Source organism: Netta rufina (genome assembly GCF_964035555.1).
Source record: "Netta rufina genome assembly, chromosome: 4".
In the NCBI taxonomy this organism is placed as follows: Eukaryota; Metazoa; Chordata; class Aves; order Anseriformes; family Anatidae; genus Netta; species Netta rufina.
In genome coordinates, this window is record NC_140127.1 from 3,062,061 (window position 1) to 3,286,066 (window position 224,006).

A 224,006-nucleotide genomic window follows, 5' to 3' on the forward strand; every position below is an offset into this window, starting at 1 on the left:
ATTTCAAACTGACCGATGATTCATAGGGAGAAAGGAAAAAAAAACCTTGAGAACCTCTGTATGTCAGAGAGTGTTAGTCACCAACCTATGACATTTTTTGGTACAGCACAGCAAAAGCATGAAGCCATCCGAATAACTTCAGGGGGGAGGGGGGTTCGGGAGAGGAGCCTGATGGGAAGAAAGCTGCTTTAAATTAGACTGTGTCTGTCATAGATAAACCAGAAATACTTTTTAAATTCCCTAAATGTGCTAAGCTCACCCCATTTGTAGTAAAACCAGAAGGCTGTTATTCAGCACACATGAGCAGCTAGCACATGCCATGTATAATTTATTATAGGCATAGGCAAAAGCACCAAAAAATCACCAAAGTGAATGTAATATTTAAACACTTTAAGATAGCTATACTACAGTACATAAAAGACATAATTTATTTTACAGCACAATACTTTTTTGTCTTCCATTGCAACTCTAATTAGTGGGTGATGCAAGGTGCCCCTCTGGGTGCTAGGGTTGTTTGTTTGTTTGTTTGTTTCCTTTGATTTTTAATTTTATTTTCACTCTATCATTCAGAGTTTTATTTAACAGATCCACATCCTCAGAGTACTGTAAAGCAAGAAAATATTGTAGACACTGCTAGGATGAGAAAGGAGAATGATTCAGGTACATCATTTCATTATGTATTTGCCTCCAATTACTTTGAATGTAACAAAGTGATTATTTGATTAAGTAGTCACGTGAATATTGTTCAGTTTCTGTACAGAAGCTAGGTCATCTTTATGTTTTTGGGGAGAATTCTACTTTAAACTTCTTATTTATGTATCTATTAAAATAGTTTATTTTTATGGCATTCAGAAAAGTAGTCTGTTTTGTTTTTTGTTTTTTGCATTGAAGATAGCAATTCTGTTCTTGTTTATTTTAAGTTAACTCAATAAGCTTTTTTATTATTTTTGTTGCTGCAGGGCTGATTTTGTGACATTTCCCCTCTGAAACAGCATTTCTCCTTCCACTACATATATAATTAGAGGCTTTGTTCACCTGTGTGGATGGTTAATGGATGTACCAATTTCATATTCTTGATAATCTGTGATAATTGATACAATACATAAAATTCAAGGTTCAAGATGAATTACATTAAACAAATTTGATGGTTCATTTGCTAACTAGCTAGAACATAGTTTGGTAAATTTAAAATAAGCGTGCTTCCCAACTATATCTCATTTGAATCAGAAATCACATTTATATAAATTGATTATGGTTGAAAAATTAAAACATTGCTAAAATAATTACACACTAAAATCTAGATCATGTCCAACACTCAAAAAAAAAAAAAAAAAAAAAAAAAACAGACTTTTTTGAAAAGAAACTAACTGCAGACATTACCAAAAACTGGTATATTGCAAATTTGCAGCTACTAAGCAGAATAAAGCTGTCATTAGCAAACACTTAGAAACAAGTTAGTCAGATTTTAGAGTTACTTTTTAATGAATACACTCAGAAGATAATAAGAATGGGCTTCTTGAGTAAATAATCGTAACCTGTAAATAATCGTAAAAGGATAATGTGTATCTGCAGAAGTGTTTAATATTGTCACTACTTTTCGTCATACTGTGTGGTTGTAAGAGGAATAATTAACTTTCTGAGAAGTCTTTCTAGCTTTACTTGAGATCCAGAGTATTCAATGACTGAGCAGGAACTCAACTGTTCTCTAATTTGTCACTTCTTTTAAATGTACCATTAATGTCTTTAAAAGAAATGATGAAAACATCCTGAGATACTATACTCCAAAGTGGCATGTAAAAAATACATGTCTTTGAGAGAATTTTTTTTTTTTGTTTTTGAAAAAAGATGAAGACTTTAACAAGTAGTCTGGATCAGTTATCAGTACACAAATGCATGTACCAGTTGGACAAATGTAGAGGCACTTTTTGTGATGTACCTTTCTAGTTTGGGAAAGAATCTACGTTTCCATAATAAACATTAGCAGAGAAGTCAAGGAAGCAGGAACTGGTTTTGAAACAGTATGCTGTCCGGTTTACATTTTAACACACAAGTCACTATGTTTATATTTGAAATATGCCTGTGTTGAACACTGAGTTCAGAATCAGAAAGAAACAGTAACGTTTCTGACTTTCTGAGGTCATTTGGAAAGAGATGAAATCAGATGTGTAAGCTAAATTATATATAAAAAAGGACTGAGATATTGTGATATATTTTTGCGTAATAGAAACAAAGACATTGAAATGAAGTGTTACGCTCACAGGATCTATGATCACCTCTTTCCAAGGAATGTTTCAAGGTTCTTTTATTGGTCTGAAGCAACCAGAGAGCATTATTCTCTGACAGTGTTTTATTCTGTAAAAATTTTTTTTTTTTTTTGTCTCCTCCCGCAAAATGTGAATCCTTGAAAGCAATCAGTGCAAAGCAGAACAGTGGATCAGATCTTGCATGACTGTATATTAAATATACATGCCACAAGTGTTTGTAAGAGCATGCAGTGGGAGTACATTTTCTAAGGCTGCAGTGGCTGTCAGTTAGGTTGATTCCCTTAAAATCAATTCTCTGATCTGCTATAGGGCAATGGTTGGATTCACAATGGGATAGAAAATATGTACAGTTTGGAAGCCTTCCTGAATCTTTTGCTGAAAATACCCTGATGTGAAAATACCACATTGCTATTTTCCTGTCTACTTTCACTCATTAGTTCTCTTTGCATTCCAGCAGTACAATGGTCTTGAGGTTTTGGTGATACTACAGAGCGTTTAAACCCAGCTTTCTGTTTACAGAGTAGTTCATTCACCCACAGCAGTGTTTCACAGGCTTCAGGATGTGTTACTGTCCTATCCCTGGGAAGGTAGGACAGGTACCTCATAAGAAGGTCTGAGTTCAAAGAAGGCCACCAGACTTACTGAAACTACAGTCCTATACTCTGAATCATAACCATCAGTCATCCTAATTGCTGGACAGACATACTGAGACATTTAACCCTTTGCTCAGGATGATTTATTGTGCAAGGTATCTTGAAAACAACCTTATATTTGGTGTAAGTCACAGTAGCTGGTCTCTCTACCCATGTTTTGAAGAGATCTAGAAAAAGTCTTTGGGGGAGGAAGGGCAGGGAGCATCTTTTATTATTTTTAAATTCTCTTGACCCTTTTATTTAACAAATGCTATTATGGATACAAGAAAAAGGCAGCACTGAAAGTAGCTCTCTGTTGTGATCTTAGTGACAGCTATACCTTTGGAAGGACCCACCTGAGCAGGGAGACAATATTACTTGCTTTTCCATGTGTTGTTGATAGCTGTGATCCTGGATAATCATTTCTAATCCAATGCATCCTGAGGAGTGAGAAGCATAACTGCAGGGAAGGAAGAAAGAAAAGCTTGAAATAAAACAAAATGGAAGAACAAAAGCCTTTCCTTGTGATCTGTGCACCCTGAACATAGTATATCATGCTGAATTTCTTTTTAAGGTCCTGTAAGTGTGAAAAATATTTGTGTTATCCTTGTCAGGATTTCTCAATCTTATTCTAAAGCTCTTTGAATTATTTTTCAAATGCTTAAATAATTTTATCATCCGCTGTTACAAGTTAGCTTTTTATCTTTATTGTTGTTACTCAGTTTGACATAAAGTTGGAGAGAAAAGACTATCCTGACTACAGATAAAGACCAGAGGAAGGAAGTGCCAAGAACAGTAAGTAAATCTATAATGGCAGTCCTTCTATATGGATCATGTTGTAAGATGTCCTTGAGGTTGTGAAGCTCAGGCATGGGAGATGAGTTATTATAACTAAAGGAGTCATTGTCTGGAGCCACCCTATAGGTTCCTGTATCTGCTGAGACATGTGGCTGTTTTGGAAAGTGAATTAGGCGATTAAACCCAGCAAATTTCTCTCTCCCCTGCAAGTAATGGATGCTGATTGGATTTCAAGCTGATGAAAGAGCACTCACATTCCTGTCTGTACAGGATTATGCATAATGGCTTATCTGAGGTATTGTCTAGACAACATTGAAACAGTTTTTTTGTGGTCTCACTGCACAAAATAAGCTGCTTTCTTTTTCTCTCACCATGTTTCATGCACTGCTCAGTCGGCAGCCAACACTCACACTTCTATACAGCCATCCACATTTGAGAGTTGCCTTTTACAAACATTATTAGCTTTTTGCATCAGAAAGTGAGACAGCAACAAAAGTTAGAACTTACGAGGTAAGATACTGGGCAGCAGCATTTGGGGATTAAACTAGGAACTAACACGCTGTTAAATTTTATTTCAATTAAATAGCTTCAGATTTGGTTGATGGCAAAGAATAAGTAGCTTCTACAATGCAATTAGACAAAAGACATGGTTATGTCTGGATTCTTTAATTATAAGGAGACACTGAATTTCTTCCAGTAGTATTCTTGAGTAAAAATGGGAGTGCTGGATCTGCCAGCTTCCATTCCAAAGGTCATTCAGAATGTCTCTGAATAAAGAAGAAGAAGAAGAATAACATATAGTATGCTCTATAGGATATTTTTCCAGATCTGGAGATCTGTGACCAAAGCACTATACCTTTGCTGACTATTGTGCATTATACCTGAGTCCTGGGAAAAATAGTTGGTAATTTTCCATGTGTAGCATTCACACTCTAACATGCTTCTTTGGCCATCTCGCTTTAAATCCAGTGAATATCCATCAGTGATGTTAAAACAAAGTAAATAAAATAAAGCTTACTTCATGATGCATAAATCAGAAATTATGCTATCAGCGTTAGGTCCACCATTCCAAAAGATAGCATTAGCTCAGAGAAGGACACTGAAATACACACTTCTTTATTGGTTGACTACTGGCTTAATGAACTGTACTCCCAGGACAGCAATAATTTTGCTCTTTCTGCTCTCAATCACTTATTTTCTAGCTCCCAAGAAAAGGCAGAGAATGCACATTCCCACAAAAAAAAAAAAAAAAAGAGGATAAGATTTAATTTAGCAGTTAGATAACATAAGCTTCAGTGCAGTGTTCCATTTCTGCTCAGCAAAGTACTCAATAAAGTACATCATTTCATTTCTGAGGAACATATTTCAAGGTCTTGATGAAGTGAAGGAGTCATGTAAAAGACAGGTCAGTGTGAAAAGAGAAAAATGTTCCCTTTCTCTGAATTATGCTTGTTTTTGCCTCTGCCAAACAGGTTAATAGTAGATATAAATGTAGTTTGGAGCATGAAAGAAGATCGAATTAAGTGCCTAGATTTGAATTGGAGTTGCAGCAAAGGTACACTCCACAATGCAGTTACAAGCTATTTCGTAAATTCCATGTGTTTGAATTATAATCAGAGCAATGTTGCTAAAGTTTAGCTTGTGACCACAGTAGAATAACTGATTAATGACTGTTAATTGTGAGTTTCCAAAATGAGAATAGGGTCCTGAAATGTCATACCAACACAGCTTGAGAAATATGTTTTTAAAATTCCTAATAAACTTCAGTCTCAGTAAAAGTCAAGTATTTAATCACCTAAAATTACTGCAGGCCGTGATGTTTGTTGCCATTCCCAAGATTTGCCTAAAAAAATCACTTTTGAGAGTTACTTGACAAGGCCACAATTATTCCTCTTTTAAATGCAGCTTTGCTTCTGCTAATTAAGATTATCTACCACAGAACTGCATGCAAGAAAAAATCAAAGGGCCCTAAAAGTAGGAAAAGTATCTAGCATGCAGTTTGGAAAAGGACATAACTAGTGTCAGAATCTAGTATTTGCCAAAATCCAATGCAATAGAGTAATTCATTCATTTTAGATAACCAAGATGTGCTTTTATTTTCTAATGTGGTTAGAGAAGAAGGGAAAACATGGCCCTGTGAGAAAATGAAGATACCTAGCTGTGACTAGTATGGTACATGGAATGAAGAAATTGCAAGTTGCTTAAAAGGATCATTCTGGGAGGGTAAACTGAATGTCATTATAGAAACACTTAATCTACCATCACCCCTTCATATGTGTGTGTGTGTGTGTGTGTTTTCCTAAAACAAACAGCCTTCAGAGCTCTGAGTACTGGCAAAACTTGAAGGCCAAGGGTGTAACTAGTGATCTCGTATCTTTGGGTAACCTTCTTAAGTCGTTCCATGACAGCATACCATTTCTTACTGATGGGTTCCAGTTTTATTTCAGTTTTCATTAGCAGATTTCATTACATTTTATCAATTCAGATGGATTGAATAGAATTAGTTTTGATGAAGAGAACATTGCAGCTTTTTTGTTGGTACAGTTTGTCCTTACCAGATCTCTTAGGCTGTCAAGTAATCGCTAAGCAATCTCTTACCCAGATTGATTTCTAGTATACTCAAATAATTGATCTCTTATTATTATGTGGGTAGCTACTGGGGATTTGAAGATTACATTTACATCATCTGCATTTTGTTCTGGTGGCAGAGGAAGTTATCCCTCACAGGCATGGGGATAAAATAAATGTTAACCTCCAAAAAGAAGGGTTTGCAGGGGTATGGAAGGAGCACACAGCCCCAGCCTTCAGCATCATGACTTCAGCAACAAAAGCCTTACAGCTGCTCTCTTTGACATTTTTCTCTCTGTGATTTCTTTGAGATTTTAACTGCCTCTAGATTTTTTGTGTTCCCTTTGAAAAGGAAAGGCTAAATGATTAATTTTGCTTTCAAGATCAGATGTGAAAGTCAGCTTGGCACCCTCCTGTGTCAAACGGCAGCACAAGAAGAACAAGAAGTGCCTGGTTTGCATCAGCTCCCTCAGTTCTTCTGTGAAGGAGGAACATGCCATGCTGCTTCCACTCCCACCACTCTCCTCAGCCTCAGGTCATGCTACCGAGTCATTAACATTAAAGTCATTAAGCTTTTTAGTGTGTGAGTATGCCAAGCTCCAATAATTATCCCCAGATAACAAGCAAGTCTAAATGAAGCAGTAGATGTTTTGGTTCCTGTACTTTCTTTCCAATCACTTTCTTCTACATGCTGATTAAACTTGTGGGGTGGTTACATCAAAATCAATGGAAGATTTTCTCTATTGCAGATCCGACTGGATGGGATCCCACTGACATCTGTTTCCTTCTCCTTCATGCCTACAAAGACCAGCATGAGGACTTGCACTTGAAGACAGTCCTTAAAGTCCAGATAAAATCATGTCTTTCTCAGATATGTCATGGTTGTTCCTCAGAAGTACTCAGGCTTATATAGTAGACTTATTAAATACAGTGTCTTGCTAAAGACACAAGCATGCTGGGTAGCCATTTCCTATACTTTAATTCCCATTTCATTACTCAAACCTAGTAAATTTTAACTAGAAGATAACAGTTACTTGGCTAAACTTCAAAAAAAAGCATCCAGTTCTGACTTAAAGCAGAAAAATATGACTAATCTATTAATTCCCATTGTAAATCTCTTGCAGTATTTAATATCTGAGTTAAAAATATGTATACATTCTTCCTAATTGCATTTTTAGTCTGGCTACAGATTCCTACCTTTTGATGCCTTTATCCCCAAGACTAAAGAGTCCTTTGGCACCTGGTGTTTTATTATTATACATCTGTATTCCAATATATATATATATATTTTTTAAAGCTGAACAGATGGGGTCCTTAGAGACTAAGCATTGTGTAGCACATTCTCCAGTTCCAGAGTAGAAGCCGAGGCTTTTTTTACACAGCTTGTCCAGTTTTTCAGTAGACTAGGAAAAAATAGGAAAAATGTGGACATCAGAAGTGGATACAGTATTCCAGTATTAATTTTATTCAAGTTATATGAAGGAAGAGGTAAGGAGTACTCTTCTGCCTCTGACAAAGTACATGTCCTCTGTGACTATCAAATTGATTTGACGGTTGTCACCACACCAGCCGTTCATTCTTCCTGGTACACCTTCATTTCTCGTTATATATATTCTGTGCATCAGTCCAGGGTTTCAGTAAAACACATTTTGTTGAAGAAGCTGAATTTATCGAGTAATCTGCAGCACTCTGTGGTTGCCCTGTCCCCCTTGTTGTATACCAACCATTCTACCAGCCTTTGTGTCACCTGCAAATCTTGTCTGCAGTCACCTTGCATGGGCTGGACCCAATACAGCTTCCTATGAAAGCATCGCTCTTCTCCTTCTAATGATGATTTCTCCCTGTTTGCTACTTTGGAGGCCTACCAGGTAGCCATTGCTAGTGCAGTTTGCTGTATGCTCTGTTTGCACCATCAAACTTATTTTAACCTGTTGATTGCTTGGTTCAAGTAGCAAAGTAGTTTGGCATCTAGGAGTTTGGAAAGCTCAAATCTTCTGTGATGGACGGTAGCAGCAATGTTCAAACTCTGTCCTGCAGGCAGCATTGAGCCTAGAGCATCCCCTGCTGCTTCAGTCTCGGGATGGCACTCCCAGCCTGCCCGGAACGGGCTACATACTTGGTGTTTGTTTTTCTCATTCACCGTGTGGCAATCTCTCACTCATTAGGAGTTGTTTATTCTTACACTGGAAAAAAGCAAAAGCTTGTTTGAAACTGTTCTGAGAAAAGGGATTGTGATGTTTTCTCCCAATTCCATTCTTTTTTTCAACTTCTGTAGCTGTTTTCTAAAAGCCCACTGTGCAAAACAGAAGGTAAACCTGTATTAAATAAAGAGGATATAAAATAAGCTCTCTCTTTATATTTTATATCCCAAAGTATCCTACCAGCAGCTATGCCTGTAATTCAGGAAAGTTATGGAGACCCTACTCTAGGAAGTAAATTTTCAGAAGTCACGTCTTCGCATTTCACAATTCCATGAAATGGGGTAATCACTGTTTAACTCACACTTATTTAGATCAGATATACGTGTATTATATTTACTCAGATATACCCTTCAGGGTAACATGCATAATGAGTGTTTTAACAGTTGTATTCTCCAAACTGGATGTGTTGAAGATAATGTAGGTGAGTAGTGAATGAAACAAAATAGCTACTTTCCATCACTGTGGACAAATATTTGTTCTGATTTTCCTGATCCTGAGTATGACGTGCTGGTTTATCATTGCTGGATAGTGAAACTTGCTTCATCTTATTGAAACACTACTGTGATATGCATACCTAGTTATTTCTTCCACTGTTTTCCTTCACTGTGTGTGTTCTTGGTTTTGAGCAGTTCTTGTATGTTTACTAAATCTGCCTTCGTCATTTGCAGTGGTGGGCATTATTTTTGTCCCTGTTTCACATACAGAAAATGAGACATAGGTTGTTTCAAGGTGACAGAGGAAGTCATTGGCAAGGTCTGGCAAAAGCCCAGATGTCCTGAATTGCAGCCTAATGTTTAAACCATAATGTTAGCACTCCTCACACACTTGATCAGGTGTGCTCTGCTGGAATTTGGTAGCAGCAGTAGTTAAATCAGAGTGCAGCAGTACCATGGTAGCCTCTTGATTGCCTAAGTCAGCTGCTATATATTGAATTTGGAGATGAAGAGCACTAGCTAATGCTCTCATCGTTAGCCCAACAGTCTGGGGAGGTGGGGGTTACGTTCTAAAAGCTGCTTCTACCTTAGCTCTCTGTTTAACTGGGAGGAGCCCAGTGTAGAGGAATACAGAGGTTCACTTAATAATTTGCATCCTAAAATCTTCTAATTCCATACAACAAGATGAGTAATATTTTCCCTTGGGTAATATCAAATATATTTGTAGAACTGTCTTCTAATTCCATAACGTTTTCAGACTGTAATTGCCTTGTGGTATTATTCCCCCCAAACCGTTAATTTTATTATTTGTTCACCAAGTATGTTCTGAAAACATAAACACAAGTACAGTTGCAAGGGCATCGGTGCTGACAGAAAACATAAACAGCTTTAATAATGAACATGGGGCGAGTCTGAGAGGTTGCAGTTCCGTTGTTTATAGGCCTAGGTGAGATGCTTACCGGCTTAAATGGGCATTTCATAAATTATGGAGGTTGATGAGACAGCATTAAACCAAAATTACTATTTATTTGTTTAGGGAGTGCAGCTGGAAGAAAAACACTGTTGGTGTAATGTTGCCAACAATCTCTCTTATTACCAGAGGTAAAGACGTGTTGATGGCTCTCTTCCAAATTCTCTTCTGAGACAGAAACCTTCTCCAGGTATGAAAGCATGTTTCTAGTACTACTGTTGAGATTTATCAATCCAGTACTGTAACTGTGTCATGATATTATGACTCCTTAATTTACTTTAAAGAAACAAAGAAAATCTTACTTTTAAATGTATATTAAGTGTACTGCATTATTCAACGTTACTTTAGCTATCCACTATTTATTGCAGTCACAGTAGGTTTTTCCTGATTCCCTCAACCCTTAAGCTCTCGTTCTTTTCTATTATTGTATGTGTCTTATTTGTCTTTCTCTTCACTCACAATCTTAAATTATTTTCAGTATTTCCATTAAAAACAGTAATGCTGTTTGTAATTCCAATCTGCACTGGTCCTGTAAGCATGTTTCTCTTTTAAAGCAATGCAGTTATTTCCTGATCTGTAATACGCAATAAACAGGTTACCCTGTGCAACTAGATGGAAGATTAAATCGGTGCTTTTGTTAGCTAGTTGAAGCACAGGCTTTTGCTAAATTATCCAGAATGCCTTTGCCTGACCATCTGTTTCAAACGGAAATGAATCTTTGGCTTTAATTATAAATCTCTTATGAATATTATTTTTCTTTTCTTCTTTTCTAACCCAGTCTGCCCTTTTGGAGATTGCTTGAAATCTCCCTGCATTGTATGAAAGGTGGTTGGGATTGCCTGAGTGGCTGATAGTATGATTTCATTATTTTTTTTATTACCCTTCCTGTTAATAACTTTAAATCTATTTATACACTTGCTGCAAGTTTAAGCAAAAATCTGCGTTACCAAACTGTGTTTACAAATTTGTTACAAGATACCATGTTATGAAGCAGCCTAAGTATAAACACGTTAAACCATATGGAAAATCCCCCACAATCTTGCTAAATTGTTCCAATGTTTAATCACCCAGATCATTAGAAGTGTGCACCCTCTTTCTAATCTGTTTTTCTAACTTCACTGTCTTGTCCTTATATCATACTATATTTTTTAACATGTTCCCCATGAAGGTGTGTGTAGATGGAGACCAAACACAAAGAGCTCCTACTTCAGGTGCTGTTCTCCAGTAAAAAGGATCTCAGTTGTTAAAGTGTGTAAGGCTCTCAGTAAGTGTGTAAGGGTCTCAGTAAGGATCTGTTGTTAAAGTGTGTTGTAGATACTTTTTCAAAGACTGGAGTCATGCATTTATTTTAAATTAAATGAGTGCGTAGGTGGAGGAGGAAACCGAGGACTCTGGGCAGGGGTGTCACGGAGAGTCCTTACTCTTTGCCTTGATTTTGTAAGGAGCGGTAAGGGGAGCTCTCCTTTCCCTTCTCTGGGTAGAGTGGCTTCCCTTTCATTCACGTTGTCAGCTAACCATTCTCAGTTAGTTTCTCCTAGCTGGGTTAGCCAACATGCCTGTCACATCCAGCACATCCTATTCTCTTCCACCTACCCAGGCTGAATCATAATACTGCCCTAACTTGCATCTTCCATGGTGCAGGGTAGCAACTCCTTTTTATGACCAAGACAGAAAAGAAAAACAAGCAGAGTTACACTTCTTGGCATGTTTTCCAGCTTCGCTTGAGAATTTGGCCGCAGCTAGTCAGTAAGAAGACCTTGAGCAAGCAGAAGAATCTTTTTCCTGCCAAGCTGTCTTCCTGAGCAGAGGCCAACTTGTAGCAACTCAGTGAGCAGATGAGTCAGTGAAAAATGGACTTAGGTAAACACTGTTAACTGATGTTACAGAAATTCCTGCAGTCTCTCCAGAGACAGCTGCATTTAGTTCTTCATCCAAGAACCACAGAAGTGGGGAGGTGTATGAACACTCCTAATTGAAATCCTAGGCTATGACATATCCTAGGTCTTCTCATAACTTTTACCCCTTCAAGTTTCAGTTCTTGTCCATCTTCATCATCAGGTGTTTGTGCATGTCATCACAACATGGGCCTACACATAGCAGTGTTTATGGAAAAAATATAAATAAGTGGTTCATTCTCTTCAAATAAACTCTTAATTTAGAAAGTGACAGGTTCCTTTTTATCTTCTTGAAGGCATTTTCTCTCCAGAATGACCCAAGTAACTTACCAAAACATACTTTATTCATATGGTCCAAAATTCTCGCATTAAAACAACATTTTTTTGAAAATAAAGATTTAAAAAAAAAAAAAGAGAGAGAGAGAAGTATTTCTTGTTTTGTATAGCTAGCTTTCACTCTACAGAAACTGATCCAGACAAAGCATACACAGGATACTTGCTTTAAATAAATACCTTTGCTTTTTAGGAGAGAAGTTTCTCCACTCTTACCCTGTGGTCAGTTAGCCTGTAGTTGTTAGGCCCATTCTAAATGTAAATTTTGTACCACTGTAATTTGTTGATGGGATTCTGCACCAATGTATTTAAACCAATACATCTCCACAATCGTTGCTATTTCATGCAGAATATAAACGTATACACTAAGATGGGTTCATTTGGTCGCCTCATAGGGAGAATTGTCTTACTTTACATTATGCTTGGCAGAAGGTAGAGAATCCTTCCTGCACACTTTGGAAGTGCTTGACTGTAACACTTCTTCTATTGTGTTTGAACTATGTTGATCTCCCTGACTTTTTTTTTGCCTCACCTTTCACAAGGTGAAATCACAAGTACACTTGTGAAATCACAAGTATACTCCTTCTCCCTCAGCAGAGCACCCAGACCTTGGATGCCATGGTCTCAAAGTCTGTCATCTTAACGCTCACTGCCACTGTTAAATTAGCGTGGTTTTATTTTTCTCATATGCTGTCCTTTTACTAAGTGTTTGCACAGAAAGTAAATCCACACTAAACATTTCACACAGCTTTTAAAGGAGTCCTGAGAAGGTTTGGCTGTTACTTTACAAAATGACAGAGGCAAATGTCTTCACACTCCTCCCTTCTCCTCCCCCTACCATTTCTGTACTATATTCAGTGAGTGAAAATGATTCACTATGATTCATTCTCATTCCCTCCCAAGCTGTGTTCTTCCCTGAAAAGTACAGTATTTCTTTTCATATTCTCTATGAATACTGAGGCTGTGACTTCTTTCTCTTGTGTTTCTAAGAGAGAAGTTTAGCAGTAGCTCCTGTAAAGAAGAGGCACCTGAGGAGCATGAGAGAAAAGCTGGTATTAAATCTGGAACCAGCTCTGTGTACCTCTGGAAGAACAATGTCAGCTCTTGGCAAAAGCAGACGTTCCTAAAATTGTTCATCTGGACCTTAATGTTTCTAGGATATGAAATGCAGAATAGGATAAGAGAAACAAGAGATGGAGGCTATCTACAGAATTTTCTTTGTTTCCCTGCAAACAAAGGCTATGGCTTTACACACTTGGCCTTTGAGAAGTATATGTCAGTTGCTGGACAGATTAATTGTTCTGTGTGAAGCAAGAGAAATGTTGATGCTTCATCCAGTTTTCCGTTTGTGTTTGAAGGAAGACCTCCAAGCAACAAAAGCATTCATCTGGACTTTTACACCAGTAGATGACTGTTGAACACATCTCTGTCACTCTCTATGTGTGTATTTAGTACTAGGCAATAAAAGATAAGCTGAGAGACTTGCAAGCATTATCACACGATATGAAAATCACCTTTTTAAGCAAACTGATCCTGGAATTTGGGCATCTTTACATTTCCATTCATAAATCTACCAAGTCTTCTAAGGCCTCTGAGTGTTTACCACTTGCATTAGGTCCTCTCTACACATATGGTCCTTAGAAAATGAAGCTCTGAGTATTTGTTTCAGGTTCCAGCTGCTCCACTTTTTTGTTGTGAAAAGTGTGCTCAGACTCATTAAATCTGCAGGGCTTGGAAGCTGTCCTTGTGGTTACACCACAGACAATATTGCATGCGAGACCCAAGTGCTGTAACACTTTGGCATGAGGCACAGCGCATGCAAGAGTTTAGCAGCAGTCCCAGAAATGACTCTAACACGTCTCCTGTTTTTCAGCTGCTGACAAAAGGTGCTTTAAAAAGTCAGAAGCTAAACAGATGTCCTTGGAGAAGCTGAAGATGGAAATATTTCTCAAGTGAGCAATTTCACATGCAACGTGGAGGCTGCTTTGGTAGGTTTCTTGAGTGACCAGCAACTTTTTTACAGGTCATGGGGCGCAGAGCTGCCTTGCTATTTTCTGCCCTGAGTTACATGGGTAAAACATGATACAAGGCTTGATGCTGAATGCTTAAACACATACAGGATGAAGACCTGTGGGCTAAATTTCTCTAGGCCAAGAGGGGACAGTCCTTTTATGAACATGCATAACTCAGCCATAGTACTGTGCCACTTCAGTTGTTTCCAACTATAAGCAGAAATCCAGAGGCTGTTTGAAATTCATGAACCAGATGCATATGAACCTTTTTTCAGAGAAGTAAGTTGCAAGTGCCAGTAAATAGCAGATAAAGTAGAAGCAACTTCTGTGCACTGTTGATGGATGGCAGGGGAAAGCGGAAGGAAATATTAAGAAATTATTAGTTGGTGAAGGAGGGGAAAAAAAGAAGGAATCTTTTCATTTCCTTTAAGCTTGCTCATTTCTTGAATTTAGCACAGCTAACCTGAAATATATGTTTTTTAAACTCTGCTTCTCATTTGCTTTTGCATTGCTTTCATCTTGAGTGTGAAATTCCAAGTTACTGTGAAAAAGCTGCCCTAGGAATATTCTTGGCAATACTGCAAGCAGAAAGTACAGGAAACCTCACAAGAGAGTTTGTTCCAGCAACGCTGCCATCCACGTTTCACAGCTGCAAGGACATTCAAAGTAAGTCTAAACACCCTCCTTTCCCTTACACAAAATCTTGCTGAAGTAAAAGTACCTAGGACCAGAAAAGTTTAATTAAGCTATGGCACAATCACAATCTGCTGAAATAAAGGGGGGAAAAAAGTCATCCATGAAAAAACTTTCACAAACTAAACTGGGGCCAAGATAGTATAACCCATTTACTGCATGTCATGCCGGCCAGCAGGCAAAGCAAGAAAGCAAAGGGGAAAGATTTTTATAGGCACACATTTCTCTGCCATTTCTTGTAGCCACTTTTGGCAAATACCAGTAAGTGAAGAAGAGCCGGTGCAGTAATGACTGTTGGAAAGAGGAAGGCAGCATTGTCTCTCATTGGCCTCAAGTGCTGCTTCATACCATTACTTCTGTTCCGTTGTGCCAGTGATGTTTTTTAGGATGCGCTGTTTATAACTGATCATGGGGTAACTTTCTGAAAGTGTACATAAATGACGAAACAGGGTATACGTTTATGGGGTGGTTAACCCGTCAGTACTCCTACAGGAGGCATCAGTTAGCTGCTAAGTGTTACTGCACGGGTATATTGGATTCAACAGGCAATAAAATGAAGTCTGTCTCTGGTTCAAGATCTTAACTATCACCTTAAGCTCTATGTCCCATGTAAAACATCCGTGAGACAGAAGGGGTCCTGACACCCCATTTTGACCTGGAGAATATTCCAGAGAAGACAGCACAGAGGACACATAAGGTTGTATCGTGAAAACCTGGCTTCAAGCCCTCTTGAACAGCCAAGCCATGTAGATTCTGCCATTAAAATACAGAAACCTTCAGTGCTGAAACAGTATGAGAGTTTAAAGGGAACAAATGTGATTCAGAGCTTCGTTAGCTGATTTTACCTTGTGTTTAACTGCTGTCTTCCTTGAATGACACAGAAACTCAGCTTTGGCTTTTATGTAGTGTGCTAGTTTTCAATATGCTCCTCAGGCTTTCCCTAAAGGAAAGGTAATACTGCCAAAGATATATGGAGAAATACATTGGTATAGTTGCTTTTCTGTCTGTTTTTAATGTCAAGTTTTGCTTCAAGCTTGCTGTGTAACTAACACTTTTAAGTTCATTATTTTTAGAATTATTTTGCTTTTAGGCAGTAGATATTTATTTCTTGATAGTAATGACTTTTTCTCAGTTATTTATTGGAATTGACAATTATTTGTTTCTAATCCTAGCAAATGTAATAACCACGTTATCCTGAATTTGCTCTTTAACCCACTTGTGTTCATTTAGGGAAAATTATCCAAGAGGTCTGCTACAGTTAAAAAAAACTATATCACAACATGAATGTATATACGTGTGAACAGTGAGACATACCAGAAATACCGTATCAGTCATTTTTAGGTAGTATTATTTTGTAAAATATAATATTGGAATAATTATTTGGGACCAATGTCACCAGTCAAATTAAGTTCTAAGTAAAGCTTATGTGAAAATGCTGGATCAATACATTGGATTGCTTTACTACTACTAAAAAAAATAAAATAAAATAAAGCAGTAAATGGACAATTCTAGGCTGGTGAATTTACTGTAAGTAAAATGTAATTTCTAAGTAAGAATGACTGCTGATGGGCTAGAGTCTAACTGGCACAGTGTTCAGAAATAAAAAGCTGGCCTAAGTGTTAACAGTAAATCAAGTATAGAAATATGATTTTGGTACAGCTCTGTTCCAACTATGAGAATAAAGCACTGACTCCAACAAGGCATCCTGGAGCCTGCCTTCGCTTTGTGATGCCTCTGCTCCAGTTTGGTTCAGAGGGAAGTTAACCAATAGCAATGAATCTAACTAAGCTAGGTGAAAGGATTGTGTCAAACTCTGTAGTAAGTATAAATGGAAGAAAAGTAAACCAATATGCTTCTAAGACAGCGTGTGCAAATATTTTAAACCTAAGAAAAAGTGTAAATATGTTCTTGAGGTGTTACAAGAATAGAAGATAAAATTTTCTTGCAAAAAATGACTTTCAAACAGAAAATGGTAATCATGTAAAAGGGGGAAATATTAAATTCTTGATTGCACTAAATAATCCTCTTTAAGAATTTTCCTGATTATCATGACCTTTTCTTTTTCTCACTTAGCTGATGTGTGATGAGTTAAATGTTGAATTGGATGTTTAATAAATAAATAAATAAACAAACTGGCCAACCAAAAAAAAAAAAAAAAAAGAAAAAAAAAACAAATCTCTCAGAATTGCTTAAGAGTGAAAACAGATGACAGAAGACAGCTATGCTAGAGAAAAAAATACTCATGATTAAAGTAATATTATATAGCAAGCTATATAGGGCACTGGGGAAAATGGGAAGAGGGAGTATACATTTTTTCCAGTTGTTACATTATCTTCACACAGTCACACATGTTTGCAGTAAAGTTGACTCATGAAAAGAAAGGACCCTGTAAAAATGTCTGTGTTCAAAGAAAATCATTTCTTGTACACTGCATGCATACACACAAATCACTAACAGTCAATGTTTGTTGTTAATAGTAGTTTTCCTTACGTTTTCAGTTTTTTGTTTGTTTGTTTGATTGTTTTTTAATGCAAACATAAGTATGAAATCTTTGAATTATGCCATATTGGTCAAACAGTTAGAAAGTAATATTCTGTGCAGTTATGTTTTACATAACTGGGCTGATACAGTAAGGAAAATAAGTAGAGGTATGTTTTAGGGGAAAAAAGGAATACATGCAGTATTTTATGCCCTTCTCATATTCATTTAACTTCAAAACTCAATTCTACTCTTTGTGTACATCTGTGCCAGATGCGTCAAAACAAGATGAAAGAACGTACCTCTAACTTTTATGCTGTCTCTTGCCATAGTTTCCAATAGTTACGTATTGGCCTAAATCACTGTACATGGCACTTAATTGATAAGAACTCAGTAATCTTGGTGTCGTTATAAATATCATGTCCCTCCTTGTAAGTTTTGTTGCTGGATTTAGTTATTTCTGGTAATACTGAGTTTCACAGTTTAGTTACTATGGAGAGGTATTTTTGTGTCGGTTTTGATTTTCGTCCCTTTACATCTTCATGTTCCAGGGCTGTGAGGCGCCGAGAGAGGCTGCTGGGGTCTCTTAATCCTTCTGCAGCGTGCTCCAGGACATTGGGTGGCAAGTGCTGCACAGGCTGTCTGCTGTGGGCTGTGTTGTCACTTTGTACAAAGGCATTACACCTTTGTACACCTTTGTACTGTTTTATTCATCAGTATGTTCCTCATGCATCCTACCACCTTGGTAATGCTTTTTTCTCAGTTGCATATTTTTCAGATACTTCAGTGAAGTTTATGGTGAGGTATCAGTGAAGTGCAGCAAAGGGTGAGCTGATTAGAAAGTGATTTAATTTATTAAATATATTCAAGATAAAAGAGATTTAACCTTTTTTGCTCCCAAAGTGCGTATAAGATCACACAGGAGAAATGCACAGTTGTTTTTTTTTTCTTGTTCCTTTGTTTTCCTTCTGTGTAAAATAAATCACCCATGCTGAAAATGAACAGTGACAGTGAAAGTACTAGAAAATCTTAACCGTATAAGAGGCAGTGGGAATAGAGACCTGTCTGGAGGCAGATGATACCCTCAGCACTTACTACATACATGTATGCCTTGATTATTTTGTTTTCAGAAACTGCTTGAGTGTCATTTTTGGTTACGTTGATGTAACTGTCACACTTGATTTGTATACATATTCTTGTGTTAGCAACTATACAAAATTATAGAGAGATGAAAAAGATTCCTGTCACTTCCTCATAACTATAGGACAGGTTTGTTATGTATCGTTTATATCACCGTGACTTCGAAACTACTGGAAAGATGCTCATGAGACAAATACCAGATCTGGGCATGGTGTACCTCCTCTTCATAATGCTGGTTGCTGGCTGTGACTGCCCACTTCAGGTCTAAAGCAAAGGTTTGGCAAATGCTGGAGCAAAGAGATTCCAGCAGCAGAGTGAGAGCAGCATCTTAACACAGCAAAACTCCAGGTAGTGAGGAAGGACTTGGCGTTATTATGTGCAATGTCCAAGGGAATGAGTTGTAATAGGTGAAAGTTACCAAATATTTATATCCACTGCATATGGAAAACATATTCTTATATTGTTGCATGTATTTCATCTAATCAAGTGTTTGTTGTTTGTTTTTTTTTTTTTTTTCCCAGAAGGTATAGGAATTTAAGTTGGGAGTGGTGATGGCTTTCAAAAGAGTCATTAGTTCATAGTATAAGAAGTATTTGAACAAGTTGACCTACCCAGTTGAAATACTGAGAAATTGGTAGGCTGGTAAGAGATGTAGAGACATCCAGAAATTTTTCCTTTTCCTACATTACTAAAAGGTGGCAAGGCTTCTGGTTATTTAGGTCCAGCAGGGTCAAAATACAGTTTTACATATTTGAAAGATTCCATTATGCTTTCCTACAGCAAGACCTCATCATTACACAAGAGCAGGCTCTTTCTGCCAGCTCAGAAAGACATTTTACCTACTGCAAACATGAAAACCATTCACAATAAACAGAACTACAAATGAGTTCTGCAGACTTTGGACTAGGTACAAAATGCTGGAGTTTGCAGTGGTTATCCATACACTTAAACACAGATGGCAAAGAGTTCTCTTCAGCTTCACTGAGAAACTCTTATCTATAAAAAGCTCCAAAAATCTCCATTATTGCTCAGAAAGTGTCAGTACGGACTAGTAAAACAAGTGTGGGGTGTTGTTTTTTTTTGCATACCTTGTCTGGAATCACCATAGTGACTGTCAGTATGCAAACCTATTTTCCCCTTGGAGTTTGGAGAGTAAGAGTTAAGAGAGCTCAAATCCTGTATTATTTTGGGCAGCTGTAAAGGAAAGTATTTTGCATTTGGTCAAGTGAAATTATTTGAGCATGTATTTGAAACTGAAAGAGTTCAGGAAAACAAAGTGATCTACCTTGAAACTATCATAGTTGTTCACAAGCTTTAATATTTCCCTTAATTTGATCAAGGGGGGAGGGAAATTATTATTAAACAAATGTATTAAAAAATTAGTTGACTGTAGTTCCAGGGGTTTTTAGGAAATTGATTATTGTACATTTTCAATGAACCTGAAACAATTTACTTCTAGAGAGTAAATCAAAGACTTGTTTAATTCATGTAGTGATTTGAATATAAGGGGTGCAGGATTTTCTATCAAATTTCAGTGGAACAGCTATTGAGTTTATGCAAACTGTCAAGGGTTATTAGGCTTTCTTGTTTTCCTAGTATTGGAAGCTGAATTGTTGAAGCCTAAAGCTAAAGGGAACTTTTGCGCATGGTCAAAAATAATGCAAAAGGAGAGTAAATGCAAGAGATTACATAATATCCAGAATGTCATAAATTACAATATTTGAGAGGAGATGAGGTGAGTTAAATGATGTATTGCTTTGATTTCTACGTGTAAATTGAAGCATGTATCTACATACTGCTTTTACTGAGACTTAAACATATGGGCATCTTCAGTAGAGTTAGAGGCCAAGAATTTTGTCTAGAGCCACAGTATGAGTGTGCTGCATTCAATACAACAAAACATAATGCTTTTGCTTCCAGCACAGAGTGATCCTGGAGATTTACTTGTTCCAATTTTACCACAGCTGAAGTTTTCTTTTGATTCTTGTAATAAGAAACATGGGAATGGTGTTTATCTTCTGAATAAGACACAGCAAATGGTAAGAAAGAACATCCATTCTGTCGGGTGGTGGCTATGGAAATGCTATCCTACCTGAAATACCACTAATCTATGTTTTATGACTCAGTGTTCAATTTATCCTTGTCTCAGGCAGAGAGTCAGTTTCATTCTTTCTACCAGAGGCTGACAAGATGATTCGCATTTCTTATGCTTTTACTTTATCACTTCTACAAACAGGCAGCGAATTTCAGCAGCTGGCATGGCTGTTACAGTCTTTCCATTATTCACATTAAAAAAGAATGGAGAGAAGGGAGGAGGGAATGTCTGAGGAAAAAAAAGAAAATGAAAAAGAAAAAAAAGAAAGAGAAAAAGAAAAAGAAAGAGAAAAAGAAAAAGAAAAAGAAAAAGAAAAAGAAAAAGAAAAAGAAAAAGAAAAAGAAAAAGAAAAAGAAAAAGAAAAAGAAAAAGAAAAAGAAAAAGAACTTTGAAGCCATAGAGGAAATAATTATACCTTTCTGAATACAGCAATTTAAATGTATAATAAACGGGGTCAAATAATGCTATATGTAAAAAAAATAAACCCAAATAAGATGTGCACTTCTTGTTCTGTAATTTTATGGTTTAATCCATCTGGCTTTTTCTGGGAAGTACCCCATAAGCGATGGTTATTACTAGTGACAGCTGTCATTTTGTTGGTAGTTCTTCCCAAATTGCTCAAGGCGATCAGATAAACAAGCTTGCTTGCCTACTCTTACCAGTTATTACTTGTTCTGTTGTGTGTTTTTCTTTTTGTCAGAACTCCCATCTCTGACCAACACACTCAAGTATTAAATTAGGAAATTCAGACACAGTTTGTGAAATCTTTAGAGACAATGGAGTATTGACTCATTCATATTTTCTACTTTCAAATATATGCATTAATGAGATGTAAATTCTCTTAAATATCATCATTATTTTTATCCAGAAGCCTATGTAACAATTCTGTAGAAAGATCCCCCTGTCAAATAGGGAATGGCTACAGACCATTTATCTACCATTTATCTACTTTATCTACCTAGTCTGCCTACAGCAGAGGGAAAGTGGTGATACTTAACATTTCTTTCATCTGTTACTTTGAAAAATAAGAAGTAGTAGTTCATTATTTTAATAGCAATTCCCCTTTGCCAGGTTCATTAGATTATGCTATCCGTCCATATGGAACAACAACAACAACAACAAAAAAGTATCAGTCTGGTAGAAAAATGCATTGCCTTTACCAAATGACTCATTTATATTTCATTGTTTTAAGAGGTTTCCTCTGTATCTATTTAATATATAATGTATATATCTAGAGCATTATTGAAATAGAAAACTTGAAAAATGTTGACTGCAAAGTTTTAGTTTCAGATAAGATAAACTGCTTTAATCAGAAAGGAATTAACAGCTCACTCTTAGCACAAGCTGATCAGATTTTTACAAATCATGAGTAATTGCATAAATACTAACATCTGTTAACAAAAAGCAAGTATTTGGAAATGCTTGCAAACAAGATTGTAGCAGTGGATTCACTTGTGTTCTTGCAAGTGAGTCTTACTATTCAAATCAACAGTATTATGCACAAGTTCTCTGAAATAGAACTTGCATTGTGTTATATAGAGCAGGGGACGTGCCTGTGTATTTCTTCCATGCTTCTACTGCTTGACAGCAAAAGACTTAACTGACTACATCTTGGTTGTTTCTTTACACTTTAACTTGTTCAGAGACCAGCCTGCTTCAAGCTTACTGTTAGCACAGAGGATGGATCCATCTAACAAAGTGAGTGTAGATATAGCAGCTCACAAGGTACTGACTCAGAATAGAGTCTCATATGGTAATTGATATGAAAACTAAACATTAGACTTGTAAGCATCAGTGAAGTATGCAGAAGCCATCAAAATTAACTGTTCTTGAGTGTAAACTGTTGAAAAGCTAAATCTCTTCAGGGAAGGATTTGTGCAAGTGCAGTATTCTTCAGGGAACCATACAAATCTGCATTGCAATAGCCTGTTTCCTGAGGTTTCCTTAGGGATCAGAGAGAGTTTATACAAAAGTTGTGTTTCTTGTAGCTGTACTGCCTGTACCAGCTGCACAAAATTCCTTCTTGAATGACTACATTCCAAAGAAGTAATTGCAGAAAATTCTCAGATTCTTATTTTCATTTCCTTTAGTAGTTCTGTAGAGACGACTTTTCTTTAATAAATAACCAACCACTGCACATGTAACAACAGAAAATGATGTGAATGTATCTGCATATTTATTCTTTACACTGAGGATGCATGCTGTATGCTACTTAATTGCAAGAACGTATGTGATTTTTATGAGAAGTGCTAAGAAGAGCATCGTAAGATTGATTTAATTTGTGCATGTGTTTGGTGAAATGCACAAAGGGAAACACTGGAAGCCTTTAGTACAAGCAAGAGCTTGCTCTGTGAGGAGGGACTGGATACCTAAGACTAGAGAGACCAGAGATTTCGTTTCTCCTATTATCTTTTCTAGGGTTGCTGCTTGGGAGTGCTTACCAACATAGAAAAAAGGTCTTTTCTTTCAAAGCAATAGCACAATAAAGGAAAGCAAAACCTGACCTCATTTGTTGGCAGCACTGTCAAGATGAACTGCAGCTCTGACCTATTTCTCCAGCGGTACAATTATCTGCTGTAATGGTACCACTTTACTTTTCAAATCCAGGATTACAGTACTGTGAGATTTAGAGAAGTTACCCTTTCTCTAGTTGCAGGCCTTGTTACTTTGGGAACAAGCTAGTGTGAAGAGTGAATGGATGGAAGGAGTAAAGACAAAGCATGTGATCAGGTCATTGTAATGTCTTTATAATTTTCATGTGAATGCATTTTTTAATTTATATGTATGTGTACACTCATACCATTTTATTTATATACACATTATCTCTATATACAAATGTGCATGTATATATAGAGAGAGACAATAACCTTGTATATACATGTGTAGCAACACAAAATGTACTAAACTGAGTTCATGTGGTGAGGGATTTGGGTTTTGTTCATTTGTTTGGCAGATATGAGACATGATCAGCCTCTACACAACATGGGAGCTATAAGAAATCAAGTTCTTATATACTCAGGACTCAACCCCTCTGTGACAGGAGTTGACACAGCTGCCTTAAAGTCAATTTAATACCTGTTTAAACCAATGGAAGGAAACCGAATTACATTAGGAACTGGTGTTTATAATCTGATATTTATCTCTTTGTTTTAATAGCAGTGTATCCAATCTTACAAAACAAACATCTTTTCTCTGAGCTTCCTGTCTTTCTGTGTCACCAAACTGAATAGAAAATGTTCTTATGAAGTCAGTTTTTCTTAGTAAGGTTTCAGTCTTCAGAACATACTCATATTCTTTGTTTTTTCACTTGGGATACTGTTCACAGTGTTCACAGCAACACTGAGCTGGTAACAAACATTGAGTACTGCCAAGCCCAGTCATGCAGAAATCGTGAATTAGGATCTCAAAAGCATATGATTAGCTTGAAAACCATGTTTTCAGGAAAAAAAAATATAAAAAAAACTTTTCATTTAGCCTCTCCTTTTTGGTACATTTTAAGCTTTGTCCCAACTCAGAAATGCTGATAGAATACTTAACACAATCATACACAAACTGTTATGAACTTAACTGTCCAGTCTCACCAATATAATGCATAGTTGAGTCAGGCAATTAATTTCACAAAGGTTGGACTTATTTCATGTGATCATCTTATTTTTGTCTGCTTTCAGTTTAATGGAAAAGTGTTGCTTTTTTTAGACACAGATCTACTCCATGCAGGGTGATCAAATAAAATGGTTGTTCAGTGCTTGTTTTTGCCCCGTTGCCTTTCATCCCTGTCAGGATGATGCTAGGAGCACCGTCCACAGAATACATGAATTTTAAAGAGAGAAAGCCTTTCAAGGGTTGCAGAAGGCTGAGTTCAAGCAAGGATAAGAAAGCAAACTATCACTTGAGTTCCTCTTAGAGAGGGGCCTCATTTGTTTTTTGATTCCAATCTGAAGTCATTAAGTTTTGCTGCAAGGGGAATGGTACTCAATGCAGTTTTGAGGAAGACATTTATGGTTCCATCCCTGGAGGGCTGACACGCAGGCTAAGCATCTGCTGGCATCAGCTAAATATGCAGGGGAGAATAAAAGTATTTGGAGGAGCATTAGGATGAGTTTTGGCCGAGGCAGCTAAGAAAGATGAAATATTGCTGTTATTTAAATTACTCAACGAAATTTAAATCATCTCCTCTCCTTTTCCATCAAGGTGGCAAAGAAGAGATTCATATTCTGCTAATGGAAAGTTTTGGAACAGAAGTGAATGGGAAATATTGCCATAGTTTGCTCAAAAATGAGACAGAACATTTTCATTATTCCTCAGGGACTCTTATTCAGAACATGTAAAAGGTGGGTGTATTTAAAGTGACAATATAGTTTTCTTATAAAAGTAAGAAAGTACACTAAAATCTCCAACAGGAAGTTTAATAATAAAACAAACATTTTCCTTGTTCTCTGAACAAAACAACTGAGAAAATACATCAGAAGAGGTAAATAAAGAAAAATACATTCAGTCTTGGCTCTCACCTCTCCAGGGAATTTCAATTACTCTTTGAATCTTGTGGATCTTAGCATATAATACTGTGCATTTATTAGATAGGAGTTTTCTATCGTTTTCTTCTTTTTTTTGTGTGCACACAGCCTTTTTGTGGGAGCAAGTAATATACATTATGATAACAAACAGTAATAAATACGTAAATGATTATATACAGGGGAAGACATTGTAATCAATTACTTTTTTCCCCAATAAAATAGTTACTTTCAAAGTCAAGACTACTTTTAAATGTCCAATATTTAGTAATTATTTATTCAAGTAATTATGTATTCAAGGAAAAGTCCTAATAATGTCATTAGAGATCTTGATAGAGACAAGATTGCAAAGTTTATCCTAAAGATTTTTATGATGATAACAGTTTCAATGAGAAGAAATACACATTTAACCCCATCATCCACTTGGACCAAGTTGGAGGCCTCATCAGACACACTCGGAATAAAACAGAGCATCGTGTCAGCCACCCTATGGAGTCTGAGTCCAACTGAATAGACTCTATTTCACACAGTGTACTCCTTGCATGAATTCACAGAGGAAGACACAAATACCAAATCAGAGGTTGAAGTGAAGGTTATTGTAACATCTTTCCAAGTTCCAGTCCCTCAGAATTGTAACCCAAATCATACAGGGCTTCTTCTGAGCTAAATTGCATCCTCAAATCAATCATTTCATGTCTGCAGTAGACTGTATTTTTTGAGTGTGTTTTCCTTGGGATATCTTCTATCACCTGTAATGTATTAATATATATTAAAAAAAAAAAAAAAAAAGATGAAAATATGTGTCCATTAATAGAAATGCAATATAAGTACTAAGTATCTATCAAGTGATGCAATGTTTAAATAGTAGATAATATTTCTAGACTATACATAAAATTCTGCATTATGAAGTGTATTCCATGGATCTTTTTTTCATCAGTTTACATCATCTTCCTAGAACAGAACAGTTTGCTACAAGAAAATCATAACGATAGTAATTCCTTACTTAAAAACAATCTAAATGCATTTTTTTACAATGTAGCTTAATTTATTTTTCATGCTTAAAAACTTAGAAGAATGTACCAATTTTATTTTGACATCACTGTCTTAAAGACAAAAGCAGATTAACTTTATAAAACAGTAAACAGTTTGTCAATTTTGAATAGATTTCATAGTATGAAATTTTAACCAAAATAGGGGGGAAAAATGCTGTTAACTATAGAACTGGTAAGGTTTTAGTTGTCAAATATGATTAAAATAAAAAATAAAATGACTAAAATCAAATACGATTAAAAACTGAAGCATGTGTCCAGTCCTCCCCTTTTCCATTTTTTTTTTTTTTGGTAGATTTTTAAAGGAGGGGAAATAAAATTGTGTTCACCATCTGTTATCTGACATTTGGAAAAAAATAAAAATCATTGTTTGACCAGTAATGAGATGGTTAGCAGCATTTGGGTCCCTAATTTGCAAAGCTGGTACATCTTTAAAGGCACAGCAGATAATGCCCTATATAGAAATGGCCAAATCACCCAAAATACAGAACATCATCGAAGCATTAAAATACAAAACAGATGGAGGAAACATTTCAAGGGAATATGGGGGGGGGGGAGGGGGGAAGTGCTGTGAAATATAAGGAAAGAAAACTCTGCCAAGCTCGACAGGACTATAGAAAGCATTAATAACCCAAGGATTATCTTTTTCAAAACTAAATAAAAGATGCAGCTATGAAGAAGGATGTTCTCCTAACACAAGCATCTAAACAGGAAATAGCATTTACCAACATGGGATTATCCCTGGGAGATGAAATTTGAAAGGATTTCCCATCCTAGTTGCATCAACTTGCTAAGGATCCAGTTAAGAAAAAATACCCTGCAGCCGGCTTGACAGTTTCCTAGAGTAACTAAAATGAAAAAATAAACATATACTTACAAAAAAACAGATGTTCTATATTACGGGAGACTTCATATTAATGAATCATATGCATTATATAGGAAAAGGATTAAAAATAAAAGGCCAATAGATAGATCACAAGCATGCTAGGCATTGTGAAAGCCTCGGGTATTAAACAGCTCCTGCCTCAAAGAGTTTAAGCTGTAAATAGAAATTAGGTGGGGAAGGTGGCAGAGTGCCAAGTCAAGGAGAACCATGTTGTAGCAGTAAAATCAATGGGCAGTCCTGATTACTTCCTTTGCTGCGAGGTGGTATACCTGGGAGGGGATTATGCAGCGAAATAGAATGAAATGAGAAAAGGTGAACAGCCTGGGATCACCACAGAGGAATGATGGTATGCATGGAGTAGGAGCGATGAGAAAGGACTGTGGGAGCTGCAGAGCAAGGCTAAAGGAAGCTGATCTTCCCAAGATTGAGATAATTCAGTCAGTGCTACAGAAAGTTCACTCAACGTCCCCAGGTCCTGGTTTTTCCAGGTGTGTGGCTGCTCCAGGGGCTGGGCCCTCTGGCCTCACTCACATTCAGGTTTTGCCAGGGGCTGCACGATGATGATGAAGGAAGATGCTATCTGGGTCCTACCTGGTATGAATGGTGTGTTAATCAGATGGTGTTTAGAGGGTTTTGCAGCGTTATGATATATCACAAGATGATGGCTAGATGAACAGGTAAATGGATGGATATATTCATATACATATTCTTTTTTAGCAGAAATAGAAATGGTAGATCTTGTCTGTGACTTCAACAAATGTAAACATTTGGATAGGAAATCTTTAAATATTTTCTGTTGATGTTTCTGCTTCATTTGCTGTTTTTAAGAGATTAACGATATGTCTCAAAGTTGTTGACTTACAGTCTGTGTACATACTCTGAAGGTAACACTTTGAAGACTGTGAAGCTTGCTTCTAAGTCCATACTTTCCACATACCCAAGCCACATGTGAATGGACCTTGGTGTCTTTCTCTGCTGTGCTGTGGGTGTGCAAACATACCCTCTTTACTAGATCAGTAGTTCGCTAATTGTCAGCACTTTATAAACAGGCTTTCACAATGAAGACACTTTTATATTACACAGAACACAACATTTTTTACACATGTAAGAGTTAAATAGGCTCCTGAACATAAGAAGTGACTGTCTTTCTGTTATTGAAAATGAGAGTCTCTACACTACACGAGTCCAAGAGGAATGCGGTTGTTCTTTAGACATTCAAATCTGATAAAGTGGGAGGGAGAGAATGAGCAAACTTTACCCTCAAGGCTGCGTTAAGAAGGGAGCAGGATTCAGTGACTGACAGAAAATGGCTGTACAAGGGGGGATCCCTTCTTCAAGACCATCACCTAATTCTCTATGTCTGATAGAATATTCTGTAAAGGGGGAGTCTTAGTTGTTTGGCTCTGGGCAGAGAAAACGTAGTGCATAAGCTGTGTAAATTCGTAAATGGTTCAGAGGCAACCCATGCTTTGCTTAATCGCAGTATTTTAACTGTCTCTTGCTCTGAAAGGATAATTTTCTACATTTTTTTTCTTTTTTTTTTTTTTTTTCATTCTTTTTTGGCTGTGGCTGTCCTCTTTCCTTCCTTGCTACAGATTTTATTTGCTTGCTCATGGGAGGAAAGGCAATAGGTAAGAAAAACCTAATTGAGGCCAGATTAATGCAGTTCCACAGGGAGACTAAGGAAAAGATTTATTCTCTCCTGCCTTTCCACAGATGTCTTATTAGGGGTTCAGCCTTGCCTTACATATGCACCTTTATTCATATACTTCCTTCTTGTCCTCTGGGAAAAGCCTATCTCATGTAATTTACAGACTTGGCTTCCTTGTTTGTATTTATGTTAATAGTAAGATGCATTGAACACTCCGCATATTGGTCTTATTCTCAGATGAGAGTGAAGGGGGTTTATCTATCCGGAAAAATATGTCCATTTGGCTTGCCGCAACTAGGAGTTACTGTAAAGAAAATGTTGAAATTGGAGCCTCTGAGCTGGCAAAAAAATGTAAAGGTTTGAAAGAGTGGGATCCAGTGGAGTTGATGAAATAAAGCGTCAAGTTCAGAAGAAGTGAGCAGCCTTGTGATCCTGCTCTATGATTTTCTTTCCTCTAGCTGTCTCTCACCTTGGGCTCACAACTTCAGCTAATGCTGAAAAACATTAGCAGGTGATGGAGGAAGGAAATAAATTTTTTAATAATTTTGATGAAAGGCTGTGAGAGGAGACATGGAGAACATAGTAGTCCTATTTAATTTATACGTGACTGACTCAGGCAAGAGGAAGGAGCTTGGGCTCCTCTTGATGCACTGAGTGCATCACTTACTTGCTAACCTTATACTTAAGACTCTGGTATAACAGAAGATCCTTTACAGTTCATTCAGGAAGGGAACAGCTTCAAAGGTCACCCCATGGCATCAATGTAAAATTTCCCATTGTCAGCAGGACAGACCCTTACATCAACCCAGAAAGGGAAAGAAGGATATATTATTTAAAGAAGCAGCCTTACTTTCAAGGAACTGAAAGTGGCAATATTTATATTGCTTTATCATCACTTTCATTACTTTCAAAGCCAGACCACTTTTTAACCCGCAGTTTTCTTTTTCAGCCAAAGCTTGTGGTTTTGGGTGCATCTAATAGAAGGTTTTTTATTAAGTTCTCATTTATCAGTCTCTTTATTTGTTTTAATTCTTTTTCTTACATCTCATTTTGCATAAAACTGGTTTTGGATTCTAAAACTCTCTCTTCAACACCAACTAAGATGTACCATTTTTCAGTATTATAAATGTATTTTTGAGTTAGGGGACTCTTCTGTAACTTGTAGAAATTCCAAGGTTATGTCAGTACTAGACGTCTGAGGTTACCATTCAGTTTATAGGTGGGTATTTACTCCTGCTCAAGGATGTACTTGTAGCAGAAACTAGTGATGAATTCCTCTTTGTACTTCCATTGGTAGAGCTTTGGTCAAGACAGTAAGTGTCTAGTTTGTCAGCTCCTCAGAAAGGCATTAGCTGTATTTTTTTCATAGTGTATTGGACTTCCCTTTTTCCACCTTGATTCTTCATGCAACTACTGATAACCAGATCACTTCAAAAAAAACCAACAACACAACAACAAACTTTACACCATATGTGATACTAGCTAATCTGGGTGCATGCTAATCAACACAAAATTCTGATTGTTTTTATTTTTCTGCTGCAACAGAATTAATGTCTTCACTTCTGCTAAGTGACTCCTTAATATTTTCCCTGTCATCTTGACTCTTGCTAAGTGATTTTTGATATTTTTTTTCTTGTTTCTGCTTTTCCATTCTGTGTTGGCTTAAGGGTTTCCTTACCAGTCTACCCTGAGTTCACCATAGCATGGGAGCTATCCAAGTTGTCTTAGAACTTTTTAAACAGACAACAGTGCACTTTTAGATCTTTTCCTGTGGGACAGTAAGGGTTTCTATTAGGATTCTTTAAATATTCTTTTCTTCCATGTCCTTCTGCATTATCTGAAATTGTACTTGGTAATTCCAAGGTCATACATGCCAACAGGCACTGTTAGCAATAAAGATTTGCCTCTTAGCTCCAGAAACAAAGCACTCCTGATATACCCCGATCAAGTCCCAGTTCAGTGGAGACCATTCATAGTCCTGCTGGTTTATTTTCTACTTTGGAAGCTAAAATTAATTTCAGGTTATTGTAAGACATGCTTAGCTCTCAGGCTGGCCTGGGGCTGTGCATATAAATCTGGTCCACCAGCTCAGCCTTCTGATATACTTCCTGCACAGCCTAGAGCCCAGTCAACTTGCCCTGTGCATTTTTTCATTCCCTTCAAAAACCCTATTAGTCAGTCTGTTTGCTATGGGCTGATATATATATTATTATTATTTTATAATTTGGTTGATTCCCTATGTGAGTACGTTGATCACATTAAATACCTTTTGAGGAAAGCAAATGAGATGGCAAATTGGGAGTCAGTTCTGAACAATGATGTTCATTTTAAATACGGAAATTGTGCTGCTGCAAGGAATTAGTGATTGTTTTCAGCTCATGAGTAATCAGTAGTATTTGAAAACTATTTCCACTGATCCATATCCAAATATAAAGGTGGCATTTCTCCTTGCTGTCTTAGATCAGTGCACAGACTTTATCTTAGTCTTCCCTAAGCCATCCAACCTCTAAAACTTAATGGAGAGTCACAATTAGTTGGCAGGTCACAAATACCAGCTCAGGGGTGGGGGTTGTCATGACTGCAAGTAAGGAATTTTACTGCTCAACAGATCACCAAGAGACGTTTTAACCTTAGCAATTATTTTTCTCAAGGTCAATGGCATCATGAAAGGAGCCAGAAACTTATTTCTTTGGACAATTAGATGCAGAGATTGCTCTTGACCTTGATATTTATAGGGTCCCAACAACCAAGGGGCTTACAGCTAGAGGTTATATGGGTCTCCAGAGCAATCCTGCCAAAAGTTCGGAAAAGTTCCAAAACAGCAATAATCCATGATTTCATTGTGCATGGCTAATTGTTTTTCCTGAAAGATACTCTCACATGTTTGGCAGTTAGCTTTGTAACAAAGAGATAGCAAGGGCTGTAAATCCCCAAACAGCTATTATTGTGCAATCAAACTTCATAACTCATATGTATCTCCCTTGGAAATACAGTAATACGCTGTTAAAGTCAGGAAAAAGTAGGATTTGGGACCATAGTATTTTATTACGAGCTGTACAGTGGAAACTTGAGACCCTATTTTTAAGAAATGATTAGTTAGAAAATATATCAGCCCGATACATATCAGTATATATAATGTACACTTTCATTTTCACTCAGTGAAGTGATCTAATAGTTCATGCCTAACTAAAAAATAAAAAAGAAAAAAAAAAAAACCAACACCCCATACCACTTAGATTTTATTTTTCCAAACAAAATGGCAGACAGAAAATGGCAGACAGAAATAAAATTGTCCTCCTAAATAATAATTATATATATGATTAGACATGTAATTATAAATAATATGTAGGATCTGATTTAACCATACTTGGAAAAGAGAAAATCAAATCTGAGCAGCTATCAGGCCAGGTTCAAGGATGACAGGGAAATGGAAAGTTATTCTCTGATCAGAGACTAAAGACAAAGACTGAAAAAGAATGCAACTGCACTCTCAACGCAGCAGTGATATTAAACAGCATTTAGGGACAAGCATAATGGAAATTAAAGGACAACAGAGGAACAGAACAAATGGCTCCAAGTTGAAAATGAATACATATAGGCTGGATATTAAGCAAAGGCTTCTAACCATTAACATTATATTGGCATGGAGTAGAATTTCAATCTAATTAGCAAAGGAGGAGAGGTGAGGACTGGCCGTATGATAAAAGGCTAAAAGGCTCGGGAACAGCCTTCTAGTTCTAGGTTAAATTTCCATGTGTGGCATGCCTTGTTGAAATACAAGACCGGTAGGTCTTACCTGCAGAGGAATTGGATAAAAACATTGAAAGAATAGTAAGAAACTCATAAATGTCTTGCAGAGTTTTCCGGTTTCCTCAGATGTTTTCATCCATGGTACAATTTCAGATTCAGTCCATTCTGTGTGTTTTTATGAATCTGATCAAAAAGAAACAAACTAGCTATTATTCAGTTAAGAAAGCGTCTTTCTAACTTAATGGAAAATGGGATAGTAAGCAAGTAGAGACTGTTGTTGATAGCAGGAAATAGAACCACTTTTGTTCCGCATGGTATGTGCTCTCACCAGCCTGTTTCTCATTTGCTCTCTCAGAGGCCATTAATTTGGAGGCATCATAACTAAGCTGATTCATCTGTGCCTTTTAGATGGCAAGTCATCTTTTTGTTTTAGTCCACTATAGCTTATCATAATCAATTTATTCATGCTTTTTCAGATTCAAATGTGTTAGAAATCACCAATTTTTTACTCCCCCAAAAAAGCATTTTAAAAATTCTGTCAAGCCTACTTGGACAATTCTTTGCTGAGAAAGCTTTTCTGAATCTTTGCAATGAACATAAAACTCACAATCTGAAAATAGTCCTTAATGAAAATATATAGTGATCTCATAAACGTGTTTTCCTTTACAGCAATACCTTCAGTATTTCTTCAATTATTTCAGATATTTATCGCCAAAAAAGACTAAACCTTCTCCTGGCTCATTAGGAAATGGAACCCAGGGTTTTTTTTACACTGTTCGGGTTTTATTTTATTTTTTAAACTAAAATTGTTGGCCAGAAGCTTAACATACCAATCATGTTGTGGCTGTGTATCTGTTGCAGAGGTTATCTGTTTCCTACATGATTAACCTTGCAGGTTATATACCACAGGATTGCATATTAACTGGATTGTTTTTCTCTGATCCAGGATTTCCAACAGGAGCCCATTCATTCCCTGCAGCTATCTTTCTAAATGAGCTCTTTCAGTTTTAATGATGAGCAGGTAGTTTTTGAGCTATCAGCAGATAATGTCTCCGGAAGGCTTGGCTGGAAAGCCAGCAATTAATCACAGGCAGGACTCAGCCCAGGTTCCCCTAAAAAGCCAGCTTCTCAGTGGCAAAGCCATTACCTGCTGGTAACGCTTAAAATCTCTGGTCCCAGCTGTTAAATCCAGAAGAGATCATTAGATCCCTGTGCCTGACTCCCTCCATAAAGCATGTCACGCAGTTACCTCTGAACTAGGCCTCACAACTTCTAAATGAAGGAAACGTACCTTTGAGAAGGGCACTCAGCGTTGTCTTAAAAGCATCAAAAGGTAAACAGTCAGCTCTTGAGCAGGTTGATCATTAGAAAAACTGGGCAGTACTGCTGCCTTGAATCTCCCTGGTTCTTGATATTCCATTGTTAATATGTTAATCTTATGTTAATCTATATATTCAATTTGATCTAAGATTTTAACAGACACGCACAGAGCTATAATGACCATAACTTCAACTGTAGCATTTGCTTGGAAATTATTTACATAAGGGGAAATTATTTACATATTTCCCTCTATAGAAATATGAGATGGATAATTGCCATTGGAGCAGTTCAGTTATAAAATGTATTCATCCACCTTAGAAAAATCTGAAAGGCAAAGCAAATGTATTGGAAAATAATAGGGACTGCTGTTCAACCCTACTTGTTAAGAAAGCACACTGAGACAAAGCACCAAAGTCTTAACTGAGGCCTTCCCCTTCTTATTATTAGCATGTGTCTTTTTCACATCAGAAACTTGTGTTTCTGTGAGTTTCCAAAAACGTCTTTAATTGTAAAGCCAGCACCATTACTGATACATGGTATTTCTAATCTTTTTGTTTTGTTTTGTTTTGTTTTGTTTTTTGTTTTTTCTTTGAGAAGAAATGAGGAAAATGACTGCAAGGAGAGCGGAGAACTGTGTAGAACTATTTTGCTTTAATCATCTAGAAAATGTTTTTTCCTTATATCAGAGGTTTCAGGGTCAAATAAGTATCTTATTATTTTTCAGCTGAGATTGAGAAGGTGAAAGCAGCAACACAACTGGAGTCCTCTTTCCACATTCTGGCAATCTTTATGCCATGGATGAACTTCTTCTTTTACAGATTGTGGGTGAGTTTATTCACAAGCTATTGTTGTTCATACTTACAGAGATTTTAAATTATAAATGCAGATGAGAGGTGTACTTCAATGCTCAGGAAGCAGCCTTTCTAAACACTTTGGCAGGGCTGTTGAAATAAATACAAAGCTTTTATATCTCAGAGTCTCATGGGGCATATTAATCCTTCACTTGCAGGTTTGTCAGATGAAAAGCTGCTTGAATAGTTTGATATTTTTTAATTGTCTCTGAAATACTATCAGTGCTGTACACATAGCAAATAACGCCAGCTTCAAGACACCAAAAATCTTACATGGTACAACTTTCATTTGCAAGATACCCAACTGAGCTGCTACTGCTCAGAGAAGTGCTGTTTGAGACTGAGGAACAGCCCATGGATTGCAGTTTCCACTAACAGGCCCATTCATGATGACTGGCAAACAAGACCACTTGTTCTGGAAATAAGAAGCTTGTCAAGAGGGTGTGCCAGACAATTAGGTACATATATATGATGGCTACTACAGGATGCGTACATTAGTGTGTTTTACCAAACTGGCAGCTATAACACTGACTAAAGTTACCTGTGTATCAAGAGGTCGGTAAACTAATGAACTATTTGAGTGCTTTCAATGCTTTCCTTTAAAGAGACATCTTCCAAGATACAACATAGCTGATGGTGAATTGGAAAATGTCACAGACAGATCCCTCTGCTTTCTTCCCATTCCCTTTTGGCGATTTATATGTGCAATATATAATGTGTACTGATATAAAAGTCAGCTGTGCATGTGGTTAGAGGGTGGCACGTAAATCGAGAAAGCAGGCAGGCTCTGTGCTCCCATACCTGCCTGGCATTTCCTTCTGCCACTGAGAGACAAACTGCTGGTCTGGACGGACCATTGGTGTGACGCAGCTTTTCTGATGTTCTTATGCTAGCTTGATCCTATAAATCCTTACTTATAAAGCAATCTTCTCACATATAAATAGCTTTGAGCACTCAGGCAATATATGGTTCTTTATCTGAGCATCACAGACATGTTTTTTGATAAAACAAAATGGGTCACAGTCATTTTTCTGTAAGTCTTTCATTTGACAGATCTACACTGAAGGTGAATCTGCTTCACGGGCTTTAACTGGGAAGCCTGCTTTTCTGAGCCAAGTGCTTTGCCAGGCATTTTTAAAGCTTATGGTACCAAGGCATTCTACGTGCCCTGTAGACTCTCCTTTTTCAACAAAATGGGGGAAAATGGCAGCCTAATTTAATTATCTCTTTTGAAACTCAGACAGGAGTCAGAGTTGTTCAGATTGTTCCAGTTCTGAATGGCTGGCTGAGTTTTGAAAATCTATTATTCAAATCTTTGTTTTCACTTAGATTAGATTCTCCCTCCCTCCTTTTTAAATGAAATTCATCAAAAACATGGCAGTATCTTTTAAAGTATCTCAGCCAGTGTGGTATTTTCAGAAAGAAACCTTGACAGCAGTTTTCTTCCCAGTTCTGAAGTCAAGGAGACATAAATATGTACAGCGTGCAAGAAGTCACGCACCGCAGCACTATTTAGTTCTTTTCTGTAAGCGGTCAGGGAAGTAATTTCATGCCACAAGGAAGTTTTACCTCCATTAGATACCAACAAGCACCGTTGCAGTAATGGCAATATCAGATTGTCAGATTGCCATTTGTACAGAATTCATTTTTAATACATTGGAACTGTTGTACCTTCAGTCTGAAGGTACAAAAAGTGCTGTAGGTTTTAACTTCTTACCATTTTTTTCCACTTTCCCACCAGACATACAAAAGATCCACAGCTTGCTCCATGAAGAGTTAGCCATAAATGTGAAAGGTGAGTAGGCAACATATTCACCATCATTGTGTGTAAGTCACTTGGGAATCTCATGTATTCTGTAAGTGTATAAATATGTTGTGAATTTCACTGAAATAGATGATCGATATGTGAACATATAAAATTAATACGTTGTCATGACAGCAAGAGAAATACAATAAGAATAGAATATTTATTATTATACTTGTGCAGAACACTAAAGAGATGATGTAAGGCATTTTACATTTTCATGTTTCAGTTTTACATTTTATATTGCATATTAACTTTAAGTAGTTGACAGTAAGAGAGAGAGGAAAGCAATAATATATAGATCGGTGTAAGAAATAAAATGAAAGACCAAGGAAAAAACATTGTTAGCAATTTACAGTATATGGTTTAATATTCCCATGAAAGAATCTGTGTGTGCATTGTGTTTTAACTAACTCACATAGGTGACAGGAGAATTCTCTTCTTTTTTTTTTTTTCCTTCAGTGAGAATACATATATCTGTAGGATAGGTAAAAAGGGAATAAAGAACTCCACAAACAAGAAACACATAAACGAAGACCTGAATCAATACTCACTCATGCCCATTAGTTATGCACTCATTTTGTACTAGTGTAAGTAGATCCTTATTTTTAAACAACTTGTGCATAGGAAAAAGGTACGGAAGAAATTGTTCTGTACCCATAGGCAGCGTCTGATGGGGAGTGTGATACACTGGGAAGCTGGAGAGCGTGACTGAGAGACAGAAAACCTCAAACAGTCTGAAATTCAGGAGCAGGGGAGATACCCAAGGAGAGGATAATACAAACCTTAGGAGAAGAAGTAATTTTAGAAGCATGTAACTAGCTAAATCTGCCCCATCTTTATATTAGATAGGGGCATCTAGTACAAGAGGAAATTTCTGTGATGTAGACTGAAAGGTTGTCAAGGCATGGAAAAATCTCTTCGTAAATTCAGTGCTTCCATGTTGGGGTTCGGGAACAGAGGAATTTAAGATCAAAGCAGCTCACATGCTGCAACTCTTAAAGTAGCTTTTTTTTTTTTTTTTTTTTTTTCAGTAGAAATCATTATTGAACTCTCAGAATATCTTTTATAAAAAACATTCTGGTTCAGATTCTGTGGTCAGAAGCTCAAGCAGCTTCTTAAGATCAAAAATCAAGCCTATTTTATTCAAAGGAGTTCAGATTCCGCTCTGTAAGTGTCTGTGCTCAAGTGGATGCAGCATGACAAATGTCCCCAGAAATAGCTGACACTATGAAGCAGCTGAAAAAGAAGACAAAGAAAACCAACTTTATATTATGGGGCAGGGTTCTAGTTGATCCACTGTAAAACATCCTCATCACTGGGGAATTAGGTACGTTCTGCCAGTTAATGTAAACATAAAGTGTAATGCCAAATTATAGATGCTATTTCTAGGAAAAAGACTTGAGAGAATTCCTGGTTTCAGACCACCTCAGTCTCAGCTCTGTCTCTGGTATCCTTCTGCATGAGATGTACATAAAATATATATACATATTAGGCTCACATGCCTCAATCCCTGATTGAAAGATACTGGGAACATGAATGTTAGACCAGTGCTCAATGATTGTATTCGGTTTACAAATAAACCCAGCCTCCCCACTCCCAGTTGTTCTCCTGGCCTGTCACATAAAACAGCTGGGACTAAAACTCCTGAGGTACTGGTACTTCAACAGACAAATTGCACTGGTTCTCAAAATCTCCTGGGAATCCGGAAAGGTAAACAGCCTTTTAATACACAGCAGCCTGGCAGCTAATAAACAGTGCATTATTCTGCATCTCATAAATCTCCATGAAGTTCATTTATTCTCTTCAGAGAATGAATAACTAATATGAAGCCTTCTCTTGCCAGTTATTGTCGTGCTACACAAAATGATTTAGATGTGGAAGCTGCTATTAATAGCATTGAATGAGCTACTAATTGGATGGTTATGTAATGGCATTGTTATAAAACCTAGTTTGGGTTTGACACCTTCTGTTTTCTGAAAACAACATTAAAAACCCAAACAAATCCATAGTTAGCAGTACATAACACAAAACAAAGACTAAATAATTACCAGTCTTTCAAAAATCAAATGGGATTAAAAAGAAAACAAAAAATAATAATAATCAATTCACTTATCTGAATTCTAGTAGAAATGAGCTGGAAGTGAATCACTCAATTGATCTGCTGTTCAAAGGGATACTTTAAAGTAACTTTCTGTAATACCTGCCCTGCAAATCCTGACAAAGAATTCTAAGTGGGCCTGTTTTTGTGACTTGTGAAATCTCAGAAAGTTTTTTTCTATTGAAAAATGGCCTTTGAATAAGATCTAGTATGTACAGCATGTAGTTTAAGGAGAAAGAACTACCAGAAAGTATCTCTGTGACACACACTGATAAAAATAATGTACTAGGATTAGGCATGGATCTGTACATTATTATTATTTTTTTTAATACAGATGTACCTATACAATCTGACATTTTTAAAGAAACGTATAAAAAAGGGGAGAGAGAAACAAATGGGGATGGCATTTTATTCCCTGCTGCATGGAGGGACAGAAAATTGCAGTCCATTAGGAGAGAAGCTTTTATCCAGGGTGGCGCTTTGCAGTCCTTCTATTCTTGGTTGTTCTGAAGGCTGGAGCATCACTAATGTAATGTGCAGCACCAGGAGCTTCTGATGATGAAACCCAACTACTGGCCTCTTGTGCGGATATTTTCCTTTTGATACATCAAACATGGCAGCATACCAGAGCCCATAAGAAGAATCTCTGAGAAGGCTCATAGTTACATATATATATAATTGTATTGAAAGAGATGAAAATTTGTGGTCAACCCTGCACAGCTCTAATGCCTTTTAGTTTAATTTTTGACCGTGAAATTACCTCTCAGCATGCACTGTGGCAGCTATTGTTAGCTGATCACTGTTACCTACAACCTTTTGTTCCTGAGGTAAAGCAAGGCTGTCACACCAGAACTGCTTCCTTATTGAATCAATCAGCTCAGGATTCTTGCACAAGCAATCAAACGAACACTTCACATGTCTATCTACAAACACACATCCTCATGTCTTTGCAGAGAAATGCAGTGGAAATGCAGTGGATTGCTTCCTGTTGAGTCACCTCTTCAACTTCAGGAAGTTAAAAGAGTGATAGTAGCAGTGTAGGAGGAAAGATGGGTGTAGTGGTGGCAATGTGACCTGCACATAAAGGACTTTAGCCCCTGAAAGAGGGGGTGGGTACAGGAGCATGCCTTATGCTGCAGGAGATGAGGCACAGCTGACATAGAGCTAGATATCTATGTACCATCAATCGGTTCACCTCTGTCATCTGCAGCCGTTCTATGACTGGTAGGATATTTTGGGTTGTGCTCTTTTTTATTGCTTTTTATTTGGCAAGCGAGGCTCTACTCAACCATGCTGACTCCATGTTATTGTCAGCTCCACATCATTTTGCATTGCCTAGATGATGATATAAACCCTGATTTATCCAGAATAGATGAGGAAGGGCTTACATATATAAAGGAAAACATTATTTCAATTCTCGCATTGTTAAAGCACACAGAGGAAGCAGCCAAAGGGCTTACAGAGATCCTATTTGATGCACAATGTACCAGCACCGCTGTAATTATGGCAAGCATGCCTAAAAAGCTGTGATAACTTAGGAATCAGCAGCTGTTGAAAGGAACAAGACATTACAGAAACCAAACAGGAATTTGGGTGGTCCAGATGTCTTCCACATGTCTTCTGCTAATTATCAAGAACTAGAATCTCTTATCCATCACGTGCATGTAAATACAGAGTATTAATTTCAGTAGAATATTTGAGTCACAGTGTGGCAAATAGTACCAGAATCTTCTCCTATGATCTTGTGTCAGCCTGCTTTTCCAGTCCTATGCATCAGATGAATTAAGTTTCCTCTTAGATGCATTTTTTTCAACGATGGTATAGTTTGTCTATGTTGTTACTGCTCTTTCGTGATTTTGCTTGTGTGAGAAGGAAGATGTATGTATCAGTTCCTCAGAGCAGTAATGCTATTTCATATTTCTGTTGTGGTAGTACCAAAGGGTTCAAACAGAATGCAAACTTTCTTTGTCACGCATTCACTGTAGAACAAAGTTCGTCAGAGATACAAAATTAATTCACAATTAATTCACAAACTTCTCAATTCTTGATAATCCTGAATTTATACTGGTATAAATTAATGCTTTAAAAATACTTCAAAAACTTATAATTTAAATATTGTGTAAATCTTCACATGCTATTTACATTTTAAATACCTTAAAATATTTGCAGGTTACCTTTAAATGACATTAAAAAAATCCCTACATCTGACATGCATTTTTTCCCTCTGAAATCATGGTTTTCCACCATTTGCATTGCTTATCTGTCTCCAAGACTAATGCCACCTGCATTGAGCAATAATGATAGTACATCTAGCTACAAACAGCTCTCTGTATATACAACTGATCGATGTTTTTCCTGGGGTATGATAAACTGAGCTTTCTCATTGGTAAGTGCATATAATTACTGCCTATCTCTTGTCTACTGATGTCTATTGCCACTTCCTGCTGGGTTTACATACTTTATTTCATGTGCTGGACCATATTTTAAGTGATTCCTGGAAAGTTATGCCAATGACCAAATTCATGTGAGAAAAGAGAATTGAGAACTAGAACCTTTGGACGAGTAATTTGCACTGATAATTTTGGAGCCGGACTCTTTTTTTGCATGTAGAAATAGGTTATGTGTTTGTGAGATCATTTTGATGATATTTTGGGAACCTGTTTTACAGAGTTAAAACAAACAAACAAACAAAAACCCACCCTACTCCTAGGCCTTATGATATTGCCAGGAAAAGGAAGAAACACTTAGCAAGGTCATGAATACAGAGCAACTAAGGCTGGGAGGGAAAAGCTTTCCAGTGTGATTAAGCTATTTCAGTGATCTTTTCTCCTTTGTGGTGCTTGGGCTTGGAAGGAGGAACCACAGAGGAAAAATAAAGAGCTGAAAGAAAGAACGTTTTCCAATGGAGAAATCGAGAAGCTACTTCTCTGTAGGATATCATCCAGGAAATACCATTTTTTGTTTTTCTTTAGTAATTTTGTTTTAAATAAATGGAAAGACTTCCCTGCAATTCTGAATCAAAAAGATTTGTTGGATAGAAGTCGGGATAGGGAAGCAGATAGCTACAGCTTTGTTAAAAGTAGGACAGGGTCAAGTAGCACTTGGGGCTGTGTTTAACACATTGAGAAGAAAAAAGAAGCAGACAAAAAAAAAAAAAAAAAAAAAAAGCTGACTAATTCTGGTGATCAATGCATAAAATCTGTATTTACAGACAAAATGACTAGTAAAGGTATACATAAAGCCTATGCAAAAATATTGCAGATGTCTAATCATTAGTTGGGGTATGAATCACTCCATATTTCATAATAATTGCTAGAAAAATATTTACTTGAGCCAAAGCTTAAATATCATTAAGGGGATGAATCTAATTCAGCAGGTTTCTATGCTCTCAATTGGCCATCAGTTTTGCTTGAAATATATAAAATGATAGCAGCCCATATATCATTTTTCACAGTTCCAAGAGAAAAAACTGCTCCAAGTGTGAAAAGTTTCTGCTGGTCTGTGCAATATAGTTGGTGCTAATATACTGAAAGACAGATAGTGCTGTAACGCTGATAAAGACCCGGGCTAAGTTAAAGATCCTTCCTGTAAAACAGTATTTCCCAAAGCTGTTTGCAACAACTTTGCTGGAATCTCTGAAACAAGGGGTGTCAATCCCACCCAGACCCAGTGAGCTCTAGACTCAGCTTCTCAGATTGCGCTCTGCATGTGTGTGCCCTCAAAGAGTGGCTGTAGGAGCTAACTATTTATTATTTGCTCTTTCCAAACAAGCACCCAATAAAGCTGCCTATTAATCCTAATTGTGATGGAGGCTTATGTATGCCATTGCCTTCTGTCTGACGGGAGCGACGCGAAGGTCACGGCTTGTTTAGTTCCAGTCGGTGAAGGGCCATTACATAAGAGTTGCTTCAGTCACTGTCAGCACGGGCTATATTTGGACGACTGTAACCCAAAGGCCTGTCTTCCTTCACTCGCTCTGTAAGCCATCCAGTTGCTCATTCGTGCTTATTCTGAATAATGATGATGAGCAGAATAATTACTGAAATTGCTGGGTTTGCCCCGTGCCTGAAAATGCTCTCATTTGGTCAGATGTCTCGCTGTGAAATTCCTCTCTCCCGTGCAAGCAAGGGAACGCTGCAGGACTGGGCTGCTGGACGCACTTGCCCTCGAGTGACCCAAATGGCAGCAATATGCAGCCACTTGGCACACTGGGTATGGCTGGAGAGAACGCAGGCAGCTAAGTTAAAGGACTGATGGGATCATCTTTAATTTGCTCTGTAAACAGAGAACAGTAAAGATCACTACAGTAGCCTTTTGTGCCATATAAACAGCGAGAACAAATATCATGTTACATACAGCTGATACATAGTGGTCGCATTCCCAGCTGCGCCCTTATCAAGATGGCTGTGACAATAGATGTTCTGTGGAGCTGGAGATAACACAGTAAGGAAATGTTGGGAAATGCTGGCACTCTTGCAAATGATTATAACAAAACCAAAAGGAAAGAAGAAAGAGTTTCTTGTACTACTGATTTACATTTTGCAAAGTAACTCTACTTGGAAAGGAAACCCAAACTTCCCTTATTCAAATAGTTTTGTTCCAGTGAACTGCTACAGACAATTTGCACTTAATTCAAGGAATCACTTTTACTTGATATTTTCTGGCCAGTAACTAAGTGTATATTTGTTGCTCTGCGTATTCTTAAGTATGCTGAGTGCAATATGCAAAGACATAAGAAATAGTATTCTGACAAAGTTAAGTTGGTCTGATGGCTAGCTGTTTGAAAGTTTTATGTACCATTATTCTTGTTCATTTTTATCTTACTATTAGCACTCCCTGCTGTCTAGGTCACTAAACCAGTTACTCCATTTCTTCTCCACTTACATTTAACCCCTCCACGAGACTTTGAACTGTGTTCTTCTCAGAAGTCAGCCTTTCCAGTCAATGTTGTCTCAACACTAGCCTATGCACTGGTTGTTTCAAGATGCCCCCCTATTCTGACCAAATCTTTTCTCCCCTCTTCCATTCAGTCTGTCCAAACTATTGCCATCAAGATATTTTCCATTTCTCTGAGAATGTTGTCCTGCTTCTAAAATCTCAACGTTGACCTATTTCCACTCTAAAATTCAAACATGTTTCTTTTCTCAGCTCTAAATGACTTCATTGCTACTTGGATCTGACCTCATCTCCTCTTGGAAAGCCATTTAGTCTCTGATGTTGGGAGTGTCTGTGGTAGGGAGCAAGGGATGTTATAATTGATTTCCTTCTTTAACTTTCTTCATTAACAGGGTGCTCTGAATCTAAACGTACTGAAGATGAAATTACTTTCAGCCACCTCCCTCATTTGTTTTGGAAGTGTCTGGAAGTATTTACAGAACAATCACCAAAAAGCATTCAGAGTGAAGATTCAGCACTACTTAAATGACTGCACACAATTTCTACCAAATTAAATGCATCTTGAACTATATCCTATGTCCTTGAACCTCTGTTCCTGGTTAGCCCAGCCTGGGGTTGTCCTGCATTGTGATAACTGGCAGTAATACCAGCGGGCATTTATTTGAGTGACTTAGGAATAACTGAAGAGCATCATCTTCTTACCATTCCTTTTCACTCTCCTCCCATTCAACATCTTGTGGATCTGCAGCATCTTGTGGATCGAGAGTGCAATTAATTCATAATCCTGGAGATACTGAGGTTGTCACAGTCTGCTTTTCCAGATGCATATATTTCTTTTGAACTTATATGATAAGATAACATGAAAATAAGACCTCTTACCACACCAGAAAAAAAAAAAAAAAAAAAAAAAAGCATGTATTTCTTGGAGTCTATTACCATTGAACCAAAAGTAAGAACCCCCTGGGAACTCTGAAGGCAGATACATTTACCCTGGGTCCTGCCGACATCTGATCACACAGGCCCCAAAGCTGATGCTAAAATTTCCAGAAACATTTGGGAAGCAACCACAGAAATCAAACAAACAAACTGAGCCCTCGAAGAGCAGTAACAGGAAGCTACAGAAGCACATCTGAACCAGCACTCACTTGTCAGCATGGCTTTTCTCCTCCCTTTCAAGCTTCCACTGGACATGCTGCGTCCTCCAGCACAGCACCTCCAAAATTGCTGGGCATTTTGTTCACACTTCAGAGGCCTGAAGCCTCCTGCAACTCTGCACGATAGATTGCAATGACCCTGCAGCAGTGTCTCACTGAAATGACTGATCTACTTGTATTGGTCATCTCTAGTTTCCCCAAAGTGGTTTAATTATTTGTGCACATGAAATGAGCATTGTCAGCAGAAGCTTTATACAGACAATGTAGAGTCTTACACAGGCAGGATTTCATGAGCCATTTTCAAAAAAAAAAAAAAAAAAAAAGTGTAGGGAGGTTGCATGCCCTGACCAGATGGGTTTTGTTGTTTCTTGTTCTTTACCTTTCCTTGGAGGTGCTTTGTCAACCTGATGCATCTCCCTGACATCTTCCCAGAGCTGGCTCTTCTACATGGGGGACTCACTCCTTCTCAAAGAGAAGTGGGGAGGAATTTAATAAGGTCTGGGTCTATCTTTCTTTCAGGGAAATTTGTAACAGATACTTCTGTGTTTGTCACATGTATGTTTCAGACCAGAGCATTTTTTTTTTGTTAATGTTGGAAGCTCTCAGCAAAGCCTGAAAGTTATTATATATAAACTATAATGTTAGCCAGCTGATTGGGACAAAAATCCAGGCCACTTAAACAGCATCTTGGAATCATTCAAATTTAATTCTTGAAATTAACATCAAAGCCATTTTTGATGTCAGAAAAAAAATATTAATTTTATTTCTTTTTTTGTGCTTATCTGTTCCTCACTGTACCCTCTAACAACACCATAATAGTGTGCATATGTGTGCGCACACACCCTGATATATCCTTAGTGGGATATCAGCTCCTAGATCTTGTATGTAGCACATATGTGTAAGCAGTCTGCAGGCTAGTGAGGTCTCGCATAAGTCGGTCCTGGTGCTTATGTGGCTCTCATGCCCAGAAGAGAAATGCAGTCTGGAGAAATCCTGTGTTCTGCTACTAAATGACTTTTGGGATTCAGCAGTAACCTTGGCAGACTGGAAGTTAGCCTGGCTGCTTAAGAATATTTATAGCTCAACATGTCCAGGCTGTTATCTTTACCATGCTCACCAGGTGATCCACTGAAAACAGGGAAAAGAAAACTATTAAATTTAGTAGGTATTAGGCTAAGTCCTTATTCAATTCAGAAGGGAAAGGTGATTTGCCTACAGAGGAACGTAACTGATGATGAAAATAATAAACCAGCTGCTAAATGGCTCAGTTCTGAGATGTATCCCTTCCTCTTTTTCAAAAATATATTGTATCTATGCAGCAATGTTCATGAGCGTTACAGCTTGGAATACCTTTACTGAAGCATTCTGCACCCTGTCTATAAATCACTGGTCTTTTCTAGTTAGATCTGAGGATTCAGAATGTTCCTGCTTAGAGCAGTTCTGTTTGCTGACTTTGTCACTGGATCTGAATTCCTGAGTTGGCATCCTGCTGACATGGTCTCAGTCATTAAGTGTATGATAAAACAACCTTCTGCATGCTCTCCTGTGTTCTGCTCTTCCCTCTCACCTTCCAGTCCTTGCTCTGTTGACTAATTCATCCACAGCTTATAGCATCCTTTTTTTTTTTTTTATTTTTTTCTTTTTTCCCCGTATCTATCATTCAAATCAATGCCATGCAATTCAGTGGCAAAAGGTATAATTCTTGGAGCATTGCTGTCTGCTATTTGCTTGTAAGAAAAGCTGTATAAATAATATTTTATTTACTAGCTGTTTGTAAAAAATACTCAGCTCAAAATGAAAGTTAATTTAAGAGAAACAACCCTCTTTGAAAGCATTATTTTAAAGGAATATTTTAATTAAAAATACCCTCAGAAAAAGAAAAACATTATTTAAAATTCTGAGATGAAACATATCTTATTAGAGCATTTTTTCCTTTTCTGATGGAAATAAATTAAAACATTTAATTTTTGCTAAGCCTGTGTTTTTTTGTCCTTGACAGAGAAAGAAGGAGAAGAAGAAGGAGAAGAAGAGGAGGAGGAATAAAAAAAAAAACATTATTTTTTCACCTAGTTCTCCCTTTAGTGCTTCTAGGGGTAGAAGGTAAATGGCCAGCAATGCCTCCTAATCTGTCAGAAGCAATGTTTTTTTAGGCCAGAGAGAAGTCTTGGTCCCCTGCATACCAAGAGCGTGACAGAATCACTGAGCTATCAAATCAGTTATTCTGCCAACATCTTTCTGGTTCACTGAAGAGTAAATTAATCCTATGCAGGAACACTCTGGCAGGAGAATAAGGGAGAGCACACACGCTGCCATAGTCAGGTAGTAATGGTACTTGCCAGGAGTGTAAATAATGGGTAAATAATTAATTTTCTTTGGGGAACCTTCAAGGATCGACTTCTCTGAGTGCTTGCGCACACATGGTGGAACAACAGCAGCAAGGGGTTGAGCAAGAGAGCTTCCCCTGGAAAGAAAACAAGCCCTAGATCGGGTCTCTCAGTGGCTCCATCTCGGCTCTTAACAACTCGCTGGAGACCTAGGATGTGCAGGACTGGCCCTCAGCTTCTGGAGTCAGTGCCTGGGGCTTTTGACCAGCAGGCGTTTGGGAGGGAGCTGCTCCTAGGTGAATCCACTTAGGTGAATTCATGAGGACACAGCTTGGACCCTCATCAGTGCATTGACATAATAGCATGTAGGCTGCAATGAGCGAGCCTGCCATACCGACCAGCTGACGTTACCAGTGGTACTGCCTGCTGAAAACGTTTTTAGGAAAGTGCAACGGCTCCAAAGAGGAAACAAGGGAGGTACAGCACGTGGCACGGCATAATTTACTGCTGACCTGACATCTGTTGCCTCTGGTTCACTCCGGTCTACTGGACTTGAGGCCAGTCTCACGGCAGAAAGAGCAACTGAATGTCCCAGTTGCTGCGTGCCTCCTGTTCCAAATCACTCTTTCTGCAGCATATAAAAGCACTGAGGTCCATGATTACAAAACGGCTTCGTGTGCAATCTCTTATTAAAGGGTCATTATGGAAAGCTGAGCCTTGGCTTTCAGCAGAAACCCCAGAGCAGAGCCCTTTGGGAAGAAACTGCATTTTCTTCTGATGGGGAGCTCTCTCTCCCCTTCAGCTGCCCCTGAGCACATCTCCCAGCATTGTCTGCAATTAGTCATGGAGGGAAAGCAGGATGATTTCACACCCAGATGCAAAGGTGAAAAGGCAGCAGTGCACCCTTTTCAGAGTCAGTAGAAATGGTTCTCCAATAACAAATGGATACAGAACTATTGCAATGAGCTGCAAACCCAAGTACCTTACCCTGTGTTATTTCTTACTATTGATCCTTTCTTCTGTTCTTACACCTGTTTACGTGCACTTATATGACCTTTTGATTAACCTCTCTCCGTTTTTCCCATTGTCTTTGCATATTCATTTTCCTGTCCACTTTCACATTGATTATTTTAGTTCCTGACTCTAACAACTGTTTTACTTTCTTTCAATTTCCTTTTACTTAGCTCTTCCTTAAGAAAACAAGCAAACAAAAGAAAACCCAACCTTTTCTCTCTCTGCTCCCTTTCTTCTTCCTTTTGTTATGTTTCTGTGATTCTCCACTCCTATTATAAAACTCATTTACTCTCTTTCTTCTCATCTCTTGCTACAGAAGCAACATAACTCCATCAGCCTCGGCTCCCTCGGTCTGATTTCCTCTTTCTCTCTGCTGTCTAATATCTTTCCCTTCCTCTCTCTCACAAGCAGCACTTTCTCTTCCTTTTTTGTTTCTAGTTCAGTACCTCTCCTCTGACTTTCCCACTGTGCTCCTACCCAGTGCCCTCTCCCTGCTGATCACATTAGCAGAAATGTTTAGCTTTGCTGCTCTGTTCCACAGATCTCAGCTTCCTTCACCTCCTCCTCGCTCGTGAGATGCAGCCCACAAGCACCTTCTTGGTCGTCTCAGGCGGGTGTCACACATTATCAGCACAAGCCTCTCTAGAACGGTGCAAAGCAGCGATACTTTTCATGTGCTAGTAAGGAGGTGATTGCTCACTAATCAGCGACTTCTGTCAGTCTGGCTCACACTTCAGTTCAACAAGATGCGGATACTCTATTGATCAAATTACAGTTCTTCAGCTTTACTGCAGTAATGTACCTGTAACTGCTTCAGCGTTTTCAGTCCGTCGCCCAAGGCAGTAAAGAAAAGCCTTGCCACAAGAACACATGAAACCTTGGGAAGGACCAAGGGCTGCTAGCAGTTCTCAACCATCTGGTCATAAAGCAGCTATTTCTCTAAACCTAAGATTAGTGAGGTTTTGAGGCCATTTTCTGTCTAGACCTCTGCTGTAAATGGCTTCTGAATTTGTTCATGAAATAAATATACAATATTCCCAGCACTGCTCATAATGAGCAGGCTACACAAATGACCTTTCAAAAGCTTTCTGACTCCTTCAAAACACAAGCAAATTGAAAATCTGTATTTGCAAGATCAGAAATAAAATGAAAACCTCACTTTGGCGTCTAAAAATGAAGCCATATAAAGGAAAGACCTTGCTGAATAGCATACTTTAAAAATAAATACAATTTCCTTTGCTACCATAAATGTAGTTTCAGATTCTGAAGTTAAATAACATTTAACTGAAGCTATAACATTTTGTTAAACTTCAGAAACTTTAGAGGAACAGCTATTCAGTTTCTTATAGACTTCAATTATTTACAGTTCTTTTCTTTCTTTCTTTCTTTCTTTTTTTTTTTTTTTTTTTTTTTTTTCCTGGAGAAGAGACACACGTTCTGGGATTTTTTAAAGCCCGTTTTAGTTCATTATTGAGATCTGACTTTCTGTATCCATGAGATCAACCACAGATTAACTGTTTCTGTGGTCTCAATGGAAACCTGAACCTTGAACCAGGGTTTGGAAGTTAACCTAGAGGGCCAGGTCCTTGGCTGCCATTGTGGAGGCTTTGGCCTGTTCAGGAACAATTTGGAGAATTTATGGAGTACTTAAATGGCAGCTACAAGCTCCAGTTCTGCCTCAGCTCAAGAGTGAGCTGCATTTGAGAGAGGATTGTTGCAACAAGAAGAAAGCCTCCCCACAGAGTGTTTCCAAGCTACTCATCATTTCCCTAGTATCTGTCCCTATGGACAATCTCCAAGTCCTATGATACTGATCTTGTAAACAATTATTTTCTTTCCTGAACTCCTATAATAAATTTCATGCTTGATATTTCTGTTAGGACTCCTTGGCCTCCTCCTGACTTTTTTTTTTTTTTTCTTCTTTTTTTTCCCAGATTGGGAAGGAGGGGAAAAAAATAAATGGAATTTTTGTTTGAATCTCACTTGGGACCATGCATTCTTGTAATGTCATTGCTAAACAAAACAGTGGCAAGAAAAGAAAGTGAATGGACTTTAAGAATTTCTACTGAACGTTTTATGATGAATTAAATGTATGGCACCATCTTAAGAAATACTTTGACCAAATGCTTGTTGTCAGAATGCACTGTTACAAAAAAAATGAGATAGGACAGGGGAATATGTTTAATTTTTGCATGTCTACAAATACAGAGATAGCAACCTGCCAGACATGCCCCTGTAATGTAAATACTTACAATCGTCAGACAACTCAGAGGTTTCAGTACTGCTGATTGTGTTATTTATGCAGATTTATACAAAATTATGCACAACTTGTGGTATAATTTTGTTAGAGGAGACAAGGAAATAGTCTACTGTTCTGTATGCTTTTTTTAATGCACGTTCCCTTCACTGATGTGAGAGCAGTTTCATTCTTGCTCCTATGTAAATTGCTGGTCTAAATTGAAACATCCTCTGGTCTTTTTGCTCTCACATTGCTGTGCATAAGGGTCCCCTGGAGAGGAACTGGGCAGTAAATGCTTTGTGCGCGCTCACACAGCTCCAAGCCTCCCTTCACGGCCCCCTTTACGCCACGAAAGCCACCTCGCAGGCAGGAAAACCGCCTCACACGCAGGCTCACGCACTCATGTTGCGTGCACATTAACTCAGGGAAGAGCTGGCGGATTTTTAACGCTTGCTATGAGGTCTCGATTCGGGGATCTCGGGAACTTTGAGAGACCTGTGTGGATGCATTTTGTGGTTGTATTTCCGATGTGGGGCTTCTCGCGCATCAACGCAAGGATTTCGGTGCTGTAGATGCGTGCTACAGGCTGCGATTCGTAGCGCAGCTCTGGCGGTAATGCAAGCTGACATATTCGGTGCTTGGAGTGTTTAAAGCGCTGTGCAGATGTTAATTTAACTCATTACTTAACTCGCCACCGCTGAGGATATCAGGAAGGAATACCCCAAAAATGGTATGAGCTGTGCAAAACGGGGGAAATAATCACTGGCAGAGGCTAGGCCAGAGACATGATCAGGGTTATTAATTTCTGCATTGGTGGCACGTGCGAAAGTAGCTGTGTTTGGAGGGTGTTTTGTTAAAGTGGCAAAAATTTCGAAGTCGGGAGATTGGATTTGGGGCTAGAAGGTTGCAGTTCGAAGAGGCGTTTCTTCACCCGCTGTCATTACCTCGCCATTCAATATTTTAGAAAAGGAAACCGTCAGGTGAAGCTGAACGCCAACACGCACACGTTTCACTTCACAAGAACCCCCCCCCCCCCGCGTGTGAAAGCTTTATTCCATCAGCGTGTCGTTCGGGGAGGTGCGGACAACGACACCCCGGGCTTCCGACGGGCGCACCGCGGGGGCTGGCTCCCCTCAGGGCTCCCCTCAGGGCGTCCGCGAGGCGGCGACCGTTGGCGGCCGTTGAGCGGCGCCGCCCCGCACGTGCCGCGCGGCAGCCAGCGCCCTCCCCGCGCCAACCGGGCGGCGCTTGACGTCAGGCGGCCGCGGCGGAGCGGGCCGCAGGTGCATCCGTTTCCTCAGGGCGCGCAGCGCCGCCCGCCGCCCTGCAGCAGCTCCCCCCCCCCCCCTCACCCTTCCCCTTCTTCTCTTCCCTTCCCCGCTTCGCCATCACCACAGCGTCCCCGACGGGGCCGCGGCTCACCGCGGGGAGGGGGGGGGGGGGGGTGGAGCCGAGCCGGCGGCGAGGCGGCAGCAGCAGGGAGCCGCGACGGGGCGGGCGCAGGTCGCTAGGGGGAGGCACGGCACCGGGAGAGCGGCACGGCGGCGCCGCCGCTTCTCCCAGCCGCGGTTTTGCTTTCCGTTTCGGGGTGCCGCCTCTGCGTGGGTACATTTTTATTTATTTATTTATTCGATAATTTATTTTTTATTATTTTCCTAGGGGGTGGGAGAGAGGGGAGGGGAGAGCCGCGGCGGGAGGACCAGCCGGCGGGCGGCGGGGAGAGCGCCGAGGCAGCCCCGTCACGGGGAGGAGGAGGAGGAGGAGGAGGAGGAGGAGGAGAAGCCGGCGGAGCCTCGCCTCGCCTCGCCCAGCCCAGCCCTGCCCCAGCGCGCAGCCCCTCCGCCGCCCCTGGCCGCCGGAGGCACCGGCGGCCGGCCGCCCGCCCTCATGATGGCCTCTACCGCCACCTGCACCAGGTTCACCGACGAGTACCAGCTCTTCGAGGAGCTCGGGAAGTAAGCGCGGGGAGACGGGGGGGGGAAGGCGGCCGGGAGCCCCGGGGGGTGCCGCGGGGTTCGCCCCGCTCCTCCGCGGCCGTCGGTTGAGGGCTGCGGGGGCCGTTAACGGGCGGCGGGGGGCCGCCAGCGCCATGTTGGCGCCCGGCTGGGGCGGGGGGAGACGGGGGGGACTCGGGGGAGGGGGGGGGACCGGGACCTGCACCGGGATGGGGACGGGCACCGGCACCGGGCAGCCCCCGCTGTGCGGCCAACCCGCCGGCTGTGGACGTGGCTGCCGCCCCGCCGCGCGTCTCCGACCCGAGTTTGCCGTTGTGGGGAATAAAATCGATATCGAGCGACGCCCCAAAACGCCTCCCTTCTCTGTCTTTTCTCGTTTCTTTCTTATTTTTTTTCTAAAAATTTGTCGGCGTCACGCCGCTCGCTGAAATCCGCGAGAACGCTTCTGCCATCGTATCCGCAGGGAGCCCCCCTTTTCGGTGCCGCTGACACTTTGTCCGCTTCTTGGTTTGCAGAGGGGCGTTCTCGGTCGTGAGGAGATGTATGAAAATTACGACAGGACAAGAGTACGCTGCCAAAATCATCAACACCAAAAAGCTCTCGGCTAGGGGTGGGTATATTTTAACCGAGTGCTTACGGTGCCTCCTCCCTGTTTTGTGCATTCTTGTGGGAAGCGCTAAAACCGAACCAAATCGTGATAATTAAAGTTATTAATTTTCATAACGTGTCTTTTTTCATCCGCTGTAAGACTGTGGCTTGGCTTTTAATATTAAACGTTTTGTGGATTGATGCTGGAGGTGTGTGGTTGTTGCTGTAGCGTTTAATGGAAAGCTGTACAAATTCTCAAGCAATTGAAAGTAATGCACTTCTTCCTTCTTTTTATATGTAAATAGCTTGAACATCAGTCTGAAAGCATTTTGCAGACTGATTTTTTTTTGGGGGGGAAATAATAAGTTTCCATTACAGTTTTTATTTTAAATGTATGTCAAAGCTCTACTGAATTCAGTGCTTCCATTGCATTTAAAAATGAAAATCAAGGCCTATCTGAATCCAGAAGGAAAAGTGTAATCTACTACCCTGTACTAAACTTCGTGATGAGATGCTATAGGAAGGAAACTACCATTTTATGAAATAACCCTTTGTGAACCCAACTCATTCTGATAAAGTGATACAGTGTTTCACTGTTACAGCCCAACAGTAATGCCTGCTACACCACATGTTTGTACTTTCCCCATAAGGTGTATGTTTCCTATATACTTTCAGTGTCAATGCATGAGTCTTTGTGATATACTCGGGGAATTATATGTGTACTGTGGGTTGTTGCTGTTGAAAGCAAGCCTCAGTGGTGATATGTCGATTCCTTGTTAAATCCACATCAAAGTGATTGTACCAGGATGTCAGGGATTATGGATTATTCTCTGTTAACGTTATCTATGTTTTGATATGAATTTGTGGTGTGGTAAAGAACATGGAAGTGAATAAGCAAGCAATGGCACCGTGTAAACCTATGTTCATGGTCTGGTTTGCTTTTGACACAAAGCAGTCACTGCAGGCAACAGCAGCCTGAATGAATTCATTAAATTTACACATAAAGTACCACCTATGATCCTGTGGCACGTGCTGGTAACAGCATGCGCAAGGGATCTTTCAGCATCACGTTAATGCTCTCATTTTCAGCTGATGAAAGGGATGAGAAAACATGCTTTTTACCTTTTGCTGAATTTTAGTCTTCAGATTTTTCTGTTATTTTTCAAACTTAAATTGAGAATACTTCTTTGCAGAGGTACAGGTTTAAAAGGAGAAAGGTTCAGAAAGTAGTGATATTTGAGATCAGGTATTCTCAGAGTTTTGCATGAACAAATTAACCTTTTGTCAGAACAATAACATGATTTGTTGAATTTTGATGCTTAAAATATATCTCCGAGGTCTATATGACTTGATAGATCAAGGTGTCTTTCAACACGAAAAGCTGTAGCAAGATAAGCCCCAGATTATTCATGTGCCATAGTTTTTACGTCTAATGGGATAAAATATTGAAAGCTAGGCTAAATTAATATAAATGTTAAGTCTACCTTTGAATTCATCATTTGGAACGTACTGCTTCTCAAGTTTCAGTTTTTGTACTTCTCTGACTGTTCAGGCAGGACGAAGTTGGTCCTTGGTGTAATCCATTCATGAGTGGAAGCAAGTTGGTGAGAATTTAGCTGATCAGATGGAATGAGGCATAACTCAAGCAGAGATTTTTCTACAGGTTTAACATGTAAGCCCGTAAAGTAAGGGGCTATACTTTAAAGATTGATAACTGGACTGCGAAATATCATTTCTTCTCTTCACACATGTGATGCCATATCCATGAATACAGTGAATCCATTCCCATGTTTGTTTCACATATTTCTGGATTATTTTTTTTTAATATAATTATTCATTTACTTTGTTGAGACATCTGCTAAGCACCTTTTGAAGAACAAGCTTTGTGCAGAGGTCTTCAGATTCCTACTAGGCAGTTCTTCAGTTGCAGAAGGTGATCACTTACAGTGCAAAAACTCCCAACATTAATAATCCTCTAACTGTGATACCTTGCCAGGGTTGGTAACAGCTTACAACTTAAGTTACATTTTACCTACTATCTAAATTGTAAGTTTCATTCTGTTTCCATATGAACTGCTTTATGATGAGGTAGCAGTTCATTTTCATTTCATATTTCTTAGTTGAAATACAGATTATAATGTGAATATGAACAATTCATTGGTTGAGCTTCATCTGTGAACAGAGTTGGAGGTTCTTACTTTGAAAATGTGCATCCCGTGTACAGGCCTGGTTCTGTGCAACTCCTTGGAGCACAATGCCAAGTTTGAGCCTTCTTGCTTGCAAGATTGAAGAAAAGCCATTTTGATGTGTGATACGGGGGAGTCAAGACTAAGGAAAACTTCATGTGCTTATCATTAAATCATTTAAAATGATTAAAAATGATTTAATGGGAAAAAGCCCAGTCATAAAAATATATTTTTCCCTAACGCTCCTTCACCCCAGCCACAAATGTTCTTAGACATCTATTTGTATCCTTCCCTCTAGTAGTCCTCCTAAACAGGAACTGAGCTCATCGTAGACTTATGCCAGTGAAGGTGTGTTCTCTTCTGTTTCCTTGCATAGCTACAGGGAAACTTCAGAGTAATTGCATGCAGAGGTGCAGGCTCTCGTTTTAATTTGGAGGGAAAAGGAAGCTATGCCGCCCATTTTTGCAAAGTAACTTCTGTGCTGTTAAATTGATGACCAGTTACTTACACCTGCTGTGCTCTGAGTTTTTCTTTACTGAGTCAACTTAAGTATTAAATTCATGTTAGAATATCAGCAGCTAATTTTGTATCAATAGGGTATGTTCAAGACAAGATTGCATGATTTAATTATGCTGCTCATTTTAGGAAGTGTGTGTGGGGAAGTTACATAGCATACCCTTGTAAAATTAAGTGCAGTAGTGAGCAAGCACACAGAAAACTTGGAATAGGGTGAAGAATGTATGCCGGTTTGGGGTTTGTTATCATTTTGGCTGATGAAGTCATGGGAATTATCTCATGACTCAGTTTCTTAATTGTGTTGTTTTAGGCTGCTTTTTAATGTTTTTCTTGTGTAGAAAGCAATGTAGATAAAAGTGAAATGTGAGGTGACTTTTCCCTGTGTGGACAAAATGCAAAATAATGCTCTTATTTTTTGTTATTATCTGTACACCTTTTATCTTTTTTTTTTTTTTTTTTTTTTTTGAGAGAGAGTCTTTTGGCTTTGATCCAAACAGATTTCATGAACAGACCCATTTTCTTAACATATTTGAATCTCTTCTTCTGACTGGAAAAAAAAAATAATCCCAAAGTGTTTGTTTCTCTAATCAGACTTGAAAAGGTCAGTTACTGATGTATTTTGAGTGGCTGTAATTTTGCTACTGCTCATCTTCAGATTTGCTTTGTAGTGGCCAAAAGCCCCATGCCTTTGATGGCAATCTGATGGCATCTGTGAGAAGTGGGTGATTTTCTTTTCTAAGGTGCTTCTGTAAATACTGCTTAGACACACCTCTCCCAGCCCTTGGACGGCTGCAGCAGAAATGTGAGCCACTTTGTTGATGGACATCCGCATTAGTAAGAGCAATGTAGGAATCAGCCGGAGGTTATCCCTTTTTGTCCACTGCTCTCCTGATCTTTCAGGGACCAGTCTTTCTATTAGCTCCACTGAGCTTTTGAGCTATAAGCCTTGGAGGCTTTGCTGGTTATTTATCTTCCTTCTTGGTAGGAAACTTCCCAAATTGTTTCAGCATCTTGTTAGTCAAAGAACAGAGTGTTTCTTTTAAGCTGGTGACTGCGTATGACCTCCTTTGTGACAATTTGTGACCAAAAAAAAAAAGTGACAATTGCACTTCCTTGCAACAAGCTCTCATGGGTGAGGAGGCTGAAGACCACACACACAGTCCCCCCTTTTTTTTTGGAGCAGTATTTTAGTGGCAATACTGATTAATTTTGCTGTAGGAAGGGTATTTCTATGTCTAAAGCACTCCAAGTAGAGCACTTCGCGATCCCTAAAGTGATTTAAAATACACGGGGGAAGTGAATGGCATATGAAATACACAGGGTAGTATTTTTCAGCATGGTTTTTTGTGATACAGAGAGAAAAACGTTTTTGTTGTGTCAGTGGACTAACATTTCATGGAGTCAGCCAGGTACTGTGTGTTAGGCAGTGCCATATGTTTTACAGAAGGCACGATGTATTAAGGCTGCCTGTACTCTGCAGCAGAAGAAGGCAGTTTTGCATAATCCTGCAAGGATTCCTCATCTAGCTAAAGATCTTAATCTCTGAAGCATTTACCTGTGCAAGTTTATTATAACACGTGTATTTTTTTTTTAATGTTAATTTCTGTTCTTAAGTACACTTGAAGTTTTTCCCACACATACAGTATGCTCCTTGAGGGCATTTAGTTGCCTGTGAAGCACATCTCAGCTTTGTGAGAGCAAGATTTCCAGTCTGTCAGTTTAATTGCACGTCAAGTAGCAGTATGGTCGCTTTTCTCCACGTATTAAAAGTACACTTTACAATATTCTTCCGTAATACCTAAGCCTTACCTCCTGATGCGGTTGCCCTTTGTTAATGCTGGTGCTCTTTCTATCTTTCAGCTTAGTCGTGACATTCTTTTCAGTCTGACATAGATCTTCTGACTTAACGTGTGTACATTTGTGTTTACCTGCAAGTATTTGTTTCAATTGCAGATTACAGTAATGTAACAGTCTAGTGGCTCTCTCATTGTTAAACGGGTATTCTGTTTTAAAGGTTTGGAGCTTTTGCAATTTCTTGCTTTTAGTGGAAATCCGAAAGAGCTTTCAAATACTGATACAAATGAGGACTTGGAAATAATTGTGATGAGTGTTAGTTGGTAGAAAATTATTCTAACAGTTTACACTAGATTTCAAATTATTTTTTCCTGTTAGTTGATACGTAAATTACCCATAGCAAATATATAATTTCTATAATATCAATTCTCTTTTTCTCTGCAAAGCCTTCGTTTTCCTTCTGTCAGGAAAGGAGATTCTTTTTATAGCTCATATGCTGATGGGCTTTAAATGAATTGCATTAGAACTTAAAGATGCATATATCGCTCTTGTTATCCTTACAGCTTGTTGCTGCTGTTTGTACTGGGAGGTATGTACTCAAAAAGGTGAAAACTGCAGTGTCTTTAAAAGACTCCTAGGTGTGGGGAGGTGAGGTGAGAGGGGGGGAGTTCTAGTACACTACAGTGCTGTTCTCCTCGCACACGTTACAGAAATGTCCTCAACATGCAGCTTCACAATTTGAAGTGAAACTCTAAAAACAATATTTACAGATTACTTTCACACGCTTCAATTTTCAGGTTAGCTATTGACTGCAATGGAAACATGACACAAATCCAATATGTAAAATAACTCGGGGGGAAGCAGAGGGAGTTAAAAGCATTGGCATCATCTATCAGAGTTTGACCAACCTCAATAGGGAAGAAAAAAGGGAGATTTTTTTCTGTTCCAACTCACAAGATTATTAAACATGCCTACAATTATGAATCAGCTGAATGCATCTGGCTCTCTTGGGAGCTTCCTATTTTCTTTCATTGTGTTTCATCGCTGCTTTGGCCTGGACCCCCTCTCTGCTTTTAGATCTCTTCCACTGAAATGTTAACAACAAAGGATTTCTCTGGAATTTATTTGGCTACCTCTTTCCTCCCATTTTCTGTTAAAAGTTGTCAATTCTGGCACTGACCTGTGCCTCTACTTTGTATGTTCATTTTCCACAGACTAAAGATTTAACTGCATGTCTGAATAGCTGCACTTCCAGAACTGCTTCTCATTCCTTCTGTTAGGAGAGGGAGGAGAGCTAGTCATAGGGGGAAAATATGGACTGAATGGAGGTATGGCAGGTGAGTGAAGGCATTCAGATTTTGAACCTGAGTAGTTTTGGGGTGTGTTTTTTTCTTTTTTTTTTCTTTTTTTTTCTTTTTTTTTTAATTGTTATTATTATTATTTCTTCCCTTTCTCCTGGTCTGAGAGAAACTATGTTCTCTGGAAGCGCTTTGTGATTTTTCTCCAAATTGTACTTCCAAATTAAGTATTTTGGTCAAAGATGAAAACAAGGAAATAATCAGAATGGTAAACACTTCAGCTTTATTGTTCTGTCCGTTTGCACGTAGGACTGTACATAGAAAACATTGGTTTATGTGTACTGCAGTTGGAAACCACAGGTCAGCTGAGGTATTTAAGTAACTTACATCTGTTGTTATTGACAGCAACTTAGAAATATACTGGTTTCTGGAAGATCCAAGACAAAATTTCAAATATTTTGTTTTAGAAATGTAAATAGTGCCAAGATACTGCTTTTCATGTCAATGTCCTTCATTTGACCTCTTTAGAAATGTAGGCCACAGTGTTTCAGTGGGTTTATCTATGTCAGGGTCCAGCTTCCTCCTTCAGATAAGTTTATTGCACATTTGTCAAATGCTTTGTAAGGATAATGTGGGGATTTTAAAAGCTTATCTGGAAAGCATAACTTACCTGTTGATTGAAAAATTATATAGAGATCGAAAAACAAACTTAAGGATAGGAGCTCCTTTTGTTTAATTCTTTATTAAAAATAACTATGCCTTGAATTTGAAGAAACATCTGCTATGTCTTGGAGAGACACAGGAATCCAATCTGTCTGTTTATTTCTCTATGTGTAGAGTTCTGTGTATGTCTTTGTATGCATGTTTGTGCAAACTCCTTCTCTGTTTAATCCTAGCATTGTGAGAAACGTCTTGTGCATGGTTATTGGAGAGAGTGGAGAATCTGTGTGACGTGGTTTTGGTATTTTCTTCCACGAAAGATAGATGTGCTGTTATCCAGTATAGTTCTCTATGTTATCAGCTTGTAAAATTCACTGAGTTTCGGTTGTTTGAGTTGTAAAACTTATCTTAAAGTTTTGCAGCCCCATTGATTTCTGTTGCACTTGATTGGAAGCTGCTGGATTTATGCTGCTCAAGTGAGAATTTACTCGATTTCTTTTGAATCTGTTGCTTCTATACGTGCCACAGGTTAAAAGCATGAGCTATAGCCAAGAGTAATACACAGCGGGAAGAGAAGGAACTTAATCAAATTTGCAAATACATCTGATTTAGCTTTTATCCTAATCCAGGGCCTCTTTAGTGGAATTTGAGAAGCATAAATTGTGCTACAGCATGTATTTGTTTTTTGTAATTAGGTTTTTAAAGTCTGGAGAATGGCAGTTAATATACCGAACAAGCTATCACAGATCAGTCTCTGCAGCTGTTTGTTTAGGTTGGTTGTATTTAATAGAAAGTAACTTTTCCTACCTAGTGATTTCTCGTAGCATTTATTACATGAATTCCTGACTTGCAGTAAATAGCAAATATTTCAGAGGAAACTGGGAAAGTAAGGTATGCAGGTTAAAAAAAATAAAAATAAAAAGTAACAATGTATTTTATTTAATAATGGGAATGTGCTGCTGTGGATATTTGCTGGTCAAGATGAAACATTTCATCTTGTGATAGGAGGCATCTTTTTATGCTTACAACTCTTTATTTTTACAACTATCCAAGAGTTTATATACTGCTACAAGAAGCTAACATCTTGGTGATGCTTTCCAAGAGAAATGTCTGGCATCCATAAAAACAGAATTAATTTATGTTTTGGCAGTCTCTTTCACTTTGAATGTAGAGCACGCTTGTTGAAAAAGTTAATGACTTGCCATGTGGTTTCTTTTGATCAGTTACAGCCAAATCAGTCAATTGGGTTGTCAGGAGGACAGCCTTCCCCTTATCCCAAATGCTCTCTTCCTGTCACTTTTTATTCTGCCAACACATGGTTGGCAGGGCAGTTGAAAGGATGGCTGCAGTTACATACAAGCAAATAAATGTAGAACTATGCATCCTTAGTCGGAGATTTTTATGTGCAAAATTGAAAATTTCAGCACCTGATCTATAAGCGGAAAAAGAAAAAAGATGGGGTGAACTGAATAGTTGCTGGATTGAGAGAGCACGTGTGAATTTTGGCAGGTGTGAGACAGACTGAAGAAAATATCAAACCCTGATAAGAAAGTTGGTTCAGGGTTGTTTTGTGTGTTGGCTGCAGGCAATGTTCAGAACAACTCATCTAGCCCGGTGGCCAGCAGCCTTGGAGACCATTAAGGACACACACATAGATTTGTACAGCATTAGGGGAGTGCTCCGTGACATGTGGCAGAAGGTGGTTTTCCCCTTGTTTTCCTGTCCCTGTGCTGCAAAGAACGGCGTACCTTGTCCAGGGAGGAAGATTAACAGCCCTCAGTGTAAGTGGAAAGGATAACACACCTCTGCTATAAAGTTTCATCATCTCAACAGGTGAGAGGAAGAGAAACATAAACCTGCAGTGTTCAAAGCTCGTGTTTGTAGCAAGAAGCCTATTGCATGTGTTTTCAGAGCTTTGTTCCTGATTTAATTATAGTCGGGAACTGCTTCTGCTTACTTGTAAATTTTCCGCAATGTGAATGCAAGCGTTGCAGCAACAGTCACGTTGCATATTCATGTAGCTGCACGAACAGATGGGGTTCCTACATAATATCCATATTTGACATTCTGATGGGATTTGCCAAGCCTAAGCTTTCATTTAAATTTTAACCTCTTGAAGAGATAGGTTTGTGATTTAATCAGTCAAGGGAGGTCTTGAAGTTATTTGTATTGTGTAGCAGATTTCAAGCCAGTGATTAGGTATGGTTTTGGTTTGGGAGACCCGCTGTAAGAATGGTTTTAACAGGCTATTGCTCACTAGAATAAATAGTCACCAAATTCAGAGGTTTCTTGGAAAGCCATATTCATTTGGCTGATTATATTCATATCCTTCAGTACGTGAAGACAGATTTTATGTTCAATTAAAACATCAAGCAGTGTTGTCAGAGTTCTGTTGCTGTGGTGCTGCATTGCAGGGAAGACTTTGAACTACAGGGCAGATGACCTTCCATTTCTCTTGGGGCAGCTCTGGGTGCTGCTGAATGTTGGTTTTTAAAACTGGGTTAAAGACTTCTTTTCCACATTCTTTTATAGAAAGATGTCAAAAATATTAAGCACTTCCAAGATGCAAAGAGACTGCAGAAAACAGCCCTCAAAACTATATGCACTGGTTATTTATGAAACACTAGAGCCTAGAAAATATAAATATCACATTCTTGGTGCTTTTTGTACAGCATATATGCTGCTTTTAAAATTAAAACTGAAACTCAGGTATAAGGTAGATTGCTTAGTAGATGCCTTCTTTATGCAGTGTGGACAGCTATGAAATAGTGATTAGGATTGCATTGATGTATGCACGTGGGATTCAATGCCCTTCTGATCATGACATAAGAAAGCATTTTTTCCAAGGCTGTTTTTAGTATCACTATCCCAAAAGGGAAGGGGGAAAAAAGTTTTTTTCTGTTAAATTTCTGCATCTTTCCACAGTGCTCTTGCTGATACTCCTCATTTATAATTAGTAAATTTTAGCATGTTAAGAACATTCCTTGTTGCTCACTCCAGAAGGAAGGAAAAAAGAAGAAAAAAAAAAGCCAGTGGTAAAGGGGTGTGTACTTTAGATGCAGAAAAAGATCCGGCAGAGCTTGGCAGACCTGATGTATACCCAGGCAGCTTGTTTGCTGTAGGAAAATGTTTCATGCTAAAAGACTTATTAACTAATGTAATTTTACTTGTAATGAGGGTAAGAATAGATGTCTTCAAATTTTTGTTTATTTGTGGCTAATATGATTTATCTATCTAAATTAAGTAATAAATTGCTTTCAATGTCATGTTAATCAAAACATGTATACTAATGAGATTCATTTTCCCAGAGTAGAAGCTGCTTATGTGTGTTCCATCCATCTTCCTAGGAGATGTGCATTAACCTTTCACATATTTGGGGGGTCAGGTTGGTAACCCAGCTAACCTTGTGCACAAATAGTGGTAAGCTCAATAGGTATCAGAGATGGTTTGGGGAAAACATCAGGGGACATGGACAAGGACCTACAAATTAGTGTGTTTCTAATCTGTAACAGGCGGAGGGAGGCTTTTTAGTTGTTAGATCTCAACAACTTTCACATTCCTTCAAGTACAACATAGTGGAAAAAAACATCTATTTTATCCACTATAAATGATTGATTTTTCTCCATCCCCAACTGTCTTTTTGCTTAAACTGAATGAGGCTGGAAGAAAGTTTTGAATGGTAGGAATTGGTCATTTAGCAGTACTCCACATGAAAGTCCCACTTTTTGTCAGATTTTTTTTTTATCAGTGGTCTATTTTTGTTTTCCCTGTTCCAAGTGACAGATTCAGTCTAACTAAAACAGATACCTTGTACTTTCAAAGCACATTTTTCCACAGATTTCTACAGGATAAGAAAACATGAGCATCAGACCACATGGGGCTGGAAAAAAACAGGGAATAAAATTGAAGTGATATCTGAAGTGAAGTTGAGTCCTTCAGCAGAATAAACCATCTCATTAAGTAATCAAGCTCTGTCGCAACTGGGGAGCTGAGGGGGTTATTCCTTTTTGCTTTACTGAAGAGATAATTTGGTACTTCTAACTTTCAGTTAGAAGTCTTCTATAGCTCAAATGTATTCGTGGATGGTGTTTGTCGTCTGTGCCTATATTGTCCTTCAGAGAATTCTTCATCTTTCATCTGTGTATTTCTGAAGGGCTCTCTTGTTTCCATTCTTTCTTTCCTTAACAGCCACCTTCTTTTACCTTCCTTTAGCTTCCTTCTAGCTTCCTTACTTGCCATTTCAGGAGCCATTCTTTTTACATGTGCTCTGTTCTATGCTAACTTCTGTATACGGATGTTTGGAACACGGGGTTGGAGTTGACTTAGTCTACTGTTGACTGGAGTCTATGTATTCAGGTGAGGTCTCACGAGTGGCTTGAGTAATCACCTGTATCTCCATGGGAGAATCTTGTCTGGTAAATGCCAGGACTTGTGTTCACAGATGCATTTGGCAGATGTACTTTGGTGGTGCTTTGTGTTGTTCTTCTGGTTTAGGGATTCCTTGTCGTTCATCTCTTTTCCCCTGAAGCTGATGAGCACTCCCTGTAATAGCACAACGTTTAGTCCCCAGAATATGAACTGATAGTCTGAGCTTCTTGCTATTGAATTTTCTCCCACTTATTATGATTTCAGTCTTTGGATTAATCCAGTTCCTACTGTGTGTTAATAGCGTACTTCTTTTTGCAGTTGTTGTGCCTATTCACCTTAGTAGTGGGGCATACAGAATGTTAAGGTGGATTCAGAGATTTGTATTTGTAGTAACTTTTTTAGCAATTTCACTTCAGTGTTCCCCTTCATCACCGTGCTTTCTGTCACCCCTTTTACCAGTTACCAAGAGTTGCTTTGAAATTGGTAGGAAATCTCCCTTTTCACTAATCCCTAGATTTCACGTTTTCTTTGTTCCTACATTTTAAGGAATTGACCCTTACAGGAGCAATTGATTCTTGCTTGGAAAATCCACAGGATGTTTTAAATGTCTTCCTGTACACAACAGGTAACTGATATGCATTGATATAGGTAGATCCTTTTTAAAAATAAAAAATAAAAAAAATATGCTATTTCTCAAGATCATGAGTATTTGAGAGGTACGTCAAAAACTAGTTCTTTCCATCACAGGAATGTTATTCAGTTTCTGACATAATAGCTTTCTGTAGCCTGCCATTACTTTCACCTCTGTGCAAGGTCAAGTGGAAACTGCTATGAAAATAGCTACATGAAATGAAGCTAAATTGGGAATAGTTTTTGTTGAGCGTTGACTTTTGTTTCTGCAACCACAGATGCTCATCTATTTAACATAACAGCTGAAGAACATGAAGACAATCTCTGTAAATGTACTTAAAACAGCATTGTTTGTTTTTTTTTAAAGAAAAAAGTTGTCTTGATTCACACCCTAAATTGAAACTTAATTTCAAAATGTTGCTAATTGTTGAATGGTTCAGTCAATAAAATGTAGTGTGTAAAAAAAAAAAAAAAAAAAAAAAAAAAGCCTAATTAGCCCAGTGTGGTTTTTAAGGTGTGGGGTTTTGGTGGGACTTTTTTTTTTTTCTGAGTGCATTGCATGTCCATTATTTTCTTAGAAGTAACACTGCTGGAGTGTTTGCTCAGAGCAGGGCTGGCAGAGACTGGGCTGAGTAAGGCATCTCACTGCCCTCTACTTCCCATGGGAGCTGGACGCTCAGTGTCAGTTCCAGTTCTAGCATAAAATATACTTGGAGCTTCTGACAAGTGGGCTAGCTGGTTATAAAAATTTGAGCTGTGGTGATGGTTTATTTTTTTTTTTTTGAACAGAAATGTTTATTGTAATTGTATCAAGCCTCTGCAACTTGATATTGTAAGTAAGGTAGTTTTATGTAAATGAACCAGGGCATTTGTTTAGCAATAGAGATTACATGACAACTAACGTAATATTACAAACATGTAAGCATTCATGACATCGGTGCCTGGGTTGCATATGTCACATTTACTTTCCTACACGGAAAAATAGTCTTTTAATTAAATGCTATGAAATAAGTTTTCAAACAAAAAAAAATTAGTAATAACAAACTAGAAGGCATCACATAAAGTGATATTAAAGTGATGTGTTGTTTGCTTTTTTTTAAGCTTGAGTAACTTTTATTTTTAATATGGGATGTATGTATTTAAATGGATGGAGTATTGAGCTTACTTGCTTTTGTAAATATTTCTAGGTCAATTGATTTCAGTTTCTAGCAGTAGGAGTGATTCCCTTGACGTTGGGTTTGTCATCTAATAAATCTAATAATGATGCTAGACATTAAAAAGCAAAACAACCAACTCCCATTATTTTTGGTAAAGTGTTTTGATTAGTCTGTTGGGATTCTCGCTGTCCCAGATGATCCTTATAGAGGAGGAGGAAGGGGAAGAGGTCTGTACAAAGACTTATGTTTCCTTTTAGGACATGTTACAAACTACAGGACGTAGTTTTACAGATGGGGGGGAAAAAAGGAGAGTAGCTTGATTCCAGTATCGAGATACAAAACAGAGATGTGAAACAAGCCTATGGTGGTTTAGAATTAGCACTGAGCCCTTTAGTAACCAAGTAATTGTTAATATTACTAGACTTTGAGAGCAAAACAGTGAATTGAACCAGATCCATATTCTTTACATCTCTTAAGTATTGTGCAGACCATGCAAATTCTGCGTATAAAACAGGAATGTGGGAATGTGAGCAAAGCTATATACCTAATTTCATTACATGGGAAAGTCTTAGTAACTCACTGAAGGTCAGTTATCTAAAATTGACCTAACTGAGTCCAGTATTTCATAGCACAGTTACTGAATAATCTGGGCTGTGACTGGAAGGAAGTTTCTCTTTGGTTGTATTATATTAGTGTATTTTCAGCATGAGAAAATATACAACACCTACCAAATTGCTCAAAACAGCCCCCCATATCAAGGCAGGTGTGTAAAACAAACCAACCAACCTGCAGAAATTGTTTATTTGTCAACTCTTTTGGGAATTCTACTGCTAGTTTTTATCCAGAAGGTCACTAGGTTTTCATGCCACTGATATGTAACTATATAAAACTATCCATGTGAATTTTAGATATTTGCAGAATAAACGTGCTTTTGGTCTTGCCTGCTTGCACAGAATGCAAGCATTTGCATTTGATGTTTTAGGTAGGTCTTTGATGGTATTTTTTCTTCCATGTTCTTAATGTAATGATCGTTTCTGTGCCAAGAAGAGAGTGTATGAAGGAATGCCGAAGAAGCTGTGCATGTGCATTGGTCTCAGAACCTCAGTAGGCGATGTTTAAGGTAACATGTTATATTTTGCAACTGTGGCAGTCTTAACTGTATGCAGTGAGGAAATTCCACCCATGGGCAATAATTTTCTTCAAGTGCTGTAACCTGATCTTGTTTAGTCTGGTACCTGTATCCTTAGCAACTTCTGGTGAGATTAATAAAAGGATACAGATAGTTTCAGATTCTGTGCTATTCATACATCCTTCTCGGGCAAACCTATTCTACTAATTTTGTTAAGGTGTTAAATAGCTTCTAGTTTGAGAACCATGGTTAGCAGGTATCCCATGCTTGAAAAGGCTTATAAAGTAGTCCTCTGAGCTTGGTATGTCCAGGTTTGGTGTTTTGTTGTTGTGGTTTTTGTTTGGTTTTGGATTGAAATTGTTACTACACCTCTTTATGAGATGGGGCCCTTATAACCTCATTACAGGGTAGTCTGACTACTTTATACCATCTTTTTCCTATTTTTGCTTGAAGTATTTTCCTTTTCTGTGTTAGAAAAGATCTTGTAGTTAGTGTCAGAAGAGACTTATTTAAAATAAATGTTTACGTGAGTTTAACATGCTTAGGTTTGGATATATTTCAAGTCTTGCATACATTTTGACCAAAATAATTTCAGGTACAGCATTTAAGCACCTTAAATGTGCAGTTAGTAACACTGCAATTTGTATGCTTATACCAGAACTCTAACAGTTGTAGAACTACAAGTGTGTTTCTGAATTTAGATTTACTGTGTTTTTATTTAACACTCATTCCTTGAACTCAAGCCTGCGCTAATACTGTAAACTTAGCCTTAGCATGTGGCGGTGTTTTCTGAAGGTCAGTTTTCTTTCATGGTCACATTTTCCCATTCCTAACAGAAATCCATACTGCTTAAATTTTTAATTATTCTTTCTGAATTTGTTTTAACCTATCCCTGATCACACCAAAAGAGTATGTGTGGCCAACTGGGATCTGTTGGTGTCCTGGGGGCTCTTCTGTTTTACAGTGTGTGAGGTTGGGCTATGTTTCAGATAGATGAGGCCTTGTTAAAAGGGAGCATTGGCATGATGGGTAGTGATCACCAGGAGAGAAGATCTTGGTGTGTTTGGTGGTTTTTGTTGTTGTTTTTTGTTTGTTTGTTTGTTTTCAAGAATTGAAGATCTGTAGGGGGAGGAGAGGGAAAGCAGGCCATTTTATCTGGCAAGTGTGATGGTTATTTAACCGGATTCTTTGGTGGCAATTTTGCTTTTTCAAGAAGATAAAATATTATTCTAGCATCCCATTATCTGGTCATTCTAGCACGTGAGCTACTGAAAACTGCACTGAGGAGAAGAAACATCTGCTGCTTGTATTCTGTAGTAAGCTGTTGAAGGTTTATCTTGAAAGATCTCACATCAAATATAAAGCAGAATAAGATTCTGTAATATTGTATAACTTTCACTTGTATATTTACAGTGATACCTTTACCTTATTAGAATGGGAAGACTTTTAAGGTTTTTGTGAGACTTTCTCTGAAACAGCTGAATAAGGTGGTTTGTCACTACTTCATATTAAATAAAGCGATATTTTGAGGTGGATTGCTGAGTGCTAAGAATTGCAAATGCACTTGAAGCTTTCCTTAATGACTAAGCTTTCTTGCTTAATATAAAAATGAAAGGCTGCGCAGGAGTGAGCGATGTTGTCAAACCTGTCATCAAGTTCTCAGAGTTGGTTTGAATACTTGCAATGTTCTTCCTTTAATTGACTTGGAAATCTGAAAAGGTTGATGATAAAAGGGGGAAAGCCATTTTTAAAGATGGTGAAAAAATTTAGCTCTGTGCAAAGGCCTAAGTAATTAGTTACAGATTTGTTGCCTGCTTATAGCATTTTACTGGGCTCTGAAGTGCTGTGTGTAATTGAAACATCAACCTTTGTCACTTCATTTAGTTTTAGCCAAAAAAGAAAAGCAAACAAACCAAAAATATTGAAAAGTTTACAACCCTTCGAGTGTATTTGGAAGTTTAGCTAAAAACAAATCTTCCAATCATTTGTTTCATCTCAATCTGTTGTCATTACCTGGAAATCACTGTTTTTCTTCTCAAAAGGAAAAACACACACACACACACACACTATAACAACAATAACAAAATAAAAACTCACACCCCAGGAATAAGAAAGTCTAGAATGGCAAGCATTAGTGTTTTGACAAATAGCAAGCAGTGATCCTTATAGCAGTTCGGCGACAACAGGTTTTGGGAAGAGTATGCCTTAGTAAATTCTTTGAAAATCAAAGAATTCAGAAATGGTTGTTCTTTTGAAATCCTCTTTTTCTGCTGCAGAGGTGGTAGTTGGAAAGCTGGTGTGCAGCTGCTTAGTAAAAACTTCTAATGCCCTTATAATCATCTGTGGCAGAAGCCTGTGAACCTGTGGGACAAGAACAAGGTGGAAATCTGAGAGGAAACCCTGATGAGCAGTGCCTTTATCTGATGGTTGAATTACAAGTTTCATCACAATCCCCCAGTCTGTCAGGGCCCAGGGTAGGGCAGTGCAGTTGTTTACTGTGATGGCAGCTTTTTGCTGCGTTGATCACCGCTGTCATGGCCAACACTTGCTAATGGATTGATGTTGTGCTCTCGTGGTGGGCTGCTTGATGAAAACTTAATGATACATAATTCCTCCTCTGAGTTGCATTTTCCTGGTTCATTTTCTCAGTAGAATTAACTTTAAAGAATAACTTGTTAAACTGTTCAATTTATGCAGTAGCACAGTGCCAAGGACAGATGGGGAAGCAATGGTATTAAAATGGCAGATGGCTGTCTTGTACCCTCTGCCAAAGAAATTACAATGAAAGATCAAATATTTCCTTTAACTTCTGATTTTTGAAGCTTGTTTTAGGAAATAGCATTTTTTATTTTTCAGTCTTGTGTGCTTTTCCAATGGCCACCCCTTAAACATCAGGAGCTAAATCAGAGAACTGTTCCTGGGAAGACTACAGAAATTCAAAGTACGATGGGCTGATTTAAGAGCTGTCTTCCGTCTCCTTATGATGAGCAGATGATTCAAATGATGTCAGTAATTCTGTTGGTATGTTTGTAACTCTGCATCCTGGGTCAAAACAAGCAGAGGATTTTGAGGGTGATACCTTCAACTAGCCTAGGCTGAAATTCAGGGAGAGTTCAAGTTGGTCAGGACTTGTGGATGAAATCTGTACTGTGATGTTGGCAGGCAACGATCTGTCCCTTTCTGAAAATGTGCATCTAATAATTGCTTGTGCTGTTGTGTTTTTGTTTTTTTTTCAAATTTGGAATGTTGTCGCACTAGCAGTGACCACTAAAAGTAGTCTCAGTGTTTTATTCTCACTAACATAGGAGCCGATAGGAAAATAGCATCGCTGCCACTCATCTAGACAATGTTGAGACAAATAAAAATAGCATTAGTAGTTCTGATTAGTAGAGCTTCGGTGATTCTAGTAGGTGGGTGATGGAAAGAGCTTCCAGAAGGTCTACTCAAAACTCCCTTGTCATTTTCCTTTACATCTAGTGCTAAGTACAGTTTGTCTTGCATGGATAATGTGGGCTCTGAGAACAGTTCCACAAGTAGCCTTGTCAGGTAACCATTTGGTTATTACAAAACCAACTTGATGCATTTAAAATAACACTTGAAACTCTGTAATATGCTTCCATGATCTAGTAATTGCAATGACGGTTTCATCTAGATCTCATTTACACTTGGAAATGGACAGCAACACCTTTTTTTGCTATCCTAAAGAGGGAGAAAGTTATTTTGCAGACTATATTTATGTATTTAGAAGCTGGTTCACCTTCCCTGGGGTGGAAATTTTTGCCAGTATATAAAGCTTTCTCTTTATATGAGGTATGTTCTTTGAGGAAATCTCCAATGTCTTATATTCTAGTGTAAATCACGCAGCTCTGTTAGATGGATGATTGTTGCAGTGGTGTTTTTTGTTCTTGTTGAGGTCATGTTGGTAGTTTTGAAGTGAGACATCTGATTTATTTTATGCAGTGATCAGATTAGAAGTAATTGTCCCCAGGGACACCTCTTCACCAAAATCTGATCTAGATAGTGCTATCCACTTTCTAATTCTTGAACTGCACTAGGTTTTACTTTTTTTTTCCTACCAGTCTGTTTGATTAATAATTCGGAGAGCTTTCCAATGAGGAGTTTTAATTTTGATGTGAAGAGGCAGAGCTGATATCTTCCCATTTCTAGAATTCTATCAATATGGTAGTCTACCATGCTGAAAGGGGCACTTTATTTTTATTTTTTTATTTTCTACTGTAGTGGTAACTTGGAAAGGAGACTTGCTTCAGAAGAAGGTACACATTCTCAATTTACCACAGACTTTGGGCATAGTGCTTTTAGTATTAGTAAAATGTTAAATTGCATGGTATTTTTTGAAAATCAAGCTAAGTTGGTAAAACTGTGTCATTTAGGAACATACAGGTCCTGGTTCAGCATGATAATTAACTACGTATCTTGAAACCTGTGAATAATCTGTGGGACTAAACATAGCTGAAGTCTGCTTGTGTTTACATACTGTGCTAAATCATGATTTCAAATCCATTTCAAACCCAGAAACAGTGATCATCTTGGTTTGCTCAGTGATTGCTTAGTTCTAAAAAACAACGAATAGTATACTAGTAGCACAGGTAATTAGTGTACGTGATTGATTTGACAGATAATGCCAGACTGTAGCTTGTTTAACTTGAAATGTAATCTTCATTTATATTTTTATATGTTAAATATATGGAAAAATTACCAAGATAATTTTGACTGATATTTTGTTTGCTATAAAAAACAAGGAGCAAAGAAAGGGTGCAGTTTATTATGATATAACTGAGCATCTCTATATTTTTAAACTATACTGCAAATCTCATTAGGATGTGGTACTTGTGAAAAGAAGCGCAGACATTTGCTATTGTGAAGAGGGGAGGAAGAGAAATGAAATTTCCATCTGTGGATCTTAACGCAGTTAGTTGTCCTCTCAGCATGCTGTTGTGTGAACAATTTGTGCAAGCTGTAAACTGAATGTTGGTTTGCTTTAATCATTCTCTTGTTAAAATTGTAGGGGTCTGTCTTTCCTCTCCTTTTGGGAGATAGATAGAGGGGGAAATTGCAGGCAACACTCAGAAAGCAGACTAAAAGATTTTTTTAACAGCTGTGTATTGTTTAACAGAATAATGAGCAAGATATGTGTTTGGCATCTTCCTGTACTGTTTGTCTATTGCTGCTGTTTGTCTTCAGCTGTAAATATTTCTACAGCTTCAAGTGTAATCATGCTGAGGATGTTCTACAGTGATATGACCAGAAAAATTTTCTCTTGCTGCTCATGTGGCACAAATACGACGATCCCTATAAACTTTTCACATAAACTATTATAAAAAATCCATCAAAAACTTAAAAGCACTGAGCTATAGTACAGAATGTCTTCCTTTGATGTAGTATCTCTTTGAGTTTTCATGACCTGCAGAAGGAAAATGCAGGCTTACCTTGTAGTGTAAGTTCTTTTTTAAACCAAGTGATTTAAGAGGTTTATTTGAAGAAGTGAACTAGTTCTGAGGTTAGCGTCATGTTATATGGACACACATTACTTCTGGTCTTGTTTTCACATGCCAAAGTAAAACATTCTGTAAATAGAATAATTTTTGTGCCACTAGTTGACTAAAACTAGCCTAGAACAATATTCAGCATTTTAAGACCCAGAGGATGGAGTGTCTGAAATGGTATTAAAAGATATTCCCATTAAAAATAATAAATATTTTTCTATGGGATAGGGGGAGGATGGAGGGGGCATAATGATGACGAAAACTTGTTTTGCTTTTTATCCTTGTTTTGTTCACATTTGGCACAGTATATTTAAAATAATTGATCATCCGATCATAAAACTACTACAGTATACTGTAAACAACATAGTTCCTGACATTTTTTTCTTTTTTTTTTTTTTTTTGAGAGAGAGTCAGGGAAGGATATTATGCATCTTAACTGCTGTAAAGTACTAATGTGAGAAAGGAGCCATCCTCCTGTCAGGGATGGCGTATTCTTGTTTGCAGTGAGAACTGGAAGTGACGCAGCTGCTGTTGGTGAAGGTGTCATGTACAGGAGATTACCAAATTTAGCTTATCTCAATGAAAGTCTGAAATAGGGTGCTTGCCATGTTTCTGAATTTTCAGATCCACTGATGCAGTGGTGCCACATGTTCTTCATGAACTCTAGATCTTGCAATGCATATTCACCTTTCCTGGTGTCTTTGCATGTTCCTGAAAGGGATTATCTCTGTCCCATAAGCTCCTTAGTTGCTCTGCACAGGCCTCTTCCTTCACAGCTATTCCCTCAAGATATTTATAGGTACAGCATTAACAACGTATGCCTTCTTAGAGGGTTGGAATAGATATTTAGGTAGGCTTTTACAGGCTTATTTGGCTGCTAAAGAAATTCAGCTTTTGGGTTTCTTTTTGCAAGATGCTCATATACAGACTTAACAAGGTGTTTGTTTGTGGGCAGTGGCCCTGCTAGTTTTCATCGGCATTTCTGTGTTCCTCTTGAGACAGAAGTAGCTTGTGAATGTGAAGATCATGCATCAGGAGAGAAGAGCTATTAGAGGGAAAAGGATGGAAGAAGAATGTTTGTTACAGTTTTGTGCTTTTTGTTATTGTTTTTAAACTTAGGGTTGGAAAACTGAAAGCGTGTCAGCTGTTTCAATTTCCTTATGATGCCTTCTTGTGACACGGACTTAACCCACAAGGGATAGAAAGTGTCCTTGTGTGGCACAGAATTACCCACAAGTACACATTCCACCCAGGTGGCAGTTTATAACATGGAAAGGATTTTTTTTCTGCTAGTTACCTTGTGTATGTTTATATGTACCATCTCCTTGAGGGGAGAAAAAAACACAAAACTATTTGAAAAGATGACTGCATTCAAATGAAATAGTGCTTTCTGGATGGACAGTAAACAAACAAACAAAACACACACAAAAGAACAATAAGCCCTGAAAAGGCTACTTACCTGAAATGCAGAAATTATCACTATTACCACTTAAGTTTTCATTGAGAGGTGTCTCTCGTGTAGCTTATGATCATTTTTATGTTAAATATTCAGGCTACTGTTCCTTCCATCCTTAAGCGTGCCTGTAAGCTATCATTAGTTACTGCATAGATGCACATATCTGAGAAGAAGGTTCTGCAGCTATTATTTCTCTGCATAAACAGCTTAGCAATGCCTAAAGAACTATAGATATGAGGTTATTTAAAAATGAAAAGATATATATATCATAGCTCTTTGTACTTTTCTGGCAAAGTTAGGAAATGCATTGTCTTTTTGCCAAAAGTGAAGTATCATTGCCATTTAACTCATTTTTAAAAATAGTAGTGTAAGAAAGTGATGCTACCTAGTAAATTATTTTCTAAGTTTTTAGATTTCTAATATGCAGTTTCTTTATGCAGCTCTTCCCTGTTACGGAAGTGGCCTTAGTTATTTATGATAGAATGACAGAGTATTACCAGGCAATGGAATAATTCCAAAGAATGATTAGCAAGTCTAGAAAAAATAGTTCTGTGCAGTACTTTCTTAACAAATTTCAATATGGATAGACAGAAGAGCTTATTTTGGGGTGTGATTAGGTGAAATAGAATTAGATGATGTAGAATCTTTTTTTCTGAAGAACTTATGAGAAAGAAATGAGAGAAAGTTACAAAAATTTTAGAAGCACAGTGAAATGTTCTGAGTGAGTTCTGGTGTGGAAGGGAAAGAGGGGGGTTCCCCACTGGGGGCAGGGGAGTGATGGGCAACAAAACCAAAAATAACGGTTCCTCTAGAAGAAAATGGGCATTTGATAAACTTCCTCAAGAGACTTCGATATCTTTGGCCCGAATTCAGAACCAAAGTGTTGCTGACCTGGAGACAAATAAGTGGGAAACACTGTAGTTCTCATGTACCATGAAGGAACTGAGGTTGCTTCTGTAGAGCGATATGCATTTCTGTTCAGGCAGAATAAGTTACTGATTCCTTTTAAACTTGTAGAAGAAGCTGCTGTAGTTTTCGATTAATATCATAGGCTATTTTTTATATTCATATTTTTTTCCTGTATGTTAGAGGAAATTTTACTTAGACCAAAGGAACTGAATAATATCTCTGCATAGTCTGTCCTTTACTTAGAGTAAGAAAAGTCAATAGCTTAACTCTATGGATACGTTATGCTTATAGGTTGTAATGAAGCCTCAGCCAAATACAAAGCAAACTTAAGGAGAGGAGTAACATTTTTAAGTATTGATGTGGAAAGGAATGTAAATATTTTTTTGAATTTGCAATATAATTATTGAGCTGTGTGATTCTGATACCCAGTGATCTGAGGATCCATAATATTCACTACAGCTAGGTGGCTGATGTAGCTTTGTATATTTTTATCTATTGGAGGCCTTTTTTCTTAATTTGAATAAATCAAATTTGCACCTTTATATTTTCCAGGCTTTTTTATGCTACTACTACTATCCCCATTCACTACTAGTGGCTGTTCAGGTTGAATCAGGTTGAATGGCAGAATAAATGCCATTAACAGTATTATTAAAAAAAAAAAAAAAAAAAAAAAAAGCCCCCATCTCTGCAAAAGTTTAGTCAAATGCAGGCAAAATTAATAAGCTATTCATGATAGTTCATAAGCAATAATTACCTTTTTATTTAAGGATTTTTTTTCTTTTGGGGTATGATCATAATGTGATTTTCTCAACAAAGCTACCTTAACAAGGCTTCTAGACTTAATGAAATACTCTGAACATGCCCCCTTTACTGGCTGTTTACTGATGTGCTAATCTCTAGAGTTCTCTAACGAGCCAAAGAATTCTAACACCAAGTGAATATGTTAGATCTGCTGTTCTGATCAGTGGTTAACTTCATCTTTAAGATTCCCTTTCTCGGCCTCCTCTTGGCTGTTTGTTAGCTGTTTTTGTTGTTGTTTATTTGGTTGGTTGGATTTTTAGCTTAAAATACTCAATTTTTTTAACTTGATCTGAATCCATGAGTGACATCCTGTTGACTTAACTTCCTTTTAAGATTTCCTAGTGAAATCTTTTCTGATGATCATTTAATAGAACACGACAGTAAGATACCCTCTTCCTTTAGATAAGTAGATACTCTCTCTCTCCAAGTCTAGACTGGGAGAGGCAGGTATGTTCTATTTTAATGGGGTATCAGAACAGTTTCTGAAAGCCCATGTTGTAGAAACACAGGTTTTCAGAACTCCATACTGAAATGTATTTTCATTCCTCAAAATCAGTGTAGCAAACAGACTGTTTGTACCAAAGACTTGTTAGAGGGGTTTGTGCCTGCTGAAACCCAAATTAGAGTGGCCCAGCCTGCTGAAAACTAAACGTGGCCATTTTGTGAACATCCATTTCAGAGTACTCTGTGCTGAAGCCCTGGTTCACAAATAATTTGATAATAGATGGAAAGTTTTATAAATGCATTGATATGCAGTGTTGAATTGCTATCAGAATATATGTTATACTTTACGATAGATTTTAATCTGTTAAATTCGCTGTATTTTTAGAATCATTAGAAAAGAAATAAAGGAGTAAAAGCTCACTGTTAATGATGAATAAACTATTTTATTCGGTTTCAAGTATCTTCTGCATCCAATTAGACCTTTTGAACTGTCAAATTTGATCTATATGGAGAAATACGGACACATGACCGTTAACTGCAGATAAGTTAAATTGAGATATGAGTGGGCAATTAAAAATGTATCTTTAAATAGAAGTGCTATCTGTACAGTACCCAGCCCATTAAGCAAACTGTCAGACTGTAGCCTGGAATTATTTTTACTGAGGGGAAATTGGAAATTTAAATTATTGAGGGAGTTTCATAGTGAAGAAAATAAAAATGGCAATAAGGAGGATGGAAGATATGGGCTTGAAAAAGGTAAGCAGGTATCAGTGCAATTTCATGTGTTTATTGAAGTAATTTAGAAATGAAAGGCTGAATTTATAATCTCCTGTGAGAGATGGCTGACATTATCTAATGTTATTATACTCTGAACAAATACTTAAGGGTGAGGGAGAACTTCTATTAGTTTTACACCAGTTTAATGAGGAACAATGACTTCACACTACTCACGTGCTGCACCAGATTTGCAGCATCAGCATCTTCTGTGCAGTGAATTCAGTAGTGCTTTTGGGATGTCTCATGACATTGGGTAGTTTAGCTAACTAAGCAGTGGGGAGGTATAGCTGTATCCTGTGTAGTGTTGCAGTGGTTCAGAGATTAGAAGCAGGTGGAGATAATTCAGAAATTAGAAGCAGGTGGAGGATGTTATTTTATGTGAATTGCTACATAGGATCTGGTGAAATCAGAAGTATTCAGGGTGAGAGTGCATTTCCTGTATAACTGCAAGTCAAAGGGTTTTTCTCCTGTTAGGTGCAGAAGCTTGGTTTGGTTAATTTTGTGGAGCTTTGTTATGTTTTTTTTTCCTAGTGTGTGTGTTTTGTTTTGTTTTGTTTTTTTCCTAGCGGGGTACCTGATTCAAAATAATGTTGACTTACTGTGGTTTTTAAAGTGTTGATCTAATTTACTGTGGTCTTCTATCAAAATCATGAAAAACTGTGATAACTGGCTTTATAGACTGACGTGTTTACTGGTAACTTGATACAGTGTGTTTCTATTAAAAAACAAAAACAAAAAACACCTCTGCTTTGCTTTCCAAAGCTATTCTAACGTGTTAGATATACTGATGGTTCTTTTTTTCAGCTGTAGTTTAACGGAGTAAAACCAACGTTAATAAAGCCATCACTTATTACTGGCACTTAAGCACACGCTGACATAAAGTTGTCCCAAATTCTGGTGGTACTGAGTGAAGTGATCTCTTACGTGTATGCTGCTCCTGCTGTTGTACAGCAGGGCATAGTGAATTCAAATAGGTTGTTGCTATGACCTGGATATGTTGCTATGACTTGGATATGTCACCATATGGATTCGTATACCAGAGAGCTTAGATTGTCCTGAAGGATAGTGATCTTACTCCACTGAAAAAAAAGTGCAGAAGGAAATCTCAATAAAGGTTTGCACAAAGATTTTAGAATCCTCTTTGGTAGTAGTAAGCAAAGACATGCAGAATGTGCAGAACTTAAAGCTATTTGAAGATTTGACCCATTGATCTTGCTTTGCACTAAGTTAGGATGGACAATTAATTGGCGGTAGAAACCTGATAAACTTCCAGTTGCTTAACAACGTCAAAGCAAACAATAACTGCCATGTGTTTTCCCTAAGCTTGTTTGTATTTAAAATAGCCATGAACATGTCAAGTGGGGACATGAATAAAATGGTGTGTGCAGATAAACTACTTAGATAATTAAATTGAAGTGTAAGTACTCGTTTGTTTCATTGGATGATGCTGCATTTGTGTAAATCTATTAATTTGTATTTTTGTACAGCTGTTTCATTTACACAGGGACCAAAAGGTGAACTGATGTTTCTTTGTGGTAGCCTCCTGTATATGTACAGAAAATAAATAGATCAGAAGCTGAAAGGCTGGTGCAATGCTAAAGGTGCCCAAACTTGTCAGCTTTTGAATATCTCCTAATAGCATGGGAATGAAGAAAACCAGTTGTTTAATAACGTCTAGTTGCATACAGACTTCAGAGTATTGTGTAATCAAATTGAAGATCATTTGGCTTACAATAAATTAGAAGTATTAATTTTGCAAATAAGGCAAATATTAGGCAATGCAATGGGATTACTGGGTCACAAACAGCATTGGATGGGTATATCCAAATTAATTGGGACACCAAAATGTGCCCTTAAAATAAAAGAAAAAGAGAGACTAATTGTAAAAGCAAGCAGAGAGCCTGTGTGGCTGAAACCTTTGACAGAAATTGAAGTTTGTATACCCTTGTTTTGATGCATTGTGTTACCTACGAACTGTAGTACAGCAAAGTAATACAGTTACTGTGCTTCAGCTAGATGGCTCTGGGCACCAGCCAGCAACTTGCACCCAGTTCTATGTTGGAACGAGTTTCAGGCGTGTTCTGGCATGCAGGCAGCTCATTAGTGCCCAGTTGCTGTTTTCTCTTCCAGAACTGTTGATGAAGTAAAATTATGAACCTCCGAAATGATAGCCCTAAAAATTTCTGATGTTTACTATGTCATAAAATAGTTGACTAAAATAATTTTGTGACTTTGGAAGCAGTAAGCATTTTAAATGTGCTGTTTGGGCTCATTTACTCCATCTAGAGAATCAAATGTTGGCAAAGCATATTTAAGACAGTATGTGCATAAACTTGTATCTGTATTTACTCATTTACTTTCTAAGTCTACAAGGCAATAGAATAGTCAGACTGCTTATGGCATTCATCCAAGTCCATTCTAAAATTACAAGTACTGGACAAACTAATTATCGAGGAATGTCCTTTGTATGTCTTTAAGTGATCAAATCTGATACAAAGTACTTCATTGTAATCCAAACAATACATAGATGGCTGGTTTTGAAGTTTTCTGATACTTCGCCAGTGTTACAAATGTTTCTGTTGCTGTAACAAAAAATGAAAAAAGGGCAGTATGGAGACCTGAATTTAAATGTTAGTTTTAATCTGTCAGTTAAGCAAGAAATGATTGTCTTGCCTGACAGCAAAATCTATGTAAGTTGCAAACTAGCAACTTTGACAGAATCGGTGTCTCCAAATGAACGCTTTTCTGGGTTCTGCTTACTTAGTATAGTTAAGTGCTTTAGCACTCCGTAAACTTAAGGTCATTATTCACTCTAATTTGTAAATTACTCCAGATAATCTCTGTAGTGGCATACAAATGTACATCCATACTGTAATTGTTCAGAAAGGTTTTAGCCAGATTAAGTATTTTTCTGAAATGCTGAGAAACACTGCTTCATTTAGTTTAACTGATGAGTGGCAGTTTAATGGCTATAGATATCATACTTATCCTGGTAATGTATTTATGTTATTGTGAAGGATTCCTCCCTTTAGTTTGTTAGCAGTTGTAATGACTAATTTTTCATATAGCCTGAAAGTGTCTTCAGGTAATTAAAAGGTCAGCAGTGTTGTTTTTCTTTCACCTGTATGGATTTGAAGGCTTTCCAAAGGAAGGATCTTACACTAAGAGTTACTACACATAGCAACTAAACAGTAGTGATCAGTCTTTAGAACTGGTATGTTACTTCTAGAAGTTGAGCAAAACTTTCTGCATGTTTTTCTAAGGAATGATGCTGATGTGGATCAGTCAGAAAGTGGCTGCATGAGGCAAAGAATCGAGCCATTCTAACAGAAGAACCACGTCTTTTACACACTGAGAAAGGAGTCTTTTTTATGATTGTAGCTTTTGTCTGGAAAATTTCAGTATGTTGAATGCTTTTTGGCCTAGTTCAGGTCAAAATAACTTGTTTCCACATACTACTTTCCATGGACCTTTTCTGCAGAGTGGTCCACTGCCAACATTGCACAACTGTTTTGCTCTATCATGCATTTGTTAACAGAGAAGTTCATTTTATGTTGCAGTTCTGTCTTTTCAGCTCCCGATTGTTGGCTTGCCTTTTTCCCCTCCTTTTTTAGTAGTTCATTTTCATCTTCTGCCAGAGTAAAGTGATTTTTAATAGGTTTGGTTATTACATATGTAAAAATCTGTTTGCAAATTACAGTTGACTAGGATTTATGGCTTTTTTATTTTTATTGGATTACCTTATTTTACCATAAAGAAATGACTGAAAACTATGTTTTGTTACAGCTGAATATACATCTTACTGCTTTCTAAATGAAATCAGACACCACAGTTCAAGTTACTGTATTACTCTACAGTGGTAATCCCTTAAGTAATAAAGTTTGGATTATTGAAGGTTAGCTCTACTGATTTATTTTTTTTATTCAATACAATGGTTTAAAATTGATTTGTGGCAGTTAAGATTGTTTTGTATAATAATATATGCTATGGCATCAAGTAAGAGTCTCATCTGCTATACTAATGCTTCTAGGGATTAAGAGAAGAGTTACTGGACAGTTCTGATTTAAGTTCATGATTTATACCTAATAGTTAGCCACTGAGCTCTTCATCTACCTCTCACCCCTCTGAAATGTAGGAAGCTGTGTGACAATTTTCCAAAGTTCAGGCTTATGTTGAACCAAAGTCTGCTGTATGTGTAGATGTTGGTAACAGTTCATGTGTTCTGTGTTATCCTTTAGGATAAACTAGGAAATCTGTCAGTCTTCTCCAGTGGCTTTGTAAATGAGCATTAATGAGGTGAAAGAGAGAACTTCCCTGCCACTGTGGCTGGAGAAACCATATACTTGTACACGTATATACAGACATGCTTCTCATTCCTGAAACTCTAAGGCTGTACAGTTCCATTGTATTTATACCTAATTTGAAATACATGCGATATAGTTAGGCAGATCATAGCTTATTTATGTCAAACTGCCTCTTGTAAGGGGCCTTCTTAAGACAAGCTATCAATTTTCCTATCAAGTAGTTGAATTACTTGAGTTTCTAGATGCATCAACCATGAGGCAGTCCGGAAGGTTTTTTCCCCTCTGCTTTCTTAACTTCAGTTACATTTTATAATTACTTAAAGAGGTTTTATTGCTTTAGTGAGATAATAGCATGCAAGGTGTGGAGAGAAATTTACGTGATAAATAAACTTGTTTCTTGCTTCAGCTCAAGATCTTGAGAGTGCAACCTGTCATAAATCTGCGTATGATCTTTTTTTTTTTTTTTTTTTTTTTGAGAAGGTGTTTGTTAATTGAAAGTGTGATAAGTTTCTGGTTTAAAATGAGTTTGTATTTTTGAGAGGCAGTTTATGGCTGAGGCATTCTATACATCTGAAAGGCAGTGGTCTATCTCACATTGTCTTGTGGACCTGGTGTAGGAGTAGGGGTGAGGTGAGGAGAATAGACCCCTTCCTTTTCCTTGGCAAAAAAGCCTGGTTCCTCCTAGGCATATTTTTACAGGCATATTTTACAGCTTTAACATTAAAAAAAAAAAAAAAAGAAGGGGGGGGGGAAGGAGGAGGAGAGCTTTTCCCCAGCCCATGCTTCTCTCTTACCTGCACGTCTGTGCCTGTGTTCTTAGCTGAATCTTTTTTATGCGTTTCTTTATTTTTCTTTAGTGACCTGGTAACTTCTGTAAGTATTACCTTAGAATTCTGCCTAAGTTTACTGAGCTTCAAGTGTCAATGTAACAGCTGTCAGCTGAAGCTTTTAAATGTAATACATCTGCAGAGATGGTGGCAGCAGGAGAGTAAGACTGTCTGCAAGAGAGTGGCCAAATGCCCTTCGCATTTTCCTTGTCAGTACAGACAGATAAGAAGTTGTGTATCAGCCGTGGTGCAGTGCCGGAAGTTTCCTCTGTACATGTTGGGTGTGTTAATTCTCAGGAAGGGAGGAATGGCTGGGTCAAGCAGTTGCGAGGCATGCAGATGGAAGGAGGCAGGGGTCTGATGTAGTTCCTTAGAAATATTTGATCAGCACTCGTGATTGAGCTTGGTGAGCTAGATCAATTGGTCATGTGGTGCCTTTGTCCTGGAGGTGCTTCAGATCACTCTTTGGTGACTTAAGGTGGTCAGCAGGATGGTAAACACTATTGAATAACAGCTATGTAGAAATGAGAAAGAGCTATGAGTAGTTATTTTTCAAATGGAATACTTTAACTGGGGATTTGAGAGATGCTGCATTGAAGTAATGTATCTGTTTGGACCTTATCTCGCCTTTTAGCATCTTTTTTTTTTTTTTTTGAACAGTTTTTTTTTTTTTTAACACTGATTAGGTTATTGAAATTGAGACTTGGATTCATAACTCATTCTGAGCATCTTTGAAGTTGAGATTAGTATTAGCTATGAATAAGCCATGTTACTTCATGGGGGCAATGATACCTCTTCAATGCTTTTCATACCTGTGTTCCACTGCAAGGAATTATATTCAGAATTTCCTGTCTTTTATTTTCTTACGTGCATTTATCATAAAAATACTGGTCTAATTCCTTACGTTGCAAAGAGTCAGTTACACAGAATGTTGTTTGCAGGCAGAAATGTAAGTAATGGCTCGTTTTTATTTCCTGAAATTCTATCGTTGGTAATGATTTCATCTTAAAAACTTGATTTTTTAAATTCTAGAATGAGATTAGATTTCAGAAACATATAAATTCTGATACAAAGACCACATGGATATAGAAGCCAAGTGAATGCCAGTTATTTCCTTTCCATTGTTTTTATAAAGTTCTTCTCAAAGTAGGATCAAGTCAATAAAGTAAAATATATCATAATTATAATCAGGTAGATATCCTAGTTATATCCAACATTTATCTGGTTATATTCAACATAAATAATTAGTCCATTGAATGCTTTATTTCCTACATGAAATCTGGAATGTATTTTATATGTAACTTTATTTAAAGATAAAAATCTTTTGTACATAAAGGTACAGTGCTGTAACTACATGCCATCCTTTATAGAGCCTCTAAGAGGCTCTAAATGCCTACCTACTCTTACGGCAAAAAGGTGATGTATTGCAAGTTTTGAAGTGATACGTTCTATTTACTAACACCTATAAATTAACCTTGAATTATGTGAGTCACGGCGTATGTGAGCATTTCCATGCCTAGGCAGGTGTCCTTGTGAAGGTACTATCAGCATGCCTGTATGAAGCCACAAACTTATACTTGTTCTGTGAACCTCCATTGACTATAATGTATATTATAGGCTTTTCGTACTGTGTTTTTAATCACCTCATGGACTAAACTCTGCAACATGCTCAAATTACATAGAAACTGCTGAGAGAGTAAATGGTTCTGTGCTGGAATTGAGTGAATATGATAAAGAATATGGGGACCCCACCCCAACAAAAAAAATGGCAGCCTCCCTTCCACCTCCACTTTTTCTTCCTTAATTTTGGATGGTAGGCATCAAGGAATAGAACACTTTTTTTGGGGAAAAAACTTGATTTTGTGAACGAAAATGTTGAATCTTAGTTGGAGATTTATTCACCAAGAGAGCAAACGTTAACAGCAGTTTGAGATACAAAAAGGTGGATGGAGTGGGAGGAAGAAAACAAGGGTATCCTAAGAGTGGGAAGCAGTGCTACCTAAGGATGCTGTAACTGGTGAGAATTTTATGAGCAGTTGGTATTTTTTCTGAAATCTCACATTGATTACTAAAGTAGCGGGTGTGGAGTTTCAAAGACCATTTGCAAAATATCTAACTAACTTGTCTAAAATGATAAACCAGAGAATGTATCAAGGTTCTTGAAATTAGACTCAAGTGTCGTATTTTGGTACTTCCCTTGCTGTAAATGATACTTGGTCTCTGCCCTGGGAACTCAAATGTGTTTTCTGTATCAGAATACTCAGCAAGGACTGTGACCGTTGATTTCCCTTGATTCACTTTTGGTTTGATTTGCTTGGCACTTCAAGCTGCGAGTGTTTAGTCCTGCTGAAGTGTTTTTGTGCTTTTGTTTCAGCCTTCTAGTGTATTAAAATGTTCCTGTGGGCATATAGTTACTGAAAACATGGGCTTCATTAACACTTTTTTGCTTTGCTTTTTGACAAAGCAATCACACATTTAAGTAATGCACTACTTGCAGCCAAGCTGATACTTCTCATAATCCATTGAAGATACTAAGTGGATAAAAATAAACATCTCCCTTAATCTTAAAGGATGAGGTGCTAAAACGGCACATACTGGATGGCAGCTTCTTTAAACATTTGTTGCTTACACCTGAAGCTGTAAAATAGCTCTTCTCAGGAGCACTGCTTCTGAATTCAGGCTTACACAGAGCACTGTAGTTTACAAATTGCACATTTTGTTGCAGAACTCACATGTTCATGAATACTGCAGTCAGGTGTTTGTAGTATGGAAAATCCAATTTTAAGAGTGCTGCAATTCATGAAACATATACCAAAAGTCCATGTCTAGGGAAGGACGCTTATTTTATTGCAAAACAATGAAAGACAAGGAAGGAGGAAAGAAACCTCATGGAATTACCAAAACTGAATTTACACCAGGGTTGCTTAAAATGCCCTTGAATCTATGTGCTAGTTTTGACCCTTTTGTAAAGGACCACTCAGTGCTGTAGGCAGTCTGGTAGTTTGTCACTGAAATTGTTCAGCCTTGCAATTGCTTTTTCTATTTTTTAAAGTTCTTTGTTTAATTTCTTATAAATTATTTTCCCTGAGAGAAAAGTGTTTAAATTTCTAATGGTCAGGTCTTTATGATTGTATGGTGCTATGTATGTCTGTGCTGCAAAAACACTGCTGTGAGGGTGGGGGGAATATGCATGTTTAAGCGTCGTTTTTTTATAAATACAAAAATAAACATATATAATCCTAGGTTTTTCCCTTCCCTTCCCCTTCCCTTTTGTAGTTTAAAGAAATAGTCTGAACTTTATTATGCATAATTTATTTCTGAGGTGTCTCTGCAATATTGGAGGAAGGGGCACATTCCTGGTTATACGTAACAAGTGTATCATGTTAGAGTACTGATGGCTAACTCCAAAAGGGGTGGTTCAGCCTGGTGGCTGGGAAGACAAGAAAACCAATTTTAATAAAGCAGGGAAACTTGCTGTACCAGATGGTTGAAACAGAGTTATGCTGTTCTTTCAGTCCAGCTAAGTGGATTTATGGAATTTGCTCTCAGTGAACCTTAAGTTGTAGGATGGGTTTAGTAACAAGTTGTCAGACTGGCACTAGATAACTGCAGCATATCGCTTTCATTGCAGACAATTTCCAGTATTTAAGCTTACACAGATAAAAGTCAATTTCACAGTTGATGCAGAATCTGTAAAGCCTGAAGATACTTTTTTTCTTTTTTTTTTTTTAGACTGTACCAGCTCTAGCTTAAGATGCAGAGGTTAAGTACAAGCCATTTAATGGTTAGCACTTCAGCATTGCAGTCAAGCACTCCTTAGATTTGTTCATGTTCCCTGTGCTCTTCACATACCTCTGGTGTTCTTTGCCTTTTCGTGTTTCTGACATTCAAATTTGCACTTCACCTCTTCAGTCATTTTGTCTTTGTACGTTCACCATCTCTAGCTGTTTCATGCCTGTCTTACTGTACTCCTTTAAAATACACTTAAATGGGACAGACTTTCCAAGGTTGACTTCTTTCTTTTTTCTACAGCAATTGATATTACAAGTACAAATTACTAGACATCGGTATCCATTACTTTCAGACTATAAACCTAAAAGTTGTATTACTGTGTTTGTTTTTTTTTTTCCTTCAGGAGAAAAATATCTTTTCTTACCACCTTAAATATGGTAAGAAAAGATGACAAAGACAAACTGCTTGTTCTGCCTCTTCCTGCCTTGAGAGTAATTGCCTCTATGTAACAGAAGTCTTATTTTTTCTGGGTTGAAAATGGTTCATGTTTTTTGTTTGTTTTGTATTTAGAACTGAAACTTTGAAACAGTTACAGGATTTGTTTTATGTTTTCCATTACCCTAAATTTCCCTGGAGAGTTGAGGAAGGGAAAAGTGTAAATTAGTACTTAATTGACGTATAGTTCTCTTTGCATCCACATCTTCTGCGTACTTAAAGACTATTGATGGAAAAAAAAAAAAAAGGATGTCTTCTTTTCTTGTCATTAAAATGGCAATAACAGCAATGACCTGTAGAGGAGGGTTGATGATTTCATTGTTTTCAAATGATAAAGGAAATAGTTCCTCTCTTTATTATACAGGAAGAAGGAACCAGTATGTTTTGCAAATGGAGCACACTTACCTTGTTATGCAGTTTGTCCAAAAGTTAACATAAGTTTCTTTATTGCCTTATTTCCTATCTGTTATCTTGCTTCCTATCACCAATACTTTCAGTGACTATATAGAAAATTGACTTAAAAACCCATGTCTAGAAGTGCATATTTACTTAAAGTGTATGCCTTTATTATTGTAATTTGAATTTTTAACTAGCCTGAAGCAAGTACTGCTGTTGTCTTTATGTAGCTTTTTTAATGTATCTTAAAGCACTGTGTCTCTTGAGTCAGATCTGAATTTGCTTCATCTATGTACTTATGTATTTTTTTTATTCTTTGTGTAGGATTGTTCACCGATATAGAACAGGGATTTCTAAATGCACAAAAGTGGATGTATGCCCAAATCCTACACTTGGGAGAGGGAAGCCCTAGGAATGGGATAAAGAATTGTGCTTTGCTTTTTATAAACCTATTCCATGTTGAGGATTAAGAGGAAAATTCATATCTTGCATCTGAAACCTGTCACTTCACATAAGAGTTTTGCTGTCTGTCTTGCTCACTGTTTGCTGATACTATGGTAATATTTTCACACTTCATCTTGAGCAACTGGGATCCAAATGAGAAGCATCTTTCTCCTTTTGAGAGAGATTTTTTTTTTCTGGTACTTTACTTTGTAAAGAAATTACAAACGAGTTACATTGGTTGTGGCTTCTTTCTCGTGTAGAACATCAAACTTTTCACACAGAAAGCAAGGCAAGTGCATTGCACATGTTGCACATGCATTGTACAACTTCATGGTAGATATACAGGGACCCTCCTGTTTTGCACTGAAACCTACTAGACTGAAGCTTGGCTTCTGTACATTTAAATCTGATTTGCTGCGAAACTACAAAGTGACCTTTTCACTAGATTTTGTGCTCTTCATGTTCTGTATGGACTGTGGTTTTCTTGGCCTGTAATGATTGATAGACAGTGGTAGGAAACAGCAGTATCACTGAAAGCCTGGGAAAAGTATTTCTGCTCTTACATGACCCTAGCAAATATGAAGCCTTACCTTCAGTAAGTAACTTCTGTTAGTGACAATACCTAAATATTTTGCATGCTGGCATAGTTTCTCATGCAGCTGAGTTGAAACAGTCCCAGGGTGATTGGAAACTTTATAGGGCTGGGTGTATGATTTGTTGCTACTGGTGCTACTCTTTTAACCTTAATATAGCATCTGTAGGAGACCTCAGCACCCCTGCAGGGAGCTTGTTGCCTGGCATGCATGGCTTCTGTCTGAGCCACAGCTAAGTTAATCATTTGAAACTGCACTTCCCATCTTATGTATTGAAGGCTTCAGTTGCAAACTCCAGCACTTTGTGGTCCTATTCATCAAATTCTCAAATGCGTCTAGAAAGTGACAAGCCCGTGTAGTGATGCCTTGGTAGAAAGTTCTGCTGAAGTGACAGGGAAGACGCAACCCATCCTGGTCGCTAGCCACATGACTTTGCTTCTCTATCCAGGTACTGAAAGATTGACTTGAGTAATTATGTGACAGAGATCTATTTGTTAAGGACTAACACCAGGGAGTTCCCTTCAGTGCAGAAGTCTCAGAGAGCAGTTCAGAGCATCTAAAACTAGCTTTCTGCTGTGAAATGCCGACTTCTGTCAATATTTTTGGTAGTAGGAGTTCATTGAGATCAATCACTTTTAGCAGAAGTTGGCCTCTGTGAGTGCATTTCTTCCTTTGATTGATACCAATCAGATCTTCCTATAATGCAGCCTGGCCTGTTGCTGAAAGTTGTGTAGCTACAGTAAGGTGGTTCTCTTTACAGGCTGTTCAACTAGATCAAGGCCAACTCTTGGTTAGTGATTTTTCAAAAATAAGCTTCCTTGCGTTATGTAACTTGCAGAAGGAGTGTAAACATCTAGTGTTCTTGCAATGCTTTTAGTGGTTAAAGCTTTTATCTGTTGCTCTCGTCATGTTACTTGAATTGGGTATTGAGCTAAACACAGTTTGTGTTTGTCGTCTTATCTGGAGATTTGCCTGTAGTTTGGTCTTTGTTTAGCCAAGCTTCTTCCTGGGGCTTGTGAATCTTACAGGCTTGTGTGTTGGGGGCTGGCGTGGCTGGGAACAGCAGGGGTCAGAAATGAGAATCACAGAATCATGGGCCAGCTTGGGTTGGAAGGGACCTCAAAGCCCATCCAGTTCCAACTCCCCTGCCATGGACCGGGATGCCACCCACCAGATCAGGTTGCCCAGGGCCTCGTCCAACCTGGCTTTGAACACCTCCAGGGAGGGAACATCCACAGCTTCTCTGGGCATGACTGGATGATTGTGTCCAAAGCCTTGAATGAAATGTGCTACTGGCTAATCCTTAGAATGAAATTAGTACTGTTATTTCTCATTATCTATGATGTCCAATATTTTTGTTCCAGAATGAGATACTTGCTAGTAATAGAGTCAGTTTTCTGCCTCTGGATTTGCAGAGATTTAAAGAAGGTCTAGCAGAAAATTCACTTCTTTTCTTCTTCGGTTTGTATCTTCCTGCTAGCCTCTAGCTCTGGCAGTATAAACCCAGTGTACTGTCACCCTGCATGTCAGGTGTGACAATCATTAACACTGTTCACGTACATGCAAAGCGCAGAAGTTAAGGGATGTACGTGTGAGAAAAAGCCTTCCCCCCTCAGTCATTAAAGTGGTTTAGCTAGCTCTCAAGTCATACATTTCAGTAGGAAAAGACGTAGCAGATTTCCTGTCTTCTCAGCGTGGTGTGTTTCAAAGTTAAGTGAAACAAAGCATGACTGAACGTCAGTGGCTTATGCGACTTGCTGAGCCTTCAGCTGCCACTCACCTGTATAAAGACTGGAGGCATGATCCAGTCTATATACATGGGCAGGCAATGGAACAGAAGGTGTGACTGCCTTCTGTGTGCTTCAATAAATCGCCTTCTGTGTTTAGGTATATACCATGGATTGGAATGTATTAATTAATCCTTTGGTAGCACAGAAAATTAAAAATAGCATAACACTGATCTTTTTTTTTTTTTTTTAAAAGGCTAGACTGCCTTAGCACATGGCCTTGTAAAAGCAACTTTTGTTAATTTTTAATTCTTTCATATTTTGATTGCATTGTAGATAGTGTTTAGTTCATTGGTTTGTTTTTTTTTTTTTATTCTCAATAAGAATGTTTTTACTTTTTATGTATTCCTACTGATAATGTCTAAATATTTTTCTTTCCGTAGACCAAGATAGTACTGTTTTTTTGTTGTTTTTTTCTTAGGGGTTAGTTCCTGCTGAAGAAACTGTATGCATGTATGTGAAGCCTCAAAGTACTTTTAGGTGTAACTTTTGTTTTAGCAGCCATCTGACAATCTCATGTGACAGCGACACCGGATTTGTTTGCAACATGATATACAAGGTTGCATAAAGAGACGACAGATACAGGGAATCTTTTTTGCAAGAAAAAAAATCATGTTTACTCCTCTGGGCTTGGTAAAATGTTGTCTTATTCCCATATACCTACTAATTGTACAGGTCACCAAATCTTCACTAGTATGCTTTAGAAACAAGTAGCAATTGAGAAGATTGTCAAGAGAATTAAAGCAGAAACTAAACCAATGAAGATAACTGAACTAAACATTGGTTCAAAACATCCAATTAAAAATAGAAGGTAGCAGAAGGGTTTTTACAAACCCTGTGGGAGGAAAAAGTAAAGGCAGGCTGTGTTCAGTAAATCTTTTAGGCTAGCCTATAATATATGGAAACAGTTTACTTAGTGCATATGTGTTTCTTTTACACAGTACTACTGCTGTTTTGATTGATTCTTTATGAAAAGGAAAAAAAAAAAAAAAGCAGCTCAATTTCTGGCTGCAAGTAACTAGGTCCCTTGAGGAGGGAGGCAACACAATAGATAACTTTCGGTGTCTCTTTCAGTATTATTTGTATGTGCTACCTCTGGAGCCAGCCTGTGGTTCTGAACTGTGTCTTCTGGCAGCAGGCAGAGATATTGATATTGTTATGGTAAAAGCCAGATTGTGGGATGTTTGAGTGAATTTTAATTAGATATGAAACAACTACAGGAGCCAAGTTTTTGTAGCATGACTCATAATTTACATGGTGTAGACCAGTTCCATCAGTGAGAGTTCTCCCAGAATAATGACAGAAGTGACTGGCCTCCTGCCAAGGAAGGGTGCGAGGATCTGCCTTTGTATTTTTATTGAGGTACCTGTTAGGTCTTTGAGGAAGAGCTCCTTTAAATTCGTAATGTTAAAAGAAATGTTCATCCTTGTGTCTGCACATTCCTGAATTTAATCCTGAACAAGTAGACAGTGTTAGGGAAGAGATAACTGTTACTAGTATTTCCTGCAGTCATCATGATTCTGGCGCTCTGTCGTACCTCCAGGCCATGGTTCAGTTCCTAGTGTTTGTCTTTCATAGTGCAGGTTTTACTTAAAACAATGTAAGAAACGGGTGGCTGAAGACTGGAGACAACCGTATTCGTATGTGATATGTAATAACGTTGCAGACAATTCAGCATTGATGCAATTTATGAATCAGACTTTAAGAATGTGGAAGTAGGCAATTCAGAGTAATATTTTCCATGGCACGATGGTGATTCTGCTGCACAGTGTAAGGGAGTTTGTCTCGCTCCTTGTTCTGTACAGAAGTGAAAGGGTGGTGCAAGGAAGCTATTTAGCACTTCCTGATTGTGAAAGCTGCTTGAGCTCTAGAGTGCTCTAAAGACAGACAGCTAAGTAAAAGTGCATTCATGCAACACTAGTGCAGCACAGCATACTAATGCTCCCTCAGTTTAATACTTTCTCGTCACTGATACATTCATTTAAGTGGGAAATCTGGGGCAAAGATGGAAACAGAGACCTCTCTTTTTAAAAATGATTTTTTTCTGCTTATTTACAGTCTGCCATGTATGTTACCTAAATCCAGAGGAAAAATCTGTTCAGCCATATTCATGGTAGATGTTGTGTGTTATATTCAGCAGGCACGATACAGTTCCCAGAGATCAGTATCTGTCCACACTGTTCTTCAGAGGGTTACGAGTTTTTCTGCTATCAGCCTAATCCTGGTTTCCTTGGCAGTGAGGCTCTTGTCCTGCTGGACATCCTGTTTAGCTAGCAGATAGTTGCCTTTTGCATGTAGTTACCTAACCAAGCAGGAAATGGTATGATGTGTAAAGGTGTGGAGTGGTTACAGTTAATTTGGGAATCTCAGAGCAGTAAATTCATCTCAGGTAATTCAGGGGATTACTAATAAAATAGAAACTACTTGAACAGGAAACTTCCTTGCATTGTTAAGCACAGAAAGATGCATGGGAAATTTCTGTTAGGGTGCACAACTGGAATCTTGACATACCAGCAAGTGAGAGGGCTTTAAGTATGCATATGTTTTTATTAGGTAGTTATCTTTTGAAATTGCTGTTGAAGAGAGCTTGGTTTAATATCAATGTAGACTTTGGAACCCTGTCTAGAAAATGGTAATTCAGAGTGAATAGTGTGATTGCTTTTGAAATGGTTGCATTTGAAGACACTGAAGCCAAATATTTGTAACAGGCAGCTGGTGGGCTACCCAGCATCTAGGTTTTCTTTGCACTGGAGGCTTGCGGAATCACACTGAAGTCACAGAAGGGTTGAGGTTGGAAGGTAACTCTGGAGGTGCCTTCATCTGCTCCACCCCCCCTGCTCAAGCAGGGCCACCCCGAGCAGGCTGACCAGGAGCGTGTCAGGGTGGCTTTTGAACATGTGCAAGAAGGGAGACTCCACAACCTCCCTGGGCAACCTGTGCTCTGTCACCTGCACAGTAAAGAAGTGCTTCCTAATGGCCAGAGGGGACCTCCCATGTTTTGGTTTGTGCCCATAACCTCTTGTCCTGTCACCAGGAAGCACTGAGAAGATTTGGGCTCTGTTGTCTTTGCACCCTCCCTTTCAATGTTTGTTCATGTTGATAAGATCCCCTGTAGGCCTTATTTTCTCCAGCACTTCAGTTTGTCATCATCAGCAACAAAATGGTTTTGCTTTTTGCTTTGTTTTTCTTAAGCCCAATGCTGATTTTTTTTATTTTTATCTTTGTGGAATGCTGAGAAAAGTCGAGCTTAAATAGTGCTTTTATACTAATTGGTAGAGAGCTGTGAATGTGTTTGATCTGAAGAGGACAGTAAATCCTCTTTTCCTTTGGTAGTCCCCTTGTTGTTAATAGCTGAAATACCAAAGGAAAAAAGTGAAAACATTCACAAAGACCTTTTAAAAATTGGTAGATGTTAAAAATACTCTTGAAAATAAAGGCGGATCAGATTCATGAGGTGGCTTCAGAACCAGTTTCTAAAGCACCACAAGCATTAAGCAAGAGGTCAGGGCTTGGTGCCTTGGTCCTTGCTTGGGCTTTTTAAATTCTGCCACTGTGCAGATAGGGAGGCATCTGGTTGTCCCTCTCTTCAGGGGTGGCTTATGTAGTGATTTGTGTGAGTTAGCAATGATGCATTAAGTCACCTTTCTTTCTGGCCCAAACATCCTTGGCTGGACCTCAAGGGCTTGTGTTACTCTTGACAGGCAGAGATCTGTCAGAAGTGGTGTTTAGCTGGCATTGTGGTCTGTCTGCAGCTGCAGTCTTGCACAGAGCTTGTTTACATCTTCTTCAGAAGGCAAGCAATGGATCCTAGGTGTCTTAAACTAGGTAAGAAGGAAAGTTGCTGTGTGCCTTCTACTGTGTGAGAAGACAGCAGAGGTACATTGCAAGTGATTTCATCTTAGGAAAAAGCTGATGAGAAAACATCTAGTAATAAAGAAAGCAAATTTTAAATGAAATGGCACCTATCCATTTTTGTAGCTGACTTCAGCAAAACTCCTGGTGTGATCCAGTGGTAATTTGTCTTGGGGTAGGGCTGATTTTGAAGAAATCTGTATGAAATTTTCCTTACCCGCTGAGCTTACTGTATCATCCTGGTAGTCTTGTGCACATCTTGGTCCAGGGGCAACTCTGACCTTAGCTGTATCTTCAGCTATTTGCTGTTATGAAAGCTTTCTAGTTAAAAAATGTTAAAATATGCCTATCTATTCTCATTGTAGGGGTGTTGGTGGTGATGATAAAACATAAAAAAGATGTGTGTGAGTGAAAAGGGGAAGCGGAAAGATGGAAAACAAAATCTGTAAAAAACAAAACAAAACAAAGTCTAAAGAAGAGAGCAACACTAGCATCTTGCCACTTGGAGTTATGACATGATTGTCTGTAAGGGAACTTGGAAAAACATGCCTCTTTCAGGGTACGTTTGAAGATTGTGGCCCGGATCGTAGTGTTTATCTCCTTTCCTCATGGTGCTCATTAGAAGTATTAGAAAAAAAAAAATCTGTTAAATACTCTTCAAGAAAAAAAAAAAGATTGTTTTATAAGCTACCTTCCTGTCACAGGCTTATTCTCTCAAAGACTGTAAGGAGGCTGGAAAAACACTGCAACAGGTTTCTGTGCCCTCAGAACTGGAAAAAGCCCAGCTGTGTGATGGGTGGTGAAAGGCACTAGAATGCACACTTGGTTTTGAAATTGATGAGCCATGTTGGGAAGAAGCAGAAATTGCTGAGATTTGCCTTTGTGCGTTACCAACACTTTGTGTGTCAGTTCTCATGGACGTTTTCAAAGCAAAGTGAAAGTGCTAAGAACTTGTTTCTTTACTTAACTACAAAGCCTTTCCATCTCACAGAGCTGTTCAGTACGTGTACTGGATGTGAGCTTTTGGAATTAACAGAAGCGGCTATGAGCTAATACACTATATGGGTAAAGAAGTTCTGTTTTATAAAATCTCCCTGGTGCTTCACCAGCACTTTAATTAGAACTGGCAGTTTTAATTAAATAACACAAATGGAAGCTGTTATTTCCCTCCTCCAGTTCCCTTACCTTGGTTTCAGAAGAGAGAGGTTTTTCTCTGTAGTAGATACAGTTAGTGGAGAAGTATGTAGATAAAGAAGAATGCTCAACGGTACCACGGAAACCACACCGAGTTTGGTTTTTAGTAATAGTTGTACATAATATTTATAATGAAGTATTTCCACTAAATAACTTTCTCAGATATGTGGCAGATGCTAGAAAAAAAGGTGACAATGAGAGTCTGATCCTTGGAGGGAACAGAATTTGAACTACATGTCAGATTTTCTTGTTGAAAATCAGCTCTATCCAGGATGGTTTTTCACACAGTAAATATAAAATCTTCCATTTGACTTTGGATTGCATTTTGTTGTTATTTACGTGGGGTTTAGGCTTCTGGGGATCATGGGTGTTGGCTATCACAGCACAGGGCTCTGGCAAAAAAGCAAAAGGCACGCTTGCATCAGCGACCAAGGTTTGGCAATAGAACACCTCAAACATGCTCTCTTTGATCAGATTAATAACACTGCTAATTAAAGTGGTGGCATGGATATTTTGAACTCATGTTGCTATAAATATACTCTTAGGTTTTTATTCTCTCTAAATCAGCAGGCTAATCCAATAACTTCCCAATTATATTGATTACTTTCTTGTCTTCTGTAATGTCAGTCAAATGCCGTGTGATGGTTCCCACTTAAAATATCCCAGTTCTGCCCGTTCAAACAGCTAATACTAGTCACCATGCCAGCATTTCATTCTATTGAATATTAGAATATCTTCCCTAGTGTCTGTCTTTGCAGGAACAAGGGATAAAAATTCATGATATAGAATGGCCTGTTGTCTGGGTTTGCTGTCCCTGGAAGCTGTGATATCAGAAAGCTGCATGTAGCTTTATAAGGCTGATCATATCTTAAATGTTAAAGTTGTACCAGTGATTAATCTGGCACCGTGAGAAACTGAAATGTGTCAAGCAATCTTTTACGTAGTAGGGTGTACTTTTTCTTCTGACTGCTTTTCCTTACAGTTCTGTTCCTCTCATGCTTCCTGTAGTCCAGGATCTTTTTATTTTCCAGAGGCAAAGAATGATATACTTAACTTGCTCCTTTTGCCAACAGGGAGAGAACCCAATTTTTATAGTATTTCCCGAGAAGCTCAGTAGATGGGTAAGGCTAGCAGTTTGGGGGATTAAAACGACAGCTACAAATACCCAAGTTTTAGTTGCCCTAGCAGTGGGAAATTCTTCAGTCTCTTTAGGCAGCTTCTGTGCACCCAATGACTGTTAAAGAGGATAGCTTGTCTCATGGGACTTCCTGCAGTAGATGGCTGTGTCTGATACAGAATTTCCATACACTTACAGTTAGTTTGATTATCTTTTGGATATAATGTATGGCACAGAATCCAGAAGCTAATGAAAGCATGCATTAAACTGAAAGCTTGTTTACACACAAAACCTGAGACATTTGTCAAAAGCAAAAGTTGAAATACCTGATAATGTTTTAGTTTAGCTTTATTTGTGACTGTTGTTCTTGAAATCCCGATTATTAAATCCTCAGCTTATTTAAAAAAAATAAAAATAAAAATCTCAGACTTGTTTGGAAGCATCTTCATTATCCATAGAAAGAGTGGCAATTGTGACAACGGTTGAATTTAGGTATGAATTTCTTACTGAAATCAATGGGACTTAAGAGGCAAAACGCTTGGAGGATATGGGCCTTTATCCTCTGTTTTAGGTATTAGAGACTTTTGTGTTTTCATGGTTCAGTCAGCTGTGGTAGGTTTGAATTGTTGTTTAAAATTGAAAAAGAAAGAATGAGATCTTTTCAAACTCAGGGATGAAATTCTAGGTTAAGACAAATCAACCTGTTAACCTTCAATAAAGGATTTACTGGTTAGTACTGACTGAAATTACTATGGTGATACTTGAACGCTAATAAAAGTAGCCCTCCGAGTTTTATTCTGTATGAGAGAGAACACAAACCAAGTATTGTTTAAAAAAATGAAAATAAAAAATAATAAAAAAATCTTTTACAAACCTAGTGAATCGAATTAAAAGAAAATGATTTTTAAAATGTCATGGTGATTGACTTTGAACCTAGGACCATACTCTTGTAGCTTGGAGGTTATGGCATCAGAATTCTGATACCAAGATAACTTCAAGATAAAGCTTCACTTGATGAAAACCTATTCGTGCACATGGTATTTGAGGAGAAGAATTTTTATTCCTATGAACAAAGACTTAGTGTTTTGGTAGAGCAGCAGAAAAAGTAATGTTTCGTTCACTGGGTTACTCCTAAGCCACTTATTATAAAATAAGTTAGTGGAAAGAATGTAGTAAAATTATTTAATATGGGGCCCTTTTTTGAGTTGATTGTTATTACTATTTTAGCTTTTTTATGGGCCACGTAGAAATAGATACCTTTTTTACTTATGACCTACTAGTCAGTAAATGCCAAGGTTAAGTCATTAGGATATTTTTATTAATGCAGTAGTATCTTCAGCCCTATAATACTAATACAGCCTACTGTTTTGTTTCTGAAGATGTTTTCCTGTAAGCATGTGTTTAAGTATTCTTAGCATTTCTTTTTGTTATGAAAAGCTGAGGCTTTGATGTGCTTAATAAATTTCCTCTGAGTCATAGCAATAGTTGCCAAACCATTATTTTTGTTCTTTTCAGACTTGATGCTGGTTCTACAGTTGTTTCCTTCAAAGGGGTTAAAGTCCATGTGCCTTTATTAAGATAAATGTCAGTGATTTCAAGTGGATTTGCATAAAGGAAGCCCTTAATCTCTGGTGGAATAAGTCATGTGTAATGTTTAGTTTTAAAGTAACAGTGACAGCAGGAGATGTTGACCTTTTCAACACAGTGGAATTTCTACCTTTGACTCTATTCTTTTTCCCATTCTATTAAATACCAAATATTCTGTCACCCGTAAGCTACTGCTGAGCTGAACTTCCACACTGTTCTTCATCTGTAAAAACAAAAATGTTTCTCCCTCACAATTAATGCAATTATCTTGTTCTAGAAATGATGTCAAAGCAAAAGATGATCATTGATACACTTTCTAAAAATAAACATTTCAAAAGTGGAAACTGACAGTTCAAAAGTTGTTCTTTGCAGCAGCTTCAAAATCAGTAACTTACTCATGTCGTAACTTACTCATGTCTGCTCAAGGCAAGTGGGTATCCTAGGCAGTTATCATGTCCCAGTGTCTTACATGTAGTAATTATATTAAAACTAGTTACTATCAGTCAGTAGCTCATGATTTATTTCAAGTTTAAAACATAATTTTCTGTCACGGTTTATGTATTCCTGTGGCTGACAGGGCTTATAGAAAGCAGCACTTACTACTTTTTACTATTAGACAGCATTGTTTTACCAACATTCAGAAGGCAGATGATTAGTCTCCTTACATCATCATCTGTGTTCTTGGTTTGGTGAGTGCTTCACTGAGAATTCAATATGCCATCATGCTTGCAGAGATTCTGGCTGAACTTTGGAGTAAACGACTCTGAAAGTAGCGGTGAGACTAGTCATCTTGCATCCCATATCCCTGGGGATGAGATAAGACCTTATTGTGTCTTTAAGTTTGAATACTGAAACTTCACTTCTTGAAGCAAGTCTGTGTGTGATCAATGATTCCAACTATTTTTCTCAGCTGTGATGAAATCAGTCCAATAAAATGCTGCAATCTTTCACATATCTGTATGACACTCAAAATGTAAATTAACGTAGAACATTAGCAATATGTTTGAGCGGGATGTTAGACTTAAAATAAAACAAACCCACAAGCCTGAGTATGATAACCATAGTTTTTTTTCCACCTTTCCTTCACCAGGATGAAGTAATGCCTGAGAACAGCCCTTACAGTGACTGAAGTTGTTTAGCCTACCCATCCCAAATTTGTGTTCACACCTCATCTTTATTTCTGTATATAATTTGGGAAGGCACAGCATTTTGAGTCAGTTGGGTGATTACTCAGCAGCAGCATATTGCAAACATGCATTGTTCTCATTCCTAAAATAGGCAAAGGGAAATTTTGCTTTTCTTATTTAGTTTTCTTACCACTTCTCTTCCCTTAAGAGTTCAGAACCATTAAAAAAATCACCTGAATTTCCTTCCCTTCAGATTACTAATTTTTCAAATACTATCCGGAAGAAGTACTCAGAGTTACTGCACATTAGAACTTCTTTTCCTTCATCTGGGCCTTTTCCATGAGAAGATATGTCTAAGTGTTTCATGCAAATGGAGAAAAAAAAAAAAAAAAAAAGGAAAAAACAAACCAAAACAAAAATATCCAAGTCCAGTGACAAAAAAATAAATCAAACACATTCATCTGAGCCTCAGTATATTTTTATTTTTCTTGGTTTTAAGCAAGCTTTTGAGATGCTGGTTGGGGTCTGGAGGGAGTGGAAAATAGTTCTTTGCTTTGCAAAATTTTAAGTATCTTACCTTCACATAGTAACCTAAATCAGAATAATGTTTAGTATTAGCTATGCTGTTTTGTGGCAACAGTTATAGGAAGCATGTATACAGCGATGAAAATCCAGAATGCTAGCTCAATTTCAAATACTGTACAGGTGTGCTCAGAAGCATGAGAATTAACCATAAGCAGCAGTTTAACAGTTAAAGATCTGGATCTTGAAAATTTGGGATTCACTACTTTGTGTTCTACTATAAGCTAATATGGAAACAGAAGCTAGGTACTTGAAGATGCCTTCAAAAGTTTAGTCATAAAGCATGTACCTGTTCAGAGTTTATAATGCCATTGGCGTGGATTTGATGTGTTGTACTACTCCTTTTTAAGATGGGGTCTGTAGGACTGGAGCTTAGCAAGGCATTTAAGTATGTTTGTAAGCCCATCTTTCTCCAGTGAAGTATTTGAGGGCAAGCAGATGCTGTGGTGCTTGGTAGACAGACTGGTTGAAACACAGGACTGGAAAAGAAAACCTTTTGTTCTTAATACAGTCCTTTGCCATCAAATGGCTGCATTTTATAAGTTTTCTAATAAGTTTACCAAGCTGCATTTTAAAAGCAGGCAGTTACTAAGCTGTTTGCCAGGTTTGAAGCATCCTCTGCGTGGGATGAAGCTGTCGTCTCCATTAACTATACATGCCAACTCATTTGTGCTGCATATATTCCTTTCAATTCAGATGTTTCTGACTGAATGAGGAAATCAAATTGTGAAGTCTGTGAATACATCACCTAGCTTTTGCAATTATGAGCACAAAGAGATATGAAGAAAGGCTTTCAGACAGTCTTCATGGAACTAAAGTGCTGATTCAGCAGCATTTGCAAGTACAAATAATTTCAGTATTAGTTTTAGAAGCTCAGTCTAGGAGGCATTCGGGATTTTCTTCATATTACTCCCCTTTAATATAGTTTTCCACACCTGTCAAATTGTATGATGCAGAAACACCATAAGCAAACTAAAACTCCAGTTGTTGAGCTGTTAGATATTCCTCTGTAAAATCTGAAAAAAATGGAAAATGCCACTTGGCTGAAATGCATCACACTAAAGCAGTCTCGGCACTTTTGCTCTGTTTAGCTGCTCGCTCAGCTTTAACTCCTGCTGAGACTAAGTGAAATAAGATCGCATATTCTGTAATCCAGCTTGTGTTTAATGCCTCAGCTACTTGGATATGAATCATCATTGGGAAGCTTAAAAAAATCTGAACAAACCATCGGTAAAATAAAAGGGCAAATTGAGCAATACTGCATAAGCACACACGTTTATTAGCATAAATTCAAAAATTAGAGGTAGAGGGAATGCAGTGTGAAAATGAGACCCAAAAGTGAATGAAGGGCAGTGAAGTAAAGGAGGAGTGCCCATTGTGCAAGCTGAAGGATGTCCATTTGCTTAGAGGTAGAAGAGGAGAATGCAGAGGACAAAAGGACACAAGAACAAAATTAGAAGAGCTTTCAAAAACAAGAATATAAACTTCATACAGGAAGTGACAAGTCCATGAAGGGACTCTGGGAGGACCTGGTGGCAAAAAATACGGAGAACAGCTGGTTTCAGCTGCCAGATAATCAGAGAGAGAAGTTCTGGGAGGCCACAGTTTGAGATGATAATGTTCCAGCCAGAAGTGGGAATCTGAGGTTAAGGCAAGAGAAGAATCAGAAGTCTCAGAAGAATTATTTATTTTCTTATTCTTCTGTTTCTCATTGTTCTACTTTTAAAAATGTGCAGGTCCTGCATATAGAGTTGCTGCCAAAAATAAATTTTGGTCCAAAAAGAGGAACAGGTAAAATGATTTGGCTGACTATCGGTTATAGGAATTTGCAAGTTTGAGTCACAAAGGCAAATATACTGCTGTATGGGCACAAGGGTAGTAAGGAGAAGATTTTGGATGAAAAGTGCATTTAGGTTTTCCTGTTAGGGCAAACACAGGTCTCACATGAAGATACGTTAGGGAGGTGGTAGAGGATACAACCCTAAACGGAAGATCAGAATAAGGGAAGTAATACAGAGCAGAGGTGATGGGACATGCTAAGAGTTAAATGTCAGGTGAAGCTTGGTTGACAAAGAGTTGTAGGTATCCAGGAGATCAATTGTGCGCTTACTGGCTCTTAGTGCCTTTCTGTTTACATTGGCACTGAAGAGATTTACAGCATATTACTCAATTTCAGTAGATATACTGTTTTATATAGTATATATAAAAACTGTATGTAACTATGCAAAAAAAAAAAAAAAAAAAATATATATATATATATATATATATATATATATATATAAAGACTTACCTACCTAGACATGAACAAGGTACTTAACCCAGGAAGAGGCAAAACACATTTAAAGGATATCTGCGTGTTCTTTAGGAACTGTTGTTTAAAGTCCTTTCAGTTCTGCCAGTATGGCTTGCTGGGATAGTGCAGTCATTTCAAAGTTCTGCTGATTTTTTGCAAACTTATTGCATTTTTGAGTCTCTTCTCTCGGAAGGAGAGGAGTGAGTAAATCACCAGCTGGCTGTTTATGTCGTAATTTACTGTGGATTTAAAAGGGAAAAAAAATATTAAGACTTACTAGCTTCAAGTCAGCACTGTGTGAATGCTTGCTTTTAAGAAGCATTTAAAGGTTTCAGATACTAGAGTAAACCCAGTTTGAATTCCTAACACCTCTTTCTCTTGATCTATTTGGCTTGTTTAATGATTTTAGACATTGTTAAACAAAAATTATATACGAAAAAGTCTTTTCAGCTCAGTGCTGTGTTATTGCTACGTTCTCTTCTTTTGTGGTCTCAGTTTACAGAAAATCATCTGCTCCTCAGTTTCAGCAGCGGTTCTGGAAACAGGAGAAACAAAGGAATATCCTACACTTTTTTGGGTCATATTTATCATAGAGATTGGGGCTAAAGTATCTTGATAAAGTGGCCTGAAAACACTTGTACCATCTCTGGCTGTGTAGCCCATGCTCTGTAGGTAGGAATGAAGGCTCTGTGTCTATCTGTTGAATTTGCACACACTATGAACGCTAAAATATTAAAATAGAAAGTGGGTGGGAAGTGGAAGAAAGCCCTACAGGAACATTAGCCAACTGAAAACTGCTATTGTTGGCAGCCTTCGCAGCTGAGCACAAATGTGCCTTTTGTTTTCTTTATGCCCCGGGGCAGAATTGTGAAAATCAACAGGTGTGGGTTTTATTCATTATTTTACAAAGTGTCTTGGATTAGTACATTTTGCTTTTCCTCGATATTCAGAAGCCTGATTGAATAGAAGTATATATATGAGCATAGCCACAGAAATAACTGGAGGCATACTCTGTGCCCTAATTTCTGGACTGCTGATGCTTTTGACCAATGACCTAATAAAAGAATTGGCTCTGCTTTTCTTGTTGTGTGCTCTTATTCATTATGGACCTGGGTATCCATGGAAAAGATGCTTTTATAACAATGAACACCTGGCTTGTGCTTCTGTTCAGGAAACCTTAGGAGGGGTGGGCCAGTTCAGACACTCTTAGAGTCTGTAATCATTTATTATAAGAATGTCCCACTTTATTAGTTATAAGTGGTAGGAGGAGAGCAGTAAATACTGTTTCTCATGTAGTGAATACTAAGCCATCCAATTTGAAACGCTGCTTTGGGGAATTAAAAGGCCATATTTCTTAGCATTTGCCTTTTCTAAGAAAAGCGGAGGGGGTAAGTGAGGTCTGTAAGCGTTTCTGTAGCATGCACTCAATAATGCAGAATTGAAAGGGCTGCACGATGTACTGCTACATGAACAAAGGTGGTGCTTGTTTTCTGTGCTGAAAATGACTTGCAAAGTGCTGTAAGTTATTTTTCATAAGAACCAGCTCAGTCAGGGGCTTGGTAATGTTGTTGGTCTCTGTTAATGACTTCATCTTACAGAAATGATCAGTTCTCAGAAATAGAACTGGACTGCTTCCAGAGCCTTTATACTTCTTCAAGGAGTTTAAAAAAATGTATTTGATGCAGTTATGTTGTGTATAAACCACATTCCTAGACTTAAAGCAAAGCACTGTTGTAACAGCATTCCTCTTGCACAATATACATTTAAACCACAAATATTTACATTCCCCAATAACTAGAATGCTTCATTGTGCTCTACGTATTTGTTAGAGAAGCTGACAAAATCAGGGTGGTGGTGGGAGACACTGTTGCTTTGTTAACCCGTGTACCCCCACTGCGTTACAAAGAGTAGGTTTGCATACCTGGCAGACAAAAACGTGTAGAAAGGTTATGGCTGCTGCTGCAGGTCACTCAGCCATCGCATTTGGCAACATTTGGATAACGCTGAACTACAAAAACTTTCTTTGGTTCTTCTGTGGTTAGAATGGAATAGTTCCAGTGTAACAGCCAGACCCCTCCAGGGCTAACCAGAAGGTAACACCCATTATGGAGGGCACCATCCAAGTGCCTCTCCTCCCCGGACATGCCGCTGAGCCCTTTTACCAGCTTTGTTGCCCTCCCTGGGACACGTTCAAGTATCTTAACATCCTTTTCATACTCTGGAGCCCAGAACTGCACACAGTGCTCAACTTGAGGCCACACCAATGCTACGTACAGCGGGAGAATCGCCCCTTTTGACCAGCTGGCCCTGCTGTGCTCAATGCACCCAGTTTTTCCCAGAGGAGTTTTTGCAGCTCTGTGTTTTGGCCTAGGAGTTATGCACGTGGAAGGGGGTTTCTTATAATCTTAACACTTCAGTTTTACATGTTTACTACCTGTAGCACATTTATTATTTCCCAAGGGAGAGCTCAGTTAACTTTTATCTCTGCCAATGTCACTGTGTTGGTATTGTAGTAGCATCGTCCATAGACTGGTTCCAGCAAGTCCTTTTTGTTCCTCAAAAATCAGATGGGAAGGCCTGTTTGGACAAAGTGTGTTCCCGTCAAAGACTGTGGTCTGCCTGCTGTTCCCCTGTGTGGCCGATGGGATGAGAGCAGGATTGTGGGAAGTCTGCCTTTTTCTGGGCCTTTTCTGGTGTAGATGCATGATGCACTTAGCCCAAGCTGTGGAACCAAACCCGAAATTATTTAAGAAAGATACATTCTTTTTGAATAATTAAATAATAAAAATAAAATACAGAGGACCTGTGTAAAGCAGAAGTCCTGGTCTGAAGTCTGCTGCAGTTCTAGATGTACTTGTGGTCTTGGTGGGACACCTTTAGAGCTGTGTCCTCATTATATTGCTTGGAAATGGGTTTTATCAAACAGTGCACAAGTTGGTAGAAAGAGTCTCAGCTTTTTCTTTGCGTACCTCCTCCTTGCATGGAATTTAAAAAATAATTTGTTTCCATAGAGCAATCCTGTGATAAAGGGGAGGAACAAAAAGAAGAGGGTTTGGTGCTCAAGGAAACATTCATGGACCTAAGCTGTTTTGAGTTCCAAACCCCAAATCTTGCAAACAACCCATACATAGTGAGTTAGGGTCACATCTGAAGCAGGGTATAAGCAGACCTCAGGTGCCTCACACCTATGTTGTGCTTGCGAAAATTGCAGTTTAACAGGAACCTGCCTAAATTTTCCCAGGATTAAGTATCTCTCTGCATAGGCCAGCACTGCCGAAGTGTTGGGTTGTTAGCTGGTAACTGATCTGTCTAGGAAAGGTGGAGCAGGTCTTACCTTCCTAGCAAAGGGCTTCATCTCTTAAGCAGGCTCAGAGCTGTCAGACACTTGACTCACTATCAGCCCAAAGCCCTTAAACACCTTTTGTTTCACAAAATAGTCTTTTGATCTTTCTCGGGAAGATAACAAGGGCTTAATCTGGTGAGCTCTTAGGTGCCTAGAGGTCACGTTCTGTGACAATGCAGCTTTGGGCGTTTGGGCTTCAGGACCTGGGCTAGGCTCTGGCAGCTATTCTCCTCTGACTGTGAATATGGAGGGTATAATGTATCAAAAAGGTGGCTGAAAAATGCACAGCTGATTGAGGAAGCTGGCTAGCAGGTGAGCAGCACAGAGCCCAGCAGTGGGTTCCCAGTGCTGTCTGCACCTTGGGTGTCTTGGCTCGGCGGTGTGGGGATGTAAGGCAGGCAGCCCAGCTTGCTCCCAAGAGCTGGTAGTTAGCTGTGCTGAAAGGGCACCTGCAAACCCCATATGCTTGTACTCATCTCTTGCCCGCTGTGAGCAAGTCCCAGAACTGAACTGCCTTCTGCCAGCGGAGTTGTCTGAGCCAGCTTGGCAAGAGGGCAGGTGAGCACCTGGGCTGGCACAACAGATGAGGGAAGGAGCATCTGCCAGCTATGGTGGAACTGTTTCTTCTGGTGATGGCTGGCTGCTAGATTAAGTTATTTATCCTAGAAAACATGGAGAGGCATCTCTGTGTACTGAGAATCAGGATCCCCTGAAACACTTTGTGCTCTTTCCCAGATTGGAATGAAGAACAGAAGCACAGAATGGCCATTGTTGTTTTCTGGTGGCTAGTCTGAGTGCCTAGAAGCTAGCCTGCTGTATAGTACTTAATAAAAGGCAAGCACAGTCCTTTGTTAGATTTGGTTGCAGGAACACAGCAACACTACCCTTTTTTCTTTCTGCTTGCATGCAGATAAAATTCTGTGAATTTATGCTGGTAAGGGTGTTCTTACTTAGTTGGAGGTTTGCAGCATTGCATTTAAAAACAAAACACTGTTTAATACTTAATGCCTTTGTAACTTCGTAAAGGGATAAACGCAAATATTCTCAAAGAAGAGCCTGTTCCTTCTGTCAGCCACCCAAGTGAAGCTTGTTTACAGTATTTCTGTCCACATAAGTGGTGTTATTCACTGTGTGTAGGTGCTGTCAATGCGTTTGCACTAGCTGAGTGTTTTGTTAGCTTCTGGGTGGAGAATGAAGTTTTGGTTTAGTTCCTCAGAATCCTAAGTGCCATGAGACCTCCTTGTTTAATTGCCCTTGTTTCTTCTTGTGTGGTATTAGAGATGCTGGAGTCATCGCTGGTGTTCTGTGCTGGCCTTCTCTCAGCATGAAGTAAAGCAGGTGCTGGTGGTGTGCTGCTCAAGAGACCTTGACCGTTGTCACTCGTGATTCTTCGTGGTTAAAAGTAACCTAATTTACCTCCCCTGGGAATGGAGCTGTGCTGATTTACATGCTCCAAGATTGTGGCACTCAAGTTTTGCCAAGCTCTTTTCTTCAGCAGAACATACTAGGTAAAGGTTTTGTACTTTCACTGAAGATACCAGTTTTAAACAGGAAACTTCTGTTTTAAATTCCAGTAGAAATCTAAATACCTAAGATGAGAAAGATTTTAATGCATCATAAGGTTTCCTTTTAATAGCCCCCCACACACACTTTTTTTTTCTTTCCTTAGTGTTAAGAAGAAAGAGTGAGCAAGTTACAGTCTTTTTTTTTGTCAAAATAATACTGATATGAGAAAGAAAGTACAGCTGTGTCCTCATGCATCCAGCATCAGAATTTCTGTGATAGTCTTGAGATTTCTATGTGAGACTGTAACAGGGCCAAGGTGTTTTGGGGTAGGCTTTAAGCGTTTGATGCTGTTTTGAATCTGAATAGATTGGGACTTAGAGCTCTTTTTCTCCTAATTTTGCTGTATAAAGAAAAATGTAAAAACCAGAAAAAATGTACTGCTGCTGAAGAGCTGTACTGCTCTAGGTAAGAAGCAACTTGTGAAGACCATCCTCAGAAAGACTGAGTGAGCTGAGCTGTATTAGACAACGTATGTTGACTCGCATTGAATAATACTATTTCCAGTCAATACTGGGAAAAAATACATAACTGACTGGCAACAGCAGGAGACAAAGATATAAAAGAGTACTGGGGAAGTACTCTACAATTGTTTGCTCTGGATACAAGCTTTAATAGTAAACAATAGAAAACCCACAATATTTACTACAGGTTGTTGTTAGGAAGAGACAGCTTTGGAGAAGTTTGTTCAGTTTTAGATAGCTGTGTTGATAGGAGGTGAGCCATGGACACATTCCAACCATTGTGATAAGCTCAATATGGGTGTCTGTGCAGGATCAGTGATTTGTGTTAAAAGTCATGGTACGATATTATGCTGAAGACTCAAATTATATCCCTCTTAATCTATAAAACAAGACTTCAACCAAGAAACAGTTTTCTTCTCTATATGTAAGTTTTTGTAAGAAAGTAGGCTTTAATATTTCTTAATTTATTTTATTTGCCTACCTAATACAAACTCTATATAAATGGTCTTACTTTCTGATTTGGACGTTGTAAGTTGTAATATGCGATTTTGGACTGTTAGACTGTCTGATTTTAGTGAGAGAAGTTACAGATTGAAATTTCATGTGAAATTAGTTCAAGTCTTACATTCATACAGTCTTTCAGTGGTCCAAATTTTGTGTTTCTGCATTCTGTTTGCTTCAGGTTTCAGTCTTTCATGAGTTATGGTAAAGGCTGAAACTTCCGTAGTTTAGTGCATGCCTTTTTTTTTTTTTTTTTTTTCCCTTGGCTGCATGTCACAGATAGCTGGCTGGAAGGTTGGGAAATTTTGTTCATCAGTAAAACTTCATTATTCTCATTGCTATCTTTCTGGTTGTATCAGTGTTTCACAGACAATGGTCTTTTTCTAATCTTGATAACCCCTGTTGCTGTCATAGATACCATTGGTCATAAATAGAGAATTGCTTTCATAAAATAATACTGAATTCATAGAAATTTATTCTGCCTTTCTTGTGCTGCTTTATGAGCTTCTTATTTGTATGTTTAATTTAATTTTCTTACTGCCTCTTGTTTAGACAGTGTAGGAGACCTTTTATAATCAAGTATAGGCAATTAAATGATAGCAAAGGAACTAAGTATATAAATCTGTTCTTATCTGTTTCTATTTTATTATATGTTTGGCATTAAAACTTGGCTTTCTCTTACAGATAATCATTTTTCCCATTTCATACTGACAAGTATACACAGTTTTAGCTGACGATTTATATACTGTTAAAATGTGAGGAATTAACTTTTTGTTTTTAGTAAGTGACCTTTTATTGGATTTCACTTTCAGTGCATTTTTTTTCAGAGATTTTCCTGTGGTATTATTGTAGCATAAGCCTTTTATTAGTCACTATCAAAAACTTTCTTAGGACTTTTAGGGTTTGGCTGTCTGCTAGGCCATTTCTCTGGTTACACTGATCATGGCAGGACACTTCTTTCCTCTTCAGCTCTCCGTGCAGTGGCACACCTTCTAGGCTTCAGATGTCTGCGAGATGAGTGCTTTGAGTGTTTCAGTTTGACCTGCCCTTTGACATTCGCCTTCAGATCAACCGTAATTGAAACCTGGCTGAAAACAGTGTAACAGAAATAGATATTTATGTACAGCATTCAGTTAGAAGTGCTTGTAAATATACTGAGTGGAGGAGGGAAGGAACACTATTTCCTGAAACACGTAGAAGAAACATGTGGGCTTGAAAAGCAGGTCTCCTTCTTGGGTACCCCACAGTGGTAAATTGGCATTTGGTTCTCCCCACAAAACTTATGTTCTTCAGACTTACTCAGCCTGTTACTGATTCTCTTCTAGCAATTCTAAGGATTCAGTTATTTCTGTGGAAGTGCAGCTGTCATCTTCAGGACCTTTACATCCACTTAAGTCCCAAACTGAAAAAGTTTTAACCTCTCTTTCTGCTGTCTCACGGCAAAATGTGCATTTTAGAAGGTATCTCAATTCACTTAGCATTGCTTTTATAGCAGATGTATCAGAGTAGTAGTTGTTAAAAGCAGCTAAATGCAGTAAATGCAGCTTGTTTTAGTATCACGTATGTGACACCAGACCCCACCTAACTGGCAGTAGCCAATATACTAGTTAAGTTTGGGGTGAAAATCTGTAAATAATGTAAGGCAGTCTTTCATAATAATAACAATGTAGCCTTCATACATTCCATTGCATCCAGCAGCATATCTGAGCATGATGATTTTATTGTGATTTATGACAAGAGATGGCTTGATTTATTAATAAGCAATTGTTACCAAAACATGCACTAGGATTTTACCCTAATGGTCATACCTAGCAAATGTTCGGCTCTGGTATTTGTCATTAGAGCACACTATTATGTCTGTAAAGAAAAGCTTCACGTTAACCCTTCCTCAGCATGGTGAGTAACTTCAGAAATCCTTTTACTAGTGCAAGAGTACAATTCACTTTGTCAATTACCCTCTTGTTTTGTGGCACAGTCTGAAGCAGCCTGCATGTACACAGCTCCTGACTTGGAACTGGTGACTACTGAATGGGGGCAAAGAATAGAGGAGGCCCTTTTGTGAACTGTGTGTGTGCAAAGCAGGGCCTGTTCTTGCTTTGATGGGCAAGCTGAAAATGTTAGAAACACTTGTATTCACTGGGTGATTTTAACTGGGAGACCTTACAATATGAAGTTTTAGGTCTAAGAAATTGTATTATTTTTAGAAGGCAAAAGTATATTTTTCAGAGGAAGGTACTAGGTGAAATATCAGAGTTAACAATATGAAGTTCAGTAGGCAAAAAGAATTTAGGTATGCCATTGAATAAACTCAAGCAGTACATTGCTCAGTGGCTGTGATTCCAAAGTATTTCACTAGATGAACATGTGCAGCTACAATTTGGTTGTCGCATTGTTTTCTTTGTTTTGTTTTTTAAAAAAGGCTTATAACCTCTTGGTGATATCAAGAGTCTTGCAGGATCAGACTCTTGTTTTCATTTAAATGAAAGAGCTCCCTCTAGTTTGTGCTGTCATTTGACAGTTTTGTTTCTCATAATAAATTGTGCAGTTTACTTCATCTTTAATTTACTCTCAGTCCACCAACATGGGAAAAACAGTTGTATGTTTTTTATTTGTTTTATTTATTTATTTTTATTTGTTTTATATTTGTAAGTTCATCATGCATGCTATGAGTTATGCTCAAGGCTGCCTTACTCAGGTAGTACCTGACGGCTCTCTGTAGCTTCACAATGCTCTCAGCTGTAGTATGGTAACTGTCCTACATAAAAAGAATGTACTAATCAAATACATTTTATTTAATTAAATGACCGATGAAAATGTTTAGTGTATGTGAGAAATTAATCATGTACAGTGTCAATTCAGAAGCCATTGTATAGCAACTACAGCAAAGAAACTTTAAACTCTATATTCAAAGTCAGAGAGGAAGTAATTCCTTTTATTGTATGTTATCCTATGTTATCCCTGAAGAGTTGGCATAGAATGCATTTGGCACTTCATAGAGGACTCAAGCACTTTCCAGCTTTCTAGCTATGCTGGCTAATTCTGTAAATGTAAATTGACAGAATACAGAACAACATTTTAAAGTAGTGCTAGTGAGAGACTGGAGATACAACATCTTGTGCCAAATGACCAACAGTCCCTTGGAGTTTGTTTGTTTTTACTAAGGCAAAGATCATATTTCCAGCTTTCTTCTAAAACAAGCTTGGTTTACTTTGCATTTCAGATAGTTTTCCCTGTGTGCTGTGTATAATATTGCAATTGATCAGCCCATGATTAAGTTACAGCCCAAGCTGAAGCAAAATGCTATAATGTGTGCTTGGGTCTCAAACCTGCTGCAACTGAATTTAAAAATCTTAGCATAAAACCTTGGTGGAAGGGTGTATGTTTCTAAAAGAACTTTGAGCTTCCTGTGCTGACTTTTAAAAATCTTTTCTATATTTTGGACTTTCAAAATATTAAATTACATTTTGACTTTTTATTATTAACAAAATCAACATAAAAAGAAGGATAAGCTAACAATTTTTATCTTGGAACCTGTGTAGGCTTTGAGGCCTCACAGAGAATTCTGACTATAAGGAGTATAAAAACTATATGAATTGTTAACATATGTAGAAGTGATTCAATTGTTCTTATTGTTAAAAATGAGTGAAAATAGTGGGAAGTACAAATTATCTAGAAAAAATAATGAAATTCCTTTTCATGTTTTTTCCTCCAGTTTTAAAAAGTTTTATAAATAAGCCTTTAGTGCTAACTACTTTAAAGAAAGAAATCACTTCTAATATTTTGTTGTAAATCTGTTATCATCATTCTTTTAAATATGTATATCTATTTATTTCATTTTATTTTATTTTAGCATCTGATGCTGAATTATTGACCTAAGAGTTGTCATCCTATAGTGGTTTAACCCAGCCGGCAGCTAAACACCACACAGCCGTTCACTCACCCACCCACTCCCTCTCTGGGATGGGGGAGAGAAATGGGAAAGTAAAGCCTGTGAGTTGAGATAAAGACAGTTTATTAAGACAGGAAAATAATAATAACAATAATAATAATAATAATAACAGTAATAATAATAACAACAATGATGATAATAGTACTACTACTACTAATGTGTACAAACAAGTGATGCACAATGCAATTGCTCACCACCCGCTGACCGATGCCCAGCCTAACCCCGAGCAGTCCGGCCCCCTCCCCCGGCTAGCCATCCCTATATATTGTTTAGTATACATAGAATACCTCTTTGGCCAGTTTGGGTCACCTGTCCTGGGTCTGTCCCTTCCCAGCTCTTACTGCACCCACAGCCTGCCCGCTGGCAGGACAGAGCAAGAAGCTGAGATGTCCTTGGCTTGGTGTAAGCACTGCTCTGCAACAATTAAAACACCGGGATGTTATCAGCACTCTCCTCATCCTAAGCCAATAGAATAGCATTCTACCAGCTGCTAGGAAGAAAATTAACTCTGTCCTAACTGAAACCAGGACACATCCATAACAACTTTTTCTAAACTTGTCTATTTCTTATTATTTTTGGAACTAACCTCGGCATGCAAGTATTGTGATGCATGATGATTTGATGGAAGGTTTAAAGCACCATGTTTCAATTTTAGCATATTTGAACAATTCAAAACAGTTTTATTTTCCAAAGCAGGTATTTGCAGAAATTTGTGAAGTTTATAGTAGTTGTGTCGCAGCAAATCTTGCAATTTAATTTCATATACTTTATTTAAAAGTGTACAATTATTGTTGAGAAAACAAGCTGAATTATGCTCTACTTTTCTGTTGGGCTTCGAAAAGTCTCGCAGACTTTTAGGAAAAAGTGTTGTATTAAAATAATGTATTTTTATGGGTGTAACTTGAAGGAAAACTACTAGCTTTTTATGAGCTTTGTTTATTTTTTTAAATAAGGTAAACAACAACAAAACCCCCACAAGAATAGCATCCCTTACAGAGAGGAAAATGTACAGAAGAGCTCCTTCCTTAAATAATTGATATTTAAACATAGAATCATAGAATACCCCAAGTTGGAAGGGACCCACAAGGATCATCGAGTCCAACACATGCTTAAGCTGCATGCTATTTGCTTTCAGAGGTTTTTTGTTTGTTTGCTTGCTTGTTTTTGGATTATTATTACATTCATATTGCAGGATAGTGTTTATTTTTCTATCAAACAGATGACAAAATTTCTTGTCAACATATCAAGTTAGATTTGCAATGTAGAAACCAAATACTTGCATTTCTATGAGCAAGAATATTGCTGTATTTCTGTATTAAAAAAAATAATAATAATCCTGACTATAAAGGCTGACATTTTTTACATTGTGGCTGGTTTACCCTGTTAGTCTAGAGAAGATGGCTAGAGCAGCAGAAGTTAGTGTTTGTCTTAATCTCTCGTGCTGAATCAATGCCTACTTCATCACTATTTGACTTTGGAAATCTCCTTCACTTTTCAGAGAATGCAGAAGTAAATTTGGTGCCTTATAGTTAGTTTTATTCAATATATTTCTCTATTATGCCCTCACATTTTCTTTTTATTTTGTTAAAATAGTGTTCCTTTTAAGAGTTACATGGCAGCCATGTCCAGGATATTTTGATGTTTCCTTAGCTTTCTATCAAATCAAGCTTATCCTGTCTTTTTACCCTTGCACACAGTCATTCTCTGTTTCAGATTCCCACCTGATTCATGAAAAGCTGCCACACAATTGCTACTTGCCTAAAAATGATGTCTTGGAGCAATCTGATTATGGTTACTGACTGCTTTCCCCTTTTATTTATTTATTTATTTTGTTTTTCTTTACGCTTCAGGTTGTGTGTTGGTTGAGTTGCCAGCCAGTTTGTATTTGCAAACTGATGCTCAGTTCCTCTTGGAAGAGTGCTTTGGCATTTCCATCCTTGCTTCCCTCGTGCTGTAGCTGCATGGCAGTGCTTGTGGCACAGATCCAGATTTGCTTGTTTTTAACACAAGAAGTGTAGTGGCTACTCTCAGCATGTCCCTCCTTCCCCTTACTTCTTGAAGTCTTCTATGGACTGCTTGTCCTACCTTAAAGTTTGTAGCAGTAGCTGGATAGCTATAATTTTTGCAGGACTTCTCGCACTAAAAGTCATCGCTGTTTGTCATTGGCCTCTCTGTTGATGTAATTAATTGTGCTTTCTGATGCCTTTATTAAGTATGCCTTAAATGGTTGGATGAAGTGAATCACCCAAAAAAATAGTGTTCATTAATCAAGGACAATTACCTGATATTAAGCTGTCAGGATCTGTCAGGAAAGCACTCTTAATGTATCTCTTACATTATTATTTGATATGATTTAATAGTTTGCTTTCCAAATGCATGTAAAATAGGCCTGTCTGGTTCACTTCACCTAGATTTGTGGGAGCTAGATTTGTGGGAGCTGGTTCTGAATGTTTCAGACCCCGTTCTGAATGTTTCAGGCCCTGAGTTGTCTGCCAAGCACCTCTCCCTTGTAAGGATGCCTATTACGCCTGAGACAGCTCCAGCAGGAGAAGGGTAGGATTTTCCTGCCCAGCTTGTGCCACACTCTCTGAAACATTGTAGTCAGAAGACATCCTGCAGGGTGCATTGAGGAAGGGTTTATGTTTTCTGTCCGACTTCCATACAGGCTGTGCTCTTCAGGCTGTACTCTGTCACTTTCTAGAGGTCAGTTGGTTACAGTTATTTATGTTCAGAGTTCCAGGCTTATACTTTACTGTATTATGACACCTGGGTCTACATGGATAAGCCTTTAGTATCCTGTCTGAGTTTTTAAGAACATATGTAGTAAGTACTGCAGGCAGGCAATTAATCTTAGATATGTTCTTCTAGACTTTTTCTTATTTTCTTTTTTCTTTCTTTTTCTTTCTTTTTTCTTTTTTCTTCTTTTTTCTTTTTTCCATTTTTTTTTTTTTAAATAAACTCTGCAGAATCCCGGAGGACTGGAATAGTTACTATTTGTCTTTTTATTTATGTCATAATCACACTTAAGAGGTTGTGCCTGAGATCAGGAGGTAGCTGTTCTATGTGTTTTGCAAGCCTTGCTGGGCTGGCTATAGGAACAGGGACCATCGGTGGCAGGAGAAACAGCCCTCAGGATCCTAGCCCAGGCCTTAGCACTCAGTGCTGTTCCACCAGCCAGGATATGTATAAGGAACTTCCCGGCACCAGCCTGCCAGGAAGATAACTATGTTGTGGTCACTGCTCCCATCACAGCTCGTGCATTTGGTGCAGGGGCTGTTGATGCATTCTGCATGAAGCAATCCTGGCAGCAGGGAGCTGGTGCCTGCCCGCTCCATGCTAAGCACCCAGGATTGCTGTTATGCACCCGCTGCGCCATCTGCCCCACTGCTGCTGCTTCTCTCATCCTGAGTCTGCCTGTCCTGCTGACAAGCAGTGGGTAGAGCACCTCTCTAGTGGGCAGTCTGGAGCCAAAGTGATCTCCAGGAAAATGAAGTTGCAATTTCATAAGTTTTTTTTGGCAGCAGCACAGGCCACCGGCCATCCTCGCTGTTGCACTGTGTTGTCCTGGCTCAGTTATGCTGGCACAACCATCTGTGTCACCGTGCTGTGAAGTTGGTTTTCTCACTTTTGGGGTAACTGCCCTGATTCTGTGTTTTTGTTAAATTCTCTAAAAGGTGGAGTACCTAATGCTTGATTTTAAAGCCCAAACAGCCTGTTTGTCAAAGGTGCCTGCGAATCTTCCTCAACCCTCACATGATTTTGAAAGGAGAGCTTTGGGATTGTGCACAGCTTGATTTGGGGACAGTATGACTCTGCACAGAAGAGAAAGGTGAAAGGAGGAGTGCCAAGGCAATTTGTGGAGTCGAGCGCCAGCTCAGAGGAGGATTTTGGGTGCCTGCACTATTGCTATGCGGGCACCTAAGGTGTATTTTATAGTGTATTTTTCTTGAACCTTATTTGACTCTTTTCCAACAGACTCCAATGTCAGACTTGAATCAGAGGGACTATGATGTCTTTGAAAGATAACCTAATAACACTGTTGGTGTTCTGAGGAAGAGCAGATGCCATAATAGACCTTAATATAACAAGAGTTGTGTTACAAAATCAGATAATTTATTCATTCTTGCTGTGGTATTGTCATACCTAATGTTCTTTTGTAGGTTAAGCTTTTTTATTTAATGAATGCTAGTTATTCAGCACAGAAATTATTGGTTGGACTAAAGTTTTTATGGGGTGGAAGAAAAGAATTTCCCCTTTCAGTTGTTAGGAGTGTTCTCAAATGTAATGCAGATAGTTGGGATTGCAGAGATAGCACAACCCAGATTACTTGCATAACATCTGAAGTTTGAGCTCCTGTGAAGGGTGGGTTATTGTAACATACTTGGATATCCAAGTGGAGCTGGTTGAAATAATAGCAGTACAGCCTCATCTCCAAGAACATTTTACAGTTTATTTCTCCTCAAATTTTGAAAAACTATTTTTAGCTAATATTATAAAATTGAATGTACGCTGTTCTTCTGCCTCTTGACAAAAGCTGTCTTAGCATCCCTAGAAATTATGCTGCAGAAAATGAGGATAAATGGACTAGAAGTCAGTTGGAATTACAGAATCACAGTAGGCAATAGCTGGCTGTTTTAATTATCTCCAAATTGCATATTTTATTGCCTGAGTTACCTCTGCCAGTTGGGGGCTAGGGAGGTTGTTACTGATTACAGAATCAGGAAATAATTGTATAAATTGGTCCTACCAAACTCATGTATGTAATTCTGAAAAACTAAGATCCTAAAATGCTACTTTTTTTTTTTTTTGAGTCTGTTGAGTGTGTTGGCTTTGGATTGTGATGTTGTTATGGAAGGTAACAAAATGAACCAATTTTTACAAGGCAAACTGAAGTATGTTAATAAGATACAAAAGTTAATCAGAGTTAGAAAGCGTTATGTGTTTTATTTCACTTAGTCCAAGGACTCTAGCCTCATATATAATGCAGATGGTATAGGTGTAGAGGTGATCTTCCTTGTATCAGAACAAAGAGTAAGGTATTTCTTCGTACCATATTTAAAGTATTTCAGTTTAGCAGTTCATACTCAGGTAATCAGGTTCTGATCAGTGGTTCCAATGTGTTCTGTCTTCATTCCCCATCCATATTACCAAAAGAAATCTTTTTGTCTATTAGCTTGTGTTGCAAACTGTAGATTCCTTTGTGTGTCTGTGATCTTTATTGCCTGACACTAGACATTATAATATACCTGTAAACCTCCATCTATTTCCAGTATAAATAATTATGCACCTTCCCAACACTAGTATTTATTATATAGAAGAAATACTATATTACAATACTACATTACTTAATGTTAACCAAAATGCAGCAGCAGTAGTATTATAAATGGTGGTATTTGGAAAAAAAATACAACAAAAGCGTGCTACAAAAAAAAAAAAAAAAAAAAAAAAAGCAACTTAAGTAAAATGGACCTCAACATAAATTTTATCTCCAAAAGTGCCAAAAGTGTCATTTGGGCCTTAGTGGTGTACAAGGAAAGTTCAGACCTAGGGCCTGCTGCTTCTGCTCAAAGTTTTAAAAGAATGGCAGGGGAATTGGAGGGACCAAGAAATGATAGACCTGTACCTAAGTGTTCAGGATATGTTCAGGTTAATGACTAATCGGCCTGTGAGAGAGATTAGTCCTGCTGGAAAAATAGTAATTGCTGGTCATTAGTTATTGGAAGTTCCTGTAGCATAGTACTGCATGAGAAAGTGCCGTAGCAGGAGTGCTGGCATTCTGTCACAGTGATTGCCACGTGTTGAACTGTATACCTAGTACAGCCGGTATCATTAAAGCGGTTAGCAGGTAGGATTTAAGATAGCACTAGAGATTCAGGTTGTCCTTATTTTGATTAATGCTGTAACATGGTTTATTGCCTGATAATTATAGGTCATGGCGTGAATATTTCCTGTTCTCCCCATTACATTGGCAGCTTGATTTTTCGACTGGAACGGTGCCTGACATACTCCATCAAAGAAGTGGTTGGATGCAGTAACCTAATTTCAGTATTGCACGCAGATTTAGTGTAAAGTCTTAAATGATCTAAATAAATAAAGTATTTTTTTAAAGAATGTATCAAATAATATACTTTTTCTTCATAAAGAAAATATGACAAATTGTGTTCATCTTCATACTAAAACCAACTTTCTGCTTTCTTTTGTTGCAGATCACCAGAAACTGGAAAGAGAAGCTAGAATCTGTCGTCTCTTGAAGCATCCCAATATTGGTAGGAACATTTAATTGCTTTACACAGTAGACACCAGATTAGAAAACTGAGGGGAAAATACAAAGTAACAAATACAAATAGCAGCTCAGAGAAATCAAACAATAATATCTTCAGGCAAGACGGTTTCTTCGTACTCTGGTGCTCGTCCATGATTCTGTGAGATGTAATATCCCAACAGGTCACCTAGAGCAGCGTGTACTGTTCTCATCTTCTTTGAGCTATTGCTCTGCCATCAATGAGCTGTCTGCACCAGGTGTTTGGGGTTTTTTTGAGCAGTGTGTAGGAGGAGTTATTTCCAGTACTGCTCATGACTTTTTGAGACCTGCAGAATTTCATGTAACAGCATATGTTTCAAAAAGAGACAGACGAATGTCAGTAAAGTTAGTGTTGTTTTTACTGAGATGATTATTTTATCCTGTTTTATTTTGTGTATGAAATTCCGTTCTGCTGTAGGAAAGATAGGTAGATGAAGAAAGCACCCCTCCTTTTATTTCTAGAACTGTGTGTTCCCTACTCCAACATTCATGGAAAGCATTAAAGAATGTGGCTTTTCTTTTTTATTCTTATTTTTTTCCTGTGTTTTCCGTTTCCTTGTTTTTAAAAGCGAGTAGAAAAAGATAAGTACTTTGATCTTTAAGTAGATGGAGCTGTTCTTTTCAGACACTGAATTAAATGCCAAGGGTGTCTCTGGTACAAGAATATTTGCCATACCCAAGCATGCCCTGTCCATCTTGTTTTTCTATCCCCGTGCACAGTCTTAAAAGTTGATGTCAGAAAAACTAGTAACCTCACTGTTTTAAATAAACACATATATTTGGTACAGAAACACTTGGCAGTCTGCTTGCTTTTTCTTCTGGTTAGTTTTTCTCCTTTTCATTTTTAGCTAATGTAAGTTAGTTGTTGTGACCTTTTTAGACTAATCTAATTGTTTTATGTCTGGGAAAGAAACAGCTCTTTCCTTTTAATAATAATTGTAAATGGAAAACAAACAAACCACAGTTCAAAATGAAATACTGAATCTTTTAAAAAGCTCTTTTAGGCAGTCTCAGAGGCTTAGATAAAGTTTCACATGCAAATTTGGTTAAACAGGAAGAGTAGAGTTACGGGCATTATTTTATCCCAGCCAACATTTGTGCATTGTGAAGTGATAGAAGACAAGGGAAGAGGTGCAGTTGTTGAAAGCTGTGGTTATGTGTACGGTGCTAATCTTTCTTTAGAGTAGTTCACCTGTGCCTTGCTCTAATTATTGTTAGAGTACATTTGTGAATTTGAACCTCCCAGGGAAGAAGAATAAAAACCAGTAATAAATTGATGAAGTGGAAGAGCTGAAGTACACAGAAGAACTCTGTTAAAACAAATATCTAAATTGTTTTCATATGATCATATTTCTTAGCTTTGTTGAGTAATTCAAACCAATATTAGGGTCCAGATCCTCTTTGGCAAACCAGTTGTTCCATATACAGTGTTTATGTTTGTGAATGTATGATTAGAAATGCAAGCAGACAATTGCAGCTTTGCTGACAGATGGGTACAGTTACGTAAATTAACACAAATTCCGTGCTTCGTTACCAAGGTGTACAACTGAGTCAGAGGATTATAAAGCAAAATCTTTTACCCTCGTCTGTGAAAAGATGGCATGTTCTAGACCTGAGAGAAACTTTTCATGAAACGGAAATAACAGGCCAGGAGTTTGGCAGCAGGCACAAAATTATGTCCTTGTTCAATTTCTACTATCAATTATTCCACCAACCCTGCCAGTGTATCTTCCTGAAAAAGATTTTTCCAATTAACTTTGCTGCAAAAGTTCCTTGTTTGCATAATTGCAGTAGTGAAGGCCACTTTGTTTCTTGTTTTTGTGTTGGAGGAAAATGGTAAATGTGGTCTGAAAAGGAGAAACTGTTTTTGAAACTTTGCAAAGGTAATGATTTTAGGCCTGCGAAGTCATAGGTAAGCTACTGAGCTGAAGAGGTTCCCGTTGGGTGCCTAGCTGGCTGTCCAGGCTCAGCCAGGCACCCGTCCTCTCCTTCTGGCCTCCCCCTGCACCCCGAGACGTTCCCATGTGGGCTTTTTCGAGCCCTGGCCAAGGTTTGCTCTCATCCCTTGCCACCACTCCTGCAGTCATGCCCTGAGCCAGCCAGCTGTAACCCTGAAATCCTTGCAGGGCATGCTGCCCGTTCTTCAAGCTCAACCTCTTATTCTCGCATTGCTATCATGTGCCTTTTCTGAAGCAGTGATCTCTGATGGGTAGTAATGCTACATCGTACTAGGAAGTACTAATCGTGAAAAGGGAAGTGTACAGAGTAAGGTAATTCAGCTGTAGTCACAGATTATAGTGTTTTGTACGTGTCAGAATGGTAAAGATTAACCCTTATAAACAAATTTTATTATGTATGATAAAGAGTATGTGCTTAAAAATATTAACAAGTCAGTGAATATAAAAAGTTAGAATTCAGTAAAACTTCCTCTTTTCTTTCAGGCTTCTTTCTATTTATTCTTCCTAGTTAGCTTGATTAAATCTCACTTCTAAAAGTGACTTGGTTTAAAGGGGTCAGTTTTAGCTTAGCTTTATTTCTAAGGTAATACATATATAAATCCTTTCTAGAGTGCTTTATGGTCTCTTCAGTTATTTTTCTCTTGTGTCTTGAGACTGCCACCAGATACTTTAGGGTGAAAAACCCTTTGAAGTTACCTTTTTTATACTTTCCCCCTGGTCAGAGTAAAGCAGCAAAGCTGTAATGAATCAGTTTTAGATTTCAGTCTGTGAGTAAACACATCACAGCTATTATGTGAGCAAGTTTGTTCTTTTTTTCTTTAGAGGAATGGGGTTTGAAAAACAATCTAAACCACTGGAACTATTTTCCATTTGTCTTATCAGAGAAAACAGAACATGGTCAAAAAAAGAAAAATTACAGATCACTGTTTTTGTAGTTCCAGGGCAGGTGTCCAATTAGTACATAACCAGTAGAAAAATTTAGCATTTAGTTATTTCATCAGGATAAGAAAGAATTCAGGGCTAAACTTTTTAACAATCAACGTACCTTTTTATAGCTTCACAAGAACACCATTTTTATACCTATTTTATATCTGACTTGATTTTTGTTTGTTTGCTTGTTTGGTTTTTGGTGAGTGCCATTATGCTGTTAAGAAATCTTAGGATGACATTTTAAAAAGTCTTTCAATTTTAATCTGTATTCATATAAACTTAAGAAGTTCTGGTATTGGCAGAGGAGTCTTGAAATTAGTCATGAATGTTTTGATTTTTTTTTAAATGTAGATATGGAACCAAAGCTCTGGAAGAGCATAGCATATGAAAGAATTAGTGGAAGATCAAATTAGAATTCATTCTTTCAAAGGGATAGAGCTCTGAAATTAAGGAGGCATGAAAATATTTTCATCTCAGTTCTTGATTTGAATCTCTGAAAATAATCTCGGTGAATTACTAAGCACAAAATTGAGAAGAAATGAATATATTTTCTACTGCCTTTATGCAAGTATTTGAGACATGAGATTATTGTTTCAGGAATCGACATACCTATAGCAAGTCCACAGATGAAGCATTTAAGTATCTATTGAGGGAGCTAAATTCTTCATCTGAATTACCTATTAGGAAATTCCACTTGAAGAATGATTTTGAACTAAAGTAAGATAACAACTTCTGAACTCATGTATGAGAAATCTAAACTACTGGTGATTACCCTCACTAGTCAGGAAGGAAAGATAATTAAATCAAAATCCAGATATCTAGCTCTTTTAAGTTCTTGCAAATTAAAGAAATCCATCATAATTCATTTTGATACAGAGATGTTGTATTGCTTGATATGGATACATTATTTTTACAGGTAGCTAAGCATATCGAAACATAGTCATTTGAAAAACACGTTTTGGGTGCAGCAATTTGTTTTAAGACATAGGTTTTTCCAAGTACACTTGATATCCTTTTAATGAAGTCACAAATCTGGCTCATAGCATCAACTGCCATCTGTAAGGCATTTGTTTTACTTCTGTAGTATGTGCTCTTTTTTGTTGTTGTTAAGGAAGATCAGCATATTTTTTATTAGCAGTACTAGAAAAACTGATAACCACAATCAAAGTATAAAGTGGTAGTTATCATGTGATGGGATTTTCTGTAGAGGAGTTCTAAAGAAGTCTGGTTCAATATTTTTATCGACAGACTGAAACAAAAAATAGGTATCAGGCTGATGTTTTGGGACTAAGGAGCTGTAGAGTCACAAATTTAAGGAAGACTGTTGGTCTTAAAAGATGAGTGCCCGCATCTTGGAAAATACTGACTTTGAAAAGCCTGTGATGACAGGAAATACCTACTTGAACACAAATCTCATTGAGACGCTTTAAAACAAGGGAAATACCATTCTCAGATGCATGGAAATAACAGTCAGAGACAGGAAAATAGTATTTATTTATTATCTGCCAACAGAAGTCACTTCTAGAGTACTCGAGGCTGGCTTTAACATCCAGATGTCAGTAGGTATGATCTATGTAAAGGAGGAGATTTAAGGTCTAAAAGGATAACCAGGCAATGATACTTATTAAGGAAAAAAAAAAATGAAATTAAGCACAGAGTTAATTTTCTGGCAGTGAAAGTAATCAACTGTGAGAATTTTTTATGGATATGGTATTTTCCGATTTGAAGTGTGGATGATTTTTTTTTAAAGCCTTGTACTGAGAATGGTTGATGCAAATATTCCTGGTATTCAGAACTGAGTTCAGGCCATTATTTTTGGAAAGCTGAGTATTGTTGAAGAAATATTAAAATGTAATGATTCTTTGTCTTAAGCACCTAGGGAGTTGGACAATCCTTACTGGTTGTGTTCCTATCTGACACAGAAGTGTCATGGAAACTTATAGATGTTTTCATTTCAAGCGCAAGTGTAGCTCCAGGATATCTCTGAAAGCAGAGTATCTCTGTCCAGATACTGCTTTGCATGTAGTTAATTCAGTTAGTTTTTCATGATCTTTTTGGTTTACTCAGTTTTTGCTCCATGATTTCTTCTCTACTCAGTTATCTAGTCCTAATGCCTAGTGAATGGTGTAGGAAAAATGCCTAAAAGAAAAGTGGTAAGAAATGGTATTTTCTGTTCTCCTTTTTTCACATCTTCAACATTTCAGACTTGATGTATCCATGAAGTTTTACAGACTTCATATATACATGAAGTTTTATTTAGAAAATACGGAACTGCCTCATCATTTTCACCTACAATTATTTCTTTGCAATACTTATTGATTATTTTCTGATTTATGACTCTGCCTGCCTCAGCTCTTTGTATTAGAGTGATTGTAGTAAAAAGTCAGCCATTGACTTTTGTGTTTAAAAGAACATAATGTTTGTTTCATCTTGTATATCTATTTTTTTTGGATAAATGTTAAAAATTTATAAACAATAGCTATTTCAGCATATAACTTCTTACTTGTTTGACAAGTGAGTTTTATCCCTTTTGTTTCTTTATAGAAAACTGTTTATATTTGTTACTCAGAAATACTTCAGAAATATATCAATGATGTCTGCAGCAACACTAAAATCCTGCTTCCTTCATAGCCTTCATTTTTTTTCTTATAGTATACTAATAAACAGACAAAAATAAGAAGTGAGATCAAGTACCCTTCTTTTGTGTAATACTACCCTGTTTGAGCAGAGTAGTATTAGTTTCTGTTCATTGCTGCCAGTCCAGACTCCTGTACTCTCAGAGAGAATTAAAATGATGCAAATACACTGGCTGAACTTCAGGCCTTATGAGGAAACTCTGAGTCCTTCCCCTGATCAGTCTTTGGTAATGCTGGTACTTTCTTCTTCCAGCAGTAACCTTGAATGCCAGCTTCCTCCTTTTCTAATATTTCTTGAGTGATTTAAACTGCTTCCTCTATAACATTGTGGTAGGAAATTTTGGGCAAACAGCTCAAGCTCCTTTAGTAACAAAGCTCTAGTAACAAAGCTTTAGTAACAAAGTCCAGTTTGTGCTGGACTGCAGTAGTTTGCACAGTTGTCTGATTTTCAATGTTGCTAATTTCTCAGATTCTTACCATAATAAAATTACTGCAACATCACCACGTATACATTTTCTTTACTTACTACAGCTGGTTAACATAATTGAGTTTAAAATGGAAGACATAAATGTTGGTTAAGCTTTCTCTTCGGAGAACCTAGCACTTTGTATGATTACAGAATCACAGAATCACAGAATTTCTAGGTTGGAAGAGACCTCAAGATCATCGAGTCCAACCTCTGACCTAACGCTAACAGTCCCCTCAGTAACTTTTAACAAGCTCCGCACCGCCGGGTGTCCCGCACCACGAGTTTATTGTAAACTTTGTGACAGTTCTCCTCTAAAAACGGAGCCGAAGCAGCGCCAGGCAGCGCCTCAGGCCCCGCAGCCGCCGCCCCGAGCTCCCCGCTGCAGCACCCGGCGGCCGGCAGCCCCGGCGGTTGCAGCCGTTACTCAAGCTATATTAAAAATTTACCTCTATTACCAAATACCCACAGAGGATTTCTGTCATCTTAAGAAACTATTATTTTTACAGCTGTTCCCTTCTCTAGTACTTCCGATTTAATAATATTTTTTAAAATAACAATAAATTTTATAAATAATTTTTATTAATAATTTAGAAAATTGTAAAGAAAAAGTGAAAGGAAATTAATCATCTCTTCACCACGAAATCCATTGCCACTGACCTGATTTCCAGCTTTACCTTCTTTTGTTAAACTTTGATTTGTTGGTCCTCTTTTAACTTTGTGAAATTATATTTTAGCAGTCTGTGATTTGTAGTCTAACAATCTATGCACTTTTGTGGGTTTAACACTGCTATACCATCTGATTATGACTCGTTTTGATGTTGATTTAGAGCCTGCTGCTGTGATTCTGGTTTAGGAGATACCAATAATTGATAAAAACCGTATTAGCCCAACGATACAGGTCCTGACCCAGTCTGAAAAATTGCTGAGCCAAATGTTGTTTTTTGTTGTTGTAGTTGTTGTTGTTGTTGTTGTTGTTTTTAATTATTTATTTCCTGGTTGAGTTTGTTGTTGCAGGGTTTAAGCTGAACTGAGTAGTGTTTTCCTAAACCCGACTTCCCACTTTTTCTCCCTGTGGCTGCTGCAAAGGCTACTGCTACCTTTATGTTCCCACTTGTGAAAAGCTATACATGGCAAAAGTTGGAACGGTTTGTGCAGTGTAATAGGATCACTGTATATAACCAGAACCTTCTGGTTTTCACATGGTGGTGCCAACACATCTGGCTTCATTAGTGCACATTATTCCTTCCCTTTCTGCTGCCACCACCTCCCCCCCGCAGATGTTGTATAAGATATGGCAAGCAGGCAGGATCCGCTAACCAGCTACATCAGGCTCAGGTCAGACTGATGAACCTTCATCTCTTCCTGAAAGGCCACAGCAGATTTTACTGACATGTGGCAGCCCTTCGGGTGATAAATGAAGCCCTCCTGGCAACAAGACAGGTTGTCCCTGAACGGCTTTATAAGCCAGGATATTTAGAGGTAAGTAGGACTGCCAAGCAGAAACTGTGCCGTGTCAGCCCTAATAGGCCTGAGCCAGTCGTGCGCGGATCTGTTTGCGTAGCTGCTGTCAGGCTGGAGCTGTGACACTGCTCACTACCATGAGTTGCTGAGCTTCAGGACAGAATAGCAGAAGTTGTCTCATTTTTAAAGAACGAGAGCTGGACCAGCATATGGGAGTGTGGAGCAGCATCTTTCCAAGGGAAGGTGGCTTTGCAACAGGTCGAGAGGCAGGCTAGCTCCAGGACAGCCTGCGACACCAGGCAAAAACAAATCTCTGAGCTGACTTCATAAACGTGTTGGTGTCTGTTTGCAGTCCTCTCTGGTTTCCATACTTCGAATTGGTAGCACCCAGACTAGGTGCTATTCTTCATCAAACTGTTAATGCTTGCGTTCAGCTTAGTTATTCACAAGTGCAGCTTTAGGAAAAAGCCTTCCTTTTGTTTTTTTCTCCTCTATTTCCGTGGTAGCACAAAACATCAGCATAGAATTTGTGAACTTCTGGGAGAATTTGTGGGGGAAAAATAAGAAACTTCGCGTTATCTTGTCCATTTTAGACAAAGGGTATTTAAAGATATGTGGGTCTTCAGTCCCACTTACGTGAGTCCTTTGTTTTACTCACCACGTTTGTGCATGGGATTTCACATAAATTCACAATAGTGTTTCTCTTAAGATTCTTGATAGACAACAGATGTGGATTCAGTAAATCCTTTCTGAATTTCATTTGATGTACCATGGCAAAGTTGAGAGTAGCTCAGCTGGCATTGGTTAAGTTACTGTATAAACCCAATGTGGAATAAGAATCAGGCCTGGTCAGATTTGGTGGATATACTTCTTCAGCACAATATTTTTCTGAGCTGAATTTCAGTTTTCACTCTTTACATAAAAAAACCACACACACACACACACAGAAAACCATCAAAAAACAAGCTTTAAGGGTAATAACGCAATTCTTTGATGCAGTGAAAATCAAACAAATACTCAACTACATGAATTTATGCTCAATAAATATGGTCCTCCCTCAGGAATATATTAACTATAAATAGAAACCAGAAATTTATGGGTCTGATATATAGATCTCACTTTCTTTAATAACGTTTACTGCTATGATGAGATAATGATTTCAACAATTTAAAATCTCTTCCTTTGAATTGAATTATTAAATTTGTAATCTCCATGATGAATAAGGTGAACCACAGTACTTGAGAGAATTAAAACATCAAGAAACCAAATAAACCAGTGATATTACATAATTTCATACTTAATGCAAAAGCCCATTTAAAGAGTATTGTAAAATAAGATTCAGAGCTTAAACTCAAAAAGTGGTTACAGGTTGTAGTCAAACAGTGAAGTGCAGCAATAGAATATAGCAGCTGTTTTTGTGATAACTAGTAGTGTCATTAAATGCACTGGAACGAGAATGAAGCAGGCAGGAAAGCACAAGGGGGCTTTTTATCTTTTTTTTTTTTCATTGCAGCTGACTTTTCTGCAGTCTTCATTCTGAGAAGTTTTTGCTATTTCTAAGCATTTGATTTCTCTGATTGTTGAAGTAGTTGGGAACGCATAGGTGATGTTTAAGGTGAAGAGACTGAAGATTTTCACCCTTGATATTGTAAGAATTTTGTGGGGAAGGGGCTGTGTGGTATCTGTTTATTTTCTGTAGACCTTCTGGTGCCACTAAAAGGGAGTGAAATGTCAAAAAAAAAAATCATAACTAAATTATTTAAATTTACTGCCAGTGAGTGAATCAGTAATTTCCAATATGTAACATTAAGTATCAGATAATGTGGTCTGTCTGTGTGCCAAAGCAAAGAACTCTAAAGGCAAATTTATTAGGTGTTATACCTTTTGTCCCTGTTTCAGTTACAACATAATCCCTTTATTCTGTTAAAAGTGGCGTGGAGTCTTTTGGTTTTACTCTTCTGGGTTACTGTAGAGCATAAAAATGTATTTTAGCATAGGTGATAACATTACTATGCCACACTAGGCTATTTTCTTTCCTTTAAATGGAGGGTGAGATTATTCTAGCTCAAGTGAAACATTGCTGGTTGCAACGTCCTTGCTAACTGTACCAACATCCGTAATATACTGAGGAAATAAGCTTTCACGAAAATTTGACACAAAAGTTGTCATTTTTTCTGCCTCGGAAAGTATATGCATTATTTGCACCAAAATGGGTAATGATAAAGTATAAATCAAGCATGAGCCAGACCTTGAAGGTTTTTCCTTGCCTGCTTATAACTGGTTTTGTACATTTTCTTAAACATATGAAAATCCTTTTCATGCTGTGTCTTGCAGCTTCTAAATAAGATTTCTTTCCATACAGTCAGTTATGCTTGTGTAGCCAGGCATTTTAAATGTAAAATAGAGTAATCCACAGAAAGGGGAAGCAGAATTTGAATATCTCATTTGAGGAACCTGCTGCAAGGGGTCGGTGCTAGGATAGCCACTGCACTTCCCATTTGTATTTTGATTTTTTTTATTATTATTATTATTATTTTTGCTTAATGTCAGCACATGCTTTCTAGAACAAAGAGTTTCATAATTGCTCTGCTGACTTCAAGAACCATATAAATAAACCAGATTAAAATAAATTACTCTCTTTTTACGGATTAAGTTTTGAAAACTTACATTTTTTTGTTTGAAAGCTTTGTTTGTTATGAATCTGCAACCACATGTTATACATATGCAGAGACATCATGACTCCCAGCTAAACCACAAATATGTAATTTTCCTCTGGACCCTTTCCTCCAAAAACATAGATCTCTACTAAAGCTTAAATATTCTTTTATTTCAGTAAAACGAGCACATATTTTTGGAGCATTTTTAGGGGATATTATACGTTCTGCTGCCTTTACTTTGTGCAGATAATGTTGTTGTTGACGGTTTAGTTGGTAAATGCTACACTGGTTCTCAGGTTGATACCCAAATGCTGGGAAAAAAATCATGTGAACCTCCTACTTGAGTTGGAAAACAAACTGAAAAAAGGTTAAGAGTGTATTCACTAGCATGGCTGTATGTCACTGTTTGGATGGCTTTAGTGCAGCCCTCATGAGAGGTAGGATTGTTGACAGGTAGTTTCCATTGCAAACCCAGCTACAGTCCTGAAATCTGTAGCTGTGGGCTGAACCCAGTGGGAGACGTCTGTCTTGGCCTGTTCACTTTTCCAGGAAAAAAAAAAGAGAGAGAGAGAGAGAGAGAGAGAGAGAGAATTAACAGTCAGGCAACATTTGTTTCCCAAGCAGCCAAAATCAGCCCTTTTAGAGGATCTTGCATCCTAACCCAAAGGGGTGCGTTGTCACCATTGCCAGCAGGGAGGCTGGGAGGAGCAATCAGTATGTACCTGCGTGCCTGTTTGTACCACTTCTGAGCTGTGTCCCATCCTTACCCCTCCCCGCTGCTGTCACAACTTTGGCTCCCTGGGATGTGGGGAAAAGCATCATTTTGGAGGTGGGAGAAGAAAGAACAAGAGAGAAAAAGCAGTAAGGGTGGCATAGCTGGTAGGGAGGAGGAGGCACTTGAGTGAGGGAATGAAGGCTGGGGATGTGAGCTGGAACTGGAGAGACGCTGAAGGAAGGTCTGATTTTCAACAAAGGATTGTTCTGGCTGAAGTGATCATAAATCAGGAGCTGTGCTCTGGGAGCTTGCTGTGATGCTTAAGAATGACTTTTCTCCTCTTCCAAAGATGGTGCAAACACAAGGAGCTTATTAGGAGACGCAATCCCAGGGGCTACTACATCTTCCTAGACATTTTGCTTTAGTTACATAACCCACTCCCTGACAAGTATCATAGATCATGGAATCATGTGAGTTGAAAGGGATCTCTGGAGGTTATCCAGTCCCAACCCCCTCCTCAAGCCATGTTCAGTAAAATCAGGTTATGCAGGCTGCTGAGTTTGGAGCATCTCCCGTGAAAGAGGTTGCACAGTTGCTCTGGGCCCTGCTCCAGTATTTGACCACCGTCCTGTCAACATAAATAAATAAATAAAAGTGTCTTTATGCCCAGCTGGGGTTTTTCCATATTCCAGCCTGCATCTGTTGCCTCTTGCCTTGCCATTTGCGTCCTGGAGAAGACTGCCTCTGTCTTCGCAACTGCCTCCCTGCTGGCAGCAGTGAGACGCGTAGCATCTGACCTGGCCCCTCCTCATGTGCTGCCTGCAGCCCCCTCATCATCTTGGTGGCCATCTGCTGGAGAGTGCAGGGGAGAAATCAGAGCTAGAAAGAAATGAAGCTGTCCTTGTAAGTTTTTACAGTGGGCTGACACAAGAAGTTAATTTCATGAGTTACTTTAGATGCACAAGATACCATGTAAATCCATGTGTCACATGTTTTTATGCTTTTAATTCTAGATCTGAGCATTGCATTAGACTGTTTTTAGGATGCTTTCCCAAATGAGATTTAGGGCTATTTTTTCAATAAATCAGATATTTAAAAGTTGGCAGAACTATATTTATACAGTAAATGAACAGGAGCAAAGTGTTGGCAATATTGCATTCCCTGAAATCTTGCCTGCTGATCAGTGAACAAGGCACTGGAAAGAAAAGCGGATGTTCTTGAATACAGCTGCAACCCTGTAAAATGTTTTTACTCCCTTAAAAAAAAAAAAAAAAAACACATCCGCTTTCATGTTTGAATATTGTGACATAATTTGTTAATGAAAGTGGAATTTGAGTAAAAACTGTAAACACGGCCTGACTCTTTGGAATGCAGTTTTTAATTAGTTCCAAGTCATGCATTTGGAAGTACATTTTATAGGTTGAACTTTGGTGTTGTGTCTTGTGCAGAAATTTTCTTGACTATTGAGATCAGCACACAGGAAAACTGGTTACTTAATCAAAATGTAAGATTTGACATAGGAGATACTGAGTAATGTACAGTGAAACTGTGCACTGCCGTGACAGTGGGAGGCTGGCCAAACACTGGTCTTTGACTCTTCTCTATTTAGCAATGTAGACCTACGGCGTTTTCTCTATTTATGCAAATTCACTTTAGGAGTAGTGGCAGTACAAATTATCTCTGTTTCTTGTCCTGGAGAAATCATAAGAGAAGAAAAGTCATAGCACAATTTATTTCCTTGCTCAGATTGCCATAACTGTGGTGATTTTAGTGATGAGGGGAGCCACCTCAGTTAGACTGCTGGCCAGTACCCCTTACAAAAACTGAAAGCTTCTAGATTTTGAAGAGCTTCTTGTTTACTTCTGTGTTTCCCTGAGAGGAGTTCTCTTGTAAACTACTTGCCACAGCAAGATTTAATTATTTATTTTTAAATAACTGTAGGTCTGTCCTCACCGGAACCCCAGGCAGCCTGCTTAGCCTATTATGTCTGAAACTTTGCTGGGATGTTGCCTTCTGGTGTCCCCCTGCAGGGCAGCAGTGTGCCAGTGGTTGCTGCCAGTCTGGCTAACCTCCCCCCTTGTGCTCAGTGGCTGCAGGGACAGAATCGGTTGGTCCAGATTATGACAGCTGTCCCCCAACCATCCCCTGTCATGGTCTAGCTTGTAGCACGTTTCAGGTGTCCTTTACGATTTTCCTCACTCCTTCAAATGTTTGCCTTAAAACGGTCACAAATTCATTTTTCATCCCGATGGGAGGCTGTCGTGTTGCTCTGCTCCAGGAATTATGTGTCAAAGCCGTGGCATACCAGAAGATGTTACTGGGACTGGTGTCTCAGCTTTTTATATGCTGCAACCTAACACAGAGAGCACAGAGACTGAACGCTTTTTCCCCTCTAATACCACTGTGCAACATCACTGGCATTAGATAAATACCTTACAATTGCTCAGTTCAGCCTGTTTTTGCAGATTTCTACACTGGAGACTGATACTCCTACCAAACTACTGATGCAGGGTTTTTTTCCAGTTGATAGGGGTTTAACGATACCTCTATCCTCCCAGTCACCTTCCAAACTTGGAAGTTCTATTTTTAGTGGCTTCAGCAGTGTGTTAGTATTCTCATGGACTGCCCATGCGAGTGTGCTTCTAATTTTAGTTTGTCCTCTAGATATCTGTCTTCTTTAAATACATCTACCTTCTCATTACAGTCACCCTGGGCCAAGCGTGGCACTCTGCTCCTGGTGCATGTAAATTGAAGATGTTCTGGTATAGTACTGTAACGAAATCCATAGCTCCACTATGTGCTGCACAGCAGTGAATAGCAGTCATATGTATCAGCAATTGTATAGTCCAAGCAATGGTTATTTAATGAATTTATTTGTGCATCTATTTAGCAGGTGACCTTGAGAGTTACTTAACCGTATTCCATCACTGCTTGGTATAATATCAATTGTGTTATTGCTGCTGCTATGTTGAATATGGCTATGCAGCCTAGCTGGGATAGACTGGTTGATGAACTACAGACATGATTGCAGCTGACTGGCTTGCAACTATCTTCTGTAGCATATATATTGTGGGAGTTGCTGGATGTGCTAAACAGGCTGCCTAATAAGGGGATTATTTAAAGAGGTCACAGAATCACAGAATCACAGAATTTCTAGGTTGGAAGAGACCTCAAGGTCATCGAGTCCAACCTCCAACCTAACGCTAACAGCCCTCCACTAAACCATATCCCTAAGCTCTACATCTAAACGTCTTTTGAAGACTTCCAGGGATGGTGACTCCACCACTTCCCTGGGCAGCCTGTTCCAGTGCCTCACAACCCTTTCAGTGAAGAAATTCTTCCTAACATCTAACCTAAAACTCCCCTGGCTCAACTTAAGCCCATTCCCCCTCGTCCTGTCACCAGGCACGTGGGAGAACAGGCCAACCCCCACCTCGCTACAGCCTCCCTTGAGGTACCTATAGAGAGCGATAAGGTCGCCCCTGAGCCTCCTCTTCTCCAGGCTGAACAAGCCCAGCTCCCTCAGCCGCTCCTCGTAGGACTTGTTCTCCAGGCCCCTCACCAGCTTCGTCGCCCTTCTCTGAACCCGCTCAAGCACCTCGATGTCCTTCTTGTAGCGAGGGGCCCAAAACTGAACACAGTACTCGAGGTGCGGCCTCACCAGAGCTGAGTACAGGGGGACGATCACCTCCCTCGCCCTGCTGGTCACGCTGTTCCTGATACAAGCCAGGATGCCGTTGGCCTTCTTGGCCACCTGAGCACACTGCTGGCTCATATTCAGCTGACTATCCACCATCACTCCCAGGTCCTTCTCTGCCTGGCAGCTCTCCAACCATTCATCTCCCAGCCTGTAGCTCTGCTTGGGGTTATTGCGCCCCAGGTGCAGGACCCGGCACTTGGCCTTGTTGAACTTCATGCAGTTGACCTCAGCCCATCGGTGCAGCCTATCCAGATCCTCCTGCAGGGCTTTCCTACCCTCGAGCAGATCGACACACGCACCTAACTTGGTGTCATCTGCGAACTTACTGAGGGTGCACTCAATGCCCTCGTCCAGATCATCAATGAAGATATTAAAGAGGACCGGCCCCAGCACCGAGCCCTGGGGGACGCCACTAGTGACTGGCCTCCAACTGGACTTGGCTCCATTCACCACGACTCTTTGGGCCCGGCTATCCAGCCAGTTTCTAACCCAGCGAAGCGTGCGCCAGTCCAAGCCAAGAGCAGACAGTTTCTTGAGGAGAATGCTGTGGGAGACGGTGTCAAAAGCCTTGCTGAAGTCAAGGTAGACCACATCCACAGCCTTGTGTTTCAACCACATCCACAGCCAGGTGTTTCAACTGCAACTAGTAGTCTGGTTTTATGAGTACAGACTGGCTTCCTGCTCTTTCTTGCAGCTTCTCTTCCATCCAAGACTGTGGGTTTCCACAGAGCTAATTAGCATCTTACAAATAGTCCTGTGGGACAGGACAAACTGTCTAATTTCCATTTATTGTGAGACTGTGATTAAAAGACAATGGCGGTTTTTCATCATAAGCCTCAAGTTTGTCATCTATTAAGTTAATATGCATTCCCTGCCTTTTGTAAAACAAAACCCTTTCAATCATTTGGAATGATCATTTACTTGTAAACTTGCATGTTATGAAAATCATAGTAATTTATAGTTGTCCTCTGTTCTGGTAGCATGGCTTACTGTGATGGTTAATTGATAGAGGGAAACAATGTGCACTCAGAAATTAATGCAAACACTTTTAAGCCCAGCTCTTGAGATGGAGATGGAGTAGGATTACTAGGGAAATGCTCTGTCTTGATATGGTACTTTGCATTTCTCTGTCTCATGCTCTGTCAAGTTATTGAAAGTTTCAACTGCTTATATGTCATCTTGATTAGTTGTAGCATTTGGTTATCTAGGCTACTGGAAAGTTCTGTTCACTACCATTTGACGCTGTATAGAGGTCTGCACCATCATACTGATAATTAGAAACAAGAGACCAGTTACAGTAACCTTGCTTTTCCCTTGAGACTTTTCATATTCAGTGCTTTTTCAGATTGGCAGTGAGTGTAAGAAACAGGTTTCTTTTGCGTGTTCACTGCAAACTGTGGCATAGTGTAAAGATACCTAGTCTTGCTTTTTGTTTTTGCTGGTGTCAAAGAGCAGGTTAAGTCAGTCATGGTGTTAGAATTAAATTAATACAGGTGCACACACCAGCTTTTTTTAAGTTAGTTTGGGTATCTCTACACTATGTCACCATTTGCAGGACAGACATACCCTACGAAGCATTCTCTAACTATAACAAGTGAAAATATTTATCTGTAATTGTTGTGCACTAAATTATGCCCTTCTAAGAGAAGGAGAAGTAGGAGTGGAAATCCTTCTGCACCATCATTCATCATTGGAAATACCATGATCAAGTCAGTGTTAGCTAGACTTTCTGGGCTGTGAACTATGTGGGAAGCTCTAGCCCTGCCACTTGCTCTGAGGAGGTAAGTTGTTTCACCTTCTGTAACCTACTGCCATTTTGCATGCTAATAGCATCATACTTGGTGTTTTATCTCTGTTTATATAGGAGAACTCAATGGTATAGCTATATTTTAATATTCAGAAAAGTAGTATGAGCCTATTTCCTCCCTAACTGCAGGGCATTCAGGGAGTTTTTTATTGTGTAATAACCAGTATATTGTCATGAGAAGCTAATCACATCCTAATAAAACCTGTGTAATTTTTGTTTTCCACAACACTTACAGATTCCTCAGGAAACTGATAAAAGAAAAAAATGTAGTCCCTACTCCCCTGTCGCCACCAAAAATGTGTTGCATAAGATAGGAGTCATGTGAAGTCTGAGGGAATATCTGTAGACCACAAACCACAAAGAGTCAATCTTTGGGTTTATCATATTACTCTCATTCAGTATATTTGGGACTGTTTGTGAAAGTTGTCACCAGGAACATGTGATTGTAATTATGTGCATGTTACAGTTCTCTTGTGTCTATTTTAGGTCTTTTTCCTTAAAGCTTATAACACAAAACAGAAAACTGGGAGACACAATCCTATGAAGGTTGCTATAGCCTTGTTTTCATGCAGTGGTATAAAAACAACTATCAGATAAAATGACAGAAGATAATTTTACAGTGGTACTGTGTAAACATTAGAAAATAATAAGTTCATCCCCTAAAATAAAGATTGTGTAATTATAATAGGGCAAAGAAATGTTTCCTTTTGCTTGTGCAGCTTAGCTGATTCAAGTCAGTTGGAAAACAATATTTTAATTCACATTTTGTTAATGAAAAGGTCTTTTTCTAGAAACATTTCGATGGGCTTTATCATCTACAAAGAAAAAGTATAGTCAGTAAGTAAGGAAGTTTCCAAACTATATGGTGAAGCAGTGTCCAGAACTGAAAGGTTGGCAAAGTGACTACATTATTACATAGCAAAATTACTACATAATAATTGCAAAATCTGAAACGGTGGGAGTGTTTTGGGTTTGTGGTTGGTCCTTTGCTCACAAGTTGTGTAGGAATGGTTGTAATGGATCAGGCCAAAAGCCAGCCTAGTTGGTGTCTCCAGTAGTACCTGTGGAGGCCTACCACATTGTAGCAGTATCTTCCCTGAATGCTTCCCTAGTCTCCAGTAGTTGCAGGTCAAGAGCTTTCTAAACAAATGAAAGTTTTTATGTATTTTAGTAACACTGCAGATCACTTCCATGAAGTTGACTTTATTGTCCTTGACCTAATTTGTTGCTGGAATGGGTCCATGGCCTGCAAGCAGTGCCCCTGCCACATACAGCATTTTCTGATCTCCAAGTACTGTTGCTCATTAGAATAATATTTAGCAATATATGCCAGAAACAGTTTAGAGATAATGTTGACTTGGTATCTTAGCTTTTTTACTTATGAATTTAATTTATATATCACCATTTTTGCTGCCATATTCTGATATTAAATATTGCAATTAAAGGTGCCTAGAGTCTGTCCTAGTGCCTGGAGTAGAGGATAAGTGATTTGGTTGTCTCGTTGTCAAACTAAATAAATAGTCATTAAATTCCAGATGCCCTCAAAATGTGGTACTTCTTGTGATTAAATGAATCAGTGTGCACTGTTGGTGGTTACTCTGCATAAATATGTGTAGGTCTTCAAAAAATTAGCTCAGATGTGTTTGACTCTAATGTTTGTAACCACTAAAAAGAGTAACAATCTTTATAACATAATTAATGTCTTTTAAACTTCTCTGATTTACAGAAAAGATAATGATACCATCATGCATGATCTTCACTGCAAATCTAGAATATTTCAAGGTCATGCTGATTTCTGTTGCCCACGATGAAGATGACTAAATACATTTAATCCTACAGTATGGACTAGTAATAGAAGTTGCATTTGGTTTAACACTATCATGCTTCCCCTATTAGCACAACAGTACCTAATGTTAAAGTTATTCTGTAGGGAGTAGAATTTTAGCTCTGTCTGCTTACAAAAGTTGCTCCAACTTAAGCAAAAATTGATTTATTTTTAAACTGATGTAGTTAGTTTTTGTGGCCATCTTTTGACTCTTTTTTCTCTGTTATGTAAACTGGTAAATTGTTTTGGTTTAAATTAATTGATGTCTTGTTTTAGGCTGAATTAAAAGAATATAAACTTTGTTTTTCTGCCAACAGAACATAAACTAGAGCATTTTTCTTTTGTAGACAAAGGTCTTAATAAGCAATATTGTAATACCCTCTCTACAGCCTTCAGTAAGAAATAAGTAAAAATAAAATTTCTTGTTATATTCTGTTGACATCTTCCCATAGAGTGGGATGCCAAGAATTCCCCAGGACAGCCTTATTTGAAAATAAGTTAAAGCTGTAAAGGCAAAACAAAAAATACAGCAAATAAACTAAATCCTTTTTATGTCAGAAGTTTTGGACTTCTCAGAATTAAATGGGATGAGGCTATTCAATTTATATTCCCCCTAAAGTGTAACTGGTCTTAAATAAAGTCCCACTTAATCCTTCTTCTACCTGCCAGTCAGCCAGCCTTTATATAGCATTTAATGTTCCCTACTGAGTTGTGCAAGAGAGATACACAGCTCCGTGTGCCTCAGAAAAGCCTGACCTCTGCACTCTTCTCTCACTTGGTGGCTGTAACACGCAACCTCTGAACAGAGGGCTGGGGATGCTCCTGGCTGGCAAGCACGAGGGGCTGCTCTCTGCCTTTTCCCTCAGGCTGGGAAAACGGTAGGGTTAAAATACATTGAGGTGTCTTTTGGCTCTACATGGTCTATATTTTGTCATAAAAGGAGTAGTAAAGTTTTCATTTTAAAGGTTATATATCCAGTTTAAGGCAAAAATGACCTTTATAGTTAAAAGTTAGTTTTTCAGGAAATAAACATGACGATAATGGTGATGATTTTGAAACGTGTATCTATATTGAATAAGTACATTCAGCCTATCTTGTGCAGTGTTTAACATATATTAACACAAATGTAAGGCCAGAGTCTACAGGTATTTTGTAACCCATCCCCACAATAGCCAAGAGCAAGAGGAGCCTATCTAGCACACTGTGCTCTTACCTGCTTTACACATAAAAGCTCAAAAGTAATTTGTACTCAAGAATCAGACAGGCTCCCTATTCACAGTGGTGTGTGGGCTGTCTGTTGCTTCCTCTTCTTGAATATTTGTCTTGACTGAAGGAGAGAAGGATCCCAGCGTATTGTCGTTTCAGAGATCAGTCAGGGAATTGTTCCACGTTGGTGTTAGGCTGCGGTTCCCATGTGGTTTTCCTTTCTCTCCCTATACACAGCAATCAAGTTGCAAGCGCACAGTCTGTGCCTGGAAATGGTTTATTCCAGAACATTTGCTCCAGCATTTCCTTGCTGCTGGAAAGGGCTGCTGCTTCATGGCCAGCATGGGGACCAGCAGGGGAAGTTGAAGCAGACAATCCCTGTTGGCCTGCATTCTCTCTTCACTAATACAGCATGTTTTAGCAACAAAATTCAGGACGGGATAACCACAGTTATTTCCCTGAGGAAAAGAAGGGTTTCCAGCCTTCCTCATGCCAAATAATCAGATGGACTCCAGCAGCCTGGTACAACCTTATAATAAACTCTTTCAAGCCAGCGGTAGCTTGACTGTCCAGATAAGGCCTGAAAGAGGCTGCCTTGCCAGCTGGACTGGTAGGCCACACACTGAAGTAAGTGTTCCACCTTGCAGTACAGGGGGAGCAGCCTGCAAATTTTGAAGGAATTTGTGGTGTTTGTTTGTTTGTTTTCCCTCTCCAAAAAGCATATTCTTCTTTAGGAAATATTACACATAATGGAAAGTTTCCATGGTTAAGCAGAGACATGTTTCCATGAGGTACTTTTGTTACAGCTGGAAATGACATCTACCTGGATTCTTTGATCAAAAGTACTGGGAATTTGTTTGCATAGGGATAATTAGTTTTCCTCATTTACTTTAAAAAAAAAAATGATTTTCAGAGGAGTTTTTGTTGAGTGCAGCCCTGAGGAGAAGGACTTGGGGATGTTGGTTGATGAGAAGCTCAACATAAGGCAGCAGTGTGCAATTGCAGCCCGGAAAGCCAAGCATATCCTAGGCCACATCAAAAGCATCATGGCCAGCAGGTTGAGGGAGGGGATTCTCCCTCTCTGCTCTTGTGAGACCCCACCTGGAGCCCTGTGGTCAGCTCTGGGACCCCTAGCACAAGAAGGACAGGGACCTGTTGGACTGAGTTCAGAGGAGGGCTGTGAAGATGATTAGAGAGCAGGAGGACCTCTCCTACAAAGGCAGGCTGAGAGAGTTGAGGTTGTTTGGCCTGGAGAAGAGAAGGCTCCAGGGAGACCTTACAGAGGCCTTACAGTACCTAAAGGGGCCTACAGGAAAGCTGGGGAGGGACTCTTTGTCAGGGAGTGGAGTGGAATAATAAAGGAGTAATGGTTTTAAACTAAAAGAGGGTAGATTTAGATTCGTTACAAGGAAGAAATTCCTCACTCAGAGCGTGGTGAGGCACTGGAACAAGGTTGCCCAGAGAAGCTGTGGATGCCCCATCCCTGGAAGTGTTCAAGGCCAGGCTGAATGGGGCTTTGAACAACCTGGTCTGGTGGCAGGTGTCCCTGCACATGGCAGGGGGATTGGAATTAGATGGTCTTTAAGGTCCCTTCCAACCCAAACCATTCTGTGATTCTATGATGTTTAGGAAGCAACATAAATGTGACATGAAAATGCATCTCTGTGCATCATGATCTCATCACTGGGATATTAAGAAGTAGGATTATTCAGCTATAGGTCTTTGCAAATTTGGTTATACAGAAATTAGAGGAGAGACCATCTTTGTAAAGGCAATGGGTCAAACTGCAATTGTATACATGGTCTTCTGATGGACTTCAGGGGGGTTTCCAATAGGTGAGCGTCTGAGCTGCCATCTCCCTTGGCTCATTACAGAGCTACCACATTGTGTAATGGTGTGAGAGAGACAGGGATGAGGGATGTTAGCAGTTGTCAGAGGTCTGCGTGTCCACTGAAACCTAGTCATTCTTTGGGATGTTAGAATATAAGAGTGCAACATGAAAAATAAGTTTGCATACAACATTTCTAGTTTTCAAAAGATGTGGTCCGTATGGAAATAACTTCTGCAAATGCTTATGTGTGTTACTTTATTTATGTATTTAGTACAAATTTTTTATTATGTTCAGGTTCTTAAAGTGGTTAAGTACTTTGATATAATGAGGTATAATGCTTTCTGTGACTGATTTTATTGTGGATGGAGGGAAATGAAATCTTTAATAATTAAAGTTCTCATACCATTAAATAACAAAAGACCAGTTTTCTCTTTATGACATTATATCATCATTTATTTATTTATTTCTGTGACTGGAGTTTGTTTAACAACATCTTCACCAAAGTTTATTGATCATATTCCTCCAAAATGATCAGGAAGTTTTTCTAAATGGATTCAAATTTAATTTTTTCAATTTCTTCTTTTTTTTTTTTTTTTTTTTTTCTCCATAATAAATCTGCATTGCATAGAAAATCCCTGTGCGGTCAAAAATCTGAAAACACTTCCTTCAACAAAATTTATGTTTGTATTTTAAATTAGTAGTTGATTTTTTTGTTTCTTTTCTGTAGGCCAAAAATTATTCTTTATTATTTTCTGTTAATAAAATGAAAAAACTTTATTTATTCAGTGTTCCCTCTGGTCAAATCAATAGTTCAGATTAATTACAAATATTCATTTTTAGGATAGTTATGTAGGAGTAATCACCAAAGTTGCATACAAGTTGCTCAGTTATTAAAATATATACATATATGTATCAGACATAAGTATCAGTAACGATTATCTTTTAGCTTTCCTTACGTTGAAAGGTTAGCATAGTTCTAATCGGTTTTCAAATTAAGCATTTTTTTAAGTTAGCTTGACTACAGTTGTCATCCTCTTGATTTTACTTGACCCATCTTCAGATACATACAAATTGTGGCAAAACTGATGAAGAACAAGTAATTCCTTCCTTTAGAAATGCAGAATTTCTGCTTTTATTCGTGTGCTTTCTGATTTTTATATGTATTGCAGCATTTAGAACCAATTTTATTGTTCATGTATTTCTCATAAACTGTTAAGGTTGAAAAAAAAATAAAAATGAAAAGTTTTAGAAAATTTAGCTACAGTAATTGTTGCTACTGACTGAAATAACGTGGCCTAGGTTTTCTGAAAGCATTATTAAAGGTGCCTTAAATACAGTGCTAATTGCTTTGAAAACATTGTTTAAAGCTGCTTGGTTTATGCTTTGCTCTCTTATGAGAGGTTCTGGTAGAATAGGTGACATTTCTTTCCTGTGTCACATCCTGACTCATGCCACAGGATTACCATTTTCTGCTTTTCTTTTTGTTTAAAATAGTGAAAGTAAGTGGCTTTGTTTTCATAAGCTGATGCCTTTAAATACCTTGGGGCCTAGTTGTCATGAAAGGGAAGCATTTAAAAAACAAACAAACATTCTTCTCTGAGTGATCATTATATAAATTGTTTATATTCCTGTGTTTAATGTGTTTTAAAAGAGGAAAGCCAAGAAGAGGGCTGTGTTCTGCCCAATGATTACAACCCCCCAGTGTCCAATTTTGTTGCATTGTAGGTCCTGCATACTATCTAAGGTTTTGTTTTCTTGCAGTGCATCCAGAGTCTAGCTGAAAACTTTCTTCTGCCACATTTATACTTGTCAAATGTATTTATCAAAAAGATACAGTATGTTTCCAGCAGGAGTCAACAGACTTCTTTTACTTCTCTAATCGAGATGTTAGATTTGGTACATTGCACAGATTTCATTCAGTTTTTCATTTGATCTGTTATATCATCCAATTTTCTTGAATTGCTGAAATTCTCTATGTCGCTTTTCATAAGGAATCTTGGCAACTGATGAGCTTTGCAACCATTGTGACAGTTTCAGGATAACTGGTCTATTAAGCAAACTTGCTTTAACATGAGAACTAGGCCCTTCTTTTAGAAAAAATAAATTACATTTCCTCCTTAAACTACGGTGGGTGGTTTTCAGAACCTGTTCATTTTACTTAATATTGTATCTCTGTGTCACAGCTTGTCCTTTTATTAGTTAACACTCCATGAAATTCTTGTATAGATTGTCGTAATTCCTCTTCTTACATCTTTTAATGAGTGCTAAAATAGTTAAAAAATGTTAATGCTTAAAGCATCAACACTGGCAGCTGAGACATCCGTTTGCTCTTAGCAAAAATGTGTCAGGCTTGCTTTTAATCCATGCAGCTATCCTCATAAGGCTTACTCTGATGACATTTATAAGGCTCTTTGTTGTGTTGTAAAAATCTTGTTAAACATACAAAATCAGGGATTTAACTGCAAAGAGGAATTAGCTCAACTTGAAATACAGGATTTCTAGTAAGTGAAATGATTTTATACTAAATGAAAACATAAAGATACATGTGTACATTTTCATACTGTTCTTTTTTTTTTTTAACAACTACATGCTATTTTTCTTTTTTTTTTTTTCAGTGGTTAAAGATGTGTAATCTAGCTGTTCCTGTGTGTGTGTGTACATATAACTGCATTATGATGCACTGAAAATCAACAAAAATCTATCGGTTAAAGAAAAACATGTCAGGGTTAGTACAAGTGCTCTCCATGGAGACTGCTAATACAGCATAAATTTCAGAATTCCCGTTCACATTTTTTTTTAATTGGTTAATTTTATTTGGAATGTTTAATTCTTACCAGATAGATTTCTGATTTTTTGGGCTATATCAGCTTCTGTCTTTTCTTTTTTTAGTACTCAGTGTGCTGAACCAGGCAGAGAAGCTAGAGCTGGAGGGTCTGTCTGTGCTTGCACATCACTGGCTACAACTTGAGAAGCTGCTTTATTTTTTTTTTTTAGAGTTAAGATCAGTAGCTCAGTGGGCCCCTTCCGGTCCGAAAACATTCCTTTTCTAAAATGTTCTTTTTTTTTTTTTCTCTCCCGTACATTTCCCACAACGTGTACCTTACAGTGCACTTATGACTTGTTTAACCTGTGAGTCTTTATCCAGCAGGAAGAAAGTAAGAGCTTCCTTTTTTCACCATGCCAAAAGAGTTCTCAATTGAAGGCCATCTGCTTTGACATCAGTACCTCAATTTACTTTCACTTCAAAAATTGGCCATTTATCTCCTCTGAGAAATATTTTTTTATTTTCTGTATAGCAAAAATCTTTTACCAAAGGTAAAGGTTTGACAAACTGACTTCTAAGCACACATCAGACTTAATGAAGGCATTGAACGTAAGTATTTCTGGCATTTAGTCAGCACACAGAAGCTTATTGTGTGAGGACATTGGTGGGAGGGCTTTGGTTTCAAATAGTGTTTGTAGAATATATGGCATTTTGTTTACACTGGATAACACTTAATGTTAAAATGCTTGGGGGACAAACGCAGTCTTTCCTAACATTACATTGCCTGATTATTTTTCCCATGATTTTTTATTATGTCAGTATAAATGCAGATTAATAGTTTTTTTTCTTCAAGTTGCTGACCCTAAATAGCCATGAACTTGCACTGTAATAAAAAGTTGTTTATCTTTTGAGTTCATTTGGAAGCTATATAATTTTCATTCACTGTTGCTGAATATAGAGCTGTTAATAGATCACACAGCACTGCTGGCTTGCAAAAAGCCATTCAATTATAGTAAGAATTACAGTATACCACCTGTGTATTTAACACTGGGGGGGTAGAATTATTTTCTTAGATACAGACGTATTACTGTTTAACATCTTTCAGAAATCAGCTGCCCTTGAGATCTGCTACTATACTAATCTTACCAGATTAGCCTCTAAATATTTCAGATTGTTGGATAATGGCTTTTATTAATATTTGCAAAGTTCTTTTCACTGTAACTGAGAGGCTTTATTGTAGAGGGCCCCCAGGCTTTCATCGTCTCAGGAGAATAATACTTCACATGATGAAGTGGAAGTGTAAGGAGCAATCCTATCTTTAACAGTACTGCCCCAATTTCTGGCTCTGTGAGCTCTTGAGAGGTGAGTGAGGGAAAGAGGACACTTGGCTGCACACGGAGGAGCAGTGCCCATAACCCCTGGCAAGAGCCAAGTGCTCCGTGACTTTGGCATCCCTCATCCTGTGCCTGAGCAGACGACAGAGGACCTGTATTCCACGTGCTGCCGACTGTTTCACTCCACACGGGGTGCATCTCTGCACAGCCTCGTCTGTTTTCATCAGCTCACAGACACCTCACCGGGACACTGGGCATTGGTCAGCCAGTGGCAGCCTGGGTCATTATCCAGCTTTTCTACTAGGTTTCACTGATCTTTACAAATGGTTGTTTTCAGAGCAGAAGGGAAGCTGATGGTATATGGTGGACGAACAGGAGCTGTAGCCATAGCAGTATATTTATAGCAGAGACTTAAGCATGGTTGTTTAGTTATTGAGCTTAGTGTCCAGAGGCTACAGCTGTGACTGTACATAAGATCTGCATAAAGATTTTTAATGCACTTCTGGAATTGAGCATTGGAGTAAAGCACATCTGTGCCTTTATTTCACTCTTTGTGCAGGAAGACAGGAACTTGAGGAATCCATCTGCATATTTCAACAAATACGGCACTGACATTTGGTTTTGTGTCCTTCAAACCCATTTTAAACTTGTACTGCTGCTGAATGAATCCCATAACTTACTAAAAGTGCAGTAGTTAAAGGCATCGAGCTTCACAGCGTTACTCGATTGATGCTTCTGGGAATCCATAGATCTTAATCTTTTAGCACCAAAGGGAAAATGAATGTCTTTAACTGCATTACCATTAAATAGGTAGTCTCTTTCCATGCACTGTTAATAAACACAACAAGTGGGCTCACAAGGTCTTTAATGAGTGGCAGTTTGACACTTCCATGCACAATCATGCCGCTGCTGTGCTGTCCATGGACTATCACTTCTGTTTCATTGAGTCTTCTCAAATATTTTGTCTCAGTGAACTGAGCTAATACAGATACAAATTTTATGAAAATTGTCACTTCAGCAGTTTTGCAAAAATAAATATCTTATGCAGTAGCTATTAGATATGATTAACTACATTCACCCAAAGGAATTTTTATATGACTTTGTATGTTTGATTTATTTCTTTATCTGGAAGAATTTGATTTTCGTTGCAAGTACACTGCAATACAGTGTTATTTTATATTTTTTCCTTTGAAGGCAGAAATCTAGAAAGGGCATGAATGTTGTTTGTTGGCATTATAGCAAGCAGTATTCTGTAAAACAGACAGAAAATATAGTTCAGCAAAAAAATCCTGCAAAGGAGATCATTGGATTTTACAATACGGTTGGACCTTGCCCAATCTAATGGGTAAGTACAAAACTAATAAAGCCAATAGAAGTTCTCCCTTAAATTAACACAATGATTATCATACAGTGACAATTGGAAACTGCTTCAGATGAAAATTAGTGCAGAAGCTGCAGGGAAATATTCCTGATCTTTTGTAGGTTTGTAGTGTTTCTCCAATAGAAAGAGCTGTGTGCTGTCTCAGTTCCTATCAGCTATTTCAAGTAGTTTGCTGAGGAGCAGCAACTCCACTGTCAGAGGTTTGTTAAATATCTTCTCTGTAACTCGATGGAGAGAGTGACCATAGCACTGCAGCAGGTAGGAGAAAGAGGTAGGAGGAAAAGGAATATTTATTTATTTATTTATTTATTTTTATAAAATATCCTTTCAACCATATAATGTGGCTGTTCATGACAGCACTTGTGAAACACTCAGGGATTATCCAACTCCAGTTGATAATGATTAGATGTAACTAATCTTTTCAAAAAAGATAAATGGGACCATTTTCTACCGTTGAATGCTTTTAGTGGCTCTGGAGGAATAGGAATTGCAGTGTGGGTTACTGATGGGAGTTCTTATATCAGATGAATAATCTTTGTAATTGCTGCCTTTTGGTTTGTCGTGCCTGAATCCTGCTTGATACGTGTGTGCAAAGAACTGTATATGTTTGAAATGAATACACGAATGGTTTTTGTAATGAATCACTTCTTAAACTTCGTGAATAGCTTCTCAGACTGTCACCACAACATCCCTTGTCTTTTCCACTGCAAAGCTGACTTGCAGACTGCTTGCAGGCAGGAGGCAGAGCCAAGGTCTGGGCCATGCTGCATTTGCCCCTGTGCTGTTGTGCACCCTCTGCTCCAGCTTGTCAGGCTGGCATATCTTCACCGTGGATTTTTCTCCATTGCCCATGCTTATTTGGGATTTTTACCTAGCAGATTTACTGGCATAAAGCTGTATCTGAACTGACCAAAGAATCCAACATAAGCGCTTGCCAAAAGACAGTTTTGATCTTTTCTGGCTGCCGCAGGCTGTTTTCCTTTTCAGAGACAATCACGGGCATGTGATCCTGATTCAGAGAAGGATTTGTCCTGTCTCACTTGTGTGAGTCAGGCATTTGTGAGGAAAGAAAGAAAGAATGTGATTTTTGAAGAATATATCTCCACGGATATGTCAGGCTGCAGTTTGGCTATTAAGAAATAAGCCTCACTTGCCTGAGAAAAACATTGTCCATAATCTCAAACACCTTTTCTAGCTGGGAGGGAGCTACACTGGAGGAAGAAGCCCTCTTCTAGACAAGGGAGAGCGCCTCCTGTTTTAGGCAGGCTGTGAAGCCCCTTCCTATAGAGCCATATCGGTCTGCTTAGTTAGAGGGTTACGATGGGTGTCTCTATCCAAGATAACACTTCTACTCCTGATAATTTTGATATGCTGTGTGCTGCTGGGCATGGTGTTCATCTCCTCTGACATAGGAATAAGCTATGGCTCTTTATGGTGCTGCTGCTAGCTATATGTAATAGCTCTAATAGTATGTCTACCTCAGTCTGCATATATATGAAGTATTTATTGCAGGTTTAAATACAGGTATTCCTAGCAATACAAGTGGTAGATGCAATTATCCGCAAAAGAGAGAGAGAGAGAGAGAGAAAGGGATTTGCATTGCTGTGAAACAAAGGCAATGAAATGCAGCTTATGCTTCTCCTATGACTTTGTTGCTTCAGGATCACAGTTTTAAAACTGTGCCTTAATGAGCATAGGACCACATTGACTTCATTCTTACCTAGGAGATGACTTTCTCATAAATGCACATAAGAAATCATTCTTATTCTGTGTTAAAAATACAGTGATAATTAAGGAATACAGTCTTTGCTTCAGCTCGTTGCCAGAAAGTTGCTGTAGCAGTGGAAGGGAGTGAACCATGAGAACTGAGTAAGTATGTGTATGAAATGAATATGTGCTGCTGACTATTCTGCAGCTGCAAGCTCAAGCCAAGACTGTCTGTTCTAATACTGAAGTAATATTTTAAGGTGGATTTCATTTCTAAATTTTAAGTATTAATGCTTTTCTGAAATGTCTCTAGAGAATTGAAACGTCTGGGTTTCTTTAGATGCTTCAGAGCTCTTTGAAAAAGCAGTTGGCAGCAAACATCTCACATAGTGAGAAGTATTTGGTAGCTCTGAATATCCATACATGATATGGGAAATCTAATATGAAGGCTTATGTCTGTCTGAGTAGAATGTTCTTACTGAGCACGGAGGAGAGGATTGCTACTTCAGCTCAAAAAGCATTCACAGAAAAACTGTGCTTTGACTTCTTATCTTTTTCAGGAACAGGCAGTTGCTATCAATATGTATCATTTTTTTGTATGTTGAAGTCTTAAGAAGTTTAAAACTTTCTCATAGCGGTGTATGCAAAATGTCGTAGCTACACTCAAAGTTCACTGGTTTAGGGTGATGTTGCATCTCTGTGATGTAACCAGGGTCCGTACTAAATGCCATTGCTAGTTTCTGAGCACTTGTTCATCACTAGTATCTTTGATGCTACTGTATGAAGTAGTGTACTCAAAACCAGATGTTTTTGTGGTCTCTGTTCTGAGCTAGAAGTTTCAGGATACTGTTCTAAGCTAGTACTTGGTGTCTCATCCCACATTTGGTTTGCTTTAAATAGCAGACATTTGGGGATATTGAAATTTGAACTCAAAGAAAACAACTCAAAATAAAGGTCAAGAAAAAAAAAAAAAAAGACACAAATAAATAATGTGTGATGAGTGATATTCCCTAGAGTTATTTGGAAATTCACTAGTACAAAATACAAAGATCTGGACGTTTTCTATTTCTTGCTGCTGCATCACTGTTATCATCTGAATAGTTGTATTTCACTTTTGGTGTGCTCCAGGTTTTCAATCCATTGCATTTTAAACTACTTGACATTTACACTATTTGATGCCAATATACTGATCTGTATGTCCCTTTAATGTCTATAAATACGTTTCATTGTAGCAGCAATGTACCATCTCAGTCTTTTTTTGCTCAAGGCTTGCACGTTGTAAAAACTAAGACAAATCTAGAATATAGAACCAGCCAAAACCACAAATTCTGATTTAGACCTACTTGGCTTTTCTGAATCATCACGAGCTCTGGGCAGAGAGTCAGCCAAACTGGTTTTCTCATCAGTGTTGTGTAAACACAAGATGTTTCCCTGGGCTAAATATTATTAAGTAAAGAAGTCATGTTTATTTGAATTTTTTTTAAATGTCACACGTTGTGTGAAAAATGAATAATATATAAAGTAACCTTCTAGGGAAATCAGCTCAGGTTTGAACACAAAGTAGTTTAGAGTACCCTTATTTTTTTATTTGGTTCTGTAAGTGTTTTGGAGAAGGGTACTGACAAAGCTTTTTTGCATTGCAGGAGAATTAGCTTTGGGAATTGCAATTTCATTTCAAGTTACTAAAAGAAACCACGCATAGTTAGTTCATAGCTCTACCATGCTATGATTTCAATTTTTAAAATTGGAAGTGAAGGTTCTGCAACTGACTAGTGCATTCCTGGAGAAAATGTAGGATGCATAGGTGCAATTAGAAGTAGCACAAGGTTTTGATCATGAGAATGCTGTAAGTTTGTAAACACCAATGACTGCTTCCTTAACATCCCGTCTTTTTTCTTCTGGCACCTCCTCTCTTGTGCCTTAAATCTTTCAGGAAATCACCCTTCATGGTGGTTTAATAAGAGTCAGTTACCTTGTTGAGCTGTCATATCCCCAAGCACTCATTTCCTTTCTCTTCTTGACGGTCCTTGCTGCCTGTAGGTCTGGCCAAACACCAGCAGCCAGGCAGTGTGTGTGTAGTCTGTTCATTCTGGTCTTTCAACTGTGCTGTTGGCTGCCACCATGGATATTCAGCATTGACTGATAGGCATCGATATGCCAGTAGATTCATCTCCTTGCAGCTTTTCACCACTCATGTTGTTGAAGGGGTTGAGAGATAAGAAGATTAGAGGGAAATATAGATAACACACAATAGGAACTGAGTGGGAATATAGCATATTCCCTTTTTGACCCTGTTTGGCAGTGTCGGTTAAGAGACAGAAGCTAGTGATGGAATCAGAAATGTATGATGCAGCCTAGTATTACTGTTTTTTGTTTTTTTTTTTTTTTTAACAGAAACGAAGTCATTACCAAAGTCTGCCAGCTTTTCAATTAGAGCTTGCTTTCCTCTCAGACCGATGCAGTTTGTAAGTCTATGGGCTTTAGCTCCCTGACTGTCATCCCTATTCCCATATTCCCATTTCCAGCTGGCATATCCCTTACCACAGTACATGTCAGCTGAACAGCAAGTAAATTCTATTCTCATATAATTTTTTTCTCTGAGCATCTCCACATGCATCTAGTTTTAGTTTGAAGGTTTTATTTATTTTAGCTACCTGCTTTCATAAATGACCTAACTAAACCTGTAAGAGTGATCTTGCCATTCTCAAAATTTCTTCTCTTGTTACATGGATCCTTTCTTGGTCTTCCATGCTCAGACATCCCACGAGGAAAACACACTGCTGTTTGGTGTAAGGTCTGAATGAGTGTGTGGAATCGGTATTGTATGGATTCTGTCATATAAAAATATTTGTGTACTCAGAATAGGATTTACATTTTCATAGCTGTGCTGTTATTTTGGTTAAGGAGTCTTAATAGGAAATGTGGACTTGAATTGTTTTTCCTGAAGAGTAGTCTCAAGAGTACGGTATGGCTATTGCTGTTACTCAGTTGATCTTATTTGATAGGGAAGGGATAAGCAGGTGTTTTGGTGAGTTTTTTTAAAGGTACTCTAAGGTTCACACCAATTTTTTCCATTTTCTTTACATACAATTGTGGTGTATTGCTACAAAAAAAAGAGTAAGTTTCAAGAGAACAGAAAGCTGGTTTTCCAAGGAAGGATATACTGTATTTCTGTGTAGTTGTGTTGACTGCATTACAGTGAAATTAGACTCATGGAATCATTAGGGTTGGAAAAGACATGCAAGAACATCTAGACCAACCCTTCCCCTACTACCACTGTCACCCACTAAACCCTGTCCCTAAGCACCATGTCCAACTTTTCCTTAAACACTCCCAGGGACAGTGACTCCACCACCTCCTTGGGCAACCCATCCCAATGCCTGACTGCTCTTTCTGAGAGGAAATGTCTCCTCATTTCCAACCTAAACCTCCCCTGGCGCAACTTGAGGCCATTCTCTATCTTTCTATAGCTAGCTATCTGCAACAGGTTGGGCAGTGAACATGTTAACTGTTTGGGCAGTTAACTTGCTTAAATGTTTGAAATTACTCTTTCACCTAGACCAAAATTTCAGGCATGTAATTAAAAGTGAGACTAAGGAAAAAGAGAGACCAGAAAAAGCAAATTGGGCACTATATGCAGTGGTTTTATTTTTAATTGAAATTTATTTTTATTGGTTAGTTAAAGAATCTTGAGCTATGAACTGAATGTGCAGTTTTGTTTTCCATCTTTTAATACAGTCAAACATTTTAGCAAACAGCAAAGATGATGCTTTCACTTTCAAAATCAGCATCTATTGTCTGATTACAGAATTTGTTATCATAGCCCTTGAAGTTTTTTATTCTGCTGAAATCTATGGTTAATTGTGGCCTGCTTTTTTAAATTTTTTTCCATTTTGTTTTGTTTACAACTTCTAGGATGTGGTGCTACTGGGAAAACAGTTGTATGACATTAAGAATACTGTTCTAAGATAATTCAAGTCCAGTGACTGGATACTCCTTTGTATGCTATTTAAAAGATTGATTGGAGGCTCTGCCTAGGAAAGAGGGAGTTGAATAATATTAATACAGTATTTTTAGACAAAGTCTGTCTGTGCTTTTAGTATTTGTTTAGCTATGATTCAGCATGAAGGGTAATGGCAAAGTGCAGTGTGTGTATCTCCTATCCTATACAAGTAGGAGGTGATAGGAAATGACTGCAGCATTCCTCTGTGGTGTAAGAAAAGCAGAGCGCCTTTAAAAGTAACTGCACAATGACCTACACATTACAGTCTTTGTACAGTGATATTTGCTTAACTCACCTTATGAAGAAGACAGTTCTTAGGGTGGAGAATTTAAAACCAAACACCCCCCCCCAAAAAAAAAAAAAAAAAGAAAAGAGAGAAGACATGCATAGATGCAATACCAGCTCTACAGTCTCAAAAAAATCAAAGTGAGACATTAAAGACATGAAAAAGGTGACTGTTTTTTATCTTTTTCTCCCTTTCAATAGTGCGGCTTCATGACAGCATATCAGAAGAAGGATTCCATTACTTAGTCTTTGACTTGTAAGTATGACTTTTGCATATGTTTAGCATGTTGGGAACGTGGTATTCAAAACACTTAGATGTAAATACAACCTCACAAGGTTAATGCATGAATTTGGTGCAAGGAATTGGACAAATAAATGTAAATAGAGTGATTAACATATTTGGTCATTTGCATATGTAAAAGCTAATTTGTAAGGGTCACTGTAAGAATTCCACATTAAAAAAATATTCAAAGTAGGGATACTGTTGAATTGGATTTTAATATAAAATGTAGGTGTGTAAGTGTTGTGGTTTAACCCGGCTGGCAGCTAAACACAGCCGTTCGCTCACCTTCCCTTCTCCCTCTCTGGGATGGGGGAGAGAAATGGAAAAGCAAAGCCTGTGAGCTGAGATAACGACAGTTTATGAAGACAGGAAAATAACAACAACAACAACAATAATAATAATGATGATAATAGTACTCCTACTAGTAATGTGTACGAAACAAGTGATGCACAATGCAATTGCTCACCACCCGCTGACTGATGCCCAGCCTATCCCCGAGCAGACGGCACCCCCACCCCAGCTAGCCACCCCTATGTATTGTTTAGCGTGATGTCAGATGGTATGGAATACCCCTTTGGCCTGTTTGGGTCACCTGTCCTGGGTCTGTCCCCTCCCAGCTCCTGCTGCACCCCCAGCCTGCCCGCTGGCAGGACAGAGCGAGTAGCTGGCTTGGTGTAAGCACTACTCTGCAACAATTAAAACATCAGCGTGTTATCAGCACACTTCTCATCCTAATCCAAAACATAGCAGCCTACCAGCTACTAGGAGGAAAATTAACTCTGCCCTAACTGAAACCAGGACAGTAAGTAAAAGTTGCATGCTATCTGCCAACGCTAAACCAACATACAATTCAGAAAAAGGAATTCACTGCAAACTGGTTGTCTGATAAAGGAAACATAAACAAATGTGGAGGAGTAGCAAATCCTCAGTGCTATGTTGACAGGTAAGCCTGATTTCACTAGAATGAAAAAGATCATATGAATTTTATTGCTGATTTATGGTTTACTGATATGTATGATTAGTTTCATTTTGACTCTTTTCAGAATACAAAATGCCCAGCATACAGAAAGGAATTGTCTTTCTCAATTTACTCTATGAATTTGAATCCTGTGAGGTGTTGGAGCATGTGTGTGTGGGAAGAGGATGGTTACAGAAAGGGATAGATGGGGACGAAACCTTGTTTCTTCCAGATAATGATGTTTAGTAAAACATGACAACATGAACATACATATAGCAGACTCTTACCTTTGAAACAAAAACACTAATATTCTTCACAATTCTCGGTGATGGGCAAACTCTCCAATCATGTGAAAAACTACTGCTTTTGGTTCTGCATATGGGCAGACATGAATGGTTGGTAATTTTCTTGCAAAACTGACATATTTAGGTAAAACAATTTGTTTCAATTGCATATTTTTCCATGGCAGTTTATGGATGTGACAAATTCCCACCTCCTCCTGCCCCCACTAAGAACTTCCTTAGGCCCAATACGTTTTTGCTGGTTAGAATGAGAATACATTATTGCCCTAGAACTGTGAAATAGCTCACTTCGAAGCATGCAAACAGAAGTGCATTCAGTTTAGGTAAGTTAGAACCCAGATCTACAATCAGTTACACGCTTTCACATTCAGGTTACCTTCTGTTTTATTTGCTGACTTTTAAATCTCTGGGGACTTCTTCTAGACTAGAGTTTAGACTAGCAATACAAAAATATTAAATACATGGTCTGTCTGCAGTGAAGATGTTTAGGGTTCAGTACTCTGATCTGAACTGGGCACAACAGGAACTTAATATCTGATTTGTGTATATCCCAGGTAAGTGTTCTGACTGTTCACTTAAAATCAGCTCTAGGGCACGGCATACATACTTGTTCTCTGACATACCTATTTTTGTTGTTGATTTGTTTTTCTTTTAAATTAAGGGCTACAAAGGAAATCTTTCTGTGTGGAACTGCTGAAATGTTCTTAATCCTGAACTCTTCCAGTAAATGCATGTAGAATTGCTAGTTCTGGGGACAACATCGCTTTTATAAACTGATGGTATTTTAATTTCGTGCCATATTATTGTACCATTAGAAACTGACCTGCTGTAATTGCATTAGTGCATTTTTTACCTTAAATTGAATATCTAATGTCTGATATATCTCAGGAGATTATGATTGCAATATGAACTAGAAGGAATTTGAACATCGGCAGAGTTGTAGATATCAGTATCTATATCTGGGTACTTACAGAGTAAATAGAAGCATGTGTTCAGCAATAGGAAATAATATATAACCCCAAGGTACTGTCTTGCCAAAAATAGATTGCGTACCAAACATTCTGCACTGGACTGGAACTTCCTCTATTTCAATGTCACTTCCATTCAGGAAAAACATACAAACAGACTCATACATCTGTTGTTCCTCCAGAGCAGTCTGCACATTTTTGTTTTTCAGTTTCTTCCAATAAGGAAATAAGGAGGGCTTCAATATATATGTACAGATTTTTACCTTTTTTTTGGTCAAAATTAATTATTTTGCAAAAAAGAAAATGTCTAAATGGTAAAGGTGGTAACTCTACTGACAGATACTAATCTTTGGTAGATAAGTATCCTAATTAGTAAGGATGGCTTTTCACAGTTTATTTTGCATTTAAGCTAAGAAAGTACTGTTTTAAATAAGAAATTATGGCTTTAATACTCACTAATACTATGGATTAGTGAAACTTCACCTTTAATGCAGTTGTAGATGTGGTTTAGTGGCTTGTTTAAAAGAAGTACATAAAAGAGCTGCCACAAAAAAGGTGCCATATAGACTTCTTTAATATGAAGACCAAGTAATGTGCTTTCATTTTTTCCAACTAAAGCTCGACTGTGGTGTAACACTGTCACTCCACCCACGCATACCATCGTGTTTTTTATCTTAATGATTTCTTTCAGACTGTGTGGGATTCAGTGCTACTGTTTCTTCAGAAATTTCCCTTAAACTGCATCCCACATAAAGTACAGAGGAAGAGTTCTTTTTCTTGAATAGAAAAAGATGATCATTGTCACATTCTATTTTGAATTTCTAATAATCTCTTTTTACTAAATGTCATAGAGATGTCTGCAATCTGAAGGAGAAGCCTGTTGCTTTGCTTCTATACCTCAGTGATAGTTAAGCTTTCATATGGAGAGAGAAAAGTGATTAATGTTCCCTGCTACAGGCTTGTGTTTAGGTGAAGAGTTCTAATGCCAAAATGGGAAGGTGGAGGGCTTAAATTCCACTTGGAATTTGGACATTTAACATTGAATGAAGTGCTTCCTGCTAGAAGGAGTGTTTATTTTACAGAGGTGTTCCTGTAAGAAGCACTGAATATGGGAGAATTATCTACACTGAAGCTGACATGCCATATATACGTAATTATGCTTCAGTTGCTGACTCACTGGCCATGGACATACCATTGAAATATGTAAATGGCCAGTTAGTTCTGGAGCATGGGGGTTATTTTGTACTTTACTAGGCAAAGCAGTGATTATCAGTGTCTCCTTGGTGTCACTGCCAAGGAAGAGAGTCATCTTACTGATCTACTGACATGATCTTCCCTACTTCAAAAAAAATAGAAATAAACAAGCCTTCTGCAATACTTCGCACAAGCAAAGGACTCGTGCCTGTTATGTTTCTCCCACAAGACACAGTGATTTCTGAATAATGAGGTGTGCACAGTAAGACTGGCAATGAACTCCGTAAGTTTCTAATTCCTCTCCCCTTACTGATTAAAGCAACTGTAGTTAAGATTTTCATCTCTTCATCAACCTGTTTCAGTTGCTAAGCACATGTGAGGTTGTTTTCAGTATTAATGATGTTATGTGAGTTCAAATTCAATCAATTCTGTCAGTATTAATTGCTGTATCTGAATGGAAACAGCTGTAGCCCTTGAAGACCCTTGTGCAAGTCTGTGAGATTCTCTTTGCTCAGTGTCTCCCATTTTAATGCACTTGTTGACAAGCAACAATTGGTACATTTAGAATCCTGGCATCGCTGCTGAATTCCAAGTGGAGGGACTGTAGTGTGTATAAGGAAAAAAAAAATACCCAAAAAAGCCTAGTTGCAGAACAATCTGCCTACAGTAAGTGTCTGAACCTTTGTGTCCTTTTCAGGAGGAGAAAGGTCAGAAAAAAATGTAAAAAAATATATTAACACTGTCATTTTTGTAGGACTGTTTCCTCCCACCTTCATTATGCTGTTTAAGAAATATGAAATGTAAGCCAAGAGGAAAGAAGGTTAATGTGATCATCAGCAGAGGCTTTTTTTTTTTTAGCTAGCTTTGCTAATTTGGGTTTTCATTTTTTCGTATTCAAAAAATTTCCTTACAAATTGAATATAGTACATGAAGTAAATATTTTTGTATATATTGTTATGAATGTTTCCAACAAAAAAAGTGGCATTTAATATTCTAAGCACAGTAGTGTTTTTTTAATTGATTGTAGAAAGTGATGTCAAAAAGTCTGTGTTTTAATATACCTCTTTGTAAATTAAAGAGAAATAACATCCCTTGTACGTGGAATCCTTCTGCTTGCCTCTCTGTGGCTTTTCTGAAAGATATTCCTGGAGAGGCTTATTATTTCTACATGGGGTTTGTAATTCTTTTGTTTAAACAACCCTGTGTGCTTTATTTGCTGCTTTTTTAGCATGCTTTTCAAGAAAATTACACAAGAACAAGAATAATTAGTGAGAGCCCGTGGCTTTTAATTTGTACCCTGAAAGTCACTAGAGCCCGTATCCTGAAATGTCCCATCATGAGCTAGGAGCTCACTGAAGTCAGCAATATATCTGTATCGGAAGGGCACTGGGATCCATATACTTCCTCTTTTAATCTTGTGGGGAGAAAGTAGCTTGGCAGCTGTTCCTGTAGCTTGCTAGTTAGCGCAGAACCAAAACCACTTGGTTTTTATTTGGTTGGTTTGGTTTGATTGTTTTAACCTTCTGGTTTACATTCTTCATTTCTGTTGTGTACGGCCTGGATACATTAGAAGATCTGACTGTACTGGGAGTTGGCTTCTGATTTAAGGACATAGACTAGAATCTATGTGTGATTATTTTTTATTATTATTATTTTTTTATTATTTTTTTTCCTGAATGGTACAATATATCAGTTTTTTGTTATTTTAGCTTAGAAAAGAAAATGTTTAACTGAAGCAGCAGTCAGCTGATAAATTACAAAAGACTATAATATATATAATAGGATTTACTTTAATTTCAGAGATCAGCCTAAGTATTTCTGCTGATCAGCAACACCCCCAAAAGTTCTGATTTCAGCACACCTCTCCCCATAAGGCAATTCAATGCCCCTGCTGGTCACAGAGCAGTGCCTCTGAGCCATGCATTCACCGAAGAGTACATGATTCCTTGATTTGGTTGATGCCCTTCACTAAGCAAGGAAAACCTCATAACTAAGGATCTCATATTTGTGGATTTGTATTCATGCTAGCTATCTCAGATCATTCCCTAGTCATCATGTTCCAGAACTGTGGATAGAGGGAAAAAATCAGCCTAGCGAAAAGGTGGCTAATAATGAGTAGAATGCTTTGAAACCACTTTGGTATTAAAGTATGGAGAATAAAAATAAAGTTATTGGTATTGACTCTGTTCCTTATTTATAAAATTAGAAAATAACATAGGTTGGTAAGGATCCCTTGAGGCTATCTCGTCTAACCCCCTTCTTGAACCAGGTCCAACTGAATCAGGTTGCTCGGGGATTTGTTGAGGCTGGAACACCTTTGGGGTTGGCTGTACCTATTTAGCATTTCTGTTGTTCCAGTTTGTCTGTTGCCTTTCATGCTGTCTCTGTGTGCCCGCTCATTAGGGAGTTGTGGACAGCAGCGAGATCTCTCCCGAGCCTTCCCATTTTAGTGGTGAATAAACCCAGTTCTCTCAGCCTCTCCCTGAGCATCATGTGCTACAACTCTAACCGCCTCGGTTGCTCTCCATTAGACTCAATTCTGAACGTCAGTATTGGAAAGGGCAGAAGGGCAGACCTGTGTGGTCTCATGAGTGCCCAGTGGAAGGGAAGAATCATTTCCCCCAGCCTGCTGGCTGTCCTATACTGGGACACAGTTGACCTTTTTTTTTGCTGCATGGGCAAGTTGCTTGCTCACGTTCAGCGAGCAAAGGTTGCTAACACTGCTGTGACAAATTTCTCAGGCAGAGGCTCAGAAGATACACAAGTGTTATGACTTCTCTTAGTCCCCTGCACTACCTGCCTTTGTTACAGCCTTCTTTACGTTATCTGTCTTCTGAGAATTATTCCTAATGTATCCTTCAGAGTGACAGCATTGGAATTACTGAATACTTGTTTGCTTCTCAGTGAAATTCATCTGCTCTGTTCTTGTTTTTATTTTTTCATCTTTTAACAGTGGTTAGCAATGCTAAGCAAATGCTTAGTGTCAGCAACTAAGAGTGCATTTTTTTTATTTTTTTCTTTCCTTGAGAAGAACATGCATCAGTTTGGTGTTCTCTCCCACTGAAATGCACTTTGATGACAAAAGGTTTTTCTTGGCTTGGATCAAAAATGAGTGTTTTAGGGAAGAATAAGATCAAAGGATGCTTTGTTTTTTTCATACATCACAAAATAAGAATTAATCCCCTTTACCAGAACTGTAGTAGAAAACATGCATGCAAAAAAGAGGTATCAAAGAATGTCAAAATACGTGTCAATTAAGCATTTTGTGTTACAGCAATCTAAGTGAGTTTCTGGAAGGTAGAAGGCAAAGAGAGAGAAAGTATGAATTAGGCAACCTGCTATTTTACCTCCTACAGATTTTATTGCAGACTTTTGCACAAAATAGTGTTGTTACCTGAAAGTAGTTATTTTCCAAAGTCAGTAAGTTATGAACTCAGAAAAAGGATGATATAGCACAAATGTACATGTAAATGGAAACGCACACAAATTAAACACACACACACACGAATTAACTGGTTTTCTCAAAGCAGAAAGGGGTTGTGTTACTGGTTGAGCAGATCATTTCTGTCATCATCTAAGTGACTGAATAACTGAGATCTATGAGGAATTGTTGTTAGTATAGTGAATTAGAAATGAATGCTTTGGTTTTGAAGATTCCAAGTATCCTCATTTTTAATTTCCTAATTGTATTAAACTTAATTGTATTCAGTACAGATATTCACTATAGTATAGATTTTTAAGCATCTTAATATTTAAGCATCTCATAACAGAATCACAGAATCACAGAATCACAGAATTTCTAGGTTGGAAGAGACCTCAAGATCATCAAGTCCAACCTCTGACCTAACGCTAGCAGTCCCCACTAAACCATATCCCTAAGCTTTACATCTAAACGTCTTTTAAAGACTTCCAGGGATGGTGACTCCACCACTTCCCTGGGCAGCCTGTTCCAGTGCCTCACAACCCTTTCAGTGAAGAAGTTCTTCCTAACATCTAACCTAAAACTCCCCTGGCTCAACTTAAGCCCATTCCCCCTCGTCCTGTCACCAGGCACGTGGGAGAACAGGCCAACCCCCACCTCGCTACAGCCTCCTTTAAGGTACCTGTAGAGAGCGATAAGGTCGCCCCTGAGCCTCCTTTTCTCCAGGCTTAATAATCCCAGCTCTGTCAGCCGCTCCTCGTAGGACTTGTTCTCCAGGCCCCTCACCAGCTTCGTCGCCCTTCTCTGCACCCGCTCAAGCACCTCCATGTCCTTCTTGTAGCGAGGGGCCCAGAACTGAACACAGTACTTGAGGTGCGGCCTCACCAGAGCCGAGTACAGGGGGACGATCACCTCCCTAGCCCTGCTGGCCACACTGCTTCTTATGCAAGCCAGGATGCTGTTGGCCTTCTTGGCCACCTGAGCACACTGCTGGCTCATATTCAGCCGACTATCAACCATCACTCCCAGGTCCTTCTCTGCCTGGCAGCTCTCCAACCATTCCTCTCCCAGCCTGTAGCTCTGCTTGGGGTTATTGCGCCCCAGGTGCAGGACCCGGCACTTGGCCTTGTTGAACTTCATGCAGTTGACCTCAGCCCATCGGTGCAGCCTATCCAGATCCTCCTGCAGAGCTTTCCTACCCTCAAGCAGATCGACACACGCACCTAACTTGGAGTCATCTGCAAACTTACTGAGGGTGCACTCGATGCCCTCGTCCAGATCATTGATGAAGATATTAAAGAGGACCGGCCCCAGCACCGAGCCCTGGGGAACGCCACTAGTGACTGGCCTCCAACTGGACTTGGCTCCATTCACCACGACTCTTTGGGCCCGGCTATCCAGCCAGTTTCTAACCCAACAAAGCGTGTGCCAGTCCAAGCCTAGGGCAGCCAGTTTCTTGAGGAGAATGCTGTGGGAGACGGTGTCAAAAGCCTTGCTGAAGTCAAGGTAGACCACATCCACAGCCTTTCCCTCATCCACCCAGCGCATCACTTTGTCATAGAAGGAGATCAGGTTCGTCAAGCAGGATCTGCCATTCATAAACCCATGCTGACTGGGCCTGATCGCCTGCTTGCCCTGCAAGTGCTGCGTGATGACTCTCAGGAGGATCTGCTCCATGAGCTTCCCTGGCACTGAGGTCAAACTGACAGGCCTGTAGTTTCCCGGGTCTGCCCTCCGGCCCTTCTTGTAGATGGGTGTCACATTTGCTAGCCGCCAGTCAACTGGGACCTCCCCCGATAGCCAGGACTGCTGATAAAACCTACTCCAGTTTTTAACTTTGGGACTTCAATGGGATTATACTGTGTAATATGAAAGCTCACTACCTTCATAAACAGTAATGAAATATGACCATTGATTCCCCAATCTAGGAGTTACTGATGTTGGCATATCAGTAGGATCAAGGTTTTGGAAAGCAGGAATCAGGCTGACTCATGCGTTATGTTCGGAAGTGCTCTGTTTAGGCTGTGCCCAGGGTACTTCACATTGTGTGCATTTTCAAGCTTTGTATCAGTTTTCAACAGTTCAGCACAATGCTTTAAATATATGAAGATTTTAATTTAACTATGAAAATATACCAGTGAGTTCCATAAAAGAGAAATGTTAGAATATACTACTAGGAAGATCCTCTTGTTTCTTTGAGTTCATTCTCTTGTTGACACAGGCAGACAAAGTTTTTTGTTGTTTTGTTTTGTGTTCTTTTAGACATGATTTTATTTAGAAGCTCATAGATCTTCATCTTAAAATTGAGCATCTGTCTCTGTTACTTTACTAAAAATGTCTTCCTTACACCAGTTTTATAATTGTTACAAACCCTCTCCTGATTTTAAGCCTATATTTATACACAGATGCTGTATGTTCATTTATTATTGTATCAATATTTCCCCCTAAAACTCTCCTCTATGGAGAACATGGATTGTGATTTTTGTCTTTAGTATTTATTTTTAGCCCCCTTAAATACTGTTTTGCTAAGCTAAACTGACTTTGCTTCTGCAAGAAGGTAAGATGAGTAAGTGAATTGATAGCCAGGTAGCAGTTTTCTCCTCATTATGGCTGTTTCAATCCCCATTTTGAACACAAGTGACCAGAATTGTGTACAATATACAAGGAGAGGTTTTACAGCTGTATGTAATGACATTGCTGTCAAATGCAGTCCAAGACTGTGGCAGTATCCTGCTGGTGATTCATTACGGACTGTCATCTTTTGATTATAACAACACAGCTGTTTTTTTTTTTTAAATTTTTAGCTACTTCCTACTATCAAACTATTGGCTATACTGTGAGATCCTAAGTATGCAAGCACACTCTATTGCTTCTGTTACTTTATCCTCTGGCTTGTGCACTTCTTCCTTTGTGCTGTTAATGCCTCTTAATTTACTCTAAGTGGCAATTTCACTAAAGTATTCCTGCATTCTTCGATAACTGAAAATATTTTAGGGGAAAAAAATCTGCCATTTAGCTGATTAAGGTACATCTCTTCTACTGATAAGGTTCCTCCAACTCAGTAATACTCCTTCTAGTAAAAGCATAGAAAGCAAACCAATCTGGCACATGGGTATACCTCTGTTGTGTTCTGACTTACCCTTTAAAGAGCCTTTTCCTTTTTTTAGCATTAGTGCATTCTCCTTTTATGTCTAATTTATGTTGCAATCCTTAAATTGTCCTGAACTGTTCTGAACTTCAGCCACAGTTTTCCTTGCTGGTCAGTTCCTGTTTATTTGTGTAGTTGTACTATGTACTCTTGACATCCTTAGCTGATGTATGTCATCCTGCCAAATAAGCTGCTGCACTTTGCTGTTATTTTCCAGTTATGATTGCTCTTCCACTGCCTACTTTTTATTCATATAATAATTTGAATTGACAAACCTACTGCTTTAGTTCCTTCACCATGCTGGTCAAGACCTCTTTCATTTCTGTACAAATATTTCAGTTATTCTTTTCTGACTTCTCCCTGTCAAGCTGCCTTTAAGTTGCGCATTTTCAGTTCTGAAATCTCCTTTCCCATCTCGCTTTTTCTAACAGAGTCACTGGAGGTGAATTGTTTGAAGATATAGTTGCAAGAGAATATTACAGTGAAGCAGATGCCAGGTAAGTCATTTATTTTTCTGATGTTGCCTTTAATAATTCCAGTATAGGTACTTAAATATCTCTTGGTGTTTGGCATCAGTTAGGTTAGCAGTCTATAAGAGTCTTGGATTTCTCCTTGAGTTCTCTTAGTCTTTGAAAGAGGCACAGTTTGGGGTTTTGAGCTCAAAACTGTGTGGAGATAAACTCTATGACGTCTTGATGTCTGCAGATCTGAAGAAGCTGAAATTGGATCTAAATTTGATAAATCTGTGGAAACTACTGATGTTGATTAAAAACTCTATCCAGTTTTCCTCTCTGCAAACTGGACATATAATTGCAGCAATCTTATCTAGGGACTCTTGTATTTACTGATCAAAATGTGAAATATATATTGGTCCTGAAAGAAATTTTACATTAAATACCATTTTTGTTCTGGGTCCAGAAGTACTAATTTTCTCTTCATAATTAAACATTTTTTGTTGTGTTTCATCAATAAGCAATTATACTGTGCAGCTCATAGTCTGAGCTCAAATTTGAAATCTCTAGTAATTTGCTGCAAGTGCTTGTTGAAAAACTTGAGAATAAATTGAAGATTATCATAATTTGCATGCTGGCATAAAATATCAGGGGCATTTTTCCATCTCAGAATCTGTTTGCCTTCATACAATAATAAGTCTTAAACATTGTGGTCAGTTGCTTTCCTACCAGTACATTCTTCAGAGAAACTTTATCTCAGAGTAAATTTAAAGAATTTGTCATGTTTTTGTACATTCATAGTCACACACCATTATTGATACACATTTAGCATGTATAATTTTCAGTTATTTCTTTATATTTGGAATTAATTGGCAGATGACTGGAAAGCATTAAGTGTCCCTAACAACGCTGGTAAAATAATAATGAACAAAGAAGAAGTTAATCTAAATATTAGGAAGCTTCCACTATTTATTACTCTAACTAATTTCTGGTGGAATAGTAGGAATGTCGTTTCTGTAAGCATTTAACTGTAGAATAACACATGGCAAAACATGCTGTAGAAGAGCAAACAAGATCAGTAGTTTAGGTGAGGTGGAAGGAGACAAGCTATGTTTAAAAAAAAAAAAAAAAAAAAAAAAACGCAGGGATTTTTGCCTAGTATTGATGCCAAAGGCCATATGGTGTCATTGTGTTTTAAGATTATTGTGATTTAAAAGCAAAAAGTGCATTTTTTTTCTGTTTTAGTGTTATTGCATATTGGAAGTTGCTGTGCATATATATACTATGAATATATGATATATATATGCATGTATATATTCAATAGAACTTGACCAAATAAGTGAAATTTCTAGTTATTATGCATCTCTATTTTTATATATTTATATATATACAGATGTGTGTGTATACATATATCTCTATATATATAGTGCATACATGTCTGTATATGTGTGATTGTATGTATCCCTTTAGAAATAGTTAATGGACTTTAAAGATGCATATCCTAGGATTTTAATACTGGTCTGCTCCTGCAAGCCCTTACTCATGCAAGTAGTCTTTACTCACATGAGCAGCTAGTTGGTGAGTTGTGAACTACTGGCATAAGAAACGGTTTTCAGGTTTGGGCTCCAGTTACTGATTTATCACCATTCCTTCTCAATTCCATGGCCAAAACATTTTGGATGAGCAGAATCAAATCCTTGGCCCATGACTACTATATATTACTTCACTATATATCACTGACTTCTGCCACAAGGATATCTTTAAAAAGAAATCCAAACGCATTTATAAGCTCTTGTGGTGCCGAAAAACATCTGAAAAAGTTCCAGTGCTATAAAAGATAAATATTCTTTTGGCATGGTACACTGGTCAAAACTTGCAAACCTGGGCATGGAAAAATAGGTGCTAATTCAATTATTTAAAGAGCCAAAAGAAAGCATTTGTCTCCATTTTTGATGTGGATTTCCATTCCATGTGTGACTCTTTATTAAACTATTGCTCAACAGTACTTTAACTGAAATTGCATGCCACCTTTTTGAATGACTTGGCTTTATTCTGCTAATAATTTTTAAGAAACCATTAGATTCACAATGGTAAATGTTTTGCTTTTCCTTAACTTTTGATTTTTTTCATCTGTTTTCTGTATATCATTTCACTTTTGAACATTTTCTTGTTTCAGCACTTGTAATGTTAACTTCATTGTAAAAATGTTCAAAAAAATACGAGATATCACCAAATAATTTATTGTCTCCAGTTTATTTTTTCTATCGCAGTTTTTGGAAGCTAGAAAAAGCTTCCATACTGCTGAATGAAAATCCAGTCTAATGATTCTGTTTAATAGGTGTCTTATGTCCATGTTTAAATGTCTTTTTTTTTTTTTTTTTTTGGTTTGTGATTTTTTATTTTAATTTTTGGCTGTGTTAGAGCTGGAAATAACTCAGTTTTTAACACTGTTTTGTTCCAGTCCAACATGCAATCAGGACTTGTCAGGAGATGTACAATTGTTTTTGTTCTTTATAATTTTTTTAAGTTTTGTTTATTTTGTATTTGATGTGATTATGTGCCTTTAAAATGTTCTCCCTTCCATTCTGCCCTTGTATCTTTGCAGTCATTGTATACAGCAGATTCTAGAAAGTGTTAATCATTGTCATCTAAATGGCATAGTTCACAGAGACCTGAAGGTCAGTATCTGGTGCCCATCAATTGGATAAGAGTTTTGTGGTTGTTTTTCTGCTGGGTAGGGGCAGAGGGCGGGTTGTGTGCGCTGTTCCCTTGCCTATCCTGCTCACCCTCCAAACAGCTAGATGAACAAATAATTAATGCATGATGCCTCTTTCCAGTTTGCAAGTCTACAGGCCTAATATACATCATGGCAAAAGGGGGAATGGTTGCCAAAACGCTGTCTCTTTTCCACGGCTCTGGATTTATCCCATGCTGTCGAACACGTCTGGTATTTTATTAAGGGTGTCCGTGTATCGCTGTGCACGCACATGGAGGTGAACTTTGGCTGTGATGTATGTCAGCTTGCAGATTTACACACCACTTCTGTTCTGAGCCCTGGGTTGCAGTAGCACAACAGCCGGTCGCACACTGCTGCATTAGAGTATGACGAACCCTCAGGCAAGTGATGCTAATTGCTGACTAAATTGGACCGTGAGAAGTTAATAATTTACCCAAAACACCTCGCTTCCGATGGTTTTTTACCTCAGTGGCCGCTACAGTTCCTGATGCCTCCGAGAGAGCTCGCAGAAAGCGGAGGCGGAACAAGTAAAGATATCAAATCTGTAATGCGACCTCGACAGATTTCGATTGGCCGAATTTGTAAGCTTTGCCGAAGACTTTCCTTTAAAATGGTCCTTTTTATTCAAAATAAAAAATAAATAATAATAATATAAATAAAAACGAGGTCAGAGCAAGCCAACCGAGGCAGGTCCCCGGGGCCGGCAGGGTGCCTGAGGCCGTCGTGCTCTGAGGGGCGGCGGGGCGCGGCGGGGCAGGGCGGGGGGCAGCGGCGCGGCGGGGGGAAAGCGGCGCCCCCCGCCCGGCCCCGGCCCCGGCCCCGGCCCCGGCCCCGGCCCCGGCCCCGGCCCCGGCCCCGGCCCCGGCCCCGGCCCTGGCCCCGGCCCCGGCCCCGGCCCCGGCCCCGCCGCCTCCGTGCCGGCGCCCGGCTGCGGGCGTGCGGGCGGCGAGTGCACGCTTGGAACTAACACGCGCCCCTGGTGTTTGCATGCAGTCATTGCATTCAGCAGATCCTGGAGGCTGTGCTCCACTGCCATCAGATGGGCGTAGTCCATCGCGACCTCAAGGTGAGTGCTGCTGCCCCGCCGAGCCCTCCCCAGCCGGGGGCTCCGCCTGTCCCCGCCCTGGCGGCGCTCCGCCGTGCCTCAGCGGAGAGCAGCAAACCCTCACGAGCAGCCGCGATCGGCGGACGTGTAAACGGTGCTCCTGCCCTTTCTTTTTGCTTTTGTTGTCTTTCGTTTATTGGTTCGCTTCACCTCCGAGCGAGAACGAGCCTCTAGCGTTTGCAGGAGAAACCCCGCTAAAGGCTTACCGATACCTCGCTGTCCGGATCTGGGCCGTGAAGCTCAGCCGTCTGAGTCTGCCGTCATCTGTTGTCAGGACCAGGGGAAACAGTAGTCACTTTCCATGCCTTTGGTGTATTCGCTGAATACATTCCTGTCTGTCATCCAGAGATTTTGGGGCAGGGTATGGAGGAGGGAACTTTAACTCTCTCATCAGCATGGTTGGAGTGCTTCTGGGACACGTGCTGGTGTTTGCACATCACATGTTTCACTGCGGAAAGGCCTGCTGCTGCAAGACTGCTGTCACAAGACCTCGCTCTCCTCCGGATGACTGGGCCGTCAAACGTGTTCAGAAAGATGGAAGTTCTACAGCACTCTCACAGTGATGGTCCCGACAAGTCAAGTAGAAAGCTCCTGTGCTGAGAAGAGCATCTGTCCTCAGACAGAAGGCTGCTGTGCCGAGAACAGCATCGCCTCTTTCTTAGCTGTGTACTCTTGCCTCCTGTGTTAGAAGCATGCTGGCATGCAAAGAAACAGTTAAACATCCTTTTCTTTTACTGGGAAGCTCAGAGAGGCAAGTTTGTCTCTCAAAGCTATTAGTAAACTAGCCTCATGGATAAGGGAGAGGACTTTGGGCACTTGGGCTTCAAGATCTCAAGTAAAAGAAGACTTTCTTCTGAAAGCAAATGGAAATGCGCTATCTGAAATACCAGATCCTTTAGAAAGGCAGAAGAAAAATGGCTTGAGAGCTAAGGCAGTGAAACACACGCTAATTCTTTCTGGCACAGCTTCTGTCTCTTTACTTTTCTTCCAGAATGAGTTATAGGGAGCAGGAATTTCCTTTCAGGACAGGAGTTTTCTGGTGGTTAGTATTAATTTTTGGAATCAGAATGCTGTCTTCTTTCTTGCCCTCCTTCACTCCCAAAAAAATATCTGTCACAGTCATTGTTTGAAATAATAAAAGTATGTGTCATGTATGATCATAAAGGGTTACACTTGGACAGCTTAGAGAGCGTGATGTATTCTAGAGAGACAGACAAAATCTTCAACCCGTTTTGCAATTCTGGATTTCCCCAGGTCACGGTTGTACAAAAAGAGAATGACGAATCTCTGACCAGTCTGTAACTCTTGCATGGCAGGGAGCTGGATAACACGTACCAAGTCTAAATGAAAGGATGTCAGATTTGTCCAGCTGCTCTGAGGGTTTCCTGTCCTCATTGCACATGCAGCATTATGCTTTTAGCATGAAAAGGAATAAAAAAAAAAAAAAAACTTGATTGTAGCCTTGTAAACTGACTTTCAGGCTACACAATAAGGAGTGCTTTCTAGTATGTTTTATACATTCACAAAAAATAACTTTTTCTTCGGAAATGTATTAAATGCAGCTGCTGCCTGCTCCAAACCATGTGTGGATTCCTTATTCTGGCAAATCCAGGATGAATTGGAAACAGTGTGAGAAAAACTGTTTCTGCCAAACTGTAGTACCCAGTTGCATTTCTGAAAGTGAAAACTTCAGGAAACACAAAACCATCCTTCTTCACTTACTACTTTCTGGCAAAAGGAAAATAGAAGAAGAGTGAAATGAAAGACTGTAGTAAAATTGCAGCAGAATTCTGTACAGAAAAGAAGATGCAAAGGCCCAAGAGCAGAACTACAATATGCAAAAGATGGTTATGGCCTGGCATGGATCTTTTAACTGCAAAACTCTGGATTTTTTTTTCGAGTAATGCAGACCACAATTTGATGGCATGTTTGGGGATGTGGGCGGGCAATGAGAGGAGGAGATTTGAACAGTTGAACAATCTGCTTTTATTTAACCGACCTTTAAGTGTAATTTAGTAGCAAATGGGAGCTTTTGCAACCTCTTATGACCTGCAAAACTGTGTGTTGTTGCTCTTCTCGAAATCCTTGTGCAAGTCAGAATGGTGGCAGATCCTAGATCCAGAAAAAACTGACCTGTTAGTGGCAGCCTGTCTTTAACAGATGGTAGAAGTGCACTTCTGTGTAGGAATTTCAGCTCTTGGCAACCAGCAGCATGGCTGCTTTTTTAAACTCTATGCTTGCGACCCTCTTGCATTCCCCATGGAAGTTAAATTTAAAAACAAAAACAAAACCTCTAATTTTATTGTAGAGAAGAATATGCAGAGGCATATTACTTGATCTCTAAGAACAAAGATGTTTGGAAAAACAAAGTGTAAATCACGTTAATTTATTTGCAAGTAATTTCAATAGTTAACGCTGCCATTCTACATGCTTGACTGCAGCAGGTCTCCCGATAGTACGAAGTGACACTATTGAATCCAAAGTAGAGTCCTCAGCGTCCCGGACTGGGCTATTAATGTTTTCCAAGTAATTGCAGTCATTCTAAGTTCATGCATGATAATTATCTGGTATGCCTTTTGTTTTCCAGAAGTGACAGCTGCGTGTTGTTTAAGGGCACAGTCCACACAACACTGTCCAAAAGGCTGTTGTCTTTGGCTTAGGAAAAAATCAGTAAAACTGCTTCATCTTCTGTTGAAACATATTCATCTCTGATGGTGGTGTTTCTCTAGAGCACTTTGGCAGATTAAAGATGTGTAGTGGAATTAAAAAAAAAAAAAAAAAAAAAAAAAAAAGAAAAAGAAAAACAGCAACAGAAAACACAAAACTACTATTTTGGATGGAATCATGTTGCTAAGTGCTTGGTAGAGCAGTAGTTCTTTTTCAACCAAGAGGGTGAGGCATTTCGCTGCTGTTGGATTGCTGAAGGTCACAACAAATAAGATCATCCATTGTTGTAAGAGGTTTACATAAGTAGTGCATTCCAGGAAATAATTACTGTAAACTTCTCTCACCCCAGTAGAAAACATGTAAGAACATATGTGGCTACATGTTGAAGTTAGTGTGATGAACCAGCAAGCAATGTGAAATTGCTTAAATCAGTATTGATAAACCTAGAGAAAAGTCCTGAGCTATTTGGTCAGTCTCTGGTTAGGTAATGTCCCTGAAGTGGTTACTGATAATTGAAATGAATATAAAGATCATATTTGATTCCCAGAAACCTTAGTCTTGGTTTTGAAAATTTTGGAAATGGGAGATTAATCATGTAATCGTTGATGAGAGGGTTTTAATGTGATCTTTTTCTGTGATATAGCAACTGTGGGCTGAGTGAGAGATGGTGTTTGTAAATGAAAAATGTTCCTTTACGGTTCAGTGGAAGGGAAAAAAAGCACCTGTAAACTAAATATTTTTGTCAAGGCCAGTTTGTTGTTAATTAATAGACGTGTCACAGTGGTTGAGGTCTTGATTACACTCAAGCATATTTGACACAGATGTATTAAAGATAGCCTTTCCTCAAAGAAGCTTATAATCTTACTTGTTCCCAAGATCAATACCTGCATGGGATTGTAATCACATAAATAGTCCCTTGGAAGCATATATGATTGCTGCTGGGCTTAAAATGAAATATATACTTAAGAATTTGCAAGATTGGTTCCCCAATGCCAGAGTGGATATAGTGAATTCCCTTGTGATAGAGCACTACAAAAACTGCTTCTGGAAAAGTCGCAATACGAACGAAAGGTCTTGATAAATGTATAACAAAACCTTTTTTAAATATGTTGAATATAGGAAAAAAAAAAGTCAAGAAAATATTATAAGGTCAATTTTCTGAAATCATCTGTTGCATTCTACAGTATTTTGTAGGTTTAAAAAATAAGGCTTCATAGAATAAAGTTGTCTTTGGACGATTCAAATTTGATGTATTCGCTAAATGAGGTTAAAAGGATACATTGTGAACACTAGAATGAACACCATTGTTAATGTTCAAATCCTTTACTTTTGGTTCTGTAGGTATACTGTAGCATTTGATTTCAGATGTTGCCATGTACTCTAAAAAAGCAAAGTGGGAACTTATGCAGTCTTGTATTGTTATTTGTGGTAGGTTCTCTGCAAGCACAAATGTGGGCGTGATGTTTTTGCGGAAAGATTTGCACTGCAAATACACCTGCCCGCTAAATACAAATATGAAAATATGGCTGCTATTGCTATGCTGTCATGCAAAGCATATTTATGGTCCACAGCTGTAGATGCCTGATCCTGCTAACTGCGTAGGTCAGACTACTAATCAAAAGAATATGTGTCTTTGGGGGATTTCAGCAGTGTTTTTCCAGTAGTGTGCTGTTAGGACTCTCCGAATTGTCCTATTAAAGAAAAAGGTATCACAATGTCATATGGCCATTCTGGCCTATGTAGTTCTTTGATAGATGTGCCCATTTGTCTTGCTGACATATGGGGTCATGAAGGCTGTTTACAGGCCTGGTGGTTCTTCCCATTAAGAATGGAAAGCACAATTTTTGTAATTCTATGGAGAAAATGCATGGTGTTTTTTTCATTTTCCACTGCTTTAAGTATTTGTTCTTTTCCAGACTACCTTAACTAAAGCCAAAAGGGAAAAACTGTTTAAAATACATTTACTCATCTTTTCATCTCTATTTTTTTCTCTTTCTGAATAAAGCCTGAGAACTTACTTTTAGCTAGCAAATCCAAGGGAGCAGCAGTAAAACTGGCAGACTTTGGGTTGGCTATAGAAGTCCAAGGAGAACAACAGGCTTGGTTTGGTAAGTAAATATGTTTTATTTCTTACCATTTATGCAGTGTTGCCATTCAACCTTCCAAACCTCCCAGTTCTCAGTCTAGTGTAAAGTCTGTAGCTGTGGGACTACTTGATTTGTAGCTTTAAAAGAGGGGTATTTTGTTCATAGTTCAATCAGATGGCTAAACTTTAGATCTTTTTCTCCAGGAAGTACATTACGTATAATTCTCAGCAAATCAGAGCTTGGCAGCAGACCTCATATGTTAAAAAACAAAAACAAACTACAAAAGTGGCCCATAGCTACATGTCCAAATCTAAGAGCTCACTTAGACAAGAAGAAGCACTGCTTCGTAACCTCTTCTTCATTGGCAAAGCTAATTCACTCTCCTAAATGACACAAAATAAATTGGCGGAAGTATCTTCTGTTGGCACGGCTATGTTCATACTAGAGATTTTGCAAGCACAGCAGTACGTTGTAAGGGATAGGATGCAGAGGAAATTTTTTTTTATTATTATTCATGCTTCTAGTGAATATATGTTTCTTTACAAACGGCTCTTTTGCATGTAATCTAAGTGCTTTTGATATTCATTGACCCTGAAACTTAGGTTTCCTGACTATAGGCTTGTCCCAGCTATTGTCTGCTTGTAAGTTGACTAAGACATAGGTATACAAAAGTCCCTTCTTCTTAACTTTCTTTTTCATATCTTCATATCTCGCTCTCTATATATTCATATATATATATATATGTATATATATATATATTTATAAGTGAAGGAACTTCAGGTGTCGAGGCTGGGAAAGGAGATGGCTAGTTTGCATCCCTCTGGAATGGTCTATTGTTCTGTTGACTGATGAGTAACACTGCAAGCTAATACAGCTGCCCAGTGAGCAAAACATGTTGTCTGAACAGCTGTCTGTCAGTTGGAAATAATTGAAAAAATTATGAAGCATTTTGAAATAGGACTTGAATGAAAAAAAGAAACACACATGGGGTTTGTGAGTACCTGAAACTGTCAGCCATCATCCACATCCAAATCTTGCTGTGACAGTCCAGTTTATCTGCCCCAGCTGTTTATATCGTGGTCCTAGAGGTGACTGCCCCTTCAGACCTCCTGTTCATGAAACTGTTCTTTGACACACAAAGTTAAAAATAACCTTTCTTATAAGAATGTTCAATAACTAATATAGAAGCATCTCATATGGCAGATCATGGAGACCATGAATCCAGGAGGCGAGAGGGTGGTTAAATGTGTTTGGAACCTGGTGCAGCAGTCTGGAAAAGGTTTTCTGCCTGTAGCTTAAAAAGATACTTTGAAGCTGAGACTGGAGTTTCTCAGCCATTTTGGTGACTTTGAAAACTTTATCTTCATCTGGGATGGATCAAAAGCACGCTTACTTGGTAGTGAAGGTCACAAAGGTGTATCAGAATGTGGAAACAAACTGTGTGTGCATGCAGCCACCAAGAGTACAAGTTCCACGCTTCAGATAAGCTCACGAAACATTGGAAAGGGAGGGTTTCTGCCCTCCAGGAGATAGCAACTCACATGTAAACCAGATCTCTGGGATCGATACCTGGAGTAGTATCCTGTACAATGCTTCACTTCAGGGTATGAAAAAAGGATGGGGGATGGTGCATTTCTCTCTAGTCCCACTAAAATATTCTTTTTTGTTAATGATTAAAAAAAAACTTTTATTACAGATTGTTACAGTTAACAGATGCCCAAAGGAAAAGTGTAGGAAAAAAATAATACTGATCATTTTAAATAATAAGACACATAAATATAATGCTTCTGTCTCAAATACCACCCCCTTTGAACAGATATGGAGCACAAGTCAGAAGTCATTGTAAATCCAAGGAATGAAAAAATATATGCATTTGTAGCAGCTACATATTCTCACTTACAGCAGATAGGAAGTGCAGCTTAAAATTGAACAAAGCATTTGGGAGCTTGCTCGCAAAGCTTAGAATAAAAGCACAAAGGATTTTGTGCATGCAGTGTGTTAAGAGATTGAGTTTGAAATCTAGGATATATCTGTGTGTGGGTGCACAGGCAGTACCATTGGGCATATGTTGGTAGCTTTATAAGCTAGCCTGTTGTTTTAAATCCCAGCCTTTATATAAATGGATTTCAATAATCCAGAAAAGACGGTGGAGATTGCTCTTGCACATTAACAAAACAGAGTAGTGCAAAAGGAGTTGAATAGAACTAAAACGAAATGCAAGTGATGTGTTAAAATCACAGAAACATCAGGAAAGCAGGAAGCTGCTCAAGCAGCAGATAGCAGCAGATAGAACTTGACTTCAGGGCTATTTTCTCCAGATGGTATGTCTGTATGGATGCAGACAACGCACATGAGACTGCAACTCCCTGTAAAATGTTGCGCTTTATTTTTTTGGTCAGTCGTTGCTTGTGGAGTGCAGACTCGTAGCATCCTGAAGACTGCCATGCTGAACTTGGTAGAAAGGAGAGTGAGCAAATTGTCTTCTAAACACATATATGTAAGGAACAGAGAGGCTGGCAGCAAGATGATGGAAGGAAGTAGTGTGATGTGGCTCTTTTAAAATTTGTAATATTTGATAAAACGAGTTGGTTCTGTACCTGTTTTGGAACTTCCTCTACAAAAGTTTTCCATAATGGTCTGTGTGCCTGCCTTCATCTTCTCATGACTGCTTTAGCAAGGCAAAAACATGATGTGTTCAGTGTTTTGAACTTTCTCTTGCTTCCTTCCAGAATATTTTTCTGCTTTCCAGTGGATTCTGCAGCACTTAGTGACTCATGGCATGCTCTGATTCTAATTATAGCTCTGCATCAGTATTTCTCTCTCTCTCCTTTCTCTCCTTTTTTCTTTTTCTTTTCTTTTTTTTTTTTTCTTTTTTTTTTCTTTTTTTTTCTCTCTCTTTTTTCTTCTTGTATTCTTCTGATGTGATGGTTACTTTTCTGCTTCAACCAAGGATGTGCACCAGCAGGAAACAAGCCATAGGACTGTGCGTTTGGATACTACAGGGATATTTTCCCAGTTTGCATGTTATAAAGCAAACCTGCTTCTTGCCTGTTTGCAGGAACTGTTACTCTGTTTAGCTGAAACTCCCCACACTCCCACCAGGTGTTGAATGTGATGGGAAGGTGTCTGACAGGCTCCACTCACTCGCTGGGACAGACTCGCTGGGACTCACTCAAACTCACTCAGTGGGATGGCTGCAGTTTACTCATTGGTAGTCAGATTTAGTCCTAGTTATACCTTGTAGTAAACTAAGTCCAGCCTTGTAGATAGGACTGAAATACACACCATTTCATTCATTTGAGCAGCTCCTCTGATTTTTTTTTTTGATAGTTGCATGAATGGCACTAAGAGGCCATAACTCTCGCAAGGTGATGAAAGCGTAGGACAGCTCTTTGAGCAGGAATCTCTTCTGCTGTTGTTTAAGATACATCTCCCCATATTAATGTTAGTTTATGTCATGGGATTATAGTTAACCTTCAGTGCAGCTTTGACTTGAGACATGCTCACCATTTATGAAGTTAAGTATATGTGTAATCTTCGTGTAAGAGGGTTTTGAGACCGTAAGCTATTTAAGGTTGAGTAACATGCTATTTCATATGTGCATGCACCACCAAACAACACAAGGCACCCTAGGCCTCTGAAATACTTATTTACATTGTGTGACAATAGCAATACATGGTGATACGGTGTTTTGTAGGTTACTGTACAGTCACAAAAAGTTTCCAGCTTTCCATTCTTTTTGTTTGTTTGTTTGTTTGTTCATTTGTTTTCAGCTAAATTACTCCTATTAGCAATAGATTTCTAAAAAACACACTCATATTTATTTCTGACATGTTTTTTTCTGATATGTGTAGACCCATTCTGTGTCCTTGTTGAGAGACAAAGTTAGCTAAGTAGCATATTTATTTTCACTATGAAGTTTAGTTTCAAGTGAGGTATAATCATGTTTATGAAGCTATGGTAAGGTTGAAAGTCAATACAATTTTACAACTTAAATTAATACAATAATATTAATGTAGAGCACTACGCCCAAGAAAAAATATGAAACCACTCTTTTGAAAGCTACTTGGAGCATATATTTATTAGCTTCTCAAAGGAGCTTAAACTATGTTTCCTGTATGATAGGACTCTAACAATTCATGGCTCTCATATCAGGAGACTGAGAAACACAAGCATATTTTTCATAAAAATATTTTAGATAAATTCTCAGTAGAATACACAGAATGTGTTCCTCCATTTCCTCCTCCCACCCCAAAATGATTGCCAGCTGCAGGGCAAAGGCTTCCTTTTTCTGTAGCTGTCCAATTTACATGTTATCACTGTCTTTCATAAGTTCCATGGCTTATCTTCCATTCAGCACAAGTTTTTAGGAATACAATGTGGTATTTCAAAAATAAGATGTGGTCCCTCATTAAAGCCACAAAATACCTTTCAAGAATTTTCAGCCATTTATTTCAGGCAATGAAAGAGCAGATATACTAACAGAAATGGTACAGGATGTTACTGGTCTTCTAAATTTTTGCCAACTTTTTACCAACTCTACATTTACACTTACATTTTTTATTTCTGTTAAGAGAAGACAGCACTGCTGTCAATGAAAAAGGAAGGAAGAACGAATAAATTTTAAAGGCTAGATGACTTCAGAGATGCTTTCCTGAACCTCTGTAAGGAGGTTTCCACAAGTGGTATGACTTCAAGGAAATGAGTGTTGCAATGGAAACATCTTATTAAGAAAAGCTGTGTGAAATAGGAACAGCAAATCATTATGGTTGAAAAATCATAATCATAGAATCATTATGGTTGGAAAAGTCCTCCAAGATCACCTAGTCCAACCGTTCCCCCAACTACCAAAAGAAGGCTGAAACCCAAGCTGGTTGTCTTCATGCTGAGCAATAGCAAGTTGTGCTCTCCCGAAGGCATAATTTTTATAGTTTGGGGCTAGTTTAAAATAGACTAGATTAGACTAGTGATTAAAAACAAACAAACAAAAGCAAACCTCAGTGCTCACAGATTTGGGCCTGCCTGGCATGCATTTTCTGTTTTTCAGTTAGTATCTCCAAGGGGATCACTCAGTGTTTCCCACACTCCCCCTGCTCCACTAACTTTTTTGACTTTGACCCCAAGCAGATGTATTTGCACTTTACTACTGGACGTCTTGCTACAGCTCACAGTAACGGACAAGTCACAAAGGAAATGTTGTCAGCTATCTTGAAGCCCCTCTGGAAGCCTTCCAGTGTTGCACTGTCACAAGACCTCTGACACCACTGTTGAGTCTGGAGTGCTAGTGTAGACAGGTCACTGCACCAGATCTGGTGTTAGAAAGGGAATGGGCCAGGTCTGCATAACTGTTCCTATTATTGTTCCTTCTAGGTGATTCACCGTAGAAAGGAAAGTTTAAAATTAATTGGTTGGTGCTGGGTGATTTGGGAAAGTCCTGTGTGTTGTGGGCTGACATGAAAATTGCTTGCTTTTTGTGTTGCACATACAGTTTTTTGAGAGTATTTCCCTCGCCTTATGACAGGCTTTGCTGGCACTCCAGGATACCTTTCTCCAGAGGTCTTACGAAAAGATCCCTATGGAAAACCTGTGGATATGTGGGCATGTGGTAAGGCATTATTCTGAAAGATGACGTTTAGTGCACTGTAAAGTACTTTGAGGGAGAAAAGATATCTAGAATACCTTGTATTCAACATCAGAAAACAGGTATTAGTTAAAAATTGATACTAATTGTTAGATGAAATCATCAGGTATTTGATATTCTACCAGCTTCGTTTAATTTTGGATATTGTTTGTGAAGATATGTTATCACTGCATTCTTTACAATGTCTGCAGAACATATTTTTATCATATTTTTATAATACTAGCATCACACAATGCCTAACTAGTTACAAAGCATAACAATTCATATATATGGTCTAAAAACCAATGTGACCAAGATACTCTAACTACAATTTTTAAACTCTGAAGCTAAAGTTTTTGTTAAATGGAGTACAGACCAATTACTTTATCATCCAGTTCTTGAAACATTGTAATTTATGGTACCAGCAAAGGGATAGCTACCTACCTAAGAACAAATGGTACCTTTCCTTCTTTTACTTCTACCCACACTTATTGGGTTGTATTTATGAAAGCATTTTTCTTTAGTCATAGTGAATCATCTCTGTAGAACTAGCAGGTGGACTTTTTAATTTCCTATCAAACATATATTTATGGAGATAAACTGAGTTGCTGAAATTTTCTTTGCATGAGATTAGTTAAAACAGAATAAAACAGAATTAGTTAAAACAGCAGTACAATACTTGATAACACCAGAGGTTAAAAAGAGGCATTTTTATAGAACATCAATCATCACTGAAAAGTGCAAATCTATTTCTCCAGTTAAATAGATATTTTCAGTGTGTCAGATCTGATTTTGTGTCAGATTCATTCTTACCCACACTCTATTGGAGGTTATTCTGTGAACCCCGCATTTACTCGTATCTGCAGCAGTGTTTTTCAGGAGCTGGGATGCTCCTATTGAGCTGTTTGTCTTACATGGTTGCCAGCTGAAAAATTATTTTGTTGTTGTTGTTGTTGTTTGGTTCGTTGTGGTTTTTTTTTTTTGAAATAACTTAATACTACTATGATTTCTACAGGTGTCATTCTGTATATCCTCCTGGTGGGATATCCTCCTTTCTGGGATGAAGACCAGCACAGACTCTACCAGCAGATCAAAGCTGGTGCCTATGATGTATGTGCCATATTCTGTCTTCTAAATTATTTATTATCGCTCCTTTAAGTAGGAGCTTCCTAGAGTGAAAAGTGAAACTAGATTCATTCTGTAAATTTTATTTTTATTTTTTTGTACTGACTATTGTTATGAGCCACTCAATATAGTAAATGTCACTTTAGTAAAAAGAACATTATAAGGATGGGAATGCCTACACTAAAATAGTTTCACGTTATCTAGGGCTCCAAGCTTTCATTGTCTGGTCCTTGTATAAACCATAGAAGTTTATGTTATCCTGACAAGCCTGTTAAGACCTCTGTGCTTCTGATAAATATTTCTGAACTCTTAAAGGCCTGTTGTTTTCCTTATGGTTTATCACTTCAACTAATTAGTTATTTTAAATTGTTTCTAAGAAGTCTTAAGCTTCCTAAATGTTCTTGTATTGCCCACTTCTAAATAAAGCTCATAAATATGAGCTGCTCAAAAATAATAGTTTCATTAACTATATGTGTATTCCAACAATAAGCATTACGACTGTTGGTAAGCATCAGCTGATGATTTGGTGACATTATTAATTTTGCAATATCATCCATTTATATTAAATTAAACAGACAGAAGGCCATTGGTGTTCATCTTTAAGTCATCTGTGAATGATGAAGAGGAAAAGACTAAACCTTCTAATTTTTAAAAGCTCTTAATTGAATCTAGTCTTGGAAAGTAATGACTGAAAGGTGATTGTTATGCTAGATATGTTATGCCTTTTAGTGGAAATGAACTTAGGCTCTGTCTAGTCTTCTTCCAACCAAACAAGGAATTACACAGTAATAAACAGGGTGACAGTGGGGAAATACGGTTTCAGCTGAGAGGGCAAGAAATGAGTAAGTGCAGAGACTAAACTATACATCTGTGTTGCACATAACATAGTAAATACTTGTGAATACTGCATCTAGATTGTATCAAATTCCTATGGCTAAGAATAAACATTTTTTAGTGCTGGAAAACAAAATGCTCAAGGTTGAGGTCTGTTCACAAAAGTATTTTAAGATGTACATATTTTTTATTCCATTTCCGTTTGGGCAGACAATTTGAGTACATGTGTAAATATTTTGCTGAGCAGGGAGGTGGTAAATCTAATTAGAGTTATGAATTTATACGCTATATACAGTTAGCATTAATACTGACGTTGAAAGAAAGTGAACAAGGAGTTTGAATAATAATGATTAATATTTTTGTCTTTATTAATAATGAAATTAGTACTGCATTAGATTCAATATGGCCATATTCTTCTCAGTTGACTGGAGTCTGTTAATCTGTGTGCTGCTGTTAGTTCGCATCGTGTTATTGTAAATATATAAATACTTTGCGTCTGAACCAAATCAATAAGAAGTCAAAACAGTAAAGGACAAAAGCATTACTTATAAATCTGGCTAATGCAATCTGTTATAATTATGGAAAAACATTTTTTTTTCATTAGAACTAGACAGTAATATTACAGAACTAATATCAATAAATATATTTAGGTAAAATTGTGTAGTGATCATGCAAGATAATATACATGTACATATTTTTTCTTAAGTTTCCCTCACCAGAATGGGATACAGTGACTCCTGAAGCAAAAGACCTTATCAATAAAATGCTCACTATCAACCCAGCGAAACGTATCACAGCATCAGAAGCACTAAAGCATCCATGGATCTGTGTAAGTACTTTCTGCGCATTTAACAAAGTAATTTAATAGACAAATCAACTTATGGTATACTTCAGCATACAGCAGAGGTGTTCAGACGATAATTTTTGTCCTTGTTTATGATTTTCTTTTGCAGCTATTTAAGTAGTAGAGCGCACAATTGTGATTATACTTATACACTCAATAGTTTTGTACATTGAGGTCTCAGCCTGGAATAAGAAATTTTGTAGAAGCAAACTTCTTTGCCTTGAATTTGTGATGCAGATGTTCACTGCCATAATGAGAAAGTTATTTTAAATTCTGCAGGAAAAACAATGTACAAGGAAGTAACTTTCAGTTGCATAATGCTTTACATCATTTTCCTATAACCATTACAATGAACATGAAATTAAAAGGCAGGAAACTAATGGACTTTTTGTAAGTCAATTTACTTTTAACAGAGGTAGACTGTGTTACTGGATTCAGGACCACTTTCCAATTCTCAGTGTATTTTATGCTTTGACTTTACAGGCAGTCTGAGCTGATAGTTTGAAAGTCACAGTGAGGTGTACAGCTGGTTGCCAAGTCTTTATTCATTCCACTAGGCTGCATTATTTGCCTGTAAGATTGTGATGCAAATTAAGTTGGGTTACAGAGAAAATGTAGGTACTGCTGAATTTTCTCTGAAATATTTCCTGCTTCTGTACCTCACCTAATATCACTAATGTTAAAGAAAATCAACCCTCTTGTTTTAAAACATTTTCTCAGGAACTATAATTTAGTATATTACTTTGAGTATGTTTATACTGTATAACCCAAGTTCTAAGATTTAGTGTTCTTCTTAGTCCTTATTAAGGAAACTGTGAAAAAATGATTTATTTCAACAGGACAATACACATAGGAAAGACTGGGTAAAAAGAGATCTTGAGGTTTTTGTTGATTTGGAAATTTACCAGATGTGTAGAAGCCTGCAAAAAGCAATATTCACGTAGGGTAGAAAATGAAGACTCAACCTTGGACCACATGAGTCAGAATATGTATGTTGTAGAGTAAATAAAAAGCTAGATGTCTGTCTGAGTGCATTAAAATAAGTCTTTTCTTCTTCCCTTAGCAACGTTCTACTGTTGCCTCTATGATGCACAGACAAGAGACTGTAGATTGCTTGAAGAAATTCAATGCAAGACGAAAATTAAAGGTAAGAATGAAAACTTCTGCAAGGATGAGTAGATAATTTTGGAAAGACAAAACTGTAATTTGGCTTGTGGTCCATGTATAAAATAAATGGACCTCAAGGGAATTTTTCTTGAATAGTCGTATCATGAACTATTAGATACATGAGCAGCTTTTGAGCACGAGTTTCTTAACTTTTAATGAAAGAGAATAGAACATAATATTTTCACGTGAGCTGTGCTGCTAAGCATTAAAAAGTATATAATGCTGGAACTGATATATCCTTTTGCAAATCTAATTGTCTTTCTAACCAATTACAAAGAAATGTTTTAAGAAAGAAAATTTAAAATTAGTATTGCATAGTTTTGTTGGATTCAAAATCACGTCAACCACCTTCATTTATACACATTAAAAATATTTTTTTAAGGAAAATGGCTTAGATTGTTCTTGTAGGTTATAACGTATTTTCTCCTGACCAGACAGCGTAACTTTGCAAATATGAGCTTTGCTAATTAGCACATTGCAAATAATAAACTTCTCTTCCTATCAAAGAAAAATAAAAGAATCTAAGCAAGTGAGTGAAGTCTGTTTTATATTCAGCAATGTATTATGCTGTGTGTGTGAATACTTATGTTTTGGGCATTATATACTCACAGTCTGTAACTATGTGAGATTACCAGGATGGCTAGTAGATGCATAATTAAGATTAAATTATAATTTATGCTCTCATACCATCATGAATGACAGTTAATGCTCAGACAATCCATTCTTTCAGGGTTAATTAAGCAGTTTATGTCATGCATGCTTGTTTACTTTTTTTCCTGTTGTGTTCACATTCAATATTTTAAACAAGTGTGTTGCTAATTTGAGAATATATATGTATACACAGGGGGCCATTTTGACAACTATGCTGGCTACCAGAAATTTCTCAGGTATGTTCATTGAACTCCAGTTTCATAGAGTTTTTATACATGTATTTTGATGTCTGCAATAACTAAGGTGTAATTAGGATTTATTAGTACACAAAGATCTTTGTTATTAAGGAACACATAACATGATCTATCTCACTTTTTTTTTTCCATTGCAGAAATAAGCAAGAGAATTTAAGCTATTTCGGCTAAATAGAATCACTTGTAGCAGACATCAGTGGTGTAATTTTTCAGTAGAATGTGGGTTCCTTCTTTTTACATGTTTAGTACTATCTGTTGAAAGACAGATGGAATTTTCCTGTCTTATTTTGGTGGAGGAAAATCGAAAATAATACATATAATTCCCTATGAGTAAGTATGGTCAAACAACAGTCAAAAAGTCACTTTTCTATATGTGAAATCTCATTCTAGAACTATTACATCTTGCATTAAAAAAAAATAAAAAATAAAAAATAAAATAAAAAATATCCATTCTTTATTGCTTTGCTAAGAAATAAGAAATGTACTAAAATTGGTCCATCTTTTCCCTGTCTTCTGTTGCCTAGTTTGTTATAATGAGATGTTTCCTCTTTATGAAATAATTTTGTAGTGAGTGTACATGGAGATTTAGATCTTCATATTAAATAAATTTTAATAGCAAAAACTAGAATATGTTTGCTGTTAGTAGAGTTAGAATTGTCCTCAGTAGCAGTATTACTGGAACTATGATGCTATGCTGCATTTTGCCTTTTAAGATCCTAAGGGCATAGTTAAAAAGAATGCCAAATTTAAAAATTAGTAATATTACATATCCTCCTACTCTGGTGATGTAACTGTTGGAGCGTAACTTAATTTATAGACAAAAACATGATAGTGCTTTGGGCATGTTTTGAATAATAATAAGATCTGAATCATCCAAAATAAATAATCATGAATGCAAAAACAATTTGTTCAATTAGCATAGTACTTGAAATACACGTTCTTTCTTACCTAGGTTTCTATATTTAATATATACATTCAACACAGAAGATTACATTTATGTAAATTTCATTGGGTTAAGGCTTAATGAATTGCCAACATCTTTCAGTTCATTTTCAAGGTGGGAATGCTGTTGGCTGCGTATTTTGTAAAATTTAGTTATTTTTAAATATCAAACAAGTACATCATTCTTCATCACTTTTCATACCTGTCACTGTCTGTACATGTAAGAGTTGGTTCCAACTTCCATGAAGGAAAAATGCTGAAGTCATTTTAAAATGTGATTTTGGCATGAAAAGCAAACAGGGTTTTGGCTTTTTTTTTTCTTGAAGTTTTTCACCTATCATCTCTGTTTTACACCATAATGACCCCATTGTATCCGTTGATGGCATTTTATTTTTCAAGTTGTTTATTCATTGTATTTCATTGCAAAGCATGCTTTTGAAGGTCATTTGTCCATAACAATGTGGTTATAAAAGTGTTTTATTTTCCTTTTTCTTTCTTCCTTTTATGTGGAATGTATATTTCTTGTGAGGTAAGACCCTCAGCACGTGAAAGGAACATCTTTTTTCTCTTCAAAATTGCTGTTTGCCCTAAATCACTTTAATTTCTTCATGTTGTCACAACGCCATTTCTCTTTAGTCTGCTTTCTGGCTTATTAGCACTGCCTTAGGTTTTATTTATAGCTATTGCTTGTAGTTGCAAAAAATCTTTCATTGTGGGCTTAATTTAGAATATGCTAATTGCTTTGCTACTGCAAATTATTTAAATATTTGATTTGTATGCAGTATCTGTGCTTAGAGAAAGATGAATTAAAATATAAAATGAAAATAAAAATATAAAAAGCATTCCAAGCCAAAAACAACAATTGCAAAGGCAGCTGAGTATGAAATATGTCCTATAACATAAAATACTGCATAATAATCCATACCAGGCACATTTTAAAGGACATGCTGGCAGTGCCATAAACACAATACCTGTAGTTACTGCTTTTGGTGCCTTCATTTTACTGGCTTTTATTTAATTTTTCACATATAACATGTAATGTTGGTTAAGCGTTGAAAGAACTCAGAAGTTTTATGCATAACTGTAGTCAAAGAACCTAGTTTGTTATGAACAGCAGCCTATAAGAGTTAATGTATATTTTCCCATAATTTTATAAACTATAATGGTATAAAACAGGCTTCAAAAGCAATGAACTTCTGGGTTTTTTGGCCATAGGTTGTAGAAGTATCTCTTCCCCTTTGCTTTCCCTAAATGACTTTCTGGAATGCCTGGTTGTATCAGGTCCTTCAAACACACAGGTCCTATCCTATCCCCCCCATATTTTTGTAAGGCACTTTATTTTAAATATTAATTCACATGCTTCTGTAAATTAAAAAAAAATATATACACTGTTCTTGTTACATAATGTAGGCAAATTTATTGCTCTTAATTTAGTTGGAAATCACAGCCCTTATGAGAGTTTTAACAGCAGTCTTTGCTGATGTCCATAGTTTATAAAATGCATTTGGAGGGGTGATGTATCCATGAAATTATAAACGGTAATCTGGCTTCATCATCCAGTTCTTTTTTTTTCTTTTTTTTTTTTTTTTTAATGTAAACAGCAGAGTAATGGACATCAGTTATTTCTGTACAATTTCTGAGGTGGGCTTACATTTTCTGTACCCTGTACAGACCTAAATGAGCACTTAATGCAGATGGAGCCAGTGAGTAAGCCACAAATACACAAATGAACTTCAACTTTAAGACAGATAACTCATTAACTCCAAAATCCTCAACTGGTTGGAGCAACCTCAGTCTAGCAAGTTCCAATTATTTCTTTTTGTTTGGCTGGTTTGGGGTTTATCTTGTTTTGTTTTAATGGAAGGATACCAGTAATGATGGGAGCTCATATAAGGTCTACCTCCCTTTGGTAATGCCAGCTTGTTAGCTGGAGCATTTCTCTTTCAAAAAAGCTTCCTACTTCTGAGTAAAACAGTGTAGATAGAATGGCACTTTCAACCTAAGCTGTGATATACTTTTCAATAGGAAGATTGGACCATAAACACCAATAAAACAAAAACCCACAATGCTTGTTTTGTAATTTATTATTCTTCAAGAATTGGCAGTGAGTCATCAAGCATTTGCATTTTAATGAATAGTATATTTGAATTTGGTAGGTCTTCCCGCATATTTTTCTGCTGTAATGCTTGCAGGTTCTGGGCTGTGGTGTGTTTTCTTGCACATTAGCCCTCCAAATTGAGTAATTTGGAATAATTTGGCCTGGTTCTTCGTGCTAGTTTAAGTGGTGGGATATAAAGCCTAAGAAAATCATGGCAAGTGAGATTTTGCCCACCACTTACTTTGAAGAACTTTGATCAGTGTGCAACATGATTGAAAAGTGGCAGGCAGGTTTTTCTCATTGGAGGCAAAGCTGCCATTCCTTATTATTAACTCCCAAGAAGCACTCCTCCAAATCAAAACTTCACTAGCAGATTGTTCTTTCATATTTGTGTTCCCTGACCTGTCACACAAGGAGACTGATACTGTCCTGGTGGGAAGTCCCCAACAAACCATGCTCAGAGGTGATGTTTTAAAAATCAGTTCATTTTTCATTAAATGGAATAGGCAGTCATGTACCTCACTGTGCTTTTGAGATACTTTACTGATGTGATATAGGTTATTTCTGTGGCACTCTTATATTAATAACATCATTAAGATACCAGCTGCAACTGTTTCCTGTACGCCACCAAGAAAAGTTCCTACCAACTAGGTTTTGTATTTTACGGTTAACCATCAGCTTTAATCAGTGGAAAAAGAGATGTATCTGAGGTATTTGTAGTTTCTTAAACATTATCAACATTTAATTTCCTGTACTCAGAGCAACAAAAGGAGGAAATAGAAATTGAAAATGTATGTGCAGCAGGGAGTCAATGGGGGTTTGCTGCACAGCTGATTGACCTCAGTGGTGACCGTCTGACACTGAAATTACTTTTCTCATTTTACAGCAGCCAAGAGTTTACTGAAAAAGCCGGATGGAGTTAAGGTAGGTTAAACACATGCTTTAAAATACATATTCTTAGTCACCACCTACCTGTAACTTCTGGCAATTCTTAGATTTGAGTATTGTTATTTCTTTTCATGATAAAATGTGATAATAAGTGCTTCTTATTATGTATTTGAAGTCGTGAATGTTAGGTGAAACTTTTAAAAAAAAAAAGAAATAAAATAAATATTTGAAAAACAAGCATTTTAATAAGTGGAAAATAGAAAACTGCTGGAGAAAATGTTTTATTGATGTTTCAGTGAAGGATGATTGTGTGACTCAATGTTATTAATTAGCTTATAAATATAAATGATGTTTTGGTGGTGGCCATGTTAGATGGCTAGGTATCAGTGCTTGTCTGCAGCTCTATTGCCTCCATATTTCTCCTTGACTTTTCATTAGATTCCTTGGAAGACCAAAAGTTTTACTGGTAGGCTTGGCTCCACATGAGGTGTATCCTGCCAGATATACTTGCTATATTTGGCAGAACTCGAGGGGTTTAGTATCTCAACAAATCAGCTCATCTTGATGAATAGATCTTGCTAAGAAGGGAACATTTTGGCAGCTTTCATACATGATTTAGAGCTCCTATTCTCATGTCACCAGATCCTGCAGGAGGAGAGATTCTTCACAAATGAGTGTTCTGAATAAATACTTTGAAAAACAGCCAAAAAAAAAAAAAAATTATATATATATATCTCACTCAGTAATGAAAAATATTTTATTTATTTTCTCTGAGGACTCCTGAAGACTAAAATAAGTGCTTAAAGCTTTCATTATATGATTCAAAAGAGATCCTTCTGCTCTATGTTTTCTCTCAGGAGTATGTCTTAGATCTGAATTTTAATTTATTATTCAATCTTAACTTTTTATTTTAACAAAACATTGTATGCTTAAACACCAGACTCGTAGTATATTTGTCCCTGTTCTCCCAAATATGTACACTTTTCCTATAAAAACATCTTGGCACTGACAAAATGAAGTGAGTACACTATGATTTCAGTGCTTCTCACTTAGAAGCAGTAGGTATCTTAGCTATATGGAGAAGCACACAATCTGTACTACTCAGTCATTTCTGTGGAAAATCCTTAACATGATTATTGTGGAATATATAGATTTTATGTACTTAACTGAACAGATATTCCTTTATAAATATCGTTCCTCCTACAGGTCTACAATGTATTTGTTATATCTCAATTTTTAATATAATACAGCAAACAATTGTTGCCAAAATTTTGCCTAAATTACACTTGCTGGGATACGATATTTTGGATTTCAGCACGCTATATATCTGCTTTTTGTCTGCATGGTCATGTGGAGCAAAGGGAGTAAATTTACATCGGGGGAAGTCTATTTTGGTCATTTCTTTTATAGTTACTATATTCTCCATAGCATTTTTCCACTTCTTCCTACAGCTTAAGTTTTTTCCTATTAAAAAGAGAAAAAAAATATATACTGTACTCCATGCATTGATACTTTAAATCCAACCAGTCACATTTTCTTCTTTTCCTTTCTCTCTGACTGGTCAATTCAGAAAAGGAAGTCCAGTTCGAGTGTTCAGATGATGGTGAGGATCTTTATCTGACAGATTTTTCCTACAGTGAAACGTTCACACCTAGAAATCAAACAGTTGCATTTAGTTTTGTTAACATACCGCAAGAAGCTGCAAGACTTTACAGTACAATCTTGTGAATTTTAAGCCTGCAGTTGCTATATGAATTGTTCTGCAGTTCTTTCAAGCAAGATTTTTATATTTTTTTTTACCTGGGGACATACAAAACCAAACAAAAAGTAGATGTAACATTGGCCAATGCAGCTGTCCTTGGTAAATAAAAATAGTAACAAAACAGTAATCTTATAACAGCCTTCCATTAATCTTTAAAATCTCTTTGCATTTAAAGCTAATAGTATTACTATCATAAAATGTAACACAAACTACATTGTTGTGCACAATGAAATAGTATTGATTTAACTGAGCAACTATAGATCAGGGTGCCATGCTAAATGCTTAGGAATCAGGAAAACAATTTCACAGTCTGTCCTTACTACAGCCTCCCAACTAACTTCCTTCACGGCTCCAATTTTCATCACAAAGCATCCCAACTGACAGTCAGCCTCTTTTCTTACTCTTCAGCCTTCTCTATAGCCATGTATTCATTTGGCCTCTGCGGTCCCAACAGACCAGCAACTTACTGTACCCTGTTGAATATGGTTTTGAATATGAATTTTGCGATATTCGTGATGATGTGCTGTGATGTCCCTGCCAGCTTCTGCTGCTGCTGTGGGTAGAGGAATGGCAAATGCTCCTCATCCACACCTATCACTGGGAAGCGCAACTCTCCTTGAAAAGCAAGAAGGTTCTGGTCAGGTGTGGACAGGCATGTATTTATATAGGAAAATAGTCGTCTCTTTGGGTGAACAAATATTTTCAGTGACAGAGGATCAGTGGTAACAGTGGCCAAATGAGGATTACTGGAAAAGTGTGCTGAAGATATTTCTAGTAGCCCAAATGCGATGTGCTTTAACTTTTCATTACCGAAGTATAATGTGCAAGCTTAAATCCCAAGATGCAGGTTTTGTTTCTTAAAATATTTTTATAATATTTTGACAAAAGACCTGTAATGATTCTACAGTCATGTCCAGATGTTTGGAGCATTTGTGTGTGTCCAGCCTGCACCATGATCAGACCTAAAAGAATGGCTCTTGACAAGTGGTGTGCTAGTATAAGTTTTCCTTCTTCACAACAAACAGAAGATCACCACTTTGGTATAACTGAGCTTTAGAATAATTGTTTAACATGATTTTTTCCCTTTTAAACCATTTCCCTCTTCTGTTAAAATATATGCAAAATACACAATGTGTGTTAACATACAAGCGAAAAAAAAACACAAGTTATGTGTTCTGTGGGAGAGAGAAAGTATAAGGCTTATTGATGATTTCTCTCTAAGTTTGAGAGTTCAGAATAAATAATATGCAGAAGTATATTCTAGTATAAAAGTACAGAAGAAATAATTTTGAATTGCTATCTCTTTCTGCTTTTACTAATGAATGCTATATTCTCATTATGTTACTAAGAAGTTTTGAATATATTTCCTGCAGTTTTCAGCAGTAGCTGTAATGGATATTGTTTATTTTTATAGGACTTTCACCAAGGGAGTATGGACCCAAGCCTGCTCTCCTTACTCAGGCAAAATTGGAATTGGAATTTGATTAACTTGTTTTCATTATGTATTCAACAACAAGCTTTTGTTTGGCATATCACTTTTTTTTTTTTTTTTTTTTTTAAGCTACGGGAATAGAACTGTATGAAATCTCGTGAAATATTCATTTCTTTCCTCACATTTTTGCTAATGTGTATCTGTGCCTTTTGTTAGGTGCTTTTTGTTCATAGTTTTTTTGATGACTAGGCTGTCACCAAAATAAGAACTTTCAGTTATATAACTGGATACATGATTTTTCTCCTGGTTTAGAAGATTTAGTATGCCATCAAGCAGCGTTGTATGTATTCTTGATGTTCCATAATTCTGCTATAGAGAACTTCCTTTTACTGAAGTAGCTGGGTGTTTTTTAAGGTTTTTCCTGAGTAAGGAGTTCAGGTTTTGCCAATTTCACAGTCCCATAAATATCTAAGCAAGTTAGTTGGTATATAAAATACTCACTAATATGTATGTCTTCTTGAAATGAAATTATGCACCAAGGTATTTTTTTTCTCCCTGTCTTGAGCTCAGATACCCCTGAAACTTTTGGCTGAAATATCACTGAGTATGTAACAGTGAATAGATGAATGAAACTTATTTGGCAATAACTAAGCTAATTGGGGCCATAAAATAAACACTTGGAACTCAATAATAACTCATTTTCTCTTAATAGGTATTTCTGTAGAAAGATCATTGTTTAAATAAAAAAAAAAAAGTGTTTTGTGTTCACAGTGCTCTACAGCATGACATTGATCTTAAAGAAAATTATTTTGATCTTATATGGGAGAACGGGTCTATCACAAATATTACTAGATTACATCTAGTATCAAAACATTCCCTGACTTTTTTTTTTTTTTTAAGTCAGTTAAATATTTATTAGGGTAAGGAAGTTTGCAGTCTGTAATTAAGTAACGCAAACCCTGCTGATGTTTCTAGAACCTAGACATGCCTTCTGTAAGACTTCAGGTTAGCTGCAGGCTTAGTTCCTGCTATACCTCTACCAAAGTAAAATAATCATGAAAAATTGTCAACGATATTAAGTTCAGTAACTTTCCCCAGTGATGCTAACTTCCAAAGGTTTGAATTTTGCAAAACATTGGCACAGACTGAACTTGAAATGCTTCACAGCCTGCACCACTGAGAAGCTGAATACTTCATCCGAGGCTACGGTCATTGGGAAATTTAAATTAAAAGCCAGATGTTTACTGTACAGCTCTTTGTACAGCTACTATTCTAGGACTTACTCATTCCTTATGCTTTTTTGTATTTATTACGTAGCACATCTTAATTTTCTAATTGGTTTTAGAAAGGCTTTTCTTTTAGAAGAAAAAATACTTTACAAGCTGACCCCAAAATTGCTAGAGTTCTTCTTTAAATGATGAAGTTATTTAAATTTTTACAAAAATTCAATAATGAAACAATTTTGAACTTCTGTTCGTTTGTTTTGCAAGTATATTATTAAACACTGTGACTAAAAGGTTCAGTAGAAGTTCATTTTTGATCAAAGTCTTTCCAGACTCTATATCTATGCACCCAGTTCTGCATGCTGCTTTGGATTGTTCTTGTTAAATTTAGACATAACTGAAATGTACATGAAAATATTTCCTAATAATTGTTAAAGAAAAATGACATACTTCGGACTAATTTTTACCTATACTTTAATCTTGCTTTCTAGTGCATGTAAAAAGTGGCTTGGTACATGACTTTTAGTATTTCTGTTCCTTTCATACCATGGTATTTATGAAAGCTGAATTTAAAAAATGGATTTAAAGAATCAGACAACTTCAATCTCATTGCTAAACAACTTATTTGAACTAAGAGATTATGTAAGTAAAGGCCAAAAATTTTGTAAAAGTGTGGTACTGTGCAAAGCTTAAGAATTAGTGTGGTGGCCTACATGTAAATTAAGCAGATACGCAGTGATTTGTGTATTAAGATTACAGATGCTGTAGTGTGAAACCTTACACTTTCAGTTCATAGTACTAAACTGAAAGGCTGATACTCAGTTACTGCAGGATTCTTGAAATCACAAAAAAGAAAAAAAAAATCACAGCTGGCAATTGTTCTGTAGTAAGTGACACCAAAAAAGATGAAGGGGCACCAGTCTCTTTCCAGCATCAGTTATATTTATTCAGGTCTGTTCCCAGAAGACAGTAGAACAAATGTGTAGATATTTGAAGAGCTATGAATAACCAAATATTATTTACGCTAGTGATTGGTGATTAGAAACTAAGTACAATTGGGTGCAATTATTTAATACTGTTGCATGACAAGAAATCACAATGGCTATTTAGTACTCTCTTCAAACCCATAATAATTCTTTTTTCTTTTTATATGTGTTTAGCTGCTATTTAAAGGCTTTCTGTTCTTTTAAGTGTCACAGCTGAAGTCATCTATACCTCATACAGAACTTATAGTGCATCTGAAAACCGGTAGCTAGCATGTTTGGAGGAGTTGCAGCTAGCTATCAGATCTATTGTTAGTGTTCTTCCAAGTTCATAAGTTCATCTTTCTGTGATTCTTTATTTCCATATCTATATCTATATATAGATATCTATATCTGTATATAGATGTTCTATACAGAGAGATATAGATACGTTGCCTACCAAGAGTTCTAAGGCCTGTCTGTTTCTATTTTCTGCATACCTACAGATAAACAACAAAACGAACGTGGTAACCAGCCCCAAGGAAAATATTCCTACCCCGGCGCTGGTATACCTGGAATCTTCCTTCTCATGCTATCTTGAAGTTTTTGACTGTCTTCTGTTTGTTCTTCCCTCTTTTTTTTTTTTTTTTTTTTTTCATGCTTTTACACTGTTTGCTTTCTAAGAACAGGTTTTTGAAAAAAAACTTTTGTTTGAGTTATGTTTTTTTGTGTGTGAGGAAGACCATTGTTACAGCGTGTTTATTAATAGAAAACATTACGTGGAAGCTGGATGCGGTGGAGTCATAGCATTTGTAACTGTAGTTGGATTTTTTTGCATGCTGTGCCAGAAAGTGAGTAGAACGTGCTTTATGTTGCTCTTAGCTCTTTGCCTGATGATTGTTTGAATCTTTTTAACGCTAACCTTTTGGAGAAAAAAAAAAATCTATTATTTTCTCTGCTTTTGTCTTAGTATGAGTATTGATATCAAGGAGAGCTAACAGGATTATTGCTAGGCAACCATAAAATAGACCTTATTCAGATTTTCATTCCATATGTGCTGAGACTCAGCAGGACTTTGCAAGTCTTCCCAAGGATCGAGAGGCATATAGTCCTAAACATTTTCACTACTTCTCTTGCATTAAAGCTGCAGCAGATATTACTCATTAATAAGCTCTGCTAGGCACATATTACTAATCAGTGCCGTTCATGAACGTTTCTGTTGCAATCTTGCTTTTATTAGTATCTCCTATTTCTTAGGCATACATGTGGCTCACAAATATGAATGCCAGTGTGTAAGTACCTAATTTTGTGAGGCATTGTGTCCCATATGCATGCATGCATCACTTAGGAAATGTGGATAATTCTTACACACATTGGGAGAGATTTTTCATCTTCAATTTTTGGGCCACTGGTACTGAAGCATACATTGCTAAGTAATTTCAAGGACCAGTTAACAGGTAGCAGGTTTCATATATGAGTATATGGTCTGTGTTTCCAGACATAGTCACAAAGGACAATGGTCAGTGCTGAAAGCATGCTGGCTAACTGCCATTTCAATGATTATTTAATCTGTTTTATTATTAGTTTCCCCAAATCCTTTAAAAAAAGATAAAATACACTTTTAAAAGATCTCTTTCACTTATCCTGTGCAGCTCTGCCTGGGCATCAATTGGTAACAATCTGCACATTCCTAAACACAGTAGTGTTTGTAGGTACTTAGCTTATCCTTTATCAATCCATCTGTACTTTTATAGACCATTGTTGTGTTAATACTAATACAAGCAAACATGCTTAAAGAAAAGAGGTCATTCCTGGCCTTCTTGTCTGGCCTGGCAAAGCCTTTAGTGTGACCTTGTGAAAAAGAGAGCCTCTGCAGGTCTCCGGAGCTTCAAAGCCCTGTATACATTGGTCATGAATAAGGTCTTTGCATGCTGCTGCATTAGGTGAGATGGTCTTTTTTTGCTGGCTTGCTGTTGAGGAAATATTTATTAGAGGCATCCAGTTTCATCCTCTGGCAATAGTTAACATTTGTTCTAGCTCTTGTCACTGTTCAGCATTTGTGAGCTGGCTCTTCTTGCACTCCCTCACACTAATGAGAATGTATTTACCAATGAGAACTCTTTCTCTTATTTTGTTCTTGCTCAGGAGCCCCAAACTACAGTAATCCACAACCCTGATGGAAATAAGGTATTCAGAAAGAATCAACTCCATCTTGCCTTTCCAAACCACACATTTCATCCACTATTCCACAACAGAGTAGGGCCGTTTCAGGAATTTATGGAGCAAAATCTCATTTCTGCGTTTGTTACACCTGGCGTCTCTTGAGCCTGTTTCATCTGTGTTCATCTGCTGCATGTGTTCTGCTGGTTGCTGTGCGTCTCAAACTCTTGGGGGAGTTGGCAGCAATTGGCAGAGCTCAGTACCCCATGCAGCCAGTCTCAGGGAGCATTGTGTACTAATTGTTCCAGCCAAAAATTCTCCATTTTAAGTTAAAAAAAAAAAAAAAAAAAAAAAGAATGCTGTTGTCAGAGTGTGGTGATGTTATAATGAGTTTTATGTGCAGTTGTCACCTTAGATAAAGACATAATTTCAGTTTATCCCATCTGCTGTTTCTCAGCATGTTTATATACCATGTTTTGCACAGGACTTTGGTTTTCTTCCATAACATCATTGAGCAGTTTCAAAAAAATTAACATTTCAAGTGATCAAGAGGTCTTTTTATTTTTATACATTTTCTTCATGCTGTTTTCCTTTTCTTGCGTATTGTGGTGTTTGTGTTTGGCAGCTGGTTCCTAAAACATGTTTTGTTTGTTTGTTTTTTTTTCATGCATGGACTTGAAAAGGGACAGGAAATATCATTTCCATATAACACATGTTCCTAGGTTTCCTGCAAAGAATTTACTCTTCAACAAAAATTTCCCCGTTTACAGTGCTGACTTAAACATTTGTCATTTCATTCATCTAGTCTAACTACTTGTGATTATTTTATGGGAGAAGGATTGAATCTGAGTGAAAAAATAACGCATGCAGGCATTTCTGAAGCATGAACATGCTGATGGTGTGTATTGTGCTTGTGTTCTCCATTCCTTTATGTACCTCTGTAGAACTTCGAGCTCTTATTTTCATGTTACTACTTTTTCAGCTCCCCAAGTTTTAACTCAAAGGCAACAAACAGCCTGTTTGGAAATTCTAATCTAAGCTTTGTTGCTAAAGTCCACTAAAGACCAAAAAAAATAAACCACAAATACAATATTGGCATGACTACATCTACTTGACTGTAATATATAATCATAGCAATTAAAATGCTCAATGTCCCAAAAGGTCACAGCAGACAAGCAAATCACTTAATGCGGAGAGTTACTCCTAAATTTGTCTGAAAAACTGATCGTTATAGTATGGCAACTGGAGTGGATGCTTCAATATTACAGGCTACATCTGCTGTGTGAGCTTGTGCATGGTGTTTACAACTTGTTTTCATGTGGGGTTTTTGTTTACTTTTAAGTACCTAATACTTGAAGTGAAAGAGCATGATACATCTGTGTAGAGTGAAACATCTAACACCCGCCAGTACCAGAAAAGCATGGTGACTTGTTTGGTTTTGTTTGTGTGAGAGTTGATTCATGTAGTTTTATTTATGGATGCACATGTGTTTTGTTTTTTAAGGTCCAAGTAGCGCATTAACTGTTTGAACATTCTTTTGACTCAGCCTTATGAGGAGATGGTAAATAAAGGGCACTGTCAAATTTAGATTTTATTATTTAATTGTAAAATCCTTTTAAAAGTTAAATACAATACCACCTCCAGGTTCCATCCCTCAGTAAAAATTAGCCCAATTAGTCCCTTTGCTATTGAGCTGAGAGTTAAAGACAAAAAATACTGATCTTTTCAAAAAAAATACACAGATAAAAAAAAAATCAAGGTTAAAAGCTAGCAGGCTTTCAAAAAAAAATTTACTTATTAGATTTGACAGTGCCCTGTTGAATTTTCCTGTAATATTTCATGTTTCTGGTAATTTATGAAAGAGTGAGATGCAGTATTCTTGCCATTTTAACCGTGCGGTGGTTTTAAGTATAAACTTTCTGATAGACAAGTCATTCCTCTGGATGGTTGCTTGAGGAATACTGCTACAAAGATACCTCAGTTTGTCGAAGTTGTTATAAACTTACCCATTCACTGTTTGCTTTGATTCTTTTTTAATCACAAAAGCAACAGAAAAATGATAGAAATTTATCCAAATTCCTAAAATCACTGGGAAACTTAATGCATACTGTGTAAGAGAGTGGAGAAACAATAGAGAATTGCAGAGTGAAGAAATCTGCATATTTAAAAATTGGACTGGAATGACTTTACACAGTTGGTTAATCACTGGTTAATCAGTTAAAATGGCAAGCTCTCCTCCTACTTGGCTGAGGTAATTCATATAACATTTCAGATGGACTTTGTACAGTTGGATGATTAAGAAAAATGTTGCCTTTACATTCCTGTGAAGTAAATGCATTAGACAGCAGGAAATGTATTTATGTTCCCTTTTGTAGTGAGCGGCAATGTTTGGCATCAGTTTCAGGTTGGAAATGTCTCAACTGGTTTGTGACCATTTGTTTGTGAATTACATCCCACCCTGCTTCAAGGCTTTGCATGATACCTGTAACTAACTGTAATTTTCAAAGGCATGCAAGTAAGACTTGGCTTGTTTTATACATTCTGCTTATATTTATTTCTCAACAGGAATCAACAGAGAGTTCCAATACAACCATTGAAGACGAAGATGTGAAAGGTATGATTTTCAGCTTGAAACATTTGGAGAAGCAATAACATGAGTTTATGTGAAAGTATCTCAATAGGTCATTAAACACAAAAACTCCTAACTAATCATAAGAGAGACTATTTTCCTTTTATAAATGAAATGATTTTTACAGTCTTCTGTACTATTTTTGACATATTTCCGACTTACCATTGGGTTTTTAGTTCCTAAGATGTTGTTTATCAGAATGTTTTGGAATGAAGAACATGAAATTACTGCTTATTAGCTAAGATACTAATTCCAGTAATAATAGTAGTAGTGTAAAAATGCACCAGCACTTCCTGAGTTTGTGTACTTTTTGCATACTTCTTTTTTTTTTGGAGGTCAGCATTTTAATTTTTATTCTGTTCAGATGCCAGTGTTTTTTTATGTTTCTAGTTTGTTCTGGCCATACAGTTATTTTAGCCTTTTGTTCTTCAAAATCTAAAATCAACAACTTTTTCTATATAATTAATTATAATAATAATCTGTAAATTCACAGATACTGGTTTTGTTTCTTATTTTTTCCCTCTAAATATTATACTGTGATGTTACTCATACTTACTTTAACAACATTTTCTTTTGAAGCTGGGTATTGGGTTTGTGTGTCACTGGTTCACAGAAATGGTCATCTTTCAGCCCTAAAGAAAAATGGTATATGTAAAAGTGAAATGCAAGTCAAAGATGACAGTAAAAATAAAATATAGAGGATGGAAAAGAGAATTATTGGATAATCATTATATTATGTGCATTGCTTGATTTTGTTAGTAGTATAATTCCTGTAGGAGTCTTAGAATGCTACACCTTAAAACACAGGCTTGAATCTGCTAAAGAGCCTCATTGGCCTCAGACAAGTATGGGAGCATTTAAGAATTTAGAAGACGTTCAATCATGAAGTAGTTAAAATTGTATCAAAACCATCTGGTGCTCAGTTTTTGGTTGGCAGAACAGGTCTTATCCATGTTTGATAAATAAATACCGGTATTGCCAGGGTAATAAATTGATAGTGTACTGTTTTAGAACTACGTGGCAGTTGCTAATCAAAAGTTAAACAAGGAATACAAGAGAGGATAATTTCTTTAGTAAGGCACACCACTGTCTGAGCAACAGTTCAGATGAGCATCTTTTACCTGGCAATATTGTGCATGTTTCCTGTTCTAAGCAAAGAATTTCTGCGGTTATTCAGGAAATGGCACATTTACACAGTTTCTAAAAGCAAACAAATTCTGATTCCACTCCTTTTGTGTGCTATCAGATAATATCCAGTGTTCATATAGCATATATTTTATTATGCTCAGCATATTCTTACTTTTCAAATATTATCATTGCAGAAGAATCAATAACAGAAAAAATAATTTTAAGAACTCATGTGATCTTGAGGAGATGTAAGTCCATATTCTGTTCCTGCAAATGTAGTGTAGCAAGGGGTCAGGAATGGCAACGTGATTATAAATGCTAATCCTTTCCTTATGACCCATAATAGAAGAGCAAAATAAATGCAAGGGTCATATCCCCTGGGCAAAACTTACTCTGCTATCCAAAATTTAATTATGTGTTTACTAACTAATTGCCTTTTCTTTCTGATACGCGCTTAAAAGGGTGACATTTCACGTATCCTTATTGATCCCTTAGTTATATTCCACTATTAGTATAAGGAAACTAATGTTGGCAGAGGAATAAGTTCATATTCTGTACAAACTTGTGGCTTAGACTCGTTTTATATTAGGGAGGGTTTCTGCACAAATATAAGACCAACAAACAAACCTATGAATATTAATTGGAGAAACAGGAAAGGGCAACCTTTCTAGGTAACAGTGTGTGTGGTGCAGAATGTTTATAAGCTTTTTTATTTTCAGCATTGTCATGACCTTTGCAAATCCTGATGTACCATTTTATGGATTGGTTATATACAATATGTAGTTTATACTTATTTTATTGACACATAATTATCTTTGTTATGTCAGTGGTTCATTTGTATTGGCAATACCTCTGTAAAAATGAACCAAGTGACCCTGAACACCACTTATCCAAAATACAGCAGATAACATTTGCATTGGGAAAAAAAAAGGGGGGGGGGGGGGGGGGGGAGAAAGAAAGAGGCACAACAAAATACCATGTTGTATGTCTGTTTTTGAAGTAGTTGAAACTTTGAAAATGAAGTTTATTTGGTGTTAGCTTTACTGGTATTTCACATCCTGAAGTCTGTTCTGATAAATTTCTTGCTTTCTGAACTTTTATAGTCGTAATGGTCACAGAATGGTTGAGGTTAGATGGGGCCTCTGGAGGCCATGTGGTCTAACCCCCCTGCTTACAAAGACCATGTCCAGGTGGCTTTTGAAGATCTCCAAGGAGATCACTGCAACCTCTCTGGGCAACCTGTGCAAGTGCTCTGTCACCCACACAGTGCAGAAGCATTTCCTGAAGGTCAGAGGGGACCTCCTTTGTTTCAGTTTGTGCCCCTTGCATCTTGTCCTGTCAGTGGGCACCACTGTAAAGGGCCTGGCTCAGTCTTCTGTGTCCTCCCTTCAGCTCTTGGAATTCATTGGTAAGATCCCCCCTAGGCCTTCTCTTCTTCAGGCTGAGCAGTCCCAGCTCTCTCAGCCTTTCCACTTATAAGCAGGGAAAAATCCTTGGAGTTTAGCAAAAATTTGGAATTACTCTGTGAAACTGTAGTCTCCTGGTGTAGAGGCAGTCAAGGAGTACAGCATGAAGCACTGTGTTGAAAATGAGGGCTTTGTTATGCTGTATGTGAGATTTATTGGTCCCTTACATCATGGCAGCTTAGCGCAGTCTTGCATGGGAGAGCAGAGCAAGGCCGTGGCAGCCCTGTGTCTTGTTTCTGCTGCTACTCTTAGCAGCGCTTCTGGAAAGGCTGAGGAGCTCACCTGGTGTGTGGGTCAATATCTGCAGTGCTCAGTACTGCAATGAATTTCTCTCCTCTTACACAGTTGGCGTTGGCGTCCCAGTGGTGGAGGATTTTTACCCACTGCTCGTAGCAATGCAGCTGTAAAGTGTGACTTACCTTACCTTACCGTATAAGCTGGATTTAGCTCTAATTAAGTCACTGATGTTGCCTTTTTGTTCTCAGAGTTTTAGTGAATCATTTTGCCTCCACTTGAACAAAGGCTTGGGCACATTAGCAGCCAATACCCACTCATTTTAAATAACAGCCTAGTGATAGCAGTTTGAGTTAATGCAAAGTAACGGCTTGGAGAACAATTACAGGTATCTGCAGCTGATGCAGAGGATAATACAGTGTAATTTACCTTTATTCATAAGACTCTATATTTCTTTCTTCCAACCACCATGTGTAGTTTAGCAACTAACTTCGTTAAATGAATAATTTAATTATAGGGCCTCTTCTTGGTGATACAACTTGATGTTGTAACCATAGAATTTTTATCTATAAAATTTTGTTTGAAGCTTACCATGCAGAATTATGTCTGAGCAATACAATTAAAAGAAAAACAACAATGAAAATATTTTGCCCAATTCTTCTACTTGATCCTGTAATATCACAGTTAAAAACAGATTGGATGGCTATGATATACTTTATTTCCAAAATAGGAAAAAAAAAAAAAAAAAAAGGATCTTCTAGTAATCACAGGTCTGAGAGACAAGATAATTGGATGTGTCCTTTTCTTTTCTGCATCTTAGTGAGAGATGTAAAATGAGGTAAAGAAGCTTTCTGTTGTTTATAGTTTCCTAACCCATTACTGTATAGTAGTGACACAAAGGGCATGAAACAGATGAGCCAGTAAGAAGATTTGAGGCTGTACTCCAGAGTGTTGCGTTGTGCATTTTCTGGAGACTGCAGGAGGAGGAGCCACATGTTACCATGCTTGCAAAAGGGGAGGCAGAGTAGTGTGCTGTTGCTCTTCACATGGTTTGGCAGTAAGGTGGGATGCTTTCTCCTCACCAAGAATGACAGCTTGATCTGTAACATCTGAGATGATCGCAGTCACTTCATGCAATGATGCAGCTCTTTCAGCATCAAATCCATGGCATGAAGCTTGGCAGTACTGCTACCCTGTTCACCAGACACTGGGAGGTTGATTTATTCCACCTTACAGGGATTTCATTGTCCATTTATTTAAAAGACAAATATAATCTTCCTGTCATTAACTGCTTGCATGCTTGCTTGTTTTTCACTTTTGGGTGTTCTCTCACACTTCTAATCTTTCCAGCTGAGGTTGCTTTTCATAATGTTTTATTAGGAGTACCCCAAGAGTCCTTCTAGAGTGATTCAGGGAATAGGCAGTCTTGAAATCCTGACAGCTATAAGCTCAAACCTTATGTTTAGTAGGGCACTGAGAAAAGACATTGTTCTCCTACACCAAAATTGACTTATGTACATAGGTTTTCTTGGACATCAGTGGAAAAGACTGCAGCTGGAGATAAGACACTGATAGGGATGAATGGATCTCAGAAGTAGGAGAGGGAATTCCCAGATTAGTGACTGTCTGGCTCCTTACACAGATGTTCGAGATGATACTTGTCACCAAATTTGAGATCTAGAAGGAATGTTCCTCACCCTAGGTGACAAAGGATCTTAAAAAATCTGTTCGCTTTTCTCTGCAGCGTGGTGTACAAGTACTTCCTGCAGAGGAGAAAGGTAATTGGGGGTGCCATTCTGTAACTGAAAAGTAAAATTAGCATGTTTTATGGCATTACAGTATGACCTACCCCTTGCAGAGAATGGCTTTTCTTTATTAGGGTGTATTCCTCCTCCTGTTACTCTAATGTTGTGCACAGGCTGCACACACAGGTGCAAGGTTCCTCCCTTTGTGTGTGTTACCAGTCCACACACATTTAAAACATTCAGCTCTGTATCAAGTGATTTTCTTATTTTTTTATTGACGTGACTCTTTAAAAGCAGCATTAAAATTGTGTGAATCACGTGAGTCTGTGTGGCATAGGTTATGTGCAGGACAGTCATGTTTTTCTGTGCCCTGTGGGAGTGTGTGTGCATATGTATGCCCATACAAATATTATAAATGTTACAATTAAATAAGAAAGGTATCAAATTAAACAAAAATAAGTAAATAAGCATTCTAAATCAGCTATCACAAATTTATCTTTAGGAACAGATTCCTACCTCTCACATCTTTCAGGGAAAGTATACAGTATTCTCTCAAGTCAGGATCTCACCCTATTTTTACATTTGAAGGCAGGTATATTTATTTTGAAGACAGTGAAATCAGTCTGGTTTTTCATGTTATGTTTCACACTGAAAATTACTTTCAAAACAGCATTGAGAATCTTCATGTCTGTACATTTTTTTTAATTTTTTTTTTACTTACATATGTATTTACATCTTTTAGAAACAGAACATATTTCTTTCACTAGAAACATTACTTGGCAAGCAATGGTGAGTTTTAATAATTCAAGGAATAAGCTAATTCTAGAATTCGAGTCTGAAGTTACCTGAAACCATAGTTCAGATTCCTTGCTCACGTAAATTTCAGACATCAGCCACTGATCGCATGCTTTATATGTGTGACAGTGATCACCCCTAAAGATAAGGGTAGGAGCAGACAGAAAAAGTGTATGGAAAAATGAGCTGTAATCAATGCCTTCTTCCAGGATTCTTCTCCTTCCTGTACTAATGAAATTGGAACTCTTTGGCAGCAACATAAGATTGATATGTTTTTTTTCAGTCACACTGTAAAATACCGTCGTTATTTTTGCCAGCAACACACACAAACTTTTGCAAAGATGAGTTGTTTAATTTATCATGGTCAGGAAGTCTAGACTTCTCGTGGTATTATTTTGCCCCTGGAAATGACTTAATGAAAATACCAGTAGGATTGATGATTCCCAATGGGCAGAATTGCTGAGCTGTAGGGCACTTTGCAGATCAGATAAATTCTGGCTAAACTGTGCTGCTTAATACATCTGTAAGGTACACAGCTTAAAAAATTAACCATGCAGGAGGTACATATTTTCATATATTTTGCTAATTTATTTCATTTTACAGCTTTTGTTTTTGTGTTTGTATTTTATTTTTTTTAACCATAGAAAGAAACCAATGTAAACTGTTTAGAACATGCTTTCATGATGCAAAACCTTTAAAATTCTAAGAAAGGTTGTTTGTTTTTTCTTAAGCTTTTTTGAAATCCTGTATATGTCAGTACTGGACAGAGGGCTAAAGCTGCGCTGGCATCTGAACAGAGTCATTTATGGCTACGACCTTTACTACTGTTCATTGACACCCATGCTTCCTCCCAAAAGTACATCACTGACATTGTTTGTGTGCTCAAAGATTTTGTTGCCTGTAATTATATTATCACAGTTTTTATTTTGGCCTTCTCTTTCTCTTCCTTTACATCTGCGTGACCCTCATACAGCTCTCACAAAGGAGGGTGACATGGAGAGGCTATGTTCCACCCACCACTCCTCCTCTTCCATTGCTTCTTCATCTCAGTGGTCACCATCCTTGCCATGCCCCAGCGGCCGCTCCTGCTGCCAGTGTCTGCTGAGGATTCTGATCATACTCTACCTCTTCATCTTTGTTTGTTCATATGTTGTGTTTCTTTCCATCAATTCAGCGGGCAAGTCCACGAAAAACGCAAACTCACAGAGTCATTCGCTTGAGTCTGAGCTCTCCCACTCCACTCCTTCCTCTGTACTGTGTAAGTTGAGACTCATCTGCTCAGATGATCTGTTTTGTCTCACCTTCTTTTCCCTCCTCATCATCTAAGAGTAGCACAAAAAATGACAGTTTTTTTTTGTGATGTCTGATCTGAGAATGACACTTTTTTATGAAAGTGTCAGGGTGTCAGGCTTTTTTTTTTTTTAACCTTTTCATTTCTTGGCCAGGTTTTATTATTTGTAAAAAAGAAAAATAAAATAAAGATATATATAAAAAACATCAGTGATAACAGCAGTATAAATAGGTATGTATTTCAGAAAAATATCTTGCAGAGGTCCTCTCTGCAGTAGCTCTCAGCTTAGAGGTTTTACTCTTCAACTCTGGCTTGAATCCTAGATAGGGCTTCCAGATTAATTACCTGTTATGTTTATGAATGTCATCAAGTTACTTTATTTAGCATCACCACTGGTAAACCAACCTTAAAGCTGCTGGAACAGCTGTTAACTTGCAGTATTTATCCATGGCAACTGAAATGTTGCATACTTTTTTTAAGAAGAGATCTGTGATGATTTGTAACCAATAAACTAAAGAAAATTGTTCGAGTGAAGATAATACCTTTGAATGACTTAAATATGAGAGAAAATGGCATAGTATTAGTAGCTCATATACTGGTAAAACAGAAAAAACATCTATGTAGATGCATTTCATGTTTATAAATTAATTCAGAAATTCTTTACCATGGAGGTAGCTTGTGAGTTGAAATGGGGAATGATTTCCTAAGAACATACATTCTGCTTGCCAGATTCTGATCTTTCATCCTGTAAGGGTAATTTTGCTGAAACTAAGAATTGGCAAAGGCACCGTTACGGTGACATCTAAATGGGAATTTGAGTGGAATTTTTCCTAGGAATTTTTCATTGCTACTAACGCAGGTGAGAGGGGAATCAGCACTGTAGATGATGGGTTGTCCCAGGTCACAGCTGTTGACAAGTGAGACTAAAATATTAGCTTTATTCTTAGGGAGGAACAGGATATTTAGATATTGGCAACCTGGAACCCTGTTGACACTGAGAGCAGAGCACTGCTACACAGTGAGTGGAAAAGCTCTTCTTAATTCTTTAGATAACTGTTTTGACAAGTGGGAATTAAGTTATTTTTTCTGTAGTTGTAAAAATAGTTCTAAATGAGAGATCGGCTGTTTCATGACAGAAAAGGAAGTTTATGGTGTATCTGTCAATGTGCCAGTAGACTGATACAGAGGCTTTCTTGCACAGAGGGTAGAAGAAGTTGGTCTGCCTGTATACCATGCTTCTGCAGGGCATGTTATGTTAGCAGCATGACTGTTCAAATGTGAACTACCAGTGCTGGCAGTGCCAACTGCACAGAACCTTGAAGATGGGAGGAATGAATAGGAAAATCACACACTTATATAACCTGCAAAGCTGTCAGTAACACGTCATGAGACTTGTATTCCATCTGCAGTGTATATCCCAAGAAAATCCATTATGTACCCAACATTTTCAGATTTGAATTACAGCTGCCTCACATTTCCTGCTTCATTAGGTAGTTAATAGTGCTAAAACCACTGTTAATGTTTAAATGTAGATGTTCATACTAATTTTGTTACCAAATTTAGGTAACACTCTAGGTGTGGTGTATTAATACCATAGTATATATCATCACGTCTTAAGAAAGCAGACAATCTGGCATTTATTCTGTTCATTCTGTGACTTCAGAAACATGCACGCTTCTTATCCACTTTGTTCCGCAAAATAAACTTCTCCAAAATCACTATAAAAAGGTGCAGATAGAATTCAATTTAAGGAGTACAGTAGCAGTCAGATTAAACAACTATCTGCTGCTTTGCTATGAGGCAGGAAAAGTATTAGGTGGAAATTATTCTGGTAAAGCTACGTGATGGAAACGTAATGGTATTGCTACAGCTGGTACTTAGCCTACCAGCTGTTTTGTTTAAATCATTTACAGGTAAGAAATTCAGAGCTTGCCAAAGTCCTAGAAGGCAAAATAGCAGAAATTAACCTCGTATCTGAACATGCACCAGACTTGCTTAAGCTTCAAAATAACTTTGTCCCAATAACCATCATATTTAACTTAGTTAAATAACTAACTTCAGTGACCAAACAAATTGTAAAGTCCCTGTAACCTTACCTGTCCTCAAGTAAGTTTTTAAAATGTCAGGTTCTGGTGTAATATGATTTTATAAATGGCCATGATAGTCTGTGTTTTCTGTAGCTTTCCATTTAGTAGGAATCTGCAGTCCTGTGTCCTGAGAAAGTTCAGGGAATGGAGAGATTATTGTCTACCAAGAATAGGATTAATTCAAGAAAAGTAAAAAGAACTTAAGTAAGTGCTGAGAGAAGGCATCAGTAACATGATTGAGGTAAAAACTGCTCATGTGACTAACAGAAGACACATTTGAGTTAAAATAATTTTGAAATGGAATTTTCTTGGGGTAGCTCTAATGATCTGTTTTAGAATACTGGGAACATAAATAAAAAAAGAACTATTGGGGTGTGTACATTTGGCAGATTTGCACTCATCAGAAAAAAAGATTGGAAAGTAGTGTCTATAAACATCTGTATTCATGTCATAATGCATAACTTTCACTAGCAGTGAACAACAGTAAAAAATCAGTGGAAGTTAGTACTACCCTGGTATTAACACTGCTCTGCAGGTGTTTGGGGTGAATAACATGGGAGGTACAGAAAGAATGATACAGGCTCAAGCAGTTATGATTTTTAAATGCCATCACAGGAGTATTCAGGTCAGTGGCTGTTTTCAAAGGCAAATTTGAGAATGTAAAAGGAAAAAGTTATATGGTGAACTCAGAGTAGAAGACAGGACTGGGGACATCAAAGGCATGTGCAATTTCTTTATGACAAAAGTGTCTGGAAAATGAGGAGGGCTTCAAAGTTTACCTGGATGAATCATACCTGACCTTTGTTTCATGACAACACAGTGGTAAGAAGGTGGGAGCTAAAATAGACTACAGTGTTATCTCCGTGTATTATGGAACTGAATTCACTCTGTGTTTGTTGCAAAGCAGCAATTATTATAATTGCACACATATAATTAAAAAAATAGAAAAATATTGATTTCTTAGCTGCTCAAACTTCATAGATTTTAATCGGCTGTCACAGACGTCAGAAAGATGTGAGGTAAATGTGGTGTGATGAGGAAGGATTATCATGTAATTAAAAGAAAGTCCCGGAAAGTAAAACATCTAATAGCTGCTTGGAGTATTCAGGAATATAATTTTAAAGATAACATAGTTTTTCTATGAGTAAAATAGCCAAATACCATATTTCATAGAATTATTGTTCAGGAATTATTACCACAACACATCTCATAGCTTTTAAAACTTACTTAAATATTTAAAAGGAATAAGACAGAGAATTGAGGATTATTATTGATTTTCCATTGTAAAAAAAAAAAAATAAATAAAAATCTGATTGTATTAGGGTAATTAGTTAGAAGTATAATTTAAATTAAAAAATTCACAGTGTCAAAGCTTATTACTGTTTCAGTTATCAAGACTTCAAATGTTATTTATTGAGTTGGGAGCCAGATTCCATGATTAATTTAATATGTTGTGAAACTGTAGTGCACTATCTTGTAACTGCACTTGATACAGCTTTGTTCCGAGACTGTAGATGGTTTGTCAATAAAAATAAACATTTCCAACATATGACACAGTGCAAGTATTAGAGAGCATCTTTAGAAATAATTAACTACACATAAATAAAAGGAAGCTACTTACTGCATATAAGGTTTAAATAGTCAATACATTTATTTTGTTTGATTTTTTTTTTTTTTTGTCAGTGTAAACTAGAAAAATGATTTGTGGGGATGATTTTTCAGAATTTTGCCTCCATGCCTAATGAGTTAAATTTTCATTAGGCAAATAGTAGGCTTGAAGGGTTTTCAGAAGGCAGAAGACAGTCAGTAGCCTTAAAAACCCTTCCAAACCATCTATGGTTCAATCAGAGTGAATCATTATAATCAACCGGCACTAGGAATGAGGTGTTACTCACAAGATGACAACTCAAATATCATATTCAAAATCAAAGTTTAAGGTATTTTAGACTACAAGAGGTTGGCTGAGGTATAAACTCTGATCTTACATGCACTAAATTTTGATAGAGTTGTTGAAAAATAAGGCCCCCGAAGCATGCTTGTCATTGAAGGATCTAGGTGTTTTTCATGTACATTTAAGATTCAATCTGTCATTTGTCACACATTTGCTTTTTTTTCTTCACAGAAATTTAGTTTCTTGGATTATTTGTGGAATAAATTATAAGAGAAATTATCAGCAGAGAATTCTCAAGCGTTGGTGTGAATAGAATGATTCTGTACAACATTTGGTGACACTTGTTGTGTTCTTCTCTGCTTCTATGGTAGCAGTGCACGATGTAAAGTTGAGTGATATATCTGCTACATCCATATAACCAGAGTTCATTATACAACACAGAGAAAATCTGTAGTCTCTTCCACTGTTTTTTTTTCCCCCTCCAAATTTTGCTCATCTTCAGAGTATAGAAATAGTATTAGTGGCTGTATGCTTTTCATCTGATTGCTGTTTGCAGGTACCATATTGTGATAAGAAATTAAGGTAGGTCCTCCCATATTGTGTTATTCAGTTTCAGAAAGCCAATGTCACCTTGGTAAGGACTGTTCTGTATTAAAATGGTAGCATAATGGGTAGGATTTGTCTCCTCAGGTTTGGACTTCCACTGTGTAGTTATCTATATTTGAGCTAGTTGTCTAGGCTCCCTTTATAGTCAATGCAAATAGGTCAGATGAGTCACACTTATCTTAGACATCTATTTTAGGGTGAAATGGATTGTGCCCTGAAAGTGCTTTTTTCTTCCCATTGACTATAAGGGAGGGGAGTTGAGAGAACAAAATTGCTTGTCTGTATTTCTACTTGTCTGAAATGTTGTGAGGTTAATGCAATATGATGTGTACAAAGATATGCAGCTAAGAGTACAGAGTTGAAAAGTTTGAATGATTTTATCCTTGAGAAACAACATGTGGGCAAGAAGCAGAATCATTTTAATCATCATCAAGCTCACATGCTAATTTATAAACCAGCTACCTCATTCTTTTGAAAAGGTACTTTCCTCCTTCACAGAGATTTCATCGCTATCAGTTTTAAAGAAAACATTTAGTAAGGAGCATGCAGTTCCCTGATTTGGGTGTTAATGGAAAGATGGGGGTGATTGGTCTTTGCTATGGATTTCACAGGCCCTCTTGAAGGTGCTGTCTGCACTGTGTTCATTTGATGAGAAGCTGTCTTCTGAAAGATCAAAAATATAGCTTTATTTTTATGCTTTGCCTATATAATGGCTGTTCCTAGGGTTATTTTGTGTTAAAAGAAATATGCCAAGGAACAACAAAACCTGAGTATTCGTGTAAAATCAGTGGGGGTTAATTGATAACCATACCAATACTGTAATTAGGTAGTCAATCATGTAGAGTATTAATGAAAGTAGAAAGAAACTCCATTATCTTAATGAAGCATAAAGACTTGAAAAAAAATATTTTTTCAGAACAAACATACTGGTGTTAGTTTTGAACAATTAAATGGGTAAAATGCTCATCAGTTACCAAGGTTTCTTTTCCGTGTTTCACCAAACATGTAGTTTCTGGTATATGTATTTTGAAGACTTCATTTGCACATATCTACAGCTCACTGCTATTCTACACCTTCTCTCCACAATTAAAATACCAAAAATATTTGTCATTCATGTGTGATTCTTGGAGAGTGAATTTACTGACATTGTTTGGGGCTATGGGAAGGGAAAAAAGCCCCATACTTGTCTTCAAGAATAAGGTCTTGCTTTTGGTTTTTAAACTTTTTTGTTCTGTGGTACTTTATTTCACAAGGTAGGGGATTGCACCCTGTAGGATTAAGGCATTTATAGTGTTATTAAGGCATTTACAGTGTTAGATGCTTTTTGAATAAATGTTTTTTATACTTATTGTGTGTTCTTTAGATATTGGTGTTAATGGTGTTCTTTAATTATGACAGATTATCCCTACCCTGTAGTTGAGAGAGAGAAAAAAATAGTTAAATACGCCTAGAGGTTCATAACCCATTTAAAGTCAAATTATGTACAACAGCACTGCTGCAGAAATAATTTTAGTCAATGTTAGAATATGTTCTCTTCTGTTCTTTTCCTATTATTTGATCTTTTTATAACTGTTCTTCATAATATTTTTGTTTGAACTGCCTTTGTATTAGTCATGTACCTACTCACTTGCCAAAGCAGGGGTCATGCTTTTTTTTTTGAACCATTAATACCTTATGACTTTCACACACTTTCCCTCCAGGGGTAAAGGTTATATTTAGAGAGTAGGTCCAAGATCTTTTCTTTAATGGATTTACTTCACCCATATTCTGAGCAAAGGATGTAAAAGCTACCAACCTTTCCACAGAAGTTTGCCATTTTATGCTAGCTTTCTGGTACACTATCTGCATTTTTTTTCGTGATTAGTTTTTAGGGAAATGGCTCTGCACCTTCTGACTTGTTTTAATAACATGTTTCCTCACACCTTGGTTATTTTAAAAACATTGAATTTGGTTTTGCTAAGGAATCTTTCACTTACAGAGATTGTGTAGTTTTATGTCATAGAAAACCATTGGCAGACACTATAGAACTCTTACATAACATAAGGCTAAATATGGCCCTTGCACTCTGAACATGTGATGATAATTAAGCACTTTTCCTTAAAAAGCACCATTTAAAACCATGATCATTGCACCTGAACTAAAGGATTATTTTTGTGGCTTAGGAAATGCAACACTGGACTGGTGATTTCATTATGCTTACAGAATACTTCCTTTCATTGGGTGCTTTGATGCAGTTCACTGACAGCATGGATGAGCTTATATCTTTCCATCTAGTAAGTGAGTTTGACCCAAAGCATATCACTCTGTGGAAATAGCCATTTGAAAACTACCCCTGTAGTAACTATGCTTACATCTAGTTCGTTTCAGATTTCATTTTGCCCCTTTTGTTTAGTGCTAGCAAATATTACGGTCTTATCCTGCAAACAAAGTCAATGCTACCTGAGGTATAACAAATAGGGGATTCTTTAATTAAAAATCTGAACATGAAGAAAAAGTTGTAGGACTCTGTGGAACTGTAACACACACAGCTTATAATGCCAGCGAAGCTATGCCGTTTGGTTTTGTCTGAGTATCTCATCGCACTGAGAGAGCATACTGATCTCTGACCTGCTTTAACCTAAGTTGAGGTACTTTAATTAGGGAATTTGTACTGCACATTAAAAAGTATAGTAGCATCAAAGCACCACTGTACATCAAACAACGTAGTTCTCCTAGACTTCTGAACAAGCTAAGTTTATTAGATTTTAAAGAATAATAATCAAATGAAAACAGTGATCGTGGGTGACAGTTACTTGGCAGATGGGAGCTGGCCAGATGCCCATTCCCCGCTGCCTTGTTTGTTCACTTGTCCTTGAGTAGTTTGTAGCATGTTTAGATGGGAAAAAAATGGAGGTTTGAAAAAGCATACATTACACAGAGTCCATCCATTTTATAAGGAAAATTTGGTAATTTTCTTCCCACTTTAATAGGTGGTAATTATTTCTGTCCTACCAGTATCCATTTCACCTCCCTTCACCTCCAGTGCCCTCCAGTTTCTTCCCTTGCACTAAGAAAAAAAGCATTTGATCTGCTTCACATGTTCACCAAGCAACAGCTGAATTTTCTTCCTCCTCCTCTCTTCATGGTTTCCAGTCTCCTTCCAATTTTCTGCTGGTAGGTAGTCCAGTTCTCCCCATTTCCCTGACCTTCCTGTCTCTCTCTTCATTCCTCCCAGGCAAAACTTCAGCTTCCTAAACATATTTATAGGCTAAAATACATTTGCTCTGTATTTGTACTGTCTCTCTCTGCCCACTCACATACCTACGCAAAAAGTATAAAATTTCATATTGCCTTCTTCTTGGCCATCTTTTTCTTGTAATGTTCATTCTTGCTTTCAGATGAGAAATGCTGAGAATGAGGGGGATTTTGCACAGAGGGTAAATCCTTTCAGAACTCCAGTTTTTGAATTGCATTGCCCCTTTGGCTTTTAGTCACTTTCTGCCTATGAGATTGCATAGCGTACCACTGAGTAAGAAGAAATCTGATTTTCTTGGGCTGCTTATATACAAGTGTAATCGTCTATGTGTTACTGAAAGGAAAGCGTAGCATAGTTGCTTTCACATAGACTTTCATGTGGTGGTTGGAATTTTGTAGAAAGCTTGAGAGATGTGTTGGAAGGCAAATGACTTGGCAGCATTGTTCTGCTTCTGACAGTCCCCATTGTGAACTGCAAAGTTTTCCACAAGTACTGGAAGAACTGACGCTAGTGCTGGAGTTGGTCGGTGGTTGATTTGAGCCAGTGACGCTGCCTTTAATCTCAGTTACGTATTTTGCCAGCGTGTAGAGCTTCCTGTTGGATGTTCTTCATACTCCATGGACTAAGCTCTGCTAACTGTTAGTACTGCCCAGAGAAACTGTGCTGGAACCTATTCTGTAATATTAGGTGGCTCCTATAAGAAAACCTCATGAAAACGTATTCCACTGCAGTTGAATTTTGGGAGAAACAACAGAATAAAAGCAATTTGGCAATATGGTTCCATTTTTCCTTTCTTGGGTTGATGTTGAATTAAATCTTGTAATTCAGTACATCGAATATATGTTTTAAAATACAGTTTGATTGACCCAAAATATTTTTAAATGTATGTTTGCAAAGATTTCTCTGCACATTCAGATTGAAATCAAGTCTCAAAATCTCAAAAAGTCGCAGCAAGGAACTTATGTCATTCACAGAGTCATAGAACCTTTAAGGTTGCATTCCCGTGGCTTTAACTCTTACTACCAAAGGCACAAGCAGGTGCTAGTGAATGAAGTTATGTAACTAAATTGAGTTGTTGCACACCGTTCATTTAAAAATAACAATAATAAACAAATAATTAATCAGCCTCTCGGTTTATTTCACAGAATGCTATCTATATATTCAGATGTTCCCTGTTGATTGCTGTTCCCTGTCAGAGCATGTGTCACATGCAAATTAACTGGGGACTTCTCATGATAGCACTTGGAAAAGAAATGACTGAGGTTAGTCAAAAAGGAAATATTGCCAATTGTCACTAGCCAGGTGAAGTGAAATCACAAGGTGGCCATCTGGTTTTGTCTCTTGCATGTGGAAATTACAGTACCTTTACAACCACTTTCATTGCTCACACTGGTCTAACAGTTACCCAATAACACGATCTCAGGATTCTGTAGCAGCTCATCAGAAATTTTACCTCATTTTCCACTATCTGATTTAATAATGTGTGATTTTCTAATCTCTGATTGGAATGTGTTACCAGGCTATTTAATCAGATCCTTCAGTTGAGTTACGTGCATATGAGATGTAGCACGTAAAACTTGTGATTCCCCCCTGCATGCAGTCTGCATGTTCTGGCTTTCATTTTTTTCATTTTTCAGCCTCTCTGAACACTGCACCATTGTTTCTTAGCCAACCATCCTACCACTTGGCTTGTGCTGACAATGCAACACAAGGTCCACAGTTTCTTCTGTGTTGTTTGAGTGTAAGATGGTAGAGCCATTGCTGATCTACAGTCAAAAAGATCTCTTTATTAAAATTCTTTGTTGTTTCTACAATATTTGTGAAAAAATAATGTGATTTGTACACTAAATATGCTTACCCAGCATGCTCTCTGGTAATCAAAAACTACTCACAAAAACTCTTACTGGACTTTTATATCCAGTTATTCCCCATTACTTCGTTCCTTTCTGGCTTCCTTTTGATGCTTTCTATCTGAAAGCATTAGGTGTGCACCTAAATGCAGAATGGCAGAGCATAAAAGGAATTACGAGGGTCCAACACCATGGTGCCAGTTCTTGCAGTACAGCACTGGAGGTTTATATTCTGGCTATGCTCCCCCACATTTTCTTTTTGAAGAAGAACGAGAACTGCCTCAGCACTTAGGACTTGACAAGTGTGTGTGTGAATTGTCTAATCCATGTGTAGGAGTGTGCAGGACAATTAAAGCTATTGCTTGTATGAGATCTACTAAAGCCTGGTTGCCAACATTTTAATTTTCTTTTTATTTCAAGCTTAGTCTTCCAAATTGATTTTCTAGGTTTAATGAATAGTTGAACATATGTTAAATCCTTGAAAATGTACCAGTAAAATCTCTCTCCCTTACCTCCTTAGCATTAAACTCATAAAAATCTGTATTGAGAGCAGTGCCACTCTGGTTGAACTTTATCATTGTAAGGTTGAAGTTTTCAAATTACAAATGTACAGTACGAAAATATAAACCTTATTTCCTAGGAAAAATAAAATGCAAATTTTAAGTCAGTTTTCAAAGTGAAGTCAGTGAAGTTTTCCATCTTCTGAAAGTCTCTGTACTTAGCCCTCATAAAGTAACTGGTGCTACCAATGATGATACCACGTGCAGGATTCAGGATTTTTTTTTTTTTTTTACTTTGCACTGTTGTAGTGTAAGTCGTATCAAAATTAGCAAATGACCTGTGGTCTTTTCTTGACTGATGGATCAAGGAGAAACTGTTTCACATACTTTTGACTTTGAAATCAAGGCATTTGCAAACTGTTGGAAGTTTGAATATTCTTACTGGAAAAATATGAATTCTGCTTGTTGTTAATAATGTTTTATTCTTCTGTTCCTATTTAGCTTTTATTAGTATTAGTTAGCAGTTATACTGTAATAGCTCCAAATGATTTGATTGAGGTTTGTTGTAATGTAAATGTTACACATTTTGCAAGCAAAAGATAGTCACAGTCACAGAAGTCTAGAGTTGAGAGACACTGTATTGTAATTAGACTTGCATGGGTGTGTAGGCATTATATGTAATCCATGAGCTTTGCACCAGGGGATCTTGATTATAGGCTTAGGGCCTGAATTCCTCTTTGGCCAAATGTGTATGTTTAAGCAAAGTGAACACCAGGTGTTACAAAGATTTCTGAAAATCAGCATTATATGCTTACCAGCTAAAGGCCCCATCTGCAAGTAAAACATTAGACCATCACTTGTAAAACAATCATCCAAAGAAAAGAGCTGGAGATTTGGGTTTGGTTTGGTTTGGTTTTTTAAACAGAAGATCCTTAAGTGACAGAAAGAAGATTAAATCCATAGATTAAATCCATGGCAGGAAAGGGGACTGATCTTGACTGTTTAATTTCTTTGTGAATACTGAAGGCAAAATAACGTATCATAGTAATATAACATAGTGTCCTTTGATCATAGACAAGGAAGAGAAAAGACAGTTGTACCAGCTGAAGAATGACAGTACCTTTATTACAGCTGTTGTTCTGACAGCTTTTCAGCTGTCACCTTCCACTTTACTTTCCATTTTAAGAGTTGTGTTTGTATCTCTCTCCAGCTCGTAAGCAGGAGATTATCAAGGTTACCGAGCAGTTGATTGAAGCTATCAACAATGGGGACTTTGAAGCTTACACGTAAGTGTTCTCATTTTGGAGAGACTGAGGAGAGTGGATGTACATTTCAAAATGTATATGTAAATAAGCAAATGCAAGTGTGTATGTTTGTATTTATGTATTGCTGGAGATTATTCTCAAATACCCTCAGGAAACATAGGAGTTGTTCGTTGCCACCTTGTCTTAGCTTTACACTAGCCTGGATGCCAGTTTCAGAGGAGGTGCTAGTGTAAATCTGAGGTACTGCTGTGCTGAGACGGGATCATCATACTGACACAAAACATGCAGTAGCCTATCTTGGTATATGAAAGTAAAGTCACGTTTTTGGTATCCAATCCAGAAAACACAGTGGAAACCTATTTTAACAGAAAAATTGCAGTGTTTGTAGAGACTGATAGTAGCTAGAATCCCATGTGTACTTTAAGGCATGAAAGATCATGTGGGATTCAGGCTCTACCAGTCTCTACTGAGCACTGTGCATTTCTGTGCAAGAATTTGATGAGGGAAAGGTGACTGGCTTTCTTGGCTTTTCTGTGCAAAGACACAATTTCATCACTGCTTCTCCACTCCTGCTAACTCAAAGAAGAAGCAGAGGAAAACACTTCTCATCATTGCATTGGGTCTCCTTTGTTTCTCTGGGTGGATTCTGCCGTGTTGAAGCACAAGCCACACAGGTCAACAGTGACGTTGCTCTTCCCATTTAAAGATTTGCCAACACTTTGGTGTGATCACACTAAAACCTGTGTTGTACAAATGTCAAGTAGAAACTTATTTTGAATTCTTGTCTAAGTTTTATTAGATTAAAAACATTTAAAATCTTACCTAAACAATGGTGTGAGACATGAAAAATATTTTTTGGATTGCACAGAGGCAGTTTCCAGAGTCACAAGTGAAAACTTGTGATACAGCGTCATAGGATTGCCTTTGTGGCTATCTTTGGCAATCTTTCTTTTGGTCAAATGGTGACTGATGTGAAATCTAGTAGCCCTGAAGTGAGCTTGCCAAATTTTCTGATGTAGATGAAACCAGAACTCCGTTAATGCTCCCCATTTAAATTATGTTCTTTTCCAATATAATGTCATAGGTAAGTAAGTTTCCAATTGGAATAAAGGAGACATTTAGAAAGTTCAGTCCAGCATTGTGCTACATGACTGCATGTGTTTATTACAGAATTTCCTCTTTTCCACAGAAAAATCTGCGATCCAGGCCTTACGTCTTTTGAACCTGAAGCTTTGGGTAATCTAGTAGAAGGGATGGACTTCCACCGTTTTTACTTTGAAAATGGTAAACATTCCTTTTTCATCTCTGTATATCTTCATCTGTTCCTTGTGAATGTATTTTTCCAGTCTAAGCAGCATTTTTGTTTAGGAGTTGATTGATTGCAGGGGAAGGAGTTCATTTTTTTCATTTTTTCTTTTGGAGTTTGGCCTATGTATGATTTTTTTGTTTGTTTCTGCTGCACTCATTCATATGTCATGTAGCACCTTGGAAAGTGGAAGAAAATTTCAGGTATTTGGAGAGAGAAAATTAAGGTGTATAAAATAAATATGTAATAACATAGTAACATAAATTAAGTAATTCTTTTTTTTTTTTTTCCATTACAAAAAAGAGTACATCATGCTAAGCTGCAAGTATACTTAAAAGGAAAATCACTAAATTGTGATTAGAGAGTGAGTGCAAGTAAAAATCAACACTTACAGTGAGTTTATAATGACTGCTACTATGTGCTGTTTTGGGGAAGATGTTGCTCAGTCTGTACTGCTGAGGATCTGATCAGCAGACCATCTGAATGAGACAGGGCGCCTTGTGTGGCCACGCACACTGAAATACCTGGTGGCAGCTTGCATCTCATACCAGAGTCTCCAAACACTTGTATAGAACATGTCACCTGGAGGGTGGTTGTGCTGAAATATGACCAGGAACCCAATTGGGCATTTTCAATAAAGATTGCAGATTAGAAATGGGACATATCAAATTACTCAGTTGTTATTGTAAGCAGGTTTTAAAAAGGTATTTAAAAAGGTAGCAGTTATTGCTACAAGCATTAAGAAACTAATTATTGAGGTTCTTCCAACAAACTTACTGCCAGATCAAAGAGAAGGAAGTTATAGTATAGTATATCAATCACTATAAAATGCTGCTATTTAAGGTCAAATAATTCTGCATGGATGGTTACAGAAACTTGTCTGGCCCCTACTTGGATAAATAAAACATACTCTGAAACATTTGATGTTTTCTCATACAGGAAAGAGGAGAGCATACATTATGCTGTGACTGTGCCCATTTCTACAAATGTGTTTGAGCTAGCTGTCAGTAATGATTAACAGTAAACAGAGATTATTGCCTTGTACCTGCTAAGCTTGATGGTTTGATTTTGTATGATGGAGTGAGATGAGTTATTCTGGCTTATGTAGAGAAAATTTAATTTGTCCTGTTTGTGTGTTGTGTATATTTGTTTCCTAGCATTATCCAAAAGTAATAAGCCAATCCACACCATTATCCTCAATCCCCATGTCCACCTTGTGGGTGACGATGCTGCTTGCATTGCGTACATACGGCTCACGCAGTACATGGATGGAAGTGGGATGCCAAAGACAATGCAGTCAGAGGAAACACGGGTCTGGCACCGTCGTGATGGGAAATGGCAGAATGTTCACTTTCACCGTTCAGGGTCACCAACAGTACCCATCAAGTAAGAAACAATTCAGACCACAAGCTTAAACTATGTATATCAGACCAGATAGTCTAATAGCTGCTTTTGGCCTTAAAACTATGAAACTGTCCTCTTGATAGTGGAATTTTTTGTGGTTATTTATGCAGTGTGTATTATATTCAGTAGTATGCCTGTAGTATTTGTGCAAATATTTTTTTAAAAATAATGCTTTGTTGTTGTTATTTTCAACTGTGATGCCCACTGATCCAGCTCTGTCCCTGAGCTGAGAGGTTGAAGACAAAAATGATTTAATACAGATAAGGCCTGGCACAAGTCGCACAAAATAGGACTGTAAAACTTGAAATAGGATTTTAGGAAAACCTGGACTGAAAAAAAATGATAGGATACATAGAGGTGTTAGAGCTGACAGGAAAATTTCAAGGAAAAACAGTGTCTGTTTTCTGAAAAACTGAAATTTGAATAACATTTTTCTGTGATTCCCAACCACCTCTATTCACTCAGGCCTAGCTATATTCTTTGGAAGTTGATTTTGAGCCAGCTTATGTATTTCCTTTGTAAATTAAGTCGCACAAGTACCTATCGCTGTCTTACCTCTTTTCCTATGCTCCCTTTGCTTGACTGCTGAACAGTCATTATCTGATAGTCTAAACCTGTGTGGGTAAGCCTGAAATCTCTCTTGTTGTCATTTATCTGTTTTCTTTCATTCGGACATCTCTGATTGCCCTCTTATACCCTCAGAGTCATGCTGCGACTCAGTGAGCACAAAGCTGAATTCCTTGCACCAGATTTCAGCAGAGTAAATTACAGCACGCTCACAGTTGCAGTAATGAAATAGAGAGTCATGGTGTCTTCAAGAGGTTCTGCTCAAGTTCTTTTCCTTTTTTCTGCTTTCAGTCTTCACTAATCTACCCTGTCTCTTGGAGCCCAAGCTTGTTGACTTCTTTAAGTAGACACACTTATATTAGACCATTTCTCAATTAGGTAGCACTGACATAGGTATTAGCTTGCTTAGGTGCAAGCCTTCTGTATAAGATGTAATTACATTTATATGGGGTGTCTTAGTGTGGATAATGGCTGAATTTGCCAGTGTGGATGATAAGAGCTTAGATTTCAACTTTCTAACCTCAGTTTGTCCCATAACTTACTTCTTGCAACATAATCCTCCTAAATGAAATCATATTCAATTAAGTAAGGAACACAAAATCATAGACTATCCCAAGTTGGAATGGACCCACAATGATCATTGAGTCCAACTTATGGCTCCACACAGGACTACCTAAATATGATAGAACAAAGTATTAAACTTCATTGAGGATGAAATGTGTATGTATATATATATTTATATATGCACACACACACATATATATATATTTAGGAAAAATGTAATTTGGTTACCTAGCAATAGCTATTGTATTTTATTTAAAAATGAGAAAGCAATGAGAGCAGGAACCATGTCATCCTATTTTTCACATCCCAGCTGCACTGCCAGTGTTTAAACAGATAATATTGATAGAGTAGTTATGTTTTCCTGAAATGAAGTATTACAGATTTTTTTATGTTTTTATAATGGACCTTTTTCTCAGTGAATCTGACCTGGATATATGTAGAGCCAGAAAGCATAAGTTAAATGGGTTCACCTTTTATGGTGCACCCTGCACGGTAGTGTCTATCTGTCTACAGTAAGTCTGTAAGTGACTGATAGGAATTGGACTAGGGTATTATTTAATCTCCAAGATTAAAGAGAGTATTTGGAAGGTGGGGGAGGTATTTTTTTTTAATTTTTTTTTTATCTTTCTTAACCTAAACATATTGATAAGAGATAACCATTAAGAGAAGGAACAAGGTAACTTACCACACTTAGACACCAAAACAAGAGGGCAACAAAATAGCCATCATATTGCAATTTTCGTGGAAGATTATGGAATTTGCTTAACAATTCCTTAACAATAATATTTCTAATAATACTTTACGGAGCTACACTTCACATCTGCATATACTGCAGTGTGTCCTGTTTGAGTTAGAGTGTTTTAACAGGAGCCTCAGTACTCGTTCATGTAACGTGTAGCATGTATGATGGGCTGCTGCATCTTGTGACATGTACTGCTCCTGCAAGCACTCACCAAAGTTTGTTTCTCTGCAATATAAAGGGCATGTGCAGTGCATCTGGCTGCTGCAGAGTCTGCAAAATGCAAATCTCATGGGAATACGGTTGCCCATACAGATCTGAGATACTCCTCACAGAAGCTGTGACAGTATTTCAGACTCAAGTACTGCCTGTACTTTATAGCTCATGCTGGCCAAGAATAAGGATTTCTGGGACTGCTAAGGATGCAAGGGGTTGGAAAAGAAGCTGAGACATGATCTTTTTGAGCCTGCACAGTTGTGTCTATGTCTGTGGGTGTTCTGAACCTGTTCTGAGGGTCAGACAGGAAATTTTAGTATTATGAGAATATATCCAAAATGAAAAGGCCACAAAAGAAGAGTAATGGCTCAACACCGTAGGGCATGACTAAGGCTTAAGGAGAGATGCTCTGAGATTGTAGTATAGCCTTAGAAAGATCCTATGTAGTGCTGGCAGCAATATCTTATAAATCCTTTACCTAACTCCCATCTTAAATTCAGAGAGGTGTTTGTTGTTTGTTTGTTTTTTTTTTTCAACTTGCTAATTATTACTGTCCTAAAATACCATTTCTCTGCTGGTTACTTTCCAGCCTGAAATTTTAGTCATACGCAATGTATTCCTGATTATTCTAATGTCATCATTGTTCTCCTACACTGGGTGGATAGATATGCAGACGAGATATTTTATATAAAGGATGACTAGATCACTTCTCACCTCCTATTTTCATAGGGTAAATAAACAATAATGCCTTGGTTAGCTTTGATTGATAGGATCTCCATTTTCCTAGCTACCTTGATAGCTCTCCAACATGTCTTTTCTGGTCTGAGGTTTGGCTTTTCACTAGCTTGAGTCCTGAAATACTGCATATAATTGTGGTCAGGGCTTTTATTTAACTTCACTATTTCTCTCTTTACCCTGCTGAGAGTGCCACGCCTGCTGTCTTCTGGCATGATTTTGCACTTTTGTTGTTTACATCATATTAGTAGATGTGCCAGTCTTCTAAGACAGCCATGAATTTATCTGCAACTGGTATTTCCAACCAATGACTATATAGAAACTTTTCCTGAGCATTTAGCTTTGTACTTCCTCTTATTACATGTACTGTTTCTGAATTACCCAGACCTTAAGCTCATTTGGTTCTTCTCATACAAGACTCCTGTCTTCCTCAATATTTATAATGCCTTCCACCTATATGTAAATGTATTATTACATGAGGTCAGTCCTGTTGCTTTTGCTTTGTTGTTGACAAAGATTACTGAATCTCCTCAGCTCCCCCTTCAGCTATCATTTTTCTTTTAGTTGTTTTACTTTGTATTCTTTCTTTAATCCCCATCTTCTCAAGTTTATCTGGTAGATTCCCACATAGCATCATGTCAGAACTTGCCATCCTGACTGTCTTGTCGACTGTCTTGAACTTCACATTTACTTTTACCCGTTACACCAGCAGCTCTGTTTTGGAAAACTATGTAAGAAATTTAATTACAATATTGTTCCAGATGATCTGTCCTTTCTTTTCTTGCATTTGAAATTTATGCAGTCTACAACTGTTTATTTAATTATTACCAATACACAGTAGTTAATAATGGCACTTCTGTCATAAAAAAAATGTTACGCACAATTTCCAGTCAAGAATTTCAAATCTAATAAACTTGCAAAGGCAATTACAGCACTGATCTGCTTTTGCAAACATAGTATCCTAGATTATGTCAAATCAGTTGCTCTGTGGACAGTAGCTTACTTGTTTTCAGAACTACAGTAATAAGTACATAAATCTAAGGACTGTACTGAGCTCTCTGGTAGCTGTAGCTATATGGAGATATTTCTTGTAGCAGATAATTGACTTGGAGAAGAATCTGAGCACAAAAGTATATTTAGTTTATATATAAATTCTATTTTTTGCTGTGAGACAGTCCAAACAAGTTTGGGTTTCTGTCTTGCCCATTGTTTTTCTCTGTTTGAGTGATGCGACTGGTGGTAGGAAATCTTTCTTTGTATTCAGTGTTCTTAAGAATTTGTGCTAGCATGTGTCTGCAGAGCTGCCTGCATAACAAAGAGCAAACCTGCAAAGACAGTCAAAGAGCTGTTGGGCCTGAAACTGACTCCTAAACCTAAATTCAAACCTGTGATTCCCAGGCCTATATTTACTCACTTTATCACACATTGCACTTTCATATACTATCATAAGTTAAATACCAAACAGCAAGAAACTTGAGTAAAGAGTTTGTTCTGTGTTTGTACAGTGCCTAGCACAGCGGGATCCCAATCATGACTTCAGCCCCTAGATGCTACGGTAATACAAACTATATTATAAGCTCAATTAGTTAACTACTTTCTTACACGTTCCTGAACTTTCTTTTTTTCTTTACATGTGGCTTTAGCATGTCTTGCATGTAAATGACATCTGATTCTTCTTTGTTACTCGGTTCAATTTTTGTGTGAGAATCTCACTCTGTGGCCATGACTGTAACGTACATGCTAAGGAAGTAAGTTTAACTGGAACAGAGATTCATATTTGAATTTTGCCCTTGCTCCTTTGAGAAGCTGATTAATTTCTACTTTGGCACCATCTCTGGCATGTTGTAAAGATTGAAATGTCTGTAAAGTGGTTTGAAAAATAAAAGAATGCTTTGCTTGAGCATTTGGGCTTTTTTCCCCCTTTTTTCCTTTGGTTTTCTTCGCAGTATTGTATTAAATGATCTGTAGAAGGATTTTTTTTTAATAGTATTGGTTAACACTTGAGCATGTATTGTTAACTGGTGGTGATGTTACTGTAGTAATGGCAATCTTTTTTTTTTTTTTTTTTTCTCCTTCCTCCTAGCTAAAAATATCAGCGGTGCCGCTCTTGCATTATCTGTACCCAACGCACCTGGTTGATTACCATCTTGGCCATCCTGTTCTCTTCATGCATGTTTCTGAGTGCATGAAGTTGTGAAGGTTCTTCATGTAACACATTTGTGATGCACCATTTTGCTGTGTATTCCATCTGTACACTGTTAACATTTCAATGAAGGTGATGTTCCATGCAAATAGAAAATAGCAAGGCATAAAAGACAAAAAAAAAAAGTTGATGTACAGCAGTAGATACAGGATACATTTGTCATCTTTTCTTCATTTATGCCAAGTTTTGACAGACAACTTTAAAAGCTATCCTGTTTATAAAAAAGAAAAGAAACAAAAAATACATTTTACCCTCTTTTTTTTTAAGAACTGTTTTTTGACTCCTCCTTTTCCCCGAGTCCCTGGATTTTGCTTTCGTTCTGGTAGGAATGGTTAGGATTTCCGCTGGCAGCTCTGTTACTGTAAAACAGATTTTTATTACAGCATGTAGATGGACGAAATCACTGATAAATGTGGAAGTGATAATATCTTGGCTCTGTCCCAGCTGAAGCCTTCTTAGTTTATTAGTCTATGTAAACTGGAAAAATCTCATCATTTGCTGGCTTGGCCACTTCAGAATTAACTGTCGATGTTCTGGCTAGTCAGCAGAAGTGTTTTTTTTCTTTTGAAATCTTTACCTTTGCTTTCTTACTATGCTAAATGAAAATTTATATTAGATAATTAAGCAGAATTAAAAATTGTAAGGAACTAAGTGATGATTGAGAGGCAGGTTTTGAGGATTAAAATGAAAGCATAAAGAAAAATAGATTTTTATCACTTTTAGGATATATTGTAAATTTATTAAGGAGTCTTTAAAACATTTTAAAATTTTGTTTAAGCTATAGACCACTTCAGTGGTTAATATACTCTAGAAGTATTAGGCCTTAAAAGCTTAGTATGAAGAGTTTATTTACTTTCCAACGTTGCTGTTGCTTCTCTGGAAATGTATTATGACTACACCAGTTTTCTAGTAACTGTAACGCTTTTACCACAGATTTGTTTCTCCTTCCTCTTCCCCCTCAATCTGCTCTTTGTTTATTAAAATCATCAGACAGCGTACAGTATCAAGGACAACAATCTCTGCAGCATTACCAGCTTGTTTTGGCTCTTTATCCCTGGCTGCAAATGTCTGTACACTCTGAAGGGAATGCTCTCAATGTCAGTTCAGAACACAAACTTTGTGATAGGGACTATTTTCGCTTCCTTTACGTGGCTGTGAAGTACATCCTTACAAGCATTTAGATTTGTTCCCTTCCATTTTTAATAGAAAAATGCAGGGATTGGTTATCTCTTTCTCATTTGTTTTATTACCAACAGGGCTAACTGTTTTCTGCAGCGCTGTATAGTGCATGGTATCTCAATCAATGTTCTTTTTAGCAGTGGACAATTTACAACTCGACAGCCTGAAGTTTATAAGATGGGAAAGCTTCCTAATTTGTATAATTTCACCTTTCTGTGTTGATTACTGATCAAAAGCAGTTCTTAAACATTTTGATGTTGTTACTAGTGGATGTATGGTAGATGGATTTAAGCTTCTCTGATAATTATTACGTGATTTTAAACAATATATATTTAAAATAAGCATCTACAATAAATGTGTTGAGCCATATTAACCTGCCAATGGGATCTGTGAAAAAAAAAGTAATGGCCTCATTTTTTTCTCATTAATTTCTTTTTTTCTTTTTTTCTTTTTTTTTTTCCTTTTTTTTTTTTTTTTTTTGGTGAAGCGGCTATAAGTGGCATAACTGTATTTAAAATTAACAAATTAGTTGTAGGGTGGTTTTTTTTATACTTCTAACATAGCATGTGGTGTTGGCGTATTACCGTAGATCAAGTTTGTCTTCCACACCAAGATGGAAATTGTGATTTGTTCTCTCTACCACAATTGAATTATACACTTCTCTTCTGTCATTTGGAACACTGCAGTTTACCATGGGACACAGTGTACATATTTCTTGCCATAATGGTAAATGATTGATATATTTAAGGATTAATAAATTTGTGATTTCTGCTGACATTGTGCTTGTGTGTTAATTTCAGAATTAATTGTGGTTTTGCACTGGAAAATGTGGAGCATCTGTTTAAATTAAGAAGTCAGAAACACAGATACAGTCCTTACAAGCCAGATTTGCAATTTGAAAATACAAATGTTTGCTCTCATGATTTGTCTTTTGATTAGTTCTTAACTTCCTCTTCTGAGGGCCCAGTTATACACTGTTTACTTAGTACTTTGTTGATAGATTTTGCATGTACCTTGTGTTTGTAGGTCTGTATTTGGAAGTATTTTGGGTAGTTGCACATTTCTGTAGCTTTCTTACTGTTTTGTATACTCACTGTGTAACACAAGATCCCATAAAAGAGAAGTTATTATATGCCTACAGTTGCAGACCTTAAAATGCAGTAAATACCATAAATAATTAGGATTTCAAATAATGTGTTAGTTTAAAAGCTTTCATATATTTCCATATCAGCCTGTTGTGATTTTTAGTCTCCTTAAACCTATCATGAGTCACAACTGAGAACAGCCCTTTTCTACCAGCAGAAAAGAGAGACAGAAGGGGTGGAGGAGAGGGCACAACTTCCAGCTTCCCTGGGTTGTGAAACACAGAGCTGGATCATTTTTCTGGCTCTGTGCCTAGGGTAGCATAGTTGTGAGCCAGCCCTGTGGCAGTGGCTTTAATGTGACAGTCATCCAGGAGTAGTGCTTGTCGAAGGAGCAGGAGAGTATTCCAGTGTAGGGGAAATTCCAGTGCTTCCCTTTTGGAGGCATTTTGCTATGTATCTGTAAAAATAAATAAATAAAGTTATAGGAGACCTCAGAGGTTTGGAACATTTCGGTAAACCTCAGAGGAAGTAAAAGTGGTTTAGGCTGGGTGATTTTATATTTTTTTTTCATATCAGTTCTACCTACTTTGTCTACTTTTTTTTTTTTTTCCACTAAATGCTGTTCCAGAAATCAGACTGACTTCCATTTTAACTGTGTGCCTGCACTAAGCTGTTTGATAGCAGTGGATTCACTACTAATTTCAGGTATGTAGATAAGAAGAAGTGTGTAAAGCATAATAACTAGGAGAGGGGTGGTCGGAATAAATTTGCTAAATGTCAGATCGAGGATTTGGGGAGAATTGATTTTTATATTGTTCTGGATACCCTTTATAGCACAAGAGTTTTAATATGCTGCCTCCTGGTGGTTTTCTTAACAATGTTTTCTATTTAGGAGAGCACAAGAAGATGCTATTTGTTCTGAACTCAATGCTTTCATGCAATGTAATGTGAGTAAGGAATACACAGTATTTCAGAGGTTAAAAATGCCCGTTTGCTTGATCTTGAATTTACACCGTATACATTCCTGAAGGAATCACATTGATTCCATTTAAAAATGGGCTCCCAGGACACAGTTAAGAAAATATAGTCCTTATAGTCATACATATATAGTCATATAGTCTGTATAGTCCTGTAGTCATATATGAAACCCAGAGTTCATTGTTTTAAAGATAAACTTTACCGTTTCTTCAGTGAGGTATTAATCTTTTGTAATGTATCATCTCCGTAGAAAGCATCCTTGCAGCAAATTTATTAATATTCTTGGGGAGGGGGGGATGGGGGATTCTTTCTTTCTAAATTTACACAGTCATAATTTGTTTGTAACTCATGTTAGGAAAAGACCATTAGTTAACAAAATATTAGCCGGAGAACTGATCCAAATTTCTTAAGGAGACTCAGCTTCTTTCTTCCTAATAAATAAAATACAGAGAAGGAGCTGTGGGTGAAATTCAGAAAGGATGCCGCAGGTTAAAGGTCCAGTGCTGCAAAGTCCACCTGCTAAATGTTTGTAAAGATAGCCACTGTAGCAGAGGCCTTACATGCCTGTACCAGGAGTACAGGGAGGTTGTGACGTCCATGAGAGGGGAGACTTGTCTATACTGAGGCCTATCTATGCCTAATATGAAAGGAATCCAGTGTATAGCAAACTAGAAGCCTTTCCTCTTTCCCCTCCCTCTCTTACACAGATACCTATGGCAGAGCAGAACAAATGGGAGTGTTGCAGGATCCACTTCCAAGATAGCATGCATGTAAAGTGAGGAGAAAGCAGCAATTCTGCATGCCTGTCTGCTCCAGAACAGCAGTGCAAGGCTGCTTATTTTCAGCATACTCCTGTCCAGGCTCTGAGCCCAGGGAAAAGGCACCAGAGAGAGTAAGTCTGGGGGAGAGGAGAACATCTCATCACACAGTGTGAGGGAAAAAGAACCAAGTGCAAAGAAGACAAGTTAAGAGAAAACAGGATTTACAGGGTGAACAGATGGGAGAGCAGTTTATCCATATTTAAAGAAATGTCACATTCTTTCTTTAAAGATGTTGTCAGAAGGCAGCTATGGGGCTGGACCATCTTAGAAACTAACTTGGAATTTGTCCCATACGACTTTTTTGATTAATGCCCTCTAATTAGTTAGCAGAGTTAGATAGTTGAGTGTGGAAAATGGTTGGGACAAACTGTCTTTCCTAAGAGGTTAAAATAGTAAGTGCTGAGTCTGTGTAGCCACAGAATATCCTCTGAAAAGTTGCATTAAATCACAGAATTTACCAGGAATCTGATTCACCTTTCATCAGTGAAAGGCTCTTGGAGCCTAGGTCTTATATTTTCTGTTCCCTGAACTCAGCCCATAGCAGAAAGTCACTGCCTCGAGTCAGGCCAGAAAAAACAGCAGCCAGCGTCACTAAGTTCCCTGCTCACGGTCAGGTATTGCCTTGTGTCCTAGCAAGCCAGTGCAGAAGGAGATGGGTGCAAAGTTGTAATAAACAGCCCACTGCATTGAGAGAGAGTTTGTGGCAAACAAAACAACCCTGAGCTGGGAAGGAAGACTTCATTCCACTCTTTCACCACTCCTTTTCCCACCCTTCTCAGGCATTCAGGGTTGGCTCTCTGAGAAGACAGCTGCCTAGGACCGAGGCAGTGGCAGTCACAGATCGCTAA

At 37.9% G+C, this 224,006-nt stretch overlaps 1 protein-coding gene across 10 annotated transcripts; it reads left to right on the forward strand.

The window, feature by feature from the left end:
• Positions 1–51,841: 51,841 nt before the first annotated feature.
• CAMK2D (calcium/calmodulin dependent protein kinase II delta) lies at positions 51,842–221,051 on the forward strand (the record flags this gene model as incomplete). 10 transcript variants are annotated; one of them, XM_084286473.1, is made up of 22 exons in its annotated part: positions 51,842–52,018; positions 52,534–52,628; positions 116,592–116,651; positions 149,557–149,611; positions 160,061–160,126; positions 162,687–162,759; positions 168,596–168,698; positions 174,199–174,282; positions 175,313–175,407; positions 176,963–177,085; positions 178,164–178,247; positions 179,112–179,154; positions 183,099–183,136; positions 184,671–184,703; positions 188,986–189,045; positions 190,625–190,666; positions 193,205–193,253; positions 211,307–211,382; positions 212,551–212,645; positions 213,825–214,053; positions 218,398–218,447; positions 218,976–221,051. In XM_084286473.1, exons 1-21 carry the CDS (start codon positions 51,951–51,953, stop codon positions 218,402–218,404), a joined length of 1,578 nt encoding a protein of 525 aa, XP_084142599.1. In that variant the 5' UTR covers positions 51,842–51,950. The 10 variants fall into 10 exon arrangements, with proteins under 10 accessions (XP_084142599.1, XP_084142601.1, XP_084142604.1 ...); XM_084286475.1 differs by having other exon boundaries at positions 183,102–183,136; XM_084286478.1 differs by lacking the exon at positions 188,986–189,045.
• Positions 221,052–224,006: the final 2,955 nt, after the last annotated feature.